The 288,358-nt window shown below is 39.7% G+C and overlaps 7 protein-coding genes, 1 long non-coding RNA gene and 1 other non-coding gene across 14 annotated transcripts in view; 3 read left to right on the top strand and 6 right to left on the bottom strand.

Annotated features, from left to right (window-relative positions):
• Positions 1 to 25,395, top strand: part of ADAMTSL1 (ADAMTS like 1) — a 252,080-nt gene extending 226,685 nt beyond the window's left edge. The window contains exons 23-29 of the mRNA XM_087957646.1: positions 3,307 to 3,441; positions 8,700 to 8,900; positions 10,296 to 10,476; positions 12,658 to 12,865; positions 18,236 to 18,345; positions 19,298 to 19,518; positions 20,988 to 25,395. Coding sequence (XP_087813772.1) covers positions 3,307 to 3,441; positions 8,700 to 8,900; positions 10,296 to 10,476; positions 12,658 to 12,865; positions 18,236 to 18,345; positions 19,298 to 19,518; positions 20,988 to 21,094 — 1,163 coding nt within the window. The 3' untranslated portion in view covers positions 21,095 to 25,395. The remainder of the gene's footprint in view (positions 1 to 3,306; positions 3,442 to 8,699; positions 8,901 to 10,295; positions 10,477 to 12,657; positions 12,866 to 18,235; positions 18,346 to 19,297; positions 19,519 to 20,987) is intronic.
• Positions 25,396 to 33,783: 8,388 nt separating this feature from the next.
• Positions 33,784 to 43,087, bottom strand: SAXO1 (stabilizer of axonemal microtubules 1). The gene is made up of 3 exons (XM_026680289.2): positions 43,050 to 43,087; positions 41,386 to 41,588; positions 33,784 to 34,799 (listed from the first exon to the last, which is right to left on the bottom strand). The coding sequence occupies exons 1-3, from the start codon at positions 43,070 to 43,072 to the stop codon at positions 33,784 to 33,786; spliced, it is 1,242 nt and encodes a 413-aa protein (XP_026536074.2). The 5' UTR covers positions 43,073 to 43,087.
• Positions 43,088 to 65,420: 22,333 nt separating this feature from the next.
• HAUS6 (HAUS augmin like complex subunit 6) lies at positions 65,421 to 92,430 on the bottom strand. 2 transcript variants are annotated; one of them, XM_026680264.2, is made up of 17 exons: positions 91,993 to 92,430; positions 88,610 to 88,705; positions 87,939 to 88,017; positions 86,983 to 87,115; positions 82,129 to 82,276; positions 81,474 to 81,539; positions 80,899 to 80,953; positions 80,625 to 80,798; positions 79,508 to 79,701; positions 77,949 to 78,078; positions 77,153 to 77,255; positions 75,371 to 75,464; positions 72,638 to 72,668; positions 72,160 to 72,336; positions 71,188 to 71,314; positions 68,244 to 69,218; positions 65,421 to 66,612 (listed from the first exon to the last, which is right to left on the bottom strand). In XM_026680264.2, exons 1-17 carry the CDS (start codon positions 92,211 to 92,213, stop codon positions 66,605 to 66,607), a joined length of 2,811 nt encoding a protein of 936 aa, XP_026536049.2. In that variant the 5' UTR covers positions 92,214 to 92,430; the 3' UTR covers positions 65,421 to 66,604. The 2 variants fall into 2 exon arrangements, with proteins under 2 accessions (XP_026536049.2, XP_026536050.2); XM_026680265.2 differs by having other exon boundaries at positions 87,929 to 88,017; positions 91,993 to 92,360.
• Positions 74,835 to 74,965, bottom strand: LOC113420403 (small Cajal body-specific RNA 8). The gene has a single exon (XR_003372045.1).
• Positions 92,431 to 100,618: 8,188 nt separating the features above from the next.
• On the bottom strand, positions 100,619 to 124,170 carry PLIN2 (perilipin 2). The gene is made up of 9 exons (XM_026680266.2): positions 124,028 to 124,170; positions 121,585 to 121,639; positions 121,305 to 121,500; positions 117,556 to 117,638; positions 115,713 to 115,998; positions 114,432 to 114,616; positions 112,810 to 112,944; positions 110,313 to 110,603; positions 100,619 to 102,325 (listed from the first exon to the last, which is right to left on the bottom strand). The coding sequence occupies exons 2-9, from the start codon at positions 121,612 to 121,614 to the stop codon at positions 102,188 to 102,190; spliced, it is 1,344 nt and encodes a 447-aa protein (XP_026536051.2). The 5' UTR covers positions 121,615 to 121,639; positions 124,028 to 124,170; the 3' UTR covers positions 100,619 to 102,187.
• A 7,801-nt stretch (positions 124,171 to 131,971) lies between these two features.
• On the bottom strand, positions 131,972 to 149,366 carry LOC113420373 (uncharacterized). The gene is made up of 4 exons (XR_015748007.1): positions 149,188 to 149,366; positions 135,661 to 135,731; positions 133,213 to 133,310; positions 131,972 to 132,066 (listed from the first exon to the last, which is right to left on the bottom strand). It is a non-coding gene; the product is annotated as an uncharacterized LOC113420373 (long non-coding RNA).
• A 73-nt stretch (positions 149,367 to 149,439) lies between these two features.
• On the top strand, positions 149,440 to 232,027 carry DENND4C (DENN domain containing 4C). 5 transcript variants are annotated; one of them, XM_026680269.2, is made up of 33 exons: positions 149,440 to 149,658; positions 182,856 to 183,177; positions 185,266 to 185,518; positions 186,564 to 186,633; positions 187,805 to 187,974; positions 189,330 to 189,571; positions 189,706 to 189,772; positions 191,101 to 191,159; positions 191,910 to 192,054; positions 193,970 to 194,145; positions 200,350 to 200,450; positions 201,582 to 201,800; positions 202,679 to 202,824; positions 203,080 to 203,115; positions 203,440 to 203,570; positions 204,479 to 204,611; positions 204,805 to 205,011; positions 208,163 to 208,291; positions 208,461 to 208,605; positions 209,027 to 209,173; positions 211,811 to 211,936; positions 213,543 to 213,689; positions 216,435 to 217,591; positions 218,771 to 218,951; positions 219,762 to 219,871; positions 220,454 to 220,629; positions 221,296 to 221,475; positions 222,071 to 222,266; positions 222,605 to 222,850; positions 224,228 to 224,345; positions 225,153 to 225,306; positions 227,305 to 227,369; positions 227,928 to 232,027. In XM_026680269.2, exons 2-33 carry the CDS (start codon positions 182,873 to 182,875, stop codon positions 228,062 to 228,064), a joined length of 5,874 nt encoding a protein of 1,957 aa, XP_026536054.1. In that variant the 5' UTR covers positions 149,440 to 149,658; positions 182,856 to 182,872; the 3' UTR covers positions 228,065 to 232,027. The 5 variants fall into 5 exon arrangements, with proteins under 5 accessions (XP_026536054.1, XP_026536056.1, XP_087813763.1 ...); XM_087957637.1 differs by lacking the exon at positions 149,440 to 149,658 and adding an exon at positions 149,683 to 149,704; XM_087957635.1 differs by lacking the exon at positions 149,440 to 149,658 and adding an exon at positions 149,917 to 150,176.
• A 475-nt stretch (positions 232,028 to 232,502) lies between these two features.
• RPS6 (ribosomal protein S6) lies at positions 232,503 to 240,974 on the bottom strand. The gene is made up of 6 exons (XM_026680274.2): positions 240,925 to 240,974; positions 240,432 to 240,563; positions 239,364 to 239,574; positions 238,853 to 238,999; positions 233,537 to 233,694; positions 232,503 to 232,650 (listed from the first exon to the last, which is right to left on the bottom strand). Exons 1-6 carry the CDS (start codon positions 240,928 to 240,930, stop codon positions 232,555 to 232,557), a joined length of 750 nt encoding a protein of 249 aa, XP_026536059.1. The 5' UTR covers positions 240,931 to 240,974; the 3' UTR covers positions 232,503 to 232,554.
• Positions 240,975 to 258,066: 17,092 nt separating this feature from the next.
• ACER2 (alkaline ceramidase 2) lies at positions 258,067 to 280,538 on the top strand. Its single transcript, XM_026680275.2, has 6 exons — positions 258,067 to 258,466; positions 262,368 to 262,482; positions 265,320 to 265,461; positions 272,473 to 272,610; positions 274,279 to 274,416; positions 276,707 to 280,538. Exons 1-6 carry the CDS (start codon positions 258,359 to 258,361, stop codon positions 276,891 to 276,893), a joined length of 828 nt encoding a protein of 275 aa, XP_026536060.1. The 5' UTR covers positions 258,067 to 258,358; the 3' UTR covers positions 276,894 to 280,538.
• Positions 280,539 to 288,358: the final 7,820 nt, after the last annotated feature.

Below are 288,358 nucleotides of genomic sequence, written 5' to 3'. Positions count from 1 at the left end.
CAGGGACATGTCCAGGCAGTCTCTGAAAATTGAACACAATTGAATGGGGGGGGGCGGAATCATGAAAAGAATCAAGCTTCTACAAAACGTAATGATGTTAGGACCAACTTTCCAACAGATAATTAAATGGGACTTTTCCACAAATGTCCTCTGATCCCATAGCAAATATTTTCCTCAGGAGAAATGATAGCGTTCCTCATCTTCACATGGAAACCTATTATTTATTGACACCTTCTCTCTCCATTCAAAAACTGACCAATTTTCATTTTAAATATTGCACATCATGATTTTACCCCTAGTGCTACCAAATCTGGGCTACCATAATCTGTGTAAGACTACTGGATAGTACCGGTACTCTTCGACTTCCAACAGTTCATTTAGTGACCGTTCCAAGTTATAGCAGCACTGAAAAAAGTGACTTATGACCATTTTTCACACTTACAACCTTTGTGGCAACCCCATGTTCATGTGATCAAAATTCAGATGCTTGGCAACTGACTCATACTTATGATAGTTGCAGTGTCCCAAGGTCATGTGATCCCCTTTGGCGGACCATCTGACAAGCAAAGTCAATGGGGAAGCCAAATTCACTTAGCAACCATGTGACTAGCTTATTGACTATGGCGATTTATTCAACAGCTTTGGCAAGAAAGTAAAATGGGGCAAAACTCACTTAACAACAGAAATTTGGCACTCAATTGTGGTTGTAAGTCGAGGACTACCTGTAGTGTAGGCACTGTTTTCTGTGCTTCTTCACCGTCTCCTAATGGTCACCCAAATTTTTCCAACCCAGATGTGGTAGCCATTGGTGTCATTTGTCTCCTGAGGGAAGGATTACATTTTTTGTCATTGATTCCAATTTCTCTGCTTTGGACTTCTTAAAATAGAATAGAATACTTTATTGGCCAAGTGTGATTGGACACACAAGGAATTTGTCTTGGTGTAAATACTCTCAGTATACATAAAAAGAAAAGATACATTCATCAGGAGTCGAGAATCATAAGGTACGACACTTAATGATAGTCATAGGGTAAAATAAGCAATCAGATCATACTAGGAAACAGTCAATATAAATCGTAAGTATACAAGCGACAAAGTTAAAGTCATACAGTCACAAGTGGGAGGGGATGGGTGGTAAGGAGTGATGAGGAGAGTAACAGTAATGGTAGTGCAGACTTTGTAATAGTTGAACAGGGTTGAGGGAATCATTTGTTTAGTTCTTGTAAGGGAACAGCCTAGTAAAGCTAACCTTTGGAATATTGTTATAATCATTTCACATGGCTGAGAATGCTATCTGATTCTTAAACAGTAGAGCCATGAAAGACAGCATTCCAAAATATTTGCCTGCTAACAAATGTAGTTCAGTTCAATGAGTTTTATATTTGAGTCCCTTTAAGACTTCATGCTAAACCAAGATGTAAAATATTTAGGGGTGCATCAGGGAGAGGGGCTCAAGGATCATGAATCTTTCTCACCTTCAGACCAGCCATTTCCCTCTGCTTTGCTCTTACCTGGCAACGGTGAGAATAAGAATTAACTTGTCTTACGTAGTGATGCCAAAGAAAGAAATCTCTGCTGTTACAAAAACAAGCAAACCAGAGGGGAAGCTGCTGATTGCTATGAATTACAAGAGGCTATCCATCACAAATGTCCTTGCAATATAATTCTTTTACTCTTGTCCCCCCACTTGACATGAAATATGTCGGAAGGCCAGATCTTTAAACCTAGCTGTAAATCTCAGACACATCCCCAACTCCCACTGACATCCCTGAGACCCGGTAGTGACACCCCTGGCAAAGGGTTCAGGGTTTGGGGAGGATCAATCAACCCTGGGATTTTTTTTTTGCTTTTCCAAGTGGCTGAAGGTGGAAGAGATCCCTTCTCCATAGCAAGCTTCCCTCCATGAAAACACTATCCTCCCGTTTTCTGTTGTAGGAGAAGCAAGATCTATAATAAATCACAAACTAACACATATCAATTTCACACCTTGATGACAAATGCCAGAGGGTGTTTTTTTTAATATACAAAAAAAAAAAAGAAGGGACTTGGGTCATCGTAGGCTGAAGTTTACTTTATCTTACGTTTCTCAATAGGAAACAGTTTGAGTTTAGCTGGGTGATTTAGAAAGGCTTTGTTGGGTCCAGAGCCTGAGTGGTAATGTATTCCGGGAGCTGATTTATGATACTCAAGGATTGTCATGCCGTAGATTCGGAAGGGGAGGCCGAGGCCAGCAGCTGACAGGAAGTGGGAGTATGACTCAGTTGGCTGTGGAAGAAACTGGGGAAGGGCAAAATCTGGCTGGGCAGAGCAGGGGAGAGGTAGAGCAAGGGAGAGGGAATTCAGAGTAAGACCCAGGCCCACCCCCTCTTCATTCTAGGGCATGCAGGGAGGAACAGAGAAGGGAGCAACATGAGTTGCATGGCTTATGGGGAAGGGAAGAGGCCCTGATTCCCTTCATTAGCTGCAGCTGGGAACACAGTATTTAAAAAGGGAAGTTGCACACAGCAAACTGTTGAGAGCAAATCGTGAATTATCTGGTATTGTTGAGGCTTATCTGGGTTCCTGGCATCTTCCCAACTGTGTGTGTTTTGCTGGCCTTTCAAATCTGCAATTCCTTATCCTGCGCTGTCCAGTCAATTGCTGCAACATGGTTTGTGTGAATTTTTATTTACAGTTTGTATGTACTTTGTTTTCGGACTGAATTTCCTCCACTTAAAGACTGTTCTTGGGAGAGTTAGTTCTCCAGCCGAAGGTAACCTGGACATTGGGGGCAAAGTTGGAGGTACTAAAGGAGCTGTTCTTACTTATTTGACTGTGTTGCCTTTGTGGCATGCCCTGGGTCATCACAGGGATGGATTTCCTTGCCTAATAACATGCTTGTGCCACTTTTACTCCATAGTGCTTGAGAAGAGAAAGACAGCGGGCTAGACCAAGCAAAAACGACTGTAAATTTGTTGAGGAGGTGTGCTCCTTCCGGAAACCCTGTGCACATTCCCAAATCATATGTCAATACCCTTGGCAAATTTTACTTTTCAGGGTATGACTTTGGCCGTTTTTCCCCCCCTAATGTTGACACAAGTTTTATTAGTTTGTAGCAATTCCTCTTCCCTCTCTCTCTCTTTCTCTGTTGCTGCCTTATCCATCTCTCTGGCAGGCAGTCTTTTTACAAATGGGCTTCTTTTAGAATCCATTCATTTCACCAAGATTAAGTCTTTCTGAAGGGATTACTAAATAACATTAGGAATTAATCTCATCCACAGAGAGAAAGAGCCTTATTGCATCTTTGTCTCCGTAATATATTCCCAGACCCACCGCAGTTCCCCCATCAATTTGAAGACATGGCAGCCACTCTGTCCCACGTGGGGCCAGGCATTCCTTCGGTGATAACATCCCCTTCAGGAACAAGAAAAATATTGAGCCAAGGAAGCTCGGTGCTCATAGGTAAGTTCCACCCTTTTGAAAATCTACCTATCCTAAATCTATTCTCCACACCTCCAGGAGGTTGGAAATAAATGGTTCAGCTGAGTGCAGGGAGTCCTTGTGATCAGTCCCAACACAATTCATATACATCAGTTTTGTTTTCAAATACACAGAGGGGCTGGTGAGTTGTTTTTCTTTTTTCATTGAAGATTAAGTAGAAATCTACTCCCAAATGTACTGTAATGCTCTGCGATTGTTGCAAGGAATTTTGCCCAAAACACGTTGGCTTCTCTTTCTCTAAGGTGAAAAATATTTAAGCTTCATACTTACAAGCTTCTGGAGAGTTATTTTTTAAAAAAGCCACTGTCGATGAATTACCCATCAAATAAAGATGCTGCGAGTAGTACTTCTCTTATGCCAAAAATATGAATCCGATTCTTTAGCCCTGAGTTGAAATATTTTCAAATTTTGCTCTGTAGAAAATTCTGGATATGTCTAATCAGAAGCAGTCCCGAGGGTTTCCTCTTCCACATGTGTTCTTAGATATCCAGAAATATGATCTTCCTGGCATGTGATAACTTAATGAAATCACATATGTGTAAACTAATGGCTAAAATGAAAAATGAAGAAATCCTGCTGACTCCCCCATTCACTGTCTAAGTTAATTGTAAGAATATGTGAGAGGAGAATAAGAATGAGTGAACTACATACAGTTCCTTGCAACTTATATACCGAGAGAGCGAGAACAGAGGGTGATTGTCTGCCCAGGTTCTCTACATATCTAGAACCTGGATTAATCAGGGTTCTAATCTAAATCACAAGATCTTCATTGCCAAGAAGTTCTCAGGATATCAAGAGTAATGGCTAGGATGACTGAATCCTCGGGAGGAAAGGGGCACGAGGTTCACCCTCTTAACACTGTACCTTTACTGCAGTGGTGGGATTCAATTTTTTTTACTCCTGGTTCTGTGGGCATGGCTTGGTGGGCGTGGCAGGGGAAGGATACTGTAAAATCTCCAGTCAGAGGTGGGATTTGCCGGTTCCCCGAACTACTCATAATTTCCACTACCGGTTCTCCAGAACTGGTCAGAACCTGCTGAATACCACCTCTGCTTTATTCATTGTGTGCATGCCGCATCATGTTGCACTAACTTAAAAGAGAGAACTGGCACCACAGTGCTCACTTTGCCATGTTGACTGAAGGAATGTCTTTGAAAAGTATGTTGACCTAGTAGTTAGCCTCTTGCTAATTATGCCCACTAATCCTATATGGAAAAAATCTCCTTCATTTTTTGTCCTCGGTCAGTTTGTTGGGGGTGAGGAAGAGATTCTGTTGAAATTTTGTTCTAAGGAGAAAAGCATTTTAGGAAAATTGACATAGTTGGATTATGATGCTCTTAATTATGAAGTGAACAAGGGCACAAAAATGATCTGCTACACAAAATTATCAGCTACAAAGTCCTACCAGTCAATGACTACTTCAGCTTCAACTGCAATAATATAAGAGCACACAATAGATACAAACTGAATGTTAACCGCTCCAAACTTGATTGCAGAAAGTACGACTTCAGCAACAGAGTGGTCAATGCCTTGGAATGCACTACCTGACTCTGTAGTTACATCCTCAAACTCCCACTCCTTTAACCTCAAACTATCCACTATTGATCTCACCCCATTCCTAAGAGGTCTGTAAGGGGCGTGCATAAGTGCACCATCGTGCCTCCCGTCCCTGTCCTATTGTCCCCATTTATTCATACCTATTTCCTTTATTCTTACTCATGTTTATACTTATACCTATTATCTTGTAAGCGATTGACGAATCAAATAAATAAATAAATAAAAAACATGGGTGAATGATTTTTCAACTCAGCAGTCATTTCTTTAATTGTCTGTAGTCTCCCAGGTTTACTATGCTTTGGTTAAATCCCAAGGGCCTCTTCTGATTGGCTGGTTTCAGACAGGAAATTAGCCAGTCAGGAAGGTTCATTGTGATGGAAAGATACGTATCGACTGCTTTCTTTTGTGTTCTCCATCACTTTCAGCAATAAAGTAAATGCAAACACACCATTAAAAGAAAGTTGAAAGACTTGTTCCAGTATGTTGAGAATAAGGTTAAAAAATAATAATAAATTCTCTTTTTTCAAAGGAAGAAATATTTTGAGAAAGTTGCATGGTAGATATCAGCGCCCTTCCAGAACCCAAAAATCTATCTCTCTTGTATTATTGTTTTTAATATAGAAGAATTTTATAATCCAGTCAAACAACAAGCCATACAGCCATGTTCAGAATGAAGCAGATTTCACAAATTTTAAGATAAATTAATAAGTAACACTTAAATCAAGAACCATCAATCTATCCATGGCAACTACTGATTTGTACTGTTATATAACTCAAGAGAGATGTGGCATTTATACATTATCAGCTATTCATAAACAGGTGCCTGAAAAGTAAGGTTATTTTCTTTTTATGGTTGCAATTTTATTAGAAAGAAAAGTAGCCTTTTTTGTTTTCTTAGTTTACTATTGAAGATATGCTGGCTGATAAATGAAATGGCAGATAAGTAGATGGGTTGGCCATATTTCTATGAAACTACCAGATCACCCTTTCAGTTAAAAAGAAAAATATGGTCCATAGGGCAGTATAACGGAGAAGAGGGAGATAAATTAAGACCTTCTACCCACTTTTTCTTTAAGGTTCCACTTCAGGAGCTTTGTAATTAGCTAAATTAGTTCTGGTACCAGAGTTTGGGCAAAGAAATAATCAGATGGCAGGAGAAGGTGTTTTAAAAATGTATTAAACTCTGGATTTGCTGGCCTTGTTCTACATGATTGCAACAGTTCTTTATTCAGACATAATGGAACCAGAATAAAGCAGTTTTTTTTTTATTCAGAGATATCGAAGCAACAGAAGATACAGACCAGTGGTGGGATTAAAAAATTTTTACTACCCGTTCTGTGGGCATGGCTTGGTGGGTGTGGCAGGGGAAGGATACTGTAAAATCTCCAGTCAGAGGTGGGATTTGTCAGTTCTCCAAACTACTCAAAATTTCCGCTACCAGTTCTCCAGAACTGGTCAGAACCTGCTGAATACCACCTCTGATACAGACTTAAGAGAATAAGCAGCCCTTGGAGTAGCTACTTCACTGGCTTCACACTTTTTAAATGGTTAGCTGCTATTGAGTGAGTCAAAATTGGAGAAAGGTTCTTTGTGACGGAAACCATAATACCAATTGAATCCTTATCATTCACTATTAATTGATGAAATGGTCTATTGTTGAATTGAGCTCTATGTTTAATAAACCTCATCTTTCAACCCCTGTGTATTTTAATGATAGAGACCCCAGTTTGGTGTAGTAGCTAAAAGCATCAGGCTGGAAACGGAGAGGTTGTAAGTTCTTGTCCTGCTTTTGAATCAGTTACTTTGTCATAGGAACCACGGAGTGCCAAACTACTTCCAAAAATGTTGCCAAGGAAACTGCATGGATTTGTCCATGTAGTCGCCAGAAGACAAGACTCACTTGAAGGCAAAAGTAAAAACACTTTAGTGATACCCAGACAGTGACCCAGACTTTCAATACAAGTTGCTTTAAAAAAAAATAGCTCTGATTCATAGGTGGTATGTAATAAGAACAGTAGTGTTAGCCAGGAAAATGTGCTTTTTATGACTAGAGAAATACAGTCAGCCGTAAAAAGGAAATCCTGCTGTTCCATATTTATTGTTTTCTCCCTTAGTGACTTCCATATCAAGTTTGCTTAGTTCTCAAATCAGACCAGGGTGTTTTTGAATCCAAGCATAAGCTTTGAATCATAGAGAGCCAGTGTTTTTCTTTTTAACATATCTCATTTCCATGTGGAATGAGAGTGTGAGACAACTTTCTCCATTGATTCAGAGACTGGACAACAGGAATATGTCTTCTTATTATGTGAGCCATTGCATTATTTAATTAGAACAGTTGTGTAATAGCAATAGCACTTAGACTTATATACAGCTTTACAGTGCTTTTCAGCCCTCTCTAAGCAGTTTTACAGACTCAGCCTATTGCCCCAACAATCTGGGTTCTCATTTTACCCATCTCGGAAGGATGGAAGGATGGGTCAACCTTGAACCTGGTGAGATTCAAACTACCAAATTGTAGGCAGCCAAATTGCAGTCAGCAGAAGTAGCCTGCAGTACTGCACTCTAACAACTGCACCACCATGGCTCATTCATAGGAACACATTCCTTTTGCATTTTACTGGGTAACGCACAAAAAAATTATCCCAGCACTTGCCCATTGATTTCCTCATTCACTTCTGGACTAAATAATCAGCCCTGCCTAGAAGAAAGAAAAGGAGAAGGTGAATGGAAGTTCAAGTTTTCCTCCTGATTAATATTGCTCATCTCTTTGGAGAAGCCAGATGATTATGTAGCCGCAGCTATGAAAAAGTAGAATTAAGAAATTGTGAAATTCAGTGGGAGTTTGCTTCAGAAAATGTTGGCCTTGACAAGTGCCCTGGGATATTGGCTCCAGTCTTTTCTTCATCATAATTTTGTGAGCTATTTCGTGTCTGTTGTTGACAATAAATAAATTGGCTGATTTTACAACCAATCATTTCATTCCTTCTCTGGTATCGCTCCATATTTGCTTAGGTAGAATTCAATGTTCTTTGTGCAGATATCATGATAGAATTTTTACCATCAGTTTCAAACTAATCAGTCCTACCTATCAATGAATACTTCAGCTTCAACCATAACCATACAAGAGCAAACAATAGATACAAACTCAAGGTTAACCGCACCAAACTTGATTGCAGGAAATACGACTTCAGCAACAGAGTGGTCAATGTCTGGAATACTCTACCTGGCTCTGTGGTTTCTTCCCCAAACCCCAAAAACTTTAACCTTAGACTGTCTACTATTGACCTCACCCCTTTCCTAAGAGGTCTGTAGGGGGCATGCATAAGCGCACCGAAGTGCCTACCGTCCCTGTCCTATTGTTTCTTTTTTATTTTTCTTATATGTATCCATGTATTCATAACTGTGTTTTTATACCTATTATCTTGTAAGCAATTGACAAACCAAATAAAATAAAATAAATAAAACTAAACTGCATTTCTTTCCATAAAAGTACAAAATCTCATGCTCTCGGAGCTGAAGCAGGCTGGAACTAGACAAATATATTGATTCATTGTTCATCATCAAACTTTTTTCCCCAGATGTTTGTGTTATAACCAAGGAATGCATGGCTATCCAGCCTGTTAAGTTTTGACCTATTTTTCTGCCTTTTAAAAATCTTCTAGGCTGCCCAGTAGATGGTCATCCAACTCCAAACATCACTTGGTTTTACGACGGTCATCCCTTCCATCTGCCCCATCAGGTTTTGGCATCTGGTCAGATTCTCCAGATCCTGAATGTCAGCAATGATTATCTGGGAGAAATCATCTGCAGGGCTCAGAATGAAGCAGGCTTGCTTATTCAAAAAACATCTTTGGTCATCCAAGGTAAAACATATTTCTGGAGCAGCCTTACCCAACCGGTAATTTTTCCATGTGTGTCAACTTCAATTTCTCATAGATTCTTTGAAGTATGACAACAGAAAACGAATGGATCTTTTGAACTAACAAATGGAATACGCAGTTTTGGAAGGGGGTATATTCTGGTTTTCTGAATTGTTATACATCTTTGCCATTGAATGTTATCAGAGCTTCCTGTGTAAGCCATACAGAGGGAGTCTTAAGAGAATGCTTAACAGAAAGCTAGATGTTTGATTCATTTATTGCAAGCAGAAAGCTATCCAACTTGCTCTGGGCATGCTGTGGAAATGCAAATTTCATACAAAAGTAAATGATTTCTGGACAGAAGTATATGTTCTATTTTACAATATTGTATATTGTCTCATGCTTGGTGATTTTAATGCTTGGTGATTTTTTTTTCCAGACTCTTTCAGACTAGAAACAAACCCAACTGAGAGAACCTATATAGGTTTTATGTCAGATTGCTTACCCTGAGAAGAAAAAAAAGACAGCCATTTAACAGTAGTAGAATGTAATAGACTGGCAAGTGCATTATAATAAGGTTGTTAAGGTCTTGCACTAAGAGTGGGGAGACTGAAGTTCTAGTCCACCTTCTACCATAGAGATTTACTGTGTGACTTTGAATTTTCACCTCTTTCTCAGACCAACCTGTCTTGCAAAGTTATTGAGTGGTATTGTTTCTCAACCTTTGGGAATGTTCTTTAATTTTCTTAATGATCCAGCATACTGTATCCGACCAACAAAATTTTCTTTATTTACTTAACTTACATGCCACCCCTCTAGAGAGCTTATAATCACAAAAACAATAAGTTAAACATTAAAAGATTCATATTAAAATTGATTTAAAATTGTCAGGATGGGAAGGAAGAAAACAAGATGCACAGGGGAAGGAGGCAGGCTCTTATCTTAGTCCATTAATCACCTCCAGAATGACACGTCCCCATTGGGTCTCCAGGCCAATTGACAAGGTTTCTAGGCCCTTTTGGGAGGCTAAATGTTATTTATTTCTTGCTTTTTCTAAAACCAGTTTGGACTCCTGTCACTTCCCTTTCCATGACGGGCTCTAACCTTGGAGAATTCTAAAGATTTTTTTACTTATATATGAAATTATATTGTGTGATCATTTGCACAATCTTTTAAATCTCCTTTCTTTGCTATTGATATGTGGGTTTATCTCTTTCAGTCTATTAGCCACTTGTTGCTCTCCATATTTGCTAGCATAGCTTGGTTAAAACTTTATTATACACGCAGTTGCATAATACCCAGTGCTGTGTATGGCTTCTTGAGCTCCTGCACATTCTTATCATTCTTTCCATAGACTAGGCTAGACTTTTTAACACACTTGAACTGTTGCGATTTCAGATTACTGGTGGTCAGTGGATAAGATGTCATCCTGTTCAGCCTCTTGTGGCAATAAGGGTCTACAGTATCATCAGCTGAAATGCTTACTGGATGGAACCCAGGTCAACGTGTCGCATTGTGTGGGAAAACCCAAGCCAAATCTGCAACCTGTGGCGTGCAATAGGAGAGACTGCCCTTCAAGGTTTGGCCTTCTGTTGAAATATTCAAATGTGTGTCAAAAGCTTCGCAATGAAGCAATGATTACTAACCTTTATTATGGAATCATTACTTGCCTAAGCACTGAAAACAACCGAAGTTGCTTTATCAGTTTAAAATGCCTGGCAGCCAGGGATTAAGAGTCTCTTTGCAGGACAGAGCAAGGTATCTCTGTCATCTTTCATGAAGGAATGTCTACCGGCAGGAGTGAGGTACTATGCATCTTGACCAGTGGTGCAATTCAACCAGTGTAACAACTGTTTCGGTGAGCGCACGTTTCACGCACGTGCTTTACATTTTAAAAAGCCCATTTTCAACTCAATTTCTTACCTCCTACTGCAACCCCTAGGACTAAAACAGCTGAGGCACAGCAAACCGCTCTGCGGTAAATCAGCTGTGCTAAAAAAAAATCAGGAAATAAAGCACAGGAAAGAGCAAGGGCAGGTGGGTGGGACCAAATGCTCACCACTTGAACCGGTCCATACCGGTAGAATCCCATCCCTGATCTTGACAGGCAATTACATAAAGTTGAGTCCATCAGAAAGAAATATTTCAGCCCAATCTTCCTAATGTTTACATGACTAGGATACATTTTCCATAATAAGGGTGGAGAAAGCTTTCTCCTTCTTGCATTTCCTTTGCAAATGATGGAAATATGATGCTAACGTGGCAGAACACAATCTGAACTAGCCTTTTTATTAAACGGCATAGGCCAGTCGCCAGTATCACATCACTGCCATTATATTCCAACCACATTTTATTGTATGTCTTGACTAAATGAGAATCGGAATGCCTGGAAAAATTATTGTCAGATAAAATAAAAAGGAAAGTGGTTGCTCCTTGACAATTTTTTTAACTGCTGCATTTCCTCATTACGCAGGCACACACACACACACACACACACATGCAGGTAGTCCTCAACTTAAAACCAATCATACAGGGACCTGCTTAAAATTACAGCAGCACTGAAAAATAGTGACTTATGACCATTTTTCACACGACTGTTGCCGCATCCCGATGGTCACGTGATCAGAATTTGGTCACTTGCCAACCGGCCATGACGGTTACAGTGTTTCAGACTTATGTGATCACCTTTTGCGACCTTCAGACAAGCGACGGGGAAGCCAGATTCACTTAACAATCATGTTACTAATTTAACAACTACAATGGTTCACTTAACCCCTGTGGCGAAAAAAATGGGGCAAAACTCACTTAACAACTGCCTTGTTTAGCAAGGGAGATTTTGGTCCCAGTTATGGTCATAAGTCGAGGCCTACCTCTGCACTGCAGTACATACTGAATGGACACATGTAATATTCTGTTAAAGAGAACCAGTTTGGTATACTGGTAGTAATTAAAGTACAAGGTTAGAAACCTGGAGACTGTGAGTTCTAGTTCTATCATGGGCTCAGAGCCAGCTGGGTAACCTTGAGCCAATCACTCTCTCTCAGCCCTACGAAGATAGCAATGGCCAGTCACTTCTAAAGTCTTGCTAAGAAAACTACAGGGCTTTGTCCAGCAAGCCACCAAGAGTCCAGGCTGATTTGAAGGCAAATATAAAACACATGTGCAGAAACACACATACACACACACACACACACACAAATATCCCTGCATGCACACACTATCATTTTTAAATAGATTTTTATTGTGTTTTCCACCAATACAATTCAAATCATAATCACATTTTCAACAGCATTTTGACATGTTTACATATTATCTTATAAGTCTTAATATATTTAATATACATCTATCAATAACTATTATCTTTATCAATAATTGGTTCTATCTTATATTCTTACATACTTTACATATTTACAAATCACTTTCTTAAGGTCTCTTACAATTAATCTTCGCCTCTTATTTCTTATGTCACACTATTTATCATTCAGTTATCCCAAATGTACCCATCATTTCTCATTTTGTGTGAGCGGTGTGAGTTTGCATCCGTTTCTGCCATTTTGTTACCCTCTTTGTTCTTCATTGCAAGGAAATATTAGTCTTTTTCCAATTTTGGAGGCCAACAGTAAGAAATCATTAGGTTTAGTCAAATAGATAAAAGAGCGTTGTCTTGGAAGAAATGAAACTGAAAGTTTTGTAATATGTACCTACAGTTCTTTCCAAGTAATTTCACTGAAAATTCTTCTCCCTTATGTCTCTGCATTAGATGGATGGTGACCTCATGGTCTCAGTGTACCCAGAGCTGTGGTGGGGGCATCCAGTCCCGAAGGGTGACTTGTCAAAAACTGACTGCTGCTGGGATTTCTGTACCTGTGTCCAGTGATATTTGTGCTCAACTGGCCAAGCGCCCAGTAGATACTCAGAGTTGCAACAGACAGCTATGTGTGGAGTGGACAACTACGGCCTGGGGACAGGTAAGTAAATTTGGCTCACACTAATCATTGTGATTCTGAAAAGGCAAAGATATCAGTTTAATTAAAGGAAAGGAAAGGAAAGGAAAGGAAAGGAAAGGAAAGGAAAGGAAAGGAAAGGAAAAAGGAACGGAGCAGAACAGAACAAAACAGAACAGAATAACAGAGTTGGAAGGGACCTTAGAGGACTTCTAGTCAAATCCCCTGCTCAGGAAGGAAATCCTATACTATTTGTTGTCCAATCTCTTCTTAAAAACTTCCAATGTTGGAGCATTCACAATTTCTGTGCAAGTTGTTCCACTGATTAATTGTTCTCACTGTCGTGAAATTTCTTCTTAGTTCTAGGTTGCTTCTCTCCTTGATTAGTTTCCACTCATTGCTTCTTGTCCTGCCCTCAGGTGTCTTGGAGAATAGCTTGACTCCCTCTTCTTTGGGGCAGCCTTAGAGATATTGGAACACTGCTATCATGTCACTCCTAGTCCTTCTTTACATCAAACTAGACATAGTAGTTCCTGCCACCGTTCCTTATATGTTTTAGCCTCCATCTTTGTTGTTCTTCTCTGCACTCTTTCTAGAGTCTCAACATCTCTTTTACATCGTGGTGACCAAAACTGGATGCAGCATTCCAAGTGTGGCCTTACCAGGGCATTATAAAGTGGTATTAACACTTCATGTGATCTTGATTCTATCCCTCTGTTTATGCAACCGAGAACTGTGTTGGGTTTTCGGGCAGCTGGAGCACACTACTGGCTCATATTTAAGTGATTATCTACTAGGACTCCAAGATCTCTCTCACAGTTACTACTATTGAGCGAGGTGCCACCTATAATGTACCTGTGCATTTAGTTTTTCTTGCCTAAGTGTAGAACCTTACTTTTTTCACCATTGAAAAAACTAAGGTTCCACATTTAGAATAGAATAAGAAAGAAATTTTACTGGTCCCAGAGGTGCTTTTTAGAGAGGAAACTGGACTTTCTAGTTTTTCTTTGAAGACTTTTCACTTCTCATCCAAGAAGCTTAGCTCAGCTTACTTTCAATCCATGAACAAGGATTGATCTCAGAAGTAAGTATGAAGGAAGAGTGAATAGGTCAAAAGGAAGGAGAAGACTAAGGTAGTTATGAGTGGGTGAAGTTGAGCCTACCTTCAAAGCTCAAGAATACAGGTTGGATCATAGACGAGTTGAAGAATAATTGCAAAGTATGCACTGGCTTCAATGTGTCATTTTTCAATTAGAAGAACAGGCATGCCACCTTTATTATTAAGGATATTTCCTGGGTTGTTTTTTTTCTCATTTGGGAATTTTAGGTAAGGGTTTTTTTTTAAATGCCTGCAGTCTTCCAGGTTCCTCAGGAAGATGACTCTTAGTTTATACCATGCCATGATGTCATATCCAGGCTCATTATCAAAAGCTGTATGAATTCATCAACTTCAGTTGATCTTTTGGCTTTCTAATGTAATATTTCTCCAGCCAGGAAAAGGAGGGGAAATTTTATTAAAGCACTGTGGAAACATATACAACTCCATTTTGAGTCAGCTCCACAAATTGATTATTGCAATTACAGTTAAGAACAGATTATGGTCTATATATAAATGGAATTTTGTTATTCTATCACAGAGTTCATCCCAAAGGAAATCAGATTCCTATTGGCCAAGCTCAATTATTAACCTTTTCCAAAATGCAAAGGAAAAAGAAGCATATTCTTTTGACCCTTTGAAAATAAGCCTTTCTATTATTCCTGTCTCCTATAATCTAGTGTTGATATGTCTCTGGTAATGACCGCAGAGAGGGGATTTCATGCAATTATTTATCAAGGAAAAAGAACCTTTGCTCATGTTTATAGTTGAACTTTTGACATCACAGTTTTGAAATCTAATATATTTTTAACTTGCACTCTGAAATGAGGGAGTCAAATCTTTTTTGCAATATGTGCAGACCCTTGTTGGGAAATAACCTTGGTTACATTAACATTAATAAGTCTAAACCATGGTTTTCCTTCGTGAAAATCAAAGAGGATAACAGCATAACTCCTTTTTTTCCATTCTGTCCATCCAATTTGTTGGCCTTACTTTCTTCTCCATGTTTCAAAAACATTGTAATTAGAAGGTAGGATACACCTTAAAGCTTCCAAGGGCATTGTGTGCTTGGGGTTCAAGAGCAATCACAGGGGGAAAAAAAGAATTGTGCTAAGTAGACACTCTCAATTGGCATGCAACACAAGACTTTCAGATGGATTGGGCTTGAGATCAATATTAGGAGTTAAGCTTTCTGGTCTTCTGTATTTGGGACTTCTATGCCTTTTGACTCTCCTGAGCTCCGAGTAGCTGTGGCGGTTGAAAATGCCTCTCTGTAGAACTAGCTCAAAATACTTTGTGCCCATCCGTGGATTTTATGAGCAAAAGACAACCAAACTGGTGGCGAACCTTACTGGATTATTGAAATGCGCTTTATACAGCCTGCTCTTGAAGACCCCTTGGAAGCCTAGCCTTTTTCACAAACAATCATCATGTTTGGGCATGCCAACTTTAAAATGTGGCTTTTCTCTCAGACCTTGGTGGAGGGACCAAGGTGCTGGAAGATGATAATTCTCAATTTCCTTCTATTATTTATTTTATGACATGTTATTAAAATAGAGTAGAGTAGAGTAGAGTAGAGTAGAGTAGAATAGAATAGAATAGAATAGAATAGAATAGAATAGAATAGAATAGAATAGAATAGAATAGAATAGAATAGAATAGAATTCTTTATTGGCCAAGTGTGATTGGATACACAAGGAATTTGTCTCAGGTGCATACGCTCTCAGTGTACATATAAGCAACAAGTAATAAATCATGATCATAGTCATAAAAATACATTCATCATATATCATAAGACACAACACTTAGTCATAGGACACTAAATAAGCAGTCAACATAAATCATACTAGGATACTACCGTAAATCAAACAATATACATCGCAAAATACAAGCAACAAAGTTACAGTCATAAGAAGATAAGGAGATAGGTAATAGGAAAGATTAGAAGAATAATAGTATGGCAGTGTTGTGGGAATCAGTTGTTTAGCAGAGTGATGGCATGGGGGGTGGGGAACTGTCCTTGTGTCTAGTTATTCTGGCATGCAATGCTCTATATCATCATCTTGAGGGTAGAAATTGAAACAGTTTATGTCCAGGTTGTGAGGAGTCTAGATATTTTCAAAGCCCTCTTTCTGGCTCATGCGGTATACAGGTCTTTAATGGAAGGCAGGCTGGTTGCAATTATTTTTTTTCTGCACTCCTAACTATCTGTTGAAGTCTGTGTCTGTCTTGTTTGGTTGCCATGCCAAACCAGACAGTTATATAGGTACCAATGAAAAGAATCAATAATTCCTTTGTAGAACTGTATCAGTGGCTCCTTGGGCTGTCTGAGCTTCCTGAGTAGCTTTTTGAGAGTAGTAGCTCAATCAGTTTTCATTAGGGAAAATGACACGATGAGCAATGTTTGTGCTTTGATACCAATGTTGTGATATCAATGTTACAATCCTATGATCCCTGGATAAGCCAGGATCATGAGATTTTTTTCCCCCCAGATATTCCAGCCTCACTGGCGTGAGACTGCAAATAGTGTACTATTGATTCCATTCTGATATCGGAGTCTCCAAATGTATTTAAGCTTTTTTAAAAATCAGATGTTTAAAAATATATATATAGTGCTCTTTCTTACCTATCCTCCCAGCAGAATAAGGCTTGAAATGAGCCATGTCTTTACCTGCAGATCTCACCACTCTATGCTACAGCCCAAATGCTGGTCACATTGCTTTGACTAGTACTCAAATACCACCATTACCTTGCATGCCCAATAATTAATCTTTTTAGACACCCAGAGAAAATTCCAATAATCAAATTCAACAACTTAAAGACAGGCTCTAACCAGGAAGGATGGAGTTCTTGGAGAAGAACAAGATAATTGGAAATTACAACCAAATCATATTCTACCCAGTGGTTTGGGTTTTGTTTGGTGAGGTTTTGAGGCAGATCTATATTCAACACTAAACTTACTCTATCCTTTCCTGTTGAAGGCGGTATTCCTTAGATATCTCTAGATAAATTTTTGCTAAGCATAGTTTATTGATCCATTCCTTGTAACTCTCCAGAAACATTCCTCTGGGACTTTTGGTGGGACTTTTAAGGATTAATGGATGCTCTAAGCACTCATAAAGTGTTACAGTGTAAAGAGGGGAAGCGGGATAAAATGTAAATCATAAACAAATGTTTGTTTCCACTATCATGTAAAAAAAAGTTTGTGTACATTTATGAGCCACACTGGTTAAATTTCTAGCGCTTAACATTAATCATACCTTCCTTTGCAATTATTCATAACATGCCTTTCCTAATTCTGTAATGCTGGTTGCCTATCAAGTGTGATAAATATTTGTTGTAAATATTTGTTATAAAATATTTACAACAGCAGACAAAATACAGCAACCCTTTCCAGAATAAAATTTACACTGCAAGTTAGAAAGGGCAGGGGTGGGATTCAAAAATTTTAACAACTGGTTCTGTGGGCGTGGCTTAGGTGGTGGGCGTGGCTTGTGGTCATGTGACTGGGTGGACATGGCTTGGTGGTCATGTTATTGGCTGGGTGTGGCCAACTCAATATCACTCACATCGAGGCATGCATCTCCTCGCCTGGCCTCTCATGACTGTGGGGATGCTGCAACAGTCGCAAGTGTGAAAAATGGTCATAAGTCACTTTTTTCAGTGCCATTGTAACTTTGAATGGTCACTCCACACAAGCAAAGTACCAAAGGAGGGGAAAAAAACTCCAGAGAGGTTCCTGAGACAGGAAGTCTAGTCCTGCCAAGAATGTAATAAGGGTTAAAAGAGAGGCAGTTTCTGTAAGCAACACCAGAATGTTTCCTTCCTGCCTTCCTTACAGGATTAGGCCAGTTATTTCTTCTAACAACCGGTTCTCCGAACTGCTTAGAATGTTAACAACCGGTTCTAGCGAATAGGTGCGAACTAGTAGAATCCCACCCCTGAAAAAGGGGAATGAGAAAACGAGAATCAGTGATAGAATAACATTTTGTTTATTCATACGGTGGAATTGATGACATTATTTTTTAAAATACCAAATAATTATAAAAGGGGTTAACTGGCTGAATCAGTGAGAAAGCTACACAGCACTGCTAGCTTTTCTTGGGGAGATTCAACTTTTTTGAAAGTTTCCTATTTGTGTCTATTCAAAATATTAGAATTGTAGCTTAGTCCACCAGCCAATTCTTGTGGTTGATCACAAATTTGAAAGTCTCTCTTACCACTTCAGGCAGCAAGTAAACAGTTTCACATCTATTCTAACCAGTGTCTTGTGTTTTTGGGGGTTTTTTTGTTAACAGTGTAATGGGCCTTGTGTTGGCTCTCATCTGGCACTCCAGCACAGGCAGGTTTTTTGCCAGACCAGGGATGGAGTCTCCGTGCCTTCAGACCAGTGCAGTTCCCTCCCAAGGTAGGTCCCACTGACACCTTGAAAATACCAGAAGCTCTGTGTTCTGGTTCTCACACAATAATACATTATAACTGCTGATATCAACGAATGCTTTTGTCTCACATAAAAAGTCTCCAGTGCCCTCCTTGGTTGAATGACTTAGTGGGAATTTCATGCTTCTTCTTTGCTATAGTTTTTTTTTCTTCTGCATCATAACCATGGGCCTTTTCTATCTTCTTCCCAATGTTTGAGTCTATTTGCACTTATCTGTGTACGGAGAGCAGACATAGGGCTGAAGCTCCAGAGGAGAAAGCCATTTTAATTCTGAGGCTTGGTCTCATGAGTAGCAACATCATAACATGTTATACAATTTCATAGGCCTGTCTCTATGTTCTTTTGTAAGCCATTTTAGTTCGTGATTATTTTCAAGATCCAAACACCTCTGAAACAACTCCTGTGAGGATAACCTTGAATCTATTTTCCTAAAGCAGGAGTGTCAAACTCAAGGCCCACAGGCTGGCCCCAGCCTGTGGGGTGCTTACATCTGGCCCATGGCGCCACCCTGGAAACAGCAAAGGACCAGCCCATGGTGCCTCTGCCAGCAAAAAAGACGCTCGGGAGGGCCATGTGCAGCCCCTCCCCAAGCTCCATTTCTGGCCACAACAGCTTCCTGCAATGGCCTCTCCCCTGAGCTGCCAGCAAAAAGGAGGAGCTCCATTTTCGACCACAACGGCCTCCTGCAACGGCCTCTCCCCTGAGCTCCCTTTTCACTGGCAGAGGGCTGCAGGAGGCCATCGCAACACAAGTGACGTTGAAGCTGGTCACGCCCATCCTGGCCACGCCTACGCCAGCCCCTGATGTCAAACACAACCCTGATGTGGCCCTCAATGAAATCGACACCTCTGACCTGAAGGGTATATGCAAATATTAATGATTTTCCTCCCCCCATTTTATGTATTTTTTTCCATCAAAGGCCTTTAAACACTCAGAATTGCTGGACAGATGCCTGTGGCGTACACTGGAGAGTCAGTCTGTGGACGTTGTGCACTGCTACCTGTGGGAATTACGGCTTCCAATCTAGAAGAGTAGAATGTGTACGTGTTCATACGAACCAGCCTGTGCAAGATCACTTATGCGCCTGGAGACCAAGACCAGCTAATTGGCAGAGGTGTAACATCACTCCATGCGAAAATAGTACGTTTCTACTATTTCACACCCTAGTCAATAAGCAATGCAGCAGCCTGAATATGCATGTTCTTAGGGGGTATTCACACACTCCTCCCTACAAGTATAGGCGGTCCTCGCATAACAAGCAAAATTGGGACCAGAGACTCCATCACTTAACTACTTAACACAGGGGTGTCAAACTGGAGGACTGGATCAGCATTGTAGTTCTCCTCTGGAGTGGGGCGGGATGGATGCTTCCTGCAGCATCCTGTCGGCCAAAACGGGGCATGGGCAGTCTGCGTGTGGCCCACCTGCACCTTGTTTTTGCCCTCCGTGGCCTCCTGCAACACTCTGCCGGCCAAAAATGGGCCGCGTGGCCCGTTTCTGGTTCATTTTCCAGCCCGTTTCCAGCCTGTTTTTCAGCCCATTTTCAGCCTGTTTTTCAGCCCATTGTTGGCTGGTAGAATGCTGCAGGAGGCCCTGGAGGGTGAAAACAAGGCACAAGGGGGCTCACACGTGGCCTGTTTTAGCTGCCAGAGTCGCTGTGGGCCAGTCCTTTGATATTTCCAGGCCCGCGGGCCTTGAGTTTGACACCCCTGACTTAACAGTACTTAACTTTTGGCAACACAATCACACAATTGCCATTTGCAAACTTCAAAGCCAGCTTCTGACAAGCCAAGTCAATGGGGAAGCCAGCAGGTTGTCGCAAGTGGTGGTCACGTGACATCATTCTTAATGACCATGGGTGAACCACTTAAGTAATTCCGTTAAGTAATTCTATTCCGGTTATTAAGTAAAACATCACATGACTGTGCCCAACTTAACATCAGTTCCACCCATGGTCATGAAGCACAATGTCACGTGACCACCACTTGCAACGTCCCGCAGTGAGTTGGCCATGGTGAGTTGTCTGCAGTGACTTGGCCGTGGAGAGGCGGCCACAGCGAGCTGGCTCTAGCAGTTTGTTCCCATCCTTCTTCCCTCTACCCCTTCCACTTATCCCACCTCCATCCTGCTGGAAAGAAAGAGGGAAGCGAGCATTTTGGTCCTTGTGTGTTTATTTTTTTCAAAATGATTCATGTATGCAAGAGAAAATTATGCTTGGTATATAGCAGATAGGGTTCAAATAATTTTACTTATTTTATTTATTTTTTTGTTACGAATTCAATGCATACCTACTAATTTTGTTAGTTAATTAGCCTTGGCTCTTCAAACATTTACTAGGAGGGGAAGATTGATAGGACTGGTTTCAGCTGGAACTGACAATCCCAGGTCATCAGGGTGAGACACCTTGGCATTTTATTGGACTTTTTATACATGTTTACATTTTTTTCCCCGTTTGCTTTTTCCTCTGGAGGTGGGAATGTCATAAGTTCAGGCTCCTCTTTCATCTGAGTAACTACAGATGTTCTAAAGAGCCAGCAAGATTCAAGATGAGATTTGTCATCCCCCCCTCTTTTTTTTTTTTTTTACTATTCTCATCCCCTTTTTCCTAGTTGAGTGCAGAGATACCACCAGGTATTGTGAGAAGGTGAAGCAGTTAAAGCTCTGCCAACTGGCACAGTTCAAGTCACGCTGCTGTGGGACGTGTGGAAAAGCATGAAGGCAGCAGCGAAAGAAAGAAAGAGAAAGTGAATTTAGCAGCCGATGGCCTTGCTCTACTCTGCTCCTGAGAAGGGCTGCTTTGAGAGGAGGAAAATTGGAAAAGCAGTTGCCTCGCCTGCCACTTATTTATTTATTTTTCCTTTCTCTCCCCCTCTCTTTTTTTTTCTTGTTAAGAAATCTCTTTTAACAGAGTCATTTGTTCTTTCTAAAAAAAAAAAAAAAACACAAAAGACCTTGACAAGGTTTCTCTCCTCATGATGGGAAACACATGCAGCGAGTCACAGTTCAGATGAGGGTGGAGGCCAAGAAAGGGAGAGAGAGAGAGAGAGAGAGAAAGAGAAAGCATGTTGGAAATGGAACCGTCCAGAAGACATCACTGGGGGCCCTTGACGGACTGAAGAAATGATGTGGAAGCAACTGGAGACCAAACGCCCAACTGGATTACTACTACGTAAATCGAAATGGGGCTTGACAGATACAGAAAGCAGAGATTAAAATGGACGATTGCCACCTTGCAAATGTTGGAACTGATTCTGGCACGCTTACAGTGAATCTTCTTCCCAAATAGGGATTTACTACGGTGCGCTCACTACCATCACCACCTGGGAAGCTGGTAGCGTGCAGTGTTATACTCGTGACTTCTTGGCATTTTGCCACAGAGGCTTACCAGTGAGAACAGCTGGCATTTGGGGGGGGAGCTAGAAATTGGCCATAGTGATGGGGATTGGCCGTGCCAGCACATCCAGAGGCCACTAAGTTGGGGGAAATGTAATTAGAAATAAGGGGGAGTAAGTAAAAGTCCTCACTGTCTAACTCCGTACTTCCCAAGAGGTTGTTTGTACATTTGAGGAGATGATGGCTTGTTTGTATCCATAATGAGGTTATCATAGCCGTATGTCTTTTTTTAATGCTACAGTGTGGGGTATTCTGCTTTTGTGATCCTCAGGTGGCACAGTTTGACTCTCAGAATGCTACAGTAGATTAAACTGCATTTTCTAATAACGTGGCTGAAATGCAGGGGAAGCAATGCCATACGGATTAGGAAGAAAGGTGCACCAAAGATTAATTCTCACCATTGGTTTTGGTTGCTTGCGGTCCAGATGCCAATCTCTGCTTCGCCTACTGAAAGCTTGGAGTTCTTTTTAGTTTATTTCATTTTAAAAACGAAATGCCTAACTAAATATATTGGATGCAAGTTTCATCCTGATTGCTCTTGATAAATATTGAATCTGATGAAAACGGAGGGAAATACTCAAGAGGTTTCCATCGCATGTTTCTATTGGCTTTTGTTAGTAGAAATGAAGTTGGAAACTAATAAAAAAAAGTCTAAAAGAATAAGAAGAAATTGGGATAGAAGATTATGTAGTCCATATGGTTCAGAGTGAGTGTAAAAAACCCTGCACATATTTTGCAATAATAAAAGAGAAAGTATGAGGCAAACCCTAAGAGGAATAAGTGAACTCATTTGTCCAAAAATGTTTTTTTTTTTTTAAAGAGGTTGGCAACACCTGTTCAGCCTCACCCATTCTCCACTACGGAAGTACAACATAATCCATCCAACTGCGTATAGATTTTCTACATTGAAATGAGAGGTTCCATGAGATTAGGTCATGTTTAAATTGGTTTGCAGAGTAATCCTATTAATCTTTGCCACTGTGAATGCCCACTATGTGGAACAAATGCTGAGGTAAATTACAAACATCCTCTCAGGCCTGATGAAATATACTAACTGAACTGTTTTCTTATTTGATGTGGATGACTCAGAGAAAGACAATCAATATAAGTGCTTCCCATTTCATTTTTTTAAGGGTGTTTTCTTTTTTATTAAGCAGGATGAAATTCACAAACTGCTGAACTGCTTGGAGCTAAAACACAGCAGCTCTGAAACACACTTCTTTGGAAGAATAGAAGCTCTGATTGACGGGCTGTTGCAGCCATCTTATAATGCCCCTTCATTTAGCCTCCTTCACTTAGGAATAACTCCATTGCTGTTTGCTTTCTGGGTATTGTCAAATGGAGCTGAGCGCCTTTAAGAAATGAGGCTCAGAGCTCACACAGGCTCCAGACCTCTGCTGTTCATTAAAGCAGTTCATCTTTTTTCCCCAGATACTCCATGAGTCTTAAAAAACAAACCACTATGTCTACCTTTAGAATTGCAATGCAAGTCAATTCCTTAATGCGACAGGATTCACAAAATGATGGGCTGTTTTAATGAAGAATAAGCGGTCATTTTGGAAGCACACAGCCCTGGGGTGAAACATGGGTTGCCCCATGGCACAATTCAAACAGGTTACATATTATACTTCCTGCCTGCTATTAAAGGAGAAGGAAAGGCAGTCTGCATCAGGTCTATAGTGTCCTTCACACCTTTTAGAGCTTTGACCAAAAGCGGAGCAAATGAATGAGCTGCTTCCCACCGACTCTGACCCAGTAACGATAAGAGAAGCGTGTGGTTGGTTTGTCTTGCTTTGGGGGCTGACTCTGACACAACATTTGGCAGGTGTGTTGGTTTTTACCCAGCACTGTTTTCTCAAAGGTACAGTGACTGTACATCTCTAGTAACTATCCAAAGCTAGGCTTTAGCACAATGAAGGATTGAGCACCTGTAAATCAAATTGGTGTTTTGTATTTGCAGAGAAGGAAGGGCCTTCAAACAAGATCACGATTTGTGGGGCACATTTTTGTACCCCAAATGAGTGGTGTGATGGCCTCGAGGTGGAGCTCTCCCCTCACAATCAGGAGGCTGTGAGTTCGATCCTAGGTAGAGGCAGATATTTCTCTCTCTGGGCACAATGAGAATATATCTGCCGAATAGAATTCCGCATTGGTGACAGGAAGGGCATCCAGCCAGTAAACACTCTGCTCCATTCAATTGCCCTGACTCCACCCCACAAGGGATTATGGTATCATTAAAAGGAGGTGATGATTTTTGTACCCCAAACATCTTCAGGGAGGGTAGGTGGACTCTTCAAGTTCTGGGGAGTTCGGTTGAGCACAAGCCCTATAAAAGGCCAGACCTGCGGCTTGGGTGTCTTTGTGGAGGATTCTTGGCTTGTATTTAACCGTAAAATGTGTGCTGAAGGTAGCATTGATAGGTTGCAGCTTTTTATTACCTGTATATTTTAAGACGAGCCTGGAAGTTCTCTGATGAGGTCAATGTCAGGTCCGCCAGATTTAAATTGCCTTCTGTTTTGGGCTTTCCAAAATGTATCTGGCAGAGAGTTTTCTCTCTTTTCAGATGGGTCTCTTAAGTTACTGCGTTGCTATGAATCAATGCAACATTTATTTAAAGAGAGAGAGAGAATGTCTTTCTACATTATGTAAATGTATCGTGTGTATATTTATTAGAATTTCTTGTATAAAAAGTGCAATATGAATAATTGTACATTATTTTGTCCAGATGAAACTATTGGGTGGGGTGGAGGGAGGGCGGGGGGGGGGAAGAGAAGAGATTCTTCTGTAATACATCTGCAATGTTTTGTAATACCGGTGACATTTGTATTGTCTGTCCTTATTGTTGTATTTAACTTTGACTACATTCATTTCATACAGAGAAAACCACAACGGGGGTGTGTGGGGGTGGGGCAGCGGGATGGAGGGGAAAGTTACATTCTACAAACAAAAGATCCCTTTTCCTTAGCAGGGATGTCGTAGCTGTTTTTTCTCCATAGAAAAATAAATCGATTTTCATTAGAACATCAGGCGTCCATCGCTAAACTCTTTCAGATGGTGGCGTTTTGGAAAACTCTCTGTGAAATGAATCCAGGGGACAGCATTCAAATGGGTGCAGTGTTTGGGGGGTTTGGATGTGTGTGTGTATGAGTGTGCCCTAATATAGACGTAAATGAGGCTCCCGGAGAAGATGGCTTCCCTGTTTATTTCAAAGTATGCATCTTTGTGTTGTCAGTGCCATTTAATGCTCTTGCAACCCAGAGACCTGAATTGAAGCACAGGCGGATAATCTAGTTCCGATTTCAATTGAGCTCTATCCAACTCTGGCTTGCCTTCCTCCCACCCACCTACTCCCCGGGAGCTGGCTAGTTGCTCTGTCCCGTTTGCAAACCCCAGCCGGGATCCCCTGAGTTGCATCCCACCAACAACAAGGCATGTCTGTAACTGTGCTAAGGCTTGCGGCCTATGAATGTAATTGCAAATGTTTCATGAATTGTGACTTGGCAGCATCCATGTAAATCTCTTGTTAAGTTGACAAATACTACAGGAGGCAGCTCCCCCGCTTTTTTAAAAAAAAAAACTTGTTTATATAATTTTTTTGTACAAATCATGCATCTTATTTATTTACTTTCTTGTCAGACTGGTTCTTTATCATTTCCTCTGGAATCTTGGGAATTACAAGTATTCAGAATTCCCCTTTGTCTTCTGTCTGAAGAAAAACACTAAATCTCTGAGGACATGGAGAGAACATTCTAGGAAACATAACCATTTCCATCCTAAAGCCAGAAACAGAATAATAATAATAATAATAATAATAATAATAATAATAATAATAATAATAATAATAATAATAATAATAATAATAATAATAATAATAATAATCTGAACACTAGAAATATCTCCCATCTCTCCCCCCAATGTTTGCCAATGTCCTCTTCTGAGTTCGGGAATCTCCCATTTTGGAAAGCCATTAAAAGGGGTACCAGGAAGATCTTCGTTTCTAAAGGGCCTTTCCATCTCCCCATTGTTATTGTTGTTTGTGGCCTTATCAAGCTGAAAAACAAAACAATTGCTGAAAAACAAAACAACAGAGATCTAGAAGGGCTAAAATATATGGTTACTATTAGTAAAATAAAGTACTTTTAAGTTTTAAAAAATCAAAGTTTAACAGGCTTGTAGTTTCCATTGCTGCTTCCAACACAAGGAAGTAGCTGTTTTAAATGTCACATGGTATAAGCAAGAAAGTATTCAGCCTCACATATTACATTTCTTTACACATTAGATTACAAGAACCCACATTTTCTACAACAAGTGCTGCTTCTCATTTGATTGAAACGAAACATTTCAGGATGCAGGAAAGTGTAGCTGAGTTTCAATGAACAAATCGGCGTGATACAAAAATAGAACGCACAAAAACTTTCTCATCTTAAATAATCGGGTACCTGTGTCATTACTGTATGGAATCTGTCAATGTTTGCTTTTAAAGGCCAGGCATATCCTGTAAATCGCCAAAATTGTATTCGACATTTCCTGATCTTTAGAAATATCAGAGGCTTTGATTGTCAAGGACATTTAGGGATTAATATAGCTAGTTATTTGTAGACCCCAGGCAAAATATAAGCATATAAGTCTTAAGGCCTTGGAATCTCGGAATATCAGAATGAATTCAGATAACTCAAATACTTCATTAGGTTTTAGAATTGTGCACTGACCCATCTGCTTGTGATTAGAAAACACCAAATGTGTTTTTGTTCGCACTGCAGCAGAAAGTTGGCTCAATGGACACATCCAACCCTTAATGGTGGGTCATTAGGAGCTTCCTTCAAGCCCCTACTCTGGTTGAACTGGATTTAAAAGAGGTGGGACAACTGCCATATAAAGTACCTTCAGAGTTTATGGCAGACTATTCTTAAATAATTACTACTGTGGAAATGAATGGTATGGCTTTGTCCTGTGAGGTTCAGACCTGGTTGTATTTTAATTTTAAAAGAAAAACGCACAACATATATAAGCTAGAACATTTCCTGAAACTGGCTAAACACTTCCTGCACTCTAAAGAGCCAATAAAAGTAAAGACTCCCTTGGTGTAGTTTTCTTGGCCGGAATTAGGAAGTGGTTTGTCTCTGATTTCTTACAGAATGTTTTTCCAACTTCCAGGTCTAGTCTACAGGCCCGAGAATGATGGTCTTCCATCCAAGTATGAGCCAGGTCTAGCCCTGCTTAACTTTTATAAAGCAAAGGGAGAGCAACTAAAATCAGTTACACACTACAGTGTTATAGTCTCTGCAAGCCACACTTCCTTTTTCTCTTACACAAAACTCTCTGGACTTGCCATGGGTACAATAAATATCAGGTGTTTAATTGAGAGGCATACTAGAATTTGGAGAATTTCCCAGTCAGAGTAAGTTCATCATTTGCATCTAGCCTCAGATTTAGAAACAAACTATATGGCCTTCTGAATTTAGTAACAAACTACACGGTCTTCTGAAAAATACATTCCACATCTTCTACAAGACTAGAGATAAGGAAGGTGGTTGCCTAATTTGGCTCATTATGAAATTCCTTGATGCAATAATTTTGCCAAATGTTTTTCATCTCAGGAATAATTTTATAAACAGTTGCTTACAACAGGCATTCACAAACCAGGATAAGAAACTCTCCACATTATCAACACGGGTCTGCTTTGGCCTTTATATAAAAGGTGAGATCAGAACAGATCTTCCTGCTTCAGAATCCTGATAGGTGGGGTTACAAAATGAATCTTGCAAGTGGTGCATACCTCTGTAACATAGCTGAGCAAAGATCTGATCTACAACTTTCCTACAAGTAGTAGCTCAACAATCTGTCAACCTGAACCTGCTGGTGAACTGTAATGAAGTAATGATGAATCATGATCGTCCTATTTAACCAGCAAACTCTGCTTTCCACAGGCCCTGGTTCAAAATTCTCTCAGTTTAAAAATAGCTACAAAATTCATGTTCTAACTCAATTGATCAAGGAATGCAATACACCTTTGGCAAGCCTTCAACATGTTCTTTATAAAATGATAAAAGAATGAGTTATATGATGCTTCTGTTAGATGGACTCACAATTCATGACTGCGCCCAAAGAGTACTAGTTAATGGCTTTTCCAAATGAAAGGTATGATATTTAATAACTGAAATGCCAAGTTCTGCATTTAGCAAAAAAACCACACACGCACAAATAGAGGATGAAAGATTTCTGGCTTGGTAAGAGTTTATGAAAAGAGATTCTAGGTGTTGACTACGGATGAATCATGAGCCAGCAGTGGGATGCAGTTGGTGAAAAAGTAAATGGGAGCTTGGGCTACATTAACAGGAACATTGACTCCAAACCACAAGAGTTAATAGTTCCCTTGGACTCTGCCCTGGTCAGATCCCATTCAGAATTATGTGCGCAGTTCTAGGCACCACAATTGAGATAAGACATCAAGAAACCTGCATCATAACTTGGTCCTCAACACCAATAAGACCAAGGAGGTTATAGTGGACTATAGAAGGAACAGATCAGACATCCAGCCCTTGCTTATCAATGGAGACCAGCAAGTGGCCAGTTTTAAGTTTCTGGGTGTTACCCTAAAAGAGGACCTGACCTGGGGTGCCCACATTGCAGCCATGGTCAAAAGGGCCCAGCAGAGATTATACTACCTGAGACTTCTCAGAAAACAACTGAATGAAAAACTGCTGGTGACCTTCTACCGCTGCACCATAGAGAGTATCTTAACTTACTGCATCTCTGTATGGTTTGCCAATTGCACAGTGGCAGATAGGAAAGCACTCCAGAGGGTTAACGTCATTGCCCAGAAGATCATTGGTTGCCCTCTGCCCTCTTTGGAAGAGCTTTATAGCTTCCGCTGCCTTAAAAAAATTCAAAACATTCTCAAAGATCCATCTCATCCTGGGCACCCTTTTTTTGAACTATTACCATCTGGCAGACGGTACAGAATAATAAAAACAAGGACAAATAGGCTGAAAAACAGCTTCTATCCCAGGACAGTAGACTTGTTGAATTCTACTGTATAGTGCAATATTAATGCAATGTCAGGGGTTTTCAATTCAATGTGTGGAGTGTGAAGGATGTGTGTTTATTTTCATGGACATGATGTGCACTGAAGATGGTGTTTGATTTTGTTGTATGAGCTGCAAAGACAATAAACTAAACTAAACTAATCAAGTTCAGAGTCACACTGTCAAGATGTTCAGGGATGTGGAAGCTGAGGCATGTTGAAGAACCTAGCTAGGAATGGCCAGGGGTGGGATTCAAATTTTTTAACAACTGGTTCTGTGGGCGTGGCTTAGGTGGTGAGTGTGGCTTGGTGGTCATGTGACTGGGTGGACATGGCTTGGTGGTCATGTTATTGGCTGGGTGTGGCCAACTCAATATCATTCACATCGAGGCACGCATTTCCTCACCTGGCCTCTCATGACTGTGGGAATGCTGCAACAGTCGTAAGTGTGAAAAATGGTCATAAGTCACTTTTTTCAGTGCCATTGTAACTTTGAATGGTCACTCCACACAAGCAAAGTACCAGCAAAGGAGGGGGGGAAACTCCAGAGAGGTTCCTGAGACAGGAAGTCTAGTCCTGCCAAGAATGTAATAAGGGTTAATGGAGAGGCAGTTTCTGTAAGCAAAACCAGAATGTTTCCTTCCTGCCTTCCTTACAGGATTAGGCCAGTAATTTCTTCTAACAACCAGTTCTCCAAACTGCTTAGAATGTTAACAACCGGTTCTAGAGAATAGGTGCAAACCTGTAGAATCCCACCCCTGGGTATGGCTAGATATAGTGCTCTGCCAGCAAAAACAGGCTCCCAAGCTCCATTTTCGGCTGCCGTGGCCTCCTGCATCCCTCTGCCAGTGAAAATGGAACTTGGGAGGGCTGCACAAGCTCCATTTTCACTGGCAGAGGGTTGCAGGAGGCCGTGGCAGCCAAAACAGAGTGGGAGCCCGTTTTTGCTGGCAGGTCGCTTGGACCACCACAGCCACCCTTGATATGAGTGACGTTGACCCACCCTATCAAACACAACCCTGATGCGGCCCACAGTGAAATCAAGTTTGACACCCCTGTCTTAGAGGAATCTACCAGTTTTGGATTTCTGCTTTCAATGGGTGCATTACTCAGAATGCTGACACTCTGTTTATTAGCGTGACCTTCTGCCTTTGTTTATCCCAGACAGGGGACCGGGATAGGATTGGTGTCACATAGAGATCCCTGCCAAAAACTTTGTCATCATTTTCTCATTGAACTTCAACTAGGAGACTGAAATGAAATTTCAGTTATCATTGTAGGGAACCATTTTAGATATTCTGAGCCAGCTATCCTATTGGTGCTGACAGAGGGGTCAAAAGAGCCAAGATGGCCGCCATAACCATGAGACCGACGGTGAACACTTTTTGACTGCATGGTTTAAACAGGGACATCTCTGACCCCACTGTTCATTCAGAGGCTCGCATTATAAATCTTGAGAAACATGAACATGTAAGAAAGAGTAAAAATGTTGAAGAACAATGTGACTAGAAACCTGTTTATGGCATAATCTATATATATAAAAGTGAAAAACCACTCACACATCATCACAAAATCTCCAGAACTGTAAAGCCTACAAACTTGAAATTTAGCATGTATGTTCCGCTTGGCTTCTAGGTGCTCACTGAGAAGGGATTTTTTGAAATGACCATCAGAGCATTAGTATTTTGTATATTATTAACATGCTCTGATGCTAGAGAGTTCTACTCCCCCTCCCCACCTGAAAAGAAATCTGCTCCAAATACAAAACACAAGCAGAGGAGAGGAGTTTCAGTTTCACAGCAGCAATCAGTTTTAGTACAGAACAGTTTAGCTAACTGGCTCTTTGCTGTCTCCTTCTTGCTTTCACAGCAAATACTGTTTCAGTTTCTAAACAGCCCTCAACTCTCACACACTGACAGGATGCTAGCCAGATGAATACCAATGGATGCTGGTAGGCAGAGGTACATTTCCCTCCCCCCTTATTTTCCTCCCCAAAAACTAAGCCCGGTCACATAGTTTCGTAGCGAAGCACAGGTATAGAGCTGGTATTAAAATATGGCAGCCCACATCCATCTGGCAAGAGGGGCAAAAATTCAGAACCTGAAGTTTTCAGTGCCATTTTTTAATTTGAGGTAACCAATCATGGGCTTGGACACAACTCCCCAAATTCCTAATCTCTAGGGTTTATGGGAGTTTTAGATCAAAAACTCACTGCCATTACCTTCTCCGTAAACCTTTGCTGAACTTATATGCGTCCAATAAGGGCTGGGAAGCAAATGCTTATCCAGTAGATTAGATCTCCAAACTTAGTGGAAAACCAAGTTTTATTTTCAGCTTAAAGCATCCCTCTCCCTTTCATTGCAGTTTGAAATAAGAGGTAGCTAAGTCAAGCTTTTTTCTTCTTTCTTTTTAAACTCAAATATAACCCCCCGTGTATTTAACTGGGCTTGGTTTTCAAGGAAGCAGCTTCAGGCTGATTTAAAAGAGCTCAGCGTTACTGGAGCCCGGAAGAGCTGATCCGATATAAACTAGCAGCCATCGTGCAGTAAAGATGTCTGGCTGAGAAGGAACTAAGTGTCAGAGGACAATGATTTAATGCGCCTTCCTGGGGCTGAGAGCTGGTCCCCGTTTGTGCACTCTGCACTGGAGAAATGTTGGCCTTCAACTCACCGGGGGATGGAGAGACACATTTCTCATGCCCTCTTCCAATCCTATAAATCGGTCTGTTGCCTGGAGGTTCCCCGCCATCTGGGGCCGACCTCGTGCTCCACCCACAGTTGGGACCCAGGAATGCCAGGTGAGCCGAAGTGCGGAGAGAAACTGCAGATCATTTAATTGCTAACAAAGGGAAGGTGCATTTGTCCTTGCCAGGCACGAAGTCTTCCCATGCTTGGCCTAAGGATTAAGTGTTGGGTGGGGGCTTGGACACCTCCCAAAATCTGACATTTCCTCCAATCCTTCCCCCCAAGCAATTTATTAAGCCCACATTATTAGTTTAAAGGAAAGATCCTGCGAGATTGCCAAATATTAACTGATAACATTTTGATTAGTGAAACATTCATGGGTTTGGCTAGCTTTGGTTTTCCCCTAGTCACGCTCCACAGGTTGGTTTGTTTTTTTAAATCACGAACAGGCCATTTCAAATTTGCTAGTTAAAAAAAAGGTCTTTTAGGAACTGTAAGCACTTAGTTTGTGCTATTGGGATACAAGAGTTTCTTTCAAGCTTCTTTATTAGCCAGATGGTGTTTTTAGCAAGGGTACTGATGTTCCCAGCCAGGAGGCCTTTTAGTATTATCCATGTACAGTATTCATGTGGGTGAGTGTTTATCTACTAGTGACTTTATCTCCTGCCACTGAAAGAGGCACAAAATGATTTACCCTCAAAAGTAAAATCGATACCAAAATTCAATTAAAGCACAATGAAAACCATAATTAAAATTCCACTTAGAAACCCAAAAGAATAAAATAGGCAGCAAGATTGTCACAGCCTCAGCAGGCATGACTGACCTTTGGTCATATTTATCAATTTTGATTTGATCTCAGCAGGAAGCAATTCCTTCAATGTTCCTTAAAAGGGAGCTACTTAGTAGCCATTCTTACTTAGCAGGGTATTCCAACAGATGGAAAAAATCAGCATAAAGGCCACAATTCCACCTGTAACTAATACTAGGCAACCCATTAACCATTGGGTTATTGTTTCAGAGTTATTTACTTATCTAAACAGAGAAATAGAATGGCCATAAGTGGGCACAAAAATCAGTGGGAGTGACTTACTCTTGGCTTCCTCATTGAGTTTCCTTGTGAGAAGTTGGCAATGTGTATTCAAAATATTTTTCCTTCCTTCCTTCCTTCCTTCCTTCCTTCCTTCCTTCCTTCCTTCCTTCCTTCCTTCCCAATCCATTCACCCATCCATCCATCCCTCTCACCATCTAGCCATCCATCCATCCATCCATCCATCCATCCATCCATCCATCCATCCATCCATCCATCCATCCATTCCTCTAGTTTGTTCTTTCCTTCCTCCACTTTCTTCATTCCTTCCTCCTTCTTCTTCCTTCCTTCCCTTCCTCCCTCTTCATTTCTCCTTTCTTCCCTCCCTCCCTCCTCTTTCCTGACACACAAGGTTCCATTAATTTAAAGATCACAAAGCCAGCAGGCAGTTCCAAGTCCAAAGCCAGCAGGCAGGTAAGTGACTGGCAGTCAGGTAGGGGAAGGAGCAAGGCATTGTGCAAATGGCCAGTGCAATGCAAGCACAGAGAGACTGGGGGAGGTTGCATGGTTAGGGGAGACATACCTGAGCCATTTGCAACCTTCCCTGCTGGTTTCCACATTGGCTTTCTCCCTGCAAGTTTCCCACCAGCAAAGAGTTCACTCTTGGGAAGGTTGCAGGGAGCAACCTCAACTTTCCTCCTTGCCACTCCTGCCATTTTCCCTGTTGTCTTCTGGAAAACTGACAGGGAGTGTTGGAAATGAGGATAACATGATCGTTATGAAGAGCCTCGGTGGCGCAGTGGTTAGAGTGCAGTACTGCAGGCCACTTCTGCTGACTATCGGCTGCCTGCAATTTGACAGTTCAAATCTCATCAGGCTCAAGTCGACTCAGCCTCCACCCTTCCAAGGTGGGTAAAATGAGGACCCAGATTGTTGGGGGCAATAGGCTGACTCTGTAAACCGCTTACAGAGGGATATAAAGCACTATGAAGCAGTATATAAAGCTCAGTGCTATTGCTATTGCTTTTGTGGCAGCAGTGCTGAAGTGACAGCAGCACAGCAGTGCTAAAGTCCCCACAATTTCCCAAATTTCATTCCCCAAAGAGTCAGGACTCCCAACAATCTGTAAGTTATCCCATTTAAGTTACGCTCAATTTTGCTTTTCTAGAACGTTATTTTTTTCCAGTTCCCTAAGAAAGGGTCAGTCCCAAGGAAATGAGTATTCTATTAATCACATTCATTACAGAATAGAATCATCAGTCTGTTCCAAAGCAGCTTCAAGCTTTCACACTTATGTCTTGATTTAGCCGGCTGCCAGAGAGGCCTCTGTAATCAGCAAGCTTTGAGTTTGACGCCTGTCGGGATTGCATCTTGGAGGACGGTCGGAACCGCCTGTGGCCACCTTCGTCAACCTTCTCGAAAACGTAACCAGGTGGCTCTTTGAAAGAGGCAGGGCATATGTGCACGTCCTTGGCTGTGTAACTGGTGCCGTAGGTGGTGGTCTCAGCAAACGGCAAATGAGGTCTGGCCACTGGCAAGCAGGGCCGGAAGCTCTTTATGGACGGGAGCGGGTGAGGAACGTAATGGGTTTGGAAGGAGGTCATGAGGTCCATGGGTTCGGAGGACAAGGTGATCTCGCAATGGGGCAAGATGGGCTTGGGTCTTTCAGAGTGCCAATGCTGGAAGTCTTCCTTCATAGTGGAGCAGTTGCTGAAAGGTGCTGTGTATTCGACAACCCGGGCCAAGGGTTTATACGATGTTGCCGGGCGCCCATGAGGATCTCCATAGTGGATCTGTGCTGTTGTTTGGAGGTCCATCTTCTCTGTAGGAGGAGTGTAAACCACCGGCTTCTTGATGATGCGAGGAGCTGCTGGCCAGGCTAAGAACTTATCCTTGAATTCAGTAGTGCCCATAAAATTGCCTGCATCTGGCCTCACATAATCTGGTTTCGTGGACTTGGCTGGCTCACCTGCTAACCCTTTGTAAGCAAGCTTGTGGGTTGTGAGACCATCAAATGGGACATTGCAGGCCTGGAATGGCTCTTGGGTATGGACGAAGCGTTTTGGGATGGGGTGAGGCACATAATTCAACTTATAATTGGTCATGCTATCCAAGGGGACCTTCGAGATGTGAAGAGGCCTTACAGGCTTATAGTGCTTGGTGGTGACCAGCCCTTTGTATTGGAAAGCATCCTGGTTAGTGGTCCTGTGATCAAATTTTTCTTCTGGTGGGCGGTAATTGTTATCTGGCTTAATCATCTCTCTTTTCGGCTGATTCCATGCCACGTAATCAGCTGAAATGTAAGCAGATGGGATTAAAGAGGATATCATTACACTCGTAAACATTCCTGCCTCCATTCTAATAAATTGCAATTTTACAGCATTCAAGCAAACAATGACAGGAAAAAAATGAAAGCGGTTCTTTTTCTATTGGAAGGATGGCGAAGGATTATTTAGCAATAAACCACATAAAGATGGACTCATGGGAATTGTAAATGGAATGAATATGGAATCAGGCAACTATAAACGCATCATTTTGTTATTTTTAATTTTGGAGTATTGATATTATGTTTCTATCCCATTGCCAGAGAGCCACTTTGGCATAGTGGTTAAGACTTCAGCTAGAAAATATTATACCCTAAGTCCTAGTCCATGGGTATCAAACCCAAGGTCCACGAGGTGCTTAGATCTGGCTTGTGGGGCCAACCTGGAAATAACAAAGGACCAACCTGTGGTGCCTCTGTTAGCAAAAATGAGGTCTGGGGGGCTGCCCATATCCACCTGCACCCCGTTTTGGCTGGCAGGCAGTGGTGGGATTCAATTTTTTTACTACTGGTTCTGTGGGCATGGCTTGGTGGGCGTGGCAGGGGAATAATAATGTAAAATCTCCAGTCAGAGGTGGCATTTGCCAGTTTTCCGAACTACTCAAAATTTCCGCTACCGGTTCTCCAGAACTGGTCAGAACCTGCTGAATACCAGCTCTGCTGGCAGGGTGCTGCAGGAAGCCACCCAGGCTGAAAATGGGGTGTGCGGGGACCACCTATAGCCTCCCCGCACCCCATTTCGGCCAGCAGGGTGCTGCAGGAGGCATCCATCCTGTCTCCTCCCCTCCCCTCAGCTGGCCTGCACAGGACAACTACAATGCTGATCCGGCCCTCCAATAAATCCAATTTGACACCCCTGTCCTAGTCCTATCATAGGCATAAAGTCAGCTGGCTGATTTGGAGCCAGTCCCTCTCTCTGAGCCCTCGGAAGCAGGCAATGGTGAACCACTTCTGAAAAACCATGCCAAGAAAACTGCAGGGAATTTCCCAGGGAGTGGCCAGGTGTGTCAACACTGACTTGGAGGTAATCCTGAAAAATCCCATTGCTGGAGGATCGAAGTAAGATTTTAGTACAGTCCCACCAAGCATCTGCAAGTAGAATCTGGAAAGGTAGATAGCACCTTCATAATGAAACAGCAAGACAACATAACCTAACCTTGGAGTCATTCTACTCCTGGCATCCATTTTAAGGCAATTCAAGGGATCTGGAACTTGTACTTTGCATCCAAAGCCCCCGATCCTAATGTCGCTCATACATATCTTTTTTTTTTTCATTGCAAGCCTTAACTGCAAAAGTGATTTCCTTTCAAGCATGTGGAATTTTTCTTTTTTCAGGTTTACCATTCTGGCCTGGGAAACGTCATGTAATTAGCAGATAGTGAAACGTTTGTGTAGTTTTGCCATTCAGATCTAGTAGTCTTATCTCAAATGAAACCAGGGAAATATCTCACAAGGTTCTCCCGGGGCTTCTAACTTCTCAAGATGATAACATTTCTTCTCCTCCTTAAACATTGAACTGAAGGTTAGTACAGACTTCTATAAATAAGCTGGAAAAGTCAGAGACACTTGAGTTCTTTATTCATGGCTTCATAGATGGGATTCAACTCTCAAATTCCTCTTGATTCTGATGTCAATTGAAATCTTTTTCTACATATATAACTTTATTAAGAATTTGGATTGCAGTAATAAAGTTCATGCGAACTAAACTTTAAAAAAGAAAAGAATAGAAAGAAATAAAAAGTGCAAGAAAGAAAGAGAAAGAAAGAAAAAGAATAAAAATATAATAAAGAGAATAAATGTTCAAAGGTTCCCAGTCTTCATCAAAAAAATAAACAAATTTACTCTCTTTAAGGATACAAACATTTATCTCTTCATCCCATATCCCATCTCTTAGCTATGAACAAATCTATAAAAACCTCATTTTTTTCAGTCCTGATGGCCACAGAAATTCCATAAAGAGTTAGCAGAAATAACCTCACATCTTGTTTTAACCTTGATCAAATAAACCTATTTTATATTCCTTCCTTTTATTTCTAACAGCCATAATTTTTGTTCAAATACTGTCAGAAAATTTTATTTCTTTTCATTTCTTCTTTGTCCTATTGCACAGAATTCTTCAAGGCTTTACAAGGCTCTTTTGTAAGCCCACTAGGAAAAATAGGTTACTTTCTTCGTTTGTCACTTGTATTTTACATTAAAAACTCAGCCAGTTTCTTTTGTATATCTAATATGTGAAACACTTTTCTAGGTCATTCTGTTGGTCTTTCAGTTATATATCTTTTTTGATATTATCTCATTTTTTCAGATAAAAGTTATTCTTCATATTTAGCATTTTCTTGTACTTAAAATTTTTAATTCGCTCTAGTATCATTTTTGAATTCATAAAATTATTTATCTTTGTTTTATCTTGTAAAAACCAAAACAGAATGTATTTTTCATGAGAAGTTGGTTGTTCTTTACAATTAATTCCAAAGTCTTATTGTAAAAGTTTTAATACTCCAATTTTATCTGGACCCTAAGTCTGTTTCTAACTTTCTAAGATCAAGACCTGATTTAGCTTTTTGCTCTTTATTTTAGATTCTTTAAATTCAGAACATTACGATTAAAATTGTATCCCATCCAGGATTGAAGGTAGACTCACCTGGCATTTTCAAAATGGTCAGTTCAAAGGTCTCTAATAGCTTAGATGTCGCTAATGAGCAAGTTCCAAAACTGATTAGAAAGTGTGGTTTGCGAATTTAGTGTCCTTTAAAAGCCTTCTGCAGGAAGTAACAATGGCTTCCTGTGTATCAGGATTTTGGAAAAAAATTAGGACATCACAGAGCAAAACAAGACATTGAAGTGAAACCATGCGTGACATGGCTCAGGCAGTCATCAGTACTGACAAAAGAACTCTAAAATTATCTCCCTATCTGGAGAGAACACTGTATCTCAGACTTAATGAAAAAAAATGAAAACAGTGAACTGCAAAACTGCAAGGAATTCAAATATTTTATCATATCGCTTATAGGCACCTCATCCTGTTTAGTAGTTAGTCTATCATGTTTAATATTCTTACATCAATTTTATGGCTATTTTTTCTTAATACTGCATTTATTCTAGCATTCTATTATTGTATTATATTGTAGTCTGTTCTATTCTATTCTATTCTATATTCTATTCTATTATAATTATTCTATTATATTCATTCCATTCCACTCATTATTATCCCAGAATTATGTGTAGATGAACTATCTTCATGTAATGCAGAAATAGCAAATTTCAAAGCCATAGACTAGACTGAATCCGTAGGAAATCCTAGGACTGTGGACAAACAGGAAGTTAATAAAACATTTTGGAAGGAGACACTGGCAAACCACTTTGCATTCATATAATTATTAGGTGTGAAGCTGAACTGAAGAAATCCTTATGCTTCCCTTTTGACTGCCATGCAATGGCGTGTGTGTGTGTGTAGAATTCTGGGAACTGAAGTCCAAACAATCTAAGATTGTCAAGTTTGAAAAATAGAATGTACTGCAGGAGATAAAAGGTAATAAAATGGTAGAACAGGTGATGTGCAGACCAGAGTGATCATGCATAAGCATTGACATGCAATAAATAATTGTTTTTGATTCAGGAAAGGAGGAGAGATCTGAATTCTTGCAACTCATACTAAAAACGATAAAAAAACAGCTACAATATGTAATCTAAAAAGGATAAATGGGAGAGCAAATTCAGGTAAGGTACCAGGCTAGAAACTAGAAGACTCTGGGTTCTAGTCCTACTTAAGCATGAAAGTCAATTGGGCAGTGGTGGGATTCAGTCAGTTCACACCGGTTCAGGTAAATCGGTTGTTAAATTAACACACGCACCCCAACTAAATCTTGGCACTGCGCTGCAATGGAGAAACAGGCAATGGAGTGGCCAATGTGAAGGGAAAAGGCCGCTTTCCTCTTTTTTCTCCCTGCTCCTCCTCTTTCCCTTCTGCCAATCATTCTAGTGCCCATTTCTCCATTGCAGCACAGCACTCAGAATCCACTTTGATAGTGGGGGGAGTTGTAATTTAACAACTGGTTTGCCCAGGGTCAGGTTGTCCATCATAGGAGGCTCGTCCTGTATGTACGGCAGAGCTGAAGGATGGGGATGACCCTGGGCAAACCAGTTGTTAAATTAGTTTAATCCGACTACTGCATCTGGGTGACTTTGGGCCACTCATTTATTTTCAGGATCTGTCAGCAAGGCAGTGGTCAATTTCAGTCCCAATCAATGTATCAAAACAGGGTTGATCTGAAAAAAGAGGTTCCTTCACTCACCAGAAAAGTGGTAGGAGGTTTTTTTTGTTTTTTTTTTAAAGGATAAATCTAACACAGCTTGATATATCATGGATAAGATAAGACAGATCATGTTGGAGAAAAGGCAGAACAGCAGAGCAGGGACATGGTGATCTTTCAGATGTTGTAGGAGTCCAACCTCCCATCCTTGCCAGGCACCATGATGGCACTGACTGGCTGGGGATTGTGAAAGAAATGACCTTACTGTCCTTAGAAGGCCTCAGTTTTCCCATGGCTGGTCTTAAACCCGACATAGTTTACCCACTCAAAAAATAAGCCATGAGGACAATGAAAGCTGGAAGTATCCGTGTCATAAGACAAGAAAGACGCTTAACAAATTAGAAGAAGGTGCACCAGATCGAAAACAAGCTGCTCATAATATATAATCCAATTATTTTACAACTGTGTTCTGTTATCAGGAATTTCTGAGTAAGAAGAGGTGACAGTGAAAATCACATGCAAATTCATTGGCATTGATTCCCTATCTGTATAACTCGATGAGCGGGCAGAATAAACTAAAGGAATAATAATGCTGTAAAGTTGTGATACGTTCACTGTAATATATTTTCTTTTCGATCTTCTAGTGTATTCCTACTTGGGGTTGCAGTGCGGCAACTTGGGTGTGCCATTTGATAGATTATTTTGTGCAGTATACCAGGGGTCCCCAACCACTGGTCCCCGGACCGGGACTGGTCCGTGGATCATTTTTTACTGGGCCGCAAAGCTTGGGCGCCACCATCTTGTTTCGACGGCGCTTCCGGGTTTTCGGTTGCTTCGGGTTTTCGGTTGGAAAGTGCTTCCGGGTTTTCAGTTGGAAGCGGCATTTGGGTACTCGCGCCTTAGTTGAGTCGAAGAGGGGCAGGGCGGCTTGAGCGAAGAGCCGTCCCGATGGCGGTGGAGTCTTGCATTACTCAGGTACCGGTCCGTGGAAGAATAAATAATCGGGAAACCGGTCCCTGGCTCAAAAAAGGTTGGGGGCCACTGCAGTACACAGTTTCTAACTCTATCACATTCTCTCTGAGCTGGCCTTGTGGTCTCTTGGTTGTGTGTTCCCCTTCACTTCAATGGATGCCCACATGCTCATCAGAGCAATTGCCCCTAGGAGGAAGTGACTCATGCATGCATACACTCTACACCTTGAATGTATTTTAAGGGAGATCTGGTTCTCCTTATAGGCAGTCCAATTGCCTGGATATGAAAGATCGCTGGCTTTGTTGTACCCTTGAAAGCTGGTGAGCTTCAGACCTTAAAAGGATGAATCACTACAATATGGAGTAAGATCGTGGGACCAATTATTTGAAGAAGATTTCCGTTTGCAGGGTGTCTTGAAAAATCTTGCAAATTGCAACCAAATGTGATGAAGCTGTGTTTTATCGGAGCTCTTCAAATCTTCAGCTAAAGGCTGCTCTAGATAGTACAGATCTTTGACTGAGACTTACATATGGCTCGTATCATATCATTAAAGCCCACTGATAGAGAAATTGATTCATGTCAATCCACACGTAAGACTGACCAGATGTTACATATATCAGAGGCACATCAAGGGAGAACAGGAGCTGCTTATCGTCATTTTTGTCATTGTAAAGGAAGAGTAACGGCGTCCATGCGCCCTCACTAGGATCCGATTGTTTGGATAAAGTTGTCATTTGGAAGGGTTGGCAGACTCCTAGTTCTGCTGAATGAGCAAAATTGTTTGATAGGATCTTTCTTTCTCTTTCATACTTGCTATGGATGTGCTCAACTAACAGACAATTCTTGTGACTAAGACATAGGGAATGAGTCTTATTATATCTTGATGATTGGCCTACAAGAATGATTTCTTTTCCTCCTTATTCATTGATGTAGGTCTCCTTTGATCACACATAGCCAGTTCCCCATTATTTCACTCACATCTCTTCCAAAATACTTCTGATGTCCCAAAAAAGTTGTACACTATAAAACACCAAGGAGAGGGATAGGGGAAACCAGCACATGTGATCTGTGTAAGGGTCTTAAACATTTGCACTTCCTTAGAAACCCTGAGAAAGGACAAGATCAAAACTTCCAGAAGTTCCAAGGGGACATAAGTTTAAGGGGCAAAAGGATTACTCAAGGCACTTATAAGCACCCCTTAAAAACATGCCAACTTGTAAGGTGGAATAATTATTCCCATTTAGGTTATTGAAAAAAGGAGGTTATTAACTAAAACTAATATTTTAGATGTCTAATGCATCTGAAGTATTTCCAATCATTCTTTCAACTCTTACTTTTATACGTGGGGAGTGTGTTCATCTTCTCATCAGAATAATATTTTTGTTCCTGGGGCATGCAAGGAGCCACTCGCGATACGGAGTATGGGTTATAGTCTTGTCTATACGTAGACTGTAGGTCCATACATTCATTGCTCTTGACATATTGATCGGGAGGTTTCTGTTTAATACGGAAAACTTCGTGTGGGATGTAATCTCTCCTGTAAACATCAACAGCTCTCGTTAAGTGAATAGCTTGTGGCATACAGATAGTCGTGCTTAACTTAGTCCTATTGAAAACAATTGGACATGTTTCCAAGCCCTCTCATAGATTTTAATGACTCTTACTTTAAGCATGACTAAATCTAAACCTACCAGAATGTTGCTTATTCAATTCACTTGAACCCTGCATAACTCATACCGAAAAAGTTCCCGCCGCTAATTTTCTTTTTGCTTATCAATGATTTGGAGATACTTTTAGCTTTCAGATTGTTGTGTTATTTCTCACAGACACTTTTTTTTAAAAAAAAAATGGTGACATAAGAGTACAAAATCTTTCCATTTGGGGAAGACTGAGCAACAGAATTTACCAATGGGTACTTCCTGTATTGTAGGAAGCTTTTAAGCAAATGTACAATAGGGCAAAGATGCACAGAGCACTGCTTGAACTGTGATGATATGTAACTTTTATTGGTACATCATCAATCAACAAATATTGGCATAGCACTTAATAATTTCAAAAAAGGCTTTTTATTTTGTTAATCGTTTGGTTCTTAGTCAGTTTAAGGATTACAGGGTTTTGTGAGGGACATATTTTTAAAAAATTCTTCAAGATCTATTGGCAGTATTTTTTTTTAATTGTCTACTGACAGCAGTGAATAAAAGTACTTTGTTATAAAATGCTTTAGCTCAATAGAGAGAGGGAGTTTAAATATTTGTTTACTGAGTTGACACTACAAAAACAATACAGTACAAAAACACTGCATGAAAAAAAAAACCACTTGTGCCGCTTTTAGTTGTTTGCAAAGATAGCACCTGTTTTGTGTGCCTCACTTGTGGGGCTTCCAAATTTACTCAGCAGGTAATACAGGAATGCTAGAGATGTGGCTAAAACAATAGCAACAAAGTTATAAGAAAGAGGATGGGCTTGGCTATTCTTCAGCTCTGGTTTTCCCATTCAAGAAGGAATTATTTCAGATGGGCAATCCCAACTAAATGGATCTGTGTAGTCATTCAACTTTTCTTTCCTACTGGCAAAGAAGCAGTAGGAAAGCCCAATCAGTTTACCAAATGAGAGGCTGCATTCATTCACATCTGCATTCATTCCTCCTATTTCATTAAGGCATCTGCCCAAATGTACAGTTAAAGACCTCATCCAGAAACATCCAGATAATAATGAAACCTACTGTTATCATCCAGATCTGGGGGGGGGAGATGCATTGCAACATTATCTCCTCCCCCCCCAAGCCCCCTCCCCCAGATATACACAAACTATGCAATCAAGTCCGCAATCTTTGGCCTTTAACAGCTCTTCTTTTGGGGCTACTAAGTCTGCAATTCAGATGACCACTAGATGGCAGCCATTACACAGAGAACTCTCTTTGCTCCCACCTGGTGGTCATTTGGATAGTTGTGGGATAGATCTGGTAACCCTGCCTTTGCTTCCATTTCTGTTGTCTTACTTGGTTGTTGAAAGGGCTTCCATTGGCACTGGCTGCTTCTGGTACTCCGTGGTGGGCTTGCATGATTCCCGAGGTAGGGTGTTGGGATAAAGGGGGTATTTTTCCATATACTCAGAAAGGAGACATGGCTTCTCATTCGTGCCAAAGGGCTTGGTTGGTAGATGAGGACAATGATGGCGTCTGTTGAAGAAAGAAAATAATTATTGGGGTTCACCAAGATGCACAATAGGAATAGGAAACTGTCGGTTTTGTCATGATTACTATAGCACTTGGATCTTGCTTTACAAATGTACAGATATTAAAGTGGGCAGCCAATACTGTACTTGCCTTTTTCCATCTGGTTGTTTTTCCTGAGGAGTCCCTGCTGATTTTACTCTGCTAGTCATTGCTGACTATGGGTGTGTGTGTGTGTGTGTGTGTGTGTGTGTGTTCATTTCTGTTTCAAGGCCATTAAGCCCATTGCTGTCCAAAGACATTTCCATGGTCAAGTGGCCACATGACATTGCAGAGTGCTGTTACCCTCCCACCCAAATGGTACCTATTTATCTACTTGCCTTTGCATGCTTTCAAACTGTTAGTTGAGAAGCAGCTGGAGTGAGGACGGAAGCTCATCCCATCATGTGGCGCTTGGGTTTTGAACCTGGGCTGCTGATTTTCCAGCTTACCAGCTCAGCGTCCTAACTGTGGAGCTACCGTATCAATCTGTGTTTCCTGTATTAAAATTCAATTTACACTTGCTTTGACCCACCAACTTACCCAGAAATGAGGTTCCCTTTGAATTTTAAAATGTGGAATCTCTCCAAGATGACGTAAGTGGAAATAAACTCGAAACATTCCTAGATAAATTAAAATTTTTCTTCAGGCAATTTTGATTCAAATTATAACACAGAGGCATCCCGCAAATGCCAAATGTTTAGTCCTGATTGTTGAAAATTTCTCCTTTCTCCTTCATCTTAAAGTAGAAGAGAGATAACATCTATACAATTCGAGAAAACATTGGGCTACTGTTCCATAATCTCCAATGACTTGCCATCTGGAATAAGGCTTAGTAGAGGTAGAGTCAAATGACATCTGGAGAGCTACAGATTTACCTACCTAGTTGGAAATTATAATGTAGTGTAGATCTAGCTTTAATTCTTCATCAGGGAGAAACTGTTTAATTGGCGTTCACTATATATAGTTAGAAGTAAAGCATTAGGTGTTTGGAGCCAAACCACAATGAGAAGGCAAGGAAAAAAGGTGAAATGGGAGAAGGGTGATCATGTGATCACAACAGCTGTGCATATCCACAATTCATTCAGTGTAGAAACATCTCTTTGATGTTGCTTGTTGCTTCAAGCGAAGGTAACCATGTTTAGAGGCAATTATCTGTTTAACCACACTGGGAATCAGGGAATGCAAATAATCTTCAACCTAGGACCATAAATTGAGCTCAAAATTTCTGTTATCAAGTGAAACATTTGTTAAGTGAGTTTTGTCCCATTTTACAAGCTTTCTTGCCACAGTTGTTAAGTGGATCACAGCAGTTGATAGCAAAAGCACTTAGAGTTATATACCGCTTTATAGTACTTTACAGCCCATGCTAAGCGGTATACAGAATCAGCGTATTGCCCCCAACAATCTGGCTCCTCATTTTACCTACCTCGGTAAACTCTAAGTTTACTCTAAGTGTAACTCGCGCTATACTCTAAGGGCACTTCCCCCGCATGCAGCACTCACAGATTGCTTCGCATGCGCGCGCAGAACTCAAAGATTGCCCATGGTGAGGTGAGCTGTTTTTTTAGCTCAGCTGAGGTGCGACAGTCCACTCTGCCGCGCAAATCAGCTAAGTTAAAAAAAATCAATGGAATATAGGATGGGAAAGGGCTTGGTCGGGTAGGCAGGGCCAGTCAGAGGTGGAATTTGCTTTTTCCCCAAACTGGTCAAATTTTCCATGACAGGTTCACCCGAACCAGTCTGAACCAGCTGAATACCACCTCTGGTATGATCTACCTTTTGAATGGTATCACCAACTCTTGTCATTTACTATATTCCCTAAAGAAATTCATTATTCTTCATTGCTCCATGAGTTGTGAGAAGGCAGCGCATGCACTCAAAACCCTCAAGGAAAGCTGAGCTAGAAGGACTAACTGAAGCCATAAGGAAGTTTTTAAAAAAGTAAAAAAATAATTTACTGCAGTAATGGCTTACTGCTCTCCCTCATGAAGTTTTATTACTTCTCTTAAGGAAAGGAATCTGAGAGTGTTTTCTAGTTGAACTATATTTGAGAGTCAAATGTAGCAGTTACTATCCCAAACATAAAATCCTCTTTGGAATTTTTTAAAAGATTAATTAGAAAATCAGGTAAGCATTTCTTCATCTTCATCTGAAAATATCTCCAAACAGCTCTGTAAGACAAAGGGTAACGAATGTATGCTACAACTCAAAAATAATGGGAGTCCCTGGCTTACAACCATTCATTTAGTGTCTGTTCATGCCCACCGTGTCCACACCCACCCCACCCCAGCCACACCCCAGCACTACCGCTGCCCCCTTCCCCGAGATCAAACACAACCTCTGATGCGTCCCTCAATGAAATCGAGTTTCACAGCCTTGCTCTACGAGCTCAAAGTCTTTTTTGAAGCCCCAAATTGTGCTGAGTTTCTGGGCTTGCGCCAAACAGAATTTAGCTCTTCACTAACTCTCTGAGCTGCAGAAAATTTCTTTAAGATGCTTCCTTCCAGACATGGATTGCAATGAGTGCTCCCTGCTTGCTTTGATGAAGCTTTGATTAAACAGCCCTGCTGTAATCCAAAGTGAGCTGCAGGAATTCCTACCTGCTTTGCCAAATCCCCCATCCAGCATTACTAGCCAAGGTAGCCCAAATGAGGTAGATAGTAATGCTGCCAATTTGCCTATGAAACAGATCAAGGAGTTGTTGATGAGAACTCCAGGAAAGAAATAAGAACAATCCAACCAACAGAAATAAACAACATTCCTGTGTAGATCCAGTCAATTGCTATGATATTTTGTGTTCGTCTAAAGCATTGTATATAGCTTTTTTTTCCAGTTTGGGCTGAACATCTTGTAAGCACCTGGACATTGGCTCTTGGTTGTCATGGTTTAAGACTCTTTATAATATACAACTCCAGCTTATCCAACAGACCGTTGTTTAACCAAACCATGGCTTAGTGAAATGTGTAAACCCAGCCAGAAATTGAATATGTGAAGCAAGCCATTGACATAATCAAGAAATGCTTTCTCCAGAGAACAAAGACTAGCCGCAGTAACTGAAGCCAGGAGTATCTCCAAACATTTGGAGGTGAGCTATGGGATAATATGAGTGGAATCATATTATCAAAACCAATCTGACCATTCGATCCTCTCCATGGGTTTGTTTCCCTCATTTCCAACTACTTCCTAGAATCTGACAAAGGACAAAAAACATAGAACAGATGAAAATTCCCCGTGTCCCACGATCTCTCATCATTATCCTACTCAACAAACCAGCAGGAAAACATTATGAAGGATATGGGACGAGGCTTATCTGAGAGGGCAAAGCTTGTAATGAGGTTGGTGGTTTGGAAGAGAAGATGTAGAGGGCACATGAACTTAAAGTCCATACAATAGCCTACATTTAACACAGTTGAGAAAGTCAAGAAATATTTCACAAGAAGAGTTCTCCACTCCTCTACTCGTTGCAGAATACCTTATGCCACCAGACTTGAAATTCTAGACCTAGAAAACCTTGAATTACGCCGTCTTCGGTCTGATCTAAGTATGGTATATAAAATTATATATTGCAATGTCCTACCTGTCAATGAATACTTCAGTTTCAACCATAACAATACAAGAGCACACAATAGATACAAACTCAAGGTTAATCGCACCAAACTTGATTGCAGGAAATACGACTTCAGCAACAGAGTGGTCAATGTCTGGAATACTCTACCTGACTCTGTGGTTTCTTCCCCAAACCCCAAAAACTTTAACCTTAGACTGTCTACTATTGACTTCACCCCTTTCCTAAGAGGTCTGTAGGGGGCATGCATAAGCGCACCGAAGTGCCTACCGTCCCTGTCCTATTGTTTCTTTTATTTTTCTTATATGTACTCATTTCTTGTATTCATAACTATGTTTTATCCTTATACCTATTATCTTGTAAGCGATTGACAAATAAAATAAAATAAAATAAATCATTCAATTTCAAAAGTCAGGCAACCCACCAGCCTCAGGTGTGCTAGCATTACCAATAAATGATCTATGGACCCTATAGAGATAGACAAGTTTCCTTCAAGCTGAGCTTGATGCTTGGAGATTTCATGACGGTTTGAGGAAGCCGCATGGAAGTGATTTGCCACTGTCTTCTTCTTCCAGCATGGATGGATGGTTAGAACATAGAGATATAAATAGGAAAGAGAGAAGGGGGGCAGGACAGAGAGATAGATCATACCAGCAACCTACAGTTCTGCTATTTCCTGGAGGCTTCCCTCCAAGTGCTAACTAGGTTCAACCCTATTTAGTTTTCCAAAGCAGACATTGGCCAGGTGGTTTCACCTGTTGAGAGAGAGAGAGAGAAAGATCTCCTCAGAAAATAAAAATGGTGGTTGGCTTCAGTCCAGCATTTTGGAAGTGAGCCCAGAAAAAGACAATCATGAGGTGATAGAAAGTTTCCTGGAAGGTTAGAGGGAAAACATGCTCAGCTGGCCTCCTGATAAATAGAACTTTGTTCACTCACATCATTAGTGGTTATTTGATGAGAGTATCCATAGCATGCTACCAACATTTCAGACTTAGGAGACCCGTAGCTCAAGGTGTAAACATCTCAGCCATCTTTCCACCCCCCCCATCTCACATCTGCACACCTCACAGATGGAGGAGGAGGAGGAGGAAGGGAGCAGATGAAGGATGGGTTAGCTTAGAGATCCAGACAGTTAAGGAAGAAAATCACCCATATGCAATGCATTTGGATACGGCACCATAGACTATGTGATGTGGATCACATTATGAAGATGAAAAATATAACACTGTAGGTAGAGCCATATGGAAACAAGAACACTTTGCTCTTAGATGTTGAATGTTTTAGACATGATAAAACTTAGAAGTGCAGTAAAAAGCAACTGCTCTTTTGGGAAAGCAGAAATGTGAAGGTTCTCAGCTTATGACCGCACCTGAGAATTCAGTCCAAAACCTTTTCCAAAATGTCATGCTCGGGGCCTTGCCCTCTGACAGTTAAACCTCTTCCTGTCCTCCCGTAATTAAGGGTTCACTAGGAAAGCTGGCCCTCTTTCAGACTAATGCAATCCATCCACACATCTGCATGTCTCAGTATTTCAGAGGTGATGCTGAGCTGTTCTTAGGGACTTGAAAAACATACAACATTGACTCTTAGACCAAAGACTATAACCAGACCCTTTTCCTGGTCTTATTATTACATATCACTGGAAGATGTCTATTGTTTATTGAATCTTACATTGATTCCAATAGCGGCCTGTTCCACTGCTGTGTTTAAAATGTTGCGGAGGAGGGCAGCTTGTAATAAGATTACAGATGGTCCTTGACTTACAACTATTCATTTAGTGACTATTCAAAGTTAGAACAGCACTGAAACAAGTGACTTATGACCATTGTAGCATCCCCATGGTCACGGGATCAAAATTCGGACACTTGGCAACTAGTTGGTATTTATGATGGTTGCAGTGTCCCAGGGTCATGGGGTCACCTTTTGCAACCTTCTTACAAGTAAAGCCAGATTCACTTAACAATAAGGTGCAGTATAAATATATTACAAGTAATAAACTATTTAGAAAGTAGGAAAATATAGATTATTAAAATGAAAGATTGGAACTGATATTTTTTGTTATTGGAATACTGTTTTTTTGTTAAACTAAATATAGAGAAAAATGGATGAATGTGAAAAAAGAGAAATTACGATAAGTTTATTAACTATGTTTTATGAATTTATAGAATATAGTTGAAATGAATTATGAGAATTGTGCTGGCTGGAGAATTCTGGGAGTTGAAGTCCACAAGTCTTAAAGTTGCCAAGTTTGAGGACCCCTGGTCTATATGATCGTTTCACATAGCCACAGAAAGTAAAGGTGAGACTTAAGGAATGATGCTCTGAGCAGATTCTGAATACTACGAGAGGATCAGTTGTGATTTAGCCACCACTGGGAACAATGTAGTTCTTTGGAATGGGGTCAACAGTCTGAGCACAGGACCGATGGCGGAGCAGGTCGTTTACAGACCGAAGGTCCCCTCTTTGTAAGCCAAAGGGAACCAGAGTCAGGGGAAGGTCAACCTTTTTACCCTCTGTTCTCTTGGGTCAGCAAAGGGTCTGCAGTGAGATCATTGCATTTCTTGAAACAGATGGCCTCTCTGGAGTTCTTCATGCTCACTTGTCTTTGTGTTTGGAGGACTGAAATCCTAAGTATAGAAATGGCAGCTGGCCCAAAATGGCAATTTGCTTTTTCATGATGACTCTCTAATTTCTGCACTTCTGCCTTAGAGAGACAAGTAAACTGCTGGTTTCTAACAGGAGGTACCCAAATGGCCCTGATCAAAGGACTTGAGGGGGGCCTCTCTGCCTCAGCTTTTCGCAACAAGATGTCCAACAAGTATGTTGATATTGGTCCTTCTCCCTCTTGTTTTATCATTTGGTAACACATGGGAAGGTTAAATGTCTATGGAGATTCTCAGTCATCCAGGTCATGGTTGACCCAAAGGTGCTTTTTCAAGAGGCAACTGGACTTTGTTGTTTTTCTTTAAAGATGTTTCACTTCTCATCCTAGAAGCTTCTTCAGCTCTGGTTGGATGGGGAATGGAAGAACTTATATCCCTTGCCTGACTCACTAAAAGGATGCAAATGACCAGTTGTCTGCAAGGAGCAAAAAATCTTCCATTCCCCACCATCCAGCCAGAGCTGAAGAAGCTTCTTGGATGAGAAGCGAAACATCTTCAAAGGAAAAAAAAACACAGAAAGTCTAGCTTCCTCTTGAAAAAGAACCTTTGGGAGAAGGGAAGGTTATAAATAAAGTAGAATTTTGGGAACTGTAGATCCAGCTCATATGGGGCTACCTGGTTAAGTGAGGGGCACTACGTTTTATATTACAATACCATAGTATTTAAATTTGGTTCTACAGCAGAGGTGGTATTCAGCAGGTTCTGACCAGTTCTAGAGAACCAGTAGCGGAAATTTTGAGTAGTTCGGAGAACCGGCAAATACTACCTCTGACTGGAGATTTTACAGTATCCTTCCCCTGCCATGTCCACCAAGCCACGCCCACAGAACCGGTAGTAAAAAAAATTGAATTCCACCACTGTTCTACAGGCATATATATATATATTAGCTCTATATTATGGGTATGAGAGAAGAATGAAACAATATTCTGAAATATAATGACTTACAGTATACTTCTTGGAGTAAACAACTTAAGAAGGGTTTTCTAGCTATTTCTATTTTTAAATTAAAAAGCTCCCCTCACTTCTGTAACTGCCAACTATGGGAGGTGACGACCATCTAAAATATAGCTAAGGTCAAACAGGTGAAATTAAGAGACCAAATGGCAATTAAATGGGCAAAAGACAATCTTCCTTTGCTTTGTGAAATTAAATCTAAGAAAGTCCTTTCCCAGAGAAAGGAATTCATATATCAGAGAAAATTCAGAGGCTTATGAAGCAAGAAGAAGTCTAGGTAGCAGCCTGATAAGAGGTAGCTCAGTTCATAGGTGGGGGGAAAAGATGGACCTTTTGTAGTTTTTTTGGAATCTAAAAAGAGAAGAAGGGAGAAATAACTTTGAGTCTTGCAAGATTCTATTTAACATAATCTCATGGTAAAGGTAGTAATGATACTTCTGTAATGTTTCTTGCCTGGACTATCTCAACGTGCTAACAATCTTGCAAATCTCCCAAAGGTTTTTTGTTTTTTTTAAAGAGACAACTGGACTTTCTTTTGTTTTTCCTTGTAAACTTTTCACTTCTCATCCAAGAAGCTTCTTCAGTTCAAGGGAAGCAGAACATCTTCAAGGAAAAACAAAGAAAGTCCAATTGCCTCTTGAAAAAAAATACCTTTGGGACAACTATGACCTGGATGACTGAGAATCTCCATAAATATTCCTGCATACGATTAACAATGATGCAAGAGAAATCTGTTTTGTTATCATGGCTAGAAATGAAGCCTAGATTATATTGTCTTGTTTAGGGAGCTGGCTTGTTTCAGGGCTACTGTGTCACAGAAAAACCTCCACTACTGCTGCTGGATGATGGAATTATGAGCCTCATCTAGTGGTAGGATTCAAATAATTTAACAACTGGTTCACCCAGGTTGGCTGTCTCCATCCTCATCCACCAGCTCTGCTGCACATGCGGAATGAGCCTCTCACGATGACCAACCTCACTCTGGGCGAACCGATTGTTAAATTGCCACCATGGCTGTCAAAGTGAATCCTTGGCACTGCACTGTAATGCAGAAGTGGGCAATGGAGTGGCCAAGGAAAGGAGGAGGAGAAGCGAGAAGAAAGAGGGAAAGCAGACTTCTCCTTCCCTTGTGCTGGCCACTCTGTTGCCCATTTATCCATTGCAGTGCAGCGCCCAAGATCCACTTTGATATCAGGGGTAATTTAACAACCAGTTTGTTGAACCGGTGAAAACCAGCTGAATCCCATTGCTGGCCTCATTAGTATCTCACTGTATGTTAGAGGCCATTAGCTCTGCTAACCACTATAGCCAGATGGGTCACACAGCATTCTAACATATCATGTCTGATTGATGATGGAATAATTGTTTGATGGACTTTAGGAATGTTGGGGTATTTGAGCCTTTGGTAAAGACAGGAGAGTCCCATATGGCCACATTGTTTTCATGACTGCCTGTAGCCCAGGTAAGTGAATTATATGTATTATGAAGTCTCACATCTTTGTTTGCACAGTCAACACAGATGTAATATCAGCAGATATAAGAATCTGTAGGCGGAACAAACAGTTGCATTATACATCACACACCTCCTGTAAATGTTTCTCTTTGGTGTCTTTGTTTACAGCTATGCTTATTTCTGCTATTGAAAGATAGCTGGGGAAAGAAAATATTTCAAACAGCCAGCCTGGAGGAAATTGGATCTGAATAGACAGGATAAGAAATATCAGCTTTTTATCAACTCAATAATTCCCTCCCCCTTCCAAACGTTGCCTTAAATTGATCTGCAAAAGAGAAATGCCAAGGATGGTACTCCTGCTGGTACAGAAGCCAATTAAAGTGACATTCTGTCAATTGTCAGCAGTTTCAAATCCAGCTCTGTTGTCCATTCCTCTGGTTACATGTATCTGATCATAATAGCACAGCAGGATTCAATCCAGGCAAACATCTGCATAAGGTCATGCTTCAATTCTCATATTCTCGAGTATACGTTGCCACCTTGTGGTGGCAAAAGTAATTGGGAAGAACCAGAAAAGTTGCTTCTGTGAATTAGATGCTAGGTGATCATTAACAGAAACAAAGGCTTATTTTCTTTTAAGAGAGAGAGAGAGAGAGAGAAAAGGAAAGCAGAAAAAAAAAACCATACATATCACGCTTTGAATCAAATGTCTCTCTAAAATTGATAAATGCTTTTAAAAATTCTAAACTTCAGCTGAAAGCTTTTGCATAGTGCTAAAACTTTACTGAAACAGCCAAGAGGCAAAATAAAACTAAAGCCACTTATGTGTAGTTTATTAAAATATCTCCACTGCAGTAGAACAAAGCTTGTCATGAAAGACCCTTGGAGAATCATCTCTAACATGCTAAGAAGGTATTTAGGTTTGCTTTGTGGGACAAAGAGTCACAGAGCTTAAAATGCCACTGAGCAAACTTCTTGTTATATGGATTGGCACAGGAAAGAGAACCCCAGATCAGGGTTCATCAGTGATAAAATTGTAGCTGTACAAACCAGGAAACGGATCTCCTTAAAGGCCTTTCCAAATGTTATTAATCTTGCCACTGACCCCATTTCAATGAAATTGTTGCCATAAAAAATAATTTTAAAATCAATACATCTTATCCCAAATACCCTGTTTCTCCAACAATACAGCCTCCCCCAATAGGAAGTCCCAGCATGTTTTATAGGCATGAAATGAAATTAAGCCCCTCCCCCACAAATTAAGGCCTATATTAAAACATGCGAAATGGGGGGGAAATGGTGGGGGGGGGGGGCTTGCTGTTAGGAAGTACTTTTGTTGCACACCCGGATGTTGTGACTCCGGGATTTGAATCTGTTCCGTTGACAGATGTGAGCTCAAGTGAAGAGGAACTGGCAGTGAGATTTGAGCCTGCATTGCTGAGTGATTTTGAGGGTAGCCAGGATGAGGCTATGAGAGACGAACCTAATTTATTGGAGCTGTCGGAATCTTCTACCTCCCCCGAGTCTCCATCTCTGATTACGCAGCAGCCGGTGGCAGATAATCAGGAAAACGTGCGAGAGGAGGAGAACTTTGAGGGATCCTGGCTTGATGTGAGAAATAGATGGAGATTGAGACGTCAATCTCAATTGGGAAGGAGGCGTCGAGCCAATGATTAATTAATGAGACTAATACGCCCCCTTAGGGGATAAAAGGAAACGGATTGGCTTGAGAAATTTGCCAGAAGCAAAGTGTCTTGTTAGAGCGAAAGTCCTGTGAAGATTCTCTGAAGGATTGTGATTTATAAGCACTTCAGGTTTGCCAAACAGATATCGGAATTACTGCTGAGGACTGGAAAAACTTCAGCAGTTATCTTGGTTGGGGTTTATTTTTGGTTGCTTATATTTTTGGAACTTCAGAATTGTGATTGCTCACCTGTAGATACAGGTGAGTCATAACACCTGGATATGGTGCTGCCTGCGTTGACCCTGATACAAAGTGCCCCACCAACGTCGAGATCAACATCCAAGCCGTCGCCGCCCGTCTGCCTGAAGATGCAATGGGGGGTGGGAATTAAGTCACCCCCGAAAAGACGGCCTAGCCATTTTTTCGGGGCTCAAAAAAAAAAAAAGACCCGGCCTTATTATATGAGAAACACAGTAGATGCTGACAAATCTGGAGATATTCTTTATGGTACATCACTGGGATTCTCACAAGTTATATATTTCTCTGAAGTAAAGTGCAGAGTTAAAGAATTTCTCAAGCAAAGGGATGGACCAGAGCAACGATTATTAGGGGAAAGTATTTTAAGTTGTGGCTGCTGTACCAGGGTAGAGTTTTATCTCAACAATTATTTGATTTTTGAAAGTAGATACCCAGTTCCTTCAGGTTCTCCTCTAGCAGGCATGTAAATTGAGACTTTTTATACTTTCCTTCATCAAAAGAAAGAAAAGACAGATGACTTGCTGACTTCTACTATAGCATCCATGATCAGCAGCTCATGAGAATTCTAGTCCAGAAAGTTTGTGCAATCAAAAATTAACATAATACAATGTTTCCTTATGATAATTCAACTAAGAACATTTTTGATAGGCAGGCTCCTTGCATCAGTAAATGTGTTATTCTATCCGAGATTATGTAAATAAGTTACAACTGATTATGGTGATGAACTAATGAAGAAAAATTAAATGTATAAAGATACAATATGTATAAATGTATATAAGATATATATTATATAGCATAAGATGTATGACAGAAAGATATGTCAGGACGATTTCACCGTGTCCAACATTTTTAAACAATTTATTCAATAAAATGTTTGTAATTAAAAAAAAAAGAAAGAAAATGTATCATTCTAATAGAAAGGAATATTTGTAGCTCAAGGTTGAACTGTGGGCTTCTTGGTGCTTCTCTGAGCTTGATTGTTTTCTTGCACATGTTTCATTAGGTAACATCGGTAATACTAGCACTGATGATGTTACTTAGTTTGGTGATGAAATGTCTGCAAGAAAACAACCAAGCTCAGAGAGCACCCCAAGGACCCCACAATTGTATTATTCTGGATAGTTAGCTTTAAGCACAAACTCAGAAGAGGAAGGACATGGCATGAAGTCACTTTTTTTTTCTTTTTCTGAATTTGGTAATAAAGCTGCATGTCTCTGAATAAAAGCTAGTATTCCCATCACCAAATTCAACTCATACCCAATTTGCAGAAGAGCTGTCCACATGCTGAAATCTGTGCATAGGTCATCCTTTATCAGCCTATGGTAGTAATTTGCAAAAAGATTAATTCAATAAAATTGTTTGTCCCCGTGCCCAAGAGATGTAATCAGTGCCTAAGAATCAAGGATAGGCAATTCAGTGCTTTCCAGATATTTGGGCTACATCCTTCATGATTTTCAGACACGAATGGTTGAGTACTATTGTCCAAGTTAGCAAAAGAAAATTGAAGCCTAAGGTGCTATCTTAGAAATAAATAAGAAGTAGAACTGTGGCTAGTAAACCACATAAAGGTCCTCCATAAATAAACACGGCCTGAGACCCAATCAAAACATATAATAGATAATTGCATATTCATATTTATTTATTACTTTTATATTTTACCTTTCCCTTCGAGGGACAAGAACGTCTTTCCCAGATTTATCAAATGTCACTCAAATGACCAAATGAATTCATGGGATCTGAACTCAGGAATCAACCACTAAGGTTCTGTACATAACGGCGACACTACATTAATTCTCACATCCGATTGCAAAAACGTGCAAGGTCACACCAACACAGGGGTGAGCTGCTGGAGGTTCATAGGGGTTCAGGGGAACCCCTTGCTAAGATTCTATGCAGTTTGGAGAACCCCCAAATCCGACTCCTGGCTGGCACCGCCCACTCTGCCCCTCCCCTCCTAGGAGTCCCCACACAGCCAGTTTTGGGTGCTGGTGAGGCAGGGCGCACGCAGAGGCTTGGGGAGGGTGAAAAATGGGCCTCCAGGAAGTTCAGGAAGGCTGGAAATGGGCCTGTTTCCAGCTTCTAGAGAGCCTCCAGAACCCAGAGAGGCCATTTTCTCCCTCCCGGAAGCTCGAAGAAAGCCTCCAGAGCCCGGGGAGTGTGAAAATGGCACCCCTACTGTGGTGCAGGAGGCCGACTAGGCCATGCCCATCATGGCCACGCCCAGGCAGAGAACCCGTTGGTAAAATTTTTGAAGCCCACTCCTGCACCAACACATTTACAACTAATCTTCAGACATTGTTGTGCATTGTGGCCATGGGGGAAATCACTACTTTTGATGTAAGAATTACAGCAATGGCTTCCTGAATTTGTATATTCAGGTGCAGGCCAGAGGCCTTGAACAGCCTCTTAAAATGCAACCCGTCCTTATGAACATTTTACACATTTTTTTCAACCCTATGTTGACATATTTTTGCATAAGCATGAAGTGAGACAGCATTGCACACTTTCCTCAAAAGAAATATTGAGATGAGCAGTCAGTTCCCATGCTGTTAAATCTTTCAGTCATACCCCAAAGTAATCCAGCAATGCACACACGCCCCATTCTTCAGGAGGCCCAAAGCATAAGATGATAGAGTTCCTGTTGACATACAAGCTCTCCATCCCCTCTAGACAGTCCTGATGGATATTCTTAGCAAGGCTCCCCAGCCCAGACTAAATAGCAATTTGGTGATAGATGTAAATCTCTTCTTACGTTAAATACTTCTTACGTTAAATAAATTTAAATTACGTTAAACACATCAACCTCACAAATAATTATGCAGTAGATTTTTATTTTTATACTGGACAACATCAACCAGTTAATTGGGATATTTGGCACATGAGCCTCTAGAGCAGGGGTCTCCAAACTTGGCAACTTTAAGACTTGTATAGCTGGCTGGAGAATTCTAGGAGTTGAAGTCCACAAGTCTTAAAGTTGCCAAGTTTGGAGACCTCTGCTCTAGAAGGATAAAAGAAATACAAAGGCCAAATTGGTATGCATGTTAACTTGTCTGCCAGTAATAAATTCTCTCGCTGCATATGGGAAAATATGCATGTAAGAGGATGCACGCTTTTTGCTTATATCCTTTTTATTTTAAGCCTGCAAATTAATTAATATGTGAAGTATGGGTGTGCCAATGTTTGGTTGTTAAATAATTAAATTTCATCTCTCGCTTACTTTAAATTTTTCATGAGGTTCTGCACTATTGGGGAACTGCTCTTGAACACGCTTTTAGCACATTGCACATTTCCGACATTTAGACCTATCGGATACTTCAGATACTACTTTAGCTGCATTGATTAAAAAACATGCTCCACTCACAGGACGTTCCTTTTGATACTTGGCAATTCAAAATTAGACAATTTGCACGCTAAAAAAAGTGGAACTCTTGCTTCAAGTGACAGGTTCTAGGAGGTAGTCGCTCATGTCTGGAGGTCCTATGGCCCTCTGGGTTAGCTAGCTGCTTCATGGAATGTAGCGTCACCATCCCTGCCAATAGAAATGGGCATCGTATTGTATTGTCACTGAAGGTAGCAAAATAACTGGGTTGACCATGTGTGCTACTTCCATTTAAACAGATCAAGCAGCGTGAAGACCTTTGTTTGAGATATGTAAGCAGCGGTGCGATGCAAATATTTTTACTACCGGTTCTGGGGGCATGGCTAGCTGGGCATGGCTAGGTGGGCATCCCCACTGCACTCTGGCTTTTTTGCTTCCTGGGCCTCAGGTAAGCCTCCTGGGAAGCTGATTTTACTCCCAGGAGGCAAAAAATGGAGTGCGGCGGGGGGCGCACACTGAGCCCAAGGAAGCCTCCTGGGCGAAGCAGTAAGACAGCGAGAGGGATCCCAGCACAGCTGATCGTTGGAAGAGCTGATTGTCGGGAGGGGGGGAAATATCATGAGGACTGACTGGGCGGGTACGGGTGGGGCGGGCATACAGGGGTGTGGCCAGCCAGGGGCATGATTTGCCGGTTCTCCAAACTGCGCAGATTCGCAACAACCTAGGACTAAGTATATCTAAATGTATTATTATGATTAACAGGATGCAAAAAACCCAAAACATTGGAAAATATAGTTTGTAAGGAGTATAAATTCAGGGGATTTAGAGAGACAATCTTGGGGCTGATTACATCTTATTGATAACTGGCCTAATTGGTGTTTATAGAAAATTGAGATATTGAAAATGTGGTGGAACACTGAGTGATATTTATAATATTAAAATATTAGTGACTTAACAGGGGTTAATATAAAGAAACGTTATGCATTTTACATATGCTTTTTGAGAAAATGGTAAAAAGTCATAAAGAGATAATAGTATTGTTTAAATATACATTTAAATATATTTAAATATAAATATAATAGAAGAATCCAAACAAACGGGGAAAATAAAGAAATAAGTATAAATTAGGAAAACAGTATAACATAGATTGATACATAAAAGAATATATTAAATTATAATAAACACATTAAGGTTAGAAGTTGGAAGAGAAAAATTCAGTATATGTAATTGTATTATTACTGTGAGCACTGTCTGAAAATATGTTAACTTAGCCATTACACTGTCCACAAAAAATGTTGGTTGTTAAAGAAAAACAGCAAATAAAACATATACAAAAAAACAACAACCCACCTATGTTCCAGAAATAAACTATTTCTAAAAAGAGCATTTCTAAAAAGAGTTGGAGCAAATCAGATGTTTAGCAAAAATATTAGCTAAAATGTAATCAATGGGACACCAGGTGAGTTAGAAAAGTAAGTCTTGTGAGACACAGTCGTAATGCTGAACATATACCACCATTAAAAGCCCCCTTGGGCTGATGATACACCGCTTTTTTGTCTAATTCAACAGGAAATTTTAATCTGGAATAATAAATTAGAGAAAAATGCACACTGACTATTAACCGCAAGAGTAGTTTTTTTGGTGGACAAGAACAAGTCTTATGGAACATTATTGCTGTTGGTGAACAGTTACTTCAAATAATGCAGAACAATTTAAGGTTCAAGCTCACTCACTCACCAATCACTTTGGAAACTTTCAGCTGCAAACTGAAGTACGCTGTCATTTTGCTGTTTTAATAACCCACAAAACAGAAGTCATTATAGCATTTGTTTCAGTATCAATATACTTGGTGCTTTGGATTGATAAAAAACACCTTGAAAGTACAGTCTCTGATGGATTTGACACTACTGAATTTCCTTAAAAAAAGAGAATTTCTATAATGATCGAGAACTTCAATCATTTGGAATACTACCGTGTTTCTCCAACAATACGGCCTCCACCAATAGGAAGGCCCAGCATGTTTTTTTGGCATAAAATCAAATTAAGCCCCTCCCCCCAAATTTAGGCCTATTTTAAAACATGCAAAATAATCATCCACTAGTGAGGTTGCCATCTCGGATGGAGGCATCGCAGTCTCCCTCTCTTGCTCGCTCTGAACTTCGCGTGGACCAAAATAAAAAGATCACCCGCCGTCATGTTTGGAGCTGCCGCTTCCGCATTTGGAGCTGCCGCTGTGTTTGGAGCACTGCCATCATGTTTGAAGCAGCCACTTCTGTGTTTGGAGCAGTGCCGCTGTTTGGAGCTCCAAATGGTGGCGGCACTCCAAACATGGAAGCGGCAGCTCCAAATGTGGCGGCGGAATGGGCAGAAGGGAAAGCAACAGCAGCGGGTGCCAAAGGTGTCTGCAGCAAAGGTGGGAGTAGGGAGCTCTCTGCGCTTCGCCATGATCACCCGTTAAGAGTGGCTGGTGGCGAGGATGCAAGGGGGGGAATTAAGTCACCCCCGAAAAGATGGCCTAGCCGTTTTTTCGGGGCTCAAAAAAAAATAAGGCCCGGCCTTATTATGTGAGAAACATGGTATGTTGTTGCTTTTTTATTTTCTTGTCATAGCACTAGTGTGTGTGTGTGTGTGTGTGTGTGGTGTGTGTGTGTATCAGTGGTGGGATTCAAATTTTTTTACCACCGGTTCTGTGGGCGTGGCTTGGTGGGTGTGGCAGGGGAAAGATACTGTAAAGCCTTCAGTCAGAAATGGTATTTGCCGGTACTCCGAACTACTCAAAATTTCCGCTACCGGTTCTCCAGAACTGGTCAGAACCTGCTGAATACCACCTCTGGTGTGTATGTGTGTGTGAGGGGGAGGAAAGAGGGGGTATCTTGGAAGCCACATCAATTTGGGGAAAAATAATATAGCAAACCATCAGAACCTGACAGAAAAAGCCATCATTACTAATTGGCACTCTTTGGTTAGCTATGCACGTTTTAAAACCCAGGCATACAGGATGAAGCTATACAACTCAACTATAGCTATTGTGAAAAACCCACTTGACCATTTGGGCACATACTTGTTCATCTATCTAACTGTTATCTATATTCTCTGATCAAAGACCAATTGCAGCCATTGTCATGCCTAATATCACAGCATTTTATTTAATTTCCTCCCCGCCTGAACTTCTAGACAAATTTCATAAAGAACAGGAATAAACACCCTTTCTAAGCCAAACTTACAAGGTCAAGAAACAAAGATAGGATTGAATATAAGTAACTTAAAAGTTTGTGTTACTCCATATTACTACTACTTTGTAGGTATCCCACTGCTGGCACAGATGAAATTAAAATGTGGCATCAACTTTAGGAGGGTTCCATGAACCACTCCTGAAACATATGAGGAGGAATTTCTAGCTGTGTATCTCTAATGTAGAAAAGCAAAGTGGTAGCTTAGTGGTGAGGACTCTAACCTTCCACCCGGAAGGTTGAGGGTTCAATCCTAGGTAGCGGATGATTCTCTCCTAGGGCAGAAAGAAAAAATATCAGCTGTGAACTCCAATAGTTGTCAGGAAGGGCATCCAGCCAGTAAACACTCAGCTCCATCCAGTCGCCCCAAATTAAATAATTACCGGGTCATAAAGGAGGAGCTTTATCCGTAATGGAGAAAATAGAGCATATGCCGCATGGACTCTACTTTTCGTACTCTGCTTCATTCAGGCGTTCAGTGTTAAATGATTGCCCTCTTCTAGATCTACATTATGCTACTGTCCTGGTTCGTAGACTCATCACCTTCCAGGCGGCTTTTTCTAATTGCATGGCACAAAATGCTGTCAACGCTCAGTACTGTTTAGAAGTGGGAAAGGAAATATTGTCTTTAATTATGTTAGGCAAACAAAATGCCACACCACAAACACAAATAATTGTAGAATAATATTATTTTGCTGCATGCTGTGCTGAAAAAGCCAGCTTTTCAGACATCCTGGCACGGCGTCCCCGGTGCTAACCACTGAAATGTAGACATTTGGAGGAGGCAGCCCAGCAGCTGTCTCCATAAGTGGAAGATTAAGACAAAGGCGGAGCAAATTCAGCACCACTGTGACTCCTTTTATAAATACATCTGAAAACCACTGTCAATCCCATGGAAAAACAGCAACAGATGTTAAAGGCTAGGAAGAAGTGTTCCCATGCCCCAAATAAAAGGACACAGATGTACTAACAGTTCTGTTCACTGCCAAATCCGCCAAATCCAGTGACAGGCCACACACATTGCTCCAGGCAGAAACTTCCCAGCTAAGCTGCCTCTTGTAGATGAGAGGCTCTTCTACTCAGAGGCTCAAGAAAAGTGCCATGTAATGATGATGGTTCTTCACCTCCCAGGTTACCTGGGCTATATCCAAGGCCTGAAATTTCAACACCAAGGAGGCGTGACTAAGGATAAAACTAAGGCCAAGGGCATTAACAGTAATGCTGAAGCCAAGTAAAAAAAACAGTTAACAATGGCATTGTGTATTGACATTTGTGCTTGCGCTCATGAGAACTAGAATAACTGAGTTTCTCAGACTTCAGTTACAGATCTCTCTCTCTCTCTCTCTCTCTCTCTCTCTCTCTCTCTCACACACACACACACACACCTGCCTTAAGGCAACTTTCCACAATCTGAGACTCTCTGGATGTGAGACTCTCTACAACTTCATGTATTACAACCAACCGTCATAGTGTCAGGATGGGAGCTGTTCTAACGTAAGGCCTACAAGCACCCCACAAGTGATCACAATCTGCTGTCCTCACCACTAAGACCGGTGCTTTTCCAATTTGGAAACTCTAAGATGAATTGGCTTCCACTCCACTCATGAAGCCCACTGCACCATATAGATCTATATCGATGTTTTGTGAGAGACTAACATTGAGACAATAGCAACAAAAGATCTAATACATCTAGTTGTATTACAATGCAGATTTGCTGATGGCCAGGACTACTTTTAATAAACAGTTGCCTTGAACATTCCCAGTAAAATTTATTATATAATTTCTACTATCAGGAAAGCTCTTCAAATATTACCTAACCATAACCAGGGAACTGTCTCCATTTATTTTGAAACTACTTCCCTGTTTCCCATCTTTTCTTAGCTCAGCTCTGGGTATTGGAGAATCACAGATCTAAACCTAAGGATTGTGGGTCTAACTTTATGATTAAAACCTTCCTCCCCCACACACTTACCTCCTTATACCAAAGTTTAGCCTAAGTTATTGAAATACTCATTGATAATAACCCAAGATAAAATACAATACTTCTGCTCATATCTTGCTCAAGGATAAACATATTCTAGGATGTGCCTTTGGGTAACATTAAAGAACTATAATGTGGGATTAATTTTAGTAACTGGCCATTTGTGCCTGTAGTCACTAAAATAGAGAATATGAAGAAACGCTGGCTGTCTTCATGTCAACAACCCTATGGAAGCCATTTGACTTAACATGGGATGTCATGTAGCAGAACCTCTAAACCAGGGGTGTCAAACTGGCGGCCCAAGGCCTGTATGCATTATGCACGGGCCACACCTACTCCAGCTCCGCAAATGGAAAAAAACATCACGATACATCACATGACAGCAATGTGATGCCGCGAGTTTTAACACCGGTCATCTAAAATGTAACCTTGGAAAATCAACACACGTTACATACCCACAGTCACAGATCTCACAGATACATTTGCCAGAGGTTTGAGATTGTTGCGGAGTCATTTTGGAAAGATGGGATGGTTGCAGGTCCTGGTGAACCGGTTTGTTAGCTCTTGCTGATTCCACTACTGCAAGGAACGGTAGAAGACTGTTGTGAGCACATCCCAGCTAATCGAGCAGCGCAGATTCTCTTCTACCTTAAAACCAGCTACTGCTGAAAACTAAGGGAGACCTCACCTGGCCTGTAAAAGGTGCAGGGGACACATAACAACTTGTTTAGTAGTCATCTGGAGATCCTTTGTGAAGTCACCAGGTAGATTTGGCTTTGCAAGCAACAATACTGTCAAAACAGACTGTCTGCTCCCAGAATTGAAGAGTAATTCACATCCAAATATAGAGGTGCTCCATTTAGGTTTGGGAATTGATACGTTTATCCCAACTGGGCAAATAATTAAAAGTGGAAGGGGTCACATTAGAGACACTACCAAAAGATTAGAGTAGAGCATGCAAATTTATAAAATTATACAGCAAATTCAGAGATCAATCACATAGCAACCGTAAGAACACAGTATAACTTTTGTGCCAATTGATTTTGTTTCTCATTTCAAGTATCTGTGATAGCTAAAAAGATATATAGTAACTTCAGGATTCCAACATGTCCAAAGATAATATATAGCGTATTAGGACCTGCATTTTTCCTGATTACTAGTCAAAATAAATCTTACATTTGGGCTCATGCTAGAAAATTTGCTTAAACCGAACAATATTTCTGGGACACGTCAGAAAACTCTTGCTATAGTTCTTGCCCTGTATATTTATTACCCTGTTTTTATTTTCAGTCAACTCAAGGGAATGTACACTGCTCAAAAAAATAAAGGGAACACAAAAATAATACATCCTAGATCTGAATGAATGAAATATTCTTATTACTTTGTTCATTACATAGTTGAATGTGCTGACAACAAAATCACACAAAAATTATCAATGGAAATCAAATTTAGCAACCCATGGAGGTCTGGATTTGGAGTTACACTCAAAATTAAAGTGGAAAAAAACACTACAGGCTAATCCAACTTTGATGTAATGTCCTTAAAACAAGTCAAAATGAGGCTCAGTAGTGTGTGTGGCCTCCATGTGCCTGTATGACCTCAGTGTGAACCTGCTTTCATCTGTGAAGAGCACAGGGCACCAGTGGCGAATTTGCCAATCTTGGTGTTCTCTGGCAAATGCCAAACGTCTTGCACGGTGTTGGGCTGTAAGCACAACCCCCACCTGTGGATGTCGGGCCCTCATACCACCCTCATGGAGTCTGTTTCTGACCGTTTGAGCAGCCACATGCACATTTGTGGCCCGCTGGAGGTCATTTTGCAGGGCTCTGGCAGTGCTCCTCCTGTCCCTCCTTGCACAAAGGCGGAGGTAGCGGTCCTGATGCTGGGTTGTTGCACTCCTACGGCCTCCTCCATGTCTCCTGATGTACTGGCCTGTCTCCTGGTAGCGTCTCCATGCTCTGGACACTATGCTGACAGACACAGCAAACCTTCTTGCCACAGCTCACATTGATGTGCCATCCTGGATGAGCTGCACTACCTGAGCCACTTGTGTGGGTTGTAGACTCCGTCTCATGCTACCACTAGAGTGAAAGCACCGCCAGCATTCAAGTGACCAAACCATCAGCCAGAAAGCATAGGAACTGAGAAGTGGTCTGTGGTCATCACCTGCAGAACCACTCCTTTATTGGGGATGTCTTGCTAACTGCCTATTGTCTGTTCCATATACCTGTTGTCTGTTCCATTTGCACAACAGCATGTGAAATTGATTGTCAATCAGTGTTGCTACCTAAGTGGACAGTTTGATTTCACAGAAGTGTGATTGACTTGGAGTTACATTGTATTAAGTGTTCCCTTTATTTTTTTGAGCAGTGTACATACTTAATGTTCCTGCCTCCTATTTTTCCCACAGCAATCCTCTAAATGTTGCCACATTCCAAAAAATTGTGTTAACAAAATGAATGAAGAATTAAACATGGGTTTTTTATAAGGAAACTTTTGTCTTTTTAAATCTTTCTTGGCAAAAAGCTTTTGCCAGGGTCACTAACCCTGGTAACCCAAGACATATTTCCTGCTTTCTGGACAGAGTTCCCACATTTCCATCCAAAATTATGATTTAGGGGAGTTGCAAATATTTATATTTGCATGTCACAAAATGAGTGTTTTTAAATATATTAGCTACATCTCAAGATTTATTTTTCTCTGAATTCACATCAACAGGGCTCATTGTAATTAGAACCAAAGTACTTGATGTGATAAAGCCTTTAGGCCCTCATTTTCAATAAGAAATCTGCAAGAGAACCTCCATGTTTCTTGTACTGCACAATAAGTGAACAGACTAAACAGTATAGTACTACAAGCAAACGGATAGAAATTCCTAACAATAGTTTCCCGATAATAGGAAATTGATGCTGGCTCACTCAGTATCATAGAAAGATGGTTTCTCATAAGGAGCGAAATAAGTAAACAGGTATAACAAGTCAGGTGTCTTCTATATATTTGGCTTCCAAAAAGAATTGAAACGGGGAAAATAAATGTACAATCAGAAGATTTTCTTGAGGAAAGTTTATTATAGTATTGTTTTAAAAATACATATTTTAAATAAATACTTAAGACAAACATTAATTTTTGTTAAGACTATCAGAAGTTACGTTAAGATGCTTGAATTCCAACATTATCCTCTTCTCACTCCTAACCTTAAGTCTTTAAAAATCCACTCTTTCTAATTTTTGCTTTTGTTATCCTTCATCTTATATCTAATACTTGGGATAAAAGTGAAAAACTATAACCCAGCATCTTCCTATATATCTTTTCCCTATGTTACCCAATTATAAAGCTAAGTCATATTCACATAGGTGACTGGTAAGTAACGTTACATCTTCATTTTCTATAACTATTTGTTATAGAAAATCTTGCAAGATTTATCGGGGTCAGTACTGAGAGTTTATGTGCAAGGCATCAGCAGATTTCTATTACACTTTTTTTTCCTCCCATGCCTCTCTTTCTCCTTCCATGTGCATCCAACTATGTTCTACAGCAGGGTTTCTCAACCGTGGCAACTTTAAGATGGGTGGTCTTCAACTCCCAGAATTCCCCAACAAAGCTGCTAAGGTTGAGAAACAGGATTCCCAAATCTGTAGAATAGATGTGGGGATTACACAGGGAATAATTCCTCATTTCACTCGTCTAGTCTCTCTCTATTCCATTGCAAAATGGACATTGTTGGATACAATTTATGAAGGGACTAATTTGCACCAGTCATTCAAATTATTCTTAAAATGCTTCTTAATTCCCAGATATGGAGAAAAAGTGAAATATTCAAAGACATTTGATTTACTCAATTGTTTACTAAGGCACGTCATCTGTACGGTTCCTGAGGAATCAGACAAGGTTTTTTTTATCTTCCAAAATCTGAACAAAATATGCTATCCTATACTTAGATAAGACATTTCATTACTGTTTCTTTACCATGTAAAGGTCTCTGTGACTATTTCTTAAAAAGAGCTCAATTCCTCTGTACTGTTTTGATCACTGATAATACAAAATTATCTAACTTGATAGAACTGTGCAAGAAGCCTATAGTCAGGATTCGCTAACACTAACATTAAAAGTTGAGGTTTGCAAAAACACTTTCATCTCATGAAGTATTCTGTTCAAGTCAGTGCATCATGATTATAAAACCATGGAATGGCTTCATCTTCGCAGTTGAGGGTTCTTTTGTATCCATCTTCAAATTATTTTTCTGAAAGAGAAACATACCATTTTAAAAACCTATTTTAACATAGTTTGTTTTTAAGCTAGATACGTACGTTATGTACAGGGTAAAAATCTTAATTTAAAAGAAACCTCCATGGAAATCTCCAACCATCAAGTACAGAGAGATTATTTTCACAGATACTGTGGTGGTTAGAATTGCACAGTTGCAAAGTTGCCCTATGAAGGGCAATATAGCCATTATCTAAAAATGTATTTTAAATTCGGGGACAGGTTTCTCCATTTCCCTTAAGAAGCATCTCATGCCAAAGCACTAATTAAATATGATAAAATTCACTAGTCTAGTGAAAAGGACGACTAGGGGTGACATGATAGCAGTGTTCCAATATTTCAGGGGCTGCCACAAAGAAGAGGAGTTCAACCTATTCCCCAAAGCAGTAGAAGGCAGGACAAGAAGCAACGGGTGGAAACTAATCAAGGAGAGAAGCAATCCAGAACTTAGGAGAAATTTCCTGACAGTAAGAACTATCAGACTTGCCTTCAGAAATTGTGACTGTTCCAACACTGTAGGTTTTTACATAGAGATTGGACAGCCATTTGTCTGGAATGGTATAGGGTCTCCTGCTTGAGCAGGGGGTTGGACTAGAAGACCTCCAAGGTCCCTTCCAATTCTGCTATTCTGTTAAAAACCTTATCCCATGAATAAACTTTAAATGCCAATCTTGAAAAACAACAACATAGCAACCCCTTTACTATAAACTAGTTAGCATGAAGCAATATCCTATTCGTAACTTAAACACTGTGATATAATATGCATGCAATAGTATAAACCAGAAGCTCCTTGGACATAATCAGTTACACGTGCAGTTCCTCCACTCCGCTTTGAACGTAGGCCATTTTGCACAACTATTCGTTTCCATATGCATTGAATACGGCGCCCTTACTTGTATTCTGCACTAACAGATCACCAGCATTCCACCATCTCTTTCCACTTAAGAAGGCACTCCAAGTCACACATTAAAAAGTGCGGCTATTTCCCCTACACCCAGAATTTGGGTGCATTTCCACCTACGGTGTCAAACTCAAGGCCCACGGGCCAGATCTGGCCCGCAGGGTGCTTAGATCTGAGCCACAGTTCCACCTTGGAAACAGCAAAGAACTGGCCCACGGGGCTGGCCTGCACACGCGGCCCCCTGAGCTCCCTTTTCGCTGGCAGAGGGCTAGCAAAAAAGAAACTAAAAACAAAACAAAAGGAGAAAGGTTTTTTTTTGCATTTGAGCATGCAGGAAGGAATAGGAAAAGAGAAAGGGAAAGAGGAAAGACAAAGAGAAAGATGGGAAGAGAGCAAGGAAGGAAAAATAAGGAAGGAGGGGAAGGAAGAAGAAAGAAGGAAGAGGGATGGAAAAAAGAAAAGGGAGAGGGAAGGAAGAGGAAGGAAGAAAAAGAAGGAAGGAAGGAAGATCATAATGTGAGGGCGGGTCTGAGGAAAGTCCTGCCTTAGCACTTGGCCACTATAGGTGCCCACAACGTGAGTTGAGCTGGGTTCGCCCACTCAGGCCACACCCACCCCAGCCCCCTGAGGTCAAACACAACCCTAATGCGGCCCTCAATGAAATTGAGTTTGACACCCCTGACTTACAGTTTGAGAGATGCACTAACCTTTCCGTTTGTTAAATACGTCTCCTCCGACCTGCATGTCTCTCTTCTCTCTCAGCCACAGTGGACAAATTGCCATTAAAGGGGAGAGGCTATTTCTTCTTTCAAGATGACTCGGCTGGGATGATTTCTTGGCAAGTTCTGCATCAGATGCATAAGGTTTCCCCAGAGGGCTAAGCACATCCTTTGTTTCCAGGCTCGTTGGACTGAGGTTAAATGCCGATCTGCACCTTGGCATTCGCTTTCCGGGATCCGGTGGGTGATCAAGGAGAGACTTTTTCAGTGCTTCGTACCGACTGAAAATGGACTGGAAATCTAACTTGCACTCATTCCCTGACAGATAATCTGTTGCAGATTTCCTGTCTCTGGAGTTGTCTTCCCCTGAGTCATCCAAGTCCAAATCATGGAGGCTATTAAGACTGATAGATTCTCCTTCTTCTGGGAAAGTTTCTTGAAGTATACCTAGCTGCATAACGTCATGGCTATCCAAACCAGTCCTGCTAATTGCTTGAGAAGCCTCCCGCAACAAAGTTGCACACATTGTAGAATTCTGACCCACACTGTGTGACAAAGTCTCTGATCCGGTATGGTTGCCGGAGCCACAGCTCACCTCATGCACACTTCTATTTAAAGCCTGGAAGACTGATTCTGGGTGTTCCACTCGGTCTGGAGCAGCAAGGGACAATTCTTTCTTGCAAATAATTTTGTCCAGCGGCCTAAAAGCCTCTTGGTGATTCAGCAATTCATCAGTAATCCCTTGTTGCGAACTACCTGGGGGCTCCACATCTAAAAAGGGAAATTCTGCTGTGTCGGATATACAAGGTGACATAAACAATGTCAAACTTGAATTTAAATGGCGTCTAAAATCAGGAACTGTCTCCTGCGATAACTGTTCCGTGGCTTCGGAATCATGCGGTGCTTCACCTGAAGGTGATTCGGTCTGAATAGCCTTTTGCCATGAGCTTCTAATTTCAGTAACTGAAAAAAAAAGAGTGATAAAAAGATTAAATATAATACTGTAATTTTCTTTCTAAAATATATATTTCATTCTACACGCCACCTTTGAAACTATACTAATAGAAAACATTCCCTTGGGGTAGATATATATTTTGGAGCACTAAAACGTGGATAAAATATAAAATATCTTGTCCATATTTTGGATAGAGAGGACCCTTGGGTTTAATCCGGGGTAAAGGAGTAATCCATCTATGTTAGAAATGAACCACCCTCCCTCAACAGAAGGAGAGGAAGAAGACACCACCTATCTCCTGTCTACAACGCAACCCTTTCAGCAGTTCCAAGAAGATTCCACAACCAATTGCTCCGATTCTGATGAGGGAGAAGGTTTGTTCTCCGAGCTTGTGGATTGGTTTCTGAATGTTTTGTTACCAGGCTGGATAGTGTCTTCAGCAGAGTCAGGGGATGTCAGTGTTTATAAGGGCTTCAGGTGTGGGTGTGTTAAGTGAGAGTCTTGTGATGGGTCAGTTAAGAGTCATCTTATAAATAGAAGAACAAAGACATCTCCTAAATTCCGCTGAAGATGTTACCTAGTCTGGTCATGAAACATTCAGAAGCCAACTCACAAGTCTGGAGAACAAACCTTTGTCCTTGCACTACACTTGAGCTACAGATATTCGCCCCTATTGTTCTGATTCTGGTGACCCTGAGGGCATAGATAAACCCCCAAGTGGCCACAACGGCTCTCAGGGAGAGTGCTAACGACCAGATGACTACAATCCTTCCATCTGCCATCATTCAGTCACAACCAATGAAGCTTCTTGGATGAGAAGCAAAACATTTTCTTTTTTTTCTTCTTCCCCAAGGAAAAAAACAGTCCAGTTGCCTTTTTGAGAAAAAAGCACCTTTGAGGCAACTATGAACTGGATGACTAAGACTCTCCATTACACATTTAGAGAAAAAGCTTTCTATGTTAAATGTCAATCTCTTATTTTAAATATATTCTACAGTAATTGTACTGCTGTTTGTCACATATAACAGCAAGGAGATCCATTGAAGCTCTCAGTTATGACTACTGCAAAATCCCCATCTGTCTCATAGACCCACCCCACCCCAATTTAAACCCTACCTCACCCTAGCCCAGAGGTCAGCAACCTGCGGCTCTGGAACCGCATGTGGCTCTTTCATCCCTCTGCTGCAGCTCCATGTTGCTGCTCAGCCCGACAATTGATAGGGCTTTTGGTTATGACAGGTAGAGGAAAACGGACAACGCACTAGGAGGAGACTCTATGGTGGAGGAACCACCATAGTCTGGTTGGCTCCAGAATTGAACGGGGGCTTCCGGTTAGGACCTTTTTGGCTCTTTGAGTGTTTAAGGTTGCCGACCCCTGCCCTAGCCACTCTATGCATGTGTTGAAATAAATTGTATTTCATGAAAGTTTGTAAAATCTGTTAACTGGAAAATGTGGTACCAAGTTCTGACGGTCGCTTGCTATCCACAATATTGAAAGAACAATTCTGTAAACAATTACAGGTAGTCCTCAACTTACAACCACAACGGAGCCCAAAATTTATGTGGCTAAGTGAGAAATTTTTTGAGTGAATTTTGACCTATTTTATGACTTTTCTTGCCCCGTTGGTTAAGTGAATCACTGAAGTGGTTAAATTAGTACCATGGGTTGTTAAGTAAATCTGGTTTCCCCATTGACTTTGCTTACCAGGAGGTTGCAAAAGGGGATTCCATGATCCTGGGACAATGCAAAAGTCTTAATAAATGTGAGTCAGCTGTCAAGCATTCGAATGTAAATCATGTGACCATGGTGATGCTGCAATGGTCATAAGTGTGAAAAATGGTCATAAGTCACTTTTTCCAGTGCCTTTGTAACGTTGAACGATCACCAAGTGAACTGTTGTAACCTCAGAAAGTGTAAAACTATATCAATTCCAGGATGACTGAATGTACTGCAGTGCAGTGTTAAGGGATACTCACTCAGATTTTCTGGAGTCCGTGGAATCTGTTTCCTTGTTAAGAAAGGATTTGAGAATAAGGCATTGATCAGATCCCCTACATCCTTCCCAGTGTTCTGGGGTGAATCAGATATTACTACATCTGCCACCTGCAAGAAAACATAACATACTTAAAGCCGCAGCTACACTGCTGAAACATGCTACCTGTAGATGACCAGGCTGAGCCCAAGGCATCATAAGTCATGAGTTCCTTCGCACCTGCAAGAGATTTAAGTCCAGCCCACCTTGAATGCCCCTATCTCATCTCTTGCCCATTTCCCTTAACGGCCAGTTGGCCAGATTCTTGTAGAGAGCTTAAGTTTGCAACAAATCTTTATATTCATTTTGAACTGACTGAATACTCCCTGGTATTTCCCCGGCGTTTGACACCCTGGGAAATTAACCTGCCTTTCCCCCCGCTTTATTGGCATGTACTATGCCTATCCCGAGTTTCCCTTAATTTCAGAACCTGTTTTATTATTTATAAAGTGACTAGATAATGTATAATAAAAAAATGATATGAATACAGATTGAAAAGTAAACATTACAGTTAATGTAAATCAAATCTGTAAAGCTTAAAGGAACTACAGGCAATAAGCATTATGACACTATCAGATTCTGCATGAAAAAAAGATTTTCACTTAAACCCTCAAACATGCTCTGGGCTATTTTCAACCCAATGAAAGAGGATGAGAGATGCCGGGGAAAGTATGTTTCTCCAGCAGATTGTTCTGCAAGTAGTTAACTAGCACTGAATACCCACATAATATTCTAAAATTTTAATAACATAAAGATGGTATCCTTATTCCATTCACTTGTCTAATAAAAACACTGGATTTTTAATTTTTACTTATGGTCATTCAAGCTATCTCTGCTTTTTATGTAAATGAGTATCTCCAAAGAACTTCAGATTATGTAATTACTAATGTATTATCTCTCTTAACATATTCTTTACCTCTTCAGCCAGCTGTTCTTGGGCCTTCTTTAAAGAATCTCCTTTTTTAGCTGATGAAGAAGGTATTCTAGTTTGTCTTTCCTTCCTACTTTCTATTCGTCTAGAATTTCTTCCTTTATTCTCTAAGATTTGAAACTGTGAATTATCAGTCCTCTTGGGAGTTTCAACATTTGATGTCTGAGGGAGAGAAAAAAAGGTTGAGCTTGCATGGGTAGGCCAATATATATACTGGCATACAAAATTATCTGCTACAATGTCCTACCAGTCAATGACTACTTCAGCTTCGACCACAATAATACAAGAGCACACAACAGATACAAGCTCAATGTAAACTGCTTCAAACTTGATACATACATACATACATTTGCAACAAGTGCATTTTAATTTTTATCACATATCTAGTATTTATGAGTCTAAAGAAAAGATGGGTTAACCATTAATAGAAGACTCCATAAGATCAATGAAAATGGTGTGTTACCTTTTCAGAATGTGTAGCAAGTTTCAAGGTCCTGAAAATATAAGAAAGCCTTATTATTAGATGTACACTATTAAAAGATTCCATGGATGAAAATCCTAAAGGGGAAAACAACTAAAAAATCTTGGGAAACTCTGAAAAGTATGATCATAGAAGCCCAGACCAGCACAATACCACTGAGAAAGAAAAACAAGAAATCGAAGATGAAACCAGCATGGCTTCACAGAGATCTCTCTGGCAGATTGAAAGAAAAAAAGGACAAATACAAAAAATGGAAAGGACATACAACTAAGGTAGAATATCAGCAGATAGCCAGAATCTGCAAAGATGAAGTCAGGATAGCAAAGACTCAGAATGAACAAATACTTGCAACAAAAGTCAAAGATAATAAAAAAAGTTTCTTCCAACATATAAATAACAAGAAAAAAATGAAGGAAACAGTCAGTCCACTAAAGAGAGAAGACAGCAAGTAACAGGCAACAGAGAGAAAGCAGAACTGCTTAACTCATTCTTTGCATCGGTCTTCACGCAAAAAGAAACTATAGCTCAACCCACCAAAAACATAACTGTAAAAGACAGACCAGAAATAAAAGTTAAAATAAGCAAAAAAATAGTAAGAGAACACCCGTCTGATCTTGATGAACACAAATCACCGGGGCCTGATGAATTACATCCCAGAGTTTTAAAGGAGCTGGCAATGGTCATCTCAGAACCACTGCACCATATTTTTCAAAAATCCTGGAGTACTGGAGAACTACCAGTGGACTGGAAAAGAGCTGATGTGGTTCCCATCTTCAAAAAAGGAAAACAAAACAGAAACTATAGACCAATCAGCCTAACATCAATACCTGGGAAGTTACTGGAAAAGATAATAAAAAAAACAGATCTGCCAACATCTAGAAACAAGTAAAGTAATAACTAGCAGTCAGCATGGGTTTGTTAAGAACTAATCATGCCAAACCAATCTTATTTCATTCTCCAATATAGTGACTAAATTAGTAGACCAGCAAAATACTGTGGACATAATACATTTAGATTTCAGCAAGGCAATCGACAAAGTAGACCATAACCTACTTCTTAGTAAGCTAGAAAAAAGTGGAATAGATAGCACCACCACTAGATGGACTCGCAACTGGCTGACAAACCATACTCAATGAGTAGTTCTTAATGGGTCTAAGTCTACATGGAGGGAAGTAAGCAGTGGGGTGCCACAAGGTCCCGTCTTAGGCCCAGTACTCTTCAATATCTTCATTAACGACTTAGATGAGGGAATAGAAGGGGAACTTACCAAATTTGCTGATGATACTAAGCTGGCAGAAATAGCTAACACCCAAGAAGATAGGCTCAAGATCCAGGTGGATCTTGACAGACTAGAACACTGGGCTGTATCTAACAAAATGAAATTCAATGTAGAGAAAAGTAAAGTCCTACACTTAGGCAAGAAAAACCAAAAGTACACATATAGACTGGGTGAAACCAGGCTCAATAGCAGTAACTGTGAGAGGGATCTTGGAGTCTTAGTGGACAACCAGCTAAATATGAGCCAGCAGTGTGCAGCAGCATCCAAAAAAGCTAATGCAATCCTAAATTGTATTAACAGAGGGATACAATCAAGATCAATGGAGTTACTAATACTACTCTATAAAGCCTTAGTAAGACCACACCTAGAGTACTGCATCCAGTTCTGTTCACCACATTATAAAAAAGATGTAGAGACTCTAGAATAAGTACAGAGAAGAGCAACCAGGATGATTAGGGGACTGGAGGCTAAAACATATGAAGAACGGTTACAGTAACAGGGTTTGGCTAGTCTAGTGAAGAGAAAGACCAAGGGAGACATGATAGCAGTCTTCCAATATTTGAGGGGCTGCCACAGAGAGAAAGGGGTCAAGCTATTTTCTAAAGCGCCTGTAGGCCAGACAAGGAATAATGGATGGAAACTGAACAAGGAGAGATTTAACCTGGAAATAAGAAGAAACTTTCTGACAGTGAGAACAATCAACCAAAGGAACAGCTTGCCCTCGGAAGTTGTGGGAGCGCCATCACTTGAGACTTTCAAGAAGAGATTGGACTGACATCTGTCAGAAATAGTGTAGGGTCTCCCGCTTGGGTGGGGGGTTGAACTAGATGACCTACAAGGTCCCTTCCAACTCTGATTATCTGTTATCTGTTAAAAGCATGTACTTGTACAGCTACTGAAACTTGTATGCCCCGTATCTGTCCGTTACAATTTCTCTCAATTCATCCCGGTCATCAAAAGGCAACGTTGTTATAGGGAGAGCTTGTGACAATTAGAGCAAAGCTTTTCTCTACTTGGGTATCAGCCTCCCATGAATGTAAGTGATGCACATATATCAGCAATATAAGCATACAAAAAAAAAAATGTGTTAGCAATGATTCCCGCACTCAATATATCAAAACTATGTTGACAATAATAAGATAACTTATTCGGGTTAACTAGAAAGAAAGATTTATGTCTTTTGGACCCAAGAGAAAAGATGAAGAAAAAAAATATAAAACCAATATCTAGCTTTAACACTTTACAACGTATTTTCAGAGGTACACTTTAAATTCTATTTTTATTTTCCGATACAGATGCATCTAGCTATGTTACCATTTAGAGAATCACATATAATCTAAATCTACATTTTGATTCTTTCTAAGGCATGGTCCCATGTTATTAATACAATGTTAATATATGCTACTATTCTATACAAGGACTTATTAAAACCATACCTTTCTGTGACTGTCTTTGTTGAATAATCTTCATTTCCCAGTGTCTTCCCAACTGTTACAAATTCATCTGCCTGAACATTCTTTTTGATCGAATCTAAATACATTTTTCAAATGAATCAAGAATTGTATTTAGTTAATAATATATTTAACTTATCATTAGTTCTAAGGAAATATTGTTGTATTTATCAGGCCCAAGCCCAAAGATGAGACAGTGACATCTGATCAAATCCAATTCTTTATTTGCCTAGGCTAATAGACACAATCTTGCCAAACTAAAGCTATAACTTTCCAAGATGTTAGATATATCCAGAAAGATTCTAGGTTGTCCTTTCTCCCTGCACCTCTTCCCTTCTCCAGTTCTGGACTGAACAGTCTCATGAGCTGGGTTTCTTTCTAGGAATCTTCTGAATTGGCAATGTCCTTCCCTTCTGCTACTGCAGGCACATATTCCTATCACAAGTCCTCAACTTACAACCATAATTGAGCCCAGAATTAGTTGTAATTTATTAATAGTCATAAACTGAGATACCCATGTGACCAGAACTAATTGGCTGGCCTTTTTGGGGTGGCCATTAAGCAAATGCCATGATTGTTAAGCAAACATATTCATATGACATATTAATTATAAACTGTGTGAAGCAGTACTATCTTATGTCTGTTTTAAATCACCTTCCAATTAGCTTCATTGGATAACTATCAGTCCTACTGTTTTAAGAAAGGAAAGTTATCTTTGTTTACTTTACTTTTACCATATGTTATATTATACCCTATAATCATCTACTAGTCAGTTATCTTTTTTTCTAACTTAAGAATCCCCCAAATTCTAAATGTTTTGTCCCGATCAATTTGGTTAATCCCGTTTCCAAATCTATTACATCTTTTTCCAGAAATGTACTTACTATTCCCTTGTTTAATAATCCTTAGTATGACATTCACTTTTCTCACCGCTGCCACACGTATATTATAATATAATGTATTCATTGAACTATCAGTGTGATCAACTAATTTATTATAGCTCAATCCCATCAGTATATACATGAAGAGGAGGTGTTCCACTGTAAATAATTTCACACATTTAAATTGAAGTATATGTTTGCCAGTTAACTGTTTTCCTTGTTTAAATAAATCATCCTGGAGCTTTTTACGGCCCGGAGTGGAGCTTAATCCACAAACTCAGCAAATTTATTGCTTTATCTCTAAGCAAGATTACTAACAATGGAAAAAGAAACAGTTCCAACCCCACATCTTTAAGGTGCTTCCATTTCATTGTCCATGTTTTATTTTTTGGTTTTGCTTTTATACTGTTACTAATTCACAAAATGGCAGGTATTTTTAACCCACAATTGCTAAATTTGATAAGAACCTTTGTCGGGGCTCTTTCAAAATTCCAAGTGTGGAATGTCAACAGGATCACCTCTGTGTCTCTATCGATACTCTTTAAAAAAACATTCTAGGAAGTTGATGAAGCAGGATTGCAAAGGGTGACCACATGATCGCAGGGCCCTTACTAACTGGTCATAAATGTGAACATAAATGTGCCTGAAAGGTAGTCATGGGACTCAGGGGAGAATGGTGAGACATTTTATGATGCCCAAAAGTGCTTAATGAGTCATAAACCATACCATCTGTGGCTGTCATGTCCACAAATTATTGCTACAATGCCTGACTGTAAGTTGAGGACTACCTACTCTTTAAATTAACATAGTGCTATATCAGAAAGGCTGAATATATTTATATACTAAAGATCATAGAGATAAGTTTGTAAAGAATCTTAGTATTTACCTGGAATTAATGCAGGATATTGACAGAAGACACTCTTTTTATAAGCTTCCTCAGTAGCCGGAGTAAAAGAAAGAGGAGACATAGCTGGTAACAAATCAAGTGCCTTTAAAAAATAAATAAATAAATAATATTGAAATGTTTGCAATTCAAATAGACATGCACAAATAAAATAAGATACAAAGCCAGCCTACTCTAAGTTCAAAAGGTTGTCCTTTAATTTTAGTTTACAGGTAAAAAAAATTGAGAGGATTTATTTTATAAATGTATGTGATTAGGGGATAATAAATTAGGCTTCTGGATGAAAAAGTGTCATCTGGTGAGGTCCAGGAGGCATCACTTCTCTTTTGCAGTGTCTGCCCTATGCAACAATATTCCCCCCGAGATTGACCATTCATAAGAACCCAAAAGGCTGTTTTTCCCACGCAGCACTGGGTGAGAGCATGGGATTAGTCCATCCACAAATGAAAGTTCATGAATATAATATGAAATGCTCAACCTCTGTTATTTTGGTTTGTATATCTGCTGTGTTTTGTCTTTAGATCCTTCACTGTTATACTTTTAACCAATTTTAAGCTGCTATATACACCAGATGACATGAGTTCTAAGATCTTTAATACCATAATTAATTAATTCATGTATACCATGTAATAACGGTGTTTACCTTAACAAACAATTCATACAGAGCACAGGGACATACCTACTGGGACTTTTAAAGTCTTTTTGCAGATTATACACTGCAAATATCCTCAAAATATTCCTTCTTGCTCAATACATTACCTACCAAACATATACTTACAGGGTTTGGATCCTTAATTAAACGAAAAGGTGACTGGCCAAGACGATCTTTCCACTTCAATTGCCATTCCAGTTGTTTTTCAGCAATTGATTGAGTTACTGAAATATGATCATTACATTTTAATTTTTGCCTATGGGAAAATTATTAACAAGATTATTAGAACATTTTTAGCTGAATCAAATATTTTACAAATGAAAGCATTTGCTCAAACAATTTTATAAAAGCACAACAGGTTGCACTTAGTATTAAGATAGTGACATCATTTCTGCAATGGAATTTTCCCAAAATCTGTATGTGCTCCAAATCACCTCTGGATTCTAATCCTCTTCAGCAGTTTTCTCAACTTCAGTAACCTTAAAATCTGAGTTTTTTAACTCACATAAGTCTGGGATTCTGCCAGAACCCCACATACTGTGCCTTAAAATTCCCGAGATTGAAAAACACTGCTGTATAGCATATCTAGAGTTACAATATTTAGGGAGACAAAATGTATGCATTCTGCTGACATAGTGGCATATGGCTCTGAAAACATTTTTTTAAAAATTATTGTAGTTACAATAATGACGTGTTTTTCAGGAAAAAGAAAACCACAGGATGCATTATGTATCCGATCACAATACATGATTTAAAGCAATGATGGCTAACCTTTTCGTCTCGTGTGCCAAAAATGTGTCCGTGTGCATGCACGCACGCATGCTGGCACTCATAATGCACTGCATGTGACCCCACTGCATATGCACACGCATCTCCCACCTGCGCCCTGCCCCTGTGCATGCACGGCAGCTACCCGACAATCAGCTGGCTGGTGGGAGGTGTGCGCACATGTGCAATGCACCTGATCTGGGGTGACTACTCATGTGCCAAGCAGAAATGGCTCTGTGTGCACTTCCGGCAAATGTGCCATAGGTTTGCCATCATGTCTCTAAAGATTATAAATGGCAACCAGCAAAGCTCATCCTTAAACGTATCTAATAGTCCATTAAAGATCACAAGATAGTTTCCTGACAGAAATTTGACAAGAATATTTCTCACAAACTGGCCATTGAGGAGTGTGTTTGTTTATTAGAGTTAACTGCACTTTAATAACATGAAGCTGCAAATAATTTTTGGTGTATCTTTATGTGGATGTTATGAACAACTTGCCATAATATACAAGAGAGAATTCCAAGGTTTTGTTTACGTAATCAGACTAAAATAAGTAATATATCCACATGGTTTTTCCTTTCTTCCAACACAGCCTTAAGCTTACAAAGACTATTAAAGCATAACATTTTCTCTAATGTTGACACCAGGCAGCTGATGCCCAATAAACTAGGATCAATAAATTATCTATAATTTGCCTGGTTCAGATTTAGGTATTAATTATGTTAAGTAATCCTCTATGGACTGAATTAAAATACACAACAGTAAGCTGCATACTGCAGAAACCTACAATGGTTTATCCATCCAAATTGACAGTTCTTAACTGGGTAAGAATTCTATATTATTCCATGGTTTCTTTATGAAAAGGTTTGCTTGGAAGGCTCCTGAATCCACAGAACAGAGGCCTCTGAATTTACCTCAGTGACTTCAGCCCCAATAAAGTCTCATTCTGGAATCTGGTGTTTCCTTCAAGATCCTGAAGGTCTATTTTGAATCCTTTTTTGTCAACTTGCCGACGCTCATGCAACAATAACTCCAAGGCTTTGGTTAGTAATTGGATAATAGTTAACATGTTCAATTTTCCCTCTTCATACACATTCCCTACAGGAAACTTTTAAGTAAAAGAAAAAAATGGTGAACACATATTGAATTAAGAGCACAATTGTGTGTGCAGTGTCTTGCACAGGGCATAAATGCACACAATAGTTGGCGTTATTCCCACAAATGGTCCCATGACTTTTTTTTTACGTGTGTTTTGTTTATCAAACCCTTCTGCTGGAAAATAAGCAAAATTCCAGAATGGCGAAGAAGTACTGGTTAGACAAATAAATGTTTTTGTGATATTTTGCCTCATGTTACTTAAGTTTGTCTACTTCTCAAAAATCATTTCTTTTGTAATGCTTCTTTGAATAATTTTAACTTTAAGGTAAAAGTAAGCAAATATGGGGATTGCTGTCATTTTTAGACAGTTAATTCTTCTTATATTTGGACTGAAATCATATGGTTCCAGGGAGCTAGGATATCCTACTTTTTAAAATGTATCTTATGAAAAGGCTTATTAGAAGCTAAATAAAATGTGCTTTACACATTTTCCCATCAAGAGACTTCTTCTTTACCAAATTTAACATCCTGTTTTTATACTATTTGTCTATGTTATTTGTCATAAGGAATTGGTTTCTGGATTTAAACTTTTGTCCTTAAAAATTCCTTTTTGTGTCCAAATAACATATATTTTGGTTGTACAAACTGGTGAAATACTCTTAAATCTTTTAATTTTACAGGAATAAAAATGAGCTTATTTTGGATTAATTGCAACTACCAACAATGTGTTTTAAATGCTACCTAGGAAGTATTCAAGTTTTTTTTTTAAAAAAAATTATAATCTAACAATGTCTCAAATTAATCTCCCTAATTTTTAACCAATCATAACATCAGCCAATCAATTTCAATGAATTAATCAAGTGATAGCAAGAAGCAGAATAATCTACAAATATTGACTATCTGAACAGAAGCATAGATACCCAAGAAACTTACTTTATACATTTCTTTTTCTACTTTTTGAAGCAGAGGCTGTGGAATGCTAACAGAAACACTTGTGCCATCTAATGTATACTGATCAACATGACCTTTTACTACTGAATCCACTACTTCTCTTTCCTTTTGCAAAAATGTCAGCGTTTCCATTACTGTTGCCCATAAATAGCGGACCTTTGGAGGGAAAAAAAAATTGTTTTCAGCAAGCAGGGGGAAAAAAGTGCAATTAAATAAACATTAAGATGGAGATTATTGAAAACCTGTTGACACTCACCTTTTCAATTCTTTCTGTGGTATTACTCTGACCAGAATCAACCTTTTTCCCCATTCTACCCAAACAGTGAGAAACAAAAAAAAGTTATTAAAAAGAACAATGGTTATATTGCAACTGTTCTTATTTTTCTGATAATTAATAGAATAGCAACAGCAAACATAGAGTATCACATTAAAACCCTCTGTTTCCTATACTTTTTATTTATGGTGTATTTTTATCATATTTATCGTATTTATCTTACAGAAATTGCATTCCTAATATCTTATTATTAAGCCCTGGTTGGCACAGTAATTAAGTGCAGTTATTGTAGGCAAACTCTGCCCATAGTCTGGAATTTGATCCTGAGTGGGCTCAAGGTTGATTCAACCTTCCGTCCTTCTGAGGTCAGTAAAATGAAGATCCAGATAGTTGGGGACAATATGCAAATAATGCTGACATTGTAACTCGCCCAGAAAGTGATGTAAAGCACTAGGTATATAAATATATGTCTAAACGCTATTGCTGTTTAAGAAAACAGGGAAACAACACAAATGTAAATAAGCTGTAAGATGCATTTCTAATAAAATACTACTTGCTTTTGCAATCGTTTGTCCAGATCCACATTTCCATATCTTAAATCTCTGATTTGCTTAGTAAAAAACCTGTGAATAGGAAAAGCAAGCCACAGTTAAATTCTGTGGATGAAACAAAACCCTATGAAATATTATTAATTAACAAGTATTGACAATCCAATTATGAATTGATTTTTTTTCATTATCAAGTATTTTTTGCAATATCAGCAAGTAAAAGAATAATCTAAAACAGGGGTGTCAAATTCAAGCCCCCCCGGGCCAAATCCAGTCCACAAGGTGGTTAGATCTGGCCTACGGAATTGTCCTGGAAACAGCTAAGGACTGGCCCATGGCACCTTGGCCCAGGCAACCAGGTACTGGTCTGCAACCTGATGGTAGTCATACGGGCTGGATCTTAGCCAGCCTTAGATCCCCAATACTGCCCAGCCCATGTGAGCAATGTCGAACTGGGCCATGCCCCCAGGCCATGCCTAATGGGCCATGCCCACTCCACCCGCCCCCCCAAGGACAACTACAATGCTGATGCATTGAAATCGAGTTTGACACCCCTGATCTAAAATATACTCTTATCTACCAAACTATCCTGCTTTGTAACATTCAACATTTCCTGCCTACAACTTTATAATCTACAGGTCACATCTGTAACTGCTTTACTTACAGTGCTTTTTTCTGAAGTTCTTGAATCATTAAATCTTCCTTCTGTAGACACTGTGAAAATCTGTTAAGTGCCACTTGATATTTTGCCACAGCCATATTCAAGTCTGGGGATCTTGAGTTCACTGCTTCTGGGTAGGGTATGCCAGCACCTACACAAAATGATTCCAAAATCTACATTGGGAAATATGATCTCAACCACCACCAAAGGCAGCAGTATTTTAAGACATCCAAGCCTTTCAATCAAGCAAGAGGTTGAAAAGGAGGGTAGAAGAATGACTATGGTGAAAGCATAGTATCAGGACAACCACATCTATGTGGTGTGATAATTTCAGAATGTATCTAGGACTACTTCAATGAATAAAGTTTATTTTCAATTTTTAAAACCCTTTGATATTTTGTGCCACTTCTGAACGTTTCCTGCAATGAATCCATGAGAATAGCCTGCTGTACAAGAAAATTCTATAGATGACACAAAACTAAAGCCGTCCAGTCTTGCACGGCTTCGGGAGCGGCAGGAATTCGCGTCTCTGCGATCCCTGCCGCGTTCGCTGCCAAGGTGCCCCCGATCTAAATAGGTCTGGGGGCTATGGCTGCCTTGTAGAGGCAGTCGAAGAGAGAGGGGATCCGGACAGAGGTTTCGGGGTAACACAGACCCCCTTTCCAGCCGGAACAACCCCTTTTTCCTGAGGTGGATGAGCGGCGGTCAGCAATGGCCGCCTCAAAGAAGACAGCAGCCGGGTAAGATTCGTGCTGGAGGAAGAGCTGTGGAAGTTGCTTCTGACTGGGATAAAGCTAAGAGAGAGTTCCTGTAACCTCGAAGGCTGCTAAGGATACTTTGTTTCAAGAAAGAGATACAAGCGGTGAACATTTCAAAAGAGTAAGTTTTGGTTTTTTTTCTTCCTTTAACTCTCCTCCCTAACGTGACAGCAGTGGAACTATAAGAGAAATCCGGGAATTTGTTCTGGAGGTAAATAAATATTGAAGGAGCAAGGATTTCAGAATATTCAAAGGGGGGGAAAAAAGAAGATCTTTTTTTTGGCTGAGTGGGAAGGGAGAGGAAAAAAAAAAATTGGAGCAACCTGAAAATAAGGAGAAGACTGCCTAAAACTTTAAAGAGCTAATTTTAAAGAGCTATTAAACAGCAATAAGAGTTTCTAAAGATATATTTTAAAGAGAACTTTGTGATCAAACTTTATCCCAAAAAGAGAAAGTGGAAAAAGAGAAAGCATTAAAAAGAATCAGTTGATTGGACTGTTTGATGACTTTGGATTTTATGAGAATTATCTCAGACTAAAAAGCACTTGGGTGGTTGTTTTGGAAAAAAATTTCTCTGTACAATGGCATCAGTTGTGGATGAACTAGAACTTATACATCAAAAATATGAAAGAGAAAAGCGAGAAGGAAAAGATTTTTTGGCACTCTTTTTCAGTTTATAGAAATGGCGGTTTGTGCTTATGTAAAATCGTATGAGCAGGATAAAGAAGAAGCCATTTTTGAAGAACACGTGACTTTGGTTGGAGAAGAAAAGAAGGAGGAGAAAAAGGAGAAGAAGACTTTAAGACCTGGGAAAACAATCCAAAAAGAGAAGAATAAGGTGAAAAGAGGATATCGTGTTAGGAAACAACAGAAAGAGAGAAAACAGGATAAAAGGGAGGTGGAGAGACAAAGGGGTAAAGAGGATAAGGAGAAGAAGAAGCAAGGGAGAAAGGAAGGAATAAGAAACTTTAATGATGGGGAGCAAAATGTAAAAAAACAAAAGTTTTTCAGAGATAATGGATAGATCTTATTGGAAAAGGGATTCTAGAAGGGTACATAAGATTGCATTTTTATATTTGTATTTAGAAATAATTATAGAAGATTGGAAATAATATGTAATTTAAAATGTGATAAAAATTTTTGTTAAGAGAGGGGAGTACTTTAATGAAATAATGATTTAAGATTGGTGATGGGGGGGGGGATAATTTTGGAAAGTATAAGAAGTGTTCCCATAAAGGTATGATAATTAATTGAAATGTGTAAAATGTCTAAAGATATAAATGATTGTTAATACCAATGATTAGGCTATGTTATAATAGTGAAACTATTCGTGAAATGAGGTTTGAAGAAGGAGAGGGGAACATGTAATGTAATAATGATTTATAATATGTGATGTGGGAGATGGAACTAATATGGCAAATAGATGCTCCCATAGAAATATGTGATCTAATTGATAAGAAATGTGCTAGATGTTTAAGATATGAATAAATATTAATATTAATGAATAGATTTGTATTGGTTTTGATGATATTGTATAATGTTAGAATGTACCAGACAGAATCCCAACGTAAGTTATGTACTTTAAATTAAGTATTATAAATATAGGGGAAAGAGACATAGGCGTCATACTCCAATCAGTGTACAGGAGGTTTTACTTTTTTTTCTTTTAAGAAGAAAGATAAACGGATAGTTGGAAATAGAACAGACAAAGAATAAATATTATGATTTGAATTGAGAGGAGATAAATAAAATAAAATTGAGAAAATTTAAAAGAAAGGAGAAGCTATATAGAAAAATGAAAATGTAATAAGATATGGAATGGTATGTAAAATGAATATGAATTTGAATGTGTGTCTGTACCAAGAGTTTTGACCCGGGATTAAGCAACTTTCAGAAAAGAGATTTTTTATGTTTTTATGTCTTGAATTTTTGTATGTTTTGTATGTTTTTAAAAGTTAATAAAAATTTGTTAAAAAAAAAAAAAAGAGAATAGCCTGCTGTACAAGAAAATTCTATAGATGACACAAAACTAAAGCTGACAAATTACATTCTATCACAGCCCACTTCACCTTCTACTATACAATTTTACTCCGAAAGTAGCTAATCTTTAAATCTGGTGTCATAAAACAAAATAACACAAGCAGCAGGCATGATATTCCCCTCTGAAAAAAAAATCGGGCTGGCCAAAAGAGACCCCCACCGCGAGCCAAGAAATCGCCCGCCTGCCCCCGCCCCGCCCCGCCCCGCCCACCCGCCCGCCCACCCCGCCCTGCCCGGCCGCCGCGCACTGCCCGGGCATTCCCAAAAAAATCGGAATTCCGATTTTAATCGGAAAAATATCATGTCTGAAGCAGACATTAGCTACAGCTGTAGTTAGTTTCATTAATTTGAATAATTCATTAGAGAACCAAATATTCATTTTTGCTTTTGAATAATTTAATGTTACCGGTATTTGTTCTTCACTAGATTTTATCATATAACCCTATCCATTATTTTTTTCAAAAATATTATTGCTATTATCAGGCTCATCTTCAAAGTTCTTTCAATATTTGAAAATTATGAACTGAGGTTAAGTGTGCCAATATAACTGAGACCATATATCTTTTTTTTTCTTTTTTTAAACTAAAGTTGTAGTGTTCAGGCTGCAATTAAATTAAATATATTATATTTAGCAAGGGTTCTGCAATAGGGTCATAATTATTGCCTGGAATATGAAGATGGCTGGGTCCTTGGACTATACCACTTGTTCCGTATGCAACCTTTCTCTGTATGCCAATTCCAGGTGTGCACCTTGGTTTATCTAGGACAGAGGTCTCATTCTCGTGGCCCGCGGACCAATTGCGGCCCGCAGGATATCCTGTGACCCCCACCGTGATATGAAAGTATAATATTAGTGCGTTCTCCATGCGTCGCTAGCTGGCTAAACACTTCTATGTGCGGCCCAGCCTCACCCAGACTCTGCCTCCAGCGGCCCCCAGGTAAATTGTGTTTGAGACCCCTGATCTAGGAACTCAAAAGAAATCAAGTGCCAGAAGAGACATCTGAAGCACCACTGAAGGAAGGACTCATAGCTAGTCTGACCAAATATAGGCAAAAGCTGACATCTGGGACCATCTTGTAGTGATAAGCATAGGAAAACACCAATATTTTTTCACCCTTATTGCATTTTACTTATCAAATTTAGAAACCACACATCTCCCTCACAGAGAGTCTGGTGGTATACAAGTGAAATTTTAAAACCAAAAACATTATCTAAAATTTAGATATTGAGGCAAATAGTTAAAATTCAACACAAAAAGTTAATTATAAGGCAGGGGAGAGGGCCTTCAGGATGCTACCTAGATCCCACCCGACCATGTGCTCCTCTGTGAGCCCCAAGCAAGGGAGCAAAGCCAGGTCCTTAGACATTTCAGAAAGGCCAGAAGAATGGGGTGTCAGCCTTGCCTCTGGGGAGAGAATTTTCCAAAGGGCAGGGTGGGTTCTTTTTCTGGACCCTGCCAGTTGAAATTCGACTGATGGGATTTGAAACATGCCTTCCCTACTTGACCGGGTGGGACAGGTTGATGTAATAGGCAAAGACAGTTCTGTAAGTAAACTGGACCTATGTAATGTAGAGCTTTAAAGATCATACCCAAAGGTTTAAATTGGACTTGTTAGGTGGTAATTTATTAGTAGTTTAATTATTTTTAATGAATAATAAATTTAGATATAATTTATTGGTATTTTGTTCAATATATTATTATTGATTTTTTGTATAAACTGATCAGGTTGTTCTCTATTTTTATTGTTTATTACACTGTGAACTACCTGGACTGACATTGGAACTGAGTCTGGCTAATCTGAATTAAATAAATGAAAAATGAAAATACTGAGAAGAAACTTTTTCATCATTGCTGATGATCCCCAACGTCTTGTACTTGCAGCAGAATGCTGGATCAAAATCTTTGCTTGCAACGATCTTTCTCAGTTTATTTAAATTCTTCTGAAGTAGGTGGCTTTATGTGAGGAAGGTCCTCACTAGCATGAATTTCCCATAAAAAAAGTAAATTCCAAAATTTTGTTTCCCCACAAAACATTAGAATAAATCATGATTGCTTACCTAAAGAATCTACTTTAATATGACGCATTATAACATATCTTGCAAAGTGGAACATTAGATGAATGAATTTGGGTCCACCAGGAGAGAGAAATAATGATGCAACAACTGAAGGAAAACTGTTTCCACATTCATCCTAGGGATTTAAAAATGCACAAGTGAACTGAAATTGACAGTATCAACTTCTGTTAATTTCTCTTTAAGCAATAGAGCCAGCATACTGAAATGTGGCAAACAATTATGATTGCCTTGTTAGACATCTGAGGCATTCCTGGACCAAAAGGGAGGTTTCACAAATACATTTCACAAATTCTTTTCCTATTATCCTGGCATGCTAAAAAGAATAGTTTTGGTTTTGCTCAAAGCCAATCAGCTTGAATTCACTGGTTGCTAATATTATCCAACAAGCTCTGAATATAACACTATATTTTACAGAACACAAACGAGTCTCAAGACTATAAAAAGATATTAATGATTGATCCTGGATGGCAAGTAGTTTTATAGATTAACTATCTTCAGGTCTCGGGAGATAAGAAAGTCAAAAGGAAGAGGAGACCTTCCATATTACACACTCTTGTTTTATGTTATTGCAAGTCATTTCTCTCCTTCAAATGTTACTTAGCTTTCCATTTGAGTTACATTTTTCTGGTTAATACTTGTATAATACTATACTTGAAAAATTTTGGGAACAAGAAGAAATCAATATTCTCTAGCTATGGCTTTCAGAATTCTTGATGCCATTCGTTCTGAGACTAATAGGAGCTTTAGTCCAAAGCGTCTAGAAGACATCAGGTTGCCTAAGAAACTACCGTAATAGCAGCAAGAAATCTCTCATCAAGCAGCATCAATAATAAATTTTGGAGATAGTCTTTCAAAGACAACTTCATACAAAAATATATATTGAAATATGTAAGGCAAATACTGTATATGGACACTTTTTTATTCTTACCAATACTTACTGATATCCTTTTTAGCCATTCATAGCATTGCTTTCTGAATTCAGAGTCTGCCTTTTTGTCTGTGGGAGGATAGCAAAATCTTTCCATTCCAAAGGAAAGGAAAGAGAACAATTTCAATAAATGTTCAAGGAACCAGACAGTTTTAAGGTAGCAGAGCAATACAAAATGTTCCTAGCAAAGTATAACTACATTTGTGTTTGAGTTATTGAATATTGACTTAGTTTTTACTGTAGAAGCATCTCATCAATAAGAAAAATACCTATACATCATTGGGCTGTAGTTCTAGAATAGTTCTAATAAAGCTGGATCATTGATACAGAATTTCTCCTGAATAAAGGCTTCTAGCAAGACTTCCAGCATCAGAGTGGAGTTCCTCCTTCTGATCATAGTTCTTTGCTTTTTTGGAGCAGCAAATATACTTTTATGCTTCAGTTCCACTTCAATACAACTTATAGAATAGGATGGCACTGTAAATATTAACATTTTAGGGGAGGATGACAACAATATTTTGATGAGCCATGAGAGAATCATTCTAACAATCTCCCCCAGTAAGGAGAGTAGTACAGCAAGACTACTCAAGTCCTAATAATCCTAAATTTAGTTTGTTATAGACATGGTAAGTAATTTTAAGGCTAAGTAATAAAGCATATTGTATTAAATGTTGCACTCACCTAAAAACCTCATTACAGTGTGACTGGTCCAGCTTTGAAAACAAGAACCATGCAACAATGTGAAATGCATCTTTGTTTGGTTTATCAAACAAGTTCCTTTAAAAAAAAGTTTAAAAAAATCATTACTCCATATGCAACTGTAAGGTAATTAACTGGACCGACTTCCTTTTTCCCTTGCAGTATTCCTGCTATACCATCATCATCACATGTAGAAACTCAGTATGCTGCATTCACAATTCTACACACACAGTCTTTACAAAAGATTGGTTTCTTTTGAAGAGCATGACTGCATCTTACAATGAATCACAGGTTAATATAAATGGGCACCACTTAAATGCTCTGCCAAATGCCACTTGTTCCTGAATTAGTTTTCTATAAACACTCTAGAGCAATAAACTTACAGTCTAAAAACTGTTCATATTTACCATATCTGACTAAAATTGTAGTTCAATCATGCAGTGACATCTAGATTATTTCATAATTACAGTAAAAAGCAGGAATAAAAAACTGTTTAATTATGAATAGGAAAATTCTACATGATACTCCTATATCAACAAGGTTTGGCTAATTCCCAAGTAATGCATTTTTGAACAAACATTCATTCTCAGATTTGTAGTATAAAATAAATTCTACATCTTGACTCTTGACAAGATATATATCTTTTCTTTTATGTATGTACATGGAGAGCATTTGCACCAAGACAAATTCCTTGTGTGTCCAATCACACTTGGCCATTCTATTCTATTCTATTCTATTCTATTCTATTCTATTCTATTCTATTCTATTCTATTCTATTCTATTCTATTCTATATCACCAACAACATCATGATTTGTTTTAAATGTGGAAGCAATATCACCCAATATAAGTAACAGCAGGGATGATTTTGATCAAGGTTCCCCAAAGCGTTCAATATTGACCCCAAGGGTGAATAGGATTATCCAAGTGTGGTAAAATGGCTGGGGGTTAACCAGTTGTCAATAAACGATGGAAAATCAATCTTTCCAGGCCTCTGTGCCAACTCCACACCTGTCCCTAGGTCTGAAGATGATGAAGCTGGTGGCGAGGCAATATTACTCAGGGTTGAATGATCAGCTTCCAGAGAATATAGCCTTGAGTTTTATTTATTTAATTTATATGGGTGCCCATCTCACAAGCAAGTGACTCTAGGCAGTGTACAAGACTAAAACAATACCTATCTAAAATAATTACCAATATTTTAAAAAGCTAAAAAGAAACATTAATGTGTTAAAGGATTTTAATAGTAATGGAGCCACTTCATCAATTCACCTGTCCCTAGAGGTCTTCAGGGCTGCTGGCAAAACCAGATCTTAAGGGACATTTGGAAGCCTAGAAGTGATGAAGCCATCCTCATTTTGGGAGAAGCCAAATATAGCAGAATAACTCCTTAGACCAGCGGTCGCCAACCGGTGGGCCACAGCCCACTGGTGGGCCGTGAGAAAATTTTGGTGGGCCGCAGAGAAATCTCACGCCCAGAGCATCCCCCCCCCCCAAAAGCAATTAATCCAGGCTGCGCAGAAACACAAGGCTTCTCAGCCCACATGGCCCGCGGGAACCATCTCCACCCACTCACTCCTTACCCGGCAAACTTGTCTGCTAAGTTGCTATTTTTCCTTTTTCTGACCATCATCTGTTCTGCTATGCTGGGAGATTTAGATTAGCTAGGAAGCAGGAAATGGTTGGATTTCTTGCTTTCTAGCTAAGCACAGCTGAACCTCCCTTAGGACTGAAGGTTTGCTTGCAAGCAAATTTAGTGCAGACTCACAATTTGAGAGACTGAGCTAGCCGATGGCAGATAGATAGATAACTGAATGATTCTGTGAGCAACTCAATTTGCCTGCTTTGGCTGGTTTTGGATAAAAGTTGCTTTTTTATAAAAAAATTCAATATTTACATACATGGTGTGTTGTGAATTAATTCTGTGAGTTTGCTTGCAAGCAAATTTTTTGTGACAGACTGCGTAGCCAATAGCACATAGATAGATCTCTGAATGAATCTGTGATTCTGTGAGCAACTCAATCTGCCTGCTTTGCCTGATTTTGGGTAACAGTTGGCTCTTTTTTTAATAAAAAAAATCAATATTTATATAAATATTTTTAATATTTACATAAAAGCCATGCCCAGCCAGTCACATGACCTCCAAGCCACACCCACAAATTAGGCCACACCCACAGAACCAGTTAGTGGTCCCTGGGATCTAAAATTATGAGTTTGGTGGTCCCTGGGGTCCAAAAAGTTGGTGACCCCTGCCTTAGACAACAGGAACCATAATATATTCATACTGTTCAATTTAGTGGAAGGGAGGGATGAAATCAAGGAAAGGCAGTTCTGGTTTTGATCATGGGTCTTCAAGCCGGTATAAACTCATAGCAAGCACATTTTCCCCCACAGTAGGGATAGCATCTAACACAGGGGTCAAAGGGGAATACAGGTAGTCCTTGACTTACAACAGTTCGTTGAGTGACTGTGCAAAGTTACAATAGCACTGAAAAAAGTGACATGACCATTTTTCACTCTTATAACTGTTGCAGCATCCCCATGGCTAAGTAATCAAAATTCATACATTTGGCAACTGACTTGTATTTGTGATAGGTGCAGTGTCCCAGGGTCAAGTGATCACCATTTGCGACCTTCTGATAAGCAAAGTCAGTGGAGAAGCCAGATTCAGCTTAACAACTGCAGTGATCCACTTAACCTCTGTGGCAAGGTCATAAAATGGGACAAAACTCATTTAACTGTCTCACTTAGCAACAGCAATATTGGGCTCAATTGCTGTCATAAGTCGAGGACTACCTGGAATACTTTAATGGAGCAGCTTGCTTCTCACAGCTGGCCCAATCCTCACACACAAAACTTGCCAGTTTCATAGGAATAGCGAAACTTTAATAACAGCAACACTTAGGATAGTAATACTACTATATTATTAATAGCGAAATATGGAGTTTACACTGTGGGGTTTTAATGTTGTAAGCTGCCTGCCTGGTCAGCTGCGAGGAGTTAGCCAGCCCTATGAATTTATATGCATATGTATTGTAATGCATTAACTAATACATACTGTAATTAATATAATACATAGTTATATAATACATAACTAATATGTATTAGTTACAAATACTGCAGCCTGTGCCCTTCGGTTATTTTATTAATTATTAATACCGGTATAACTAACATATATTATAACTAATATGTTTTAGTTATACGTATAAGTAATAAAATTGTCGAAGGGCACAGGCTGCAGTATTTTACCAGTCCCTGGGTAAAGTCTTCCCACTTCTCTAGTTGCTAAACCGGCGGGAGGTTAAAAACAGACAATACAGTTGCTGTAAAGGAAACGAACGAGCGTCCCCGTCGCCTCTCCACTTACACGCCCAGCCGGAGGTGAGTCGACAGTTTCCCGGCAGCGGCGTTTACCGCGGGATCGAAGCCCAGAGCCAAGAGGTAGAGCCAGAAGTGCTCCTTCTCCCAGGCAGGAGGCGAGAACGGGTTGCTCATCTCTCCGGAGCCGCCAGACCTCCCGACACCCACAGAGGGACGACTCGACGAGCCACGGAAGGATTTCCGCGCGTTCGTCTCACGCTCAGCCATGGAAATGAAGCTCTTCCCCCCCGCTTCACTCCACTTCTTTCGGGTAACGGCCGCCTTCACATTCTCTCCGGAGTAAGTTCCGTTAACGGCACAGCCCTCAAGGCCGCCATTTTGTTTGACCCGCCAAATTGTAAATCGAAAGGGGGCGGGTTTTTATGAATTGACGGGGAAAATATCACCGAATCAAAGACCTCGGGACCCATGACCCTTTCCATGTGATTAGGCGGCTTCTCGACCAATCCGAACGAAAGGAAGAATTTCCCAAGGTGCACCGCGGCGAAGTCCCGCACGAAGGCGGAAAGAGACCTAAAGCTGTAAAAAGGGTGGAGTCGTACTAAGGAGGTGGAATTGCGATTGTAATTGAAAGGATATTTATCTTTTTATATATATATGTAAGAAAGAAAATTAACTGGGTTTCTCTTTTCTAGACTAGCTCTCCCAATCCATAGCTCTCCCAATATTTTTTTTCTATTGTTTTCTTATAGAGAAAAAGGCTGGCAGCATCTTTTCCTGCCAACAAAAGTTATTAAAAAGTTTGTGTGTGTGGTTTTTCTTTTTAATATGATAATTCCATCTTCAATTGAACAGTCGTCCGGGTACAAATATCTTTGTAAAATAATAATCAAAAATTACAGCATTATTCATTACAATAGTATTAATTCTACAATATTAAAATAATATTCAACATACTAATCACAATATTTATCTCTCTTAACATTTCTTCTTTATTTTACTCATCTTTTGTTTCCCTGTTTCTAAGTTCTATTTTTGTTATTTAACCATTGATAAAATAAATCCTATGTCATATGATATTCAGTTGCTTTTTCTCCTTAATTGCAAGCGTTAATCTATTCATTTCTGCACATACTAATATTTTTCTGATCACATTCTCATCTGTAGGTATCTCTTCACTTTTCCAGTTTTGTGCAAATACTAGCTGCAGTTAATATATGAATAATTAAATATGCATTTCCCTTCCCCAATAGAAATATTTCTGGCTTTAAATCAATATGCTGCTTTATCATTTTTTCCAGCCATTTATGTATTTTTGTCAAGTATTTTTTTGCTTTTAAGCAAGTCCACCACATGTGATAGTATGACCCAGGTATCTGGTGGCACTTCCAGCATTTTGCCGACTTATCTTTAAACATCTTTGCCAACCTCACTGGTGTGAAATGCCATCTATAAAGCATCTTGTACAAATTGTTCTTTTAATAACATATGCTAGATGTTACCAGATGCATAATTTACTTATTTTTTTGTTTGCTACTTTAGACTAACAGATTTCTTCTTATAATTTTGTTGTACTGAGTTTCACTATTGTTGGCTCATTGCACCACATCAAATTATTAGTCACTAAGGGCAATATAGTTGGAATTAGCATAGCGAGTACTTATTTGAAATTAACTAATACACCAGTAGTTGGTTACACAAGGGATTCCCAAATTGTTGGTTGCAATAACTAACCTTGGATGTTACAGCATCTCACCAAACTGAGATTATCTCAAAACTATGTTACATGTGCAAATCCTGCCATTGTGTATTGTAGTCCCCATGTGTGACAAAGGTAGGTAAATCATAGTACAGGTAGTCCTTGATTTACAACAGTTCATTTAGTGACTTTTCTTTTTTTTTTTTTTAAACAAGTTTTATTAATTTTTAAAACACACAAATTATCATTATTCATTACATGTTTAAACCTTTTTCCATTGTAAATTTAACAAGTCAGATAAATTATGATTCTGTTTTAAACCATTTCCATATAATATACCAAAACCTCTTATTCAATTTCTCTTTACTTCTCTTTACTCTTATTCAATATCATTATTATTATTTCATCTGATTCTTTCTGACTTAGTTACCATTATTCTCATTCTATATTTCTACAAGTTTTTACCAATTCTCCCCCAAAAAGACATATACACACAACACACAAAACATAAAAAAATCTTTTGGAAAGTAACTTGGACCCAGGTGTCTCTCTCTTCATGGACTTCAATTATATTCATGCTCATCTTACATATCATTACTTATTTTATTTACCATTCTAAGCCTTCTATATTAACTTCTCCACATATTTCACACTTCTTAATTCTACCTTAATTAATCATCTTAGTTTAAATCATTATATTTGTATCTTTTGTCCATTTTTTATCATCCCTTTGTCTCATCCCTTATGAAAAAAAAAGAAAATCAGTTTCTCCTGAAATCATTAATCAGAGTATGATGCCTTTCTATCTCCCCCCTAAGTTAATCAAATTAATCTTTAAAATAATATCTAATACCCAATCAGATTTTGCTTGGTACATTCTATCTAACTAATACATCCAACACAATTAAATGCATAATTAGACAATAAATCCAAATATTAAAAAAAAATACTATAATAAAAATTTTATAATAACATCAATACCATAATTTTTATTAAACTCTTTAATTAAAACAATATTCTAAACCTCTCCTATTATTAAGTTTTAAAGCCAATCATTTTTAAACATTTTAACATTTTAATCTCTTATCAACTCTTAAACCATTGCAATACTACCATCTCATCTTATGTACCTTGCAAAATCTTTTTTTTTTAAAAAAATTATACTTTATCCATTATCCATAAAAAATTCCTTTTTTCCATTTAATTTCAAAACATTGTAGCTTTTCTCCACCTTTTCCCTTTCTTTCTTCTCCCAACAAACCTTTCTACCCCCCTTCTTCTAGCCTCTGCCTTACCGGCTTCCCTTCTCTGTCGTATTTCTTTTCCCCTTTGTTTACAATCATCATATTGGTTTTGCACTTTATTTTTCCCTTTCTTAAATGTTTTTTAGATCTTAAGTCCTTAAGTCCTTTAGTTTTCTTCTTTTCTCTTCTTTTCTTTCTCTCTTCCTTTTTCTGGATCAAATTCTGAGATTCATTAAAGATGGCTCCTTCCTTTCTTTCTTGTTCCTCTGCTGTCTTCATCTGTTGTAATTTTTTGTTGATAATTAGTAAGCGCCATTTCTAAGAAAAGGAAAGCTTCTTCCACACCATGTTTACCATTTTTTTTGCTTGTTCATATTCTTTTCTTAGTTCCTCAACAGAAAGAGCCATTATAAATCTTTTCTTTTCTTTTCTCCTTCTTTCTTCTTACAACAACCAGAATATTCAAAAGAAAATAAAAAGATAAAACAGTCCCAAAGTTATCAATCAGTCCAAACCAAGGCAGAGTTCTCACTTTCTCCTTCTGGGGTAATATCAATCAAAAAGAAAGAAAGTCCAAATCTGTTTAAAATCTTATTACAATATATTCTAGTCTTCAAATCCTTAAGGCATCTGCTCCAACAAAATCTTAGCATACAAATATTTTCTTTTTAATCCTCTCTCTTCCCACTCATCGCTTAAAACCAATTTCCACCTAAAAAAAATAGGTTTCTTAATATCCAGTTATTTATTCCGTAGGAAAAGAGGGAAAGCTATCCTTTCAGCACCTTCAAGCAGCCGCTTTTTTCCTCTTCTGGCAGGTATTATTCAGAAAGTCATACTTTTCAGGAATTTTATTAAATATGTCTTAGAGTCCTAGGAGCCAAGAAAAACTTTCTCCTCTCAATCACTTTCTCCACTTCCTCCTGCGCATTCTTACCCGGCTGCCAGCTTCTTTGTGGCGGCCATTACGGACCGCCGCTGCACCGTCCTGGGAAAAGGGGTTCTGCCGGCCAGGGAGGGGTCTGCAACACCCCAGTCCCTTCTCCGGATCCCCCTACCTTCAGCTGCCCCTGCAGGGCAGCCTAGCTCCATACCCGTGTGGGTTGGAGCCCCAAAACGGCTAGCGCAGCAGGATCGCGCAGCTTCGCAAATCCTGCCGCTCGCGAAGCCGACAAACCGGAAGTCCCAGTGACTTTTCAAAGTTAACAACGGCAGTGAAAAATGTGAAAACCGTTTTTCACACTTACTTTGCAGCGTCCCTATGATCATGTGATCAAAATGCAGATGTTTGGCAACCGACTCATTTATGACCATTGCAGTGTCCTGGAGTCATGTGATCCCCTTTTGTGACCTTCTGACATGCAAAGTCAATGGGGAAGCCAGATTCACTTAACAACCTGGTTACTAACTTATCCACTGCAGTGATTCACTTAACAACTGTGGCAAGAAAGGTCGTAAAATGGGGCAAAACTCAAATGTCTCAACAGAAATGTTGGACTCAATTATGGTCGTAACTTGAGGACTACCTGTATTCAGTACATAAAATTGCAATGCACTTCTTTTCAGATTCACACCATCCCAAATCCACAAAGACCTATGAATCACACAATCCATCTTATAATGGGACCTCACCCAGTAAATGGTTTCTAAACAAGCAGTGCATTTTTTGCTCTGCTAGCTAGACAAATGGTTGGTTTTGGTTGCTAGGAGCTTGTCTCCCTAGATTATTCACTCCTGGATTAGAAAAGGAATAATGCAGAATCAACCTGAAACTCCTTGGACTGGTCTGTAAGGGGTGAAATTCAGATGGTTTCAATCTCTTTGATAAGCTCAACCAAAGGAGGGGCTCACATCCTATCTACCTAGTCCTTGTTTTTGAAGAACGCCTCTGCATTTAACCCCACTTTTTTTTTTTGCAAAGTTTTTTTTCTTGTTCTCTTTCTGCATGTTAATTGCTGGCTGCGTGCTGGAATTTTGATATTTTCTCTCCTGGTGGACTCTTAATTGATTTAATAGTACCAGAGGTGTGAGTTAAAATAGCAAGAGGCAAACGGCAACAAGTCTTCTTCGATTACTGAGATAATAATTTAATGACCTAATCATATTGAACTTTTACCAAAAAGTCTGTACATATTATCAGTTTGAAAATATTTTATATCTTCATTGTATTTTTATTGCGTTCTGTGTGCAACTCTCCTTTTTCTTTCTGCGCTTCAGGGGTTTGCAAATTGACATTATTCTTGCCAGCTGCTTTCCTCTTGGAATTTTCCCTCTGACCTTGAAAAAAGAACTTTGTATTCTTTTTTGCTTCTCTGCTGCCAGAACTAGCTGTAAGAGAGGAATTCTGCAGATTTATAAAATGCCTCCTAAGAGAGAAGTAGAGATATCTAGCTGTAAGTCAGACGAACCCAGTGCCAAGCTTCTTATGGAAGTATTTGAGAAAAAGTTCTCTTAAGTTACATGATATGCTAGAGACACGAATAAACAATCTGATAAAAAGTTTAAATTATTAGTAACAGAGTTAAAACAAACCAAAGAAGATGACAGCATTGTGGATAATTAGTAAGTGAAGGTTTTGTTCGTGACTGGTTTAATTATTATAGAATTTTTTAATGATTTAAACTTGATAAAAATGTTTTCACAGGAGTTAAAACTGAATTAGATATCACTTTATGTTCTAGAGATGACCACTTGATTGCTAAAGTTTATAATGTTATTCAAGATGAACCTGAAAGACGAATATGTAAAAGACTGCACAGTAAAATGGGCAAAACAATTTGGGTATAATATAACATTAGATAAATGGGAGAATGTGCAGACTAATGGATTAAAATTTACTTTGAAGTATAGTTTGAAAGAATTTTTTAATAAAATGATATATCGTTGGTGTTTGACTGTAGATAGATTGGCAAAAATGTATAGAGGGACTTTTAACAAGTGCTGGAAATGTAATCAAAATCCAGGTACATTTTGTCATATGTGGTGGTCTTGCAAGTATGTGAAAACATTCTGGATAAACATAATGATAATGCAGAAAATACTTAAGACACAAATATTAATAAAACTGAAAGCTTTTCTTTTAGATATTATGAATAAATCAACTGAAAAACCATTTGGGACAGTGGCCCCCAACCTTTTTTGTGCCGCGGCCCGGTACCGGCATCACAAAATGATCCGCGGCCCGGTACCGGCATCAGCACGCATGACAAGGCAAGGCAAGCCGAGCGACCGGCCAGCCAGCCGTCCCCTGCTTCTCCCCGCCACCTTCAACTCCTCCTTTGTACCTTTGTCGATGGGCTTCACTTCGGGACGGCTTCGGAACGGTCGCTTGGCTTGCCTTGCCTTGGGTGCTGAAAGAATCCTCGCGCCTTAGTTTTGTTCGAAGCCCCCCCCCCCTTCGATGAAACTAAGGCGCGAGGATTCCTTCAGGACCAACGCCGCTTTCCAACTGGAAAAGCTCACCCAAAGCACTTTCTCGTCAAACAAGATGGCGGCGCCCAGCAAACCGGCGGCCCGGTAGGAAATGTTCCACGGACCGGTACCGGTCCGCGGCCCGGTGGTTGGGGACCCCTGATTTGGGACACTATTTCTTTACATGGTCACCCCTGCGAGGTTTGTACTTGCTAAGCACTGGGAAGGGAAGGAGATGCCGACAGTTGAAGAATGACTTTTAAAATAAATAAGTTATAAACCTCTTACGTAAAGTGACAAAAGTCAAAGAACTAGAACTCTTATTACCTTTGAATCGAATTAGAAAGATATTGAATAGGATAGAAGATACCTTAAAGGGATTGCAGAAACTGACCAAGAGAGCAAGTTTGGTATGGTGGTTAAGCTACCAGGCTAGAAACTGGAAGCCAGTTGGGTGACTTTGTACCAGCCATTCTTAGAAGAAAATGTCAAACCACTTCTAAAAATCCTGCCAAGAAAACTGCAGAGAGTAATCCAGGCAATTATCACAAATAAAGATTTACTCAAAGGAACATATGCACAAACATGTGCACACAAACACACAGTGTTTGACACTGCCTGCAAATTATAGACTCTATGGACTGGGCTAAAGATTGAGAAGGCTAAAAATCTAATAATTTATTTTGCAGGAGGAATTATTGGTTACACTAATTGTTTGCCTTCTTTCCTGAACATAATGCATGTCTGCAAATGAAGCATATCAAGAGCTGATATAGCTACCAAGCAACCATTTTGGAAACAATGAGCCAAAGCCTACTAGAATGCATGAAGATAACAAGAGCAATATTCTACTTTCCCTGAGATTAGATGACACGCAAAATACATAGATGCTTAAAGCCATTGGTAAAAGATCAATATAACTTTACTAATCCTTTAACATAAAGGGATTAGTAAAACAACTCTGTGACCCTTGGGGTCATCTTTTGAGAGGTAGAACACTCTGATGTTATCAGAATAAATATTATATTTTAGGCTTGCCCTATTTTTTTAACTCCAATGTTGGACAATCCCATGATTATTTCAGAAGAGTATACATAATAAACAGAAAAATAATTACGGTAGCAAATGAACTTCAATAACAAATCAATATTTACTTGCCTAAACAGATACACAGAATGATCACATGTAGACAAAAAAGCAGTAGGAACAAGACTGATTTCAGACTTCCTGCTGGCTTCCCCATTGACTTTTCATGTGAAAAACTGGCAGGGAGTGTCAAAAATCACAATCTTGTGATAATGGAGACAATGCAACATTGTGAATAAAACTAGTCTGAAATCATGAAATTTCAATTTTATAGGAGTAATTCCTGGATTTTTACCAGAGAATTTTACGTACCTTGATTTAAAAATTATTGTGGTCTAATGTATCATTTGAGCTAACTCAAGGGTACAAATAAAAATAATGAGTTTTAATAGATTAATAAATATTGTTGTTTGGCAGAAGAAATAACAGATGCCCTCACCAAGCCACTATCTTAAAGTTCAAGGACCTATGTGAAACAAATAATTGTGATTAGGTGCATAAGCCAATGGTGGTGTTGGAAGCCTTCTATAGTAGGCATTCACTCATTGTATTTACTCAACCTATTGATCAGTCAGAGCAACACATCTGGTAAGGATTTTGTCCTGGTATTCATCATTGGTACTCAGCGTATAAGGTAGAACTTTTGTCGGGTGTCTTGTCGATTCACTATATTATTCCTAATGGGAAAAATTTGTTTGGTATTCATCCTTTTTGGTATTCATCACACCTCCTGGAACCAAATAAGGATGAATACCAAAGTACTACTGTATTACTATAGGATATAATCTGTCTGATGAGCCGTTGCACAGTGCCAATTCTTGTGATCTTACATCAAACAGATCATCCAAAGGCTACATAGGATTTATAAGCTTCTAGAATGTAGCATTACTCAAATGTTCATTTATTATATTTTTAAAAAAAACAATGGGAGTTAAATCTAAGGGTTCATTAAACTGTGTAAGAACATAGTTTGAATATTCCCTTTCCCTTTCAGCCATGACTTTATATAAACAACAACAATTTCTTCATCAAGTATTATTTTCTGGAATCAAAGACAGAAGAGAAGCATATTGCATTGTTCATGGAAATAACTTGTTTTTTAAATCAATATAAGGGTGTTGAGATCCAGCACTATATGTCATACTATCAAAGGTAATCTTATATGACTATATATTTAATACAAAACATACATAGGGAAAAGAGTGAAAAAAGGCAAGACATTAATGCAGTAATCGAATATCAGTTCAAACTTTATTTCCAAGGCATTTCAGTAAATATTTATTACAACTTACATCCTACATCTGATATTAGAGACACTCACCTTAAATTACAAAGGAAATCAATTATTTCTTAACCCTAGCTTTATGGAATCTACTAAATTAGCACCAAGAAATATCCTCATATTCCCACAACAAACAGAGACAAAGTTCCAGTGGCATAGGAAAAGAAATGGTAATGACAAAAAATGATAACAATCACATTTCTATTTCTTTCATGGTTTCAGTTCAGAAAACATGAAACTCCCCCAATCCATCATGAAATATAGGCCTAAGTGCTTATACACTGGCTGTTGTTGAAATTGCGTATTTAGCAGGAATGTACAATGAGCAGAACCTGAAGTAGAAATTTCATTTTCTCATATTTTGGCCATCAGGCATAGTCACTGCATCTTTAATATTTTTTTCTCCAAACTCCTACCCTTTTTGGAAGGTACTTTCTTATATCCTTTTTGAATGTGTACATTACTTCTCTTCAGACTCGTTTAAATCTTAAACTTAATTCTTCTATAAATGTAAAATCTAATGGGGGATTGTGTGCTTTAACCTAATTATTTAAAAATAATAATTTAAAATAAAAATATTTCTTTTATAGAGCTGCCAGTTTTCTATCTGCAATGGATTTTAGGGAGCAGTATCAAGTTATGTGAATCCACAAGCAGAATATAGGTTTATTACTTTAATAACATCTTGGCTGATATGTTATTGAAGCACTGACACAAGAATATTATACTTTAAAGAGTCACCAAATATTTTAATTGCATTGAAGCAGCCTTCCTCAACTATGGATCTCTCCAATGTGTTGGGATTGTGTGCCTTGTCATCTGGGAATTGCACTCCCAATGTATTTGTGTAGGGCAAACTAAGAAAATTAGAAAATTATTTCAAAAGCTTAATACACAATTACAGAGAATTGAGCAATCACAGAGAATTGAGCGACTTATTACTTCAGTTTGAAGTTTTTGTGATGGATTCAAATATAGACATATTGTTAAATTTAAGTGCTTTGCTAAGAGAGTAAGGAAGCTTAAGACAGCAAAGCATCTCATAGGCCACATTTCAGGTGAATTGTTAAGGCTGTTGCTTCAAAAGCTGTAACTGGCACAACTGTGATCTAAACTTCAAAGGATATTTAAGACCATTTCAATACATTTTATCTATCACCTAAAGCAGGGGTGTCAAACTAAGCCCGCAGGCCGGATGTGCAGGCCACGCCTACCCCAGCTCCGTAAAGGGGGGAAACGTCGTGATACATCACGTGACAGCAACGTGATGCCATGAGTTTGACACCTGTGACCTAAAGCATCTATGGCTTATTTTAAAATACTTGTCTATGTTCCATAACAACAATGAATCAAGAAGCTGCATGTTGGCTGATCTAAATTAAAGATGCACTCTCCAATAGCTATCGTCCCATAAAGCAGAATTGTAATTAAGTATGCATAATCACTGTTTGTGTGTCTATGTACATGTAGATGCACATACACGCACACACACACATTATATTAAAGGAACAGTTTTTTCTTATGCTTCCACTATTTGTTCCATGGTGATTGGGCCATTTGCATGGGAATAGTCAGGCAGGCCTTCTTCATCCAAATCTGAGATGTCCGGTATCTCATCAGATTCTGAAGACAACTCTGTGATAGTGAAATCTGGAATCTATAGAAAAAATAAGCTCAAATAAATTTGAAGGCAATATTTGAATTGTACGCACCCTTCTCCCTCACCTTACCACATGCATTAAGCATGTAAACCAAAAGAATCAGCTAGTAAAATCTCCACAACTTTGTTGTAAATAGAAATAATTAAAAAGGAAAGAAAATGGGGGAAGGGGGGGAATAAAAACAATCAAAGTGCGTATTCATACACTTTCCCGACAAAAAAGAGCCAGAACATTTGAGATACCACTTGGGAAGAAGGTGATCAAGATGGTCATCATAAAGGGGTATAAAACAGTAAGTGAATGGGGAGAAGTTTTTCTCCTTTTAAAATCAGGATAGGCAGACGACTATACAGGAAGTCCTCCACTTACGAGGTTTGTTTAGTGACTGATCAAAGTTACAACAGCACTGGAAAAAAGTGACTTTTTCACAGTTACAACCTTCGCAGCATCCCATGATCATGCGATCAACATTCGGATGCTTGACAATTGGTTCATATTTATGATGGTTGCAGTGTCCCGGGGTCATGTGATCACCTTTCGTGACCTACTAGCAAGCAAGGTCAATGGGGAAGCCAGATTTGCTTAACAACCATGTTACTAACTTGCCAACTGCAGTGATTCATGTAACCATTTAGCAAGAAAGGTGATAAAATGGGGCAAAGTGCACTTCACAAGTGTTTCACCTAGCAACAGAAATTCTGGGCTCATTTGTGGTCGTACATTGAGGACCGCCTGTACTTTTTCACCTAGTGCCTAATTAATTTGTGGAATCCCTTATTAAAAAACATGGTGATACCACTAACCTGGAAAGTTCTAAATGGGGATTGGATAAATTAATCGGAGACAGTTTTTTTCCAACAGCATGTCTCCTAACACTAGTTGCAAGGAAACGATAGAATAAGGAAGGATATGTTCTCACCTCCTGTTTGAGAGCATCCCATTGTATAAACCAAGTGACAGAGTTGAGAGATGCCTCGTTGGCCCAACCCAACTGGGTGGTTGTTATCATACAGAGTTGTGATCTCTTCAATACACAAGATACAGATAACTGGGGGGGTGGGGTGGGGAGGGAAATCTATCATTATTCAAAAAACCTGAGAATATTAATGATGTTCACAAAGAGTCTGATTGAGTGTTACCAGAAATAACTTTTAATTACAATTTAAAGATATTGAGCGCTCCTGGAGACAAACTACTGTAGTCCAGGTTTATTTCATATTGATTCTGCTAATGAAATACGATGCTCCAAAATATGATATTCCAGTATTTGGACTGAAAAGTTACTCAATGGACTGAACATAACTTTGCATTGATGCACTTTCATAACTTTCATCTTTGCTGCAGCATATCCTGATGCAACTAGGAAAAATCCCATCTCTTCATTTGTATATTAAAATGAAATTATTTTATTGTTAATATAATCTTCAGATTCCTGTTACCTCATTAATTATGCATGTGACTACTAGTAGGACATGACATAAATGTATACATCATTATTTTAATTTATCTAAAATGATCGGAATTGATCTTGAGAATTTCCTCTCCTGTTGAGTTGTTTCTGGGGTGGGGATTGTTATATTTGTGTGTGTGTGTGTATTTCTCTGGGTTTTTTGTGCTGGTTATTGACTGAATACTTAGAAAACACTGAGAGCAATATTTTGACTACATCGAGGTGTAGTACTTAACCAATGAGCTGCAGCTCACATTTCTTCCTACGACGCTGCTTAGGATCAAGCCAACATTCGTCCACTTGACTCCCTGTCAGGGGCTGCTCCGATATGCCCTCCTCCTGATTAATCTCAGGCTGTTCCTCTCGGTTGTCTGATGAAACCTGAGGCACCATCAGGGAGGAAGGCACTGCCAGAGAGGAAGGTCCTGGGGAGGAAGGCATTCCCAGTTCCTCCTCCTCATCTTCCGAGTCCTCTTCCTCCAACAGAACAGGCTCGGGAATCAGAGCCACAACCCTCGTATTCCTCAAAACCTCAATACTGTATACAGGATATGTTGGCAATTTTAACGGAGCTTAAGAACTCAGCTAGACTGAAGCACTTCAAAAGCCCTACTTCATTCTGAAAATTCAAAATCACTGCAAGCATTTACAGCAGAGTTCAGTTAAAGAGACATTCTGTGTTTTTTAAAACCTAAAATGTAGTGAATACTGCATACTTTTTTCCTCATACATATCAAAATGGCTTTAAAATAGATTATTTAGTTCTTCTATTCTGGTGAACCAAATTGTGGGCTTCTCAATAGGCCCTGCTGCAATTTCAGATTGTGTTCCAAGGACTCTTGCTCTGAAATTTCAAAATTATAACTTAATTCTACATGGTATTTTAATATTTCTGCATGCAGTACTTTTTTATGAAGTCGATCTACAAGGACATATGCTCATTTTTGAAATAAATTATGGCTGTATTAATATGCTAAGCCTCTAGGACGCATTTAAGACATCTGTTTGTGGAACCATTATTGCTATTGAATCAGCAAAAAAAAAAAAAGATTTAGAAATTCTAATTTTATAGAGCTGGAAAAATGGTTAAAGACTTCCCTTTGTCACCTGCCAGAAGTCCCACAGATGAATTAAGTATTTATAGCCGCCAAGATTTAAATTGAGGCAACTATTTTCACAATATTTTATTCCTTGAAGTGTTTATCCTATGGAGTATGAGAAAATAAAAGAGCCCATTCCGGAGAATGGATTCAGACTTATAATCACCTAATTCACTTAATGACTCCCATAAAAAGAGTTGTAAAATCAGGTGCAGTCACGCAGGTGCCTCGTCTTACGTCCTTCATGACTTATGACTGAAATCCCAATCCTAATTGCGGAGGGCTACCTGTAATTTGCTGTTCAGTTATCAAAAACAACAAAAATTCCTACCTGAGATTCAGGCGAACAATGAACAATTATTTACTGAGACAGAATCTATTAACTGGTTTTATGTGTTTTTACGTTATTATATAAATTGGGGACATCACTAACTGAATAGCAAATTACAGGTAGTCCTTTGCATTTAGGATTGGGGATTTTAGTCTTAAGTCATGAAGGATATAAGACAAGGCATCTGCATGGCTGCATCTGATTTTACAACTCTTTTTATGGGAGTCATTAAGTGAATTTCATGATTGAAAGTCTGAATCCATTCTCCAGAATGGGCTGGGTTTTTTTTCTTCAATGAAAACTGCAGAAATCAGGAAAAAATCTTTGCAAATTGTGGTCCTATGACATTGGGATGCTACAACCAGATATAAATGGGAACCTTTCGCCAAGCATACAAAATGAAGTTATGTGACTGCAGGGGTGTATGCAACATTTCATGAAGGCCAGAAGTCTTAGGATCTTTGAGAGATGCTACGCTTATATCGAAACCAATTTTTTTTGGCTTATTCAGTTGAATTGATATTAATATACTTATTAACTAAATAATAGCTTGTTAAGTTATCATAACTTTTACTCTCTCTCCCAATTGGTATTGTAGCTTTCTTTACAATATTTTATTATTAAAATGAATAAGTCTTACATGCCACTAATTCATACAGACTTTGCATTAATTTGCAGTTCCTGTCAAAGGTTGCTTTTTAAAATCCCCAACATCCGTGGTCTTGGGCACGGGGTGGGGGTGAGGAGGCCGACAGAAGCAATGTTATGACCTTGCGCCAAAAGCCACATCATTTTTCTATACATCATGACATTGCTGTATTACATTGTGTGGGTCCCTGGAAGAGAGGCCCAGTGCCTTAAAACATGCTGCTTCAGCATTTAAGATAAATTCATTTTAAAACTTTCTGGCCAAAACTTATACCCTGTTGTATTTCCGCCTTCCTTTAAAGGAATAGGAATCACTTTTGGGGTAAAGGGAAGCCTATGGCTTTCCAAATGACCTTACTTTGCAGCTCCCATCAGTTTCCGTCATATAGTCAAGGATCAGGAAAAATGGGAGATGTAGTTCACCAGATCAGAAGTTAAGGTCTGTTTCATACCAGGCACCAGGTAATAATTTACATTTGTGTCCGGTACCAATTGAAATTTCTGCCTATGTAAGTCTATTTTGGGGTATGTTTTTATTTATGTTTATGTATTTATTTATATTTTCAGCATTGTTGTCAAAGCACTATGTAGAGCAAGGGTCTTCAAACTTGGCAAGTTTATGACTTGTGGACTTCAACTCCCAGAATTCCTGAGCTAACATGACTGGAGAAGGAATTCTGGGAGTTCAAGTCCACAAGTCTTAAAGCTGTCAAGTTTGAAGACCCCTGATGTAGAGGGACTGTGTATTTTAAGGAATTACTATATTATCCAACTTTGTGCTAAAGCATCTCTGAATACTTTTGAAGACTGCCAATCTTCCAGCCTCTAAATATTACTAGCATCGCCACCAAGCAGCTGGTACTTTACAACTTTGAATTGGGAACTGATTTTTTGTTTAGAGCCAAAACATTTTGGTCTATGAAGTTATTTTCAGAGAAGAACCAAAGATGATCACAAAGTGTCAATGTAAATTGAAGGCTCAACCTGCAATGCAATCTGAATGACAATAAATGTAAATCAGATTTTCTATACTCGAGTTATTATTTGTATCTTTTATGAAGGAATGGCAATAGCTCAGCCACTTGGCTTGGAGCCCTGATGGAGGTGCTGTTAGAAGTGGGTTGATGGACTTAACAGGAAAGATATCACCAATGTACCATTCTTGCCTTGTTTTTTTTAATTTTGTACCTAATGTTCATTTTAAGTCATTTATAGAGCCATTTTGCAGTCAGACAGGCAGCTTGAAAATTTCATAAATAAGTCGTAATGTTATTTTGATCATTTGTAGTTTTGTTTAATCTGATAAATATTCTGAAAATTCCTTTGTAAAATGTGTTACATGTTTACAATAGCAAGGACAAGTATAGTGATCTTATAAATCAGGCACCAACTAGATCATGTCCTCTGCAGTGTAGTGTATTTAAACCACTATCCTTACCTCATGAAAGAGTGAGTTTACTATCAGTCCCCATCCTTTCTTCCAGTCCTCTTATCTTATGGGGAAAAAAATAAGCACCGACAAGGCAGAGCCCTTAATTTATTTTTATGAAAACTTACCAAGTAGGAAAATCTGCCCCCTAATCTTTGAGACAGCAGGTGACGATTATATTTTCCAAAACCATGTTCAGCATTGTTTCTGTATTTTATAGTGAGTCTAGTAGCTGGAGGACTCTGAACAATTATTACCGACATTTTATGAAATGGTTTTCTGAGCTTAGAGAAACTATTAAATATTTTTGTACAAGAAAATGTAACCCAAGGGTCTTCAAACCTGGCAAGTTTCAGACTTGTGGACTTCAACTCCCAGAATTCCTGAGCTAACATGACTGGAAAAGGAATTCTGGGAGTTGAAGTCCACAAGTCTTAAAGCTGTCAAGTTTGAAGACCCCTGATTAACCAGACGAGCGTGCATTAGATCAAGTAATAGCAATAGCTGTTAGACTTATATACCACTTTATAGTATTTTACAGCCCTTTCTAAGTGGTTTACAGAGTCAGCATATTGCCCCCAACAATCTGGGTCCTCATTTTACCCACCTTGGAAGTATGGAAGGATGAGTCAACCTTGAGTCCACTTACACAGACATAACCCCTACTTCAATTTGCTCTTGAAAAACTAACATGTTTTCGAAGGGTTCTATTTTAATTTTCATTCAGCCTTCCTAATATGGGATTCTGTCTGAGAAAGGTTGCCCACCGTTTCTTCAAGTCAAGTTTGGGTCTATTACACCACATTTTAATGTTTTTTAAATCATTATCTCAAACCAGCTCTATTTTATCAAAGCCAATGATACTAAACAATGTTAAGAGTATTTTTGTCCACACAACTGAACCAAGTTAAGAAACTGTGTGCTTTGCCCTATTTTCATATAATGCCAAGATTGTGCACCAGATCAATTTCCCATATCCCATATCCAAAGCAGGAATACTCCTACATCTAGAATTAGCTTTTAGGTCCAATTTCCAAAATGATTTGGAATATTTTGTGCCATTTTTTTTTTACTGCAGGAAGTCAATACACAATGATGGAATTGCGCAACCTGAAGAAAACAGTTATGGACATCCCAAAAAAAAAAAAAAAAAAAAAAAAAAAAAAAAAAAAAAAAAAAAAAAAAAAAAATAAAATTAAAAAAAAAAAAAAAAAAAAAAAAAAAAAAAAAAAAAAAAAAAAAAAAAACCCCCCCCCCCCCCCCCCCCCCCCCCCCCCCCCCCCCCCCCTATTTAAACAAGTGATCTCAAATTTATGGGTTAAATTGCCTTTCTATGCCATTGAGATAGCACCTTGCAACTTAAGAAACATTATTTTGTTAGATTGCTGCTGAAATTAACATTATCCCTTTAAGTAATCAGATAATGCTCAAAAGGTGATATGCCAAAATAGGCTAAGGAGAAGTTAATTAGTGCTGTTTAGTAACTTCAGGAATGCATTTAAGGAAGGAAATTTAGTAATAGACTACCTCATGATTTGTTGAAAATCCGGATTTATAGAAGTGTGATCTAAAAACAACTCCCTTTTTGTTTTATTCTATTTTATCAACTTGAATAAAATCTTAGTCACTGAGAACACATCGGCTCTCATTCTACAGCCTGTTTTAGACAAAAACCATTATCACACAGATTTTTGGAAGTTTTGGAAACTGCTTGGGATAAACATTTTTTACAGCCAAGCAATAAAACAAAAAACACACAGTACATTTCTGCTTGGGATAAACATTTTTTTCATATCCATGAGTTTTCAATTATAACAGCCAGGGACTATTACACAATCTGATGGATTATCCAAGACCACAGGATGTCTGAATTGGATCTCAGTAGCTTAAAAAAAAATCACCACCAAGTCACAACCCTCCCTTTGAGAGCCCTGTCAAGCAACAGAAGGTACGATTAGATTAAGCTGAAATAGTAAAACTTAAGCAGCAGCAAGTAGTTAGTAAAGCTGGAGGGGAAGCCACAGAAGGAAACAAATGCGGCAGCAACATTAAGCCCATCTAATTTAGATGTAATGCATGAAAGGCCGATTAAGGGACCAGCAGTTTATATTCACCCAATTTTAAAATACAACCCAGCTCAATAATAATTGAGTCACAATATAGCATAGAGAATATTTGTAACCATACTTGCTTATACAATTCAAGAGACAGACTTTGGCTGCTGAAGCATTTATTACTTGAGAGCATACATGGAGAATTACAAGGTGAAGTGCTACTGAAGACAAGCTACATACCCGCGTACACACAGCATGAATCAAATTGAGTGCATAATACTCGAGGATACTTTCAGTGGAGTGGATTAAGTAGTACAAAGTCTTAGAATTTTAAATACTATAAATGTTCACAGCACGAGGTAAACACTGGAAAAAGGTTAGTCATGAACTTCATTCAAACAGAGCAGGGAAGTTGATCAGAGCGCTCTTTTAGTATTTAAAATAATATGGCTTAATGTTTTAAAGAAATAGCATGAATGCAAAGGCACCGATATTCCAATTGCCCTAGTGTATATTTTTTTCCAAAGTTATTTTCTAATTGTTTTGCTTTGTTTTCTAATATACATTGAAAAGCTTTGTTTTTAATATATTTAAATATATGAAGATGGGGCTTCATAGCTAAATAGCTGAACAAGATGTGGTCTCCAATGTTCAGCTCAGGTTTAGAAGTCATAAGGCACCCACATTTTTCAGTCCACTTAAGCGAAGGACATACAATTGAACTTAAACGTGCAACACCATTTCATGATGACAGTTCCCTTTGACAGAGAAAACTCTAATGGAAATAGGACATAAAATTCTGCTAATGGCTAAGCCACCGTGTTAGTTAGGGCACAAAGTGTACATTTGCCCGCCGCAATTTATTCTTCCTTTTCTTCAGGCTGTTTGTTCTCCTGGTTGGTTTTTTTATCCCCTTCACCTTTGTGCTCAGCACTGCGAGGGCCAGCCAACTGTGGGTAAAAGGGACCTACCAGCCAGTTGAGGGGTGTGTTGTTAACAAGATAATCCATCACGTCATCCAACGACTCTTTCATTTTCTTCAACTGCCCTTTACTAGAGATGAGAAGGTTGTCAGACACTTCTCTGAGAGAAGAGGCCGACCGGAAGTTTTTGTACACATCTCCTGCAATTTCTCCAACGTGGTGGACCTGGTCCTGAATATTCTGGGGCAAACCCTGTATGCTGGACACCAGCGTGAGGCAGGTGGTCTGAAGCTGCTGGCTCAGGTTCTGTGCGATTGCTAGAGTGCGCGATTCAATGTGCTGAAAAAGAGAACAGCTCTTATAGTAGACGAATAGTTCTTTGCAAAAAGTTTTTTTAAAATTTCACAACTTAAGACAGTATCTTTGTTAATGCTTCGTTAGCAAAGGATATAGGAAAACTTTTATAAATAGGTTATAATGTGAGCCAGAGCTTTCCGCATGGACATATCCAACTTTGGAAGCAAAATTGGATTTAACTGGGGCACTGTAATATGATTTGATCAAATCCTATCTTTATCGATGAGCCCCAGTGGCGCAGTAGTTAAAGTGCAGTATTGCAGGCAAACTCTGCCCACAGCCTGGAGTTCAATCCTGACAGGGCTCAAAATTAACTCAGTCTTCCAAAGTCGATAACACGAGGACCCAGTTTGTTGGGAGCAATATGCAAATAATGCTTCCACATTGTAAACCGCCTAGAGAGTGCCTGTAAAGCACTATGGGGTGGTATAGAAACCTAAATGCTATTTCAACCCACATAATGTGGAATGGATCCATCTGCCCTCCTGTAGGATGTAACAGAGATCAAAATAGTTTGCCAATTCTTCTTTCCACCTGCAGTGTAATAAAATTTTCATGCTGCATAAGAAACTCTTCAATTTTCTAGACGGGGCAGATAGAATTATAATGACATTTTATTGTTATATGTTTCAGGTGTACTCAGCGTGTGAAACCAGAAGCCAAAAAAAAAAAAGGTTTTACTGACAGAAAAGCAGTGCAATGGAGACAGTGCTATTTTCTAAGTATGCAGCAGTGAAATGAGGCTAGTCATTTCCTCTTGTGTTCTACTTATATTAATTTCTTCATCAGCTTCTCTATGTGATTCAAAAGTTTTTTTCAAAAGTTTTGCTTCCTGAAAAACTTTAGGTGATTGTGATGGACCCCTTCAAACTGAAGCCAAATATAATTTCAGAATGACTGTACTACTTGGGGAATCTGGAGAACTATGAAATTAACTTTTAATAATTCTAAGTATTTAACTGCATAATGTTTCCGACACTGCATGAGTTCAACTGGGCCAAAGCATTTTGCTGCTGATTTTCATTTGTACATAGTGTCAACAAATGCATTTTGTTGTAGTATCTAACCGTAGTCAGACAGTAATGATGGATTTCAACTGACCTAATACTATTTTTCCATTCTGGTAATGTTCTGGTGAAACCTTCCACCATATGTATTGCTGACTACACCTAGATTTTCGGGAAAGTAGTAGTACAAGTAGTACAAGTGTGAAAGCAGACAATGACTCTTAAGTGACATGTTGCAATTCATGGTCTTGCATGCTGTTAAGATGTTTGCCAACCAGCTGAATGTAGTTTAGTGCTCTGTAATTGCCAAGAAAATTCTCAACACATCCTTGAATGCTTTCCAGGCAATTTTGTCTGGCTCCACTAACAGATCTTTGAACTGCTTGTCATTGATGACATATCTGATCTGTGGACCAACAAAAATGCCTTCCTTAATCTTGGCATCAGTTATTATGGAAATATCTGTCTCAAATAACAAAAACCTTCACCTTATTTCTTCATTGCTTTTACAACATTTTTCATCAGTCTTGAGTTATATGTGAAGCAGAGACAAAAATATCTTTGATGGGTCAACAAGTACTTCATGTGTCAGATTTTTCTGTCCTGGAATCAAAAGCTTTTAAAATAGGTATTTCTTTTTAACTAAAATGACTCTTTTGCATAGCTGTCCCATTCATATAACAGTAAATTTGATTTGATTTGAGTAATACTTGGTATATCTGAGCTGCATTCCAAGCAGTACAGCCATGTCTTTTAGATCTCCACAGATTTGGTGTGCTGAATGTGCTTCAACAACAGTTCCATGTTTTTGTATGTTTCTTTCATGTGTGCCACAACACTAACAGGTACTAAAGGATATACCATAAATTGCCATTGTATAAAAACAGAAGATTTCTTTAAAATAGTATGTGATATGTTAAAATTACAGGTTATTTTTGTGATTAGTAGCCCAAAATCTATAAGATAGTCCAAAAGTGTTCAGGAAGCAAAATCTTTGTCATCTAGCAATAGCAAAGTCATATATTTGTTGTCAGCTCTTGACTGATACATTTCTGATTTAATTGCTGCCTGTGTTACACAATGAAGAACTTATTAACACAATATAAATCAAGAAGATGCCACTTTTCAGTGGAATTAGTTCTTTTTTGACATAGCTTCAGCATGTATTCCTTTCCACTTACCTCAGCACTTTGTGAAGCAGCCTCGCCATTAGGGCTACTGTTTTTCCTCCATTCTGTCCAGGAATTATATAATTTCTGTTGGGCACCTTGAAGTTTCACGTTAGCATTAGTCATGTTCTTTCTGGCATAATCCAGCTAGAATGTACAACATACCAAATTTTACAAAAGCATACATACCTCTTTGTTTTAATTGCTTTTAAAATAATGACAAAAAAACCTAATCCCCCCAAAAGTCACACAAAATTCTTCTTGATGTATCATTTATAACCACTGGCCCTCAGGAAAAAAATGATGTTAAGGATCCGATATCCTATATCTTTGCTTTTTAAAAAAGGAACTTTGGTCTATTTGGGGCCATCTGGAAGAAGCATTAGTGACTCTTTTGGTAGCTGCAAGAGTCATAATTCATAGCTGGTAATTCAGGACTACTATGTTAGCTGTGCTCTTTTGAGAGGTTTACAGCCAGGAGGTGAAATGCATGGTTGAAGACTAAGCCTCCCCATTTTCTTCCCATTGTTGAAAACCTCTGAAAGATCCCTAGACATTGATGTCTATCAATTTGGTTGCTATTGAACTGACATAACCTGCAGTATAGTGGCCTTGTGCACGTATGTTCAACAGAGCTCTCCAAGGGAAGTCAGAGATGGAAATGGGAAAAAATAACTATCTTCTCCCACAGAGATTAAGTGAGAGAGGCCACAGATATACAGTAAAACCGAAATTACACAAATATTATGAATTGTGCATCAGGATGATGCAAGCTCCACATTTTGTATTTTCAATTCAACAACATAAGACAGAAAGAGTGGAGCTCGAGTCAGAACACAAATTTCATCAGTTACTCCCCTTTGGCTCCGGAAGGTCTACAACACAGAGGTACCCTTTTCCACTGTTGTAGAAGAAGAAAAAAGATTCTATAGAGGTTTTTAGACACTTATTGCCAGATTATACTTTGTGAGCTGGCTACCCAAAAATTGGATTCCCACTCTGCATGAAGAGGTCATGTGATCCATTCGGCTTAGCACATTTTGTACTGTGATTCGCAAAATCTGATTTATACCTTTGTGTTGTGTGAACCCAGGATGCTATAGTTACGTTCAACAACCTATGGTTAAAGTAAGTGTGATATGCAAATGTGTCCCAAGTGCAAGGTAGGCATTTTATTTAAGCTCAAGGCTCTCGTTTCATGCTTTGCCATATTTGATCCTGGAAACAGCAAAAAAACAAAAAAAACCATCCATGGAGAATTGAAGGAGTGATTAAATTTGTTTCATAATCTTGATATAATTATTAACTAGCCTTCATTTGGGGTACTTTTTCTACCATCTTTTGGAGGAAAGAGCAGAACTGATGTTTCAAGATGTCTAAGTTTTTTTTTTTTAAGTTTACCTCTGTTGTATTAAAAACTTATTGTGACAGGTGATTTTATTTTATTCTCTACTCACAGGTGATAGTTAAATACCTTAATTTTTAAGGTTTGGTGTGAGTTCAACCTTGGAAGTGTAATTAATTCTCAAAGTCCACAAAAAAGGAGAGGCTCAGAAGAGCAAAGAAAATAACATATGCTTCAGGAGACCACAATATTACTGATACAACCTACTTAAGAAAAATGTCATACTTACCAGGTTAACAGTATAATTGAGCTGAGAAATTGTCTCTTGGCTTCTGAGCTTAGCATCCCTAAATGCATTTAGAGCCTGTTGATAGGCACGTGCTCGGACCTTTGAAGACAAAGACCCTAGCCTAACATAGTAACTTAGCTTCTGGTCTCCAGTTTCAAATCCTTCCATGTTAGTAGCTTCTTTCTCTGCAGAGTCAAAATACAAACCTATTAATCTTATCATCAAGGCCATACCAAAAGTCCATACTACTCCTTAATGGTAAATTGGCTGGCTCAAATCAGGAAAAATTACTATTATCAGTAAGGAAGGGGTCTCTTGTTAAGGGTCAGAGGTATGCTTTGCAAAAATATAAATTTTTTGAAAAAACCCATGACAGGTGAGGGACTACAAGATGGGTTCTATTGTTAAAGGATACAGTCAAAGCTAATCTCTAAACCAGCATTTGTATACAGCCACGTTTCTCATCCGGGCAATTTTTAAGATATGCAGACTTCAGTTCCCAGAATTATGCCCTTTATTAATTTTTACTTTCCCTGTACACATTATTATCATTGTTATAATTTTCTATTGTTTTCCAAGTACAACAAGTGCTTCTGTACTGGAGACAAATTATATGCCTAGCCAGACTTGGCCAAATAAAGAATTGCTGGTTGGAGAATTCTGGGACTTGAAGTCCACATATCTTAAAGTTTGTGAGAAACAATGGCATAGAGCAAAAATTGCACCTTCCTCACTGCAACAAAAGGTACTAATCAAATCAAAACAGTAAGCTTTCCAATCCCACATATTACTGTGTTTCCCTGAAAATACGACCTACCCCAAAAGTAAATCCTAGCTTGTGTGCCCAATATAAGCCCTACCCCCCAAAATAAGCCCTAATTAAGACCCCTGCCCACTCCAGGGTGCACTGATAAAAATTAAGCTAAGGTGTGGATGGGGGGGTGGACTGCCCTACTACTTACCTTTGGACAGTTGCAGCTAGGTCTCGCACACCCCGACACCTGCTTTGCCAGTCCATTTCTTCTGCAGCCGGCAAGGTTATTGGCTGCAGAGGCCTTCAGGAAAGCCTTACCGGCTGCAGAAGTTCCTGAAGGCCTCTGATGGCAAAAACAAAGCCGGAGGGCGAAGCACACAAGTGAGGTAAGTCAGTGGATGACACCCACCTCCCAAAATAAGACCTGGTGCCTTTTTTGGTTGCAAAAGAACTATATAAGAAAGGGCCTTATTTTCGGGGAAACACGGTAGTACCTTCGGTCTCTGAGTCTTCCAGCAGATCCTTACCCAGCTCTTCTGTGGTATGTGGAAGGTACTGATCAACCAAAGTTTCAGACTTGCTGAGTGCAGTATCCACTCCAATGGTCACTAGGCACACCATCCGACTCTGCAGAACAGTGTTAATGCTGCCATGGACTGCATATTTAGTGAGCTCCACGCTGTCCAGAACCACCCCTTTTGTCTTGTCAACAACTTCACTCAGGGTGTGTGTGACTGTATCCTTGGCACCAGTCACAGTGGTTGTCACGGCATCCTTTGCACCAACAACTGCATCCACAGCATTGGCAACCATCTAAAAGAAGTTAAAGGTTTTTCTCCAAGAGCTCAAAGAACATGCAAATGTAGTCTATTTGTTTTAATGTTCAGTGATGTCAAGAGGTATCACAAGGCTCTCAAACTCGTGGCGGGCTGGATGCGTCACGTGCAGGTCACACCCCCACCCGGTTTAGCGAAGGGGGGAAAGTCTCGATACATCATGTGACGACGCGAGTTTGACAGTCTTGAGGTATCGGGTACGTCAAAGAGGTCGTAGGTTTGGTGTAAAGCAAGGGTGTCAAACTCAAGGCTCAGGGGCTGGATCCGGCCCATGGCTACTTAGATCTGGCCTGCGGGGCTATCCTGGAAATAGCAAAGGACTAGCCTCCTGCAACCCTCTGCCAGTAAAAACAGAGCTTGGGAGGGCGAGCTCCATTTTCACTGGCAGAGGGTTGCAGGAGGCCTTGGCAGCTGAAAATGGCGCTCAGGAGCCCATTTTCACTGGCAGAGTGCTTGGGCCTCTATAAGCACCCCCGAAACAAGTGACATCGAGCTGGCCATGTCCCCCCGCCCTCCCTGGAGGTCGAACACAACCCTGATGCGGCCCTCAATGAAATAGTGTTTGATACCCCTGTTGTAAAGCAAAAAAGATGTGGATTGAGGAAGCAGAATGTAGAAAAATTGTACTTCATGTCCACTTTCTCTTAAAAGGAAACAAAGCCTCAGTTGGTCATCACTGTTGAAAGAACTTAAGATAATTTAAATGCATTCAGGTCTCCAGGCCTGAATGAATTGCATTCTAGATGCTAGCAGAGGTGATTTGGAGCATCTCCAAAAAGAAGTACAGGTAGTCCTCCACTTAGGACCACAAATGAGCCCCAAATTCACGTTGCTAAGTGAAAAATTTTTGCCCCGTTTGACGAGTTTTCTTGCCACATTTGTTAAGTGAATCACTGCAGTTGTTAAATTAATAACATGGTCGTTAAGTGAATCTGGTTTCTCCACTGACTTTTGCTTGTCAGGTCGCAAAAGGGGACCACATGAACCCTGAGACACTGCAACTGTCATAAACATGAGTCAGTTGTCAAGCATCCGAATGTAAATCACGTGACTATGGGGATGCTGCAAGCGTCGTGTGAAAAATGGTCATAAGTCACTTTTTTTCAGTGCTGTTGTAATTTCGAATGGTCACTAAGTGAACTGTTATAAGTCGAGGACTATCTGTATAAATATTTTGCGTCTTCCTTGCTGACAGGGGATTACACATTACAGAGCATTTCACAGATGCAAACAGGCTTTATGGACAGATGGAACCTCCTATCCTAGAAAGATTATATACTTTATATGTGAGAATTTTGAATTAATCTGTGCATGAAACAATAGGTGTCAAATCCATGAGCAAACCTATTTTTTTTATCAACTAACATCATAGTCAGCCCTTCAGGTTTATTGCACACCTTCCTGAAATTAATTTAAGTCTAATCCAATTTAACTGCTCCTCTAAACGTCAAGTACTAATCCAGATCATTTGAACACAGCCCCATTACGAGACGATGGGATTAAAGGCAAATAAAAATATGTCCAAGCAACCTACCTTACCAGATGGTTGATAGAGTATAGGCAATTTTTCTTCAACTTTGTCCAATCCCATGCAAGCATAGCTATTGGCCACTGCAACTGCAACAATTAAGGATAGAGTTCAGATATTGCTGATATGCCTTCCAACAATTCCATTTTAGGATAATTTGGTATTGACAATATTTGAAAAAAAAGTACCAAAGGAGCAAAGGGGAAAATTATTATGGGGTTGTGGAATGTCATTTATTAATTGGTTACATTTATTTGCTGCCTATCTCTCTATGGTGCTACTGTAGGCAGCTGCACTACATAATCAAATAGTGTTCATTTGTAGATGTTTGATATGTGCATTTGTGTATATATACAATACAGATACATCATTGCACAAGACGCATGTGTGAAGGTATGAATGGACACGTATGACAGAAGCGCTACATGAGACCCACTGCATATGGAAAAATACCAGAATGGAAATTTCTTTAAAAAAAACTTGAGTTTTCAAAACAAGAGATGGTTCCTAGGTAAACTGGATGAGGTAAAGGCTTTCAAGTGGAAAAATACCAGAGGTTGTGATAAAAGTGCCAAACTAGGTGCAATGCAGGCTGCATACAAGTGGGGAAGGGGGTGTTGGGGTGTGGAATGAGCTCAGGCAGGCCAAGGAAACAGGGCATGAGGTACTCTGTGTGTGAGCAAAGGGAGGCCGGGGGGGGAGCAAAGGACACGGAGTGAGTACATGCATATAAGTGCGTGTAGGAGAAGAGAACACGGAGCGCGCGCATACGTGAGAATGCAGGAAGGCCAAGGAAAGTGGAGGCGGGGTGTTTGCATGCAAATGCACAGAGGCAGCAAAGAGGGTATAAGATATTTGCATGTGTGCACAGGTATAAGGGTATAAGATATTTGCAGGGTGCACAGGAAGATAAGGGGGAAAGGGTACCTTGTGTGTCCATGCAGGCGAGTGAGCACAGGGTGAATGCATGTGTGTGAGCACAGGGACACCAAGGAAAAGGAGTGCAGGGTGCATGGGTGTGGGTGCACAGGGAGGCCAAAAAAAGAGGGGATGAGTGCAGGGTGGCAGTAGAAAAAGCATGTGGGGTACATGTGTACGTGCAAGGATAGAGAGGCCAAAGAAAGAAGATACAAGGTGTGTGGTCAGAATTTCAAGGGAAAAATCCCAAGTCCCTTTGTTCAGCACTGTTGTAACTTAAAATCGTTGCTGAATGAACGGTCGTAACTCAAGGACTACCTGTAAGGCAGTAAATCCCTCTGCAACTTAAGTCTAAACTCTTGAGTAGGTATGCATATGATTATCTTTGTAGGAGGAAATTTAAGTTTTTAGGTCAGAAATTGGGCAATAAATGCTATAAATCTGCATTTATTTCTAAGTGTCCTGACTCTCTGGATATACTATAACGTTGGAGTTCTTATGGAACTCTCCTTACAACCTTCCTGAAAGGAATAGCTGTTCTTTGAGGCAACCAATTGGTGGCCTTTAAACTCACTACTAATCAGTGTTAAGGAGAACCATGGCAGAAGTACCGTGTTTCCTGTCTTATAAGACCCCGTCTTATATTTTTTTGGCCACCAAAAAAGGCACCAGGTCTTATTTTGGGGGTGCGGGGATGTTATCCACTGACTCACCTCACTTGTGCACATCGCCCCTGGCCTCCTTTTCACTGTCAGAGGCCTCTGCAGCCAATAAAAAAAGCTCCAGATTGATTTGGAGCTCTGTTATCAGCTACAGAGGCCTTCAGGAAAGCCTTACCAGCTGCAGCAGAAATGGGCTGAGGTGTGCAAGGCTTGGCTACTACTATCCAAAGATTAGCAGTAGGGCAGCTCTATCGCTCCCCCCCAGCTTAATTTTTACCTATGCCTCCTGGAGCGGATTGGGTCTTAATTAGGGCTTATTTTGGGGATAGGGCATATATTGGGTGTACATGTAAAAATCAAGCTAGGACTTATTTTCTGAGTAAGTTGTATTTTCAGGGAAACACGGTATATAAAATTATACAACACATAGATTAACATTATGTGTGAGAAGTTAGTTTTTCCTCCCTTCCCTTTTCATAGGATGATGAAAATCAAGGTCATTTACTGGAACTAAATGTAAGGTAGGTTTAGGACTGATACAAGGAAATCTTTTTCTTTTTTCTTTTCTTTTTTCTTTCTCTCTCTCTCTCTCTCTCACACACACACGCACACAGAATAAATAATAAATTGATCCTTTCATGTCAGCCTTGACCCCTGGTATTGCCTATACAAGCCCAAACAATAACCTTGGCAGGACGACTTGTGGAAGTGATTGGCTCTTGCTTTCTTCCTAAAGCTAAGAAAGAATGACTGGCCAAAATCACCCAGCTGGCTTTGTGCCCAAGATGGGACTAGAACCTAATATCCTGGTCTCTTGATCTCTAGCCCTATGTGCCTTAACTACTGCGCCAAACTGGCTGCCAGTGCATAGTTAAAACAAATGAATTTGCTACAAGCACTTGGAACAGCAACCACTCATCTTCATCAAAGAATTGTCCCGTGGTTTTACAAACAGACCGGGAAGATTCATCAAAAGATCTTTGTCAAGCAATGGTTGTTAGTACAAATTATTACTTCCTTCTTTACAAGCCACAATGAAAAGGCATTAACATATTCTTAGTATGTGACCTTCCCCCAAGGCATCCAGTGACGCATAATGTTGGAAATGGCCCTTTGGCCTGATTCAGCAGGCTCCTCTGAATTAAGGAAGTATCAAAAGCTAATTCAGCTTTTTTTTTTTTTTTTGCTGTCATAAAACAGGAAGACTCCTGAATTCATCTTTTAAAAGGCCAAAGTTGAGCTGAGCATAGCGTTCCCAATAGCAAGCTGAAAGAGCCCTCTAAAAAAAAAAAAAAAAAAAGACACAATATTTCCTGGCCTGCCATCACTTTTGCAAAATTAGATTTTCCCCGAGTCAGTACCCACACACAACAGAGTACTGTCTAAAATATAAACTGTAATTTCTGACAGTGAGGGATTTAGAAAGTAGGTGAAAGGTAAACTCAGTCGTTGGGTGGAAGTGGGTGAAGAGTGATGACAGAGCAAGCTTGAGCAACAGCTATTAATTTATGTATCAGCTTATGAATCAAAGTTCTCTCAAGTTCCTGACACATAAGTCATTGGAATTTTAACATCGGAGGCCAACCCTATTTCATTTTAAAAACTCGAAGTTCAGCCATGGCAGCTCTTAGGTATGCTGCAGACATTAGTAACAATTCTCCAAAGGGTTATTATTTGAAGTAGGTCCTGTAATTCCAGCAAATGACACGTTGAGAAAATGTTCTGTTTGAGCGCACACATTTTGGCACTGGTGTCAGGGCCAGTGACATACTCTACTTCAAAGACAGGGAAGTGATATGCAGCAAGCAGCATATGACACATTAGGAGGGGCTGACCTCCTGCCATCTTATCTCATCTCTCATTCCATCCACCTTTCACACCTATTTCCAAGCTATCTAATCTAATCTAATCTAATCTAATCTAATCTAATCTAATCTAATCTAATCTACCATTCCACCCACCTTTCAAACCTATTTCCAAGCTTTCAATACTCATGTCAAGTTTCATTCAAATTCTTTTAAGGAACTGGAATATCAGAGATGCAAGGGTATTATACATTGGAAAGTAAAAGAGGTTGAAAGTGCTTTTCAGGCTAAAAAGAAAGAAAGAAATGAAGAGGACATGCTAAACTCCAGGAGTTCCAAAAAGGTGCGGAGAAAAAGTATTATGGCTTACTTTGCGGCTCCAACTTTTGGATGATGGGCAGGGCGCTGGTCAGGGCCACTGCTGTAATAGTCTTCACTCCTTTCTCTGCCATCTCACAGACAGATTTCAGATATGGGTAATTATCTTTTGTGTTGACATAAGCAGAAGAGACCATATCGTAGGTGGAACTCACCAGAGGCAAACTAGCAACCCTGGAAACGACGTTCTGTATAAATACAAAATGCAAGATGATTTACTCACAATTCTTCCTCAAAAGTGACCTAATATTTTTTATTTAATTGAGACATACCTGCTGGGTATCAGCCAACACCGCTGCCATCTTTTTGCTGTGAATGTTTTAAAGTCTGGAAAAGGATTAAAAGCAGTAAAAATTATTTTTAATATAAATTTTAATCTTTGACAAAAACAAAGTATTTGATACCTTTTATTAATTTCTAAACATGCATTTTGTGCAGGGGAATGTTATAAATCTGAATATTAGAAATCACATCTTTTTTAGATATTTCAGGACAATGTGCAAAAGTGCCAAAATGCAGTTTTTCTAAGCAACACTCAGTAAAGCATGAGGTGTTGCTTAGAAATAAGCAAGAGGCACAAAATATCTAGAACAGGGCTATCAAACTCCCAGCCCACAGGCCAGATGCATCACACGCTAGCCACACCCATGCCTGGTTTAGCGAAGGGGAAAAAAGTTCTGATATGTCATGTGAAGTTTGACACCCCTGATCTAGAAGATTTTGACCAAATTATTTAACTTTCAAGACAGTTTGACTTTTGACTTCAAAACCTGCACAATTTAAAAAACTAAAATTCGGTAGAGGAAACTTAAATACGAATCAAGATTAATACAGCTGGGAGCTATGTTCTGGTTACCATAAGGTAAAGCCATAAAACAGGATATTTAATAATTTGATTCCAAAATTAAAGCAGACAGAAAGTGTTTTATATTCCAGAATGGGTCGATAGCTTTTATATGATAAGTTTGACTAGTATGTTGTAAATAATTTAGCACCACTGCTGGGTGTGGCAGTATTCTTCTAAAACCATGATTATTATCCACATTACATGACAACAGCATTATTCTTACTAAAATGCCCTAGCTTATAAAAATATAATCTTGAGTATAGTAATAAAAATCTGACAAGTTCTACTTTAATTTATTTGGCTATTATGCACACAACATTTCACTCAACACCAGGCTTTCTCTGCATATACAGTGAGGCTTACTTTTTATTCTAACCAGCATTTTAAAAAGATGTAGCTTTTATCGGAAGGCCATACAATTAGCAAAAAGACTGGAGTTCAAAAATATAGAATATTGGTACTACATTTACATCCTTCATCAAACAAAGGATAAACACACATTATTGGCTAATACTTTATTAGGGCTAACCAAAATGGCCTACAGCATTGTGCAGACTTCACTTTTCCCAGAGTATATTTTTTAATGGGGCAGTTATACAAAAAGCAGTGTTTAATTAAGTGGCTAAAAAAAATCAGAATGGTCTAGTGGTTAAAGCACAAAGCTAGACACCAGGAGGCTGTGCTAGAAATTATAGTCCTGCTTCAGGCACAAAGCCAGCTGATGGCTGGGTCAATCACATTCTCTCAGCCCTAGGAAAGAGGCAATGGCAACCCATGTCAGAAAATGTTGCCAAGAAAATTGCAGGGACTCAGACAGTCCCAAGAGTCAAAATATGACTTGTAGAACAAACCTACTATATTCCAGTGAACCAATGCATGTTGTTCCTCACCCATCTTAAATATCAGGATTCTTTAAAGCTTCAAGATTAGACGTTGATGAGGGTATTCTTTAAATAGGTATTTAACGATAATCGAAACAGAAGAAATGTGGGAAATTGAAACATACAGAGCTTTCAAAGTAAGCCACAAAACAAGTTCTACTTATAAATAGGACCGACATATTTTTAAATGCACACATTTAAACTTTCCGTTGAAGGATTATTTGTTTCGATTCTGAAAAAAAAATTGATTTGGTGGAGTTTTTTTGCTTTTGCTTTTAATCCGCCGCTATATCCTAAAATACTTTAGCAACCGGCCAACAACCCACCGACTGGAATTACACCCTAATAATCCTAAAAACTGTAAGAGATGTTGAACACTTTTCCCCCCCCAGCAGCCACACCAAATTCACAAATCGAGAAGGAAGGGATGGGGAATTCGTTTTCTCCCTGGCAACATTTCTGCCGTTTCCAAAGTTTTCTCTCTCTCTCTCTCTCTCTCGGGCAAACAGCAATCCTTTTGCACCATGTATTTTATCTCGGAGTTCAATTTTTTTTTTTTTTAAAGACGGGGGTCAAAACGAATCCTGCAATCATACAAGCCTGCACCTATGGGAAAGGCGCCTCTGTAAACCCACACCCAAGCATTTCTTTAGCCTTTGCAAATCCCCCCAACCTTTCCCGAGGTGCTTTAAAGCCGAACCCAGGAGAAACAAGAGGTACTATAATTCTACAAATGCAGAGTAGATATACAGCAACTTTTTTTTTCTTGCAGGGCGTGCAAGAGAGCCTATGGAGAAAACACTTTTCCCAAGGGATGGGACGAGCAAGCACGTTTCCAGAGCCACAGTTCTTCTACACCGAGGTGCAGGGTCAGCCCTCCCTCCACTTTACCTCCTCAGAGGCTAAAACGGAAAGGTCCGTCCTCCCCACTAGGCAACGGCTCCTTAAAACAAGACACCTTGCTCCCAAGAGTAGGTAGGTACTCACCCGGGGAAACCAGAGGTTGCTAGCAAGACCTAAGCAAGCTTGCTTGTAGCCTAAGCACATTAACTCTCGAACTACTGTCACACCCCGGGTGCCGCCCCGGGGCAATTTATGCAGGCAAGCCAGCCAACCCATCAGCCACATCTCGCGAGAGAGCTGTGGATCCGACCGCTAGGAGCAAACTTCGCCCTCCTCTCGTGATTTCGTGCGAAAGACCTCGCTTTCTCGAGAAGTTCCGTGTTGGAGGAGGAGGAGGAGGAAGGCCATCGGAAAAACAGCAAATGCACCCTAAATGATGATGATGATGATAGTTTTGTTGTTATTAAAACATGAAACTCAGCCAACTGAACATTTAAAGATGTATCACAAATATTATTGATTGGCACTGATGGTTGATATGGGTTGCTGCTATTATTTATTATTATTATTATTATTATTATTATTATTATTATTATTATTATTATTATTATTATCATCATCATCATCATCATCATCTTTTATTCATTAAACATGAAATTCAGCCAGCAGAACATTTAGAAATGTATTATTAATATTAATATTTATTTTATTGATTTTTATTTTATTTTATTTGTTAAAATTTTGGTTGCTGTTTTGGTCTCTGGCCATGCAGCAGAAGGCTCCCTGCACAGGCAGGGAGGGGAAAACAATTGCAACGCTTGGTAGCAGCCCTGAGGTTCTTGGAGAAGTGCGTAAAAAAAACAAAAAACTGAGCGAAATGTAGAGTTTGCAAACCGGACAGCAAAGTCATGCCCCATTGAGCATACGTAATAGGAATGCTTGGCTGGTTGGGTTTCAGCTAAAACAACAAGGAACACACTTTATTTGGAAGTAGACAATGTTGTATTGTGTTCTAAGGATTTAAGATAAAAATCTCCCCAAGTCTACCTCTACTCCTTGGGACTTCAAGGACATTGCTAGTTTGCTTGATTTATGTCCTGCCTTTCATTCTCAGAAGCGGGAGACATACCACTCTTTTCTTTTCTTTAACTCTTGACAACAATTCTAGAAGGTGGAGAGTAGGCTAAGAGAGTGAGTTGTCTGGCTAAAAGTTACCCGGTGATGTGCCATGCTTGAGAATGTACTTGGAACCTAGGTCGTCCTACTCCTAGGAAGTGTCTCAACAATTACTCCCACCTTGGCTCTACTTTTCTTGGCAAAAATGCTCTGAAAAACGCCTTTTAAAATGCAAGTGATTGGTTTTAGCCTACAATTTTAGCATCCCCTGATAGTTTCTCATCCAACCAGGTTTGACTCTATTGTCTTTTTGAGATCAACTAAGTTCAGCTACGTAACATCTAAGGGCTTATTTAAGTATATAGTCTCCAGTAACTTACTCTGTAGCAAAATGCGTAGCACCATGCGGGCAGGGGTGGGATTCTACAAGTGCGCACCTATTCACTAGAACCGGCTGTTAACATTCTAAGCAGTTTGGAGAACCAGTTGTTAGAAGAAATTACTGGCCTAATCCTGTAAGGAAGGCAGGAAGGAAACATTCTGGTGTTGCTTACAGAAACTGCCTCTCCATTAACCCTTATTACATTCTTGGCAGGACTAGACTTCCTGTCTCAGGAACCTCTCTGGAGTTTTCCCCCTCCTTTGCTGGTACTTTGCTTGTGTGGAGTGACCATTCAAAGTTACAATGGCACTGAAAAAAGTGACTTATGACCGTTTTTCACACTTACGACTGTTGCAGCATCCCCACAGTCATGAGAGGCCAGGCGAGGAGATGCGTGCCTTGATGTGAGTGATATTGAGTTGGCCACGCCCAGCCAATAACATGACCACCAAGTCACATGACCACCAAGCCATGCCCACCACCCCAGTCACATGACCACCAAGCCATGCCCACCACCTAAGCCACACCCACAGAACCAGTTGTTAAAAAATTTGAATCCCACCCCTGCATGTGGGCATGGCTTCTGGATTTATTGGGGCTTATTAAGCAGGCATAGGACTGCATTTGAGATTGAGCTGAAATGTTCCCTTCTGGTTTTAGGTTTCTTTGATTCTAGCTTATAAGTAATAAAAATGGCTTTTTTGTTCTGGCTCAATCTTTAGCAACTATTCTAGAAAAACCTGCATTTTCCAGAGTTTACAATTATAGAAAACTAACAGAATAGTAAAGGTTGAAGGATCTGGTTTAGCGCTTAGCAATGTGTGGGTAAAACAGTTAAATCCATCCACGAGAGGTTTCCTGCTGCTTTCCATCAACTAAAAATATACCAAGTTCCTTCAGCCTATCCTAGGGCAGGGGTGTCAAACTTGCGATATCACAGCGGTGTCACATGATGTATCGGGACTTTCCCCCACTTTGCTAAACCAGGTGGGGGTGGGGCCAGCACGAGATGCATCCAGCCCGCGAGCCGCAGGTTTGACACTGCTGTCCTAGGGCATGTCTTCACATATTGAATCATCTTTGTAGACACCCCTTGAACCCTAATTTTCTGGAAATGTGGTTTCCATACCTGTACACAACACTCCCAAGTATGGTCTCACTAACACCATACAGAGAAGTCTAACGGTTGCATGTGTCTTGATGTAATTCTTCTGATGCAGCCCAAAACTTCTGATGCAATCCAAAACCTTATGATGATTCATGTTAAAATTTTGCAATGATCATAGCCAAAACTTTCTCAAATGTTTCCAAGCTATGAACTTGTATTCTCAGTAGTCTTCCAATTTGTGCAGATGACATTGCGATCTCATTCCATCATTCTATCATATCATTGACTAGAAGTCCCAATTTTCCATCTTTCACAAATTTTAATAAAAGTAGCCCATCAAACTCATCATCGTTCAGATCATTAAAAAAAAGCAGAATACTAGCTCCCAAATTGACACTTGTGAAGTGTAACTTGTTAGCATACTACAATATATAGCCTTTCCACAATAAGACCTTATCATTGAACATTTCTTAAATGTATTTCTACCTTCACAACAATTCTCAGGAAAACCTATACATTAAACATGCCTTAAAATAAAATATGAAAACTAAAATTTATCAAGAACCATTATCCATAGTTGATTACAATAACTATTATCAAATTCCTCAAACAACCTAGGAACTACCGTATTTGCCGGCGTATAAGACGACTGGGCGTATAAGACGACCCCCCAACATTTCCACTCAAAATATAGAGTTTGTTATATACTGCCGTATAAGACTACCCCTCTTCCACACACCTTCCACTTTTGCACTTTTTTTTTTTTTTGACGCCTTTTCTGCTTTGGACAATTTTGAAATGAGCTAATCCAATTTTGAACCAAGAATATGCAAATAGCTATGGAGTTTAGAAATGAGTTTTAAAAATATTTTTCATTGCTTACCATTAAGCGTAAAATATGTTGTAAATAAAATGAGAACACAGGAAACGTTCTCTTCTCAATACAGCTGATCTCTCTCTCTCTCTCTCTCTCTTTCTCTCTCTCTCTCTCTCTCTCTCTCACACACACACCAAAAACCCGGACACTGAAAAGGCTGCCAAGGAACAGTATATTCAATGCCTTCTCTTTAATCAAGAAACAAGGAATTCCTTAGAATCTTTTTTTTTTCCAAGTGGCCCTCTTTAAAAAAAAAATGGAGGTAACACTTTCATTCAAAAAGTCTTCCAGTATCTGGAGTCGCTCAGACATATTGAAGTGAGGCAGGAGAGTAAGTGAAATTTGAAATGATCCAGCTACCGTTTTCTTCCCCTCCCGCCCGAAGGCCATTATCTCCAAGTCAAAACAGAACGAGGGGAGGCAAAGAAGCCAAACACGCTAAAAGGATCTCTTTATTTTCCTACACAAGGTCACACCTACTTTTCCGCATTCAAAGGACAACCTCTCCTCACCACCACCACACACACACACACACCCCCAATACCCGCAAACAATGTTCTGGGCATTAATCACCATTGCTACATTAACCTGGTAAATTTATACCCTGCCTCCCCCAGTGTTGCTTTTGACGGCAGGATTTCACACAGCGGGCGCTCGCTCGCTCTCTTATCCGCTCTCCCACCGTTCGCACATGTTGGAAGCACCGTAAAACCTGATAACCCACCCGGGGCTCCCCATCCTTAACCTACAGCCGCCCGCATGCAAAACCTGCGTGCAAAAAAAAAAAAGAAAAAGAAAAAAAAAAAAAAGAAAAGTACGCCGCACGTGAGGATCTTGAATCCTCTCCTCCCCACACCGCTAAGGAAGGAAGAGGGGAAAGGTTGCGCAGCACGTGGCGAGTGACACCCGCCACACACACACACACACACACACACACACACACCGCTCCCCCAGCCTCCTCCCGGCTGCAACTCAAGCTCGAAGTGGGAGTCGGAGTCCTCCCGGCGTATAAGCGACCCCCCACTTGGAGGCATGTTTTTCAGGGCAAAAAAGTCGTCTTATACGCGGCAAATACGGTAATTTTACTAACTAGACTAGTTACAGCTGATCACACAAATTCCAACTTCCCTGTAGTATACAATGATTTACGTTTGTGCCACAAAATACATGAGCGTATTCACCAGGAATACGCAAATTTATCCCAATGAGTCACATTTCATGTCATTGTTCGAGCTGGTCACACAAAGTCCAAATTCCTTACTGCTCCCAGTGACTTCTTATTTTCAGAATACACCAGGAGTATGCAAATCAACCCAATGCTCTATTAATCAGTACACAAAGAGGATTATATACTGTAAAGTGAGTGGACAACAGTGGATCATTTCAATTGATTCTCCCTGTAGTTTTCATTAAGCATCTTTAATTGAACCAGATTTGGATTGTGCTATATGTACAAACATAAAAATAACATTTACTCATTGATCTGTAGTCTCAAACTCCTGGTAATTTGGCAATAATAAATTGGCAATACTGTAATAGTTTACTACTGCTTTCTTCCAAGATGCTTTTTCAATTTTTAGTTAATTTACATTAAATAGTGTGCAAATGTGCTTAGGACAAAAAAACAAGGCACCAGTAATATGTGTTGTATTTCCAATTATGTAGCATGTTTAAAACTGTTCTTAAAGTTGCAGTCACAGTAAAAAAAATATGCAGTGTCTATATAACCATTGGTTAGTATTCTGTGCTTCTCCATGGTGGGGCATGTTAGGGTTCTGGTCAGTCTTTAGAGTAGCTGATTAGAGCAATCTTGTTCTCGAAGTAGGTTCTGCTCGATGTTTTTAGCTTAGCCACAGAATTCCAAAAAGCTCTAGCTGTTTGAGCCAGCAATTAATTTCTTTTCCTTTCTCTTCTTCGGTATTCCTGTTTATATTGCCAGGTATGATTTTTGGCACAAAGCAGTGACAACTTGCTTCCTACATTGACTTGTCAAGAACAAACCCTCCATTACAACATTTGCGGTCTCTGTTGAGGCCATAAAGGTAATCTCCTAACACATGCGTGCTCTTCTCCTGACTTTTTAAAATTTTTTAACATGATCAGAAGTCCCCTTCTTTAGAAGGAGGCAGAAGTGCTTTCAAAAAACTACTAAGGTGTGATTGGCAAAGGAGACTTCTCAATGGCAGGGGTCACCAACCTTTTGGACCTCAGGGACCACCAAACTCATAATTTTAAATCCCGCAGACCACTAATATGAATTTTGACTGATAGTGGCTTGCTGACATTGGTGGGAAAGTTGGTGCCATATTCCAGAGCTGCAGTAGTCACAGAACTGGCCCTTTAGTCATCCCGGAGCAGCTGCTCCTCCACCTGTGTCCACCGGCCTGCCATGGACTGGAGGAGCTGCTGCTCTGGGATGACCAAAGGGCCAGTCCTGTGACCACTGCAGCTCTGGAATATGGGACTGACTTTCCCACCAATGTCAGCAAGCCACTCTGGGGCGGATTTCCCTCCCCTGCCATTGGTCTTACCTTCCAGTTCCAGCTCGCGTGGCTCTACTAAAGATAAAATTTGCACTCGGCTAAAGGGTAGGGGCCAGTGGGTGGGAGGGCCATGTGGGCGGTGCAGCCTTGTGTTCCCGCACATCCTGGATTAATTGCTTTGGCGGGAGTGCTTGGGGGGGGGCATTTCTTTGCGGACCTCCAAAATTTTCTTGCAGACCACCAGTGGTCCCTGGCCCACCAGTTGGTGACCACTGCTCTATGGTACTAAAAGTAGCTGTTTACTTCACATCAAGTAATCAAGAGATAATTGACTTAGGAGAAAATATACAATCCAAACCCTTTTGCTTATATATTTATTATACTTCTTCAACAAATCCTAATGAAATATCCACAAATACGGTCATGGAGGTTTTGGAATTGATTTGTACATGCAGCTTGATGGTTTATTTATCTTGTGGTAGTTCTTCATAGTTGATTTCTTTTACACTTATAAATAAAAATAAAATTTAACAAGATATTTAACTGTAACATACTTAGGGTAGAATTGGATATAGACAGACAGCTGAGATGTTTGGGGCTGGATAGCAAGTAATTTAAAAACCTTTTTCAAACACTGCAATTAAAAAGTAAATAATTTGAAAATAGTTGCAAATGATCAGCCTGTGGCATAATCTTTTCTTTACTAGAATGCTTCTGGTTTCCATGTAGACCTTGTAGACATTTTTAGAAAATTATTTGAAAATGGATCCATCTATAAAGAATAAAAAATAAAGATATAATGTGAAGTATGTGGAGAAAACTCAGAAGAGCAGAGTAGTGAATAGGTATCAGAAAGCCTTTTTATAAATTGGTGTTTTGTATTTTGCCAAATCTTTAGCGAGGGCCACTTTGTGAGTAAAAAGATTTTCCACTTGTGAAGACCTAAAAATGCTGTCAGACATCCAAATGTGTTCAGAAGCCTGTCCCTGGCTTAGGAAGTCTTCAAAGCAAGTCTTCAAAGCAATCATTATAAACAATTACCTGAATTTTTTCCATCATTACCTAGTGCAGGGTGTCAAACTCATGGTGTCACGTTTTTGACAAATGACGTATTGCAACTTCCCTCCTTCGCTAAAACTGGTGGGCGTGGCCAGCAGTGGTAGGATTCAAATATTTTTACCACCGGTTTTGTGAGTGTGGCTTGGTGGGTGTGCTTTGTGTGTGTGCACGTGCCAAATGCGCAGTTTGCGCAGGCGCAGAGGCATTTGTGCAGGCGCAGAGGCGTTCTAACTCACCTCCTGCAAGCCTGCACTCTCCTGGTCACTTCAGCAGCTGCCGTGCAGCACTCTTCTGTGCCGCGCAAAGCAGCTGCGCTTCAAATTCAGCGGATAAAGGTGAGTATGGGAGCCTAGGTGGGTGGGTGGGCCCAACAGCAGAGCGGCTGAGAGAACCGATTCGGTCTCCGCTGCTCATCACTGCTACCGGCTCAGCAGAACCGGGCCGAACTGGTAGAATACCACCACTGGTGGCCAGTGTGTGACACATCTAGCTTCCAGGCCATGAGTTTGACATCCCTGACCTAGCGTTTATTGCAGTTGTTCTGACATTCCCTCTGTATGAGACATTGTGGAGAGCGTGACCCCCTAACCAGTTAGTTATGTGAAGTACCTTTGAAACTAAAATATATTGCCACACTTAATAGTCATAGAAATGCTTTCGATTAGGAAATTCAATTCCATGTTGCCTTTTGTTGCTTTGAATTTTCCAACAAATGAAAATGTTTCCATATCCCATCAAGAAACAATATTCATTTACTGTAATTTAATTTAGCCTACCTATGTGATAACAATAGGAAAATTGAAAAACTCTACTTTTAATATAATTTTCCTTTTAATTAGAGATTTAGAGAGGCTTTGTGAATAATATGTGGGAATACATTCTGTTGAGTGCATAGGATCGGAATGTACAATAATCAAAATGGTAATCTTTTAGTATTATTTGTTTTTATTACTTACATAAAGCTGGTCAGATCTAATCTCTAAAGCTATTGTAATGAAAATAATTATACACCTCCTTTGAAGAGGGATGCATGTGTTATTTTCGTTTCTTTTGAAATACATAACTTTCACCCAACAAGTAAATTGCTGGCTTTCTCTTCACAAGTCATCATGTTGAAATCAGTGGGAATGATCACAATACCTAACACATGACTGTTTGCTACAATAGAGACAGGGTTTAATAATAATATGCAATTCTGATGAAACAGCTTGCAATAATCCTATATATATTATATTTGCTCAGAAGATTTACTTGTTTAATGGGATTTAGTCCTTATTATACACATGAAACCTTTCATGAAGGCTATATGTTCCCAGTATTGTATTTGGAGTAAAAACTATAACTGAAATAATAAAAGATACTGAAAAGTTTAAGGCAAAAAGAAATTTGATGCAAGTCAGTTAATATTTTTATAAGGTACTTAAACAAAGGAATATCTGGTTTACCATTTAAATAAGAATACTCAGTTGAAACAAGTATAAAACAAAGCACTAGAATTCAGCATTAAAATGTAATTTAAAATATGTACATAGGAAGATCAACAATTAAAAAACCTACTTTTAATGTCTCACTCAATATCCTGCAATTTGAGACAATAACAACTAAGTAGTATCTCCTTTTATATTTCATAGTTTAGGAGAGACACAGAAATCTCTAGGATGTGAATGGGGGAAAGCAGACTGGTTTGTAAGCACTTGCTCATAACAATGTATCTTGTGGACAATGAGAAATAGAGGGCTGAAATCACTTCAATAGACATATTCTGCTTTAATACACAAATTCTTACTTGCTTTGTCATATTTATTTTTAATTTATTTCCATTTTTTATGTTTGTGGGTGTGCTTTATGAAGAAACTGTTTTGTTGAACTGGAAAATTAGGACTGCAGAAAAAACAATTACTACCAACCTGCCTTCAATCAAGGACCTATATACTGCATGAGTCAAAAAGAGGGCTGTGAAAATATTTACAGACCCCTCACATCCCGGACATAAACTGTTTCAACTCCTTCTCTCAAAATGACGCTATAGAGCACTGCACAGCAGAACAACTAGACACAAGAATAGTTTCCCCCCGAAAACCATCACTCTGCTAAACAATTAATTCCCTCAACACTGTCTAACTATTTACAAAGTCTGCATTACTATTACTATTAACCTTCTCATCACTCTTTATCACCCATCCCCTCACACTTGTGACTGTACGACTGTAACTTTGTCGCTTGTATCCTTACGATTTATATTGACTGTTTCCTAGTATGATTTGATTGCTTATTGTACCCTACAACTATCATTAAGTGTTGTACCTTATGATTCTTGTCTCTTGACGAATGTATCTTTTCATTTATGTATACAGAGAGCATTTGCACCAAGACAAATTCCTTGTGTGGCCAATAAAATAATTCTAAAAAAAATATCCTTAGATATCTGCTCTGGCAAATCTCTATTGTCATGTAGTACTATATAATTACAGGTAGTCTCAACTAACAACCATTTGTTTAGCAAGTGGATGGAAACTAATCAAGAGGAGAAGCAGGCTGGAATTAAGGAGAAACTCCCTAACTGTGAGGACAAATAACCAGTGGAATATCTGGCTTTCAGAAATTGTGGGTGCTCCAACACTGGACGTTTTTAAGAAGAGACTGGACAGTCACTTGTCTGAAATGATTAGGATCTCCTGCTTGAGCAGGGGGCTGGACTAGAAGACCTCCAAGGTCCCTTCCAGTTCTATCCTGATTCTGATAACTGTTCAAAGTTACAACAGTACTGGAAAAAGTGACTTATAACTGGTCTTCCCACTTACAACCATTGCAGCATCCCCACAAATCACATGGTCAGTATTCAGGCACTTGGCAACTAGCCTGTATTTATGATGGTCGCACTGTCCTAGGGCCACATGATCGCTGTCTGCAACCTTCCCAGCTGGCTCCCAATAGACAAAGTCAATGGGGAAAGCTGGACTTGCTTAACAACCATATGGTTCACTTAACAACTGCAATGATTCATCTATCATGGCAAAAAAAAGGTAGTAACCTTGGGCGTGACTCGCATAACAACTGGCTCACTTAGCAATGGAAATTCTGATCCCAACTGTGGTTGTAACTCACTGTATTGTGAGTTTACATCACTATAGTGTTGAAAGAAAAATCCTTCTAGTTTAGTTCCAAGCTGGGAGAGAGGCACTGGAAATAAAATGGAGGCTAGCTGCTTGGAAAAGGTCCATTAATTGATGAGCAGAACCACCAACAGCATGTGGTTCTGGGGCAGCTGACAAATTAACTTGATTAACTTTATAGTTTCTGAAATGCTGCTGGGGGTTGTATAATGCAGTGAGCTCTGTGTCTTTTGATATTCTAATCTAATGGTGGTGGGTTAATCCTGTTGTGTCCTATCCTTAGAATTGGGTTGGGGGGAATGCAAATCCCATCACCTGGAGCTGAAGGTGTTTTGTTTGTGAATAGATTGGGCTGGTCTTTCTTAATGGGCACCAAATATCCATCTCTAAAGACTTCAGGCATCTGCTGGGGGATGTTTTACTATGCAGGAAACCAGGGTTGCTTTCTGTCTTTAAGAGCATGTTTTCTGTATTTCTCCTTTGGGGAAATATAATATTCTGCCTCTTTTGATATTCCCCAAAATATTTCATTCTCTGGGAGGGAGGGGTGTAATTACTTCCTACAAAAGCAAAAAGTTACGTGTGTTGGTGTGCTTCAGAAAATGTTCACCATTCTCAGACAATCAGAGGAACTAGATCCACTTGACCTATGACCTGCATCAGAATAGATGTTGGACTGTGGGTGTTGAAGCAGACGGATGTTGGTGCAACTGTCAGAAAGTGAACGCACCTGGTTAAAGTTCTTTGGGATTACAGTTGTCCAGAGCAGCTTATCAATGGAATCTCATCAGCTAATTACGAACAAAGTTCAGAAGCCTGGTGATTCAAATGACTGCTGTTTGCATAGAGCTCTGTCTGGTTAAAATGGGCTTTATACTCAGGGCCACAGTCCATGACAAAAGTTATGTCATGTACATGCAGAGTATGGAGAACATACGACTTTATAAGAAGAGGATGCTGGAACTATTCCAATTTAAGTGTGCAATGCTAAATTAGTAAACTAATTGTTTTAAAGCAGGTATGCAATACAGTCTTTATCTCTGGTCCATCAATGATCCATCAAATTTGCACAATCTGAAGGTAACAATATAAGGCAAAGGATGCCTTTGGATAGTACTATCATGTTCATCAGAGAGGTTCATAGAGTAGAAAATAGGTATCCTGCTGGATTAATCCCACCAATTGCAGAAAAAAAGTTAAGTTTGGAAAGAGAAAACATCTCTGTTTAAGGAAATACTGGCACTTACATCATTAAATGCCTCGTTATTTTGATTGCCAGTAACTTTGCCTTTAAAAGTTTAGGTGATTAGAGATTCCTGTGATTATTCTTAGTGGATCTACAACAAATGAAAAAGCAGCTCAGCTCAAAGAGTCTGATAATAAGAATATGGATATTTCCAATAAAGTTTTTAAATATACCAGATATCCTACAAGAAATACAATTCTCTATTTCTTTTTTACCAGTTTCGTTTGCTGAGAAATGTCGGAATAACATTTGATGATGTACTACAAATTTGAAGAGAGGGAACTGTTTAATAAATAATAGCTGGAGGGCTTTAATACCACGACCTTTTCAGAGCTTCTGTGGTAACCAATGAAGCTAATTTTCCCTTGGACATGCTTTGGCAGTGGAATTTACCTTATAAAGTTGTATGGAGTGGTGAAGATGGATGAAGTAGGCAACATTTTTCAGAATTCTTAATAGGAAGACTGGAATAAAACAAAAGGAATCCATAATGACTATAGAATGGATGCATGCTAAGCTTATCAAATATTTGCATAGTGATATCAATAAAATGAGGTCAGCTGTAGAGAAAGCCAATACAATTGACCTGTCTTTTCTTGGCAACATCAGAAAAAAAATCAGTTAAAATCAGGTGAACATCGTAAGCCTATTATTTGATACTGGATTGTCAGTCACTACAGTTCACCTATATAGACCTTTTTATTTTATTAAGTGGGTAAGCCCAAAAATTTCCTTATATTTCAGAACCACTGCTAAATGAGGAAGAATATAGTAGATTTGAATTTTAACCCTTTTTCTTGTTAATTTTACTACTGACTCACAAGTAGCTGTGTCAGTATCTAGATGACATACTTCTAACTCTTGACCTATTTTGCTTTTTATAAATAAAGCTAATCAGTATTAATGACTAGGATCTAGTTAGTATTCTACTAACAATATTGTCTTTTTAACTGACTGAAATTGTATCTACAAGAGATGCAAACATTGCACATACCATTTAAAGCCCATTTGCAAACTATTCCTTCTAAATCACTCAAATGTTTGCTGGGACAAGGACACACAACATCTTGGAGGGGATAACCCACCAGAAATAAAGTTAGTTCATAGAGTTTTCCATGAAAAGAAATGTACAGATGTATTTGTCTTTACTCAATTATGTATGTATGTCAAGTTGATTGAACTTCAGAATTTTTGAAAGGCTTACATATTTCTCCATTATTTGCAATTTTGCCTGTTAAACAGTTTTGGATAGGTAGTCCTCAACTTACAACCACAATTGAGCCCAACATTTCTATTGTTACGGGAGACATTTGTTAAGCGAGTTTTGCCCCATTTTATGATCTTTCTTGCCACAGGTGTTAAGTGAATCATTGCAGTTGATAAGTTAGTAACTAAAGAATTCAGTCTGAAGTCGAAAAATATAGATGAGAAATCAATTTACTTTCATGTACACCTAAAAAGGCATATTGTACCTTCGCTCCCCCTTCTTTTCAACTTTTTCCCTTTATTGCCATTTTAATAGCAAGGTCAGGGGTCAAAACCAGCCATCCCACCCAGAACTGTAGCCATAAGAAACAAGAAGGAAGAAGATGGATCCAGGAAAATGGGTCAGGGCAGAGGCAAAAGACTAGTATGTGCCAGTCTACAATTCAAACCCCAGCAAATCTACAAGATGCTTTATGTTGTAAAGCCTAGAGCTCAAGAAGGAATATAGGTCTGATGCTGGAGAATTGCCATCAGTGGAAAGCAAAGTTCTGGAGACAGCTTGCTTCTAAAACTAGCCAAACAGATCACCTTTGCTCCGTGATATCCCTTGAAGTTTCCATATGTTCTGAAATTAAGTGCCCTCCAGAATCCGGCCCCTTGTTATTGGGCCTGCCTTCCGAGTTTCTCTGTTGTTCTTCAGGAGTGGATTCCTTGCTGGTTCTTGAGCCTGGCAAGTTCTGCTAGATCAGATCCTGCAGTCTATGAGTATTATAGATTGTTAACATTATGGAAGAAAGCCTCTCTGTTCACAGAATGATAACCATGGTAGATATGAGCAGACACAAAATGTATGTTCCCTAGAAGTGCTGTTTGATCCCTATAATCAACCTACTTATTGTTCTGTTTTTATGAAGCAGGTACAAACACATCTCAACATAGCAGTGGCTTGCACCTCCATTCCCAGTCATCATGGCCTAGCCGTGTTGACTGAGTAAGTTGGCATTTATAGTCCAGCACATCTGGAAGCAAAAAACTACAGTAAGGCTGTTTTTAATATAATATGCATCAAGAGTATGAGGTCAGTTATTTTCTATATGTAATTTTCTAAAACTACATATAGAAGTTAAAGTTAACTAAACTAGCTTAAAACTATATATAGAGACTGAAAGAATTTTGATCATAGTTCCTTCTACTAGTCTTTGGTGTTTTAAGCAGACTTTTGAGAATTAACCTGTGCTCACAAGTAGTTTTTGACTTACCACAATTTGTTTAGTGACTGTTCAAAGTTACAACAGCACCGAAAAAAGTGATTTATGGCCATTTTTCAGTTACAACCTTTGCAACATCCAGAGGTGGTATTCAGCAGGTTCTGACCAGTTCTGGAGAACCAGTAGTGGAAATTTTGAGTAGTTTGGAGAACTGGCAAATACCACCTTTGACTGGAGATTTTACAATATCTTTCCTCTGCCATACCCACCAAGCCATGCCCACAGAACTGGTAGTAAAAAAATTTGAATCCAACCACTGGGAGCATCCCTGTGATCATGTGATCAAAATTTGGACGCTTAATAATTTACCAACTGCGCTGATTCACTTAACAGCTGTTGCAAGAAAGGCTGTAAAATGAGGAAAAACTCACTTAACAAATATTTCACTTAACAACAGAAATTTTGGAGTCAGTTGTGGTCATAAGTTGAGGACTACCTGTATTAAGTCCTCACTAGTGGCAGGATTTTTTCAATTTCTTTTATATTCAATTTGGCTCCAAGTACAAGAGAATTATGGCATCTATCATATCTAACATAGCATAGTTGTGGATATGTAGTTATGTGTTTAGATTTTGTTATGCACTGCCCTCTTCTGGTAAGAAACATAATACATCCACATATTTGAAGTACAGTGTTAGTTTCTTATGTAGAGGATCCTCTGTCATTAATTCTCCACTCGTTAGGAGAAATTGCTAGGAGGCAAATATAGAAAATTCAGCAAGGCCTTCATTTTTCTATATACAGATTTTAGAAACTCAGTTCTAACATCCATAAATTGCAGAAGTGGAAAGCATTTAAACAGCCTCTATATTCACTAAGCTAAATATTATTCAAAACTTTGCTAATCCCTAACCAAGAATAATTAAGTATTGATTATTTTTAATCAAACTACAGGCATCTCCTACTAGGGTCTTATACTGAGCAGGTTGGTATCTTTTTCTGAGTTATCAAAAATGCAATGGTAGCTATATTGGCCATAAGAATATTCAAGAGTTAAAAAGCCACAGAAAGAATAATTTATTAACTATTTTAATAACAGTAAGATTTTGAATTGATTACAATTCTTAAACATGCTAAATAGCAACAGGCACATGTCAATTAGTAACATAATTTTTTTTAAAAAAATAAGAAAATTATGTATGATTAGGAGCAATTTGGATGTTTTCTGCTCGAATGTGGGACAAAAAAGAGGTGTTGACTTCAGCAAGAGTGAAGTGGCATTGGAGTACAGCCTGGTCAGAAATGAAATGAATTTTAAAAAGGATTTGAGGGGCGGAGAAAATAATAACACTACTTCCAATCTTTTCTCCCAAAAGATGAACATCAGAATAATAATGTATATTAAAATAGTCTATAATTGTTATATTGTAGAGAAACAAAACCCAAGGTTAAGTTGGCCCCTTGGTTGCAACTTCTGTCCTCCTCCAAAAGTTGATGTCAAACCATACCTTAATCATCTAAGTAATTCATCATGTTAACTGTGTTCAACAATTTTGCTTTCAATTAAATGAAGTGCATTTTTGACTTTTGGGCTTGGATTATTTACTTGTTGGGAGTGGAGTCTTTCATTCAATACCAAGCAGTCTTCAGGTTAAGCAGGCTCCTGATTTATATATCCTCTCTTGGAGATGATAATACAGTGTATTATTATATTTTGTATATGTATATTCAGGTAAGATTGGTTTCTTAAGTACCTAGCTCTTTTAAAATATGTGTATATATTTTTCTCAAAATATTCTAAGATTTGTTTCTTTTATTTTAACCCTTCCTTCTGACTATTTTATCTACTTTCCCCTGGTTGTTTCTCATTGGACAAAAGCATAAGGCAGAAAATGGCTACATAAAGAAGTTATTTGAAACAGGGAAAAGATAAATGTGTTTCTGCTTATTTTCTCTATACTCTAAAATATAATCCCTTTATGTTTTACAGCAACCAATTTTGACATAAGTGCTGGAGAATTTAACACATAATATGTAAGAAAATTTGAGCTGGGTCAGATCACTGCTAATTTTTTCCACTGGCTAAGCAGATGATTATGAGGAACCTATAAGTAGGACATAAGCAAAATGGCATTATCTGTTATATTCTTCAGACGCTGGAACTGACAGACATAATTCTGCTGATAATTACAGAAAATATATAACTACAAGGACTAATATATTTCGATAGCTATGCCAGGACCTGCCCTATACATTTTGGCATCCTAGGCAATAGTTATATTCTATCCCCCTTATGGGTTAGCTCATCTTCCAGTTTTGTAGGAATTTCAAAAAGAACACTCAAGAGTGTTCTGAGTTTGTGGTTAAAAAAAAAATCAACTTTTTCTTTTCTTGGACATTTTCACTCTTTTTACACAAGTAGTTTTAAGTATATTAGCACCCATTTTTGTCATATGGCAACAATTCAACAAATTTAAGACTTGAGTGGATGTCCTGACTTGCAAAATCCACTGTTACTGCTTTTTCCCCCCTTGTGTTTTTCCAAAGTCTTTTAAATTTTAGAGCTCCATAAATTTGCTGTTAGAAGGCTGGTGCTTACTAGACCTTGGCCTATAGATGCCCCAAGCTTTTGCCCGTTTTATAGCTATATAAATTGGTGTCTGTTAGTGCAGCTGGTGATAGCAAATATGTTTTAACTTTTGGATGATTTCCCTCTTTCATAACTTGCTCTCTAAACTCTCTTCCATAACTCTCAGTGTTTAAATACAGATAATGTAGATGGCATTCCATGCGTAGTCATTTTTCATGTTTGTATAAAGGTATTACAATCTTGGCAGATCTTTTTTCCCCCTGCTGGTTTCAATTTTGCCTCTTCCACAATTGCTGCATACTGAATTGCTATGTTACTTGACTATCCACCAGCAACCTGAATTACAACCTGGTCAGTTATGATTAGCACAACAAATGTCAACACACTACCATATATCTTATATCTCAGCATTAGCAATTTGCACAAGTTATTCACATTTCCCACATAAATAAAATCAGCATATTGCAACAGTCGGCTGTGATTTAATTTCTCTTACTCTTTTATCTTCCATCTCTAAACTGTATTTATTCATTTACTTGCTAAAGTTTTTATTTTTCATCACTTTTCCAACTTTTTTTAGGGAAACATGGGAGATAAAATAAAGAAATGAATTCTATATTTCTCAGGTGAGTTATACTTTGCTCTAGGATACAAGGTAGTCCTCGATTTACGATCACAGTTAGGATTAGAATTTCCATTGCTATGCTAATCACTTAGTTTTTATAATCTCTCATGCTGCGGTTATTAAGTGAATCTGGCTTCCCTCATTGACTTGGCTTGGTGGAAGCTCATGGGACTGTCACAAATGGTGAACATGTACCTTTGGTTGTTGTAAATACATGTTGCCAACTGCCCCAATGTTGGTAATCTGAGCACAAGGATGCTGCAATGGTCACAAGTGGAAGGATTGATCATAAGTCATTTTTTCTCAGTGCTGTTATAACTATGAACAGTCATTAAATGAATGGTTGGCAATTGAGGATTACCTCTAAAATAGAAAGATTACAGAATTTCTACCAGATTGTTTAAATGTTATTTTCACAAAAGATCTTGAAAAGGGGAAATACACATGCCCAGACACAACAAAATAAAGGCACTTTCCCTATGTGAACTAAAAGTAAAGGTTAACCCCTCATCACTTTTTTTGTGTATGAACAAAAAAACATTTGGCTTTTAGTCATTGGACTATGAACCTGGGTGTGTCATATTCAAACATCAAAACAGAAGAAAGCTATTACATCTGTACACATTTACTGACTTTAATCTCTAACTTTTACTGTGGGCTACTTTTAAAGCTGTTACACTGAGCCGCATTTATCTGGCTTTAATCTTACAATATTTATTTACTATCGGCTACTTCAATACATCCCATCTGTTGTAAGCAGAAATGTCAATAACTGAGGCCAGCAGAATGTAGACCTACAATGCAGTGCAAAGATTGCTTTTGTAATGAGGACCCAGGAGGTTGTGAAATTACTGCTATCATTGAGGGCCCCTAGGAGAACAGACTGTACTTAGTAGAAAAATAACATGATGCATCATACCAAGAATGCCATAGTGTTTCCGGGTTGTAGTTCTGAGATAAGAGAATGGAGTTACACAACACATTGCTTAGCAGGAAGTAACCCAGGCATATAAACCAAATAAAGCAGGCATACACAGAGTGACACTGTTAGTTCTATAATTGTCTATTGATTGTAGGAGAGGAAAATCCAATTTTGACATGAGAATGTTGATGAATATTTGCCATCAAGTTGTTTTCGTCTCCTAATGACAACATAGATTTTCTCCATGACATATTAAGACTAAAAAGGTAAAGGTTCCCCTTGCACATACAATGTTAGTCCTTTCCGGCTCTAGGGGGTGGTGCTCATCTCCATTACAAAGCCGAAGAGCTAGCGCTGTCCGAAGATGTCTCTGTGGTCATGTGGCCAGCATGACTAAACGCCGAAGGTGCACGGAATGCTGTTACCTTCCCAGCAAAGGAGGTCCCTATTTTTCTACTTGCATTTTTACATGCTTTCGAACTGCTACATTGGCAGAAGCTGGGACAAGTAAGGGGAGCTCACTCCGTTACGCGGTGCTAGGGATTCGAACTGCTGAACTTTCTGCTTGACAGGCTCAGCGTCTTAGCCACTGAGCCACTGCGTCCCTTAACTGATTATAATTGGCCAGTTCATACAAACACTAAAAACACATTAAAAAATGTTTTTATTTTCATTAAACTTAAAATTTCTCTCCACAATTTTTTATCTTCTTCAACAACAAAGGCAGTTGAGGATATTTTGAGATTACATTTAAGTTCATGTAGTCTGGTTTTTTTTGATAAAGCTATGTACAGATTTTTAAGAACAATAAAAAGGAGGTGGGGGGAACAAGGTATGGATTGATTTCTTCGTATTATCTGTCATACTGCTGATGAAATTACCTGCCTCCCCCCCCTTTGTTGCCATTTGTGGTGAGCACATCATGTTATTTATTATTTAGCCTGCATTAAGTGTTTAAACTGTAGTATGCAAGCTTTCAGAACATGAAAAAAATATTCCTTAGTCTAAATGTGTAAAGACAAAAAGGTATATTTCTGAGATAAGTTCTGTTTATATTAAGGGGATGGGGTGGTAGCTGACTAATAAATACACGAGTTGCTGGGGCAAAGCAAAAAACAATATGTTAATTTAGACATTTTACAAATAAAGGCTTATGGGTAGGTGCAACTTAAATTTCAGCAAAGTATATCTTTTGTGTGCACACACATATATATATGTATGTATGTATATATGTATGCATGTATGTGTGTGTGTGTGTGTGTGTATACACACACACACACACACACACACATACATGTTTTCTGAGGTTTTCGCCGGTATTTGTATGTGGATCTTTGGTTATTTGGGTTTTCTCCCGAATTTGGGTTTTCTCCTGTAATCACTGATTGGAGTATGACGCCTTTATATCTTTCCCCTAAATTTATAACACTTAATATAATATATAACTTCCATTTGGCTTCTGCTTAGTACATTCCAAAGTTACACACTATATTTTAAAAAGAGAAAAAATTATAAATATATAATATAATTAAAACAACAATCCATACCAATTCAAATCTATTGTTAATATTAGTATTCATTTAAATCTTAAACATTTTACACATTACTTTTCAAATAAGTATCATCCTTCTATGGGAACACTTATAAACTTTCCATAATTACTTTCCCCCACTTCACTCATATTTTAAAACATTATGTCATTAAAATGTTCCCATTCCTTCCTTGGTCAATTCTCTCATTTATTTCATTTCATTTATTTTGTTTACAAATGTTTCACTGAATTACACTGAGTATTTTATCCCACTTTTTAATCATATGTTGTTTCCAATTTTCTAACATTATTTCTAATACAAATATAACAATACAATCTTATGTACCTTTGCAGAATCACTTTTTCAGTTAAATTTTTACCCATTATCTCTAAATAAGTCCTGTTTCTTTACATCTTGCTCCACACCTTTGTAGCTTCTCTTCCCTTCCTTCCTCCCTTGCTTCTTCTCTCTGCCCTTTTTACCCCCTTGTCTCTCCACCTCTATTTTCCTCTTCTGTGGTCCCCTTTTGTTGCTTTCTAATATTATATCCACTTTTCACCTTATTTTTCCCTTTTGTGGTTTTTTGGGGGGGTCTTAAAGTCTCCATTCTCTTTCCCCCCTTTCCCCCTTCTTCCCTAAATAAAGTTACTTGTTCGTCAAAGATGGCTTCTTCTTTGTCCCAATCTTCTTGTTGCGCAGTCTTTTCTTGCAGTTTCTCATAGGTACAAATTGCCATTTCTAAGAATTGAAAAACAGACCCGAGAGCCCTTCCCTTCTTGTTCCTCTTCTTTATATTTTTAAAATTCCATTTTCAGTTCATCCACAAGTGATGCCATTGTAAAAAAAAATTTCAAACAACCACCCAAGTGTTTTTAGTCAAATATAATTTCCAAAAGTCCCAAAGTCACCAAGCAATCCAAATACACACAAGCTGTTTCTTTTAACACTTTCTTCTTTTTTCCCTTTCTCTTCCTGGGGTTACTATTTAGTTGCGAAGTTCCAGTTAATATGTATCTTTTAGAAGTCTTGTTAGAATTTAATCAGATTCTTTTAAGTTCCAGGCAGTCTCCTCCTTCCAAATCCTACTCTTATTCTTTTCCTCTCCCTTCCCACTTACAGCAAAAAAAAAAAAAATTTTTTTAATGTTCAGAAATCCTTATTGTCCCTTGACATTTAATTATCCGGTTTAATTACCTCTTGATGCCAAAGCAGGTTTTTCTGATTTCTCATTCATCTCTGTTCGCTGTCAACATAAGGAAGGAGAGTGAAAGAAAAAAAAACTTTCCCCTTTCACTTTCATTCGCTGCTTCCGAATCTTCTTTGGGAGCGATGTATCTTTTTTTAAATTTAAATTCCAGGATACCTTGGTTGCTGCTTCTTATCCCAGTCAGCCAAAACTTTCACTTCTTAACTTCCTCCTGCACTTTCTTTTCCGGATGAGTGCTTCTTTGAGGCGGCCATTTCTGACTGCTGCTCGTTTGCCTTCGGGAAAGGGAGTTTAGCCAACTGGGGAGGAAAGATGCGGCTTCCCTCGACCTTGCTGGGATCTCCCCCCTCTTTGCCACCTCTACGGGGTGGCTTAGCCCCGAAGCCAGACTGGCTCAGGACGCTCCAGCGGCGAGCCCAAGCAGAAACCGCGTACGATCACGGATTCCTGCCTGCCGCCGAAGCCCTGCAAACCGGAAGTTTTCGGTTCTTCTTTTTTGATTGAGTTCTTGTGTTCTTCAATGTGTGCACTTATTTTTCTGTTAGTTTGTCCGATGTATGTGGTGGGACAGGCTGTGCAAGGGATTTCTTATGCTCCTTGGTTTTCTAACTCGATTTTGTCTTTAGGGTTTCTTAGGATGGTGGATATTTTTCTGTTTGTGCAGAATGCTGTTTTAATGTTGTGTTTTTGGAGGATCTTGCTGATTTTGTCTGTAGTGCCTTTTATATATGGGAGGAGGGCTTTGCTGTTCTCTTGTTCTCTGTCTTGGATTTTGGTTGGGGTTTCTTTTTGGATTAGGTGGGTAATCTTCTATCTTTGGAATCCATTGGCTGTTAGTACGTTAGTGAGAGTGTGTAGTTCGGTTTTTAGGTGTTGTTCGTCGGCTAAGCATTTTGTTCTGGAGATGAGTGTCTTGGCTACAGAATTGATCTGTGCTGGGTGGTGGTGTGAGAGTGCGTGTAGATAGCGGTTTGTATGTGTTTTCTTCTGGTAGATGGTGTGTCCTAGGGAGCCATTGGATTTTTTGTATACTAAGACATCTAGGAAGGGAAGTTGATTGTTAGCTTCTGTTTCCATGGTGAATTGTATTTTGGGGTGTAGGCTGTTGAGGTGTGTGAGGAAGTTGTTCAGTTTTTCTTTCCTGTGTGGCCAGGTTATGAAGGTGTCATCTACGTATCTGAGCCAGAGTTTGGGTTTGTGATCATATTTTTCTAGAGCTTGTGTTTCAAAGTGTTCCATGTAGAGGTTTGCGATGATAGGTGAGAGGGGTGATCCCATGGGTGCTCCTTCTATTTGTTTGTATTTTTGTCCGTTGTAGGTAAATTATGTATTGGATAGGCAGTGGTTGGTCAGATCTAGGATGAGCTTGGGGGGGCTGTATTTGTTTTGGATGGCTGTCAAGGCTTCTTTTGTAGGCACCTGGGTGAAGAGGGATATGACAGCGAAGCTCACTAGTAGGTCGCTGGGTTGTAAGTTTTGTTTCTTTATGATCTCGATGAACTGGAATGAGTTTCTTACGTGTGAGTTGATGGATTCTGCATAGGGCTGTAGTTGTTTGGCGAGAAATTTGGCTAGGTTTTGTAGAGGTGAGCCTATGGAGCTGACTATTGTTCTAAGTGGGGTTCCTTCTTTGTGTATCTTGGGGAAACCATAAAGCTTAGGGCATCTGGATGATTTCTCTCTGGGTATGATTCTTAGCTGGATTTCTTCACTGATGGGGGAGGCTTTTATTTTGGTGGTGGGGTCTGTGTTTAGGTGTTTGTATGTGGGGTCTTGGAGTAGGTTGGTTAACTTGGTTTGGTAGTCAGATGTGTTCATAACCACTGTCGCGTTGCCCTTGTCTGCTGGTAGGATTATTATGCTGGTGTCTTCTTTCAGGGGTCTTCAAACTTGACAGCTTTAAGACTTGTGGACTTCAACTCCCAGAATTCCTGAGTTAACATGACTGGAGAAGGAATTCTGGGAGTTGAAGTCCGCAAGTCTTAAAGCTGTCAAGTTTGAAGACCCCTGAATTAAAGTAATGTCATAGCCTGTTTTCAGTTTCAGTTTATTAAAAATCTTGCCTCTTTTTTAATGATTAAGTTGTCTAGCATCACAGGGTACATAAAGACAAGTTGTTACGGTCTATTATAACCTTTCCAATTTTAAGTAGAATACTCATGTAATAAATTCTGATTTTTAAATCCACTTTTCAGTGTTCAAGATCTTTGCAGAATAGTTTATTGCTATAAAGTTTAAATGTTGAAACAAATATGTGGCCAACAGCACATCAGGGAATACAAAAATTAAAATAGCAAACATTCCTGCAGATTCACCCTGGCTCTGAGCCTGTTGGAAAATTCAGTTTTAAAAGGTTTTCCAAAAGTTTGCAGGCTTGGGACCAATGGATTGGGGTTAGGGGGTGTTGCTGTTATTTTTTAGGACAGAAACAGTGACACTCTTGACACTGCTTGTTGATGTGGAACACTGTGCGTTATTCTGCCCAATCTTGTAAGCTAGTCAGAAACAATATAAAGTAGAATGTGTTCAATAAAAAGCATTTCAGCTGAATACCAGGTAAATAACAAAGATATAGCAAAGCTATGACATTCATTGGGTTGTCACAGATGCTGACAGTAATTTGCTGATATAGATTTTTTTTTAGTTACTAGTATCAGAATACATAGTCACAATTTCAAGTCCAGTCATTATGCTTTTACAAAATATTTCACAATGTTTTCCTAATTTATTTGGTGTTAGTCACTGTGCTCCATTTGAAGTCATAAGACATATGACTTACAATGCATTGGCAATGACACTGGTTTCATCATTATATGGATCATAAGCAGAGCTAAAAAGCAGTAGCAAGAATCTTAATGTATTTTATTGTTACTACACCTTTTGACTGAATTATAAAATAAATGAAAATAAAATGTTTAAAAATAAATCTAAATCATCTTGGATAGAGATGTGGTGCCTTGATATGATTAAGTACGCATTATATATAAAGTGATTTCTTTGCTTGCCTTTACTTGTTTGTATTCCATTTATCTGTAATATAATATCCCTGTTAATGAGAGAAGAGAAAGAAATTTGTGGTTGCTTATATCCACATCATTTAGTTTCCTCCCCATTTACAATTATTGAATAATTGCTGAAATATCCTAGGCCCCAGATTTGGCTGTCCAATATCAGAATGTGTGTTAATTGGAGATGTTGCTGTTTGTTGGCATAGCTGTCTATTGTGTGGCCTTAATTGGCTCAGATTCCTAAGAAGTGGTGTCTATGCAATTTCTTTCCCACAATTCTGTTTATTAAAAGAGCTTTAGAATGGCAAACACCAGTAAATGGCAAAAGAAAGGGAGAAATAGACCATAAGCTTACACAAAAATCTGTCTAAATTAATTTAAATGGGTTAATCAAACATTTAAAATCTTTTAAACACTTTTATTATAAAAGGAGAACTATGACCTGCTGAAGTACATGTCTATTCAATCTGCTGTTCAAGTGCTAATTTTATGGCGCTGGTGTTTAGATCCTTATTTTACTTTGTTTAGGCCAAATAGTCTTCCAACAAAGCGGGTTCAGACAAGAGGGCCATTTTATAACATACCCCAAATTTAAGGTTTAACTCTATAAAGCCGAGCTGATCCTATGATTTTGTTGCTCTTATTGCCTGACTAGTATTTTAGACTGTTTTCACTGTTAATAATTTACAATCACCAAAATGTTCCCGAGCTGTTAGGGAAATGATGTTTTGGCAATATTTTTATTAATAAATTACGGACCTTTCCAGTTGGAATGGTGTACAGCTTGCACCACGATTGCACTCAAAACCTTGTTTCCACTAAAGAAAAAGCCTGTGGAAAGAAACCCCAAACATAAAGTATTTGGAATTATTTTGGAATAACAGTAGCATTCTGAGTCAGTAATTCTTAATTTCTTGTCAAGGTTCCTTTCCATTTTTAAAAATTACAGAGGACCCCAAAAGAGCTTTTGCTTATATGGGTTATATTTTCAATGTTTACTTTATTATAAATTAAAATTCACACATTCACTACTACTGGTTAAGATTATATGAAAGGATTTTGATATGGTTTATTATTTTTCAAAATTGACTGGCAAATTAATTTTGATTTTGGGGACCGCTGAGGGGATTTTGGAGGACTCCCTGGAGTCTTTAAGAAACACTGTTGTGAGGAGAGGTAGTCCTCGACCTACAAGTTCATTTAGTGACAGTTCAAAGTTACAAGGGCCCCGAAAAAAGTGACTCATGTTATGACCATTTGTGACCTCTGCAGCGCCCCCAGGATCATGTGATCAAAATTCAGATGCCTGACAACTGGTTCATACATAGCACCGTTGCTGTGTCCCAAGCTCACCTTTTGCCACCTTTGGACAAGCAAAGTCAATGGGGAGCCCAGATTCACGTAACTATCCCAATTACTAACTTATCAACTGTAATGATTTTTTAAAACAATTTTGTGGCAAGAAACGGGGCAAAGTTCGCTTAACAAATGTCTTGCTTAACCCCAGAAACGTTGGGCTCCATTGTGGTCGTACGTCGAGGACTGTCTAATCCTTGAGGAGAGGGAGGGGGAAAAACAAAACAAAAAAGATTTCCGTTCAGCTTCTAGAGAGTTTAACTTACTAAGAAGCCACCGAATTCAGTTCCTTCTCTCCCGTAAACGCCCTTGAAAGATTGAACCCTAAACGTCGAAAAGCGCGGCCGACAAGAAAGGCTTCCGCCTCGAGGCCCGGGTTGAGCCCCGAGGCCCCCAACGGAAGGCCTCTCCGCGCTGCTGCTGCTGCTTAGCGCCTCCTAGCGAAGCTCTTTTCGGCGGCGGGGGGCCTCGCTTCTTTCCTCGGTCGTGCCGCCGCCGCCGCCGCCGCCTCCTGGGCGGGCCCCGGATCCGCCTCCAGTTGCCCGCTGAAAGGAACATGGTGGCCGCTTCCTCCCTCCTAAGCAGCAGCAGTAACGGCGTCGGCGGCTCCTCAGGTTCTCTTTGAGGGGCCGGGACGCTGCGAGCACGGCGTCGGCAGATCAGCCAGGCCACGGAGCGTCTCTGCGCTGAGGAAGCCGAGGCAGTCCGGTATTTGTCTGACGCCGACGCCGCCACAGGTGCGTCGGTTGACGGAGCTGACAGGAGGAGCCTTTGGCTTCCCGGGTGACTGCCTTCTCCCCCCGCCCCCCGTCCCCCTCTTTCCCCCCTCAGGTTTGGGGTCACCGGCTTCGGTAAGAGCGGGAAAAATGCCCGCTTGTGCAGGCGGGACGGGGCTCGAACAAGTACGCACTTGGCCGCCTGTTTCTTCCTTCGTCCCCCCCCGCCTCGCCTTGCCTTGTCCTCCCTCCGCCTTGAGCGCTTGGATGCAAGATCACGTTGAGAGAGCGCGAAGGGAGCGTGGGGCTACCCTCAAGGTGTCGGGCAGGGCCGCTGGGAGGAGAAGAACGGGACTTTTATTTTTATTATTTTTTGGCAACCGGGGCCGGGGTGGTTTTGGACTCGGAGCGGCCCTTGAAAGCGAGGGGTCAACCGGTGACGGCTCCTCCATGCCGAATGTGGGAGTTGAGATTCGTCCCCTTCTTGCCTCCCGCCTGGCCTTTTTACCTGCTCAGAATTGCCTGGAGTTCACCCGAGGGTTAGTGTTAAGAAGGAGCCCGTGATAATTGTTTTTCTCATCTCCTTCCCTTTGATTATGGATTTGAATTGATGCAACCGTGAAGGGATCAGACAGGGCATGCAAACTTGGGTTGAAACGAGATTGAATGCTGTGGTTCCTTCCACACGTTGGTGGAAATCCAGCAGTTACTCTCGCACGTTGTGTTGTAAACCAGGCTGGGGAGAATCAAAAGGGCAGAAGAGCAGAAATGCAGGGATTTCGTGGTGGTTGCCTCTGAATCAATCCAGCTAAAATGCGATTTATTTTGGGGGTCGTAGTGTCTTGGGTAGTGATGCTGTGAGTGAAAAGTTGAGTTTGTCGTGTGAACTCTGCCCCATTGTCCTGTGGGGAAAAATCCTCCATCTGTGTATAAAATACATGTGTTGTGTTTGTGATATATAAGCTGTAGGTTTTGTGCCTGTTTATGTGGAAGTCAGTGCTGTTTTTAACTTACTTAGACTTGCTTCTGGGTAGGTGTGTGAAAAATTGGATTGTTATGAAAAATGTCTTACATGCTAAATGGTTATGGCCACAGGTAGCCTCTTGATTTTATATAATCTATTCATTACTTTTACATAGCTTTCAGGCAAGGTGATAGCCAAACCACCATATACTGGACTTTCACATAGTCAACAAACTTCCCAAAATTAGTTTGAGTATAGCTTTATTTTAAATAGAAAATCATCTATAGCTTAATCTGAAATGCTCATATAAATCCTGTTTAAAGCTCACTATACACAAGTCTTCTATTTCCTCCTTAATGCTATGTCCTCAGAAGGTCCTGGTTTCCTTAATGCCCAGGAGATGAAGAATTAGTTAATTCTTTACTAGCATTAAAGATACCAACACCTGGAATTGACTTTAAATTGTTGTCTCTTTTTATCTTATCTGCAATTCTGACTTCTTTGTTCCTCTTTTTGACTCTTAAGTGATTCATTTGAATTCCACAGTAATAGGATTTTGTGGAAAAAATCTTAAATAATATTTTCTAAGAAACAGAAAAATAAGCCAGTTAGTATGAAATATGATGTATCTGTTGGGTCACCTAATGAACATGTTAACAAATATGATTGAAGTTGCATAAATAGTCCTCAGAAATGTTGCTTTAAGTTTTTCCTTAATGTGTAAAATATCTGGGTGACAGTATTAAGACTTAGTTCAAGTGTCATGCTAATCTACTGTAGATATATGCATACTGCACTTGAATGGATTAATACAATTTGCTAGACAAAACTGGCAAATTGTATTTTGACTTAGAATGATGCATGAATTGAGCTATAGTTTGCTTACTGATCCCTTTGATCCAAGCTGATTATATTGAGTCTATTTATTTTCAGTATATCTTTAATGATGGGGTGTTAGATAACAAGGGAATGAACATGGTTTTAAGCATGCTTTGAATTGCAATAAAATTGTTGCCTGTTTTTTCCGTAATGCTTTATATTTTCTATGAAAATGCTTACTTTTAGCTAAGTCTGCCTTTTTCTTCTATTTGTAACTTTCAAATAATTTTTATAGAGTCTGTTACCTTTGTTGTTGAAAGAAACCAATCATAAACATTATATAGAAAAAATAGTTTGGTAGGTTTTCAGTTGTTGTGCATAGATGTAAGTTGTTATTTTAAATACCCAAGATTTTTTTTTCAAGCTAATTCTATTCCACTGATATATTGCTGGATATGTTAATAATGATTTATAAGTTGTATTTTTCTAAGCTTTAATATCAGGGCAGTACATATACTGAATTTTGTTACTGAATAGTCTTTATGTGGTTGTTCCTGGTCTACCAAATATTACTCAAGATGAGCTGTAAAAATGTTTCTCACAACTACATTTTAAAGGAAATATAAAGCAAGGTTACATCAGGGGTAAGCAATGGAAAGCCAAAAGTAAACAGTTTTTTTTTTTATGATCATACATTAAAAAAAATCAGATTGTGGCATTCTCATATGGTATCTCACAGGACTCAAGCTAAAGCTCTTGCAAAATCTTGGGAGCAAAGGATTATAAAGATTGACTCAGTCTTCCATCCTTCCAAGGTGGATAAAATGAGGACCCAGATTGTTGGGGGCAATATGCTGACTCTGTAGTAAACCACTTAGAGAGGGCTGTAAAGCACTGTGAAGCGGTATATGTCTAAGTGCTATTGCTATAAAATCTAACAATAATACATTACTTGAAATAATTTAAGAATTCAAATTTTCTTCAATAGTTGCATTGTATTCTTTTTAAGATTTCTTTGGTTGGCTTATGAGTTGCCATTAAAAATACAAGGAAAGACATAATAAAGATGTAGTTTAAGAATATAATTGAAGTTAGTTATTACAAAATACAGAGCTGATCATGCACAATAATGCATATAACAATGGGGTTTGTTCCAGTGATCACATCAGCTCTTTATTTTCTGCAATTATATATTTCATCCTATAGAAAGAGGGTTGCAGACCATATCTCCTTTTCAGTATAATAAGCATACAATTAATGACAACTCTTTCTCCCTAGCTATCCTCTGATGTCAACGGTTAGGGAAAAGCACTTAGAGAAACTACTCTGTTGTATCGTTATCTATTAAAACCAGACAGCCAATGTGAGACAATAGTTAATGTATTAGAATAGGAATGGAAAAGCCCACTTTTGCTTCATCTTCAGTCTTGAAAAATCCCTGAATGACCTTGGGGCAGTCACTGTCTTTTAAGATTATTGTTGTGAGAAACAATAAGAGGAGAAAATAGCATGCTTACTGACTGGATTCTTGCATGAAAGACAAGATACACTTCTAATAAGCAAGCTAGTAAATATTCATTTCTTTCACCAATTGGATTGGTTATAAAGTAAAAAAAGAATTGCTACCACCATATAATTCGTTACTGAATTTCTCTGTGACTCCACCTGATCTGAGGAATTCCATTCCCCAAGATCTGTATGGCCCCAATTCTGCTCTCTTCCAAGAGTACTTTATATACCTAGCTCTCCCACAAGTACTGGGTTGGGATGTTATGTGAAATAGGAGGAAGGTGGGTTGATAAATTCACTGCCTTGCCATTCAAAGATTTGTAAAAAAAAATAAAGCCAGGGAATAAATAAATACATAAATAGCCTACCACTGAGATGGTTTAATTATTATGTTTGGCAACACCATTTTTACCATCTTTTAATTGACTATATTGTTTATTTTTAACTTGCTGTCAACTGCCAAAAGCTACAAGTGTAAATGGGTGATTTTGTAATTGGCATCATAAATATAAATTCAAAAATACTATTAATCTATTAATAAGAGTTATGCTGGTGAATTCCTGATGGTAAGGACCTATATTTTTATCTTTTTTCTTCTTTCTTTCTTTCTTTCTTTCTTTCTTTCTTTCTTTCTTTCTTTCTTTCTTTCTTTTTTCTTTCTTTCTTTCTTTCTTTCTTTCTTTCTTTCTTCCCTTCCTCCCTTCATTTTCTTCCTTTGAATGAACGAATGATGTGGGCTTCTTGCTGCCCAAACTTCTAAGCAACTTCCATCATCGGTAACAAATATTAATATATATCACCACATAGCAACAACATCCACTAACAGTGTCACTCAATAGGATTAAGCTAATGGACAGTATCCCCAAATACATTTTGGACCAGCCATGTTTCTGCAGTTAGTTGGAACTCCAACAGGGAAGGGTCAATGCAGAGATCTGGGGAATAAGCTGTTCAACAGAAAGGAAGTCATGACTGAGAAGGCCAGACTGTGGTATCAGTGTAAATGGCACTTCCCTCAGTAATGGATCCTTAAGCTTTTTCTCTCAGACAGATGTAGGCAGAATCAATTGGAGAAGCTATTTAGATTTGCAACTTAAAAGGGCTTTAAAATTAGCACCTTGACTTGCACCAGAAGCTAACTGGCACCCAGTGCAGCTCATATAGCAATATGTCACACAGACAAGCCCAGGAATGCTTATAGTACCTGGATTGCTATATGCTACACACCAGCTGCAGCTTTTGGGTGGTCTTCAAGAGAACGGTCCCATTTAGGCAATTTACTTTCATCCAGCTCTGAGGAAAGAAGTATTTGAATGACTCTACATAATATCTCCTGACCTATGAATGGCCAAAATTTATGCACAAAGATATACAATAATTGTGCATCTACTCTTCAAGCAAGAGCCATTAGTTCAGGCTGACCTCTAGTTTTCATGCCAGCTTTGTTTGGGGGAATACAACACTATCCAGAACTAAAGAAGAATTGCATATCTGCATTCAGTTGGCCTTTGGACCTGCATCCACTTGATTTTGCTAGGATTCAGCTTGAATCTGTTCTTCCCCATCCAGACCCTTAACAGCACCCAGCTACCTATCCTCTATCTCAGGGGTGTCAAACTGGCAGCCCATGGACCGGATGCATTATGCACAAGCCACGCCCATACCAGCTCCACAAATGGGAAAAACATCACGAAACATCAAGTGATGCCAATGTGACTCAGTGAGTTTGACCTCCGTGCTCGTATCTCCTTTTTGATTTTGGGTAAAGATATTTAACTGGCTGTCTGCAAATTAATGATAACATGAGGCCATGCTGTCATTTTACTTTTTCTAATGGCTTCATATAAGTTGTTAAACAGGAGGGTAGAAGGCCAATCCCTGTAATATCCCACATTACAGCAACTGAGAATTTGACCGCTACCTCTATCTCCCAGCTGGAATCAGTAAAGAGAAAAAACACTGTGACACACTACTGCCTTGTGCTCCCAATCCTCACTCCCAATCAGTAACAACAAGTTAATGGTATTAATGCTGCCAAGAAATCCAGTCATACATCCTGGTCCTGTCATTGATCACCCACAGGACAATCAGTGTGGCTTATTTAACTAATAGGAGAAAAACACACACATACTGTTTTCTTGTCTGTCATTAACCCTATTACTTTTCCTCCATGTATGCTGTCCTATAACCCAACTCTGTAGTCATGTAAATTACATAGAACTTGAATTTACAATTTAAAAATGTACTATAATACTAAAGTATGTCAGAATGGACAATGCATATGTGAGCCCAAAAAACTACATTCCACTATTTAAATATTGTTCGTTGATTAGAGCTTGCTATGCTCTAATTCTCATTAGAACTTGTAATGGAGCATTACTGAAAGTAGCCAATTCTGTGTATGTTGATGTTATTTTATTGACATATTTTATGATATATCATTGTTGCAATTTAAGCAGTTGTAATGTTTAGTTTGGCATTTGTCAATGGCATGTCTTGCAATCTGCTTTTTCTTTTTCTTTTCCTGTCCAAAACTACCTGAAATGGATATTTGCACAATGATCTCAGCTCATCTTTGTTAACTCTGCATAGGAAAAAGGATTGTGTAATCCATTGCTCTGATTAGCATAATACTGAAAAACATGGTGTTCAAAATTGTGAGAACATATTCAATCATATTCATTCAATCTAACCTTGCTTTAGTCTTGTCTAAACAGTTTGTGTGTATTATGTATATACACACACACAACACACACACACACACTGTGTATTCTACAATCTATTAAGTTGAAATCTTTGTTGAGTTAACTCCTGCAATTAATATATTACATTATATTACAAATATACATTTGCTGAATTTTGAAATTCAGTTTCAACAATCATGGAGTCATACAATCATTTGTGGAAATAATAGATTTTTAATAGTTTGTAATTAATGACAAGAGAAGGAATTTTTCAGTTTTAGTAGAAAAAACAGCTTAGTGAAAAGTTGTTACCCAACATGGTGGCCTTTATATATCTTAGATTAAAAATTCTAGAATGATTACTGAAATTACCCAACATCTTTACAAAATGTCAGATTGGGAAATGCTATTTAGGACAGTCACATTAAATATGTCCTGTTCCTCCTCTGTTCTTTCTTTTTTAAGAACATGTAGACTTTTGTACACATTTAAGTTATAAAATCATTTGAACAATTGAGAAAGTCTAAATGTCTGGATTTCTTTAGGACAGTTTGTAAGGCATAGCTGATATCTGCCTTTATCATTTTACAGTATTACTATGATCTTTTGCATTTAAAAAGTAGTGTTTTATTCTATTGCTTATTTTATTCTGTTGAAAATGCCAGTGAGTGGCATGCTTTGAAATAAATTTCATAATATCCCATATCTTTAAAAATATTATGAATCAGAACTGTATAATATTTATCTACCATATTCTTAAAATAAACCTGTAATGTAACAGATGAGCTATGGGCTATTTACCTATTTTGGATGATAGATAACTAATTTTGACTTTGCTAAAAATCTAATCAAATTATTCATCATAGGTTGGAGCAAATATTAATACAACTTCTACTAATTAAAGAATTGAAGAACTTTTAATACCTCTCACAATTAGAAAATTCATGATTGTTGCGAATTTGGATCTCTCTGTATACAGCTTCCATCGTCTGGTTCTTGTCTTACCTTTAGGTGCTATGGAAAATAAACCCACAAACTCTACCTTATGATATTCCTTCATGTATTGGAAGACTGCAATCATGCATCCTCTTAGCTTTCTATTCTTTAGACAAACATACTAAGTTCCTCTAATTGCTCTTTGTAGAATTCAGCCTCCACTTGCTTACCATCCCTATTGCTTTTCTCTGCACTCTTTCCAGTTTTTATATTGTGGCAACCAGAACTGGACATGGTATTCCAGGTGCAGTCATACTACTGCAACTATTAGTTCCTATGTCCTTGTCATTAAAGATGATCCTCATTTAACAATAGTAATTGGGACTAGCAACTATGTTTCTAAGTGATGTTGTGATAAAGTATGATATGATGCTAGTTGTGGCAGTTCCAATTTCCATGGTTAAGTGACCTCTGTGTGGCCATAACTGAGATGTCACATGATCACCATTTGCAACTTCTCCATTGACTTTACTTGTCAGAAGGCAGCAGTGGAGAGTCAAATGGCAATCACATAATGACAACACTCTGTCATGAATATTGTAATTATGGCAATAATAGCAATAGCCCAAATTGCACACCAAACTGTGTCCCTGGGAATGCTGCTGCTGTACTGGCTGCAGCTATGAGAACCAAACCAATTGTAAATCTTGTTCTGCACCATCATAACTTTGAAGGTTACAAAATATTGATTGTTAAACAAGGCCTATCTGTATACAGGCAGTCTTCGACTTCTAACAGTTCATTTAGTGACTATTCAAAGTTGCAATGGCACTAAAGAAAGAGATTTATGACCACTTTTCACACTTATGACTGTTGCAGCATCCCTATGGTCACATGATTTACACTTGGATGCTTGACAAATGGTTCATATTTGTGATAGTTGCAGTGTCCCAGGGTCATGTGATCCCCTTTTGCGACCTTCTGACAAGCAAAGTCAGTGGGTAAGCCAGATTCACTGAACAACTATGTTACTAATTCAACAACTGCAGTGATTCACTTAACAAATGCGGCAAGAAAAGTTGTAAAATGGAGCAAAACTCATTTAACAAATTTCTCATTTAGCAACATAAATTTTGGGCTCAATTGTGGTCGTAAGATGAGGACTACCTATATCTCCATTGATGCAGCCCCAAACTATATAACTCATAAAGGCACATCTGAAATGTTTGGACGTTTCCAGAATTGGAAGAGTGGTTCAAAGAGAGTTCTTCTGTTATAGTTTATATATGTTAAAACAACATTGTTTCCCCCCCTTAATATCCGATGGAAAACAATTAGCCTAGTTATTTAATTGGTATAAGCTTCTAAAGGAGGTATTGGATACCATAAGCTTATGGCAATTCCTCTGCCTTTTAATATCCCCAAAATGCAAAAAATGTCCAAAAATCTCAATGCCACCCAACCCAGAATATTTAAGGGCCATATGTGAGTCACCAGTCAACCAATCTAAAGAAAACATTCTGTTAGTAGGAATGGAAAATCTTGAGGCTATACATTTGAAGAGCCCATCCTCCAGAGCTTTCTTCTCCCTGAGCTTGGGAGAGCTAGCTGTGACACTGAGGGAGTTGTTAACAAGCTTTTAAAATAACCTTTTAAATATATAACTTATTTATCCCTTTTTTGTAAATTAGAAGAATGCCATTATTGAAAATGACTTTTCTTTACTGAACAAATTTCTTATATTCTGTCTTTAAAATATGGTAATTTTTCCTGCTGTTCTTTATTGAGACTATATTAATTGTGTTCTTCAAGTTTGGCTTCAGACCCTGGAGAAGAAACTAGAACATGTATTTTTTCTGGCTAAATTGTTTAACATAATTCGTAAATCATGACATTTTTTTATGTGCATTCATATGTGCATTCATATAGACATTCATTTTTATGTGCATTCATATCAGAAATGTTTCAGCAGTTTCTACTCTTATGCCTAGTCCAGTAATTCTCAAACTGGGGCACAATGTAATTGTTAAAGGGCAGCAATAAATAAAATATAGATAATCCTCATTTAGTGACCAAAGTTACAACTGCACTGAAAAAAGTAAATTATGATCATAGTTCACACTTACAACCTTTGCAGTATCTGCATGGTCATGTGATCAGAATTCAGATTCTTAGCAACTGACTCATATTTATGAGGATTGCAGTGTCCCAGGATCATGCAATTATCTCTGTGGCCTTCTGGCAAGCAAAGTCAATGGGGAAGCCTGATTCACTTAACAACTACATTACTAACTTAACAACTGCAGTGATTTATTTAACCTTGGCAAGAAAAGTCGTACAATGGGGTAAAACTCACTTAACAATTGGGCTCAGTTGAGGTCATAAGTTGAGGGCTACCTATATAAATGCTTCTCTGAAACTAAAATATTATAGGCACAGGTGTTGACTAAATCTGTTTGCCTTCCTCCAGTTAATTGCTCTGGCCTCTCGCTTTCCTTTAAGCTCATTGGGAATAACAGTTTTGCATCTTCATTTCTGATGCAGAAGTGCAGCAGAATTAGTTACTCTTTATTTAAACATACTTTACATTTGAACATATCAGTTTAGTCAGGTAGAATGATAAAATTGTGACCACATAGAAATGTACGGGAGAGAGTGTGTTTGGGTATTGGGTAGAACCGAGTAACTGTTACTCTAGTGCATATGTGATTTAGCCCTATGTATGTCATGGCATTTTTAAACTATCTAACTTACTATATGTTTTAGATAGGTTTTAGACTAGGTTTTTAATTATTATTGTAATTATTTTAATTTATTTTAATCTGTAGTGTGATTGTGATGTGGTGTTTGGGACACTGTGCTGGAGTAGCTTTCAAATTTCGTTGTATTTGTAGAATGCAGTGACAATAAAGATATTCTATTCTATTCCATTCTATTCTATTCTATTGGACATTTAAGTAAAATTTTAATGTAATTTCTTTCCAGGAAAAACGAGCGCTTTAGATTTTATTAATGGCAGTTGATAATGTTTTTTTAAAAATGTGAAAAACTTTTTGTTCCTAGGAGGCTGGGAAATGAATAGGAAAATGGATGGATGAATTGACGAAACAGGTTATTTCATAGCAATCATGAAAAAATAGGATTTCGCTTGAAGGAAATGAGAACAGATTGAAGCCAAACAAAACAAGCACCAAGTCAGGTGATAGTGTAGGAGTCAGCTCTCTCTTTGTTTTTGTTTTGCAAGGTAGACTTTTCAGATTTATCAGGTTATTCCATAGTGACTTGTTCTGCAACTTTTTAAGAACTTTTTATATGGACCAATTTACAGTATAATGTCAACATCTCAAAATAATCTAGCTCAAATGTTAAGTATTGTGACCTATGTGACTGTTAAGAGTCAACAGTGTTTTGGCATAATCAAAAACTGGCAGTTGTATAAGGGTTGTCAAACATACAAGTTTAATAATAAATTATTAAAGCCATTATTGATTTATGTAGGTCTCAGAGTTAAAAGTATACTTGAAACCGTATAAGTGGGTTCTTTTAAAAAAATAAAGATAATTTTTGAATGAATTATATGGTGAGTTATAATTTAACAAACTTGGTATCTTATTTTTAATTTGGCATCTTAAAATCATTTCTTTGTTAATTTATTTATATTACTTATTATAATTACTCTAGGTACTTTGATGAAAAATATTCAAGAGCAGATAACTGAGCAAGTATATTTTCTTTCATAATATAGCTCTGGATATTATAAAAACTAATTAAACGAGGCAGTGTGATTTCTCTACGTTTAGAATATTGGGTATAATTCAGTGTGCTTTACTTCAGAAAGCATATACAGCAGGAAAACTCACAGAAAAGGGCAATTAATTATTAACAATAAGTCTGTAAAACCAAATTATTTAAATTCATGAAAAATTAAAAATATAAAGTGTAATTATTGTTTTGCAGCAATGCAACGAAATAGCAGACTTCGTATAGCCTATGCTGTCTGGTCAATCTAAAATCCTGAGCGTCATCATCTTTACTTCCTTTTGGATTCTGCAGGCCATAAAGCAGTATTTAGAGACATTAAATGAGATCAGTTTGATCAGACAACATATACTGAAGATAAAAATAGTCTGGTTGCCCCATGCTATTTATTAGTAGGATTATTTACACATATAAATAGCCTTATAAAAGGGGCAATGTTAAAGAAAAATACTAGTGGTAGTGTCAATATTACCTACTAGCTTAATAATTGAGTATTAAGTTGATCAGCTATTGTTAGGAAGCTTCTTTCTTTTGTACTGTTTTTTTTTACTGTAGCAAGTCTTTAGTAGTGATTAGATCTGGATTAATCACAGGGTTAGATTTTATCAGGGCCCTTTTTGCCAATGAATAATCTGAACTGAATAAGGTTTGGAGTAACTTGACCCACTGGCCCCCAACCTTTTGGACACCAGGGACTGGTTCTATGGAGAGAGGTTTTTCTGTGGACCAGAGGGGGTGTGGTTTCATGTACTGCCTGCACAACATGGATGGGCCTTTGCTTGTTTGCGCGGCCAAATTTCTGCCATGCTGCGGATCGGTGCCGGTTTATGGACCGGGGGCTTGGGGACCCCTGGCCTATCATACTCCTGAATTTATGGGATATTACATTGCTTAACAATATTTGTAACAGCAACAAACGTTTAATGTAGTTTCATTAAAACAAATCCATCTGAACCTCATATATGGCAAGCAATTAAAATGATTACAAGTTGGGAACAATTGTTTCAAATGGAAAAGATACTACATTGGATACTGCTTCATAGGAAAGAAAATGTAATTGATCGGCTGAGATATGATAGAGATTTATATAGTTATACATTAAGTAGAGAAAGAGAAAAGGCAGGGGTGGGATTCTACAGGTTCGCACCTATTCTCTAGAACCGGTTGTTAACATTCTAAGCAGTTTAGAGAACCGGTTTAGAGAACAGGATTACTGGCCTAATCCTGTAAGGAAGGCAGGAAGGAAACATTCTGGTGTTGTTTACAGAAACTGCCTCTCCGTTAACCCTTATTACATTCTTGGCAGGACTGGACTTCCTGTCTCAGGAACCTCTCTGGAGTTTTCTTTCCCTCTTTTGCTGGTACTTTGCTTGTGTGGAGTGACCATTCAAAGTTTCAGTGGCACTGAAAAAAGTGACTTATGACCATTTTTCACACTTACGACTGTTGCAGCATCCCGACAGTCATGAGAGGCCAGGCGAGGAGATGCGTGCCTCGATGTGAGTGATGTTGAGTTGGCCATGCCCAGTCAATAACATGTCCACCAAGCCACGTCCACCCAGTCACATGACCACCAAGCCACGCCCACAGAACCGGTTGTTAAAAATTTGAATCCCACCCCTGAGAAAAGGGTACATGTCTTTCTCCATTCAACATTAGATTCCAAGTCAAACAATGATGCTGAATTGGGAGATATTCAAGACAGTAAAAATGGTTTCATCAAGTTTACATTGTAATTGTGAAGTATTACTTTAGTTAATACATACTAATGGCAAGGAATTTAGAATTGGATGAAATAAATTCATGGAGGGTGTAGATTATCAGAACAGAACAGAATAACAGAGTTGGAAGGGACCTTCGAGGTCTTCTAGCCCAACCTTAGTATTTGCTAATGGCAATATAACACTGTATGATCAGAAGAAACATGCCTCTGAATGCTCATTGCTGGAGATAATTGTACACATATTTTCTCCCTCGAGCCGCTCGGAGCATCCAGACTGTGGGATGTGCTTCTGAGTCCTCTTCTTTCAGGCTGAGCTTTAGACGAGGAAACGCTCCGCCCTCCCACGTGGCATCGCGCAGCGCTCCCCAGTCTTTTGCTCAGCCTCGAAGAATCAGGCTGCGTTTCAAAGAGCTCCTTGGCTGTTTCATTGAATCCTCCGTCCTAATAAGGTTTGCTTCCTTCCTCCTCCTGCGCAAAGGGTCAGGACTCAAGGGAAATTTTTTTCCTGTCCTCAGGGCGAAGTTGCGGGCTCGCAGGCGCCTTCAGCGCGACGCCCCCACCCTTATCAGATCGCGGCCGCTGCCTGCGCGTTGCCTGTGGCACGCGCTCCTCCGCTGGATTCCCCCCACCCTAAACGCCAACCGGGAGGCTATCGCCCTAGGGCTTTAGGAGCGCCGAGCTGACCGGCCAAGCCTTCCTTTTCTTCCGTCCTGAAGGCGCCCAGGCAGTTCAGCTCGAGGACGCCATTTGGCTCCACCTCGTGGCCGGGCGCTGAAAGTTTCTTTTTATTTAATATTCAGCTGCGGTGAATTAAATCTCCAGGCCTAGGGTTAAAGCCTAGCTGCCCATCGAACTGCCTGGCTAGTCTTGGTTAGTGCTTGTTGGCCTCCCACGCAGCCCTTTTCGGGCGGTTGCAGCCTCCCTCCGGTTTTTTCTTCTGTTGTCTGAGGCTGGCTGCCAGAGGCCTCCTATTCAACTCTAGGCCTCAGGCGTTATTCGACTGATTTGGCACTGAGAGATATACATCCAAGGAAATAACTATAATAGAATTTATATTTGATCCAAATACAAAAGGAATAATAACAAAAAGAAATAATATTTTTGGTACAGCAATTTTTCTCTTAAGATATTGGATATATCGGAGTACCTGTATATTCAGCTGATATAAAGAATATAAAAAGCACTACAGAAAGGAACAAAACAGGATTACATAGCTAAATATATATATATATATTTCTGTTATCTCTGTACAAGTAAAATTCCAAAAGGGGAGCGGGCCAGCCTCATCCTCACCCGGCCTTATCCAGGCCTGATCTGGGCGAGCCAACCCCTTATTAATCTCTATTGTTCAATATGGCAGACGACAATTCCTCTAAACGTCCTTCATTGAAGGCCAAGGCAAAGTCCCACTATTTGCGCAAGCAGGACAAGGAACCTAAGGGCTCTAGAAAGGACAAGGAACCTTCCAAGGCCTCTCAACGTGACGCCTTAAGGCGCCACAAGGCGTTAGAAAAGAGTTCGACAGGCGTTCAAGGGAGTCCCGCTCTGAACCGTCTCTCTACCTCCTCCTCCACCCCTACCTCTATTCAACCTCTCCCCCAGGCCTTTCTTCCCTACCTAGGCGCAGTTCGCCCCAGGGTCTCCCGACCCCGGTCCTACGATGAGTCTGACACCAAGCCACTTTACACCCACGGCTGCTGGTCTGCGCCAGGACGAACCTTCTACATCTGAGGTGCCACCTCACATCAGGGCTTGGATGGAATCAGCCATCCGCCAGAGTGTTATAGAGGAACTACAGCACATGTCCAGATCAGGCTTCTCTCCTCGAGTCTCCGAGCACGACTCCTTGTCTATCAGATCCCTTCCACAACCGGTCCCCCGGTTGCTCAGTTACTCTCTCAGAGGGGACAGCCCTCCGGTTGGGGCCCAGGTTGAGGAGGAAGGGGACTTTAGGGATTTCGAGGAGGAGGATTCCCAGATGGGTTCCTCCCGCTACAGTGAACCTCCCTTAGAGACTGACATGGAGGGGGAGATGTCCGAGGACGAGGGCACTTCGACTGACCAACCCTCCTTTGGGGGCTCTTCAAACCACACATGTTCAAGTCCCTCCTTCTTAAGGCCAAGAATGTCTCGGGCCTTCTTTCCCAGGCCCCTGCTGACCTCCCCCCCATCCCAGAGGGCCCAGAAGATTCCATTTTCACCCAACCAGTGGTTGAAGCTGAGGTCATCCCTTCCCCCCATATTATCGTAGATCTGGTAGCGAAGCAACTATCCTCCACAGGGACCCCTCCCACACCCTCTAGCCAAGACAAGAGGTTCTTTAATCTCGATTGGCACTGTCCAGCCTCCTGAACATTCCAGAGGTCGATGACCCTATTGTGGGTCTAGCTTCCTCCTCTACACCTAGTGAGGCCCTAGAGGCCTTGAAACCTGAGGATAAGCAGGTGGAGCTGGCCCTGCGGGCCCACCTATCCGACGCCTGGGCCATTAAGTCAGCTACCGCCGCCTCTTTTTCACTAGGGTCCTCTATCCGCTGGCTACGTCAGCTCAGGGAACACGTCCCTGCTTCCAACCTGAGGGCGCACCAGGACATTGCGAAGCTAGTGGCTGCAGCCGAGTTCTCGGCTGACGCCACTTACCAGTCGGTGAAATTCTCTTCCAGGGCCATCACGTCCCACGTCACGGCTCGTCGCCTGCTATGGCTCAAACACTGGCAGGCGGACGTAAAGAATAAGGTCAAGCTGGCCACTGCCCTATTACAGGAGACAACTGTTTGGCCCGGCCCTCGAACCCCTGCTGGTCGAGGGTCGCAGCAAGAGGAAGTACTTGCCTTCCCTTCTTCGAAGATCGGAGACCAAGGGCTCTCAGCCCTTTCGGAGGAGCTTTCCCGCCCTTTCTACCAACCCCCTTCCCGCCCAGATTCCCCCGACCCCTTCCTTCCGATCCCAGGATCGCACGGACTCAGGCGACAGGACCAGGCGAGGGGGTGGTTATAAGAGACCCTTTCGGGTACGGGAGGAAGGCCCTACCGCAGAAGGTAGAGCCTCCTTCTCCCTCCCCATTGGTGGCCGCCTCAGCCACTTCGCCGCCCAATGGGACAAATCCACTTCCGATGCATGGGTTAGAGACACAATAAGGTTTGGTCTCGCCTCGAGTTCAAATCCACTCCCCTGATCGCTTCTTCCCATCCCCTCCTCAGGGGATCCCACCAAACGTGCATTAATGGATGCAGCCATCCATCACCTGCTTGATATTCAGGCCATTCAACCTGTCCCTCCGGCTCAGAGAGGAATGGGATTTTACTCCCATCTCTTTGTCGTGCCCAAACATTCTGGGGCTGGAGAGCCATCCTAGACCTGAAACGGCTCAACCGTCACCTTATCCAGCGCAAATTCAAAATGCACACCTTGCAATCCATTCTCCTAGGCACCAGGCGGGGAGACTGGCTGTCCTCCATAGATCTCTCTGAGGCATACCTTCATATTCCTATCAGGCCCTCTCATCACAAATTCCTTAGGTTCTGTTTTAATGGCCTTCACTATCAATACGTGGCCCTACCCTTTGGGCTGGCCTCGGCCCCAGGACCTTCACCAAGGTCCTGGCGGCCCTGGCGGCCCACCTCAGGAGCATTCCCGTCCGCCTCCACTGCTACTTGGACGATATCCTTATCCTGTCCCCGTCCAAGTCCCAGGCAGTCAGGGATACCAGGGTCACCCTTTCCGCCCCTACGGGCACACGGGTTTCTAGTCAATTGGCAAAGAGCCAACTTACCCTTCCACCCGAATCAACCACCTGGGTGCCATAATTGATTCGGTCTCAGAGAGAGTTTTTCTCTCCCCAGAGAGGTTTCTTAGCATTCAAACCCTGGTCAAACAAATTAGACGTTCTAGGAGGGTGGCCTTGCTTGACCTCTCTAGATTGTTGGGAAAAATGGTGTCATGCATCTCTATTATTCCCTGGGCCCGCTTACACAGCAGGCCCCTCCAGTGGTTCCTGCTCCCGTTCCAAAGATCCGGAAGAAGCAACTCGAAGATCAGAGTCAAGGTCCCTCCAAAGGTCCTCACGTCTCTTCTCTGGTGGACCAATCCGCCATCAACAGAGGCCACCTCTTTGCGGAGCCTCAAAGACTCACCGTCACTACCGACGCAAGTCTATCCGGTTGGGGCGCTCATCTCAACTCACTCTCGGCGCAAGGCAAATGGTCGCCGACCGAACAAAGATGCAGCATCAACTGGCTAGAGCTCCATGCCGTCCATCTGGCTCTGCGCTGCTTCCCCAGATCCGCAGTCGCCATGTTCGTTCTCACAGACAACGTCACGGCCAAGGCCCATATCAACAGGCAAGGGGCACCCAGTCAATTCAACTGATGAGGAAGCCGAGCGCCTTTGCCGCTGGGCAGAGGCCAACCTTCTATCACTAAAAGCCGAACACATCTCCGGGATAGACAATACCCAGGCGGACTGGCTGAGCAGGGCCACGGTGGACCAAGCAGAATGGCGACTTCATCCATCCCTGTTCGAGGAAGCGTCCAGGATATTCGGCCTTCCAGTGGTGGATCTGTTCGCTTCCCCATCCAACACACAACTTCCACGGTTTTTCTCCGGTATCCGTCTCACGGGCGGAGAACCACAATGCTCTGCGCTGCCCATGGCCCCAGGGCTCCTATATGCCTTCCTCCGCTCCCGCTAGTGCCCAGAGTCATTCAGAAGCTCATTCAGGAGAGGGCAGACCTTCTCCTGGTGGCTCCCTATTGGCCCAGGCGACCGTGGTTTGCGGACCTCCGCAACCTATCGGTAGCGCCCCATGGCGGATCCCCCGGACAGGGTCTCCCTCTCTCAGGGGCCCCTTCTACATCCGGAGCCTCAATGGCTACAGTTAGCCGTCTGGAAGTTGAGCGGATCCGTCTGACTAGCGAGAACCTATCAAGCCATGTCATCGACACTATTTTGGCCGCCAGGCGACCCTCCACTACACGATTTATGATGCCACTTGGAAGGGGTTCTGCAAGTGGTGTAGTGGGTCCCAGGTTGACCCTCTCTCTCCCTCCGTGGCTCAGATTCTGGAATTTCTTCAGGAAGGCCTTCGCAAGGGGCTTGCACCTAACACCCTGAGACGACAAGTCTCTGCCCTCTCAACAGTGGTCTCCTGTGATAACTACGGCTCCCTTTCCCATCACCCCGGGTTAGATCCTTCCTTAGGGTGCCACCAACCTGTGCCCTCCCACTGTTCACAGGTTTCCCACATGGGACCTCAACAAGGTCCTAGTTTCTCTTACACGTTCTCCGTTTGAGCCTTTGAGGGAGTCATCTCTTCAGTTCCTCACCTTTAAGGTAGTTTTTCTAGTAGCCATCACTTCTGCTCGTCGAGTGTCGGAATTAGCAGCTCTGTCAGTCAGGAGCGATCTATGTGTGTTCCATGCAGACCGGGTCGTCCCTGCGGCCTGACCCCACTTTCCTACCCAAAGTTAACTCGCCCTTCCATAGATCTCAGGAACTGGTTCTACCAAATTTTTGCCCTAGACCCTCCGGGAACAGGGAGGTTCTTTGGCACACCCTAGATGTTAGACGGGCCTTGCGTATATATATTAAGCGCACTCAGTCCTTACGAAGGTCGGAATCTCTTTTCCTGTCCTTTCAACCCAAGACACTAGGGCTCAAGGTTTCTCCTTCCACTATCAGCCGCTGGATCAGGGCGACCATCGCCAGGTGTTACCTTTCCCATTCTCTGCCGGCACCGGTGGAATAACTGCCCATTCCACCAGGAGTGCAGCCACTTGCGGCCTGGGCCACACAAGCCCCCATTGCTGACATTTGTAGGGCAGCCACCTGGGCCTCCGTCCCCGTTTATCAGGCATTACAAGATCGATACGTATGCCTCAGCTGAGGCCTCCTTTGGCCGGCGGGTCTTACAGAGGGTTGTCAATGATCCGGAGGGGCCTTCGGGCCAGACGGAGTCCCACCCATAGGACAGCCAAGCTTTGGTATGTCCCACAGTCTGGATGCTCCGAGCGGCTCGAGGAGAATGGGGCGTTGGTCCTTACCTGATACGCCCCTTCTAGGCGAGCCGAGGAGCATCCAGCCCCACCCTAGCATCTCCGTCTGGTGGGGACTCCTGTTTTCAGCCAAGGAGCCAATAGTTGATTAGATAGGATTAATAACTTCTCTTCTCGTTATCGCAAAAACTGGGGAGACGCTGCGCGATGCCACGTGGGAGGGGCGGAGCGTTTCCTCGTCTAAAGCTCAGCCTGAAAGAAGAGGACTCAGAAGCACATCCCACAGTCTGGATGCTCCTCGCGGCTCGCCTAGAAGGGGCGTATCAGGTAAGGACCAACGCCCATTCTCTTTAAAATTTCCCATTGGTATCAGGTTGTTCTGCGGGAGCAGAATGTGGGATTAGATAGTTTGAGCCAGCATGACTCTTCTTAGGATAATATTATGAACTCTTATGGAGAACAAGGATCCTCCCCCCTAAAATTAGACTGAGACTGACAAGTTTACAATCTATTTTTTATTATATTATGTTAAAGAGCAATTTTAAGCTTGGTTTGGAAAGATTCAAAGTGAATGATGTGTGTACAGCTATCCTATCACATCTTATACTTTCTTATTTCCTTTTAAATGATTGATATTTGAGTTTGAGTTTGTAATTTAATATGGCTTATTCAGTATAGCTTTGCTGTTCAGAAGTCATCCTCATCATATGTTTTTGACTGTTTATCATATAACAGTTAAGAGCATATGATGAGAATGATTTCTTTAAACTATCTGATGCTTGATAGGGTCTTTTTTTAGATACAAGAGGAAACAGTTTTAAGATGATTTGCCATTACTTCTTACTGCTTTAGTAGTATATTCTCCCTTTTTAAAAATGGATATTTTGTTGGCAGTTTTATACCAAACGACTGTATAGTGCTTTGGCTCTGATTTTTAAAAAATGCTGGAGCACATGGGAACATAATGTAGCAAATTTTTATAAGTCTTTAAAGCAGTTGCATGATGATAGAAAATATATGGTTGCCTTAAAAACAGTTCTTAAGATTTTATGTTCATGTACCCTGAGTCAAATCAAATCTTTATTATGGTCATAAACCAGCATAAGGAGTGTGGGGGTACAATCAATGAAAAAGGATAACGGGCACAACGATGACTAGTATATATATTTTACAAGCCAAAATGAATCAGTATATATACTGAAAACAAAAGTCTAGAAAGAATTCTAAAAGGCAATGTAGGACATTGGATGGATGTAAAGAAGTATAAAAGTTACAGTGTGGCAGACTATATCAAATTACTGAGCACCCTAGTATAACAAACTAGATGCTAATTAATACTAGTTAAGGGCACGGGTAATCATTTGATGGATTTTAAGCGCGCTCTGCAAAACCTAGCAACATATTATATATTGTAACATGGTTGATATCTGAAAGCAATAGGAAGATGTGGAATTTCCCTGTGTATCCTTGGTATTGGCACAATAATGATGAAATGAGGCTAGTACTTGGGTTTCTGTAATACAGGCACTGGAGAAGCACGTGCTGTGTTGTTTCTACGTGTCTAGAGTCACAGGAGCATTGTGTCCCCAGGTAAGGAATCTTTCTGTTTTGGCCTTCAAGGACAGACGAGGAAGAGCATGACATTATGCCCAAGTAAGGCTCTCCAATGCTTAGGTACTTGTTGGATTCATAGACAATAAAGGATAGGCTAGATCAGGGGTCTCCAAATTTGGCAGCTTTAAGACTTATGGACTTCAACTCCCAGAGTTCCTCAGCCAGGTTGGAGATCCCTGGGTTAGATCCAATTGGTGCTTTGTGTTTGAAACACGTTGTTTAATGTGTGCTTTGGTTTCAAATAATTTGAGCATTGCAGATAAATAGTGGCCACCTCCTGTCTTAGGGAATTTAAGGATGGCAGATTCTCTCCCCCCCCTCCCCAATTTAGATTAAAAATGTTAAGTTCACACTATATTTTCATTATGTTATGAATCTAAAAAAAGTGCTTTGGAGCACATGGCAGCATAAATGTAGCAAATTTGTACATTTTTAAAACAGTTGAATAATGACAGAAAAATATGTGTTTGCTTTAAAGAACTCAATATGTGTTTGCTTTAAAGACAATTTCTATGTTTGCATATCATGTACTCTGAATAGTGGATTTTGGAACCAAATCCAATGATTGTTTATTCATTCTGTTTTGCTTTTGTTTTATTTTGTTTGTTCTTTGGCAGTATGTAATATGGATTTCTTGCACTTGAAAATCAAATGCCCTTCATACTACCCTTCATAGATATGACAACTTTGAGGAGTAAAATGAGAATAGTGGTAGCATACTTTTTATTCAGAAAACCTTAAACTACTTGGTTTCTTTTCATAATCCTAATTTTAAAGGCATGTTTGGTGTTTATGATAACGAAGTGATAAAGCTTATATTTTTTGATTTTAAGAAATTGGCTGTCAACCTTTAGATAGGAATAAGAAAAGGATATATACATTTTGTTCAACACTGAAATATCTATACAAATTAAAAATGATGCAGAAGACTTTTTTAAACTCATGAACTTTCCAAATTTCCTGTTCCTTTTTCTTTTTTAGCAATGAGTCATTCTGTCTGAAGTTATTGTACTCATGCTGTGGCTTGCTGAGGCAATTTTTTCAGCCTTTCATATTTTGATTCTCTTAAGCTCAGTCCAAGAGCAAATTTCATTCTGTTGTAATGCAGGAACTGCATGTAAACTGTCAAGTAGTTTAGGCTGGTTTGGAATGTTGAAAAGAAAATCTTGTTCTTAATTATGCTAAATCTTCAGGTGCAAGAAATCTTATAATATAGAAATCTATATTACTTCAGACTTAGTAGCCTAGAATGCAGAAGAATACAGAAACTAATAGATGCATATTTGCAGTTTCATTTGTGCACTATGTAACTCTATTGAGACATCTTAAAAATGTTAATGTGATAATTCATTGAAAACCAATCTGACTCAGATGGTAAGCTTTTATTAAAGATGAAAATATACTAAATAAAATTAGGACTTCTCTACAGCTACAATTTGTGGGTTTGCAAAAATGAGATTTGGAAGATGCAGATAAAGAATTTGTTTTGAATTAATATTGACAAATATACATGTTAACTTTTCATAAAATTCATGGTAGATTCAGGTAGAATCTAAATGCATTTTCCCCATCTGTTTGGCTCCCTGTAGCCTCTCGAATTCCAGTTATTTAACTTTTCACAAAATATCTGTTTATGTATACATGTAGATCTGTCTGTCTGCCCATTTTTTTTCTTTCAGACTGTGAATACAGGTAGTCCTCAAATTATGACCACAGTTGATCCCCCAATTTCTGTTACTAAGCAAGACAGTTAAGCGAGTTTCACCCCAATTTTATGAGCTTTTTTTTAAAAAAAAACTAGAGTTGTTAAGCAAATCATTGCAATTGTTAAGAGCAAATCCGGCTTCCTACCTTGACTTGCTTTTTGGAAGCCAGCTGGAAAGGTTATAAATGGTGATTACATAAATACATGCCAGTTGTCAAGCATCCGAATTTTGATCATGTGGCCAGGGGATGCTGCATTAGTCATAATTATGAAAAATGATCATAAGTCACTTTTTTCAGTGACATAATTTCAAACTTTCACTAAATGAATGGTTGTAACTCAATGACTACCTGTAAAGTACCTTGGTAAACTTGGGCATATCTATTTTCCTAAATGAGAAAGTATTGGAGAGAGGGAGGGAGAGAGAGAGAGAGAGTATCAACTTAAGAGAAAGTAATGATAACTGACAGTGTATGTATACTATTGAATTTTCTGAATTTTCTATTTAGTGAAGGAAATTATTGACTTGCACAGAACGGGACAATTGGGCACAGCCACATGGCCACTTGTATTTCACCCTGCCCTCCCATCACAGCCAACATCGCAGGCGTTCATCCTCAGTTGGCTGTCTGCCAGTGCTCCTCCAGCACTGGTCTCCCACCGCTCATCCCCCACCCCTTCATCCCAGATGATTTGCTGAGGGACACTTGTTCCCGTTCAGTTTGCAGCACGGGACATTTAGCCGTGCATCACGGCAGCCAATCTGCGGATCGAGAGGAGGGGGGAGGGAGAGACTTTCTTAGCCTTGCTGGAAAACTTCTCAATCAGCCTGCCATTGGAACTTTTTTTTTTTCCAGATTATATGCATATATACTTGAGGGGAAAAAAAAGAATGAAGCAGAGCTTCCTGTGCCTCAGCTTCAGTGAACCAGCCAAGGATGAACAAGGGCCGGCTGCAACCTGGGACCCGGGGTGAAGTGGGCAAGGCCATGTGACTGTGACCGATTGTCTAGACCCTGACTTGGATCATAATGTTTACATAAAACTTTATCTTGTGATTTTAGCTTGCCTTTCATTAAAAGATTAAGGCAAAAGGATTTTGTTGATTTAATATCCCTTAGTGGACTTGCTGAAATGAAAAAGATACTATTAAAGCTTGTAATGTGCTATCTTTATCTGATGCTACTGTTGTTCTGTACTGTTACTCTTACTCAGCTGCTGATTTTCAAGTGTTTAACTTTTATGTGTGTATATTTTACATTCATGTTTTATTGTGTTACTTTTATTTTGTATCCCATCCAGAAAATTCAAGAAATAGGGCTGCATATTCATTAATATTCATTAATATAATACTAGCTTTAGTTTCTTATATTCAGTTTCTTCTTCACAGCAAGAACTGGCATTACTAATATACCGTAGTAGGGATTAGATCCAAATTTGTCATTCTATCTAGAAATTCCTTCCACTTGCTAAGACAAATGGCATTTCTCCCTTTCTTTATGTTCTCACTACTACTTCCTATTCTAGCTAAGATATTGTAGAGCAAATATTAGTTAGCATAAATAGCTAACAGGAGAGGAAAAATTGATTAAACCAAAACCTTTTTGATTTGTTAAAACTTCCAGCCTTGTATATTAATTTTATATAGTAATGAATATTAATCTTTTTTGTAGAATGGATCAGGTGGGGAAAATTGAGTACTGACTATTTCTTCAGAGGCGGCTTCATTGAATACCATAACAGGTGTTGATCCTGTTAGTGTTGATTAAATTATGTTAATTAGGGACAATAAGCCTTCTTCATAGTTATAATGAACATAGGGGATGTCCTATCAACTAATGTATTTTGAGGGGCACCTTGGGGGCTAAAGTTTCTGATACACTGCAGTGAATAGTTCAGTAAGGTAAAATTAATAGAAATTGTATTTTGTGTGTGTGTAACTGATAGTAGATAACCTTGTGGGGAAATTATTTTGGTATTGGGGTGAAATTTTGCAATTTGAGAAATATGAACTCAAATTAAGCATAATACCTTGAAGAAGGATCGTATCAATTCTTTTCTTTATTTTCCACAACCACCAGGTGTTTTTGTTAGAATAGAGAGTAGATCATTTCATGAAAAATATAACCCCCGTATTCTGATAACAAAGTTTGGTGCCAATGAAATCTGTTCAATGAAATCTGTTTCATGACAATGGTATTTCCCTAAAGGTAGTGTACTGAAAGAAGATAATAATCTCGTGTGAAATGTTTAAAACTTGATTGAGATGAAGTATCACTTCTTAAATTACAATTATAAAAAGTCTTGTGTGCCTCCCAGCAACATCATTAAATATTTGTCAATCACTTTATTTAGGGAATAAAAGGGCAAGATCTAGGATGCTTTGCCCATTTCTTTAATTTTTATTAGTGGGCTTGATAATGTGGAACCAGATATGTGGCAGCTGCTGATGTAATTACGTTACTGTTTAGCATGCAGAGAAATAGTACAGTTTTAAATGTGGTTGAGAATTATTTTTTAAAATAAATTATATTATGCTCTTATAATTTTTCTCATTCACATCTACATAAGGTAAAGGTTCCCCTTGCACATACATGCTAGTCGTTTCTGGCTCTAGGGAGCGGTGCTCATCTCCATTACAAAGTCAAAGAGCCAGCGCTGTCTGAAGACGTCTCTGTGGTCATGTGACCGCCATGACTAAACGCCGAAGGCACACGGAACACTGTTACCTTCCCACCAAAGTGGTCCCTATATTTCTACTTGCATTTTTTCATGCTTTCAAACTGCTAGGATGGCAGAAGGTGGGACAAGTAATGAGAGCTCACTCTGTTATGCAGTGCTAGGGATTCGAACCGCTGAACTGCCAACCTTTCTGATCGACAAGCTCAGCATCTTAGCCACTGAGCCACCACATTCCTTTTCACATCTATATATTGTAGCACTATTATAGGAATTGCTCTGATGATAAATCATTCTGGTATCTGGTATTTCAAGTGGGAAATAATAATGGCAGCCATATCCAATTATATATTGTTTCTGAATTTTTGTACTGTTTAGGAATACATGGGTTATGTTACAATTAATTTCAGAAGCATCTCCTCTCCCATGCATATTCTTTGGGCACCCATAGTCTTATTTGGGATGTTCCTCTTGCCATCCGTAGGATGTTCATGCACTGTGAGGTATTGTAAAGAAGATTTCTATATGATAAAGTGTCAGTGAATGTTGGAAACATTTTTTGCAGTGTATTTCTTTTTTACAAGTGTTTCTTTAAAGAAAATAGAAGTCATTTGCTCCATAGCCAGCTATGTGACTTGACACAACTTTTCCCTAGATTACAGTATTACTATTTTTAGCAATAGAAACCACCACTACCCACTTTCAGTATTGCAGTTCTTCTTTATGGTATTTTCCTGATAATATTGGAAGTGGGTGGTGTTTGATGTTGTCACTTAAACTATATTTAAAAGTGCTTAAGGTATTTGTTATCTTGTGCAATGGTTCCGATTATCATGCACTCCCCTTGCTCTCATCTTCCACATGGTGTTTTCTCTGAAATGTTTTCCTGACTACCACTTTTAAAAAAACTTGTTTTATTAAATGGGGGCAAACGTGAGATTGCAAAATAGGGGGAAGAAAATTCTATCCCAATGCCTGAAAAAACTGAAACCTTACTTTGAGGATTTTTCCACCTGCAGATTTTTCTCCCTTTTCTCTGTAGAGAAGCACCCCCCCCCCAATTTTTAAAAATGGAATAAGAGAAGGGGAGATAACACTAGGAATTCTCCCATAAGCTGTTCAGAGCATCCAGAAGTGGGAGGTGCTTCAGTCTCTTCTGGAAAGGCTGGGCTTAAAACTCCGGGATGCTCCTCCTCCTCCATGGGACACCTCCCCAGCGTCCCCCAGTTTTAGCTCAGCCTTCGTGGTAAGAGGTTGTGCACTCCCTGACTGGAATGGTTTTCTGAATCAGGTTTGCTCTTGGGTTATTTCGGCTTGTAAAAATCTTCCCCATTTAATTTGGCTTTTTTCAGGCTTGTGCCTCTATTAGGTTGCCTTGATCAGTTTAAAAACAGTTTCTTTGTAACTAGCGGAGCCTGCCACTCCGTAGGCAGCCTGAGGCAACCGCCTAGGCAATTACCTTATCTAACTTTCCGATCGTCTTCTCTACGATCGTAGCGAAGCGCTCGCAGTCGCAGCTCACTTCGCCTTGCCGTTTCATCTGACAGGAGCATTTAACTCGCAAGTTAGAGCCTCAGCAACAGCGGCTCGTTAGGCTTCTCAGACATTAGCAGTGGAGATTCTGGCTTCCCGCCTTTTTCAATGGCTGGCTCAAGTTCGCGCCTAAATATCACAGGCGCCATTCCCCGCTGGTTTCCCTTTTTGGGACCGGGGCAGTACCTTCCCACTTCGTTCTCCCTGGGTTTAGCTCTCCCTTGTCTGGCTGACGTTGGATAAGCAGGCTAGTCATTCAACAGGAATTTTCTTGCAATTGCCTTTGGATCATTTCTTTGGAGTGAAGCCGCAATTGCCATTTTAAACGGCGGGACGTTTTGTTTTGAGAGGAAAGAATCCACCTCAGATCCTGTATAGCTGGTTTCCCTTGTTGGGGACCAGGGATCCAGAAAGTTCTCGCTTGGAGCGCTTGGGGGTTTCCCTTGTTGGGGACCCTTAGATACTGTTTACCATATGCACAGTTTTACATATAGATATAGGTATATGTATATGGGTGTGTATATATATATATAGATATATATGTTTTCTGAGGTTTTCGCGGGTATTTGTATGTGGATCTTTGGTTATTCGGGTTTTCTCCCGCGTAAAATTGGAAGTATCTAGGCGACGTTTCGATGAAGTTTCGATTTACTCCGAGAAGCACAAAGCCGAAGACACAAGCCTGAAGATGATGAATGAGACTTCATCGAAACGTTGCCTAGATACTTCCAATTTTACGCGGGAGAACAGCCGAATAACCAAAGATACACACACACACACACATATATATACACACACATACATACATACACATACATATACATACATACATACATACTGTGTTTCTCACATAATAAGGCCGGGCCTTATTTTTTTTTGAGCCCCGAAAAAACGGCTAGGCTGTCTTTTCGGGGGTGACTTAATTCCCCCTTGCATCCTCGCCAACAGCCGCTTCTAACGGGCGATCATGGCCAAGCACAGAGAGCTCCCTACTCCCACCTTTGCTGCAGACACCTTTGGCACCCGCCACTGTTGCTTTCCCTTCTGCCCATTCCACTGCCACGCTTTGGAGCTGCCGCTTCCGTGATTGGAGTGCCGCCGCCATTTGGAGCTCCAAATGCGGAAGTGGCAGCTCCAAACATGACGGCGGGCGATCTTTTATTTTGGTCCGCGCAAGTTCAAAGCGAGCAAGAGAGGAGACTGGGATGCCTCCATCCGAGATGGCAACCTCACTAGTGGATCACAACGTGGCTGGAAGCCCGAATCGGCGGGATACGATGGTGATCTTTTTGGAGCGAGAGGAAAGGGAGAGAAGAGTTGCGGGCGTAATTTGCAGGAGGAAGTGGGTGTACCCCGGCAGGGAGCCCAAGGAAGAAGGGCTGGTAGGCAACGGAGAGCGTCCCGTAGCTCGAAGCAGCCTAGAGACGCGTCTGGGAAGAGGCGCAGATGCTGCCTTGTAGTCCCCAAGCCAACTGCGTGCGCCGCCTTTAATTATGTGCACTCCGCGCTTTGGGCATCTCCGTGTGATCGCGACCCTGTCCTTTTCACCTGGCGCCCTTGCTGCTTTCTGGCTCTTTAGCAAGGCATCGCGGTCTCCCTCTCATGCTCGCTCTGAACTTCGCGCGGACCAAAATAAAAAGATCGCCCACCGTCATGTTTGGAGCTTCCGCATTTGGAGCTTCCGCCGTCGTTTGGAGCTCCAACCTGCGGCAGTGGTCCAAACACGAAGCCGGTTGCTAAAGAGCCAGAAAGCAGCAAGGGCGCCAGGTGGAAAGGACAGGGTCGCGATCACACGGAGATGCCCAAAGCGCGGAGCGCACATAACTAAAGGCGGCGCACGCAGTTGGCTTGGGGACTACAAGGCAGCATCTGCGCCTCTTCCCAGGCGCGTCTCTAGGCTGCTTCCGAGCTACGGACGCTCTCCGTGCCTACCAGCCCTTCTTCCTTGGGCTCCCTGCCGGGGGTACACCCACTTCCTCCTGCAAATTACGCCGCAACTCTTCTCTCCCTTTCCTCTCGCTCCAAAAAGATTGCCATCGTATTCCCGCCGATTCGGGCTTCCAGCCACGTTGTGATCCACTAGTGAGGTTGCCATCTCGGATGGAGGCATCGCAGCCTCCCTCTCTTGCTCGCTTTGAACTTTGCGCGACCAAAATAAAAAGATCGCCTGCCGTCATGTTTGGAGCTGCCACTTCTGCGTTTGGAGCTCCAAATGGCGACCGCACTCCAAACACGGAAGCGGCAGCTCCAAACGTGGCGGCGTAATGGGCAGAAGGGAAAGCAACAGCGGCGGGTACCAAAGGTGTCTGCAGCAAAGGTGGGAGTAGGGAGCTCTCTGTGCTTGGCCATGATCGCCGTTAGGAGCGGCTGGTGGCGAGGAATTCGCCCGCCGGGCGCTCCTAACGGCAAGTCTCCCCACCCTTCCCCTTATTTTGCATATTTTAAAATAGGCCTAAATTTGGGGGAGGGGCTTAATTTGATTTTATGCCCAAAAAACATGCTGGGCCTTCCTATTGGTGGAGGCCGTATTGTTGGAGAAACACGGTACATACATACATACAGACTTACTCTCCTGGAGGAGCGTTCTACTTTTAACCACAGGGGAAGGCATCACCCCAAAGTACAAATATAACAATAATATTTTTTTAAAAAAAATTAAAAATTAAAGTCAGAGGCAAGAGAATCAGTCATCCACAATGGAAGGTGACAACGCTATCCACTCCAAGACAAATAAGTCCCGAGATAAGCCAGTGGGCCCCAAAAAGGCCTCTAAGGCAGTGGATAAGGATGCCCATAGACGGCACCTAGCTTTGGAAAGGCAATTGCAGAAACGAGCCAAGGAGGCAGACAAGATGGCTATGACACAATAATCGGATCAGGACCCAAGTCCATTGTTGGGGCCCTTGGACTTATCTACCCAGCCCAGGCAGGCTGTTTCTGGACAACCTCCCATAGGCACATCTCCTCCAATGAGCACTGCCCGGCTAATCCCAGAGGTAACCTTCACCCCTACAGTCGCCGGCCTAAGACAGGAGGAGGGATTACCTGAGACTATCTCCATCGAAATGAGGCAATGGATGGAGATGGCGATTCAAAGGGGCATTGTGGCTGGAGTTCAGCAATCCATCAGGACCAGATACTTCTCGGCCACTTCGGATGCGGGATCCCTGTCTGCTCGATCCTTTGCGCATATGGGACAACATCAAACCCAGGTATTCCCCAATATTCCTAACATACCAGCCCAGGGTCTTCGGGAGGAGGTGGAATTAGATGACCAGGATGTTCCCATGGAGGTGGGGTCGATCCATCAGATGGACTTGGGGTTGTCAGAGGCTGACCCACTAGAACGGGGGAATGTCGGACGACGAAGGCCTCATTCGGACCAACCTACCTTTTCTGGCCTTTTTCACCCGCACCTCTTTAAATCCTTACTGTTCAAAGCAAAGAACACCGCTAAACTAGGCACATCAAGCCCTCATCCATTGTCAACAGGGTCTCAGGACGAACCCGAGGATCTAATATTCTCACAACCGGCTAATGAGGCAGAGACTATTCCTGTCCCTTGTATGTTTGCTGAATTAGTACAAAATCAATGGGCATCAGCAGCATCCTACCCAGCCCCAACAGGGTACGATAAACGATATTATAATTTGGCACCAGAGTTTTCAAATTTTCTCAAAACTCCGGAAGTGGATGAGCCCATTGTGGCACTGGCCTCTTCTTCAACCTTTCCCAACGAATGTCAGAGCCCACCAGGACATAGCTAAAATTATTGCAGCGGCAGAATTCTCCGCCAACGCCACATTTAATGCAGTCAAATTCTCGTCTAGGGCCATAGCATCTCACGTATCAGCACGGAGACTGCTATGGCTCAGGCATTGGCAGGTGGATACCAAGCATAAATGCAAGTTGGCATCAGCCCCAATATTGGGATATAAATTATTTGGCAGTGTCTTGGAGCCCCTCCTTATAGAGAACAGAAACAAGAAAAAGTGCTTCCCCCTCTTTTCTGGAGGTCTGAAAACAGAACGCCCCAGTCGCTTGAAGGATTCCTTTCGGCCCTACTATCAAGGCCCATGCGTTGCCAGATCGCAAAGAACATCAGGCTACAGGCCCAGTTTTAGACAGGATAGGTCTGAATCTTCCGATAGAGATCAGCGGGGAGGCCAAAACAAGAAACCCCAGAGGCACCAGAGTCCGATTTTTTCGTCGCCCCAAGTGAGTCCTTGACAGCAGTTCCCATTGGAGGGCGGCTAAAATTGTTTGCTGATCAATGGGACAGCTCCACCTCTGATGCGTCAGTCAAGGACACTATTAGGTTTGGTTTGGCGCTAGAGTTTCAATCCTCCCCCCCGAACTTTTTCATTAGGAGCCCTAGGTCCACGGACCCCATTAAGAGGGCGTTGATGCAGGAGGCTATCAATCATCTTCTACATATTCGGGCCGTTAGAGAGGTCCCATCTGAACAGCGGGGTCAAGGCTGTTACTCTCTATTGTTTGTGGTCCCAAAGAGTTCGGGGGGCTGGAGGGCAATTCTAGACCTCAAACATCTGAACAGATCATTGGTTTATTGAAAATTCAAGATGACTACTCTCCAGTCCATTCTGCTCAGCATCAGAGAGAACGATGTCCTGACCTCTATAGATCTCCCAACTAAGATCGACCCAACTGCCCCATCAATAGGACAATTATTGGACTTTTTACAGGAGGGGTTGACCAAGGGCCTATCTCCAAATACTTTACGCAGACAGGTGGTAGCTTTAGCCTTGGTGATAGCCTGGGGTGACCTCCGTTCCATAGCGCACCATCCACATGTCCGCAGCTTTCTTATGGGTGCTGCAAACTTACGACCTCCTGTAATTCACCGCTATCCCACCTGGGACCTCAACAAGGTGTTAACCGTACTTACAACTGGCCCGTTCAAGCCTTTAAGAACCACTAGTCTTAAATTCCTGACATATAAGGTGGCCTTCCTAATTGCAATCACATCAGCAAGGAGGATTTCCGAATTGGCAGCATTGTCGATGAGAAAGGACCTGTGCGTGTTTCATGCAGACAGAGTGATTCTCAGATTGGATCCATCATTCACTCCTAAAGTAAATTCAGCCTTCCACAGAGCACAGGAGTTGGTGCTTCCAAATTTTTATCCGAAACCATCTCATAGACTGGAGCATCAATGGCATCGACTTGACATTCGAAGGGCCTTAAGCATCTATCTAGACCACACGGCGGCATTTCGAAAATCTGAGGCTCTATTCCTATCCTTCAACCCATCCACTTTAGGACAAAAGGTGTCATCAACGACCATCGGTAGATGGTTGAGAGCCACCATAGCTAAAAGTTACGAATGCCAGTCCATCTCAGTTCCTAAGGGCATTACAGCCCACTCGACAAGGAGTGCGGCAACATCAGCAGCATGGGCCACACGGGCTTCCATAGACGAAATTTGCAGAGCGGAAACTTGGGCTTCACCATCTCCCTTTGTCAGAAATTATAAAATTGATGTCTATGCCTCAGCGGACGCTTTATTTGGCAGAAGAGTCCTGCAGAGGGTCCACAGAGTTTGGGAGTGGATTTCGATCCAGACGGAGTCCCTCCCTAAGGACAGGCCAAGCTTTGGTATGTCCCACTTCTGGATGCTCTGAACAGCTCATGGGAGAAAGGGCGTTGGTACTTACCTGATACGCCCGTTCTCTGTGAGTTGTGAAGAGCATCCAGCCCCACCCATTTCTTTCCATCTGGGGGGTTCCGTTCCAGTCAGGGATCCAGATTAGGTGATGAGTTCTGGACTTTGGCACTCAGTCTTCGCAAAACTGGGGGATGCTGGGGAGGTGTCCCTTGGAGGAGGAAGGAGGAGCGTCCCGGAGTTTTAAGCCCAGCCTTTCCAGAAGAGATTGAAGCACCTCCCACTTCTGGATGCTCTTCACAGCTCACAGAGAACGGGCGTATCAGGTAAGTACCAACGCCCTTTCTCTTTACAATCCTAGTCTCCGTCATCCCAATATTTTGCAGAAATTACAATTGCAATCATGTAATTGCCATTTGCAATCTTCTTTGCTGGCTTCCCCATAAAGTCATTGGGGAAGCCAGCAGGGAATATTACAAGCTGCTGCTGCTGCCTGCAAATGTCTCAGGGCTGGATAAAAGGATGAGTTAAAAGGCTTGTGGAACGATCTCAGTTTTATGCCTGCTAGGATTGCCATAAGCTAAGCTAATTCTTTCAGCAGGCAGCTGTTCCAAAAAGAGACAAGAGGAAGCTTAAATCTAAGCAGGGTGTTCAGCCCCTGAGCCGAGAGGTAATGTGGGTAAGGAGGGTGGGAGTGCTCCATACTTATTCTGTTAAAACAGAAAATGGTTCTTATACTCTTATTCTTAACAAGAGAAATAGTTTTATGATATCAAAACAGGTGTTTGTTGTGCCTGGAAGTTGCCTTCATTGATTTGTAAGAAGAGGAAGCTTAGAAGTCCCTGGAATGTACACTTGAAATTTCAGACAGTTATTCCTACTTGTCACACTATGGGCAGAATTAGCAATGCTTAATTACAGTTTGATAGTACAAATCATATTGTATGTTTTAGATCAAGATAGGGCAAGAAATACTACTGGTTTTGTGAACAGTAGATTTTTGTATTTTGAGTAATTTATCAAGGTTCATCTTCTAGTTAGAAGGATTATTCTAGATTGACAGATATTAGTCCTTTTTACGTAAAACTTTTTTCATGTTGTGATGTTCCTGCGTGGCTTATATGTGTGCATCACAATTTGTAGGACTTAATTTGCTTTTCTTATTCACTGCTATGTGTTTTGATTATGCTATACACAAAGGCGCGTTTTTAACTTGTACAACAATTGCATTAGTAAAAGAGAACTCATTGATTTATACTGTATGGTACACTTTCCCCTGAAGTAACTCTTGAGACATTTTAATATTTTTAATAGTTACTGGAAAAGTATATTCATTATTTCAGTTAGGTGCATTGTTGTATTTTAATCTTAACTTCAAGGAGAAAAGGATTACCCGACTGGTTCTTGATTGGATGCTGAATGTCTTCCTCCATTACTTCAACTAGTGCTTGGAACCTTTTAAGCTTTTTATAGTTCCCACTTTAATGAATTTTTGTATGCATTTTTAATAAACCTGGCTTTTATCAGCCATTATAACTAAGTCAATTTGCATGTTTGAGTGTGATGGGAAACCTTTCATTGATAACCTATGTTTTATCTCGTTATGCATTCTCAAGGTGTATTATGTTACCAATTTGATAAGATAATTGAAAGCAACTTTTTTTTTTTTTTGCAGGGATCCTAGGCATAACAATGAGAGAAGATAAAGGTCCAAGAGTGGTTGATTATTTTGTAGTGGCAGGTCTCACGGATACATCAGCCCTTCTAGATCAAGAGGGAAATCGCTCTGAAACCAAGTCTTTTGGTCCAAAGGCTCCAATCACTGACCTTGCAGTGATCATCAAGTCAGCAGGTGAAACTGTTCCTGAGGGATATACATGTGTAGAAGCAACTCCTACAGGACTTCAGGCCAATTTGAACTATGGAAGTCTTAAAAGTCCGGAGCTTTTTCTTTGCTACAAGAGAAGCAGGGACAAACCACCGCTTACTGACATTGGGTAAGCTGACATTGAAATATTTGTGGGCATCAGTATTGTGATGAAGGGAGAAAGGATCTGTTAAAATGGTTACAAGCAGTTTCTTAGTTTGTAAGAAACTAAGTTAGTTACTTAGTTTGTATTGTAAATCTATTTATTAGCTATGTGCTATATAAATTATTCTGATTCTTTATTTTGAAGCAAATTGGATGGTTGATTTTATAAATGACTTCTGGTGTACTGTATCTAATATTCATTTGGTCATTCATCTCTATAATATACAAAGTTCATAAAATACTCCAAAGTGGACATGCCAGTGACTAGTTTTGAATTTTAGGTAGCCTACAATCTATAATAATTGGGCAAAAAGGAAGCAGTTGCTAAGAGGTGATAGTTGATTTCCAACCCGTCCCCACCCCTTAAGTTTAAAGTATTTTAATTGTAGGAAAAATACACGCACAGAAGATGTGGACAAGGATATGCTGTACTATATACAAATGATAATAAGTATGTCATGTAACAGAAATATATTAAGCTTAATATAGGTGCAATATGATGACATAGTGATTTATTTATAGTTGTGGGTAGTTTCTACCATCAGTATAGCATTACGTAGGATTTTGAGCCACAATATTTTGAAACATGAATGCTAGAACAATACAATAATTGCAAAACTGTAACAAAAAGTTATTGTGAAACCACTGGTTCTAGTCTAGCTGATAATATCAGATATTATTTTGTATGGATTGCATGCTTGTCATTGCAAATCAATTTTAAAAAATGTGAAATTACAGGTACTTGTTTAACTGAATCATATACAGGCAAATAAACGTTCATGGACATTACACCAGTGGCCATGTTATGTGCCCAAATTTTGTCAGTGCCACCACATGATAAATAGAACAATACTGTTGCTAAACATGTACTATTTTGTGATAAATATTACTAAAAATATTTTGAGACTTTTTTGTAGTATTGTTCACTTTAAAAGAAATAATTTGGAAATCCTTTGGCAGACCTCATGTTGTATTAATTGGTTTATACGTAATGGGCTACTCTTTTATGTTGATAAGCATAGTATTGCAAAGTAGATGAAGATGTTGCACAAAGTAAAGAATTAAAAGATAGCAAAGAGACATGAAAATTGACAAAACTTTGTAAAAGCCTTCCCCAACTTTGAGGCCACCAGATGATTTGAGATGACAGTTCCCATATTCCTAAGCCAACATGGTCTGAGAATTTGGGAATTGCAGTCCCAAAACTTGTATCTAGTTGCTATCAGATTTATAATCTGCCTTCCTTTCATGAACTCTTTTTTTCTCATAATAGCAACCATTTGAGATAAGTTGGGCTAAGGATAGGTATTCCTCGACTTGGAACCACAAGTGGAACTGGAATCTTGATCGTTGAACAAAACTGTCTTTAAGGATAGTGTGACTGTTTCACTCAACAACCGCAATCTTAGCACTTTGTACAAGCTTCCATAGACCTGAAATCCTTTGGCAAAGAGCTTTTTCAGCCAATCCCCAGAGATAAGAGGGAGTTACCTCAGCACGCAGGAGCAGCTGGTTGCAACCTTCCCTGCTAGCTTCCCCACTGGTTTTCTGGGGAAGCTGGCAGAGAAGATTGCAAATGGTGATCACATGTTCATGGAGAGCTTGGCATCTGGTCATAAGTGTGAACAGGTTGCCAAGCACCCAGAGTCTGAGACATTTTGTGATGGTCAGAAGTGCTTTACAGGCTGTACGCTTTCTGAGGTCATTGTTAATTAAAGCCATCATTAAATGACCTATGTAAGTCAAAAACTACCTATCATGACTTATCTAAAGTAAGCTTTCCTAAATGGAGGCAGTTTTGAACCTAGCTCATCCCTGGTTTAACCCAACTCCTTTGCTTTAAATAAAAGGATCATATGCCTTTCATCTTCAATTTTAAGATCTTTTAACCAGAAAGTTTTATGGAGTTCATCTTATCTGCCTGTCTAATATGCACTTGGAATTATTCCAGTGTTCTTTGTCTTGGGGCCGACTATTGTGTATGAGAGAAGAATAACTGAACAGTTTATTGAATAGTAATATTCCTATGTGTGTTATTTCCTCTTATCTGCAGAGTTTTATATGAAGGGAAGGAGGTCGTAAAGCAAGATTGTGAGGTGATCCAGGCTACTCCCTATGGCCGCTGTGCAAATGTCAATAATAGTTCAGCCTCTTCCCAGCGAATCTTTATCACCTTTCGGAGGGCTCTTCCAGTGCGAGCTCAGAACTCCTTGGCTGTCACCGACATATGTGTTATTGTAACTAGTAAAGGAGAAACCCCACCTCACACTTTCTGCAAAGTTGATAAGAATTTAAATTGTGGCATGGTGAGAATAATACGTTATCTGAAAAGTTGCCATTCAAAAAGCAGTATGTGGGGGAAATGTGGAACCTATTAGTGCTGCTAATATATAAATATACGTAAAAAGGGCATTTAAGTCAGAATTCAGTTTGTATCACTTTAGTTTCCACAGCTTTGCTTTTTTTTTTTTTTGTTCCTAAACTATTGTTGCCAAAATCTTTGAGATAGGCAACTGTTACCGTATTTTTTTTGGTGGGAGGAAAAGTATGTATTGAACTTTGGAAGATTGTTGGTTTATGAAAGGAAAAAGATGGTCTTTATGTTTGTAACACATACGAATTGGGTTACTGAGTGAAAATGAATAATAGCTCTGTTTATATATGTATTTACAGCACATACACATACATACGTTCTTATTGCATTTATATTCTGCTTTTGAGGACTTTATGTACACAAGAGTTTTGTTAGATATGTGGGGCTGAAAAACAGTGACTGATCCAAGTCATCTTGTGAACTGCATGTTTGAATGGAGAAGTCAACTTGGGTTTCTTCATTATCTTAACTTTAACCATCCTGTTACACTATATATCTGCCACATTTATTCATTGTGGACCACAATTTAGTCAAGTCTTTCCAAATCCACATTAGACATGAATCAGGCCAACTAAAGATTGCAATTTGGTCTCGAAGCTTGCTTTAAATCAGCATATGCATTTTTAAAATGGGAAGGTGAAAAATTAGAGCTAAAATTAGAGCTAACTGCCTTTCATATATTAGCATACATGTCTCTGTAGCTTTCTGTGAAAAATATTTACTACCATATAGGAGGGAATTATTAGCAAATACCAAGTTTATTTGTCTTGTGTCTTGGAATCTGTAAATATACAACTTCTAATAATAGCAGAATCAAAATTTTGTGCTTTATTTGGGTTGTGGTTAATGTTGCAAATATGTGATTATGTATTATGAGCCAAATCTTTATTATTATTATTACTGTCTTTAGCATTAGAAGGATTAAAAATAAAATAATTCCTGTATTATGGAAAATGTTTCTTATTTGTTCATTACAGTGGGGTTCCAGTGTATACATCTGTTACAAGAAGTCAGTTCCAGCTTCTAACTCAATTGCATATAAAGCTGGTAAAGTATTTATTTTTATAAATTGCAATATATTAGGAGACACTAATATTAAGACAGCATTTTGTAATACATTAAACTTGCCTGTTAAATAGTGAACTGAAATTGCTTGATCAAAGAACATTCATTAATCCTTTTGACTCATCTAAGGTGATCCTTAGATGAGGATCCTTAAAAATAGTTTTTGAATATATGATGTTGTCATGAAAAGATTCAAAACTGTTTATATTCTCTTTGCTGTATCTTTCCATTGTATATCTTTATCAGTCATGAATTGCATGATGAAGAGCCTTATCATTCTAATACTTTTCTGTATATAGTATTGGAAACAAAACAAAATATATAAAAGAAACTAGTTGGAAATTTAATCTCCTTATACTGAACACCTCTTGGTGTATAAAAAGTCATTGCAATGAAATGAAGGAGAATGGTCAAGATTTCAAGAAATAATAGGGAAACTGAATTTTTTGAGTTAAAACATGGCATTCTCCAGCATGCCTATGGAAAAATCCACACATATGGGTTGAATCTGCCTTACTGCCGAGAGACTGAGTCAGCAATCTTTGCCACGCCTCCTCCTGTATGGCTAGGAAGTCCCCAGTCACGACTCAGTCTTGGCCTGAGAGAGACGTGGCAAAGGTTGGCTTCAGTGATCGTTTTGGAAAAGCAGCATTCTTCATTGTGTGGATTCTCCAGGCAACAGTTGATTCTGTAGCCTGTTCTTTGCCCCGTTTATCATGCGGCTTCCCCTGAATCACCAATAACGGTCCAACAGCCAGGCATAGAGGGGACAGCTCTTCATTAATTTTCACCCCTTGGGTGCGCTGAAGAGCCACAGACGGAATATCCTCCTGTGCGTCAATTGCACACCCAGGCTCGCCTGAGTAAGTCCAGTAGGGGCAATTTCATTAGAGGATGTGTTCTTTGGGGAGATGCCTCACTGTACTTCAGTCCCTTGCATTCAGACCATTCAGCAAAACATTTGATACTCAGAGGAATCTTTTGGGTGAATTATTGAAAGGCGAGGGGGTATTTTTAAATTTAATTTTATACCATGTGGTATTTAGCTTGTATACTCTTTGGCATTTTTAAAAAGTCAGCATTCAGAATAGAAAGAACAACATACTGTTGTGTATGGACAAAATACTTATTTGTTTATTTTCATGCTTTAAAGGTTTAATATTCAGATATCCAGAAGATGACTATGAGTCATTCCCCTTGTCTGAATCAGTACCTCTCTTCTGTCTTCCAATGGGGGCTACCATTGAATGCTGGGATCCTCAAACAAAATACCCACTACCTGTATTCTCAACATTTGTTTTGACTGCCTTGTCTGCAGAAAAAGTATGTTTCGAGAAATGTAATATTTTGCTTTCATTTATTATTAAATTTCTAAATGAAAATATTACTTTATCCCATAATATTTATTTTTAAACTGTAAACAAATACATACATACCCCCCCACACGCACTATTCTCTCTATCTTGATACACCTTGGAGCATTTAGGAAGACAAGCCTAAACATGCAACAAATGAACATAAGGGTTAGCTCCTTTGTGTTTGCAGCTAGTCCTCATTTAGCAACCACAATTGGAACTAGCAGCTCTGTTATAAGCAAAGGAGTTGCTGTGTGGAAAACCAGAGGGCTACAGTTGTGCTTTCCTGTCCCCCCACTTAGCCACACCCTGGAATGCTCACATGAGCACTGGGATAATTAGCAAGAAGGGAATTAATGTTTGCATTTACACTCATTGGAAAGGAAGGGGTTACAAGAGAGTAAGCAGGCACACAGTGGGAAATACACATAAAAAGTAATGCAGTGATGCTAGCAGCCCTGAGGGCACCACACAAACAGCTGTATATTCCCCTGTTTACTCTCTTGTAATCCCTTCTTCTCCAATCTCTCCATCCTGCAAAGGCGAGGGGGAGAAAGAGGTCAGTCACAAGACAATACAAGTGTAATTGAGATCATGTGACAGGACTACTGTGAAAGTTGGAAAGTGGGCATTGGTCATAAAGTCAGTTTTTCAGCACTGTTTTAACTTAAAAGAGTTACTGGACAAAACATTCTGTAAGCAAAAACTACTTTATTTGCTGCTTATACCATGTCTTTATTTTACCAATAAAATTTTGGGTAGAAAAATATTTAATTTATGTACTAGTTAAATAATCCTTAGTGTGTGTTTGTAATGTCACTTTTTGAAAGCCTTCACTAAAATCTTGAAATCTATCTCAAACTCATGGTGCGGGAGTTAGAGGAGATAATTGGAACATTTCTTATCTTTGTGTATCTTACCCTAACTGTTGAAGCTCAGCTGCTTCTCAATATGGTAACAAAGATTCTAACACAGATATTCAAATGCATGAATCAAGATTAAATATTCTGCTTAACTATGCCATTAAATTATCAATTAAATTATAGCTCAAATAAAAATAAGTTACAGCCTACTAGATGCTTGGATGCTAATGAACTTCTCATCTCTGACGAAGCTAGGTATTATCACAAAACATAATCCACTAATGATATAAAAATTGTGTTTATATTGTTAGTGTGAGGTTTTTGGTATCTAATTGATTGTGTGGAGGATTCAGAATGGGGAAATATTTTCCTTTCATTTTTTAGTTGATCAAGTGTTGTTAGTTTATCCAATTTCTGTAGCTGTTAATGCCATTCCTACTCTTTCCCGTTTTTACTTTAGGTATATGGTGCAGCTATCCAGTTTTATGAGCCTTATGCACAAGAGTTATTAAATGAAAAGCAACACATGCAGCTTGGTCTTCTGACAGCTGTAGAGAGAAAAAAAGTTACCTCCAAATCTATAAATTCCAACAAATGCATCTGCCTTCTGTCACACTGGCCTTTCTTTGAAGCCTTCCGAAAATTTCTGATGTTTATCTATAAGCTGTCTGTGTCTGGGCCGCATCCTCTTCCAATTGAAAAGTAAGTGACAGATCCCTCAAAAATATCTTCCCATTTCCATGGTTGTTTCATGTAACTCTCACTGGATGCTGTTCTTGATGACAGAATACTTTAAATGCTTGAAGTAACAGATGCTTTACCAAATTTCTTTACAGGCACATATCTCACTTTATGCAAAACATACCTTTCCCTTCACCACAAAGACCAAGAATCCTTGTGCAGGTAAGTTAGAAATTTGATACAGTTAAATAATACTATCACTAGCCCTTAGACTCATATACTGCTTCATAATGCTTTCTTTATTTTCCATGTATCTGATCAAACTATTCCTATAAATAGCAATAGCACTTAGACTTATATACTGCTTTATAGTGCTTTATAGCCCTCTCTAAGCGGTTTACAGAGTCAGCCCCCAACAATTTGGGTCCTCATTTTACCCACCCTGGAAGGATGGAAGGCTGAGTCAACCTTGAGCCTGCTGGGATTTGAACTGCCAAATTGTAGGCAGCTGGCTGCCGCAGAAGTAACTTGCAGTACTGCATTCTAACCACTGCGCCACAGAGGCTGATGTTAAAATGTTTTAAATGTTTTAAAATATTAAAATACCTCACTATTTACTTCTCTTATTGTAACGACTAGCATTGGAATCAGAAATATGAACTGATAGGTTGCATTGTTTCGATTTCTCAGATAAGGTTGAAACGGTGCAGCTCAAAAGTGGGGCATAAAGTGAGAATTCTGTGATTTGTAAAATGCTAGCGACTTATGTATTTATTAAATTTATATGTTGCCCATCTCACTGTCGAACAACTCTGGACAGCTTACAAAATCATAAAACAACATCGTATAACAACTAGAATATTAAAAAAAACATTCAAAAATTAAAGCATTGAAAATTAACAAAAAGAAAACTAGTTAAGAAAGGAATCAATATGTAAACAGGGTGGAGGTGGGATTTCCTTCGTCTACAACCATTTTCATAATGGGACAGCCTCATTGTGTCCCCAAGCCAGTCAATCAGCAGAGCCAGGTTTTCAGGCTCTTCTGGAAGGCCCAGAGGATGAGCTCAAGGAGCAGAGTGTTCCAAAGGATGGGAGCCACGGCAGAAAATGCTCCTCTCCTGGCCCCTTCAGCTAAAATTCCTTGGCTGATGTGGTGCCTAGCAGGCCCCTTCTGGAGCAAGTAGAGCAGGCCAATCCTACCGGAGTGAGACAGTTGATCTAATGTTTCCCATTCTTATTCTTCCCGACCCCCTGCTGACACTTCATGGTAGAAAAGCAGTTATGTCAAACCACCTTATAGAAATACAGTGAAAGTTTTTATAATTAATATATGTGAAGTGCCAGAGGATTAGAAATGCAAAATTTACAGCTGGTCGGCCATGCCTATCTTAGTCATGTCCGTTTCCTACGCATATAGTTGTAGATAATGCATATTTCAGGGGCTAATGTGATTGATAAATTAACACCTGATTGATTAGTTTGCTAATCTCAAACTGTCAAAGTTTGCTAATCTCAAACTGTCAAATAACTAATATTTGTTTTTTACAGCTTTCGGCCCATGATGCATTAATATTATCTCAACCAGTTTGTACACCTTTACCACTCAGGTAATAATAGTCAGTGGAGTATTTTAAAGATGCAGCTGAATGAATATATTAAGAGCCAGTTTACATAAGAGTAAATCATAATTTGTTTAGAAGCAAATGAGCAACATGCTAATTATTCAGATTTTACTTGCATATGTTTCCAAATTGTTTTTTGTATTGGACATATGTCCGTCTCCACTCCCCCGGTCACTGAACATAGTGGAATTTCACATTGATTTCTAACAGGAAATAGCTGTTTCATTGCACTGGTAATCAGTAGTACCTTCTCTGAAAAGCAGCCCTATTTAATCTTTTTGATTTTTTTAAAAAATGGACAGATTGAAAGAATTCCTCAATAGCCTTTGATAAACAGCTCTACTGTGAGTTAATTCCCTGATTTTCCAAGCTTTGTTGTATAGGACATAGAGAATGGTTTTGAAGGACAGTTTGAAATATCTGTTACCAAAGTAACGATCAAACAAATATGGCTTGTGCTCATTTCAAGAAATAAAAAAAACTTCAGACACCCCGCTCCCTAATCTTTTTTTCTATTATTTAAACATTCTATCTCTGTAGTCCCCATCTTCAATAAGTTTCTGTGATAATAATAAAATATGTTGTTAAGGGGATCAGATAGGTTTTCCTATTTTACTACTCAGTATATGATAGTCGCTGGAAGTTGGGTGGCATATAACTTTAACCAATTATTATTATTATTGTCATTCATGAGCAATGAATGTAACAGTCCTCAATATCCTGATCTCATTGTAGTGGGGCAAACTACAGCACTCTGCTTATGAACCTTGGACCAGAAAACTGTGCTACTTTACTCCTCTCTGTATTGTTGGAAGGCAAGATTCTACTACATTCTCTCTGTCCAGCTGTGCTGACTGGAGTTGCCGAAGCTGTGGCTGCTGTAAGTACTAATAAGTTTGAATATTTTGATAACCAAATTTTTATCTGGATTAGTTCTTTGGTATTTGTTGTCTTGCTTTGCAAACATTGAACACTTAATTTTTTTTCTTTTGTTTCACGTGACCTTCTGAAAAAAATTAAAGTTTTTTATGCTTGAACGAAATATTTAAATTGCAGAATAAATATATTTTGTTTATGTGAATAAGATGAAGCACACCTGGTCATTTAAATTGTTTATTTTCCTAAAGGGGAAATTAACTTGCAAGTATTTTCTATTAGGATAGTGTAAATGATTCAAAGCTTTTTGCTGCAAAAGGATTAATTAAATGCCTAAAGGAACGATTGGATCAGAACAATAGGCTTTCTCTCTTTTTTCCCTTTTTCCACATCTGTAAATTTTCAGAATGGGACCTTTTGGTTATTAAAGTCATTAAAAAAGCAAAAAAAAAAAGCAAAACCCTGCTATAATACACAGTATTTTGGTAATCTTCAAATTCTCTGGATCAAATCCATACCCACAATGCAGCTTTTCCCCTTCATTCCTTCCTTATGTTTCTGAGCAGATAGCATCCCCATCAGACAAGATCAGGAAATCAACTACACAGGAACGCTAAAAGTCCTTTTATTGTTATTGGCCATAATCTTGCAAGTCTGATTATGCTATACTCCTTTTTCTGCTTATAGTCCTGCTTCCAAATGTTATTTCATTCTCATCTTAAAAACACTTCAGCCCCCTTTGCTCAGGCAACAGATCCTACATATCTCCATCAAAGTTTTCTTCCTGATTCTCTGCAGAAGTCCTCCAGTTCTCAGAAGCTTATTGTCAAGCCCTTTAGGGAAGAGAAACTTGTTTGTTTTTATAATTCTGTTGCTATTATTTTATCATTGGAAAGATTAATGGGATCCTGGGCTTCCATTTTATTTAGTTTGAAATGCAGTTAGGAAGTAAACATACATGCTTTTTCAATGCATACAGAAGCTGCATTTTAAGAAGCTAAGAGTCAGAAATAAACTTTTTTGCTTTTATTCAATACTCTTTTAATCTGATTAATTATCTTTGCCCTCCTAATTTTTTTTTCAAGAATGATATTTCACTGTTTTCTTAAATTGCATGAAAGATTTCCTGAAGTTCATCTCCTGTATCTGACGTATAATATAGTTGTCCTCAGTGACCATATATATTTATTTTGGTTTTTGATTTTTATGTTATACACCATCCAGAATTACTTGTTAAGATGGGCAACTATAGAAATAAAAATAAATAAAAACTACTGTTTCATCATCCAAATGAGATTATATATAAATTCAGATTGAACATATTAGTAGGGTTAGAATAACATGAATACATCAGGCAGTTTGTGGTCAGGAAACTTGCTATACCACCACAATAGAAATAAAAATACACTTAGACTTTTGGTAGAACTTTAACTTTTAAATTTACTGTTGTTACAGCACACAATAAATTTAAGTGGTCCTAAAATAAAATACTTACAAAATAATTACAAAGACTTTTTTGCCGGCATTATGAATTATGTATCTTAGTCATCTTATATTTCTTTCATTTGCACAAGTGACTGTTGACTGGTATGGCTTACAAAGTAGTATTTAGATACATGAAAATCGCACGATAGTATCTGGAATAAAATTCTTATTAAAACCTATTATTTGAGCTTAAAATTATATATATACCCAGTATGTTTGATAGAACTCATGTCCAAGCAGCTAAATGACTTGTGTACACACTAAACAAGGATTAAATAATAATTTCAGATTCTATTTATGCGGTAATCAATTTGATTTATTGTATAATGTTGCTCACAGGTGCTGTGAAATTCACATGATCTAACATGGCTTGGTTGTTACCTAGATTTCATTATCTTTTTAATTGATGGGTTTCGTTTCATTTTTTCCTTCAGATGATCTTTCCGTTTCAATGGCAGTGTCCCTACATCCCCCTCTGTCCTTTGTCTCTGGCAACAGTGCTCAGTGCTCCTGTCCCATTTATAGTTGGAGTTGATTCACGGTATTTTGATCTGTATGAGCCACCACAAGATGTGGTTTGCATTGATTTAGACACAAACATGGTGTACATGTAAGTGTGTTTTTTGAGTTTTTTTTGTTCATATCCTTTGTCTTCATATATATGTCTTTTAAAGTATTTGATGTAAAATTTGAATGTTTTATTTTGCTCATTTTATCCAATCTGTGAAATTTAAAACAGACCAAAGGCCCATCGGGTTTATGGAAGTACAGGTAGTCCTCGGCTAATGACAGCAAGTGGGATGAAAATTTTATTGCTAAACTGTGTTGTAAGGTGTAGCATTGTGCAACCACATTGCTTAGCAACAACAGTACTGGCTATCGTTGCTATCGTTAAGTGAGGATTACAGAGTCACTGAGTCCCAGGTAGCTTGCCAGCAGGTTGTCAGGCAGATAAGTGACTGCTGCCAGGTGGGGAAAATTGTGTGGGTGACAATGAACACAACTGGGCTAGGCAGGACTGATGTTGGTCGAGGAGGATGTGCGGGTTGCCTGTGAAGCATGGTGCAAGTATGGTTTGCTTTGGGGTGGGAGTGGGGCTGCTGCCAGGCAGGGAAGGGTGCATGGGTGGCCCGTGAGGTGTGGTGGGGCTGAGGGGGGCAACTGCCAGGTAAGAGAAAATGGAAGCAACTTATTGGAATCCAAGAAGACTCCACACCTCTGATTCAGGTGACCCTGAGGTCACAGATAAAATCCCAAGTAACCACAACAGTTCTCAGAGAGTGTTACGAGCAGTTGACTGCAAAGGAAACACAATATTTTCCATTTCCTCCCCCCCATCATCCTGTCAGAATCTATCATTCTCCCCCCTCTCTCCCAGTCTCAGCTGTCAATAACTCTCCTTCCATCTCCCACAGCATCCAATAAAACTGATGAAGCTTCCAGGGTAAGAAGCGAAACATCTTCAGCCTTTTGAAAAATAAAAACTACTTTTGATACAACTATGGCCTGAATGACTGAGAGTCTTCACAGGCAACTTATTGGAGTGACTTGCAATCTTTCCTGCTAGCTTCCTCATCGATTTCTTTGTGGGAAGCTGGCAGGAACTGTCACAAATGATTTTCATGTGACTGCAAGACACTGCAACAGTCATAAGTGTGAGATGGTTGCCAAGCACTCATGTTTGGGATGACTGGCAGGAACTTTGAGAACCAGTCATAAGTATCATTCTTTCAGTGCCATTGTAATGGGTGGTCGCTGAATGAGTAGTCGTTAAATGAGGACTACCTGTATTTTCTGTGCTGTGAATTGTCTAGTTCTTTGTGGGTTTGGGGTTTTGTATGTGTGTGCTTCTCTCCTCTTCACTTCCCCATCAATTGTAACTTTTTGTTTCATTTCTAGTTCAGTGAGGTGCTTCTCAGATAGCTTGGGAGATTTTTCTTCCAACTGGCATTATAGAGGTGAAAGTGTGTGTCTGTGTGTCTGTGTGTGTTCTTTTCTATGTATACTTATGGGTACTATATTTTTCAGTAGAAAAACTAATAGACATCAGAAAATGCTGAAAATTCATGGACATAGAAAAGATTAATCTTTGCCATTATGAGTATCATCACATGAAAAGTACTATGCTGTCACCTGAAAGAAGAAAAATTGATAAAAATCTATTCCTTAAGAAGGAAGGATTTTTAGTGGCTTTTTTAACTTATTGGTGTTCTCATAGTTCTAACCCAGGGGTGTCAAACTCGTGTCGTCATGGCAGCATAACGTGATGTATAGGGACTTTTCCCCCTTTGCTAAACTGGGCAGGGGTGTGGCCAGTGCATGACACATGCGGGCCGCAAGTTTGACAGCCCTGTTCTAACTGGTTCAGTAAATGTTAAGTCATTCTTTGTTGCTCTGCTAAATCAGAGATGGAGAATTTGTCAAATAATGATGGACCACCCTCCCATCATATCTAACATCTGACTGACTAAACACTTTCTGGAAAGTCATAAGTTGCCTAGCTTTGATATAAAAATTCAAATAGAATTAATTTTGAGAGAAAATTGGTAAAATGTACTCTGAGAAAGAATGTCTCAAAGGTGCTTTTTTTCTTCTTGAAGAAAAAGAAAATGTTTCATTTCTCATCCAAGAAGTTTCATCAGTTCTGATGGCAGTTGCCATCAGAACTGATGAAAGTCCAGTTGCTTTTTGAAGGAAAAAAAGCATCTTTGAGACAACTATGACTATGGTGACTGAGAATCTCCACAGGCATTCTGAGAAAGGATGTGTGAACGAAGTCAACTCACACAAATGACATTTTTCAACTTTCTTCTGCCTCTGTGCAATCCACTGCATCCTTAATATTGTTCTTGAAAGTAAGGGACTTTCAAAATAATGTGGAGATGACTTTGTAATGAAGGAAGAGGAAGAAAGCAGCTGAAAGCATGTCAAATCTTTAAATCATCTTTTAATGTTCCTTTATATTTTTATAATGTGTATGAGCTTTCATAGAGCAGCGTAGTAACCCAGTGCTGAAGACTCTCGCGTCCAACTCAGGAGGTTGAGAGTTCAATCTCACGTAGTGGCTGATGTTTCTCTCCTAAGGTATAAAAAAAAATCTATTCTTAACTGCAGGTAGGCATCAGGAAGGGCATCCGGCCAGTAAACTCTCAGCTCCATCCAGTCGCTCCAACTCTACCCTGAATTAAGGAATTACAGGGTAATAAAACGAGGTTTTTTTTAAAGCTTTTATTCCTGGAAACATGTTACTATTACACAAATGTTTATTTAATGGCATGATGTTTCGAGGAATTGTTATCTTTAAAAAACAACTGAATTTTTATTGACTTGGAGGGGATATTTGTTTCTGGTATACTTTTGTTCCACATTAGGAATAGCAGGGAAGGAGTATTTGTGAGACAAAAGATTTTTGTTCTTGGTCCATCCGAAAGCAAGCACAAAGAGATTTTTGCATTTGAGTGAATCTGCATAAAGAGTGGTTGTGCAAAGATTGGAAGTTTTTATACCCAAACAAATGCAGTATCATCTGTCTGCATCAGGAGAATATCATCTGTCTGCATCAGGGGAATGTGAATGGAGGGTATGTGTTAGCCTGAAATTGCTCCTTCGTATTGCAGGAATACTTCCTGCAAAATGTGAACAACCCTAACGTTATCTCTTTCTAAAAGGGGAATATTCTTTCCCTACTTGTTTGTTCCCTTCTCTTGTTTCATATTTCAGTTCAAAGTAATCAAATGACATCAGTATCATGTGACATACTTTGTAGTATTTGTGGTAATTCTGCTAGGAAGGAATCAAAAGTCTTATGTTAGAATTTGATTAGAGCAGGTTTCTAAAAACCAATAAAATTCAAAAGAGATTGCACATTAGGAAAGCAATAAGGTTTGCTAGCGAACAACAGCAAGGATTTGCCAGCTTTAGCTTCCGAGCTTAGTTCGTATTGTTTATATACTACTACAGAATCAATATAAGTCTTGGCCCTATTTGTTGTGGCTAATTTCCTTTCTTTGTGCTGAGTTTTCATACAATAACAGGAGAAAGGGTGGAGGAAAAATTAGGAAAATATCGTTGTAAATCTAGAGCAGGAAATTTTGAATTGTTGCAGTCATTTGGCAAATCTATTACTTGTACATGCTTACAAGTTAAATAGTAATATTTTTGCTTGCAAATCTTCAAATATTAAGATTTAATAATAAGATTGAAAAAATTACACTATGACCGTTCAGATCTCACTACATGTCATGCTGGATGAGACTGGGAAGAATGTAGTTGTATCTGAGCTTTACAAATTTTAGATAAAAAATGACAATCATTTTGTCTTGTGCTATGTCCTTAAGCTGCAAAATATGGATTTGTAGTAAAACAATCCTCCAGTTTGTACGCAGTTGGATTTTTAAAAGGGACTGTGGGTTTGTTTACATTGCAAATATGCACAAATGGAAAACGTGTTTTATTTTGAACTTGAACAACTGGTCTGTGGCATAGAAACTCAGTTAAATTATTTAACTTTAATATGGGTCATAGTTCAGCTGAACCAAAGCATTTTGTTGTTGGAATAGCTCACTTGTTTTGCGTTTTGGCTGTATTGTAGAATACATCATCATCATCATCATTATTATTATTATTATTATTAATAGTGTAGAATACATAAGAACTATGAACTGATTTACAGAGTTAACAAATTCCATAAAATGACACTCATTTCATGAAATGTTGGTGTTCTTAGTTGAAATTGTATTTGATATTGTTCTGAATTTGTTTGATATTTGGTAGCAAGACAGTTTGCCAGCTCTTGCAATAAACTACAATTAGCATTGCTTACAAATGAAGTCATTTTTTAACAAAATCCTCTGAATAAAACATACTTTACACAATAATAGATTGCAGGATAGAATCAGCAAATTGTAAAGTAGAATTAAAAGATAATAGGCTATTTATAGAAGCTAAAATTACAGAGTTTATGGTAATAGCTGTTTTGAACCTTATTCTTCCTTGTGAAATAATATGCTGTTTTTTCCATCTCGGAAAATTGTTAAAAGGAGAAGTAAAGTTCTGTCAATTCAGAAACTGGTTTCATAAAAAGGAGCATGTAAAACATACAATTTGTTTGTTTACTTTGGAGTTTAATAAGGAAAATTAAAATTACAATATTGTATGGAATAATATATTTTTCAAAATACATTTATACAAGAGATATTCTGTGAATAATTACTGAAATCCAGCACAAAAATCTGAATTGATATACTGAGATTTAAGTTATATAACTATGTTTTTTGAAGGAGAAAGTTCGTTTGAATCCATTTCAACTCCTATCAATTAATAAAGCAGTATTGGTTTATTCCTAAATACTTTTATCATTTCTGTAGTAGAGTGACAGATACTGATTTGCCTAAGCAGCTTAATTCGTTGGTAAGGATGAATTTTGAACTGGGAATGTTTTGCTTTATGGTGTGTTTTAAGGTTCTGTGCTGTTAGACTTTCATGCCTTGGATTTTTGAAAATGCTCTAAGAAAAAGAAATTTCAGATTCAAATATATTTGGATAACGTTATACTATTTATGTACAAGAATTCAACTGTATGTTTGAATTCTAGAAGTCTTGTAGTCTTAATCCTAGTCTCCTTTTAGCATGGTTTTGTACAAAATCTTGATAGCTAATTGTGCTATTGACTTGAACAAGGCCATTTCTCATATTTAGATCTGTTTAATTTAATGACCAAGTGAGTTGTAAGTTGGCTTACAATGAGTGTTGAATTTTTAACTCTCTCACTCTCAACTCACAGACTTTTGAAAATTATGTTGAACTACTTAAATCTCAACATGAGCCATAGCGATTGCAGGTTGACTACTCCTGATTTATGTAAGAAATTATGCAGAATGATTCAATATTACTTCCCCCCCTTTCTCTTGCTTTCTTTCTCATGTGCTGAAGAACTGAAGCAAAGCTGAATGAGACTTCTATATCTGAATGAAACTTTATACTTTACTGACCTAAGCAATTACAATACAGAATCATAAATAAAAGTCCTGATGTAAACATGATTTTTCAATTTTGAGTCATTCTCTGCAGTTTTCTTTCAGCATACAACATTTTTTTTGCATACAGTGCAAAATTAACTTGCATAATATACTGATTCATCTTTGTTCATCCTGAATATTTCAGGTTTAAAATGTTTTGTCAAGATTCAGTGCCTGTACATGAAAAATTAATATTGGAGTCAGTTTTTCTATACAGGCAGCATTTACATTCAGCATTGCCTATAACTCTAAAACCAAGGATCTTCAAACTTGTGGACTTCAACTCCCAGAATTCCTGAGCTAAAATGACCGTGGAGGAATTCTGGGAGTTTCCACAAGTCTTAAAGCTGTCAAGTTTGAAGACCCCTGCTCTAAACACTTGATAAAAATATAATATTGCGTGTTACCAGATACAATTTCAAGCTTGGAAATAGGAGGCCAAAAATTCTTTGTCAAAATAATGCTGCAAATGCAATCATATCTCAAGATAAACTTTTATTTAGATACTGTACATTGAAATAACGTATCTAAATAAAAATACTCAAAGAAAAGTTGGTGTAGTTTTGGAATGAAATCTAAATTTAACTAAGAGGACTCTTAATGCTTACCAGAGAAACCCCAAAGTTGATTCAAGTCATTTGGCATTAAAACAATGAAAAGAGTTTTGGAATATTACCAGGAGAATGTAAATGCCTGTTCTTATTCTTGTTTCAGTATCAGCAAGCAATAAAAGCCGAGTGTTCCATTTTTTATATATTACTCATTTTGACATATGTACCTTTGTTTCTGCTGTATAGATCAGATGATAAGAAGAGTATGACCTGGAAGCTGCTCCCTAAGAAGCCTTGCAAAAGCCTTCTTGGAACATTAAGGAAATTGCACCCACAACTTGCCTTAGGTAAAACAAATAAGAGATTAAAAGGAACTAATCTTTGGAAAAGAAAAAAATTCAGCTGAACTGTTTGTTTTCCCACATATTGTTTGAACACATGGATAGAGGCAGAGATATGCAATTTAAAATGTTGACACCCATAGACTCTTTTTTTTTAAATTATTCCAAGATAGTTAAAACAATTCAAACACCAGAAAAACCCCATTTTTATAATTGTTCATAGAAATTATAGGAAGCGTATGAATTTTATTCCGGTTAACTAAGTAACCTGCTAATTTAATAAACTGCCGATTTAATAAACTGATGGTTGCAGCAACCTGTGATCACATGATCATCATTTGTGACTTTCCCTGTGACCTTCCCATAAGCAAAGCCAGCTTCCCACAGGCAAAGTCAATGAGAAAGCCAGGTAGTATGAAATAACAATTTTGGCTCAATCCCATCCAGTTTTATATATCTGTAAAGTCATTTTTAATACAGCTGATAAAGATTTCAATTTTTCTTTTCTTTTCCTTGTTTTTGTTTTTGTTTTATTTGTTTTTCTTCTATTTTTTTCTATGTTAATGCAAAATACAAATTTAATAAATATAAAAAGCTCAATTTTTGAAGAACAGTGACAAGATTTAATATGACTCAACCATGCTGTTTTACTAAACACCGTTATTTCTACAGACCACAGGTAGAATATAATGAGTTATATACCACAGACTTTATGAAGTTGAAATACCTAGTACAGTAGCAGAAATCATAAGATTTCAAAGCATACTTTTGAGAGTATAGAAATAGTAATAGCAATAGACTTATATACTATCCCATAGCACTTTACAGCATTTTCAGGTTGGTTTACAATATCAGCATATTGTCCCCAGCAGTCTGGGTCCTCATTTTACTGACCTTGAAAGGATGGAAGGCTGAGTCAACCTTGATCTGGTCAGGATCGAACTCTAGGCTGTGTGCAGAGTTAGCTAGTAATACTGTATTCTAACCACTGCACCACCTGGGCTTCTCCAAGTTCATTCTTTTTCAAACATTGCTTCTGTAATGTCTCTTTGGTGGTGAGCATTCATTTGACTACATTCATTTAATTAAGTATTTAAGTCTCCTTAATTTTGTATGCCTTATTCCACTCTAATACAGTTCACAGAAAGACCCAAGAAGGCTCTGCCGTTGAGATGAAGCCGATAGAGGCAGATTTCTCCTGGCAGAAAAAGATGACGCAGTTCGAAATGGAGATTCAGGAAGCTTTCCTGCGTTTTATGGCCTATATCTTAAAAGGGTATCGAATTTTTCTTAAGCCAATCACACAAGCACCTTCAAATAAAACTACTGCTGTGGATTCCCTGTTTGACCTTCAAGGTAAGATTGGGAGATCAGCAGAAATAAATGGTGGTTTTCAAATAAAATACTGGTCAAACTTCAAATGCTACAAATACTAGACTTCTCAGCTTGCCAGTTTCTTCTTTGTATGCAATAGAATAAAGACTAGAATAGAATAGAGTATGAGCTTTGCTGGCATTCAGGGCAGGCAGTGCAACAGAGAAGGCACATCTCCTCAGTGCCATTAGATGATCTTGTTTGGTAGAGTGAATCCAAAATACGCCCACAGTCCAATTTTGTGTGATGGGCAGACACAACTGGAGAATTGTTTGGGGGTGGGGGACGACGGACCTGTGAACACTGGCAGATAATTCCCTCTCTGTCGTCTGTTCTGTCTTGTTAAATTGAGCATAAAATGTTAAAGCTAAAGGATTGTCTTTGCTTGTCTAAAATGCTAAATTATATATTATAGAAGGTGTGGGATTAGATTTGCTCTTGAGTCACATAAAGTGATTCCATCAGCTGGAGTTCTGAAGAAAAATGCATGATCTCCTAATTCTCTAAGGAGCTTTTAAGAGCTCTAAATTTTTCAAGTGGATCAAGTTCAAAAACTATCAATAATACAATGCAGATACTAAAGAGATGTTGTGTGTGAAAACTCTGAAGTGGAACTTTTTTTTTGAAAAAACCCGACTCATCTGGCTATCATGTTTATGTTATTAAAAATACTGGCTCTTGGTGTTATATCATAAGAGCAGGATATATACTGAAAGCATTGTGTAGGGTCTTGTCGATAAATAGGTGTGGACCCAGAGTGTCCATATTGCTCAGTGTTATAGGAGATGAATAAACAGAAAAATGAAATAATTGTAATTGTAATGTATGGCTATTTTCTTTTCTTCCTTTCTATGTACTAGGATTTTTAAAAAGTAGAGACCGTGCCTACACAAAATTCTATACAGCTTTAACAAAGACCCAGATTTTTAGCCGCTTCATTGAAGAATGCAGTTTTGTGAGTGACAAAGATACAGGATTAGCATTTTTTGATGACTGTGTAGAAAAGGTAAAGATATTTATTGGGTAAATATATCATTTCGCTTTAAATTTGGTGCATGACGATTTTTGGGGAGCAGCATTTTAACTCTTTAAGATAACTGCGTGTTGTGTTTTATCTTGGAAATGTTCTAGTGTTATCCACATTAGATTTGTTCAGGGCTTCTATTAGGCAAGAAAATTTAAAAATTTACGCTATACATAATAGCAAAACATTGTGCTTTATTTACAAAAATTAAGCATTTATTTCTAATATTTATTTTAGCTTTTTCCTGAGAAAGGATCAGAAAAAGGAGATAAGGTATTTATTTACTTCTCATGGGACAAGAATTTGCTGATAATTAAGCATGTATGGTAATAAGATGGAAATGGAGGATGTGATTGATCAAATAGATGTTTGGGAATCTTAATATATCTTTTTTTCTAGATCTGCTACTTGAAAATTGAATGGCTGTTATATTAGTGTTTTGTGGATCTTTTAGCAGTGCTAGTGGCAAACAGCTGCAAGATGTGTACATAGTCATAGCTTCTTCTGCCTTTTTTTCTACATCACGCTCTGTGCTTCCAGTTGCATCCTTAAGGCTTTGAAATAGCATCGTGATATTAAAGTGTGATGTATTTGCAGGTTGATGTCGACTCAGCAGAGGATATCCGGTTAATTGAATTTGATGAATCTCAGAAGAGTGAACATACAGTATTTATAATGCCACCAGAACCACCCCCAGACGATGGACAGGAAAGATTACCAAAGTATAGGTATTCTCTTAATGGCATTTGGATAGACTTCTTTTTAGTTCCATCCAGCCTTTCCTAATTTAGATGGGTTTGGGGAGGTGGTCATGGTAGGTAGGAATCTTTGGAAAATGTGGTTCTGGAGACCAAAAGATCAGACAAGGATCTTTTATCAAGAGTGCCCATTATACTAAAAGTTAATCTTACTAAAATTACCGTTACTTTGAATTTTAATTTCTTCTAAACATTGAATCTAGAGAATAATTTTTTAGCCATCATGCTCAGCAGGGGTACACAAAACATGTGGAATTTTGAATAATTTAAAATTTGAAATGTTCTTTTTTCCATTGAGAATTTGCTTTTGATTAGTATTTTGGAAGTCTTTCAGTTTGAAACACCTCGGCTTTGAGTTGAAAACATTTTTTTTTAAACTCAGAACACTGAACAAAGATTTTCCTCTTGAATTGGAGTGGTTCAAATTTAGTACAAATTTGAAACATTTTATAAACCATATTCTGCTATTTTTAATAATTTCCTTGACAATGTACTCTAGCATGGAAGTTACTCATTGTTTCTTAGTTACCTGTTCCAAATAATAATTAAATTGGGGGTCCTTTGGGTATCAGAATGATTTCAGAAATTATGTTGATACGTTAAAAATATTGATTCCCTCAAATTCTTTCATAAGAAAAATAGTTCCATAAGGCAATATTGTGCAGTTGAACCTTTTGAAGTAATGCATCAAATTGCTTAAAGCTGTTCCCTGGTATAATCCATTTTTGTTCTTTTCATTTTGGAATAAGCATCCTCTCCTTTCAGCATCGTCTCAATTTGCAAGGGACTATTGTTTAGAATTGGTGGACCTGAAATTCATTTTATTATCCTATTATGGATGGAAGACAGTGTTATACAATTTTGATTTTCTTTTCCAGCTACAAGACCTTCCCTAAGTTAGAGCTTAAGCTCTTTGACAGACCACAAGATCTCAAACTTTCCTTGAAGAGGCACCCAGCTAAAAGCAACATTTCAAATAGTCCAGCGCTTATGGCAAAGAGGACCAAGCAGGTTATTTTTATTTTTAAGATACATTCAGAGTTGAAATAAGTTTGGGGAGGGGGGATGATATAATAAGTAGAAATGCACGTTCTTCTTTTCCACATTTCATGCTGTTAAAAGAGCATGTTATCTGACACTCCTTAAATTCCTTTTAAGATGTGTCTATTTTTACTCTTCTTCTTTTCTTTTCTTTTTTTTGCAGGAAATAAAAGCAGCCCATAAACTAGCCAAGAGATGCTACGCAAACTGCCCACAGTGGGCCAAATTCCTTTTCAGTCATTGTTACAGCTTATGGTTTATTTGTCTCCCAGCCTATGTTAGACTTTCACATCCCAAAGTCAGAGCACTGCAGCAAGCATATGAAGTTCTTATTAAAATGAAAAAAACAGATGTGGAACCACTAGATGAAGTAAGTTATGAAGTCTGCCGTGCTATAAAAAGATGCAGGCATATCTTTGTCTTGGAATAATATTTATATTTGCTGCCTTCTAGTCCAGTATAGATTGTATAATCAGGTGCTTTGCAAACACCCTTTGATCTGAGATGCAAAGGTATGAAGCATCTTTTTGAAAACTCAAAACAGCTGCTGCCTGTCTCCCAAGAGTGGTCTTTATGTGTATGCACATGCATGAATATGTAGAAGATACTTCTTCAAGGATAGTTGATAAAAGGAGACACTTGTTCATACTAAGCCTTTATCTAGTTGCTTACACATTCACACTGGGATCAAGAAAGGTTCTTGAGCAAATATATATATATTAGCCTACTGTTTTTCACAAAAAGACAACGTTCTGCAACTTTGGATTTCCAGTAATATACTTTTAATTCCAGTCAGTTCTAAATACGATAGGTTGATATAGTTTGTAAAACAGGCAAGCTACAGCTCATTTTAATGCAGTAAGAAAATATTTTGTTAACCACCTGCAATTGATATCAGATGACCCATGACGGTTTCTGTGCATTCCCAGGGTTACTGATAGAATTAAGTCTTATTATTTGTAACATAAATATCTATTGTTATTTTTTCTAGGCTAGATCTGAAAGAAGAGAACAATTTTCTGCTCCCTCTCTATTCTTTTTTTCTTTCATTTGGAGATATTTATAGCATATTGTAGATATCCCACTAAGAGAATAACATCTGCTTCATTATACTGTTAATATCCAACTTTCCTGTAATTTCTGGTTATGATCATTATAAAGTAAGAAATTTTATAATTGTCAGATTTATCGTGTATATATACGCACTTTTTTCCCCTGAAAATAGGGGCAATGATGTGTATGCGTGTTATCGCTCGATATAATGTTAAGAAGCCTGCGTGAATGCTGCTGGGATCGGGATCAAGGACACAAATGAAAGAAGGGGAGGGAGGAAGCAACCGAAGCCTGTCCTTCTCTCTGGGTCAGCTCTCAGTCGCTCTCTCTGCATTCCACCAGCACAGGAAGAAACTGCTTCAAAGAGCGGGAGCTTTTCCTGTCGCCGCAGCTTCCCTGAAGCGCCCGTTTCTCCCCCACCCCCACCCCCGTCCGCCCGCCCGCGCCCGCAGTGCTCCGTTCTGCCTGCCTGCCTGCCTTCGTTAATGGTTGAATCGGAACAGCTTCGGCTGAGTAAAAGAGGCGAATAGTTATTATTCTCAGCCGAAGCTGCTCCCAAACAACCAGAAACTAAGGCAGGCAGGCAGAATGGGACACTGTGGATTGAAGCGCGGGTGGGAGTGGGGGTGAAACGGGCGCTTCGGAATAGCTGCGGCGACAGGAAAAGCCCCCGCTTCTTTGAAGCAGTTTCTTCCTTGGATGGTGGAGCAGCGAGAGAGCGAAGCCTCTCTTCTCTCTCTCCCGGTCCTTGCAAAATTTTCTGCTTGAAACCGGTCCCTGGTACAAAAAGGTTGGGGACCACTGATTTACCTTATAAGTGGTAATAATATTAATAAAAAAAAAAAGTTCTGAGCTACCCTTATTTTGCTTCAAAGTTTTTATTTAGAAATTTAATTTTTTTTCTGAAATTTCCCTCTTAAAATGAAGATGCGTGTTATACGCCTGTGCGTGTTATACGCCGATAAATACGGTACTTGAGATTACATCATCTTACATTCAAATGCTTACTGTGCATGAAATTTTACCATGCATTTCATCTATTAAAAATACAGATAAGTAGGTAAACTAGTCCAATGTCCAAATGTGACATTTTGGAAAAGAAATGATTAAACATGGCACCATTATTATATATGACTAAGAAAAAGGAAATGGTTTCAGCTCTGTCATTTTCAATCTTCTGTAAATTTAAAAAAAAATCTGAAACTTGTTTCTATTTCTACTTGTACTGCAATGGAGAATCAACACCTTAGCTCAAATGCATCTTCAAAGTTTGGATAGCTTCACTTTTGTGCCAAGAACTTTTCCTTCAAATTTGGCCTTAACCTTGAAAGAAGTTTCAAGCAAATTAGAGAAGGGTTGCAAAAACAAAGAGCTAATCTATGAACACTCAGATAAACTTGGCAGTCAAAGAGAGATGAAGCCCAGTGCCTCAGTTGCCAGTTTGTCCAAGCATGTAGGACATTCCTCAGATTTGCACATGCATGCACACATCTGTTGCGGTAAAGTAGAGAAGTCACAATTCAGTCCCATTTTGCCTGGACATGCTGGCCTTCTTCTTAACCCTAATCTGGAAGATGTTCCTGTAAATTTCAGTAGGCACGATGTGTTTAACTTTAGATAGTTGTATGGGAGAATTTTGTAACTTGGTGTTCTTGGTTTTTTTTAAAAAAATAATGTGTGTGTGTGTACACACACACACACACACACACACACACACACACACACATACATACATACATACATACACACACATACATACATACATATGCATAAATAATGTAAAATATTTATGAAAACACCCTTTCCATAGGTAGTACAGGTACACCAAGTAGATTATTGGACTAAAATCAAGGAGACCCAGGTTCTAAAAAGTTCTGAGTCAGGTGGATGGGAAGGTTACTTACCCTTGGCCCAACCTATCTCATAGGATTGTGGAAATAAAATTAAAAGGATTTCTTTCCCCCCAGACCTCTTGAGCTCTTTAAAAAAAACAGATGATTATAAATTAGATGTGCTTAAGCAAGTTTCTAGTCACATTATTTTACCTGAATTAAAATGTCACAAAAATATACCAATTAATTGCAGTACAGTCCCCTTTAAACACTTAATCTAAGAAAGGATTGCAATGTTGTTGTTGTTTTGTAATGCTAAACAGTTTGTGTGGTTTTCTTTTCTGTCGATTGTCTTGCAGTAAAAATGGGTAGTTTTGCCTTCCTACAGTATCAATAGGTTTATTGATTTTGGTAGCAGCTGAGAGAATTGGACCAGAAGTTATGTATGGTATGAGTTAGGGATATTATTTTAATATGTGGGCAGCTTTCTAATTCAGTGACAGAATATCTCTCTGCTTTAAACTAGTTTTCCTCTGCTGATTGATGATACCTACCAAGAGAGATTTATATTGTAACAATAGTTACACTTGATGCTTTACTATCTATAAAATCTATACTCTTTACATTATTTATCAGGTGTGTTATAGAGTTTTAATGCTGCTCTGTGGACTTTGGGGCCATCCTGTCCTGGCTGTGCGGATTCTCTTTGAGATGAAAAATTCTGGCATAGAACCAAATGCAATTACTTATGGCTACTACAATAAGGTAAGCAAAGAATTAGCAAATACCATATAAGGAAGATTTATAACTTACTTCCTTATCACTGTTGCATAACAATGATATAATTCTATCTGACTGAGATTGCAGGGCATGGATTATAAAGATGTAAAGTATGGCTTTGGAAGTATTTTTCTTAGTAATTTCACTCTTCCAGGCAGTTTTGGAGAATCCCTGGCCTAGCAGTAATCGCAGTGGTATATTTCTTTGGACAAAATTGCGGAATGTGGTACACAGTATGGCACAATTAAGGCAATGTCTCAAAAAGTCTACACAGACTTCACAGGTTGCTTCAATACCAGGTAATGTCACAATCCTTGACTGCCATAAACAAATATAAATCCTTCAGATTAGTCATAAACTCTTATTACTGGGTAATGTGATTGCATGTGATATAACAGACACAATTAAATACAAGTACAGAGTATCAAACAGAGTACTGCAATGAGTGTGGGGTTATGTGCTGTTTTCGTAAGCGTTTATGTCTTAAGTAGCTGTACCATGAAGCAGGAGCTTTAAGATATCACTGAAAGGAAGGGGATGTGAAGATTTGGGCTTTGGATTCCCCAAAATAGCCCCTGATAAGCACATTGAGTAGGGGTGGATTGGTCTTCATTTGCCAAAAAAGGTCTTGAGTCAATCCTTCAGCAATGTTGTGGGTTACCATATTGCTGCTCTTTGTTTTGTTTTTTTAAACTAATACATTATTGTTCCTGTCCTCAGCTTCACGGAAGATCCCAGGTGGAAGTGATGGGGACACGGTGAGCCATGGTAGTGTGGATAGTTCTAATGATGCTAACAGTGGGGAGCACACTCTCTTCGTCAGAGACTTAGTCAGGCTTGATTCCATTGATAATCACTCTAGCACAGGTATTAGATCTGTTGGGGTTCACTAACTATGCAATGTCTTTCTAATATGCTGCTGGCATTAAATATTGTTTCTGTTACAAAGATTGTGTGTGATAGAAAGAGGAAAAGGTAAATGTTTTCTGCTCCCTGCCAATCCCACGAATAACAGAATCCAAACTGTGGTCCAGATTGCTTCACCAGGAAGCAGATTGCATGTATAGATCACAAGTTGGATGTACACGCTTAGGTTGTGCAGCTGTTGGAGATCGCTTTTTCTCTCTGTTTTTCTCTCTTTCTCTTGTAAGAGAAAAATAGCTAATCAGCGGGAAGAGGAAGAGACAAGGTGGAAAATGATCGTATTAGTTCAACATAAAGAATTGTGGTTTTATACTAACTTGAACTTTTGTGTTTAATAAACCTTTTTTTGGCCTTTCAGCACAGGTGAACTATATGTGAGAACTTACAGTGCGCTGAACCCTGATCCCAGGAAGATATATTTTGAGTGAAGGAGGCACTGATAAGAGTACTGCAACTGGTTCTTTTTATCTCTAATGTATATCTTCCTGGGGATCGTGCTGTATCCCAAATATTTATTTAATTGAACTTGGGTAAAATTTGTATGAGGGCAAAAGGAGTACACTGGGATCACTTTATGCTAAACATGGAATACTGTGTTTCAGAAAATTTCACAGTAATTTGCATTAGGTGGGGGAAATTCTATATTTAGCCCACATTTGTTGATTAAAGATAAGTTTGTAAAGGATTTTAAGTGCAGATGGCTGAATCTTTCAGAAAAGAGTTTCCCGACTTTCATTTTGCTATAAGTTACATATTTTAAATGAAATAAAGATCATATTTTTAAAAAATCCTGCTCTTAAATGTAAATCTAAATGTTGTCCTGTTCCTCAGTTTTCTCTACTAAACTTTCTTGACTTCCTTCTTTTTAAAACAATTTTAGTCTGTCTCTGTTTTGCGTAGATGGCTTCTTGTATTTGTCTAGTCGTAGATAACTAAATATTCCTTCTCTCTGATCCTTGTTGCTCTGCTTCTTGCTCTGTGCTGTCTCTTGGTGCTGCATTTGTCCTTGGCTGTCATGGTGTGGGGTGCAGACTTGTGTGGTGCGAATCCTTGGAGGCAGATGTGCATTAAATTCTGCTGTTGAATGTTAAACCCTGCAGGTAATTTTCCCGTGAATTAATGTAAATCAATATTAAAAGAAACTGGGTGACTTTTCAACTTGCTATTTTAAATAATAGTAAGTTGCTCTGGAAACACCCACCCACACATAGCATATATCTCAGATTTCATTCATTGATGGCATTTTGCTCCTTCCATTTATTATTTAAACAGAAAGATGCTGTGTTTCTTCAGTCTGGGATTTGACTGTTGTTCAAGTTGCAAGCCTTTTTACCTCTGGCCATGTTACTAGAGGAGTGTAGAGACAGTGTGTCACCATTTAGGACAGTATTTTTTCCCCCTCAAACATGGCAACTTTGCATACCAGCTGGAGAATTCTGAGAATTGAAGTTCCACACCTTAAAGTTGTCAGATTTTTAGGATATAAAACCAGTGTTTTTCAAACGAATTATATAAGAATTTCAGCCTCAAATTTCAGCATTTGTTTTTTTAAAACCTCTGAATCTGTTGGAATTATTGATGAATTATGGGAGTTATAGTCATACTTAATCTAGAAGCCACTTGGTTGGGAAAGGCTGTATTAGAATAAGAAAAGGACTGCTCGTGAGGTTATAAAGGTAGCACTAGCACAGCTAAGTTCTGTAGCCAAGGAGAGCAGGGCTTATACCAGATTAGTAGAGCTCAGACGCGATTAATACAGGGAGAATATTAATTTAGATACGCATATAAACAAGTAAACAACAGCAGTGAAATCATTTTACCTCAGAGGGAAGAGGGGCAAAGGGATTAATAAGGTCCCTTGATATGTGCCATTGGAAGGGCTGATTTATAAGGAGTTATAAAGCTGTTTTTGCTTTGGCACCTGGGTACCTATAGCACCACATGCCCCAACCAGGGTGAGCCTGGCTTATTTGGTCATATAGGGAGAAATTGCCTATTAGTGCCCCACTTAGAGGAGATAAAGAGACCTGAGGCTTCGCATTAGTAGTGCTGGTTCTGTAGAACTGCCTCCCTGTGGAAATGAGGCTGGTGACCTCCTTGAACTGTTCCAGAGCACCCTAGTTATATTGAGCCATTTCTGTTTTTTGTTTTGAGTTGTTTTATTCATGAGTTACTGTTAACTATGGCAATGTTTTGATTTTATGCTGAAGACTTTTTAAAAAAAATATAAATATCTGAGTATCAACCCTGAGAGTGATTTGATTGTAACTGATGAACTGAATGGAAACGAATGTGATTCTTATTTCCCTGTTGTGGGTTACCCGCATCACCTTCTGTTAATGTTCAACTATAATAATACACTCTGCAAGTTAGATCTCAAACATGCCTTTTACTGCACCTTCTGCTGCTGTTCTTTCTTCACTGGATTTCAGATATGCTTTTATTAATAAATTTGGTTTAAAATAAAACTTTGCAACACACATTTCTCGTAATTAAAATGTTATGTTCTGAGGGCAGAGAGAGAAAAGCAAATGGACAAGTCTTGTTTCTCCTTTCCTCCCCTTCCCCCCCTCCCCACAGGAGGCCAGTCAGATCAAGGCTACGGTTCCAAAGATGAACTTATAAAGGATGATGGAGACCACCTTCATTCAACAGATGTGCTTATAGAAAAAGATCTTGCTGCAAAAGCTGAAAACTTAATTGGAGGTGCGTTAAATGGATGGGAGATTTTTTTTCTTTTAAAACAGGCTTTCTAGAATTGGTTTTATCTGGCTTGATAACAGCACTTGTACAAAAGATCGAGTAGTTGATTACTAAATCAACACAGGTAGTCCTCAATTTACATTTGTTTAGTGACCGTTTGAAGTTACAACTTCACTGAAAAGAAAATGACTTATGATTGTTTTTCACACTTATGAACATTGCAGCATGCCCATGGTCATGTGATCAGAATTTAGCTGCTTGGCAACTGGCTCATATCTACGGTATGATGGTTGCAGTGTCCCTGTGGGTCATGTAATCAACTTTTGTGACTTTCTGAAAAGCAAAGTCAACGGAGAGGCCAGATTCACTTAACAACTGTCTTACTAATTTAACAACTGCAACGATTCACTTAACAATTCTGTCAAGAAGGGTCATAAAATGGGGCAAAACTCACTTAGCATCTGTCTTGCTCAGTAACAGAAATTTTGGCCTCAACTGTAAGCCAAGAACTACCTGTATGAAGAGGGAAGCTGTAATTATAAGTTGTATCCACATAATATAGTTTCTAAATCTTGGGAAGAAATATTTCCATTTTCACTCTTCTGTTTAGTTCTGGCATTATATTTTAAGGATTCAGAGTGGAAAAGATTCAGAGAAGAGCAACCAAGATGATTGGGGCTAATCTTTATTAGATGTGTTTTAAGCTGAGGCTGGACAGCCGTCTCTATGTGGATGGCTTGGATTTGAATTTGGATTCCTGCACTAAGCAGGAATTGGCCTTGATTGCTTAAATGGTGCTTTCCAACTTACTGTTTCCATGATTTTAAGTTTAATTGGGATCTAGTGGCTGAATTTACATTCTGGAATGTCACTTTTCAAGAGGATTGTCTTGGTTGATTGTGCTTGTACATCACTCAAAAGAAGGATTGGCTGGGTGGTATGCAGTGAGTTGAAAGACATTAAATAAGTAAAACAAAACAAAACAAGGAAAGCAGTATAAGAACAATAAAAAAGCATGATAAGCATGGTAAAAATCAGCCAGAATTAATACTAGCAATAAATTTAGCATAAACTTTCCAGTTTTAAAATAAACACATGCTTCTTAAATTGCTTAGAAAATAAAAAGAATATTCAAAGTGAAACTAAGCAGAACACAAGTCAGGTGAACATTTCTTTAGAAAATATTTCATAGATGGAGACTACAACTGAAAACAACTGAACAAAAGGTTTTAAAAATACAGATAAAATCTGGGGTTTTTTTAAAGTACTTTTGGGGATAATCTACTAACCCTACCATTTAAGAAATTCTATCTCTACTACAATTTCCCCCCCTATTCAAGATAAATACGTTGTTATAACATGGATGGCCATTTTATTGATTGGAGGGGTAAAGCTGCATATACAAATAAATGTGCTGTAAAAGGATTGTCTTGGTTGTATTTTTTGGAACACGATTTAGACCCCAGATTTACTGGAAAATACATGCTGACTGGAAGTTCTGGGAAAGTTAGTTAGGTACTTGCTATTAGATATGGTATTCATTTTTCTCTCAACTTTCACTAGCATGGAAGTCAACTCATTCTCTTTCTCTTTTCCCCATCTTCTGAAGATTTTTCTGGCACCAATGAATCTGCAGAGAAACAGCACTCTAATATAGAATCGCAAACCCCTGTGGAAGTGCCTTTGCATTCCTCAAGCAGTATTGTGAAGGTTCCCTCTGGTATGTTTGTTCTTCCTGGCAGGAAAAGCAGTGGTGGTAAGCTAATCAATATATTTGGCTTATTAGAAATAAAATTAGAAATCATTTATGCTGTGCTTGACTTGTCCAACAGAATGAATTTATTATGTGAAAAAATAATAATAATTAACTACCACCTTGCTTGGAACTTCCTATATCAGTGGTTCTCAACCTATGGTCCATTGACCCCTGAGGGGGGAACCGCGATGCATTCACAGGGGGTCTGTGAAGGCTTGAAGTAATGATTCTGATTTAAATCTTGAGTTAAGCCTTGGTAGTCTGTGGCCACAAAAAGTATTTAAAAGGGGTAAGTGATGAAGAAAAGGTTGAGAACCACTATCCTACATAGTACAGTGATACTTCCATGATTTTTAGGATCTTGATTAGAAGCCAAATAATGGAAAATACCTAATCTAAGGACTGTGGTACTCATTTAATAGATGGCAAGGATGATGATGATTTTTCTCTTACTAAATGTAATATCATTCCTTATATATATATTTATCTTAAGTTTAAATTGCAAGGGATATATGATTCCCAGTAAACTTTATAAAAATTGAATGAGGCTCATTTGATACATATGTGTTAAAACCTCTAATTTAAAATGTTTATCTGTCTTTCTTACTAATTCAGTACAGATCGGTGCCAAATTAAACTTGATTTAAGTTCTTCAAATGTGCCTTGCTAATTCTTAATATTAATTAAAAAAAAAAAAAAAGGTTCTGGTGAAGGAAACCAGCAGTCTGTGTGCCATTCCCCCCAATGGAGGTTAGCAATAACAGCATCCGGTTAATCATGTTTAAAGTGTGAAGCGTAATAAAGATCAACCTTGGTCTGGGAGATTAGTAGATTAGCTTGTAAGGTTGAAAAACATTTTGGAAGAAGGGAATGGCAAACTATATCCATACTATTTCCAAGGTGCGGCCACAAAATTACCAGGATAGGAAATGATTTCAATAATTAATATTTGGAAATAATCTTTCTTTCTTCCACTTGTTGGTTGGCTTCATGATTTACTTCATGACCATCTTTTTGGCTGACTTCATGACTAAGATTTATAAAAATAACACTTTAAAAAAAATCAGGAATGATCACTGTCAGTTTCATAAGGACAGGACATGTTTGGTTTTTGCCTGAAATGATGAGTTATACAAAATGTTTCTATTTTCTTTTGTGTAATGAAGTTATGTGTAGCATCTATGTGCACGTGCATGTTCTCCTCAGGGTGTGTGATTAAGTATTGGTTGTGTACCTGTAAGGGTCTAATCAGAGAAGAGGCATGTTTTGTTTGTCTGTGTGTGTGTGTGTGTCTGTCTGTCTGTCTGTACACACACACACAGACACTCAGATATGTAGTATGTATGTATGTATGTATGTATGTATGTATATAATCATTTTCTCCTTTGTGTGTTCACATACTGTATATACATAGAGAAACAAAGCATGATTTTTCTCTGATTAGATCATATTATTGGCTCAATATGTATTGAAATAGTCTAATTACAGCAGGGCCCTTTTGTCTGTTTCTGGTTTTGTTCTGCTTTTGACATACCCATGTGTACATTTCTGAGTATTTATGACCTGAAAAGCAGAGTAGGCTGCATAACTTTCACTTTGGGACATGTGACAGAGAGGACTTGGTAATATTCCAAACCATTACTCAGGTGCTTCTCCCTGAAGGATAGATACATTGCGGGGATTTTTCCGTGGAATTTTTTTCTCTGTAACTTCTAGCCACATTCTGTTGTCTGGGTTTCCTTTCATTCTGTTCAGTTCAAATTTCCTTTCATTCTGTTCAGTTTTCAGAGAATTATCCTGCCAGCGGGTAGACAGGCAGAGTCTTGTCCTCTTTTCCACATATTTTGCTACCATTCCCCTTAGAGAGTGAGTGTAAAAAAGAAAAACATGACCGGTTGACTAAAACCCAGCAAATCTTTTATGTCAGGGAGTAAGGATTTACTTCTGTGAATCTTTTTTTATGTGCCCTCATGGCAGACTTATAGATCTACAACAGCAATTATATAATTGTGGTAATTGGGAGAATGATTCTTGATAAATATATAACTATGTATTCCAAAAATTGCTATTTTAAAATGTTTAAGGGACACAGAAAGGTTGCTTAAAATATACAAATATAGAATCCCTACCCATTTAAAAGACAGTACAAGTTCTATGTCAGTGATATATTATTTTGAAATGTACTATAAATATTTTAGCATTAAATATTTCTCTTAGAGCCAATTAACATGTTATATTAGATTTATTTTGACAATCTTGATTTCAGCTGGCCATTTATTTTAAAGAAAAGTTTTTGTCCAGTCTCAAGCAGGACTCCATGCAACTGTTTTTCCTTACAAATTAACACTTTTGTTTTGATAACATGCTACCTCCAAAACACCTCCTGGTGTTCAAAAACAGAAACAGAAAAAACAATTCCAAAACAACCATAAAAGTAGAGTCCCATAAAACAAAACAAAAAAATAACACTTGAGTTAATTTTAATAATCTGTTACCTTGCAAATTCCTAAAAGAAGAAGCAAATTTTCAATAGTCACCTAAAATGAGTCTCAGGCACCAGAATTCTTTCAGTGTGGAAGACTAAATTGACCAATTTAAACATATATTTTAAAACCTGTAGCACAGCATTTCTATATGGTGATTTTGGTTGCCTTTTCCATGTTTTTTCTAATAGATGTATTTTTTAAAAAAAGTGCTTTATATGAGCCAATATTTTAGACACGGTCCTGTATATTTTTGTTTAAGGAACTGCATGCAGTCCACTGTTCATCGTTCAGGATCCTATTGAAGATTCAGTGTTTGATTGTAACACTTCTCCCAGAAGAGCAAATGAAAAAGGGAAGAAAAGGCAAAAACATTTTTCTGGAAGGACTTGCAGTTTCAGTACTGAAAGCAGAGCAGACATGCTGCTGAAGAAGAACAGCTTAGACTCTAACTCCAGTGATCTTGCCATAATGATGGGAGCAGATGCAAAGATCCTCACCGCCGCTCTATTGGGGGCCAAAACCTCTCCACCCCATATGAGTAAATCACATCCTTTTGATGATGCCAATGGCATACAATTCTTCTGTGGGTCAGACAGTCCCAGAACTCATGAAGAAGAAAATACATGGGAAACAGGGGCTAGCTCTTCACCGGTTGTGAAAGAACCTGGAGATCAATTGAAAAACGGACTCAGTGACAGCACGGTCGAATCGGAGTGCAGTAGCCCCAGACCTCCTGATACCCTTCAGTCTAAAACTGAGCAAGGAGAACCCAAAGAGATAACAAACAAAAGGAGTAGTTTTTATGGTGTAGCCAAGCCAATTGAAAGGGAAGGTGTTCAAATGGGTTTGGATCCGTTATCTTTGCTGGCCACGGAAACAAAAGCCATCAAACCCGCCGAGCCGGAAGAAAAGATCATGTCACCAGTTGTAGCACGCAATCTGGCTGAGGAAATTGAAAGCTACATGAATCTAAAAAGCCCCTTGGGCAGCAAATCTTCCAGCATGGAATTACACAGGAAAGAGAGCAACCGGGAAGAGGATTCCCCTAGTTCATCAGGGCCCAGTTTAGAGAGAAGGTCAAGCTTGGATTTCATCCCACTGCCCACAACACCACAGATTCAAAATGTTAATCATAAAAGTCCATATGACTCCAGGTCCAAAACCTTTACTGGAAGGCCAAAGCAACTGACTCTTTCGCGCACCCAAAAAGAACGGACGATAACTTTAACAGGGCTGGGTCGTTCTCCTCAGGCTTCGTTGGGTGCAGTTGTCCCCTATCTGACAGGGCTGAAGCTAGACCACATACTATCTGGGCCTAAAATAGAGGTCTTGAAAACTGGCATGAAACAAGCAGCTAATGTCGCCAGCAAGATGTGGGGAGCAGTGTCATCAGCATACAGTTATTCGGATGATGAGGTAAATGTTGTGCCGTTTTTTTTCCCCCTCTTCGTTTTTAACCCACCAATGTAAGTAGTAAGTTCAGTTGTCTCAAGTAATCTTCCCACAGTAGACTTTATCTTAATATGGCAGAGATCACCGAGATCTTACATTAATTGTTACTCCTATAAATTATTTCCCTTTTGTTCTAACACTATTTTAGAAGGCGCCACAAATGTCTGGGTCAAACTTTTAGATCACATTTATTTGGATTGCAAAAAGGAGGGATAATTCATTCCAGAAAAGGATTGTTAATCAGATAAATATAGTTGAATTTCACCCATGTCATCCATAATATTGTAACACAGAACACAAATTGGTTATATTGTTCTTATATTTCCTGTTGTAATCTGTGTTTTCTTAATGCAGATAGTAGGCAATTCATAGGCTGTGTCTGCCCCATTGAGGCTTTCATGCTGCCTTTGAATTTTCTCTTCATTTGCCAGCAATTTCCTAGGTTAATTTTATTTTGAGAATGTGAGGAATTTGAAAAGCAGGATTTCTCTTTAAATTGCATTCCATGTGTTATGGCAGCGGCAAAATGATAACCATATTTGCAATAGCATTCACTAACCTTTACTTTTGAACAATAAAATGACTAAAATTCATATAATCTGCTTTCTCATATGAGGTCCTGTGGATTTTTTTATTATTAATAAAAAGGAAAACCACAATAAATTTAAGATAATATTGCATGCAAAAAAGGAAGACTAATCATAAATATCTGTTTGAGGTACTTCACTGTCTCTTTTATCATATTTGTAGCACTTAAAGATAATAGTATTTCTGCAAAATATTCATTGTAAATAATATACTTGTTTTGGGGGGGAGGTTTTTTAAATCTCCTATATACACTGTGAAATCACCCAATCTCAGTGGCCTGAAAAGCATTAGGTATTATTCTGTTCCTTACCTACCAAAGATATCTTTACTGATTTCTTTTCTCAGGCTTTAATTTCCCTCTTAATCCATTTCAGAAATTTTTTCAACCAGTTATTCTTTGTCTCTTGAGAGATTTGTTGCAAACACATTAAACAAGAAGGCAAATCACACACACTTCAGGGCCTTGGCACTTGCATTTTCAATAATAATAACTAAATAGTGAACATTTTACATTAGTGTAAGATTCTGAATTTGTCTTTTACCTTTTAATAAAAGGAGGAAACCAGCCGTCCTGATTTTACCTTTCCTGCTGGCTTTGAAGATCATATATTAGGTGTCTGTCAGTCACCAAAAATAGGAATCCCAGGACTGGCTACCAGTGAACTTGCACAGAGCACCACAAGTCTTGGAAGCAGCAACAGCAGTGGAGACTTAGGGAAACCACACTATCCTACAGGTACCATAAACTTTGAATTGTTCATCAGGTCTATCCTTCTCCATGCAGAAATCCAGATTAGTACATCCCCAGCAGATGGCTGGCTGTGTTTGTTCCCTTACAAGTAGAGTGGTTTGCTCAATGTTTTAAAACTGTTGCCTGGAAATACCTGAAATTTCTTCTATTAACTGTTTATGACAGTCTGCATTTGGGAAACATGGTCTGGGAGAAAAATATATTGAAAGAAGCTTATTTGATACTGAGTAAATAGAACTTTTCCTTTTCTTTGTCCCCCAACAACTAATTGCATAAAAAAATGTTCTTTAATTTTCAAAACGGACAGGATGAAAGTTCTACTAAAGGGCTAAGCACTAAGGATTGCCAATGGATACGTTACATCAGGGTTGCTTTTTTTATTCAGTGGATACTCAATTTTAAAAAGTAGCATGTGTTACTTGGTAGTCCTTCATATAGAAGTATTCATACTTTCTAAAACTCTCCAAAATAAGCCTAACAGCAATTTCCCATCTAAATTCTGGCTTGATGATGAGTGGAAAAGTATAGCACAGAGATATGAAATGAAATGGGCAAAAATTTGTCCAATTTGAAGTGGCATCAATACTTTAAAAAATTTGGTTTCATGTGATGGGAAAACAATTATGAACCCATATCTCTGGGAGAATATAGCATCCCCCCGCCCCCAACAATTCTTTAGGTTTGGTTTTTAAAAAGCAACTTCTCAGAATCGTATGGGAATTTATTGCCTAATGAGATAGTAAGAGTTGTGTGTAATTTAATAATTTTTAAATTGTTCCACATTACTTTACACAGGGGAAAATCAATTTTCACGAGGTATGAAAGGTTTGGATTCTGATAAATCTGAACATGGCTCTTCATACAATACCAGTCTATCCAGTATCTTCCAAAACTGTGCAATGGAGGTAAAATATATAATCTTGAGTAAAGATATTGCTATATTTTATGCAAAATTAATTTTCTTTCCGAACATTTAAAAAAATAATAAACCTTAAAACATTTCTCTTTCCTTTGGAGAATACTGTTTTTGAAACAAATTATTACTGCAATGATTTTTAAAAGTATCTGTGCCTTTTCATTTGCATTCAATCCACTGATCCACATACACTGTCTGTATTTACTGTTAATACATACACCAATTTAACATGTCAGTTTTGCTTTGGCAGGTGCCTTCCAGGCACTTTGGGCTGAAATTCATTTTCAGTCCTAGTGTGAGTTGATGGGAGTTGCAGTGTTACATATTTCTGGTGCCGAGAGCTGAGAAAGATTGAGTCAAATATGTATAATATGCAGATTGAAAAAAATTAATTGCCTGTTGAAGTATGAAGTAGAAAAATATTTGAAATTGTGGAAATACTGCACTAAGCTAGACATGCTCCTGGTCAGTTAAATATGGATTTTTTTGTGTTCTTCATGAACAAAACAACTTGGAGTTTTGATATCTGTTTGTTTTCATGTCTTTAAAGAAAACATTTTTTTTTAAATAGGTCTTAATGTCCAGCTGCTCTCAGTGTCGAACCTGTGGTGCCTTGGTTTATGATGAAGAAATTATGGCAGGATGGACTGCAGATGATTCTAATTTGAATTCTACATGTCCATTTTGCAAAAATGCCTTTTTACCTCTCCTTAATGTGGAATTTAAAGACTTACGTGGCCTTGCAAGGTTGGTAGACATTGGTAGCCACTAAATAGTTTTGAGATACCTTCATAATTCATCCTTTGCAGATGATAACAAACTTGGTAGTCATCCAAACAAACATTTGGTATGCCGTTAAATTGTATCACATACTGGATATGGATAAGTTTCTATTTATATGGGGAAGCAGTTTTAGTTTTGTTTTTCTCTTCTGCTTAATGTGTGTTTATGTGTTATGATCTCTATTGACAAATTGGTCTATAAATTTCATTTTTAACCAGAGTGGGAATGCAGATTGAGTCCTCTAGTCTTAATGTAGAAATTAAAAACAATCATATTCATGATAAATTTGGAATAACCAGAAGTACAGGTAGTCTTCAATTTACAACAGTTCATTTAGTGACTGTTCAAAGTTACAGTAGTACTGAAAAAAGTGACTTGTGACCATTTTTCACACTTACAAAAGTTGCAGCATCCCCATGGTAACGGGATCAAAATTCAGATCCTTGACAACTTGCAATATCCTGTGGTCATGTGATCATGTAACAAATGTCTCGCTTAACAACATAAATGTTAGGCTCAATTGTGGTCTTAAGTCAAGGGACATGTATTACAAAGGACAAAATTATGTTTATTACAGTTCTTTCTTTTTTTGTAATTGTATAACTTTCTGCCTGTTTCTTTCCTTACCAGTTTGCTTTTGAAACCAAGTACCTCTGGTGATAGTTTACACAGCAATAACATTCCATTAACCACGGATTCTCTGGAACCGAAATCTGCCTCCATCCCTACCACAGATCTAATCAGTTTTTTAGAACCTTCAAGTGCCAACCAGACCATCAATGAAGAAAATAGCAGCCCAGCAACACAAAGGTACAGACAGGAATTAAATAGGACTGTCTTGCTTGGGAGAAATGTAATGGTTCACGTAAAAATCAGATTTCTTTCAAATATAAGATGCTGGACTGGCATCACGTCCCCCATTTTGTAGAAAAGGCCTTATTTGGAAATGAAATTCCGAGACCCAGGAAAGTGTTGGTATGGGAAGGATGAAGCGTTCATCTGATTCATTCATCACATCATATAAATATGTAATAATGCTCTTAACTGGATTACTGAAGCCACAATTTTTTAAGCACTTTGTGCATCATAGATACAGTAAAGAAGGCATTTTTGTGAATGGTAGATTCTGCTTGTGAGTGCTGACAGTATTGCAGTCAAAATAGTACTAAGAAACTTGCAAGGAATCAGTACAATTAGATTCGTAAAAATATAACATTTTTGGAAGGGGAGGAAAGCCCTTACAGAATGCTGCACCACATACCCCTAACCTCCCTGAGCATATTTCGGAGTAAGAAATGCTTGGAAGAAGGCATGGTTTGTTCAGCTGGACTACTGAACCAGAAGCTCATTGAAATATTTTGTTGCAGTTTTGCTAGCTTTAATGAGTGTTTGTATTGTGTTTCAGCATCAATACAGCAGAGGAAGAAGACAAAAATCTCAAACGCATAAAGCCTCCTGTTACAAATAATTCATCAAAACGCGGGACTTCTCTGACTCGGAGTCACAGTGTTGGTGGCCCACTGCAAAATATTGATCTCCTGCAAAGACCATCTCATGGAATTTCAACAGTTAGCCTCCCTAATAGTTTACAAGAGACAGTGGTAGGTAACCGAGCTTTTCCTGGTAATATGTACAGGAACTAGATATCAAGAGAGACTTCCTTTTTCCTATTGTTTATTCTGCCTCAATTGTAATTCAGCTTCCATAGATTTTGTATATGATTTGTTTTAGAAAACAGAGCTCTCTTTTTCTCTCAAATGGTTTCTGTATTGTAATTCACCGGATAAGATAGTGATATTTGTATGTTTACAATATTGCATGTATGGCATTCCTGTTAATGCTGCTCAAAGATTTATTGAGATTTTTTTTATTAGGGAGAGAAGCTGAGATAAGTGCATTGTTTGCTCACTAATGATCATTGATGGGTTTGTTTTTTTAGGATCCCTTAGCGAAAAGGACAAATCCTTCGCCTGTATCCGTTCCCTATTTGAGCCCATTGGTTCTCCGGAAGGAGCTTGAATCTTTGTTGGAGAATGAAGGAGAACAAGTAATTCACACATCAACATTCATCAATCAGCATCCCATTATTTTTTGGAATTTGGTCTGGTATTTCCGACGCCTGGACCTCCCAAGTAACTTGCCCGGTCTCATTCTAACATCTGAACACTGCAATGATGGAACGCAGGTAAGCGACACTTTGGCACCACAAGCAAATGCAGACCCTTAATATTTGGAGGAAAGCCATAGTTCTTTGTAAGAGAAACAACTAAAAACTGATTACTTTTCCTCTTTGTTCATTCTGGAAATGACCACTTCTACTGACAGTATTGAATGAATATATCTGGAGAAGCACTTGTACTTCAAAGTCAAATATGTCGATGGGATGAATTTTAACAGATGCCACTGATTGAAATGAAATGACCTTGAAAAAAGAATGACTACTTCATAACCCTAGAGCAGTGTTTCTCAACTTTAGCAAATTTAAGATGTGCGGACAACTCCCAGAATTCCCCAGCCAGCATACTATACATTTTTAACTTAAGCTGAGATTGTGAAATGCTACATTAGGGCAATCCAGTCCGAGGGTTGTGGGAGAGGTTTCTATGTTTACAGAAGTGGATTGTCCAGAACAAAGGGTTCATTCTGTTCTTTTTCCATTCAAAATATTGATGGAAAGGTCAAAATTAAGATTTGTCCCATTGGTTTCAGGGGAGAGGGGAATAAAGCAGGAGGGATCTTTACATTTTCTTCTTGTTTACTGAAAATTAATGAACTCTGGGCTGGAATTCTCAAACTTGTAAATGCTCACATTAAGACTCAAAGTGAGAGAGAACAGTAATATTGAGATAACACCTTAATCCTTTTGAGATTTGCTTCAGAGTAAGTTTAGAAGATATGGATTGATCATGCTGTCACTGGATGAGCCTGTTTGTTTTAGTGGTTGAGGCAAACAGGAGACTGGGAGCTCTACTCTCACCTCAGGCATGAAAGCCAGCTGTGTGACATTGGGCCAGTCACTGTCTCTCTCAGCTTAACTTACCTCCCAGGATTGTTGTGGGAAAATAGCAGGAGGAAGCAGCATTAGATGTATTTGCTTATAAAGTTGCTTATAAAGTAATAAAACTAACATAAAAACCTAATATATAAAGAAATAAATTTTTGCTGCCTCAGTTATTTATAAAAATAATAAAAACTGATAAGAACAAAGCAAAAGCAAAATGCATTAAAGCAGCCTTAACCAGTTATTTAACATTTAAGGTTAAAAGTACAGTTATATAGGAGGTAGGTTCTTATTCTGTGACACTGTTTTCTATGAAAGTATGTCTAAGCAAAAGCTTTTCCTGCTTTATAAGAGTCCTTCATTTGCAGTAGATTGATAACAAATCTTTTCCTGTTCTTGAATTTGGCTTGATTTAAATTGGAAGATATGAACTGTTTCAGGCATCTGTTCCCTTTTTGTGAAAAAAATAATGAAATTAGGATTGTGTATTTGGCGTTGCTAAGCGTTGGCAGGATTCTCAATCTGTAGTAAACCGATAAGAGTATGCTTCTTCCATTCTAGCTTCCTCTGACCAACTTGTCTCAAGACAGCAAGCTAGTGTACATACAGCTACTGTGGGACAACATCAATCTTCACCAAGAATCCGGGGACCCACTATATGTATCTTGGAGAAATCACAGTGAGTAAAATGTTTGTGAGAATTTTATCCAGACAAAAATCTTTGCTGTTGTGAGAAATTCTGAAATAATCATTTACTTATGCATATCTGAGACCAACTTTTCCAAATGTCAAAAACCATCTATTTATTCATTTATTTTGTTTCTTTTTTTGTTTGTTTATTAACTGCCCATCTCCCTCAGAGATAATTTATTCCAAAAGTCTAGGTTTAATTTTGTCCTAAGAAAACACTTATAAATTAATAGGTGGACAAAGTTTTTTTCATGAGCGGAAAACATTTTCAGTTCTGCAAAGTTAAAGACTTTTCAGATATGATGTCCACAGTGCGTAGCTCAACATTTAACTTTTCAAAGAAAAAAAAATGTACATTTTTCCAGAATTGAGATGAAGTATCAGGGAAAAGAATCACAAGTATCCCAATCAGAATTTGGCCAGTACAGTCACAACAGCTTCCACTTTAATAAACGCAATAGGATTTTGTTGCCATAAGAACTTAGTTCTCCACAGAAAGTCTTCCATATAAATAAATAATACGCTTATGCTGCATAGGTCTTCAGCTATTATCATACATAATCTGTCTAGTTCTGGATATCGAGTACTAAATGTCAAACTCTTCCAATTACTAAAACTGTGTTTAGTTTTTCCCTTTCCTCTTTTCCCTCCTTGCCCGTTTCATATTCTGTCCTTCATCTTGGATCTCTCAATTCTTCCACTTCTATCTTTTATCTTTCTTCATGTCTTTTGTTGTGTCACATTTTCTTGGGTTGCATGACTTTTTTTTTAACCTTCTATTTTTCCCTTCTTCTAGATTCTGCAGAAAAGAAGCCCTCGGTCAATTCTGAAGAGCAACAAGCAATAAGCACTTTAGTCGAAAACATCAAACTGAACATTCAGCACAATGATGTGGTTAAACCTATTAATCTCCTTGTGCAGAGAGTTAAGCGGGATGAGAAACGGCAAAGGTAAAGGGTATCACCGCTTGGATATGAACGCTAACTCTTTGAAAAGTTCCATGCATCCCTAGGAGTACGTTTAGCATTCAGTTGTCCATTGGGGTCCATTTTTTGCCACATTAGGTGGTATGTAGATGCTTTCCTTGATATGGGATAATTGTTCTGACCCAGCTCCCCAAACACGACAAACCCTCTGATGAAATTTTCAAAAGATTCCTTTATTAGAAATGCTGGCAGCTCCGGCAAAGAAAATTTCTCACAGGCTAACAAGCCCAGCTGGGTGGAAGATTAATAGTTGTCTGCCACACCTATTGTCTCTGCTCCCTCTTTTATCCCGAGCTAGGGTGGGGCATTAGTAGCAGTGGCTCTTCCTTCCCCAGGATCAGCCCACGGTTTTCCACTGCTCTCCCCTTCTCTGCCTTTTGTGCAGTCGTGCACGTCAGGCTCTCGACCCAGCTGTTCATCTTCTTCTTCATCAACCACCTCCAGACCTGGGGGCTATTGACTCTCCATAAGGGCTGGCAAATGTCCCAGACTCTATCTGTGTCTCTCTCTCTCACTCTGCCAGCTCCATTCCCTCTTCCCCTTTGGAGCTCCCAGGTTGCCCTGATGCTGACCCTGACTCCCACGCCACCTCCTCCTCCTCCTCATTTGGCTGCTGGAGGGGCCGGTGGCCGACAGGCCACAACAATAATACAGGCATGATATTCCGCTCTGAAAAAAAAAAATCGGGGCCGGCCAAGAGACCCCCCGCCGCGCGCCGGGAGCGCCCGCTGCTTTCCTTGCCAGGGCCGGGTGGTGGCGTGTTGCACGGAGGCTGGTCTGTGGCTGGCCCAGCTCCCTTTCCTGCCGCTCAGCGGCCTCCACTCGCACTGCCCGCTCAGGTATCCGGCTGGGGCTGTCAGAAGTTGCTACCGCCCGGCGCAGCTCCACGCGGCTCCAGTCCGCGTTGCCTCGGGAAGGAAAGGCAAAACCAGGAGCCGCTGCTGCCGTTGCAAAGCGCCGCCCGCGCTCTTCCTTTGCCTTTCCCTTCCTGAGGCAGCGGGACTGGAGCAGCGTGGCCGCGCCAGCAACTCCTGACTTGGGGCCTCCGAGGGGAGGAAGGAGGAGAAGGGGGGAAAGGGAGCGATTCCCAAAAATATCGAATTCCGATTTTAATCGGAAGAATATCATGCCTGATAATAGCAAGTTAGCATTTATTTGAAGCAGGTCTTTCCCCAAATAACCTATAATAGGTGAAAAGTGGTGTATAACACTTTTGAAAAGAACTGCTATTGAAAAGAGGTAAAATTCGTGGAGGTGCATATAACTGTAGCATCCATAATCAAGATGCCTTGAACAGTTATTTATGCTGGGAATGGCCTGCTGGCCTCTTGCTTTAACCCTTTTCAGAACACCTGTACAATACCTTTTCTCTTGCCTCATGTGTTCTCAGTATATTCCATTTCAATCTTGGTTTTTTTCCTCATTCGTAATCATTGGAAGGAAAGAGAAATATTTATGTGTATATGCACATGTTTTTGTGCATGAAGCAGTCATGAGAAACAAAAAGGTCAATTTTATTACTTGAAAATCTAATTTTGTGTGGAATTAGCTTTAAATGCTTTTTTCCCCCTTTGTCCTACCCTCCTGGAATATGTAACTATTAGTGTATAGTGATTGTAAAGTTTATGCTCTAAATCTACAACTGGAAACAAAGGAATCAATTATAGACATTAAAAAATTATGCCAGTAAATAAGGAAGAACAGTTCAAACTGATACTTACAGTAATATCTGGATACTTTTAGAGCATACTTTTATAGCATTTCTTCACACAGCTCAGAGGATTTTTGCATGCTAAGTTTAAAATTAGGTTTCCATTGATGTTAATATTCTTACTGAAAAAAGGCTAGAGCTAGACTATCTGATTAATGAAATTCACCTGAAACTTAACATAGATTCCTTCTATAGGCTAGCCTTGGAAGGAGGAGTTGAACTTGTCTTCAATGTCTATGCATTTTTTTCAGGAGTTTTTACAGAGAAATCCTTTTCCTGTCCCTGGTGTCCCTTGGAAGAGAGAATATTGATATTGGTAAGAAAATTAATACAATATATTATAGCATGACTTATCTCTGATAGGAAATCTTCAGCATGTTTCACTAATCCATGGGCTAAGCCTTCAATTTTCCAAAAATTATTTTATCCTGGAAGACAGGGGAGTACTAACTGTCAGTTTATATTCTTGCTTAAAAAAAATCAAACCAATATTAGAAATGTATAGCATTACAAACAAAACTGGCTGGGTTAGGGGGGTTATTGTAACTTTCATTTTTATTTAATTTATAGCCATGTTCCCCACAGGATTCAATGTTAATTTTTCCCAACAAAGTAGGTTGGCCTGTGTTTGGCTGCTGAAATCAGCCAGTGAGTTTCCGAAGAAAATAGACTTAAACCATGACCTCTCATATTTAATCCACCACTTTTAGCCACCACAGGGGTCTTGGACAAGCAAATCAAGAATGAAGAGATGTATCTTATCTCATAAAATATGTTCGCGTTTTGAATTACGGGGGAATAAAAGGGTGAGAAATCAATTCATGCAGTATAATTTCTGTGCTTCTTGACTCTTAAATTGTCTTCCTCTTTGCAGAGGCCTTTGACAATGAATACAGAACTGCATATAAAAGCCTTCCAGCAGAAGTACTCAAAAAAATGCAAAAGATTGATTCTCCACCCAGTGACAATGTAGAGTGGTGCAGAAAATGCTTTGGGGCACCTCTCATATAGATTTCACCATGGAAGACTTATCAAGAAAAAAAGGAGAGATAACTGGGAATGTATAAATTTTGCTTCAAGCTCCAGAATTCTAGTTAAAACAACTGCTGTGCGCAATCCACTTAGCCAACATTGTTCTGTGACACTTGATATTTATACCAGGTCATGAATTAAATACGCTAACTCAAAATAATCCAATTTACAGTTAACTTTCAACCATGCTCTATTTAATCCTTCCCTTCCATCTAGAAGGTAACAAAGATAACAAAGGGACTTTAATTTGCTTGCTTTCTTATAAGACTTCAGTGTTCCTTCTAGCTCAGGTTAGCCTTCTATTTCCAGAGTACATTGATTTATGTATGGAGGAAATTCTACTACATTTGTATGTGCATATTTAATGTACATTTTCATTATGAAATGCATTTATTTCCCTTGGTTCAAAAGAATGGGCTGTAGCTTTAGCAAAGGGGCCTCTTAAAAGCCATCACTATCCCAATTCACAGAAAAATTATAACCTTTATCCTGGCTGTGTAAAGCAAAGCTTGTTGTTTCTTCTTCTCATAGTAACTTTTTAAACTGTACATATGTTTTCTGAAGCAATGATGGGTGTCTACCCGGAGTGGCTCTAAGATTTTTTTTTATAAAGGAAAACTGAGAGTAGATGAACAAAGGTACATAAAGGGGCATGGAATATTCATATTTTTAGCATTCATAGAAAACCGCATGTGCGGGTCTGTGTATATCTATAATACACAGACCCACAAACATGTGTGTGTGTGTACACACACACACACACATATACATAAAATTTCAGTGCACTAATGTTCCATCCCTGCTTATTTTTTCTAACCTGTGGGATATGTATCTTTTTTGCACTGGCCGAGGTAAATACTTCTGTGCTAAATATATTTATACTCATACACTTGAAGATGAATTTACTTAAAATGAAAATACTAATTTTTAATGTTAAAGTATTTTATTTCCCTGCTTATTATATTCACACCTCAATTTTCTTCACAATTCCTGGGTTTATCTCCAACATCAGATATTCATTTAAAGCAGTATTGTAATAAAGATTTAGGGACGGTTCAATGATTTTGAACAATTATGGATTTTAAAAACGGATTAAGATTTAGATACAAAATGCATTCTTGATCATGACTTTTCAAGGCTGTCTTTTGCCCATATAATTAATCATTCTTTAGTAGTACTGCTGGAGATAAACTATTGCAAATCTTAGTCAAAGTGAAATTATCACAACATTACACAGAATACAACATTTTGCACTTTTTGGAACAATCTGGTGTGATAGCATTTTTTAAAAAATTATTTACTCTAAGCCACATTTCAAACTTCTTGGAAATTTGTTTTTAAAACAATTTCCATGTTTTTAAAAGTTACTGTTTAAAACAGTTTCCATTGTATTACTTTCTGGTCTCACCCTTTCAAGGAAGTGTTGGGGGATTAGGGTGTTAACACTTTCTGTACAATTACCTATTTTAATTTTTGAATCATTTATGTCCATCAGCAAGTACAATGGGTTTTTCATCTACGCATGATTTTATGTTAATAAACCTCTTGTGAAACACAATTCTATATAGTCATACCTACATTATAGCAATTATATCTTAACATAAGGACAGAAATAATGCTCTTGATTTAAAAAAAAAAAAAAAAAGCAAGCTATTTACCACTACCGTTTTTTTGTTTCATGTATAAACTAACTTATAGTTTATAGTTTATTTTTCATCAGAAGCAATGTGGGCTGTCCTAAATCACTGCATATTTAATGGCAATCTTTTTGATCCCTCTATAATGTCAAAATTCAAAACTAGCTTATGAACTGCCATTAGCCTTGTACACAGTAAGACACTTTGACTGTTGATCCAGAAGTACAAATATTTTGACATTTGGAGCACCAGTGTGGGACAAACTTGTATCACCATATTCACTGTTATTTTAATTTTTTTTTTAAATAAATGTGATACTGGCACAAAGGAATATGCCATGCCACCCTCAAGTACAGTACCATTCTTATTTGCAAAACATGCTCTGAATCCTGCAAAAATTCCAGAACATCTTTAGAAAGCAAATATAGGCAGCCTAGATTTTTTTTAAAGTATTTTTCCCCCAATACACACAGAGAAAAGCCAGGGGAGAAGCAGGTCTGTCATCTTACCTTGTGGTGTTTTAGATCCATGAGTCATTTCATGACAACGCTCATGCTCCCAAGTTTCCAGCATGCTGAACATCCCAACAGGGCAGGGGGTCACATCTCTCAGGATAGTGAACATGTAATTCCATGAGGGAGTTCCATTCTTGAATGAAATTTTCCAGCATCTCTAAACAATGCCATTGCTGACTAAAATCTTTCTTCAATTTCTGTCAAGCATTCAACAATCTTGCACTTGCCAAGGTTGCCTAGCCAACTGCCCAATAAATTGTAGTTAAACTAAATTTAGATCAATGACTGGATTTAATCCTACACAGGTTTCATACCAAAGCTCTTGTGTGCCTTTCGAATAGATCACCTTCAATCTTATTTAATTGAAATATGCATAGATCAAAAAAATATTCAGTGTTTCAATGTTGATCGAAAGGTGGAGATCCAATTGCAATTGAGCTTTTGCTAATCACAAGCTATTTCCAAATTTGCTCTTGAATCAAGTACAGACACAGATCCCTCTTACTATCTATAGAGGAATAGCCAATTTTGCCCTTACTACATGTATATTAGAAGCCACAAAGGAGGAGTTAGTGATTATGCAAATTATGGGATCTCATATCCTTTGATGTAGATAATATTTAATATGTTAAGTGAAATCGGGACTTAATTTAAGTGTTTTTATAGTTCTTTACTGATTCAAAGGTTCACATTTCAATGGTTGGTGAACAATAAAAGGCAAGTATTCAGTTATAAAATACCAATTATATTTGTACAGCTAATTTTTATACATATTTGGAAATCCCTTTGTTTTGGGGAGGGGTAGAAAAATATCCCTCAGGGCAACCTTATGTATTTATGCTATAAAACAAGATTTGAGTTAAATGAGATTATGTGGAGGGTATCTGCTCTCAAATGCCATGTAAAAATTCACATAATTCAGAGCTATTTAATTGTAAGGGAAAAATATGGGAATATAAAATTGCACACAACTTGCTACTATTGATGTTATTATTGCACATCAGACTGAAATATCCACTGTCAGATAAATTAAGACCTCTATTGAGTAGTTTTGTAAAAAAAATAAATTAACAGAGCAATTAGCAATGAAGCTGCTGTTTCCCATTTTCAATTTATTTTATAAAATAGGTTTGCTATAAAAACATTTAAGACAGGTTTATGCTCATTAACTAATCTGCATAATCTAAAACACTGTACTATATTTGGCTTCAAATTAAACTGTATAATTTAAAAAGGGCTGTTTCTAAAATATGCATTGGATGATCATAGTTTTAGAAGACTAAAGAGAAATGTGAACCCTGATCACCTCTTCATAGAAGCAATGTTAGAAAGCATGTTTTACAGCTCCTAATACTTTAGAAATGAGGCACTGAACATCCCCAAGCTTTTAATGTTTTGAGGAAAACTTGCAAGTCACCTTTAAAGTCAACATTAACGGATACATTTGTTTTTAATCTTCCAAGCAACTACTTTGCATTGTAGATAATCGAAGTATAAAAAGGGAGAGGATTTAGAAACAGAGAGAAATGCATGAGTTTCTTTAGGAACTTTTCATTATGCATTTGCAATATGGAAAGACTGACATGGGAGAGTTTTCTATTACCAATGCAGTAATTATAATTGTACAAATACGATGTCAGCTGTATGCTTGCTTTAATCTAACGAATACCTACTTTCCTGTAGATAAAAAGGTGGTAATTTTTTGAATTACTTTTGTATAGGAACCCTCAGTGATTTAGAAACCACTTGTTAATATTATCATTAAAAAAAATAAAAGTATACAGATACACCTTCTCATGTCTGCTTTTTGTGTGTGAAGGAGATACTGTTTAGCAGAGGTTTAAAGCCCAAATTAAATGTATGTTCCATACGTATGCCATGGTGTCATAGTGGTTAGAACGCAGTATTGCAGGCTGACTCTGCCCACAGCCAACAGTTCTATCATAATCGGCTCAACGTTGACTTAGCTTTTCATCCTTCTGAGTTCAGTAAAATGAGGTTCCAGATTGTTGAGGGAAATGCGCTGACACTGTAAACTGTTCAAGAGAGTGCTATGAAGCACTGTGGAGTGGCATACAAGTCTAAATTCTATTGCTATAAGAATGAAATAAATAAGAGGCCACTGCTGAGCAAGGAAAGGCCAAAATCGTCACAACCCTGAATGATACAAAAATGAAACCTCTGCATCAAGCAGAAATACAGTCATTCGTTCATTAAAGTGGTAATTTGACAGGAATTAGCAAAAAAGGATAACATAGAATCAAGTTTGTTCTGATCATAAAAACTTTATTTTAATGTTTTTAGCACAGTTCATTGCTTACTTCTGGCTTGATTCAGATTTAGATGTAGAAGCTCTCAGAGAAGAAAGTCTACGCCTCTTAGCTATTTGTTCTTGCCGCTTCTCTTTTGCCTCCTGGAAAAAGGGGATCAAGAATATTACACATTAGCCTGGAACTGCATCTCAGCTTTTTAAATGGTGTAAATTTATTGTGTGAATTTTCTTCTCTATCACCATAGCATCTACTATGCTATCTATCTAGCATCTATCTACTCCTATCTCCTATTCTGTCAGTTTCCAAATATGTAAGTATATTCTAATAACATTTAAGGCAGTGGCCAGAAATGTCTACTACATTCACCTTCTGAAATCACCAACATGCTTAAGAAAGCATATATCCCCAGCCTCATCTTCCTGTCCATAAATTTTGCTATTACATGACACACTTTCAAAAATCCCCTTGTTCCCCCAATATCCAAAGTCAAGTATTTCCCTAAAGCGTAAAAGCCATTTTTAGGTGAAAGCAACAGACTTGATTCTGTATAGTAAAACTGTACTATATTTATATTCCTAGCACCATCTTATTGTTCACCCTCATCCGCTCGCTCTTCGTATCGTACAAGTGATGCTGAGTGAGCGCTTCAATTACCTGTGGATTAAAATAGCTAGGGATAGGATAGAACAAAGACATAACTTATTTTATTTGCTCCATGTGTTGGGACACATTTTCAACATGTCAGTACTTCATTGAAGTTAACAGGTGGCTTCCCCCCCACCCCCCATGCTAATCACTTCAGTAAGAAATATTCATGTTATGTATAAACTCAATTACACCTATTATACACGTGTGGGTGATTAGTCCTTGAGCCAACCATTTCCCCCAGTTTCAGCTTTAACCAACATTCTCCAGTGAGGAGGCATCTATCTCTGATACATAGCTTTACGTTCAAGAGTCACATGAAAAGGAACACGTAACCTTCCCACCAAAGAATCCCCTTCCCCAAGCATATAGGAAGCAGACCTTCATTCTCTTAGCCAGAAGCTTGGCATACTCGGCAGCCTCTTCCTTATTCTTCTGAGTTCGTTGTTTCTTTAGAGCAATGCGTCTACGCTTATGCTGCAGGACTCTCGGGGTCACCAAACGTTGGATTTTGGGTGCCTTGGTCCTTGGCTTCTTACCTAAGATGGGCAAGACAGGTATGTCAACAATTGAACAGCTCTTGGAAATCTGAGGCTGATGGTCTATGCTTAAAACAGTAATACACAAGTAAAATAATTACACAGGGTAAATTGGCTGATCATTAAGGCCATGTCTTCCCAGCTACTATGTGATACAAAGGCATACTTTCACATAATCCACAGAATATGCAAAAGGGAAATTATACGGGCAACTGTCAACTCATAAAATATTTCTGTGGTCTTTTTAGAGTTGCCAACAGAAAGGGAGAGGAAAGGGGTTTGAAAGAACAGTGCGGCAGCTTGGAAATCAAAAGTGCATTCCATAAATAGTTTTTCAAACATAGTAACTAGGTGACTGAAGTTTCTGCCGCGCAAAATTCTAACTGGAGAGCATGATTGATGACTCTTGGCTATGGATGTGTCTCATTGGAGAATATGAATTATGATACCCCCAGGAGGTGGGAGAAAACCAGGGTCAAGGGTGACATAAGAGTCGGCTACACCCAGGCAGTGCCAGACATGTTAACTCCCAATAAATCTTTTTGAACTTTTGGATGTTTGGCTCGAGACTCATGATTTAATTGGAGTAACTGCCAGAATCCGGACAGCTAGCCGACTCTGAGATGCATAATCCTGACAGCAACATCAGTGGTGATATTCTACCAGTTTGGCCCAGTTTACCCAGTTCGCTCTGATGATCAGCTGCTGGGCCCATCCGCCAGCCTGGCTCTATTTCCTGCTTTTAAAGCTCAGCTGCTTCATGCAGCACAGCAGATTGCCGCGCGCCAGCTGTTGGAAGACACAGGGAGAGTGCAGGATTGCAGGAGGTTAGTAGCAAACCCTCTGCGTGTACGCACACCCATCAAGCCACGCCCATAGAACCAGTGGTAAATTTTTTTTGAAACCCACTGGGCAACATATAACCTGTCCTGGCAAACTGTGGTGGGCATAAAATTCAATCTGATTCCTCTTCAAAAAAAAATATTCAGGTAGTCCTCGACTTACAACAACTGAGTCCAAAATTTCCGTTGTTAACCGAGGCATTTGTTAAGTGAATTTTGCCCCATTTTATATGACCTAAGCTGTTAGGTGAATCACTGCAGTTGATAAGTTATTAACTTAAAGTGTTAAAGTGTTCCCGTCTTTCCCGTTTGACTTTGCTGGTCAAAAGGCTGCAAAAGGGGATCCCATGACCTTGGGACATGGCAACGGTTGTAAATATGAACCAGTTGCCAAGCACCTGAATTTTGATCAAACAATCATGGGTAGCTTCAGATGTCATAACTGTGAAAACTGGTCATAAGTCACTTTTTTCAGTGCCATTGTAACTTTGAACGGTCACTAAACGAACTGTTGTAAGTCGAGGACTACCTGTAGATGATAAAAGTTTAAGTCCTCTAAATCAGGATCCCCAACCTTTTACGCCGAGGCCCGGTTCCGACATCAGCTGGGCGCCGCGACCAGTACGGCGTCAACTGGCGCCGCCATCTTTTTATGACGCTTCCGGTGGCGTCACGGGCGCTGTTTCGTCATAAAAAGATAAGCGCACAGCTTCTGGTGAGCTTTTTCGGGTAGAAATGGCTTTCTACCGGAAAAGCTCACAAACGCTTCAGCGCCCGCCATCTTTTTATGACGAAACAGCGCTTCCGGTGAGCTTTCTACCCAGAAAAGCTCACCAGAAGCGCTTTTTACCAAAAAAGATGGCGGCGCCTTTAACTCAGCGGCCCGGTAAGGCTTGTTCCGCGGCCCGGTGCCGGTCCGCGGACCGGCGGTTGGGGACCCCTGCTCTAAATCAGTGGTCGCCAACCAGTGGGGCGGTCCTCAGAAATGTCACCCCCAAATCACCCCACGAAGAAATTAATCCAGGCTGCGCAGGAACCCAAGGCTGCGCCACCCACGTGGCCTCTGGGAACACAAGGCTTGCATTGAATTGTGAACAATATGAGGTAGTGAGCGGAGGGGGGAAAGGGGGGGGGAACTTGTCCCACTTGCCCCATGTGCCTGGCCTGGCCACCGGGCTGCTTTTTTCAGCTTCTTTCTTCTCCTTTTGGCTGCACACAAAGAAAGCAGCAAAAGTCTTTCTTTCTCGCCCCCAAACTCCACCAGAAATGAGGACCCTGCAAGGCATTCTGCTCCAAGAGGCATGACAAGTCTCATTTCTGGTGGAGTTTGGGGGAGAGAAAGACTTCTGCTGTTTCTGCTGCTTTCCTTGCATGAAGCCAAAAGTCTCTGTCCACCCACCCCCTTGAGAACGGAACTGGAGAGAGTATCCTGCGATCCCAAATAAAGAATGATCGGTAGGAAAACAGGTTGGGGAATTTTCCTGCAGACTTTTTTTGGGATTTTCCCAGGATCTCTGATCCGCAGGATTTAATTATGAGTTTGGTGGTCCCTGAGGTCAAAAGGTTGGCGACCCCTGCTCTAAATCATGTTTAATTACATATTCTTGGGCAGGACCTTTGAGCACCGGCTCTTCATGTGAAAATTACTATGCAGAATCACCTTATACAGGTAGTCCTTGACTTACAACAGTTCGTTAGTGAGCGTTCAAAGTTACAACAGCAACTGAACAAAGTGACTTATGACCATTTTTCACTTTGGAACATCAAAGCGAACATTCACCACGGTCACCTGATCAATATTCAGCCGCTTAGCAACTGACTGGTATTTATGATGCTTGCAGTGTCCCAGGATCCCCCTTTGTGACCTTCTGACAAACAAAATCAATGGGGAAGCCAGATTCACTTAGCAACCGTGTTCCTAACATAATCACTGTGCTTCATTTAACAAGTGTGGCCACAAAGGTTGTAAAATGGGGCAAAAGTCACTTAACAAATGTCTCACTTAGCAACAGAAATTTTGGACTCAATTGTGGTTGTAAGTCAAGGACTACTCTACCAAACCTAGTTTGAAAGGTAAGCAGGAACAAATATATTTATAATTGAAATTGATCTCAAGCATTGGTGTGCAGATAAAAAACCTCTGGATCAAGAAATCACTAACTAATAATGCAGTGTGATCATGGATTTGATGTACCATACATTCCAGGTAGAATGATTTGTAAATCATAAAAGAGAAATCACAGTAAATACACTGCTCAAAAAAATAAAGGGAACACTTAAACAACACAATGTAACTCCAAGTCAATCACACTTCTGTGAAATCAAACTGTCCACTTAGGTAGCAACACTGATTGACAATCAGTTTCACATGCTGTTGTGCAAATGGAATAGACAACAGGTGGAAAGCATAAGCAGTTAGCAAGACATCCCCAATAAAGGAGTGGTTCTGCAGGTGGTGACCACAGACCACTTCTCAGTTCCTATGCTTTCTGGATGATGGTTTGGTCACTTTTGAATGCTGGCGGTGCTTTCACTCTGGTGGCAGCATGAGACGGAGTCTACAACCCACACAAGTGGCTCAGGTAGTACAGCTCATCCAGGATGGCACATCAATGCGAGCTCTGGCAAGGTTTGCTGTGTCTGTCAGCATAGTGTCCAGAGCATGGAGGCGCTACTAGGAGACAGGCCAGTACATCAGGAGACGTGGAGGAGGCCGTAGGAGGGCAACAACCCAGTATCAGGACCGCTACCTCCGCCTCTGTGCAAGGAGGGACAGGAGGAGCACTGCCAGAGCCCTGCAAAATGACCTCCAGCGGGCCACAAATGTGCATGTGGCTGCTCAAACGGTCAGAAACAGACTCCATGAGCGTGGTATGAGGGCCTGTCATCCACAGGTGGGGGTTGTGCTTACAGCCCAACACTGTGCAGGACGTTTGGCATTTGCCAGAGAACACCAAGATTGGGAAATTCACCACTGGCACCCTGTGCTCTTCACAGATGAAAGCAGGTTCACACTGAGCACTTGTGACAGACATGACAGGGTCTGGAGACGCCGTGGAGAACGTTCTGCTGCCTGCAACATCCTCCAGCATGACCGGTTTGGCAGTGGGTCAGTAATGGTGTAGGGTGGCATTTCTTTAGGGGGTCGCACAGCCCTCCATGTGCTCGCCAGAGGTAGCCTGACTGCCATTAGGTACCGAGATGAGATCCTCAGACCCCTTGTGAGACCATATGCTGGTGGGGTTGGCCCTGGGTTCCTCCTAATGCAAGACAATGCTAGACCTCATGTGGCTGGAGTGTGTCAGCAGTTCCTGCCAGACGAAGGCATTGATGCTATGGACTGGCCCGCCCGTTCCCCAGACCTGAATCCAATTGAGCACATCTGGGACATCATGTCTCGCTCCATCCACCGTCACGTTGCACCAGACTGTCCAGGAGTTGGGGGATGCTTTAGTCCAGGTATGGGAGGAGATCCCTCAGGAGACCATCCGCCACCTCATCAGGAGCATGACCAGGCGTTGTAGGGAGGTCATACAGGCACGTGGAGGCCACACACACTACTGAGCCTCATTTTGACTTGTTTTAAGGACATTACATCAAAGTTGGATCAGACTGTAGTGGTTTTTTCCACTTTAATTTTGAGTGTAACTCCAAATCCAGACCTCCATGGGTTGCTAAATTTGATTTCCTTTGATAATTTTTGTGTGATTTTGTTGTCAGCACATTCAACTATGTAATGAACAAGTATTTAATAAGAATATTTCATTCATTCAGATCTAGGATGTCTTATTTTTGTGTTCCCTTTATTTTTTTGAGCAGTGTATTAGGCTTTATTCAAACATTTTAGTCTCAGTGTTAGCGTAGCCTTTATCCCAGAAAAAATTATCTAACTTACTGTCCTGATTTAATCAGATGATGTTATAACTTTCTGCAGTGCAATAGGTGCAAAAACCTTGTATACCTATTGGAACTTCTGCAAATTAAATGTTTTTCTGCTTTAAAAAGCCACTGCATGCCACCTTTGGAAAATGCATAGCAAACAAATATAAATTTATATATATACCCAAACATACCTACATGTGTACATCAACCAGGGTATTTGATACCAAAATGTATCAAAGCTTAAGTAGTCTAAGGTAAAAAGAAAACTAAGTAATTGACACTTTCATTTAGCTATCATATATCTTTTCTCAAACCCTCGGATTCCTTTGATTTCTGTAAAAAAAAAAATAGAACAGACCAACAGAAAAGCACTACTTGAAGTACGTAATTTCCTCTTGACAAAACAGCCGAAGTATTAACTTCCATTTTCTTACCTTCTTTGTCCAATGGTCTCCTCACAACGTACTGACGGACGTCATCTTCTTTGGAGAGATTAAATAGCTTTCGGATTCTGCTGGCTCTCTTGGGACCAAGGCGACGGGGCACGGTATTATCGGTCAGTCCAGGGATATCCTTCTCGCCTTGAAAAGTTGTCAAACAATAGGTACTTCTATATAATTTAGCAAACTTATGCTAAAAATCATCCCTCACCACAAACCCTCCTCTAGCTTCTGCATGTTATCCTTTATAAAACAAGCATTATTTTTTTAAAAAAAGGTAAGAGGGAGCCCGAGAATCTTTTATTATTCTTATGAACTTGTCAAAAGTCATATTATTCCGTTAGTGAATTGCCCCACTATATGCCATGGGGATGGATGGTCCTGGACCAAGGTTGGCAATCTTTGTCCAACGTGAAAGTCCTTAGGAATATTTTCTATTCTTCTGAGATAAATTCTCGCTAACACGTGTTTGACCCCTCAAATGAAAAATAGACAAACAATTCACCTTTCTTTATAATGACCAAGTTCAAGACGCTTAAGTTGGCATCAACAATGCATCCTCGAACCGATTTGCGTTTTCGTTCTCCAGTTCTCCTAGGACGGTAACAGGAGTGGCCCTTGCTAAGCAGCAGACGGACACGGCTGTGAGTGAGGACACCTTGCTTCATGGGGAAGCCTTGCTTGTCATTGCCACCACTAATGCGGACAACATAGCCCTACGAAAAGGAGCAATTTAAGCTTTTCGGAAGAACTTTATAAATCATAACTACATTTTAACATTAGCTTCAAATACAGATGGGCAATAATATAGCCCCACTTTTAACTACTGTGAGAATTAATCTTGTTCCTTTCCAGCTGGAAGATCTTAACTCAGATAAGCAGCACAAAAGGGGCGTTTCCACCCCCAAACGTAAGTTATTTGCAGGATTTTTTTTCCTGTAAATGGAATTTATCTTATAATTGAGGAGGATCCTGGTGAATCAAGCCTTGAAGGCCCTTAAAGACTATGAAATGTGTTCCACCCAACATTTTCCCACAGCAATGACAAAGAATTTTGGGGGTGGAAATTCTAGAACTCACGTCCTCTTAAAAGCTTTTGCCAATCTAAAACTTCTGCTCGACAAACCGGAAGAACCTTAGCTTTTAATATACTCTTTTTCTCACAAAATTTTCTCGACATAGCTCAGACCCCCAAGTGCTGGACTGATCAATAGTGAGCTAGTTGACAGACCAAGCTATCTGCTTTCTGAAAGCCATCTCAACCGTCCCACCAAAGCCACACTTCCTAGCATTTATGAAGTCAGATGTCCTATCACATCTCCCAGATCCTACTCACACGTGTTTTTTTGGAACTCTATTGACCTATCTTCTTCTAAGTTAAGCTCAAAACTTGTCAACTCAGAAGCAAGCACAAAGAGATCTCTGTATGCAGTCACCTCAATGCTTGCGACCCATTCAATAATTTGTGGACCAGGGCACACCAAGGGGGTTCCCTCGATCATCGATGATGCCCATTTGCAGAAAGAAACCCCGCCAAAGGTAGTGATGCAAAGAAAGATACCTAACGCCTTACCTTCCACTCTTCCCCAAGAGCATCAGCAGAGACCTCTGCAGTCATCCGCTTCTCATAGAACGTGCGCAGCTTACGCTCATCGTCCACCTCGATGAGCTTCTGACAGCCAGTGGCGGGGAATGAAATATTGAGCTAAAAATAATTGCACAAAACGGGGAAAAGAAAAGGAAAGCTTATTAGATCCCACCAGAACCAAAGGAAAGCTCGCTAGATCCCACCAGAAACAACACAGGAAAACTTACTAGATCCCACCAGAAACAAGGGAGAAGGAGCGAAGCTGGGGCGAAAGAGCGCCTGCAAAGGAAGCCTGAAACACCACTGCTTCTCGCCTTCGCCCACCCGCCTTCCCCAATCCGTGTCAATCCTCCTCGATGGCGACGTTCCAATGCCCGCGTTGTGACCCGTCTTCCCCCGCTGGCTGCCTTCCATCCGCCAACATGATTATGAGCCCCGGAGAGAAGCCCTACGAGAAAAATCAAGGCTCCGCGCCTACCTTCATGGCACCGAGGCGGCCACTCGCTCCAGGTCAGCCACGGGAAAAAGGCCCTACTTCCGCTCAGTCAGAAGTCACATAGGCTGCGAGAGATCTCGCGAGACTCCGTGGAGCGGCTCGTTCGACTCCCGCGTTGACGACAGAGCTAGAAAAATTAGAATGATCGTTGTTTATTGCTAATGGAGCTTCCGGGTTCCGTAGACTTTTCTTTTTATCGCACTTTTTTTTTCTTCTATCGTGAGACCGGAGAATTAAATTAGACGTCCAATTTTTTCTTAACCCAATAAGTATATTTAGGAGAGGTTGTTGTTTTTTTTTCATTTTCATATCTTTGTGAGACTGATCAAGAGTTTCTTAGTTAGCAGGTAAGTTGATTGTGGTCTAACATTTATGGGGAAAAAATCGCTTAGAGCTCTATTGAAAATCAGTTCTTCATCACATACAAAAAAATACAATTAAGAGAGTATAACGTTCAATAAAGGAATCCTAATCAGATTAAACATATAAATATTTCAAATATTCAAATCCTTTTTGGAGGATTTTAAACAGTCCAGTTTCATGTTTTCCATCTTTGGCTCTATTACAAGACTCCTGAAAGTCACAGAGATAAGATTTTTATTATTTTGCATGTCTGCATCTTTGAGTCATTCTTGACTCCTGGTGGCTGCTTGGAGAAGCCTCCAGGGGTGTCCAACCTTGGCAACTTTAAGGCTGGCGGACTTCAAGGCTTAAAGTTGCCATGCTTGGACACCCTGCTCTATACTGTAGTTTTCTTGGCGAGACTTTGTGGGCAAGATTTTTCAGAATTAGTTTGCATTACTTCCTTCCCAAGGCTGAGAGAATGAGACACCCAGCTGGATTTTTGCCTAAGACAGGACCAGAATTCATGGTCTCCCAGTTTCTAGCCCAGTGCCTTAAACACTGCACCAAACTGGCTCTTTTATAACTTTATATTATTATTTATAATATTTCAAGCAACAAGTGGGATACCTATTTCCTCTTAAACAAAGTAGTGCCAGGCTTGACCAAATGCAAATTATGAGTAAATAGTTTCACAAAACAGATAATAGCAACACAGTGAGTTGTTGTCCTAAACAGATTCATGTCAATCATCTGAATGAGAATGGCAACAGCTGGAACAAATGAAAAACACGAGACAACAGAAAATATTTTGTTTTAAATTATGGAATTTAGTGTCAGAGATTCAGTGGTGGGATCCAATTTTTTTTACTACCAGTTCTGTGGGCATGACTTGGTGGGTGTGGCAGGGGAAGGATACTGCAAAATCTCTATTCCCTCCCCACCCCACTAACCTGCTTTCCAGCTCCATTCTCCTGTTCAGGGCAACAAAAGAAGACCCAGGCGATCAGCTAGGACTTGGGAGGCAGAGAATAGATGGTGGCAGGGCCAGTCAGAGGTGGTATTCTGAACTACTCAAAATTTCCAGTTCTCCAGAACTGGTCAGAACCTGCTGATTACCACCTCTGCAGAGATTGCACCTAAAAAGGTGGAATTAATATCCAGTATATTATTATATATTAAATTATAGATATATTTAAATATCTGTAAGCCTCCTGGAGTCCCTAAAGACTGGGGCAATAAATACATTGTTAAAAATAAAACAAAATACATTCTCAGCTTTAAAAAAATACTGTATAGTATGGCAACAGAATGAAATGAGGAACAGTAATGACCAAGGTAAGAATATCAAGACTAGGTTGCAAACATGTAGGTGACTGTTAGATGGCATCACTTTAAGGAAAGTACAGAAGAAAAGTAGAGAATAGAGGGCCAATAAAATTATGGCATAGGTAAAAGAGATACAGCTTAAAACAAGTTTTTTTTTTTTAAATATTGGCAACATCCTTCATACGTGACATTACAGGTAGTCCTTGACTTACGACCACAGTTGAGTCCAAAATTTATGTTGGTGAAAAATTTGTTATGTGAGTTTTGTCCATTTGTTAAGTGAGTCCCATTTCTTGCCACATTTGTTACGTGAATCACTGCAGTGGTTAAATTAGCAACACAGTGGTTTCCCCATCGACTTTGCTTGTCAGAAGGTTGCAAAAGCTTGTTCACGTGACCCCAAGACACTGCAACCATCATTAATATGAGTCAGCTGTCAAGCATCCGAATGTAAATCACGTGACCCCGGGGATACTGCAACAGCTGTAAGTGTGAAAAATAGTCATAAGCCCTTTTTTCAGTGCCACTGTATCTTTGAATGATCACTAAGTGAACTGTTGTCAGTCCAGGACTACCTGTGATCACCTAGAAAATCCCCAGCCAGCATGGAGGTCACTGAGAATTCTGGTAGTTGAAGTTCATATATTAGAAACTTAGCAAGGTTGGGAAACATTGGTTTAAAAACAAACCTCATTCGCTTTGCCACTCTATGCACCCTTAAATTCACAAATGGTCTGTGTTTACCACATCTATACATTACCACGTACGCTGCTTATTATACAGAAATGTCTTATTTATACATGTTATACATTTATACATTATATATGTTTTATTTATACAGAAATGTCAGAAAGTGTAGGGTCTCCCGCTTGGGCAGGGGGTTGGACTAGATGACCTACAAGGTCCCTTCCAACTCTGATTATCTGTTATCTGTTATTCTTTAAACTCATCTCTTTCTGCTTGGGGAGTTCATTAACTCCATCCAACCATGATTTTCTCAGTCTATTGCAGAGGTCTCCAAACTTGGTATAGGAAGTTAGCACCCACCTCTCCCCTAGAAAATTGAAATATCCTAGGGAATATTAAAAAGGCAGAATATTTCTCCTAAAAAGAGTAAAGTAGAAACTCAAAGAGGCAGAAACTCAGCCCCCCACCTTTGCTAATGGACCATTAAGGCCTAGGCCAGCGTATTCTACATAATAAAGGCCTCTACCCATCTCACCACCTGGCCTGGGAAGATTGTATCAGCCAACACTCAGGTGAAGCCATGTGATCCAGACAAAGACTACAAAGTTACTTAAGACCCCCACCCCTGGGAGTCTGACAGCCAATGGGATACATTTCTTGCACAGCAACAGGAAATACTAAGGTGGGGCCCAACAGAAGGTATATAAGGGTCTCTCAGCATCTTGACCCACCCTTCTTTTCCTTCACCCAACATCTTGAAGCATGTGATCATCCTTTTCACTTTGGAGCTCCAAGCCATGTGGTCCTGCCCACCATTAAACCACCTTTCCAAACAGCCTCCATGTTTCCAGTGTCTTTTTCCCCACTTGGAACTGAACCCAGAAGGATAATTCTTCCAATATTGGCAACTTTAAGACTTGTGGACTTCAACTCCCAGAATTCTCCAGCCAGCTATTGTTCAGTGGGTTCCACGCGGTAAAGGAGAGGTAGGACGCGGGGAGCTGGTAAGCAACCTTTATTTCAGTTAATCTAAGAAAAAGCCGCTCAGCCATGGCAGGCACCGGCTTTTGTAGCCGGCGCTATCCAAAGCTTTAACCACTGATGGGACTTCCTTTTTCCCACCAGCGGCCGGGCCAATGAGAGGAGTCTATTAGCTGACTCCACTCCTTGGCCATATTTGGTCATATACAACACCCCTCCCCTCCTAGTTAGTGTTCCTCCAATCCGCTGCTGACTACAGTATGTAGTCACGTAAGTAGGCGGGGCTTCAGGAGGTGTGACTAGACCTGCGCACCTCACTTATTCTTGGAGCAGTGGCCCAAGCGGACGAGTCCGCCGCTGCTCCGGTCCCCTCCAGTGGAACCGTCTCGAAGCTTGTTACTGGTGCGGCAGGGATCGTCGAGCCTGAGGCCTCAGAAGGGCTTCGCGGGACTTCCTCTTCGCAAGATAAGTGTCTCTGTTGTTGTTATTTGGCGGTTTGTGCCAGTGGGTTGGTGTGTGTGGCCTGTGGTGTTCTGTTGTTACGTGTCAGGTGATTGGCAGGTTGTCTGAGCTCGGGACCTGGCCCTGTAGCTGATCGATGTGTCACTCCCATAGCTTCCCTTCCTCCGTCTCTACCCTGTAAGAGCGTGGCCCTGTGTTTCGATGACCCTTGCTGGCACCCATGTTGGTCCCCCAGTGTAACTGTGAGCGTAGACCGGGTCCCCTGTGGTGAATTGTCTGCATTTCCCCGTGGAGTCTGGGGGTGTTTCTGTACTGTAGTTGGGATAGACCCGGTCTAGGACCGTCCGCAGCCGCTGACCCAGTAACAGTTCTGCCAGGCTGCGGTGTGTTGTGGTGTGGGGTGTGATGTGATGTGTTGCGCGAGGAGCATTTTGTTGATCCTCTCCTGCCAGTCCCTACGGCCCATACGCTGTAGTGTTTCCTTAGTGGCCCGGACCATTATTTCTGCTTGACCATTTGTGGCCAGGTGAGCTGGCGCTGACAGTACGTGCCGAATCCCCAGTTCAGCTAGGAAGGCCTCGAACGGTTTTGACATGAACTGTGGGCCATTATCTGAGATGAGGACATCTGGTAGTCCATGAGTGGCGAATAGGCACCTGAGTGCCCTTATTGTCGCCTCTGATGTGGTGGATTGCATTAGGTTTACTTCCAGCCACTTTGTGTAAGCGTCAACAACTATCAGGAATGTCTGTCCCTGGCAGGGCCCTGTGAAATCGACATGAATTCAGGCCCAAGGTGTGGTGGATGTTTCCCATTTTCGGGGTCTCACGGCCGGGGGCGCTGGCCTGGATTCTTGGCAAGATGTACAGTTTTCTATCTCCTTGTCCATCCCCGGCCACCAAACATAGCTCCTGGCTAGGGCTTTCATTTGGACTATTCTGGGATGGCCCCCGTGAAGTGTTTCCAACATTTTATTTCTTAATGTGGGGGATAACTACCCAGTCCCCCCACAATAGGCAACCCTTCAGTACTGACAGCTCAGCTTGCCTATTTTGGTATGGTTTGTATTCTTCCTTGTGCTGCCTCCGGCCATCCCCTCCACACCCAGTTCGAAATCTGCGCCATAGTTTTGTCGCGAGCGGTGAACCTCGCGATCTCTGAGGGCGTCATAATTCCAGACCGTATCTTCTCTATCAGTAGCACTGTTGTGGATGGCGCTGGGTCTTCGGTGGTGTCTGGAAGGGAGCAATGGCTGAGGGTGTCAGCGTGGGTGATGTCTTTTCCTGGCTGGTGGGTCAATGTATACTGTATGCTGCTAAGAATACTGTCTATCTCAACATCCTAGGGGACAGGATGTTCGGTGTAGGCTTGTCGCCAGCGAGGATGTCCAGCAAGGGTTTATGATGGGTGATGAGGTCGAAGTGCCTGCCATACAGATACTCATGGAAACGCTTTACCTCTGCGACTGCGGCAAACTCCTGGCTCACTGGTGTTTTAGCCGGCTTACAAAGTTCCATTTTAAAACTTTTTAGTAATTGGTTAATTTTATCTGCCTGTGAGATTTTGTATCCTCCCCTAGTTCTATCTATCTTTAAACCAAGATATTGTTTGATTTCTCCTAACTGTTTTATCTTAAATTTCCTCTCTAATAGTGAAATTATTTTAGTAGCTTCTTGTTCGGTTTTGGTGATTAATGCTATGTCATCAGTAAATAATAGCAACAATGAAATTACACCATTACTTTCTCCTTTAAACAAACATGGATCAGCCATGCCAGCTACAAAGCCTATCTTAGTTAATTCTTTAACTATACATTGGTTCCACTCATATCCTGATTGCTTCAAACCATAAAGACTCTTTTTTAATCTCCAGCAATCAGTTATTTTATCAGTTTTGATACCTAAAGGTTTCTTTAAATATATAGTGTGTTGCAATGGTCCATACAGACATGCCGTCTCTACATCCAAATGATTTATAACATATTCCTCCTTAGCTGCCCACACTAAAGCTGCCCTTAATGTAGTAGCCTTCAGACTAGGTGCAAACACCTCATCATAGTCATTTACTGTCTGATTAAACCCTTGTGCTACTAACCTGGCTTTATGGGTAACAGTCCCATCTACACCTGTCTTCAGCTTATATATCCATTTACATCCTATGGCATGTTTACCTAGTGGTAACTTAACATTTTCATATACTTCCAGTTATTTTTAATGATTCCAGTTCCTTATCCATTGCTACCTGCCAAGCTGCCTGATCCTTAGCAGGATACAGTTTTAGTTCACTATAGTTACTTGGAACTGTATTCACTTGGCATACAACACTAGCCTGATATCTATCAGGTGGTCAGGGGTTGAATGTCTTGGTAATACAGGGCTAACTGGTGGACTTTCCTGTGCCACCTGCTCCTGTTCTACTACCTCTTCCTGTACCTGTTCTACTTCCTGTTCTTCCTCTTTAATGGCTATTCATTGTTTACTTATTTTATCTTTAGGACTATTTGGGTATCAATAATAATATCATTGCTGGATTTCTGTTCCAGTTTATCCCACCCAACGTGGTCAAGAAATTTTGCATTAGCACTACAATAAACATGAGCTGTGCCTTGATCCCAGAATCTAAACGATCTATGGTTGGCCTCATAACCCACAAAAAATAACTTCTTAGCTCTATGTTGCCCTTTCAGTCTTACTTGTGAGGGAATATGGACCCATGCTGGAGCTCCAAATGTGTGTAGGAAACTTAAATTTGGCTTTCTGACATGCCAACGAGTGAATGGTAATTCACCAGTTGTTGTATTTACTACATTGTTTAAAACAGGGGTCCCCAACCACCGGGCCGCGGACCGGCACCGGGCCGTGAGCACTCTTTACCGGGCCGCAAAGAAATTTTTTTAAAAATGGCGGCTTTCTTCGCCTTCGGTGAATGCTGCTGGGATCGGGATCAAGGACACAAATGAAAGAAGGGAGGGAGGAAGCAACCAAGCCTGACCTGCTCTCTGGCTCAGCTCTCTCAGTCGCTTTCTCGCTCCTCCTTCTTCCTCCAGGAAGAAACTGCTTCAAAGAAGCCGGGGCGGGTGGCTTTTCCTGCTGCGCAGCTTCGGCGCTGCCACCCCCACCCGCCCGCCCGGTCGCTCGCAGTTCAATCCACAGTGCTCCGCTCTACCTGCCTGCCTGTCTGGTTGTTTGGGAGCAGCTTCGGCTGAGAATAATAACTATTCGCCTTTTTATCAGCCGAAGCTGCTCCGAAACGAAGAAGGCAGACAGGCAGGCAGGTAGAATGGAGCACTGTGGATTGAACCGCGAGCGGGCGGGCGGGTGGGGGTGGGGGTGAAACGGGCGCCGGGAAGCTGTGGCGACAGGAAAAGCCCCCGGCTTCTTGGGCTGCTGGAGGAGCGATAGAGTGACTGAGAGAGGAACGAGGCAGACACCTGAGGGAGGGAGGGAGGGAGACACCTGAGGGATGAGGCTGAGGGAGGCAGGGCCGAGGCGCTCCCTGAACTTGGTGGTTTGCTGGCAGACGTTTATTACCCGACTAGGTAACAACATCAGATGTTACCTAGTCAGGTAATGAAACGTCTGCAAGCAAACTACCAAACTCGGATTCTCTCCCCCGGTCCTTGAAAAATGTTTCTGCTTGAAACCGGTCCCTGGTACAAAAAAGGTTGGGGACCACTGGTTTAAAACATGGTTACTACACATTATGGCCTCACCCCACAGTGTTTTAGGCAAACCTGAATCAGATAACATAGTACGAGCCATGGCTTGTAACGTTTGCCCTCTCCGTTCTACAAACGAGTTATGTTGTGGTTTGTAAGGTGCAGAACATTTATGCTCAACACCAGCCAATTTTAACATAGTTTGGAATTTTTTGTTAACAAACTCAGTCCCATTATCAGTAACTAAAGTAATTACTTTACTTTTCATTTTTCTCTCAGCAAACCTTAGCCAGTTAAAGAAATGTTGGAATGTTTCTGTTTTGTTTTTCATAAGATAGCAGAAACCGTATCGTGAGTAATGGTCCATAATACTCCAAATATAACAGGCACCTCTTAAACTTGGTTTCTTAGGACCAATTATGTCAGCAAACACAACCTCTAAAGGTTCTTTGGTCTTAAACCCATTTAGTCTATTTGCAGGAGTAACCTTACTTTTCTCCTGGATAGAAGCATTACAGTTTAAATACTTGCTACAGGGTTTCAATTTTACTCCCTCTGACAATTCAACAGTTTGTTTCAATATTTTGAAATTAATGTGCCCTAGTCGTCTATGCAGTAAATGTATACATTCATCATGTGGCTTAACATTGTTATAAACTGAGTTAGCCATCTTCAACTGGTCATCATGTATCACATATAAATCATTTTCTAATGTAGCAGTAACACTTTTACCCTCTTTTTCTATTATACAGTTATCTCCCCTAAAGGTTATTACATAACCAAGATTAATAAAGCCCTTACTGATAGCAAATTAAATTTTAGTTTAGGTACATATAACATAGTTAAATGTTCGTTTATACAAGAACAATATGCAGTACCTTCACCTGATGCGTTCATCTTCCATCCATTTGCCAATGATAGACGTTGTTTACTCATAGACATCTTTACAAACCTTTTTCTATCTTTAGTAATGCACTGCGATGCTCCACTATCAACAACCCACAAATCATGGTTTACAGTTGAATTGCTAGACATAGCTAAACTAACATTCTTCTTAGCCTTCTGGTGTTTACTAGTATTCTGTTGTTTTCCCTTCTTACAGAATCTAGCTATATGTCCCCTAGCCCCACAAGAAAAACATTTCCTAACAGTATAGGCAGTTGAAGACAAATCCTCTTCTTGTGGTTGTTCCTTTCTCATTTGGTCCCTATCCAGCCGTCTTCTTGCTTCTTCTAACAACCTTCCAGTTATGTCAGTCAATGTCAGTTTATCTCTGGGCAGGACTTCCAGTGAAGATATGTAATTATCATAACTGTCATCCAACGAGGAAAGAATGATGTAAACTTAACGCAGCTCTGAAAATATCAGTTCTTTTTCATGTATCTCTTGAACAGTTCTTTTCATGAAGTTCAAATGAGCTAACATATCTCCACCTTTCAGAAGACGTGCTCTAAACAGTTTATGTGTAAGATGTATGTGTGCACCTACACTGTCATGAACATAAATCCTCTTCAAATTCACCCAACACCTAGCAGCAGACTCTTCTCCATGAATATGGACTAGCTGCTGGTCACTCAGTGTTAGTCCAATTATACAAAGAGCTTGTTCGTTGTTCTGTTTAAAGTCAGCAAGCTTCTTGGCATCGTCCTCATTATCTTGATCCCAAGCATTTACATCCGGTGGGTCTTGAACTACATTCCATAAACCTTCTCTACGCAGAAGTAGACTGCACTTCATAGACCAGGAAACATAGTTTATTTCATCTAACTGGGTTATCAGTGATAGACTTGTTGAAGTGACTTGTGCCATCTTTACCAGGATAGTAACCCACAATTAAACAGTAAACAGCTGTCTGCATACAGTACTGTGTATTCACACTAACTCTCAGTTATCTGAGCCTGGTATGGCCTGGGCCCATAACCAGTGTTGAGGTAATTCCCCGTTAGGAGAATGAGCGCATACAGGGAGACGTATTTGAGAGAAGTGTTTGAATAATACACACACAGCACACAGATACACTGTACAGTTAAATGTAGGCTTTTACTTCCAGAAAGGTTTAAGCAAAGTTCAAAATAGGCAGTCCAAAGTCATTCACAGGTAAGATCAGTCAGTTTTTAGTCCAGGGATAATCCAATAACAAAGTCCAGTGTCAAAGACAGTTCAGTATCAGACTTACATCAAATCCAAGAATATCAGTCAATTAGGAGGATCGGCAATACTCTCCAACTGAAGGAAATAGAGATACTGAGATACACTCTTTCTGAGACTAAGACTAAGACTAAACAACCCAGGTTTCTGGCTCCATCTTATGGCCATTTGTGGAAACCACACCCAATTACAATTTTATGATTCTGTTAAAGAGACAGTATTAAAATGTCTATCCTGGTTAATATATTGTCCAACCCAAATAGCTGTTAGTTGACTTATATTCCTAACAGTAGTTTGTCTTATCTCAGTAATTGGTCAAGGCCTGATATAGCATACAGTGTTAACCAATTAGCGAGGTTTAATGCTGAGCCAACTGAAAGGCACTGGCAAGCTGCTAAGCATGTGTTAAGGTCTCTGAAACAAACAATGCATTATGCATTGTATTTGGAGCCTAAGGATGAACTGAGTTTAACTGCATATGCTGATGCAAGTTTCGCTACAGACGTAAATACACGTAAATCTACATCAGGTACTGTAGTATTATTGGGAAAGGTGTTGATTGGATGGAGGTCTATTCAACAGAAACATCTAAGTTTGTCAACAATGGAGACTGAATTCTCATGTTTGTCTTTATTATGTACAGGTTTAGTTTGTTATAAGCAACTATTAATTGATATGGGAATTAATGTAACAGATTCTATTGTTGTTTATGAAGACAACCAATCAGCAATACAGATGGCTTCCAATCTTGCTATTAAGACAAGATCAAAACACACAGATCTAAGATATTTAAATGTGAGACAATGTATACAAAGTAAAATGATTAAACTGGAGTACTGCATGTCAGAAAATAACATCGCAGATCATTTTACAAAAGCCCAAGGCTCTGTAAAGCATAAGGCTTGCTGTGAGGATTATGGACTTAGAATGTATAGTTGTATATATTGTCCTACCCAAAGGGGAGAATGTTAGGAATGTAAGTCACCTAACAGTTGGGTTGGAAAATATATAAACCAGGATAGATATTTTAATACTGTCTCTTTAAGGGAATGCTAAAATTGTAATTGGGTGTGGTTCCTGAAACAGCCATAAGATGGAGCCAGAAACCTGGGTTGTCCTGTTCTGTTGTTGCTGAGAGTGTGTTCCTGCATTTCCCTATTGACTGTTACTAATCAGCGTTATTCTTGGATGTGATGTGAGTCTGTTACTGAACTGTTTTTGATACTGGACTTTGTTATTGGATTATCCCTGGACTGAAAACTGACTGCTTTAACTGTGAATGACTTGGACTGTTTGTTGAACTTTGCTTAACCATTTACTGGAAGTAAAACCTATATTTTACTATACAGTGTAGCTGTGTGCTGTGTGTGTGTTATTCAACAGTACTCTCACCACGTCTCCCTGTGTGCGCTCATTCTCCTAACGGGGAATTACCTCAACATGACCCAGTTCCAAAGTTCTGATGGCCACCCTTGTCACATGGCTGCCTTTTTGGCACTCTGCAACCGACCAATGTTCTCGGTCATTTGCAGTGTCCTGCAGTCATGTGGTCATGATTTATGACATTTTTTCCAATTTCTGACAAAAAGTCCCTCTAGTGAACAATTTCTGCCATTTAATGACCTCTGTAAAAAGGCTTGTAAAATCTTTGAACTGGACACTAGCGTAGGATGACAATACAACTGCTCTATTTTGGAGTATTTTTAAAAACAGCTCTTTCTATACCCCCCAGCAGAATTTCCAGCAAGAGGTGACAAAGCAGTGGATATTTAAGGCCTATACTGTTATCAATACAGGTAATCCTCGACCACAATTGAGCCCCAAATTTTTGTTGCTAAGTGAAACACTTGTTAAGCCCCATTTTATGACCTTTCTTGCCACAGTTGTTAAGTGGATCACTGCAATTGTTAGGTTGGTAAGCATGGTTGATAATAACAGTGAATCTGGCTTCCCCATTGACTTTGGTTGTATGAAGTTTGTAAAAGGTGATCACATGACCTTGGGACATAGCAACGGTCATAAGTATGAATCCCTTGCCAAGCATCTGAATATTGATCATGCGACCACGGGAATGCCACAACGGTCATTTGAAAAACGGTCATAAGTCACTTTTCTCAGCGGCTTTGTAACTTTGAATGGTCATTAAATGAACTGTTATAAATCAAGGACCACCTATACAATTGTGACAGCAGTGGAGACAAAAACTCAAGCTGATGAAAGGCAGTTGCAGCCACCTGGGCATTTAATGACTATTGGAAGTCACTTCCCAACTGCAAAGAGCATTATATGGGGCCATCCTTGAAGACCTCCTAGAAGCTACAGCGGGTCCAAAATGTGATGGTTCATGAAGAGCAACCCGTGTTACATTGCATTGTGCAAGCTGCACAAGCCCCAGGGATGTATTCACTTCTAAACCTATGCAATTCTCCCCCCCCCTCCTGACACAAGCATGTGAACTGCTTAAAATGCCCTTGTAATAAAACATCTACAATAGCATGCTGAATTAATCCTGAGTGGCGATTCGGGGAAGAATCGGAACCCATGACCCAGCAAACCAAATTATTTATATTCAATGGCCACATCTCAGGGATAATAGAGGTGGCATTCTGACTCAGTAGGAAAGGGATACCTAATAAGTGGGTCATCCAAATGGGTTTATCAAAAACATTCCAACCTGGGATGGGCTTGAAAATTTTTAGCAAAGGGTTCTCTGCTGGGTGGGCATGGCCATGGTGGGAGTGGCCTAGTCGGCCTCCTGCACCACAGTGGGAGGGGAGTTTGTCCTCCCTGGGCTCCGGAGGCTTTCCTCGGGCCTCCTGGAGGGCAAAAACGGCCTCCCTGGGCTTCGGAGGCTCTCTGGAAGCCAGAAACAGGCCTGTTTCCGGCCTTCCCAAACTTCTGGGAGGCCCGTTTTTCACCCTCCCCGAGTCTCTGCACATGCCCTGCACTTACCTGCATCCAAAATGGACTATGTGGGGACTCCTGGGAGGGGAGGGGAAGGGTGCACTGAGACAGCCAGGAGTGGGATTTGGGGGTTCCATTTGGGGACAGAATCTTAGCTAGGGGCTCTCCCAAATCCCTGCCAACTCCCAGCAGCCCACCCCTGATTCCAACATTATGCTGTAATTTTACACTCTGTTGACCTTTTCCTTGTCTTGCATTTACAATGTCGTAAGGCAGAAATATATATGCTACAGTTTGATCAGGGCTGCCCAACAAGGCTTTGCCAGGAATTCAGTGTTTTCATGCCTGATAAAATCACGTATCTTCAGTGTGATTTGATTGCTTTGGGTGATGCCAGTTTTGGCCACAAAAACCCAATGGCACAGGGCCCAGTTATTGACAGGGCTGATTGGCTGACTGCCCCTTGATGGGCAAAGAATCCATTTACTATATTATTACCTTTAATTAAGCAATTATCTACTTGGTCATTGAATTTCTATTCCACCCATAAGATGTGGCTGATATTCTAGAGCAATGAATACTGACCAGTTTGTGACTCTCTGTTCTTTTCTATTAAGACGTATCCTGAGGGGGTGGTGAAAAGTATGCTTTGCAAAAAAAAAGGTTGTGAAGACAAACAAGGTAACAAGGAAATACTCATTGGACATTTTCTTCATCTGAGGGAAAGGCCACAGTTAGAGAAGATAGCATATAGGCATATGAAAGGTCTGAAAAGCTTCAGTAAAAAGGTCTATTTATGAAGCTCCACTGCTACTAAGGTACAAAATACTGGATTAGACAGACCAATGTTTAGATCTGATACAAATTAACTTTTTGGAAATTGTAATAATTATCTGCTTATTGTTGTGTGAGTTCTCTCCTTCTTCCCCCCCCCCCCCTCCAGCCCATATAAATTTGGGCATTTCTGCTTCTTTTTGAACAAGTTGGCAGAATCAGTCTCTCTGACAAAATTTGAAAAGTCATTCATTTTACTTTTATATTGATCTATGAACCCAACCCAGACATATGACAAAGTCAAAGGCCTTAACAATAATTTCACACCCTTGACTCTGCATTGATGTCTCCCATTTCATGAACAGCTTGCTCTCAGATATAATTTCTGCAGATTAATTTTATAGCTGATTGTACATAAAATGCATAGCAAGACTTTAGAAATACTCTTTATTCAGTTTTATTTGTTCACCCTGTCCTGTGACCTGTGTTAGTCAATAATATATGGAGAGGGAGAGAGGGAAAGAGAGAAAATGATCCTGTTAGGCATTGGCATTTTTCTTTTATTCCTACGCACAGCTTTCTACCATTTCAAGTAGGGAAAATTATGTCAGTGATGTCTGCTCTATGAATATTTAATATGCATTAAATACTGAAGAGGATTAAACTGACAGTCTCATTTTTCCTTTTTTAAATATGCCATGAATAGAATAAAAAATCATTTTGACTCAATATTGAACAGTGAAACAGTAAAAGCCATAGAAAACCTGTCTTCTTTAAAACCTTACTGTCATAAAGATACTAAGATGTCATATAAACAGAACTGAATAATTTAGATGGAAATAATTGCTACTAACTGCTTCCATGACAGCATGGCATTGCCACAGGACCCTGTGGCTTTCAAAAGAACTGAAATAACAGGAGCGTCCAAGGCACACCTATGAAGATAGCACTCCCAGATTACTATGAAGTTTGTGGTAAGTTAATGTCAAGTTTCTTCCAAACCAGAAAATATTGATAAACATCTTGCCAAGCGCCAGAGAAATCAGGAGATCCAGTAATGCAAATGGGTATAAAAGTCTATGGCAAGCTTAAGTTATCTACAAGAATCTGGACTCCTCAAAGTCAAAGCAATTTAGTGGTAGATAAGGAATTCAAGATGGCCTAGACTTAGATCTCTTGTGAGGGCAAAGAAACTCAACTGATAATGCTTTTTGACCAGGGGTGGGATTCTACCAGTTCGCACCTATTTGCTAGACCTGTTAACATTCTAAGCAGTTTGGAAACCAGTTGTTAGAAGAAATTACTGGCCTAATCATGTAAGGAAGGCAGGAAGGAAACATTCTGGTGTTGCTTACAGAAACTGCCTCTCCGTTAACCCTTATTACATTCTTGGCAGGACTAGATTTCCTGTCTCAGGAACTTCTCTGGAGTATTTTTCCCCTCCTTTGCTGGTACTTTGCTTGTGTGGAGTGACCATTCAAAGTTACAATGGCACTGAAAAAAGTGACATGACCATTTTTCACACTTATGACTGTTGCAGCATCCCCACAGTCATGAGAGGCCAGACAAGGAGATGCGTGCCTCAATGTGAGTGATATTGAGTTGGCCACACACAGCCAATAACATGACCACCAAGCCACGCCCACCCAGTCACATGACCACCAAGCCACGCCTACTACCTAAGCCATGCCCACAGAACCGGTTGTTAAAAAATTTGAATCCCACCCCTGTTTTTGACCCCTCCCTTGGGTTGAGCCTGGTCATGTTCTACACATCATGTTTTTGTGCTGAAGTTTTTCCTGTAAGACAGGAAATTTGTTAGGGCAGTTGGTCACTTCCACTGTTATTTTGTTATGCTGGGAAAATTTACCCCCTATTAAAATGAAGACACCCTTAAATTGAGCTGAACTCCTGGTAATTGAGAATTGCATAGTTTTCTTGGTGAGAGTAACGAAATTGCTTTCCACTGCCATTTTTTCAGGATTTTTTTTTAAATTTCTGAATCTAATTTACACTAAAATTCCTTGTTGTCATCTCCTCTAATTACTAACTTTAGTTAACTTCTGAGTCCACAAAAAGCCAGAGATTGCTACTTGCTGAAACTTCTGTTTATGTCACCTCAATATTGGGACACACAATGGAAGAAATGGAATTTTATCCTCTGCAGCCCCAATAGTGTGAAAAGCAAAAATGTTTTCACCACAGCCATCTTCCAGAATTAACAGGTGACGTTTTGCCTCTGCTGTAGAAGCAACAAAGAAGCTATTTTCTTGGACTCTATATGCAATTTTCTGGGCTTGGAAAACCTGTTGCCCCAACCAGTCTGCTAATTACTAGCATTAATTAGATAGGTCCCTCACTTAATGACCTGCATGATTTATGACCATATGACTGTCGTAAGTCGATGTAGCTATAGCCCACTTTGAGTGCTCAGAATTACCCTGTTCCATTTTGTTCTGGATGGCTGATGAATCAGATCTACTAGCTTGGAATGGGGGAAATAATATATAATACAAATATTTTCTCATGTTCATTGGAAGAGCTGAAGAAGCCGCTTGCTCTATGTCAGTGATCCCCAACCTTTTTACGCCGCGCCCGGCACTGCATCAGCTGGGCGCCGCCATCTTTTTGATGAAACGTGCCCGGTGAGCTTTCACCCGGAAAGCTCACTGAGCGCTACGCCGCTTCTTTTTTGATGAAAACGTGCTCCGGTGAGCTTTCTACCCGGAAAAGCTCACCAGAAGCACTTTTTCATCAAAAAGATGGCGGCGCCCAGCAAGCCAGCGGCCCGGTAGGTTGGGGACCCTGCTCTATGTAGTAAAATGAGGACCTTCGTGGAAGAGAATGCTCCCTTATGACGGGAAATAAACTGTGAAACTGTGAATGCAATAGCCACCTCATGTATAAATCCGTTAGGGCAGGATGAAAAAGACAAGAAAATATTTTTTTTGGTTGCATTTTTATTTCCAGAGATTCCCCTGTAGATGCAAACCATGTCATGGCAGGCAGCAGCAACATTTCCCCCTTCTGCTTTCTGGCATCTTCCAGAAGTTCGGGCGAGTTCTTCATCTGCAGGGAACACCCAAAAACCACCAACTTGGCCTTTCAAATACATGCAACGGAATTGTTTCCAATTTTTTATCGTTTCCTCCGCACAATAAGAAACATGCTCCCTGAAGTATCATTTGCACTGCACAAAGGCCACACAACTCTTTTGAGCGGTTCCTTTTGGAGTTCAAGTCTCCCATGTAGGAAAAGAAATTATAGTTTTGATGGCACAGAAACGGGAAGAAGAAAAGTATTTAAAAAAAAACATTTTAAAAGAAACGGGTTCCAACTGCAAACCAGGGCGGCTAAAATGGACCAAGGCTCCTGTGCCCAAAGATAAACACAGAAAAATACAAAATAAAATACACAAAAATAAAATACACAGAAAAATACACAACTATGTTATACACTTATACTTATTATCTTGTAAACAATTGGCAAATCAAATCAAATAAATAAATAAATAAATAAATAAATAAATAAATAAATAAAAAGGCCCGAGGCCTCGTAAAGTACCGCATTTTTTTTTTTTTTGCACCCCCGCTTCGAGCCTGGCGGACTTCAACTCCCAGAATTCCCCAGCCAGCAAAACCAAGCCAGCAATGCTGGCTGGGGAATTCTGGGAGTTGAAGTCCGCCAGGCTTAAAGTTGCCATGGTCGGAGACCCCCTGGACTAGAATTCGCGCGTTTTGACGCACGAAGGGCAACGGGTGAAGAAGAACAGAGCACGTGACATGGAGGCCCCCGCTGCGCAGGCGCGAGGTTGGGGACGGCCCCCGCTGGATCAGCTGGGAAGGAGGCGTGTGCGCCGCTGCTGTGTAAAAGCCGAGAGAGGGAGAGAGAGAGGCGCGCAAAGGTGAAAACGTCGGAACGCTTCCCCGAGTCGGGCAAAGGCAGCCAAAAAAAAAAAAGGCTCAGGCGGCGAGCTTGTCGCGCGCGGGGTTGTGAGGGCGAGGGTGGGTGGGGGCTTTTTTGAATGATTTCTGCAGCTGGGGCTGAGCCGAGCCGAGCCGCTGCCGGAGGACCGTTTGGCGGCGTTTGTCCTGCGGGGTAGCAGCCCGGTCCTTAACAAGGTCTTTGGCCATGATCGCCCTCCTCTTGTGGGATCATCTCCGGGCGGGCAGCTCCGAACTGGACTGGTGCGAGGATAACTACACCATCGTGCCCATCATCGCCGAGTTTTACAACACGGTGCGTAAAACACACACACACACACACACACACAAAAACTTGGGAACAAACCGTCCCGCGCCTCTCTCGGCTTTTGCCAAAAGGAAGCGGGGAGAGAGCGCGGCGCTGCGTTTTGCGCTGGGTTTTGGAAGGGTTTTTGCAAAAAAAAAAAAACAAGTTGCGTTGCTATGCACGCTAAACCGGGCCTGGGAGCAATCGCTCCTGGGAATGGCCCGGTTGGAAGCTCCTCGCTTGCTTTTGATGGGCTGGAAAAAAGAAAAGGGACCTGGTTGCATCAGGTGGTGTATGTGTGTGTGTTGCCCTGACTGCTCCGTGTAACGCGGTGGAGGAAGGTTTGTGGCTCGAAATGTGCCAATTTGGGGTTTGCAAACCACGATTTCCTGGCTTGACTCGGCTAGAGAGCCACGATTTTGACCTGTGAGGATGTTAACGTCGTCCGGTGCCTTTATTATTATAATAAACTTTTATTTGTTAAACATGAAACTCAGTCAACAGAATATTTAAAAATATATCAGAAATAATATTAACTAACGCTAATGGTTGATACGGGTTGCTGCCAGGTCCTAGGTATCATCATCATCATCATTATCATTACTCACACAGTCAGCCAGATATTCAGACTGGGTTTGGCATTTTTGTCTACCTATCGAGTCCTTACCAAGGACCTGGGATAGGCAAATCTGGATGTTTGATGGTGTTACAGATATCCCCGCAAGATGGAAGCTGTTCCAAGTAAAGCTGCCTTCTGCAGTTGACTGATGGCAAATTTGTCAATGCCTATGGGGTTCAAGTGCTGGTCCAGTTGTTTTGGGAGTGCACTCAAGGGCGCCTATTACTATTGGTACTACCCTTGCTTGCCTTTGCCATAGTCATTCTATTTCTATTTGTAGGCCTTTATATTTATTATTATTATTAATATTATTAATATTAATATTATTATTATCATCATCATCATCATCAATTGCAATAGAATTCTATGAGGTTTTTGCTATGCGTAAACTTTGAATAGACCAGCAGTTTTCAAACTTTAGTAAAACTTTTTACAAAGTGCCGTGGATCTCGACTCCCAGGCTGCAGGATTCTGGGAGTTGAAGATCCACAGCTTCCTAAAGTGGCTAAGATTTGAGGAATCAACTGGAATAAGGCACGCAAAGAGGAATGTATTTATTTAGCAGGTTGTACATTGCTTATACACGTCCCTGGGTGGCCTAACAACGAAAAACAGAAAAAACAAAACCAATCAAAATTAAAAACAACAGAAATAGCAGTGGAAACACTCAAGGGAAACCCCCGAAATGGGCTCATCCATGATACCAGGGCCCAGGCTAAATGGCAAAACCATTTGTAAAAAGGCAGCAGAGAACAGTTACTTCATTTGATTTTATACCTTATTACAGTAGTAGTTACATTTGGGCCTTAGAAGGTAACCACATTCACACAGCACAATTAATCTGGTTATTGAATTAATCCCCCTTTCTTTGGGTCTGCAGAATATATTGAAGCATGACGCTTACTAAACTGATGTTAACATAGTACACTATGCCATCCAAAAATGATAACCAAGTTTAGCATGTTGTGAACATTTAGCTGTAAATGTTTGGACCTGCTGAAGTTAATCTAGTTCATTTCTGATCAGTTTAAATGCAGCTTGATCACAATTGTTGAGGTTTGTTTTTTTTGTAATAGGAAATATGTAAAATCAGAAGGATGACAGAAAAGTTCCAAAGTTATGAATATGTATTCTTATTCCAAGGGTTTGTAGCTTTGCTGAATGGATTGTTTTTAGTTTTTAGTTAAGCAACTTCTTTTGAAAGAGATTTGCTTTTCATATTGGAGGATAAAGCTTAAATGTATTGCCCTTGATTAATAGAGCAAAGCAACGGTCTCAAATATTGCAGTCATTTTAAATCTTGCTTTAGGAAAAGAGGATTCTGGACAAATTCAGTTATGTTTAAGAGGCTATAGTACTGGTTGGCAAACCTCCACAGTTTTACATCGTTGTAGAAATTGTGATAAATAAAGGCATAGCTTTGAAAATACTGAAGATTTTGATTTCACCATGCAAATACGTTTGCAAAACTTAACCTGCGTACACTTTTCCTGTCTTCTAAGTTTAGTTATATTACTTTTTTTTGTTTGGGCATAAAAGAAGATAAACCAAACAAAGTAAAAAGTCAATGTACTTCCTTAAGTGGAGATGATTTTGTTAACTTCTTACTGCAATATTTTCTAAGCTACCTGTAGCTCCTGTAGTAGGAATGAAGTCATTTGTTCTCCTGAAACTGTTTTATGATATTACAGCAGAAAGAGGTTGTGTTTGGGACAAATCGTGACAATAGTGGCATTTTGCTAATGACAGCAGCTGGGATTACTGTCACTAAGCAAAGCATGTGATATCATGCTTTAGAATTGCATTGTTTAGTGACAGAAATACCAGTTCCAATTGTTGTAACTTGAGGACTACTGTGGTTAATTTTTCAGCACCCTTGCAACTTTGAACGATCACTAAATAGAGCAGCCATTAAGCAAGTACTCCTTGTCTGTACTTCCCTGGCCTAGATCCAGGCTTGAAGGGATCTGAATAACCTTTTTCTTCTAGTATCGTCTGTAGCTGAAGCTTACTACCTTCTCTCGAAATCGTCCCTCAAAGAGGAAATGGGAATTGATTCCAATATAGATAGATAAGAGAACCTTTATTGTCCCTTTTTTTCTGTGAACACACTAGCACACCTTAAAAAAATGAAATTCTGATGCCTGCTCTCAAATATACACATACACACACAAATGACACACCATTTAGAATAGATAGCAGAAAAAAGACTTGAGAGTTAACAAAGTTGATACTATATGTATGAAACTATTACAGAATCTAGTTCTGTTTCGTTACCACAAAGTCTCATCCCAGAAGATAACAAAGAAAACCGTTCATGGAGAGGATGTGTCTCCATGAGTTTGTCAGACAACACAGTGGACCCTGGTCAAGCAGCTCTTATATGCCATGTCCTGGATAGAAGGGAGTGAATTTCCAATCATCTTTTCTGCCTTCCTCACCACTCTCTACACAACTTTCCTACAGTAATACAAAAATATACCTGGATTAAGACGATCCAGCAATTCAGCAACATCTACTATCCCTGAAGAAGCTGGGTAGGGTGTTGGTCAACAGATGGCAGAGCTTATGCTATGACCAACCGTCTTCGACCTCTTGATCTCTGCAAACTCAGAAGGATCCCTGATTGTCTCACAAAATCTTGCTCAAATGGTACTGAGCAAATGTGAGCAATTTTAGCTGCAATATACATACATATACATATTGCATATACATACATACATACATACATACATACATACATACATATTTGTTTTCGTAGATTTTCACGGGTACAGGTTTGTAGGTCTTGGCATGTTCGGTCTTTTCCGTCGTGTAAGGTTGAGAGCATCTTGGCAACGTTTCGACGAGGTCTCACTGCGCCATTTCAGGCTAGTGCTTTCGGCTTCATGCTTTGCTCGCACAAGCACAAAGCCGAAAGCACCAGCCTGAAGATGGCGAGTGGGACCTCATCGAAACGTTGCCAAGATGCTCTCAACCTTACACGGGAAAAGACCCGAACACGCTAAGACCTGCATGTATGTATGTATGTATGTATGTGTATATATATATATTACAGATGTGTCACAATGGCATATAAGGGGATTTTCGCCTCTGCCTTTGCCTGAAAGGCTGCTGTATACAGTGAAAATAGCAACACTGATTAACACTAATTAAATTTCCTTTTTGTTATGATTGCTAAGGCTGTCACTTGATTAATGGTGCAAAATTTATATCGGAGAGAAGGAATGGTAGAAAAAAAATCTGTAATTTATTTCTGCTTATTTAAATATTTTCTATTTTTCTCTCTAGATAAGCAACGTTTTGTTTTTTGTCCTGCCCCCTATATGTATGTGCTTATTCCGACAATATGCAACCTGCTTCAACAGTGGAATCTATTTAATATGGACCTTGCTAGTAGTTGTAGGTAAGTTATTCTGAGTTTTTATGGGACGTGACATGAAAATTAGGAGTTTAAAATTATCATTTTAAATAATGTACTACAGTATCATGAAATCAAAAGATGCCTCAATTGAGTGGGTGTTTAAGCATATAACTACAGGTGGGCCCTTGACTTACAACTACAATGGAGTCCAAAATTCCAGTTGCTAAGTAAGACAGTTAAATGAGTTTTTCCCCATTTGGTGACCTTTTTTGCCACAGTTGTTAAGTGAATCACTGCAATAAAGTTAGTAACATGATTGTTAAGTGAATCTGGCTTCCCCATGGACTTTGCTTGTCAGAAGGTTGCAAAAGGGGATCACATGACTTCAGACACCACAACTGTCATAAATACGTGCCAATTGCCAACTGTCCAAATTCTGATCACATGACATTGGGGAATGCTGCCAAAGTCATAAGTGTGAAAAAAGGTAATAAGGCACATTTTTGCAGTGCTGTTGTAACTGAATGCGTTATAAGTCGAGGACCATGTGTAATTCAGAAGCAAAATATGTACTCAAACCGAAGAACAATATTGCAAATTGATACCATCATGACCCCTTTAACATATCATGTACTATAATTGCTAATATATTCATCTTATTGCGTTGGTTTCTTTGGCTATTACTACTGATGTAGCAATCCAGTTTCTGCTAAGTTATGTTGTCACTTCTTTTTGTCCACAAGTTCTGTTCCCATAAGAATCTGAAGATACCCAGTAGTTAAAATTCAAACACACAGAAACAATCCAAATCAAATTGTTTAATCTTTTTTTATTATTTTGGATAAGCATGATTGAACTCTCTTTCTTTTCCTTGACTAGGAATTGGATTGCACAATATTATTTTCTTTTTATTTATTTAAAATATTTATATAGCCGTTCATCAGATAACCAACTCTGGGCGTCTGCTAAACAAATACTATCATAAAAATGTCATGCCCCTGGTGGAGACTGACTCTCAGGAAGAGGAGGAACAGCCAACAGGGAGTGGAAGTGTGGCTCCAGAGGTGGTGGAGGAGGCTGGGGAAGGGCAGAGGCCGGCCGAGCAGTCAGAGGAGGACCCAGGCCCATACCCATCCTAGGACACGCAGGAAGGAGAGGATCAGGGTAAAACGTGGTCTACTCAGGAGGAGAGGACCTTGATCCTCTTCATGTGTTGCAGGTGTGAGATTTGCATAAGAGATTGGACCTGCGTGCTAACAGACGCTGGAGACAAATTAGTGTTTTATTCTTAAAGAAGGTTTATCTTGGTTGGCGTTCTTCCAACGGACTGTACCTGGTTATCTTCCTGAAGTTGGCAATTATCTATTCTGGTCTGTCATGGAACTTTATTCAGTGCAGTTTGTTTTTGGTTTTTGCTTCGTTATCGGCTCTTTGAATTTGAACTGTATTTCTTTGAACTGTTATTTTGAAAATAGTTTACTCCTCCACTGTGAACAATTAAACAGTGGAGCCAAGTTGAAGGCATTAAAGGACTTTTAGTTACGTTTTGGGTTTTGTTATATTTCTGATATACTCTGGGTCATCACATAAAAGTGTAATTTAAATACCATTCTATTAAGAAAGCCACACAACTAGCAATTTATCTATTACAGAACATCCTCTTGGCACTATCTTGAGTTAGGTAGATAACTTGGTGTCCAGATACTTTGAACTAAAAATTCCACATTCCTGTATCACTGTTCAAAGTGCCTAGAGCTGAAGTGAATTGAAGTCCAAAATATATAACTGGTGCTCTTCCCTGTATGAAATCGCAGTGAATGGGGAGAATGTTTTGGAATAGTGGTGAAGGTACCTGCCTGCAAACCATAGACTTGAATTCTAGGCCTTCTTTAGGCACACATGCCAGCTGGGGAACTGAATCAGTCTTACTACCTCCCAGGATTCTTGTGGGGAAAAGAGGAGGCAGAAGTATTAAGTGGAAACAGAGCATCATAAACCAAGCCACTTCTAAAAAAAACGCTAGAGAATTTCTGGAAGCTTGACACTGAGACAAACCAGCCATCGACAGGCACATAGAGATAAACAACATCTACATACCATTCAAAAGAGACAATCATAAAACCAAAAAAAGGAAAAAGATCAAAAAGAAAACTCCAAAGATCATTAATCAACACCCAGATGAGCAGAGATTAACACCAAGATTAACAGTAGAGCAATAATCAAGAAGTAAACAAAACCCCAAACAAGGAAGTACCAACTCCGACAAACAAACAGTAAATGAGAGCTTAACCAAGAAACCACCAAGAACATCCACCAATACTGAGAAGAAAATCCACTGGTATATAAAAAGAGAGCAAACCCCACTGATGATATTACCTAGTTTGGTAATGAAGCATCTGCAAGAAAACAATTTCAGAGAGCACCAAGAGCCCCTCATTTCAACCCTGAGTTACAAATATTATCTTCTATTGAAGTATTAAGTGTGTTCACCACTTTGAGTTGACCAAATACAGTATATAAAAAAGCAGCATAAAAATCTAAGTAAAAAAAATTTTATGGGAAAAATCACCCACTACTCCACTGTCGACCAAAGGACCATGTAAGATTTTCCCTGCTTCATTGCTTTTAAGAACCTCAAATATTTCTATAAGACTGGCTGGTTAAGCAAAATCTTCACAAATAAAAGATTTGGTGGACAAGTGCATTAAAATTAATGTTGATTTTGGAGGGTGAATGTTGCTTTTCTTTTATAACTTGGCTTTTCATCTTGTATGTTTAATCTAATGCATAAAAGTTTAATTTTTCGGACAATCGTTGGAAAATAATAATTTGATCATGTCTTAGTAATAGAATAATAATCATTTACTATCTCTCTCTAGGGATTGGATCTGTCTACTTCCATGCTACACTTAGCTTCCTGGGTCAGATGCTCGATGAACTTGCTATACTTTGGGTTCTGATGTGTGCTTTGGCTATGTGGTTCCCCAGAAGGTATCTACCCAAAATGTTTAGGAATGACAGGTAAATATCTCTGGAAAGCATTGTGTTCAGGTTTTTGTGCCTTAATATCATGATTGTTTTCTTGAAAGAAGGAACGCAGAAAGACGATTCTTTCTGTGCAGGAAATTAGAACGGATGTTTTGTAAGCTAGTTTTAGGTTTATCTTTATATAGGCAAGCCGATTGGATTTTAGTTCAGTTACAGCTTCTCCCACTTGCCCTACGTTACAGTCTTTCTATTGCTGCCAGTGGTAGACAAATGACAAAGCAGAAGATGAAGCAGGTTCGTCTCCCAGTTTATCCACAAAATTTAAAATAAGGGAAAGTGTATTTAAGTAGTTACTTCATAACACTGATGGGAAAAAAAGGCAGAAGATAAATGTTAAAGACTGTCTTGCATGTTGAATTAAAGAGGAAACCTGAAGTCGACTGGAAAATTAAAGGGCACTATCTTGATGGAATTCACCCAGTTAGGAAGAACTACACAAACTAGTTTGGTCTAGTGATTAAGGCACCACTCCTTAATCACTAGAAACCAGGAGATGATGGATTTCCTGCCTTAGGGATGAAAACTGCCTAGGTCAGTGATGGCTAACCTATTTGGGCTCCTGTGCCAAAAATTGTACGTGTGCTTGCATGCTCGCAGTTGCGTGCCAGCACCCAGAAAGTAATGGCCCTCCACACGCCCTCCACATGCATGCGTAATACCCACCCACCCCCGCCGCCTCCTTACCTGCACTGTGCCTCACAGCTGATTTTCAGCTGGTTTGAGGCCTTTTTCGGCCTCCCAAAGGCTTGAGGAAGACTTCTGCAGGCTTTGCAGGCCGAAAACTAGCCCTGTTTTGTCACTTCTGGTATTTTCGGAAAAATAGGAAGTGACGAAACAGGTCTAGTTTTCGGCCTGCAAAGCCTACAGAAGCCTCCTTTGGGAGGCCGAAAATCAACTGTGAGGTACGCTTATGCCCAGTGAGGTAAGTTTGCCTGCAGCTCGCGTGCTGGCACAAATGGCTTTGCGTGCCACCTGTGGCATGCGTGCCATAGGTTCGCCATCATGGGCCTAGGTGATCTTGGATCAGTCACACACTCTCAAGCCAACTCACAGGGATGTTGTAAGAGGAGGGAAAATAGGAGGAGTAAGGAGTATTAGGTATGATCGCTGCTTTGAGATGCCTATAAAAACAATACATGTGGGATATGAATAAAGTAAATCCATGTCTCAGTGGGTCATTGGTTCAGAGATATTTCCTTACTTAAACAGAGAAACAGAAAGACCATGGATGGGCTAAAGAGTGGGAGTGGGAGCCACTTCCAACTTCCTATTGAGTTTCCTTGTGGAAAACTGTTGGGCAGCATTAGAAATCCCCTTCCTTTCCCTACCTCTGCCTTTCCCTACCTCCTGCAAGTGGTATGCTAGGCTGTGAGTCAGGAAGTGCACGGGAATGTGCAAGAGGAAGAGCTCAGTTCAGGAAGAGTGTGTGTGTGTGTGTGTAAGAGATGCCACATTGGTCAGGTAGGGCATGCAAAAGTGGCACAGGTCACGAAGGGTCTGGGTCACAGGGCTGTGTGAGAGGTGCCTTGTAGATGAGGGAGGGCACATGGGGAGATTGCGGGTAGAGAAGGGTGCCTGGGGATGCTTGAGAGTATGAGAGATGTGCCATGCAGGTTGGGGATGTTGCATGGGGGTCAGTATGGGTCAGGAAGGCTACAAGGCCCTTCCTCCTCCCTTTCTTCCTTCCCTATTCTTTCCTATTCCCTTCTCTTTCATCAAGTCAAGTGTCTGCTGCTGGGTGGAGGAGGAGCAAGGGATTGCTGGACTGGCTGGGAAACTGTCACGAAATGTTGAAAATGAAATTCACGTGACCATAGCAGTGCAGCAGCAGCCATTAGCTCTGAAACAGCCACAACTTCCCCAAATTTCACTCCCTCAAAAATCATGGGTCTGGATTTTGGACACATACTATAAGTTAGCTCATTTGAGGTATCTTGGTTTAAAGTTGGTGCCCTAGGATTTGCCTGGTTTGCCCAGTTAAAAGTCATGACAACGAGAGTTTTAGTAATATATAATTACATTCCCACAGGATAATGTGGCTAAACCTGTTCGTTCTGGGTGAATTTGGTCTTCCTGAAATCTAGTTTTTCTGCCTGTATTCTTCAATACTGTACAATGTACATCATAGCTGCCACCGATTCCTCTGTACTTAGGATGCTCCTCATAATGTTATATAGAAGAATACGAGCAGGCTAAAATACTGACACAAGGAAAAAAGCTATGAAAAGGGCTTAGGATTTTCCCAGTGGCATGTTTGTTGGCGGTTGCTGGGGTCATGAGAGAGAATTGGGTTAGAGATGGTTGGTCTAATCCCTCAGCAACTCTTCCCCAAAAGATTATAAGATTAACGTGTAGCTTTGAGCCCCAGAGCAAAGACGAGAGGAGCGCAGATATTATATTTGCGATTAATCTTTTTCTTTCGTTCTGTCTCTCATAAATATATGGCCGATTATTCACCAAGGATTTATTTGCCATGTGACAAATTACGAAAAATAGCTTAGTCTTCCCCCAGTGTAGCACCTTTTACATCGATTAAACTACAGCTCCCATTGTCATCAGGCAATCTGGATTAGAGAAATTACCCTTTACTTTAGGGATTTATAGCCAGCCCTTCAGAGACAGTTTCTAGGTTGGTGATTTATTGAACAGAAGTCAGTAATTAAATATATATGCATATGCATGTACAGACAGGCAGACAGACAGACAGACAGACAGACAAACAGGATACAGATTAACAGAGTTGGCAGGGATTTTGCAAGTCATCTACTCCAACCCCCTGCTCAAACAGGAGACCCTACCCCATTTTTGACAGATGGCAGTACAATCGCTTTTGAAAGCTTCCAGTGATGAAGCTCCCATAACTTCTGAAGGCAAGCTGTTCCATTGGTTGATTATTCTGTCACTGTCAGAAAATTTCTCCTTATTTCCAGGTTGGATGGATGGATGGATGGACAGACACTCATAGTATACACACACACACACACACACACACACCCATGTCTGGGAATGTAGATCTTTGGTGGAGAAGTCTCCATCCTTTTGGTGGTCCACAACATTTCTATGCTTCAGCATTACTGTCACTCTGGGGTAGCATTGTGGTTGAGCCCTAACCGGTGTGAGTGTTGTGGCTGACATTGATTGAGGATTATTGTTGCGATGGTAGGAGCAGCTTGAGATACTGGATCTGCCACTGAGCAAACGCTGCCCCCGTCGATGGCCAGCAAGACAGGCTGAGCCAAGCACAGCTACAGAAGTCCCATTCAGAAAATAAAAGTGTAAGAGTGCAAGGATTTTTACGGAGAATTTTACGATGGTGGGCAGTTCAGCCTTGCTAAAAATCCTCTGGTTATGATATGGGGGGATGCCTTGCACTTTTGCACTTCTCCTTCATCCCCGCTGCTAGATCCTGGCCTTGCTGCCAAAATCTGCTTTGGAAGTCCTTTTCTAATTCAGGTCTATCTAAAACCATTCCCTCTTTCACAGCTAATGGAAGTCAGACCAACCTCAGGGTTTTTTGCTTTACAGGTAATCCTCGACTTAACAACTGTTCATTTAGTGATCGTTCGAACTTAACCAGGGCACTGAAAAAAAGTGACGTATCGCCGTTTTTCACACAACCGCATCCCCACAGTCACGTGATCAAAATTCAGACCCTTGGCAATTGACTCATATTTATGACCTTTGAAGTGCCCAGTGTCAAGGGGTCGCCTTTTGAGTGTTTCTGACAAGCAGTCCGTGGATTTGCTTAACAATCAGCTTAGCGACAGTGATTCACTTAACAATTGTGGCAAGAAAGGCCGTAAAATGAGGCAAAGCTCACTTAACAACTGCCTCATTTAGCAACAGAAATGTTGGGTTCAATTGTGGTCATACCTGTATTTCCTGAGGCTTGTTTCGACATTGTATACTGCCTTTTTTTTTCTTCCTTACTTCTCTCCAGGACGTCAGTTTTTCCTGCTTCCAAAATATCAATGTTCACACAGCTTTTATTACCTGTTTTTCATCATGGGTGGGCACAATAACCCAGTGTTTTTTTTAATTCTCTGCAGTCTTGACTCTCATTGCCTGCTTCTGAGGGCAGAGAGAGTGACTGGTCCAAGGCCTCTCAGCTGGCTTGGTGCCCATGGCAGGACTAAAACTCAAAATTTCCCGTTTTTTAGATGATGCCTTAAACCAGGGGTCTACAACCTTAGCAACTTTAAGACTTGTGGACTTCAACTCCCAGAATTCCTCAGCTTTGCTGGCTGAGGAATTCTGGGAGTTGAAGTCCACAAGTCTTAAAGTTGCTAAGGTTGGAGACCCTGCCATAAACCACTACACCAAACCAGTTCCCTGTAATTCCCATTAAAAAATCTATAAAATATCCCTTTAAGCTCTCTCTCCCTTCAGTTTCATCCAGAGTTATATTGTTACTTTTGTTTTTAATTCTAATCCCTCTGCTGCAGCCTCTTACGTTTCTCCCTGTCTTTCACTTCTAAAGCAATTATTTTTGAGTTCCAAAATTGTTCTGCATTTTCTCTTTGAATATTATCTATAGTCTGTGCTCTGTGACTACAGTTTTTGTAATGATTTTTCTTTTTGTATACACATAATACAATATTATCCTTGCATCCTTGCATCCAGTTTTGTCCACCACATTATAAAAAAGATGTTGAGGCTCTAGAAAAAGTACAGAGAAGAGCAACCAGGATGATTAGGGGACTGGAGACTAAGGCATACGAAGAACGGTTACAGGAACTGGGCCTGGCTAGTCTAGTAAAGAGAAGGACCAGGGGAGAGACATGATAGCAGTCTTCCAATATTTGAGGGGCTGCCACAGAGAGGAAAGGATCAAGCTATTTTCCAAGGCACCTGTAGTCCAGACAATGAATAATGGATGAAAACTAAACAAGGAGAGATTTAACCTGGAAATAGGCAGAAACTTTCTGACAGTGAGAACAATCAACCAATGGAACAGCTTGCCCTCGGAAGTTGTGGGAGCACCATCACTTGAGACTTTCAAGAAGAGATTGGGGAGTTGGACTAGATGACCTACAAGGTCCCTTCCAACTCTGATTATCTGTTATCTGTTATTTTCCCCCAGCAAACATGCCTTTTTTTCTTGTTCACCAGACAATAATTTCCACTGTCTCTGTTAGTGTAATTTCATATACTTCTTTTCAAAGGAACAATAACATTTTGCTACTGTCTCACAAATAAGCAGTTGAAATAGGCAGTAGGGTGCCGGTTCTGTTTACAGCCGCCTGTGTAGTAAGAATCGGGTGCTAATCCATAAACTCTTCTACCAGTTCTGCTGTAATTCTCAGAGGACCAATTATAAGTTTACCTTTTGCCACTTACAACAAAATTTAGCACTTTGGAGTATCAACAGCATCATGGAATATCATTTAAAAGGAGAGCTGTTTATATGTTCTGATTTCCTAAATCAAGTTCATTGTTTGGCTTCATCTTGTAGATTCAACGCATACAGGCAATCCACAACTTGCTACCTAGCATCAGTGGTTCATGCACTCATATCCTCAGAATTATCTTCATGTGGCCACCCCATAAAGTCAGTGCCAAAATTGTACTTGGCACAGAAAGTTGTGCAGTGATGAGTGTGATGATGACTAGAACTACCTTGGAAATGATCAAACAACTCACTTTGCTTTTTGCTTTCTTAAACACAATTCAGGGTGCTTACTAGAGTGTACAAAGCCTTGTACAACTTAGACTGCAGATAGGTAATAGGACAACATGATGTAGGAGCAGGCAGAACGAGTAAAGCGATTCATCAGCCTGGAATCATGTTCCCTCATTTTATTACAGGCAATCTTTGACTTGTGATCAATTGCTTAATGACCTTTCAAAGTTATAATGGGCCTACGATCTTTGTTCTCAAAGTTACAAGTGCTGCACTTCCTGCTTCCTGCTCAGTTGCGTTTAGTGAAAACTGACACTTTTATGACTGGTTAAAAGTCTATGGAGAGTCCCAGCTATCCAGGTCATGGTTGACGCAAAGGTGCTTTTTCAGGAGGCAACTGTTGGACTTTCTTCTTTTGAATATGTTTCACTTCTCATCCAAGCAATTTCTTCAGCTCTGACAGGATAGCAGGGAATGGAAAGATTTATATTCCTTGCAGTCAGCTGGTCATTTTCATTCTTTAGGTCAGGGGTCCCCAACCGCCGGTCCGCGGACGGTACCGGGCATGCGAACAAGCCTTACCGGGCCGCTGGTTGCTGGGCGCCGCCATCTTTTTTTGGAAAGCTCACCGGAGCTGTTTCGTCATAAAAGATGGCGGCGCCAGCGCTTCGGTGAGCTTTCCGGGTAGAAAGCCATTTCTACCCGAAAAGCTCACCAGAAGCGCTGGCGCCGCCATCTTTATGACGAAACAGCGCCCGTGACGCCACCGAGCGCTGTTTGTCATAAAAGATGGCGGCGCCCAGTTGACGCCGGTACCGGGCAGCGGCGCCCAGCTGATGTCGGAACCGGGCCGCGGCGTCGAAAAGGTTGGGGATCCCTGCTTTAGGTCACCTGGAGGTTTATCTGTATCCTCAGGGTCACCTGAGTAGTGCAAAAGGGTGTGGGTGACCCTGTTATGTTTTGTGACTCTTCTTTTTTTTTTTTTTTTGCCATTTTCTGACGTTGGATAAGCTGGATTCAATCCGCCTGATTCACTTACCAGCCGTTGTAAAAACGGATATAAAATCAAGTCTGATCATGTGGTGAGTGCAACAACTCACGACCAAATTTCCCAGCCGTAAGTCACGGACTACAGTACTTCTACATTTTTTGCAAACAAAACCCATGTTCTAAGTAAGTAAAGTATGTGGTCCTCCAGATTCTACGTAGTGCCTTAAAACAAAGGCATTTGAGTTTGCAAAACCTGTCTCTGTTTTTCTTCTCTTGAACGACTTGAAGCATCAATTATACTGAGCAAATAGTTTTTGACACCTTTATTTCATCCCAGAGTGACCCTGTTTAAAAATACATATGTTTTGCAGAGGCCGGTTCAAAGCTGCAGTGGGCATTCTTTCTGGAGTCACTACATGCCTCGCCTTTGTTAAGCCCGCCATCAATAACATCTCCTTGATGACATTAGGTCTTCCCTGCAGCGCCCTGCTTATTGCAGAACTTAAAAGGTATGTACCAGACTGGCTGAAGCGAGGCAGATAAATTGTGTTTAATTCATTTATTTAGACACACCCCCCCCGCCGCCGCCTTTATTATTTTTAGAAATAACTCAAGGTGGCAAAAATATCCCACACGCCTTCCTCCTCCTCGGTTCCACCCAACCACAACCTTGTGAGGGGAGTTGGGCTGAGCAGGAGGAGCTGGCCCAAGGTCACCCATGGCTAAGGCAGGACTAGAACTGACAGCCTCCCACTTTCTAGCCTGGTACCTTAACCACTAGACCACACAGGCTCTTCAATGCTGGTGCATTCCAGCACAACCTCATCCCGTTTCTGGTTGGAAGTTGTCATTTGGCTTTTTCAGGGGTGGTATGGCCCTAGGAGAAATACTCTTACTCTCTTCCCTCCCCTACCCCCCCACAACTTGCTTAATACATAACTTAAGATGAAGTTAGTACCTCTAGTGCAGGGGTGTCCAGCCTTGGCAACTTTAAGACTTGTGGACTTCAACTCCCAGAATTCCTCAGCCAGCAAAGCTGGCTGAGGAATTCTGGGAGTTGAAGTCCACAAGTCTTAAAGTTGCCAAGGCTGGACACCCCTGCTCTAGTGCAACATGGTGGTCTGAGCTCCGTTTTGAGGCTTTAGAAACTCTGATGTTAAATACAAAACATAAAATTGCCCTAAGTACAGAACATGGACTAGATGCCACAGCATGGGACATCAAATCAAAATTCAAACCATCTCTGGTAAATGATAAAAAAAATTGATCAAAATTGTAAGTTATGGACCAGTGAAGTGGTGCCGTGTAAAGCAGCGCCCGCCCCCCCAAACTTTTGGGTACCAGGGATCAGTTCCATGAAGAGAGTTTTTTTTCTGAGGACCAGAGGAGGCGTGGTTTCGCATGCTGCCTTCATCCCATAGGTGGGGCTTCTCTTGTTTGCACAGCCCAGTTGCTAGCAAGCCATGGCCCCGTGCCAGTCCGTGGACTGGAGGGTTGAGGACCCCGATGTAAAGAACGCACATATGCAATTAATATAAACCATATATGTACAAAATTGAATTGATGGAAGATATCTGATAGATGTTAGATTTCCTTCTCAGTAAGCAAAAATCATCTTCCTCCCACGTGTTATTGCAGTAATAAATAACCTTAGGTCAGGGGTGTCAAACTCTCATCATCACGGCAGCGTCATATGACGTATTATGACTTTTCTCCCCTTCGCTAAACCGGGTGTGGGTGTGGCCAGAGCGTGATGCATCCAGCCCACAGGCCGTGAGTTCGACAGCCCTAAGTGATAGGTTCAAAAGGAAGCAAAACACTTCAAATGTACCGTTTTAGCTAGAAGAATTCAAGTCCAGTAAGATCAAATGCTATGACATCTCTTACAATTGAAATTTGGTTGCTTGCATGCTTCTGATTAGCTATGGTCCCAAAAGGTAGTGGCTACATAGCTGTTTGCTTTTTGGGTAGAGCTTTGATCAGTTCATTTTGATTTTTTGGTTCCTAACCTGTAGACATTCCTACTGTTGATATTTCATTTGTGTCATTCAGTAATTCAACAGGTTTAACCAAAAACTGTATTTTGATTTATAATCTAGGTTGGCTTGATTTAAAACTTCTGTTTTATTCATTGACACTATTGCCAATAGTGTATCAGTTATCACTTTTCCTTCTAGGTGTGACAATGTCCGAGTATATAAGCTGGGATTGTTTTCTGGCCTATGGTGGATGTTGGCACTATTTTGTTGGATTAGTGACAAAGTATTTTGCGAGATTTGGTCATCTTTAAAATTTCCTTATTTACACTGCGTATGGTGAGTCCTAGATTTATTCTTTATTAAAAACAGATCTTGCGTAAGGTGTTTTTGGTGATTAGTTTGTTCCATGAATCAATCAAGTTAGACAGCATTAACAAAATAAATTCTGGCAGAAAAATAGATTTCTGCTCCCCCATTTGTGTTCTGACAGTAGCATATCATGGTGTTTTAAGATTTCCAAAAAGGAAATTGCTGGGCCTCCTTCCATAACTAGAGGCTGATATTTTTGGGTGGAAGTGCTACAAATTACAATAGGCTGAACAATGACACAAGAGAGCAGAAGGATTACATGAGGGGCAAAGATTTTTCTGAGATTTTGCAGGGATGCTGTAGCTAGGGGTGGAATATTGAGAGGACAATGCTGGAAGTCTGTTCTAAAGTTTAAACCAGGAATGTCCAACCTTGACAACTTTAATATCTGTTGACTTCAACTCCCAGAATTCCCCAACTAGCTATGCTGACTGAGGAACTCTGGGAGTTAAAGTCCACAAGTCTCAGAGTTGTCAAGATTGGACACCTCTGTTTTAAAACATGATTCTCCAGCTACAATCATTATTAAAAATAGTCCAGTGGTTCCAAGTGGCCCACAAACCAAGGATTACCTCCATTTCTGCTTTAAATCCTGATTTGAACCCTATTTCCCATAAATCAGAGACTCGATACTCAGAAAATCAGCTGATTCATAATTGCAAACTGTCAAATAAGCATCTCTGAGAAAGGAAGTTAATTTGCCTTCTTTCCAGAGGTGAAAAAAATTGCTGATGCACATATAAATGTGTTAACATCCTCGAATTGAGCCCTGGGATCCAAGCTTGCCTTGACACAATGCACACAGTCTGTTTTACACCCTGTTTCCAGATTGCAACAGATGGCAGAGCAACTACTGAACGTTTTCTGGGTTGCTGTGTGAGTAGTATAAAAATAAAAACTTTTACAAAAGCTTTCCCATTTCTTGAGGAAGCTTCGTAGTTTCTCTTCCCTGCAAAAGTGTGTAAGTTTACTACTTCCACTGACCTAAGGAGGTTATAGTGGACTATAGGAAAAAGAGCAGACATTCAGCCACTGTATATAGAGGAGTTCGTGTGGAACAGGTGGTTGAATGTAAGTTTCTCGGGACCATCATTACAAATAACCTGACCTGGAGTGCAAACACCGCTGCTTTAATTAAAAAGGCACAACAACGGTTGTATTTACTAAAGGATTCTTAGGAACAACAACTGGCTGAGAGTCTACTGACTACCTTCATCGAGTTCGATTGAGAGTATATTAACCTACTGTCTCTGTGTATGGTTCTCCAGCTGCACAGTGGCAGAAAAAGGCAATTCAGGGGATCAAGACGGCCCAAAACATCATTGGCTGCTCACTCCTCTTGGAAGAACTGTATAGGAATAGACGAAGAGGAAGATACTCTTCTTAATATATTGAATGACTCCTCTCATCCGGGACATCAGCTCTTGAACTATTACCATCGAGAAGGAGATTTAGGTATTAAGAGAACAAGGACTCACCAGATTTAAGAACAGTTTTTATCCAAGTGCAGTTTTGAGTTTGAATGCAGGGTCATAAGATTTTTTGGGAATTAAATGGCTGAGAGTAATGGGGTATTTACATTTTTAAATTGCATAGAGATGATTGTATGGTTGGTTGTGTTTAGTTTAATTTTTTTTCTTTTTAGTGGTGTTTGTCCAGTTTTTACTTTGTGGAAGAGTACACCTCATTTCGTTGCACCCGCTAAGTAGTGTAACACGACAAATAAATTCTTATGTCTTATGTCTCGCTGCCCTTTCTCCTTGTGAAACAATGCAGAGAGGACCAGCAAAAGTGATTAGGGGGCTGGAATTAGGCATGTCTCTAGTCTAATGAAAAGAAGGACTGGGGGGACTTGATAGCATTCTTCCAAAATTTGTAGGGGGTTCCCACAAACATGAGGGAGGTCAAACATTTCCAAAGCACCAAAAGACAAGAAACAACGAATGGATGGAAACTAACCAAGGAAAGAGGCAACCTAGAACTAAGAAATTTCCTAATGGTGAGAGCAATCAACCAGTGGAACAGCTTTTGCCTTCAAAAGTTGTGGGTAGCTCCATCACTGAAGGCTTCAAAACAAAAAACAAAAAAACCAACCCAAGACTGGACAACCATTTGTCTAAAATGATAATAGGGTTTCTGGCTCTAGCTCTGTCAGGGTTGGACTAGAAGACCTCCGAGGTCCCTTCCAACTGGAATAATTTTGTGTTTTAAGACCTGAAATCGAACCAAACTGTAGCCCTTCTTCTCTCTCTTCCAGGCACATCCTCATCTGTATTGCAGCTTACCTGGGCTGCGTCTGCTTTGCCTATTTTGATGCTGTCTCTGAGATCCCCGAGCAAGGCCCCGTCATCAAGTTCTGGCCCAGTGAGAAGTGGGCATTCATCGGGGTGCCCTACGTCACTCTCCTCTGTGCTCACAAGAAGTCTCCCCTCAAGATCACTTGAAAGGCAACGGAAGCGTCCTGTCCTCTTTAACTGCTGTTTCTTCAAAAGGCCCGAATCTCTTGCGGGAAGATTGCCCAAGAGGGAGGTCCTTGCGGAAGCAAAGGACACCTGATGACGGGGGGTCAGAGCAGAATCTCAAAAAAAAAGTTTGTTCTGAGGGGCCTAAGAAATGCCTGAATCCGTCCAACGAGGAAAGCAGAAAGCCTGTATTTCCACAAGTGCACCTCCCCATTCCCTCCAAAAAAGTAAAGTTATTTCTCTTCTGCTTTGACTGCCTGTCACACTCTCGGTGGGCCAGGAACTGGGTGGCATCTTGCCCTGCCACAATAAGCAAGGGTGTCCGTCTCTGCAGGTGTGTTGTTGGCTGTGTTCTGGTTGGGAAATAATCACCGGATTTGTGTATTAAGGATTTAATAGAATTGCTTTGCAGCTGTTCCCTCCTCTGCTGCCGGTGTATATTTACACATTAATTGAGCAAATGAAATCCCTTTAAACTCCGCGGTCAGTTTAAAAGGAGTACAATCCTTGAGAAGCTGGCTCTCTTCTTAATCCATCAAAATATGATAAACAAACGACAGTGGTGGTTGTTGTTTTTTCAATCCATATATAATAGTTCACTCTTTGGAGACTGGTTTACTGCAAGATGTGGGAGAAAAGTCAGTGAAGGAAAAAAAAATGTCTTTGAAATGACTGGTTGTGAGGTTTTACTTGGTCTCCAGGCAGTTAAGTAATATTTCAGCCGAGTTCTGGGAAGGAGAGCAATTCAGCAATCTACCCAATTTCTGACAAAAAACAACAACAACCAAACAGTTTATCTCTTAATCTCTATTTTAATTCCATGTTCTTTGCAAGCAAACAAATGAACTTGGAAAGGTTTGAGTTTAATTATCCGTCTGGGTTTGGTTTTTCTTTTTGTTTTTTGCCTGTTGTTTCCATGACACACTTTTAGGAGATAGTTTATGTAGAGAGCAATCAAGCCTCATTATTCACTTCCATTTTTAAGCAGATATCACTAAATGTCAAGGGCAGCGAAAAAATAGGGCTTTGGCTTCTTGCAGGTGTTTGAAAGCTTCTTAAATTGTGCGTGAGTTGGGGTGTTCCCCAGATTCTGAAATATTTGAACATTTGTTAAAATATCTGTTAGTGAGTCTGTGAAATCAAAATGGTGCTCATGGGCCATGTGGTTAAAAGTTTAGCCCTGCCCCCCTTTTTTTTGTGATGCAAGAGAAAAAAAAGGGGGGCTCCAATTATCTCACTATTTATTTATTTATTTTTTGACTGACCCTGTAGATGATCCTGCAGTCAGTCCTATGAATTTGGAGCTTTTAACGTTGCTTTTGAAAGAATCCTCTCTTTTGTATTTAAATGCTTTAAATTTAAGAGGTGGGCTGGTATAAGACGAGATGTCGGATAAATAATCAGCCACGGCTTAGTAGTTTGGGCGGAAATACAGGCTACAAATAAGTTGTTGTTGTTTTCTAGCATACGCAAAAACAAAAACATGCATTTCTATCCCTGGATACAAAGCCAAGATATAGTTGTAAACAAGAAAAGAAAAACATTTCTTGCAATCAAAGTTTCACAGTTGCTGATGGACCAAGCTGGGTAAAAATATCTGTGTTTGATTGTGAAATTAAACTGGACGTTTTGTTCCTTTGCCAGTGACTGCTCAGTTCCTTGATGCAGTGCCAGAAATGTTGCATGGAGCATTAAATAAATGGGGCCATCTTTCCCAGTTGGGAGCCACTGGCTGTGTGGAACTTTTCCAAAGTGAGTTGATTGAGACAGCTTTATCACTGTGGGGAAGCTCTGGACTGGCCTAGTCCCATGCCTGTTTGTGAGTGAGTGCCTCAAGGCTCTGTCAGCATGGCCTGGTCCCCCATTTTAGGACAAGGCAATTCAGTGCTCCCCCTTTGAGCTACAGAGTTTGGTTCCTGCAGTTGAAGAATGGAAGATGCATCTGTATTTTTCAAAGTTGAGACAGTCTACCTTAGTGATTATCAAGAGAAGTTTTCCCCCCAAGGGCTTGAGGCACATTTCATTGGCCAACCGTTGGCAAAATGAATGCAGATGAAGTCAGCAGCACAGCAATGATACAGTTGTATTTTGCCAGTTCCTCCATCTCTTGCCAGCTGATGACCAGCACAGACCTTAATCCCATACAATTTTGGGTTGCCTTGAGTTGGAACAAGCTCCGACTTCTGAGTGATTTGAGGCAGCTATTTTTGAGGCCTTTAGGCTGTTATAGGGGGGATAGGCAAGAGGTTTGTTAGCAAGTTATTGGTATTCCTAAATGATTGCCAGGAGTTCACACCCATTTTGCTTCTAGGGGTTTCAGGTTTATTGGGAGGACTCTGAAAAATGCAGTTGACAGAGCTAAGAATGGGATGGAGATTGGTGGAAGAGCAGAAGGTTAAAGGATGATTCCCCTCCCCCTTTTAAAAACAAAACAAACCAACAATTAGGGAAATCATCCTGCTAAAAATTGGAAGTTGTATATCAATGAACCGGCAGCAAAATTTGTAGTGTTCTGGATATTGTAAAATGCATGATGAAAGGCCACAGATATCTTTATTTTTATTTTCTTTTATTTAAAAAGTTACCTATTTTTCCCTTAGTTTGCAATTCTCAATTGCTATTCCTATCAAGCTTTGAATCTTGAAATATTTGTTTATAGTGTTACCAGAAAATAAAAATAGAATCAGTAATACTTCTTATCAAATTACTTTAGCAATTTGGGACACAAGCTTTTGAGTTTTGGAAATAATGCTTTTAGGATTAGACAGTCTCATATAATTATTTAAGTATTTTCTTTGATGGTTTCTGTCTTGTATCAGCAACATCAAAAAAATTACAACTTCTGGTAATCATCTACATACATTTAACATGAAGTTGGCCTGTTTGAAGAACTGCACAAGGCTGTACAGATAATCTGAAAAAACGAAAGTGAACATTTATGAAATGTAAAATTTCTTCCTTGTATGTGTCTCATTTTGTTGGGGGGGAGTATGGGGATGATTTTTCTAGTAAACAAGTAATCGTGGGCACTGTTTAATTAGAGTAATTCTAGTATCCAGCTGTTCAATTATACCAACAAAAAAGTATTTAACATCCCATTCAGGTGGGGGGGGTGGGGAATGTGAATTTTCTTGACTTTACTTGCAACTGTGCAGTTATTTCTTTCTCTTAAATACTTTTATGTGTAGCACATTCTGTGGTGACATATATTATGCTGGGAACACATTTTCACATGGCTGCTTTTTTTCTTTTTTTCTTTTTAAAGGTTAGGAGATCCGATCATTCTCAGGTATATAATAACAATGAGTCTGAAAGCACCTGTGCTGTGCTTCTTTATTTTATACATAATAGTGACAAATTTTCTCTGGGTTGTAACCACTTGATTAAGGCCTCAAGTTTGGTATCTTGATGGTATTTTGAAATTCAGTAAGTTTTTATGCAAAATCCACTTGGTTTTCTGTTGATGAACAAGTGACTTCATTGTTGTACTGTAAAAAAGTACTTCCTTTGGAACATCTTTCTTAAAAGTGAGTTTGAAATATAAGAGATAATCTAGAAAAGTGGTCTCTCCACAAACTTGTTTTATTCTGTACCCTTATCAATAAAACATTTTTGATCATGCCCTCCCAATATGTGTTTGTTTATTGATTTATAAATGATATCCGTGTACTTTGTATCAATATGTACATTATAAAACATAGACCCTTGATATAGTTTGTATACTTTTAGAATAGATTAATTTCCTATTTTTGGATAAAAATAAACACAATAGATATTTTAATATTTTCTTCCTGAACCTCAATGCATAATTTTGCACACCTCTGGGGTATAGACATACCACTTTGGAAACCACAGATGTAGAGAACTGGATATACATGCAATTCCTGTTTTCATCGTTCATGGCTGTTGCCTGATATAAGGCAAATGGTAGTTGATGCTCTCATCATAGACATATGGTATTTTGGCAGCATTCACACCCATATTTAGAGAAAACAGGCAGGGGTTACTAAATGGATAATAAAACATATTTCATTAAAACTGGATTAAAATTGGATATGTTTTGGAACAGTGATTGCAATAAATTATAAATACATTATATGTAGGGTGAGTAATAACTTGTGATTTTTTTTTACGGTATATGGAACTTTGAAGGATTCCTTAAAACACAAGGGAGGCAGGGTTAGCATGTGTAGAACAAATGGAAGAAAATTGTGCCATTTAAAGGCTCTTTAAAGGGAAAGCAATTTTTAGGCTAGAAATCTCTTCAGTTTTGTTTGGATACAAAAAAAAACCCCAAGAGGCTTTGTCTTTTTAATTGCATACTCAAAAGTGCATCCTACTGAATTAAATCAAATTTAATATGAATTAAGTGTGTGGTTTGGTTTGAAAAATTTCCTAATTAAAAGCAATCAGGATAAAATCCAATTTTGTGCAAATAGATTTTTGCTCAGGTAGTAGAATTTTGTTTGTCTATGGAAAATCTCCATCATCCAGATATCATGGTTATCCCAAAGGTGCTTTTCCAAAAGGCAACTGGACTTTTTGTTTTTCTTTGAAGACGTTTCGCTTCTCATCCAAGAAGTTTCTTCAGTACTGGTAGTAGACATTTGTTCCTCTTGCTCAACACAGCCTGGTGGTTAAGAATGTTTGAAATTGCCAGAGGGAAAGGCAGGCAGATTTCTATTACAATCACACTTAATGTTGAGTCGGCAGTTGGATTTCAATCCCCATTTTTATATTACTTAAATGTATGTTCTTCCTATCAATATTGAGGGTCTGTTCAGGAGGGTATCTGTTGGTAGTATTTGCATTTTTAATGTTAGAACAACTCAAGTAGTGCAGGATCAGAAGATGTGGAAAGACATGGCCCATAGAATTGCCTAGAGTCAGAGAGGGCTGATTGGATCATATAATTACCACCCTCAAACTTACTGACTGGGCACAGAATTTTCAGCATATGGAATACAGCCCTGTTTAAAGTCCCCCCCCCATGTCTTACATCCCCAAAGTTTACCAAATCTCATGTTCCTTACCTATGCTATTTTTTCTCTTGTTTTTAAATGATTTTGTATTTGTAAATCGTCCAGAGTCGTAGGAATCGAGTAGCATATAAATTTAAGAAATTGTTATGATTGGTCACACAGCCAAACGTTTAGACTGGATTTGGCATTTTTGTCCACTTACGGAATCCTTCCCAAAAATTTGGGATAAGTAAGATATTTATTTATTTGTTTGTTTGCTATAAGGTTAAAAGTTACCTCACAGGGAGTGGGGATAAACTGGTACAAGTGAAGCTGACTTTTGCAATTGACCAAGGATGATTTCATCAATACTAATCGAGTGGTGCTTCAGGTGTTTTGGGACATATTAGGTACATATTAGCACTGGTACTACCTTTGCTTTATTTTGCCACAGTCATTCTATTGGCAGGTTTTTATACTTCATGATATTCTCCAGTTCTTTCTATTCTCTTCTGTTATCTTCAGGTATTTCAACAGCCACTCTAGATTTTTTTTTTTGTCTTTCTTATTGACAATTGTTAAATTTGGGTGTTTTATGTGGTAGATGCTTGTTTATTTAAATTCTAAAGTCCCAGGGCACTTTAACGTCTTCCTTTTCTATTACTTGGTCTGTTTTGTGCTCCCACCAGTCAGTGGTGTATTAATTAAGCACACTAAGCACGTGCTTAGGGCACCTATGGCTTCGTTTGTACAATGAAATCGAGTTTGACACCCCTGTTCTTTGTGATACACGTAGTCCTCAACTTATGACCACAATTGAGCCCAAAATTTATGTTGCTAAGTGAGAAATTTAAGTAAGTTTTGCCCCCATTTTACGGCTTTTCTTGCCATGTTTTTTAAGTGAATCACCGCAGTTGTTAAGTTAGTAACACGGTTGTTAAGTGAATCTGGCTTCCCCATGGACTTCGCTGGTTAGAAGGTCGCCAAACATGGCCCCTGCCACCGTCATAAATATGAGTCAGTTGTCAAGCATCTGAATGTAAATCCCATGATCCTAGAGATGCTGCAATGGTCATGTCACTTTTTTCAGTGCCGTCGTAACCCCAAAAGGTCACTAAATAAACTGTTGTAAGTCAAGGACTGCCTGTACTTTCCTGCCTTTACCCACAATGACTGTTCTGGATCATATTACCTCATTTGTCCTCTTTACAAAATAAGCTTTTGGTGGGACGGGTGGTTTTTTTTGGTGGCCCGTGAAAGAGTGCCGCACACACGTTAGCATTCAGATGACCCCCCAAAAATGCTACATTTGCTGTTCCCTTCTGACCTTTGTGTGGGAAGGAAGCCCTTAGTTCCACAAGAGGGCAGTGTTGAGCTAAATTTAAGCTTTTCAGCGATCAGGAACGCAACTTAAGGAGTAGCTGAAGCAGCACAATAGACAGTCCTGTATACTTATAAAGGTACATTTCACATTTGTACTTATACATTTAGCATTTCACACGCTAAAAAAAAAAGGCTAGTTCTCCAAGCAAATTTCTTGGGAAGAGTTTCTGCTTCCTTCTGCCTCCCTTGCCCATTCTCGTTCACTCCTCCTCCTCCTGAAATTTCAACTACAGGGAGGTGTCGATCTGAAGAGGACAATGAGGGCAAATTAGGAAACAACTCACACTACTCAGAACCTGTGACTCTTTGCGTGTGTGTGTGTGTGTGTGTGTGTGTATTCTTGCTTAAATATAGCTTTGTTCTGATACTTTATGGCAGGGCTGTCAAACTTGCGGTCCACAGGCCGGATGTGTCACGCGCTGGCCACACCCACGCCTGATTTAGCAAAGGAGGGAAAAGTTGTGATATGTCACATGACTCCGCCGTGACGATGCGAATTTGATACCCCTGCTTTACGGAGTTTCAGAGCTTCTCCAAATCCTAACACTATATAATACTGAAGCTAATGGCTGAATGGAAGGTATCCACATCCTATTTGCTGTAATGGTAAATGGCAAAATGAAGGAACTGATTTTTGTATAGAAGAAGCTGATTTTTCTGCCCTGATTTAACATTATTTGCAGAATGATGTCATTGCCCTTCCATAAATGGCCGAAAGTAATGTAACTTGCATCAGTTTTGATGGTTGGACGACAGCCAAAGATATCTAAAAGCAATTCCAGTCTTTTTATTGTCCTATTTTAGAATAGATTTTTATGGAGTTAGTAAATGAAATGCACTTTGCAGGAAGAGCTGAAAAGGGCAAGCCAATCCTTTCTGAAGGAAGATAGGTCTGACCGGTCCATTTTTCTTTCAGTGAAGTTATGACAATGAATATAATATGTGAGCATTTAATCCTTTAAAAAAAAAACCTGCAATCCCATATCTATGTACTTGGGAAATAGCATCTCTGATATAGGAGGACATATATTCAGGGGTGGGATTCAGCCGGTACGGACCGGTTTGGGCAAACCGGTAGTTCCAATGATAGTTTAGCCCAGGGGTGGGCAACTATGGCCCTTTTATGAATTATGGACTTCAACTCCCAGAATTCCTGAGCAAGCATGGCTTGCTGGCTTGCTCAGGAATTCTGGGAGTTGAAGTCCATAATTCATAAAAGGGCCATAGTTGCCCACCCCTGGCTTAGCCCCTCCCACCCACCCCTGTGCTATCCTGTCCTATATTTCCTTTGTAGCCCAGCCGATTGGCGTGGCAGCGCGGATTGCCACACCTCAGCTGTTTTTACTCACTGGGGCTGCGGTAAAAGGTAAGTTTTCGTGCTATTTTCAAATGCAACGCGCGCGTGTTCACCAAACTGGTTGAATCCCACCACTGCATACATTGCCTTCACTAAGGACATTGCTCTGATCTATATTACCATAACATTATATTAGCATAACATTTACATGTGAGTAAAAGAACACCGGAGGAGACAAGCATTCTGCATTATAAGATATTGCACAGAGGTCCTGGTGCTATTTAGCCCAAAGGGCTAACTAATACTAGCGAGATAAAGAGGTTCGTTCCATAGTTGGCACCTGTCACTCACAGATAATGTAGCTGTCTAACAAATTCCTAGTTCTGGAATGGGCCGACATGCCCCCTAAAGCATATCTAAATCACCCCATGCTGAAAGGCCTGAATAAATGGAATGTAGCTTTTGTTTCCCAACAAATCCTCTCCCGTGTAATCCCATTTATGCAATCGCACAATTGATGCAAACTAGACAGCCTTTCATTCTGCCAACAGTCATTAGGGGAGATGGGCTTGCTCACTAGATCAGTTCTGATTTGCTGGCTAGTCTCTGAAACAGCAGAAACTAACGGCACAAGGGACAAAGCAACGATCTCTCTCTTCTAAAAGAAGATGGCTTTTGGTTGTCTCTGTCTTCTACGAAAGCCAGGGAGGCAACCAACCAAAGATCAAGGGAGGCAAGCTGGCCTGCCTATCAACATCCAACCAGGTGGCCCAGATGGCTTCTCTCCAAGCAACGTCTCTGCAATTTACTTTGAACATGCACTCAGACACAAGTGGATAGTAAGCAGCTAGTTTAGCTCGACTGTGAATTTTACTTAGAACGTTTCCTGTGGTGGCCTTCCAGTGCTCCTTTTCATATTAAAAACAAGACCTATTTTATAGCTAATGATTTGACTTCATTCTTGCTTTAATAAGGGAGTTTCTTATTTAAAAAAAAATTCCCATGTTCAAGTTTACTTGGTTTCCTGCCTGACACCTGGAAAGGAAACTTGGTTTCCTGCCAGAGCAGGGGGTTGGACTAGAAGACCTCAAAGCTCCCTTCCCAGCTCTGTTATTTTGTTCCTCAGCTACACAACTAGCTTTTGTTTCAGTGTTGGCATGCGGTTTCTTGAGTTCTACATTTCTAAGTGTGGGAGGGAATTGCGAAGTATCTGCCTTTCTAATTTTCTCCCTTTGTGCTGGCCTGGAGAAATGGGTCCTTGGTAGAAGGGCACCGAACTCAGCTGAACAGACTGGGAGGATCCAAGATGGATATTAGAAAGGCTTGGACGGAGGAGTCAGATGGGGTCCTTGGTGCTCTCTGAGCTTGGCTGTTTTCTTGCTGATGTTTCATTACCAACCAGGTAACGTCCTCAGCCTGTGAGATTTGATATTATCTACCCCATCCCCTTGAAAATTTTGTTTATTTTTAAATGATTTCTTTATTTAAATGTTTATTTCTTTTTAAAATAAACATTGCCTGTTGGACAAACTCCCTCTGCCTCTTGCTTTAGGGCAGGGATGTCAAACTCATGTCGTCATGTCATCATATGACATATTGTGACTTTTCCCCACTTCGCTCAATCGGGGGTGGGCATGGCCAGCACGTGATGAATCCGGCTGCGGGCTGTGAGGACATGGTGGAAAATGGAATTCAATATTGTGGACACCCCAGGACAGTCTATGAATGAAGCAGGCCTGTAGGGAAGACTCCCAAATGTAAATGCTGTTTAATGACTATGCAAAGTTATGAAGCCACGGTGGTGCAGTGATTAGAGTGCAGTACTGCAAGCTACTTCTGCTGACTGCTGGCTGCCTGCAATTTGGCAGTTCAAATCTCACCAGGCTCAAGGTTGACTCAGCCTTCCATCCTTCTGAGGTGGGTAAAATGAGGAGCCAGATTTTAAACCGCTTAAAGAGGGCTGTAAAAACACTGTGAAGCGGTATACAAGTCTAAGTGCTATTGCTATGAAGGCACTGAAAAATTAATTTTACGACCAGTTCTTACACTTAGGACTGTCAGAGTCCAATCTATGCTCAAGCGTTTGACATTTGGGTACTTTGCAACTGACAGGCACTTATCCATTTATCCTGCGGTGTCCCGTGGTGACATAATTGTTTATTTACACATTTCACATTCTGGCTTCCGACTTGTAGACTCAATGGGAGAAGCAGCAGGCAATAAAATCAGTCATGTGATGTCTCGCTTAAGAATTTGTAGTGATTTGCTTCGCAACAGCGGCAGAAGTGAGATTGTAAGCCCATCATGGACATCTGACGTTTCACTTGGTGACTGGGCCGCTTAGTGTCACAGCTGTTGGTCCTAACTGTCGCAAAGTGAGGACTGTGTATATTTTGAGCATTCTTTAGCAGAAACCTTGTTTGTAACCATATGTATGGACAAAATTGTTGCAGTGAGGATAAAGATTCCTGTCTAAGCAAGGAACTTTGAAAATATTTGAAGCGTTTACGTGAATAGTTTGGCTATCATTCTTTTTTCAGAGTAGTAATGGAGTTAATTGTCATGCTGTGTTCTCCACATTTGAAACCAATAGGTGGAGAAGTCCTTTCCAAAGATTAAGGCGCTTCTGAGAAATTTAAGGCTACGCAGAGAAACTTTTAATATTTCTGCATCAAAATGACAAAGTCTGCCATGTTTGGCCACCCCAGTCAATCCAGCCTTATTAAAAAGCAGCAGAAAATGGAGTATTAAATATATTTTAGTGAAAAGAACAGACGAAATCCAACGTTTCAAGGCTCACCCAAGGTTTTCTAAATAAAATAAGGTTTTAAAAATTATATTAGCGTTAGTCACAAATAACATGATTACATCCACAGGCAGTGCAGAACAGCTGTTACAACACATCTGGTGAACACTAAGTCAGGTCAAGTGCTGCTATCGGTCTAGAATGCCAAAGCGAAAAGCACATGGCTAGGAAATAAATAAAAAGTGCATAATTCACTTGACTCATGATGGTTTGACCCAATCGTCTGTGCCACATGAATATGAACTTGGTGTTTAATGTTCCTTCTGAATCTGCAATGGGCTTGTAGGTTTTGCAGACATTGGACTTTGCAACATAGGCTTGGGGTACATGATATATGTACTCTCTGAAGAACCTTCTTGAATGAGAAGTGTGAAGCGTCTTCAAAGAAAAACCAGAAAGTCCACTTGTCTCTTGAAAAAAAAAAAAAGCACCGTTGGGTCAACCATGACTTGGATGACTGAGAATCTCCCAAGCCCCTGGTCCGTGACTTGCACTGGTCTGTGGCATGCCAGAAACTGGGCCATGCAAACAAGGGAAGCCCCATCTGCGGGATGCAGGCAGCATGCGAAACCACGCCCCTCTGGTCCGCAGAAAAACCTCTTTCCACCAAACTGTTCCCTGGTGCCCAAAAGGTTGGGGGGTGACGCTGTTTTGGTGTATGGTAAGAAATGTACGGTAACTATTGTCTATTTGGGGTTTGCACTAGAAAAAGTTAAGCAGGTTTTTCACTGGTGACTTAAACTGATGCTAGTACCTTAAACTGATGCTGCTTGAGCAATAAGAAGATTTAAAATTCTGCCCTTGGCAGTACTGTACCATGTACTGTTTGTTACAGCAATTTAAAAGAAACAAACAAACAAACCCCAAAATAACTGCTAAGGAAGCTAAAAGATGTCAGTGTTTGCAAGACAGCTCACACTTCCAAATTAAATTTCACAACTGCAAATATTATTAGCTTCTGCAATGTAATAAAATGGGTGCTCCAAATAACTTTGGGATA

This window comes from Notechis scutatus, chromosome 2, assembly GCF_049901735.1.
Source record: "Notechis scutatus isolate UNSWTSFEM ecotype Mainland chromosome 2, rNotScu1.2, whole genome shotgun sequence".
Lineage (NCBI taxonomy): Eukaryota > Metazoa > Chordata > Lepidosauria > Squamata > Elapidae > Notechis > Notechis scutatus.
This window is presented reverse-complemented; position numbering and strand designations above follow the sequence as displayed.

Excerpts from the sequence above, each read along its gene's own strand:
- PLIN2 (XM_026680266.2), bottom strand. The coding sequence starts at position 121,614 with ATGGCAGCGGTGTTGGCTGATACCCAGCAG. Across the intron at positions 121,501-121,584 it reads TGTTGGCTGATACCCAGCAG|AACGTCGTTTCCAGGGTTGC; the intron begins GTATGTCTCAAT and ends GTATTTATACAG. Across the intron at positions 102,326-110,312 it reads ACACACCCCTCAACTGGCTG|ATTCCAGATTTCACTATCAC; the intron begins GTAGGTCCCTTT and ends TTTTTTCTATAG.
- SAXO1 (XM_026680289.2), bottom strand. The coding sequence starts at position 43,072 with ATGGAAGCCCTTTCAACAACCAA. Across the intron at positions 41,589-43,049 it reads GAAGCCCTTTCAACAACCAA|GAGAGATTACATCCCACACG; the intron begins GTAAGACAACAG and ends TGATGTTTACAG. Across the intron at positions 34,800-41,385 it reads CACACTCCCCACGTATAAAA|CTGATTACGTGGCATGGAAT; the intron begins GTAAGAGTTGAA and ends CTTACATTTCAG.
- RPS6 (XM_026680274.2), bottom strand. Across the intron at positions 239,000-239,363 it reads CTTGGTCATTATAAAGAAAG|GCGAGAAGGATATCCCTGGA; the intron begins GTGAATTGTTTG and ends CAACTTTTCAAG. Across the intron at positions 233,695-238,852 it reads GAGACCATTGGACAAAGAAG|GTAAGAAGCCAAGGACCAAG; the intron begins GTAAGAAAATGG and ends TGCCCATCTTAG.
- HAUS6 (XM_026680264.2), bottom strand. The coding sequence starts at position 92,213 with ATGGCTGAGCGTGAGACGAACGCGCGGAAATCCTTCCGTGGCTCGTCG. Across the intron at positions 78,079-79,507 it reads TTGGGGCTGAAGTCACTGAG|GCAAAAATTAAAATGTAATG; the intron begins GTAAATTCAGAG and ends ATTTTCCCATAG. Across the intron at positions 69,219-71,187 it reads ACGGACTCCAGAAAATCTGA|TTACTGAAATTAGAAGCTCA; the intron begins GTGAGTATCCCT and ends TTTTTTTTTCAG.
- ACER2 (XM_026680275.2), top strand. The coding sequence starts at position 258,359 with ATGATCGCCCTCCTCTTGTGGGATCATCTCCGGGCGGGCAGCTCCGAA. Across the intron at positions 265,462-272,472 it reads AAAATGTTTAGGAATGACAG|AGGCCGGTTCAAAGCTGCAG; the intron begins GTAAATATCTCT and ends TATGTTTTGCAG. Across the intron at positions 272,611-274,278 it reads CTTATTGCAGAACTTAAAAG|GTGTGACAATGTCCGAGTAT; the intron begins GTATGTACCAGA and ends TTTTCCTTCTAG.
- DENND4C (XM_087957635.1), top strand. The coding sequence starts at position 150,095 with ATGTGGGAGTTGAGATTCGTCCCCTTCTTGCCTCCCGCCTGGCCTTTT. Across the intron at positions 202,825-203,079 it reads TTGATGACTGTGTAGAAAAG|CTTTTTCCTGAGAAAGGATC; the intron begins GTAAAGATATTT and ends TATTTATTTTAG. Across the intron at positions 225,307-227,304 it reads CGGGATGAGAAACGGCAAAG|GAGTTTTTACAGAGAAATCC; the intron begins GTAAAGGGTATC and ends CATTTTTTTCAG.